Raw genomic sequence first — 219602 nt, forward strand, 5'->3', positions numbered from 1 at the left:
TGTAAAACATGCAAAGGCTAATTCTGCCACGAAGCAGACCCCCGAAACACGTGCTCTCACTGGCAGTCTTGTATACTGGAGAGGCACTTCAATGCCAACACAAAAAACTCAGCGTCGCTACATATTTATTACTACAGGGCACTTCAGTTCCTTTCATGAGCCACTTTAAAAGCCCAGAGGAAGTGCTCACTGCAGGCTTGGCCCTTCTAAAGCTGACCAGCCAAGGAGCCTGGGCTGTAAGATTTAATCTCAAGTTGTTTCAGCAACAGTGTGCTATTGATATGCCCCTTGAATATTGCCCGGAGCCAAGAACACCCACACAGTATAAAGACATGGAGCGCAAAGAAATCTTCAGTGAATGGCTTGGTTCTCCCCACACAGACACCCAGGCCAAGAGCATCTCCTTTAAGTAAAAAGCAGCGAGAATGAGACCGTGTATCGGGGAAAATCATGCCAGCTGCAAACAGCTATTTAGAATTCATTTTTGCTGACACTTGTAAGATAGCGACACAGGCAGAGCTGGAGGGAAGGAAGCCCTTCACAGAAGTGACTGTCCCTTCCACACATGACAACAGAAAGCAGTAGGGACTGTCCCAATGTTCACTGTTTACAAGTCTACTACTTGTACCAACTACTTCTGCTTGCCTCCAAAAGGCGCAGACTGCCGTTTTCCACAACTACTTCAGTGCAAGAAAAGTAAGACAAAAGATGCAAATGGGTGATGCACGCAGTTAGGCATTTTTTAGCTGAGTAACATGAGGGAAAAATATTTGTGGAGCAGCATTTTGCTCAAGGAAAAAAGAGATAACCAGCACAGATGCCATCACCTTACATTTCTGATTTTGCACACCACTATTATAAAGGAAGAAAAAAAAAAAGCATATATTTGAAGTAGTAAGTGAAGTCATAAAATGCATCTGTGAACGTGGAAATGACTCGAAGCTTTCTCTTCAGACCCGGGGTTGTTTCTAAATACCAGCTGCAAAATGTAGGCAGCTGTAACCACCTCGGAAGTTGAAAAGGCATCTTGCATGCTAACAGTTGCCTCAGCTGAGGCATGTATGTACTTAGGCTTAAGAGTCAGGGAAAGGTACCCATGAGCAGACTGCATTTCAGACTGCAGCTCAAAGCTCTGGACTTCACTAACAAATCTCAAATCAAAAGATTTTTATCCATTTTTGGACATAATAGACTTGGTGCTTGCAAAAAGGTTCTCACTGGTATATGAACCAATACATTACCTAGAAAAGGGCTGGTGAAAGCCCTTGCCTAGCCAAACACCAGGTTTTTGCTAACACCAGCGATTTTTGCCTCAAGAGTTAAGTGAAAAATCTAACAAAAGGCCCATTACCCCAGGAATTGAGGAAGCTTTTCAAGTACATCTCCCTCCTTCAAAGGGATCAACATGATCCAAGCTTGGTCATTTCGATCTAGCTACACCAGATCCTCTGCTAGGAGCACAGACCAAGGAGAGACAATCTCCTTGTGATAAGAGAGGTCACTCGCAGGGCCCTCTTTCTGAAGACAGCTCACTGATAATGCTGACAGCAATAGTGGGAGATATCGACATAAAAACAGAAGAAATCACAAGCTGCCCCCCCGCCCATTTTCCTGGAGCACCAGTCTCCCTTCACATACCGATTTAAAAATAAAAATAAAGAAGTTTGCTGTAAGTCTCCATTGGAAACCAGAGCAGAACTGCAGCCTCAGCTAGGCACAAGATCTAAACTTAACATGCTGCAAGGCAAAACAACCAAGTCTTTTCTCACGGCTGCTGAAAATTCTTGAGGTGCAGAGGGAAAAAAAAAAGTAGAGGGCCTCTTGCTGAAAGACACCCCGCTGCCAGACCTTCAGTAGAGAACTGAGTCGCCCAGTGGTAAGCCCTCCCCAAGTCTGATCTCTGGGGGAAGGAAAGAAAGAAGCAGCGGTATTTATCTGAGCATTTCCAGAGAAAGCAGGCCTCAACTGTAGAAGACTTTCAAAGGTGAAGCTGTCCACCAGGTTACAGGAATTTGGCTGCGTGATACTGGGCAAGGGCTTTTGTTGTACCTTTAAAAGCCAGTTAGGGTCTATGCAGCTGGGTTCCCAAGTACTTACCACCTCATAGGCTTCTCCTGGTAAGCAAGTCCACTTACCAACCTACTCAGCAACAGTAGTCGTGTAAAGTGTACGTGTAACAAGTCACAAGTTGTTCCATTTATTTGAGTAAATATCTGGTAAATAAAATCATCGGTAAACATTACAAAATTAAATACATTAAAAAAGCTTGCCAGTATACATAAAATTCACAAACATGTACTTCTTTTGAAAAATAAAATATGTTCAGAGCACCCTTGATATAAAATGCCTGACTGGTGTCACCTACCAGCATATGGTAGCTTATTCAACGTTTTAGTTAGGACATTTTCGAGGAGGGAGCAGGGATCTCTCTTCTATTCTTGCTTTTACAAGTACGAGAACCCAAATTATAGTCTCCCTGCTTCTCAGGGCAGAGCCATAAACATAGACTGTAATATTCTTTGCCTACTTGAAGTGGAGAGGAATCTTCACTTGGTTAAAGACCACGTCACTTAATGCAAGACAGTGCTTCTAAGTCATTTTGGTGGTAGCACTGCCTTTTCCTCCACTGTGAAGCACCTTTTGAATGGTGATGGACATTTCTCTAGATATCACTGCAGGCCCCTTTTCAGTATAGGTTAGCACAGTTCCAAGACACCATGAGGTGGGGAGGAAATGACCTGGCAAAGCATCAAAGTTAAAATAACTTTAAGTCTACAAATTAAGCCCTTAAAATTCCCAATTCTCATATGCTGCAGTCTAAATACGGAGATATGATGAAATTCTTCACTGGGTTGCTTTAAGGGTACTTAGAAAAATGGCAGCACTCATTTTAGTAATCTAAATTGGTACCTTCTGGTAGCAAATTTGCAATAACCACCATTTAAATAATTTACTGTAACAAACTTTTCCTTCCATCCATGTGAAACAGTATTCACAACCCACTTTATAATTTATGTACAGACAAGCACAAGAAACTTGACATCCATGAGTTAAATGTACAACCAACTTAAAAAACGTTATCCAGCTAGTTGCAAGGAGAAGTCTCCTAGCTCTGTAAATTTACAAGATCTTCTGGTTCACCATGTAGGCTTGCTGCCCCCCATCACTAACTCTTGGATTCTTCTCTTGCTTCAGTAATCCTCAAGTGAAAGTTGAGCAGCATCCAAAACGTTGATATTCTTGATAAAAAAAATAATCGACATTTAAAAAAGAACCCTTAAAACACACAAAAGAAATTCCTTGAGTCAAAACTGAATGAAATCAAAAAAGTTGTGGAGAAAGACAACTATTTTAATAAAGGTCTTGTATTCAAAGTCCCATTTCCCTTGCCATGTCTTTTACAGAGTGCTACTACTTCGAGTTATTTATATACTCTTCTTTTGAGGGGGACTGAGTTTCCTCATTCCTCTTATCCGGGTTAGCAGCTCTTTGATAAATTCCTAGGAAAAAAAAGATTAGAAAAGATGAGTAATTTTTAAGATCCCATAACACCATGATTTTGAGTTAAAAAAAAAAAATCAAAGCAAGTTACATTTCTATTTAAGCTTTTACTGCTAAGCTGGAATTTCTATAGCCTGATCTGTAGGAATCTTATGTGCATACACTTGTCACATATTGGAGGAGTGAATAACTGTTTTTTCCTCTGCATGAGTGTTCTGCCTTAGTTGCTAGTCATCTTCCAGCCTCTTACTACACAGGGCCTTCTACCAGCTGTTGAAACAAGTAAAATCTACGACTGAATACAGTGCAAATAGTCAAAGGAGAACTTCACAGTTTCAGCGTGCACAGAAATTAGCACTCCTGCCAAAAGAGGTGTTTGTCTCACCATTTTCCATGCTGGCACTAGCATTTTGGTTGGCTGCATGTTCAGCTGGAACAGAGAGCTAGTCTGGCTACAAAGTCAGCTGTTTTCCTGTTGCCCTGCTACTTTCCAGGCTGGCTCAGCTCTCTGACTGGGCTCACAGCTCAGACTCACACCACCACTCGTGCCAGTCTGAGGGAAGGCACGACCAAGGAGCCAGAGGTAACACCGCTGGCTTATTCTGGGTGAAACTGGTTGTGGAGCTCAGCAAATGACACTAATCTGAAACAAAAGACATTAATGGACCAGGACGCTTTTCACAGTGACATCTTCCCCAGCTTCAGTGGATTTCCTCCTTTTAAATTGTGAGAGAACAGGAGCTTAAAGAATTGCACCATTATCTGAAATTCTTCTGGCATACAATTTCATATAATAATTGCAGATGCATTAAAAGCTAAATCACTCCCTTACTGTCACTCTTGGAGAATGATGTTTACCCATAGCACTACATATGCACCTACAAAAAGGTTCTTATCTAGAAATCTTTGAGCTTTAAACTGGGAATGTAATTATGGATTTAGTCAGGTCGATGTGCAAGGACAAAAAGCATGACTTCCTAGCTGAATGCTCGAGGCTAAAAATTCCAGTGAGCAAGGTCACCACCTACATGACAATACAGCACCTTTCCAAATAAAAAAGTCACATTGAAACACATATTATACAGGTGCTACAGTGTGCGTAAGGAAAGTCTCTGTAAATGTGTATTTTCACTTGACAGTGGTCAGTTTTCTTCTGGTGAAGCCACAAACCTGGCAGGTGTCACCCCAACAGAGCAACTTCCTTTCCTGACCATGTGTGCACATTTATACTGCACTGCACAAACTGCTGTACCATCGTTTAAGTACCCACGCTAGCTGTGGCTTCAAGTAACAGCACCAAAGGCAAAGCACCACTCCTGTCGATGTGGGCTACAAAAGCTCATGAAGAACCTTGCATATCCCATATCTTGCTTATTTGTTAAGATCCAAAATCCTCCCTCCCCATCCCCTAGAAGCTGTATTTTTCCAGATGTGCACAGGCCACTGCAACAATAACCACTCGGAAATTGTCAGAGAACAGCACTTAACCATTCTGAGGTCAGAAAATGGGCAGTTTTACCCTAAAAATCCACGGCCTCCATTGCACTATGCGTTGATCCTTTCAGCACTGTAAAGGCCTGCTAGACAAAGCAAAACTAATGTGGTATGGTGCTGTTTGAAGGAAAAAAATCTTGACTCAGAGGGTGGTGAGGCACTGGCACAGGCTGCCCAGAGAAGCTGTGCATGCCCCATCCCTGGAGGTGTTCAAGGCCAGGCTGGATGGGGCTTTGGGCAACCTGATCTGGTGGGAGGTGTCCCTGCCCATGGCAGGGGGGTAGAACTGGGTGATCTTTAAGGTCCCTTCCAACCCAAACCATTCTGTGATTCTATTAAATACGCTTTAGGATTTTTTTTACTATTGTATTAAATGAAACGCTGCAGTGAAATCATTATAAAGATAAACTTTCTAAATTGATCTTAAAAGATTTTTACTTGGGATTAAAGCACTTAGTATTGCCTTTCAACAGCTCCTTCAACAAAAAGTTTAATTCTCATCCCAAAGCATCAGATTAAGACAGCTTCAGAATAGAAAGTGCTGAAGTTCTGTTCTTCCCTTTGGATGACTTGATCAGCCTTCTGTTAAAGCTACCAGTATTCTACACCGCTCTCACCTACCATATCAAGGCAGCAACAAGATACTGCAACAAGCAACTGTCCAAGTGCTTCACGTAAGTAGGAAGGAAGGACGGGGCATCTGCAGAGTTGACAAGAAAATCTCCAGGCATTATTCTGGCTGCAGCTGTGCAGGGTACACCTCTCTGAAAGGGCCCTTTCCATTCCTTCGTCCATTTTCTGCCATAACTCAGAAGAATTTGGAGCAAGTTTCCCTTGGGTATGAAATGCAGCCAGGGTTCAGTTACTTTTCAACACAACACTACAGCAAAGGAGGAGAGTTCCTCCCCTTGTTGTGGTAGCACTACAAACACCTTCTTTTGCAAAATAATCTATTTGCTTGATGTTTTCAATCTTAAGGGCACCAAGAAACTCCTCAGTGCATCAAAATAAACCAAGCTGCGTGGGGGTAATCCCCTAAAATAAGATCTGCAGTAAGTGAGGCTGTTTTCTTCTGGAAGGGAAAGGCAGCCGTATTCACTTGAAGAAGTACATATAATAATTACAAATGCTTTACCCTTCAGGAACTAATTTTCTTGAAATAAGGGATTGCAGTACCGAACAGTAAAACCCTGCAAGCTGTATGTGGCAGACATTTCACACAGTGCAGCAGCGCTGCAGGGCACATCCCACAGGTGTGCAAACCAGAGCACTGGCTCAGTATGTTTCTGATTTGCTTTAAGTATCATTTTGCATCTGATGCTTGCACTGAGCCTGTGTTTTTTCATACATTTGTGCTCTGGTGCTTGTGCCTTTCTTGTTTTGCGGCTCTCCATTAAGGAAGAGCAGCATTCTGGAAAAGATGCACATTTTCCCTCTTGGAGGCAGAAAAGAAGGCTTCACAACATTTTAATAAGCCTTCACTTTATAGCTAACTGAGTCAGCTTTATGACACACAGTAATACCCATTTATTTTCTTTAAACATCACTCAAAATTGCAGTTTTATTCCTTGTGGACATTTGGGTTGAAGCTTAATAGAAGGCTTAATATCCACATCTATCTCAACCTCATACACAAACCTCATTTTATACAGAGCATTTTCTTGAAATCCCCTCTAGGATTTGTGCTGAAGTTTAGCATCATGCGTTTGAAAGCTAATCATGCACCAATCTAAGCTAAAAGTAGTTCTGTAACGCAGGTTGGATTATCTACTTATTAATACTTATTTGATTCTCATAGTTGGAAAACACTTAAAAATAACTCAGTTAAGGACTCAAGAACTCACAAACTATTCCTTTGAGGGCTACAGCCAGAAATACACAGGGCACATCTGTACTTTTAATAGAAGAAAAATCCAGTGCCAACAGTTTGGGCCTTGGTTAACGGAAAAAAAAGAAAAATGCACATAAACCTAGTTTAAATTCTTTTTACAGGTTTTCTGCAAGGAGATCACCTTTGAATACAGTTTTGTTATAAGTATTGAGAGTCCTGCTAATTTGCAACACAAAACTGTTTCTAGAAGACGCATCTTTCTAATACTAAAGGCAAATTCAAGAGATAAGCAGAGACTAAATCTATGCTTCATTTGAACTCATTTATATTCAGCCTTAGGCAGTTGTCTTCTCCCTTGTCTAACGCTTTTCCTAGAATCTAAGGCATCCAGTTCAGCCAAAGCATTCATCTAATGCAGAACAAAAAATAAAGAAGGCTGAATTATCATTTCACCTTTGTTTGCAAAGGGGAGGAAATCACTTCACCTCTCTGCTTTGGAGGTGTGATTCATTGTTTTAATGAGGTCATTTGACAGACGATGAATTTGAGGCTTACTATTCAAGTCTTCCAATTAATTCTGGAGACTAATTAGACTTTGTCTCTCCAGATTTCTCTCCCACAAACAGAACACATGTAATAGGACTAGGTCTTAAACTAAAATGAAGGGTGTCTCGTGCTCCTGCTTCGCCAGAGCATGAAATGAATCCTCAACCAGCTTTGCTCACAGCTTTACTTCCCTGCAGTCAAGTCAAAAATCAAGATTTCTTTGACTGTTTGCCTGAGGCTGTTTCCTGGAGAAAGCCTGATCAGTGGCATGTAAAAAGTTGTCATCCTGGAGAGCACTCTACACAACAGCTTGGGGAAGAAACTCAAAAATGACATATGAAGGGGGGAGTAAAAACAAAAGGAAGAAGGAACCCTACTTCCAAACACCTTCCCTTCCCCACACACTCAAACCTTGAAATGGGGCCAGAAGCTGTCTTCTGTGAGCAAGAACTGGTGCAGCATCTCTGTGGCCTCACTGAACAATCCTACCAGCCAGCCCCGCCAGCACCATCAGTGCCCAGAGGACAATCCACAGCAGCCGAGTTTCTTGATGAGCCCTGTACAAGGAATTGACTATATAGGACAAAGCTTAGCTGTGGTCAGGACACACAGTCCAGTTATTCTCCAGTTCGGCAGCAGGTATGCAAGCACAACTTGTTGTCAAATCACTATTTGCCCCTCCATTCTTAAAATATTGCTATGGGTACTTCTGAGATGTGTTCATGAGCGCTTGCTGAAATGAAAACATGCAAATTTAATTCTCTCCAACACTGTAGTACAATATAGGGCAGATCTCAGCAGCAGGCATGTAAACAGTGTTAGTTCACTGAATTCAAAGTGGTCAAATGGATAAACAAGAAAATATGTTTTTCTAGAAGTGCTTGCCTGCATTGTTTTAAATATGCATGTTTCTTAACTTTTTTCTTTACAAAATGCCCTATTTGGATTCAAGTAATATGGACATGTAATACAGTTACTGTTACTTAATAATTACCATCCATCAGCTGAGCTGCCACGAATGAGCTTCTAGGCTCCCCAGGATGTAAGGCAGTACACTGCACAGAGGCTTTAGGACACTTCTTCATTTTCTATTACTTAGAATAGGCATCCCACGTACTGCTGCCTTGTGATTATTTAAATAACATATCAGGACCAAAAAATAGATGATCTTTCAAAAGTTTAGAAGTACCATTTCAAAAGGGTTGAGCTTTCTATTCATCTCTGTATACTAAATACAAACATTATTTGAAGACATACCCAAAATAGTTTTAAAAACCACAGTGCTTGGACCACTCTAAAAAGCTGCATCACAAGCCTGTCATTTGCTCCAACTAGAAACTAAGCTTGGGGAAACATATAGTTAAGCAAACGCCTCTCTACCTTTCTCAAAATTAAGTGTTAAAAGCTGCTGAAATAGTCCAGACACTGAAGTAACCCTGCGTAGTGTATTGCTTAAATCTCTGTCCAGATTTTTGAGAAAATATACAGCAATTTAACACAGGGTTTTTTTTGGAAATAACGTTGAAAATTCTATTAATTAAAAGTTCCCAGCAAAAGAACTTTCTTTTATGATGCTACTTCATCTCCTTTTTCTCCTCTTTGCACTGAGCAAAGAATTATACTAACGAGATGGTCTGGATAGATTTAATCCTGCCTGCCTCAGTGGAAGAGATCTTAGCCCATTCGCCCAAAGCTTGTATATTCCTGTGAGAAAAGAAAGAAACAAAGAAACACCAAACTTCATTTATTGCGTTCTCCTCAAACATTTCTGCAAGCATCGTGTAGCTCAACCACAGCTTTGAGTCTGTACTCATTCCATTTCTCTCTCACAGCAGTTTGTGAGTCTCCTTATTTCTCCTGTCATCACTTTGGCAATCCCACCAGCAGATGCTTTAACTCACATCAAGCCACAAACACTTCGGATGTTCTCCAAAGTCCAGTCTAAACAGGTGGTCTTGCTATTTAGCCAGTTCCCTTCACAGTTCCCTTGTTATCTTCACCACTAACATGAGATTCAGAATTCCCTGTGACCTCTGTTGAGTCTCTCCACCACACAGAACTGAGGGAGCCACCTGAGAAAGGTCTGGGTGGGATTTTGCACAGGCAGTGCGTGGCACAGAGAAGCACTAGCTGCCCTGGCCGCATGGACAACACTTTTCAACCACAAAAGTTCAGGTGCAAGATTTGTTTATGATGCTGATTTTGCCCATAGCATACCCTTTACGTTTATGCAGTCCCAGAAATGAACTGCTACCTTCTCATAACAAGCCATGGCTTACATCAAGACTACATGACTTGTACCACTTTTGAAGTAGGTATGATAGTACCAGAAGGGAGAAGGGGAAGCGGAGAAGCATAAACTGTTTGATGAATACTCTAGCACTGTTTAATTTTGCATGATGGGAAGATCATTGTCATATGGCAAAGCACTGTCCATACCGGGGACCCAAAGCCAAACCTTGGGTTGGGCTTCTCAGAAGAGAAGTTGAATACTTCACTTCGGCAAGTGCAACTTACCTACATGGAGCAAGGAGATTTTGGCTCAAGTAAAAAATGTCAAGTATAAATACGAGTCACATACTGCACTGACTAACACCAATAAAAATACATACTTCAGAGTTTGATAGTTACTAAGTGCATCTCTTAGACACTGTTGTGGTTTTAATGTTCCTTTGGTTTTGTTCTTTTTATTTATTGTTATGTTTGTAGAAACAGCCAAGTTGGAAAATTATGCCCAGACATTGTTTTTAGCGTCTGGCACACTTTCCACAGCTAATGCTTATCACTGAATGACACATCAGTTACAATGGACATCAATCTTGATTAGCAGACCAAATTTTTGATATAAGGATCATTAATGTAAGCTTAATAGTACACAAAAAATCATACTATGTGCACTTTCCTAATTAACATTTTTTGCCTTGGTTGAGATTAAGCCACGCTTTACAGGAAGGTTCCCAGATTAAGAATATTTCCATACAGATTAAAACAACAGCAGTAACTGCTTCCTTAGGAAAGCTTTTATAATGTTCGAGCACATTCAACAGCCTAGCTATAGTTCCTTGTTGTGGTTTAACCCCAGTATGCAGCTAAACCCCACTCAGATGCTTCCTTTAGAAGGTTTCACAGCAGTTCCTCCTAAGTTACTGTCCGCTATTACCTTTGGCCGATTTACTACAAAGGCTGAGAACAGATTCAAAATTCCTGCCACCTTTCAAGTGACCTCGATAATTCTGTTTCTTCAGATAACTAACCATCCAGAATACATGCATAAACTCCTCAGTTGTTCTTTAACCTTTAGTCTAAGTGGAAGAAACTAAGTAAAACTGACTTAAGATATTATTTGTTTATTTATTACAGGCAACATAAGAGCTCCAAGTTATTGAGTTTTCTGCCTGTACTAGTTTTCCTTATGTTCTCAATAGCGGAGACATCATACTACATATTTTTTCTCCAGTTAGGGATTACAGCCTTTCTCAAACTGTACCTTTCTTGATGCTAAAACTGCTGGTGCACTTGATGGATTATATTTGATTGGTAAGGACAAATTCCATCAGCTTACATCTTTTCTCCATAAATTAATTACCTCAATAGTTCTCAATGGACCGCAAATAGGAAAGGATTGCAGATTTTCTAGAAGAGTGTGGATCTTCATAAACCAAATTTAAGCCAGCTTACAGGTTTTTCTTAGTCCACAGTTGGCAGGTGAAATATCACTTATTTTTAAATGGCCTAAATTAGCAGTGATGTGGTATTATTGGGCTTCTCATGCTACTGATAAAGAAGAAAAGCTGCTGTTGTGAAAACAGTCCCAGGCAACAACACCCAACTATCCCCACAGTAGACTGGATTAAGTACTTCTCTCAACTTGGCTGTCTCAGGAAGATTGTCAAGGAAGATGGGTATTTTGCCAGGTAAAGGAGCTGCCTCCATTCCACCAGCAGAGGACTAAAGAGACAAGTCAAAAATGCAGCATTAAAATCTCACCTTATCCCAGTGCCCTGAGAGCAGCGTTGCACCAGCATATGTGTTCAGGACGTTGTTTCATGTGATCTGCCATATAACTTAATTTACCTGCACTGCACAAATACTTACTGCGGTTTTGTAAGCAAGCTTTCCAGCGGAAAACTCACTAGCATCTGTCATGTATCCCTGCAAGAACTCTGAATTTTGTCCTTGTATTGTGTCAAACTTCAGAGCTGAGAAATACATTACACGTTCAGCAAATGAGGAAGGAAGGTAATTATTTGATTCTCTGCCTTCTCCATCGACCTTCAGCTAACAGAGGGCTGTAAAAGAGAGTACACAAGTGGCCGCTAAACTCTTGGCAACCTGTTCCTCCCACCCACTCACGACCCCCACTTTCTCTCCCTGTCCTGTGACAAGAACCACAGCAGGCTCCAAACGCAGTATCAGTCTTTAGACCCGTATTACAAAGACAAACCAGGGTTCTAAGGCGCTTTATGGGGAAAACTGAAGGAGGCTGACAGGGATCATCTGTGGAGTAGCACTGCTATAGTGAGACACCTGGAGATTTGATATTTTGGCATAGCATCTCGATATTGGGAGATGTGCGTTACCTGCTGTAAGGAAACCACGGAACAGCAGAGAACATGTTATACAAGTGTCTCCAGGCGAGTCTTTCTGGGCCAACTCCCTGCACTGTCAAAAAGTTATTACCAGCAACTGGAACAGCAATTCTGGACAACTTTCCCAGTCTGCCACGGGAATCAATAAAAATGAAAAGGCCCCAAAGAAAGTATCTGGTGGGCTGGGAAGTGTCTATGTAACTGTGACGGTGGTTCCTCCTGACAGTCTGACTGTCTTAAAAGCCCAGCCATTTAACTGGCTACAATTACAGACATTACAGCACTGCTTATCATGGAACAGGAACCAAGCTATATGGCAGCCTTGTTTCAAAAACCACCAGCCTGAAAGGTTACTGACTAGGGGGATGCTTTACGCCATCCACTCTATTAAATACTTTACAATGGCTGTTGGTCAGAGTGCACTGACTGGAATAAACTGAAACGAGAAACAAACCAGCAGTCCAGACCTTGTCATCTGCTTCATTACTCTAGTTATTGCACTTGTTTGTTGTTTTTTTTTTTTTTTAATGAGCCCAAGTTTTTTTAAAAATATTTACTCTTCCCAGTAAACATGCATCACTAGATGAGAAATAGGCTATGTTGGCACTATACGTGTTAATATTCAAGTTGAAAGCTGAGTACTTTTAACTGAATCCCACTAGTTCAGGTTGCCCCACCACTATTTCCACTCACAGAAAGAATTAGCTGAGGAGTGTATCTACATAACAGTTTCCAGAATAAACAAGCTTAGTGCCAAAGGAAAAATTACATGGCTTGAAATTGAAAGGCACACAGTCTAATTCTCAAATTAAAATTTCATGCAAACATAGTAGGGTTGGGGGGGGGGGATTGACCATATGATAAAAATTGTGTTTAGTTCTCTTGTATCATAACAGCTCTAAGCATCAGTAAAGTCAATCAGGACATTACAGACGACAACACTGGTACTTCAGCTTATACAAACAGCAGTCCCACCACAGAGCTCAGTCCTGTTCCTACTGCAGCCAAATGAAAGGCATAAACATTCCCAGCAAATAAAGCCCCAAGGTCATCAGCTCCCCATGGATATTCCTATATTAGCTTTATCATAAGTAAAATCAATAAACAAATAAAGTTACTTTAATTTGAGCATAGCTATACTATCCACAGGTGAATAGATAAAAAAATAAAGTTACTTTAATTTGAGCATAGCTATACTATCCACAGGTGAATAGAATTTAAGAAAAGTCTTTTTACCTCTGTTGGTTTGTAGCAATCTACAAGAGTTTCCTAGAAGCAAAACATGAAAGCATTAGTTTCAATACAGAGCACCAGTGAACATAAACAACTCTAGGGCAGGAAACCTGACAAGGGAGTGGGGAAAGAGAAAAGGAGCAAGAACCAGGCACCACTGGATGGAGATGCTACCAAACACTGAGCATTGTAGCAATGACCACCTTCGCTCCCCAGGTAGACCAAAACGATTTGCAGCTGGAGAGAAATGATGGCTACTTCCTCCAAGTTGGAAGGTACAAAATCCCCTCCTCCAAGACAGCTGGGGAGAGGAGAATCCAAGAACATTTCTCCCAGCAATACGCATGTGAAACTAGCTTTCTTTGAAAGCACCACGATATTTGCAATGCAGAAATACAGACGTTAGGTAGGTCAGGCACTCCTGGCAGGGCAGCTGCTAGCTGCTAGTTTAAGCAGAAACAGCAAAGCTATTTATGAATGCTGAGTAAACAGCCTGGGGACATGCCCCACGGTTCTGTGGCTGGGCAGTGGGCACTGAGAAAAGCATGCCTATTAAGGCACTCCCAGCAGAGATGTGCACCAAAGCACCAAGTTAGTGATTTCCTAGAAGTGGGCTGAAGTGCAGACCACTGCTCTGGTACAGGTTTCCTTCCTTTTGTGCATCTGGCAAGTTTATAAATGGAGTCCCTCACATGGGTTTCACATCTTAGCTGATATACATGCATCTCATTTAAGACAATTATGTCTCTTTTCCTCTTCACCTCCTTCTTCCATTCATTGACTTTTACCACAAGCAGGATTCAAAGAACTGGTTTGAACTGTACAAATCCAGCAGACAGGTTCTGAATTTCCCTACTAACTCGTGTTGCGGATCATCTCATCCCTTTGTCACACTTTTAAATGTGTTACTCCATGATAACGTGATGGGTTCCAATTTCTAGCTGGTATAGCTAGAGAAACAACGTTTCCAGTATCCTGAGGACAAGGGAGGATTTGTGGTCTGTATATGCACACATGCATATTGCTGCTGCTGCAGTCAGGCAGAGAAACTATCTGGTCATCATAACTGCCTCTCAACCACACACATTTTATATACTTATTTTAAAGAAGAAAGAGGAGGAAATTGTAGGGCTTTCTAATCTGTCTTAGCATATCCCCCTATATTACTGGATCCTTTGAACTTTTATTTACTCCCGTTATCGCTTACCTTCCAGAAGTATCTTATCCTAAGGGATTTTGATTACCTTCACACAGCCCAGTAGATTATGCTAAACTCGAAACTTGGAACCTCTCAGCTCTAATGCTACACTGACAGTGGATTCAATCACAACGAAGATATCAACCCAGGTGCGTTAATTCAGCCGCATTCAGATTTAAAATTAGAAAATAATATTACCTGTAATTTGAGAGCTCTCTCCTCTTCATTGGCTGCGTCGAGAAGGTCATCGATGTCAATTTCTACATCTGGCATCTCTTCTTCCTGAAAAGGGGAAAACTCCCAGTTAGTTCACAGAGATAGCCTTTAATTAACCTAAAAAGCAGCCTAATGATTACACCCATCTCCCAGTCTGCCTGGAGACAGACAAGAAGAAAATCAGTAAGGGATGGTGGCTTGCTGCTTGTAATGGGCCAGCATTAGGCTGAGCCCCAGCCATGGGGAAGGTGACAGCTCTTAAGAAACCCTTCCCCCAAATGTGGGAGTTGTGTTACTAACCCATGCCCAGCAGCACAAGTCAAGCTCTTCTCACAGCACTGGACAAGAGGATGAAAAGAGGAGAAGAGGTCAGGGAAGGGGAAGTAGAAAAAAGCTGTGGCAAGCTACCAAATTGCTTTGAAAACCTTCTTGACTGGACTGCTTATTTGGTCACACTACGGAAGGTCTCCCTTGCTCAAAGGTGGCTTACAAGGCTGATGATATACATGCCCCATCAGAAAAGCTGCGGTGCCTGCAGTGAAGCAAGAAGTCTAAGGCACGGAGTATCCTACAAGTATTTTTAAGCCTCCTCCATCAGTACACTTCTCCTTTTGCATCAGCAGCACCCCAGGCATGCTGTTTCCCAAGTCAGAGCTGCAGTCTCCTCTTTCTGAAGGACTCTTTTTGAGTTCTGGAATCCCCACGAGAGTTTGCTGCCCACAGATATCACCGTTCCTTGCATTTACAGCTCTGCAAAAAACACTGCTGGCCGTTTTTTGCATTTCCTAACGACGAGAGGCACCTCAAAACGGCACAGACAGGTTCAAAACACCGCAGCTTCCGCACCTCGCTGCACGCACCTTCTCACCAAGTGCCAAGTCCCACCGCCCCGACAGCTCAGTGCCAGACCCCCAGCTCTGCCCCAGCCGGCACTGCGAGCCTGCCCTCTCCCAGCCCCGTGAGCACTGCTATCGGCTCGCCAGCACCGCATCGCCTCGGCACCTCCGGAGCAATGACAGGGGCCTGGAGCAGCCAAAGGGCAGGGTCACGAGTCACGAGGAAGCAACCAGACCGCTATCCATAGCTGCAGCTGTTCTCCTGAACCCCACAGATGCTTTTAAAGATCCCCAAAGATCCTTTTTTTTGACAAAAACGTGGTAGCTCCATCAAATTTCCAAACGGTTTTTACCAACTATGACATAGCGTAACAGCTTCAGTACCAGTCACTGTGGGTGATACCAGAACTACTCCTCTACTAGGTAAAAGAAGAGCACAAACATCAGCAAGGAAGACACCAAACCAGCTCAAGTTGATCTAAGGAAGGTAAGGTACCCCTACCAAAGTGCCAAACAACTACTCTTATCAGAAGCTCCCGCTGAAATGCCAGCTGCTGCTCAAAGTTTGTCCGGGTGGGAGGAGTAGGGACAGACCAAGGATGATTTTAAGTTCCCTGTTCCCCACTTTGGAAGGAAAACGTGCAGGAACACGATAGAGCAGACGTGCGGGCTGTTAGACCCAATGAATAAGAATATATGAAGCACGTCCTTTGCCCAATTAGCAAGTTCGCTCTTTTCCAGCATGTGTTTTAGTCAGAAAGGAAGTGTGGGCATTTGCTGAGATGAATCATAAAAAGTCCTAGCTACTGTAAGACATTCTGGTAATGAGGGGATTTAAACAATGGGGGGAAGGGGAGAGAAAAGAAAGTTCCTGACTACAAAGGCATTTAGTAAAAGCAATCAGAACTGGAGGGGATAAAGATTAATCCACAACGGCGGAGCACACACTTAGTTCGTAGCTTACTAACCCAACCCCACACTAATTCTCTTATCACACTAAGAACCAGAAATTCACCACATAGACAGCAAACCTCCTGAACATCTTATCTAAGCAGCTTACTATAAATACTATTGAGGTAGGGTGTCTGGAGTTATCATTAATACTGTAAACACCTATCAAAATACGCACCCACGGAACTGCACAAACGCCGGCTGTGCGTCTGTCACCGCTCAGATGAGCTGGTCAGCACGCTGAATTTTGGTCAGATACACATTTTGAACTCTTGCCTGTTGTGTTCTGGCAAACTGAAATGATGTAGAAAGACAAGAGCGAGGGGGAAGTCCCTAGAAAGTATATAAAGCTTTATTGTGATCACACTTCACTGAAGCTGAGAGCTCCTGAAAGATTAGTTTTACTTTGATTGGTACCACTCACGTGGGAGAAATCCTTGTTTCTGTCTCTCTCCGCTCTTATCTTTTTCAAATCAGCTTTCTCCCACATCTCCAAGGCTCACACTGCTCTGCAGAGGGCAAGGTGCAGGTATGGCTGAGTTAACATCCTCACACCTTCCTTCAGATGTCCACGGATAACACCACGGAGTCTCGCTGACCCCATGTTTGGAGCACTGGTACTTGCAGCAGGGAAGACCGAATCCAGTCTGAACCTTTTCTCCCCAGACAAGTATTTTACAATACCATCATTAGTGATGTTACCAGACATTACCTCTTGCCTGGATAAAACAGCAGGGTTCAGACCCAGAGCTTTCTAATCCATAGTTCAGACCTCTTCAGCTGAGCCAGGAAACAAAGTGGCCCCGTGAGCGAGGAGCCCATCAGGATGCCAAAGCTTGCTTAATACATCCAGCCAGCAGGCGTTTATGGCCACATGAACCGGTAACACTCCAGATCCTTTTTTAAACCATTTTTAAGCACCGTTTTGACCACTGACACTTGAATCCCACGGTTCTACCCTAGACAGCAGCAGCCTCAGCTTCTTGGTTCAGGACCTTCCCAGGATCCCCAGCACACCTCCCCGAAGCACGTATTCACAGTAAGACGCCCGCTGCCTTCCCCGTTGTGTAGGTAGCTGGCAGATTGCCCTCTCCGGGACCTGACACTTCAGGTTCAGTGAGGATCTTCTGTCCCTCTCCCACCTGAAGGCCTCAGTTTCTTCTGCGAGTTTTCTAATCCTTCCTCCCCTGGCCGAGTATTTCCCATCCCTGACATCCGTGCTACAGCCAGGGCTCACCAGGGTCTGAGACACTGCTGCACGTTATCTCCCCCTGGAAATGACGGCCATCCAGCGCTGAGTTAGCACTCACCCTTGGCTTTCACTGCCGTGCCAGCCGGGTTCGCTTAAAAGCAGCCATCAGTCCAGAGGGCAACGGTATCAGTAACTCGCTGAAGTCTTGGTGTAACAGCTAGCACAGCTCTTCTACATGAAGGAAAGCCGTAACAGGAATAGTTTAGGAATACTTTAGAAACGGGGGGATATAATTCTGCCTGATACACCGGCATTTGATTCACTTGCACCATCTGTAATACGTTACACACATCTTCAACACTTCACAGCAGATTTAAACTCTGATACAAAACCAAACAGAGGGGGGACACTTAAAAGGTAACTCTTGCGCCTATTTTTGGCTGAATAAACATACGGGCATCATAAAAGCATTTTTCCTCTTCTGAAATACTGAGCATGCATGAGCTCAGATTTTTACGTCAGGCACGGAAAGCACGTGTTTAGGTCAGACGCCTGACCGCTCCGCGACAGCTGTAATGACAGAGGAAAGGAAGAAACAGTTGTCTCTTCTGTTTGCCTGACTTTACTGGTGAGATAAGTGTGGCTGATCCTACTACAATTAAGCAGCTAAATCCAGCCTGGGTTGGGCAAGCCTGAAAGGGGCTGCACATAGCAGAACGGGGGGCGTTTCAAGGGGCTTCTTAGTGCCATAAGAAGAAACCACAAACAGCATGCTGCCAGGGGGCAGCCCCCAGAAAGGCTAAAAGAGAAGAGGTATGGGGCTGGGGGTGCAAACACCCTCCATCTGAAGCAGCTGGGGGAGGAAGAAGATGGATGCTCTCCTTTTAAGCACCCTCTCCAGTCTGCTTTCACAATGTAGGCAGGACACGAGCTGACTCCCACCTGAATATTCAGAAGTCCAAAAATACCACCAAAGTTAACTTTTGTGCTATTTAATGCAACTTAAATTCAACCTTGCATTGGGTGACAGACTCGTGGTTGCTTAAATTGCGTGAATTCTTTGCGGACTACTGGCAAAAGACCTTGGGGCACAGACATGCATTAATTAGTAAATAGCTGGGGCAGTTTAAGACATTAAAACCGTCCCAACTGTTTGCAATTTAGCCTCTGGCAGAGGTTGACACTACCCCAAAGGGCGGATGCAACAACAACAGGCGAGCACTCCTCAGCAAAGGCCAACAAAAAGGTCGGAGCCACCCAAACCACGTAAGCCATAAGGCTGGGTTTTGCAAGAAGCAGCTGAACGCTTGCACTCTAACCTGCCCACCCTGCAAGAAACACCTCTGGCACAGCAACAGCAGGTCTGAAATCCTTACAAGTATTTATTAATTGAACATGGATTTGAGGCTTTAAAATTTAAGGGGCAATAGCTGCTCTATGGTTAAACTTAAAAACCCAGCTCTCAAATTAGCCTGCAATACCACACTGTAGCTGCCCATACACTCTATGCCATCTTCTCGTTTGCATTGCTGGAAAATAATTAAAATAATTAATATTTTAAAAAATAAATAAATAAAATAATTAAACTGGTTTGCTTTTTACTTTACATTTTAAATTTGGGGAAAAAGAAGAAGCTTAGTGCAGCAAGAAAAGTTTAGCCACAGAGTCAGAGCCATCATTTGTACACTGAATTCGGAAGCAAACTCTTAGAAAGCACAGCAAGAGACAGATGAAGGAAAAGGGGGAAGAGACCATGTGTCTGAAAGTAAATTAGGCTTTGCTCTCGGAGTCCTGGAAGGAGGCTGGTGTAAGTGTTTCAAACAATGAAAACCAAACTGAAAAACAGGATCAGTTATTCTGCAAGTATCCATTTCATGTGTGAAAAGCAATTTCTATTTTTTTAAGAGACTTCTGCTGGACATCTAACACAGCCAGCCCTAAGCAAGTCCACCTGCAGATATGGATGGCACTGCCCCAGTGCAAGATAACAGCTGACACCTCAGGGTGATAAATAATGCTATGAATTACCAGGACTAGCAGTTTTTGGTTGTGTACGTATCCTGGTGGGATTATGACTAGTCTGCTACCTTTATGTAAGTTATGTGTGTGAAACACAAAGGAAAAATCCATGCATTCCTTTTTTCAATGCATTCAAGTTGTCTTTGGGGACTTGTGAGCTGGGACAAAAGTAGATGAAATTGAGAACAAAAAGAGCAGTTTAAGTGGTCAAAAATTAGAAATCTGTAACCAAACATAGGCATTTTGCACTTAAAGCTAATCCTGGCTAAATGGTGTGTAAAAAAATATACAACAGCTAAAATGAAGCCATGTGCAACACAAAACAGCTGCTAGTGTCTATCAAATGGTGTGAGGAACAGAAGATTAGGAAGGGATGTTAACGACCACAAGAGGAGGTTCAGGAACGCCTGGGCTCAGGACACAACATAGGATGAAGAACCTTCACAGTGGTTACATCAGATTACTAAGTGATCATGTGTTTTCTCCAATCCTAAAATATTAACAGCAGTAACGCCAGAGCAACCATGGTGATCTAATGACAGAACCTAATGACAATGAGGTTGGAATTAGATGATCTTTAAGGTCCCTTCCAACCCAAACCATTCTATGGTTCTACGAACCATAATTTACCCATGGCACTGCCCCTATTTACAGAAACCTCCTGTGCTGAGCCTGTCTTCAAGCACGACCTCATGTGGATCAAGTGGAATACCCAGAAGAGGGACACTGAGTGCCCAGCTGTCAACCGAATTGCTTAAGCAAGTTATGCATTATCTCAGTATCTCATAGGAACACCAAGCACACCTTTAGCTATATAATACGGCATGAATGGCTGGATGCAAGTTAGGGGCACAGGGGTTTATCTCTACAGTCTCTATCTGACCTACCCTTGGCATGAAGCTAGCCGGACTGCCCAGGGCCTTGCAGGCACACCACTAGAGGGAGGTAACACTTTACAAACACAGCAAGGGCCCATGAAGTTGCTGGCAGGGCATGAAAATGTCTTCTGAGACCTAGACTCAGTTCTCAGGTCTGGAGAACAGCGGGTCTACTTTTGTCCTCAAGCACCCGTTTGCCTCTAGTCCTGTTCTTAAATACTTAGTCCTCAACTTTTATTCTCATGGTTTGGTTCCTGAAAAAGCCTACCTCCTCTGCTTCTGTTTGTTGGGGTGTTGCTTCTACCTGCTTCCCAAGTACCTTTTCTCCCCATCTGAGGGCCAGAGGAAGGACCACTAGGGGCAGAGGAAGGAGCGACTCTCAGCTCCCAGGCCCTGTGACCGGGGCTCCCTGCCAAGAAGAGCCCAGCCGAGTTCCCTGTTTGGAAAGCTTGTTCATCTTTGGAGCTTACTGCCAAACTTTTACAAGTCAGGGCACAGGACAAGCTTCTGTGAAAGAGAATGGGAGATGCCTGATGAAACTGAGAACACTTTCAGCAACCGGCCACGGGCATCTCTGACACAAAGCAAGTCTACTCCCTCCCATGTTTCCAAGATAAGACACACCAGAGCTTCAACTAAGCTGTTGGAAGTCCTCACACAGTGTGGCAAAACACTGTTCTTTTTTTCCTCCTGACTTCAACTCAGCATCTTAAGTAACTGAACTCTTACCTAAAAGTCTTTCCAAGATATTCCAGCTGAGGCAGGTACCTACTATGAATCTCTTGAGCTCAGATGATTTCAAGCTGGACAAGTTCAACATTTTAGAAGTGTGTTTTCCAGTTGTTAAACCAAGGGCAATGCCAAAAGCCTTGCTTACAAGGCTCTGCAAGGAGGAATCCACACATTGCTGTGAAGCAGAAGGGAAGCTTATGTAGGAATTGCTAGTGCCTGGAAATAAAGAGGATATAACAGAAAGCTGTGGGAAAAGGCTGTTTAGCTAGATGAGAAGGATGGACAGACATGCCCGACAACAGTGTCTACATAAGCAGGAACAGCTGGACCTGAGCTTGCTGTGCCCTATGTGCACAAACTGCATGGATGGCCCAGAAATTACAGCTGCATGCGTGCAGTTTTAGGACCAACAGAAAAAAACCTGTTGGCAGAGTGTTCACATTCAGGTGCCATAGTATATTAGCATGGAAATCAGACTTCCAGACCAAAGCTCACGCACATCCAGCTGGCTCAGAGAATAAAGAGCTAGCTAAAGCCTGTCTGCATCTGCCAATTCACCCTATGCTTTTTTTAGCAAATAAGTGGGCAAAAAGCCTGAAGCTTAATTTAGGAAGGGCACATCTTTACCCAAGGAACTCCCAAAGAGGAGACTTGTTGGAGATTCATGTCTGAACCCAAGGAAGAAGGAGCACTCTTAGGTTCCCAGGTTTAAAGTGCACCCTAACAATATCCCAGCTCCGTATCAGTATGCAACTTAGATGTGCATTGCCCCCAACTAGAGACATGTGAGAAAAAGCACAGGATTACAAGTTAAAACGGATACCACAATGCTCCTTGGATGATTGGTTGAGCTTGTCCATCCCAGCACTTAGCCTTCGCTGAAGCAGAGTGGTTAGAAATTCTTCCTTCTCCTTCCTCCACTTCTCCCACCATAAGCAAATGCACTGCACCCTTCCAGCACATCCACTTCAATATACAGAGGCAGATTTGCAGAAATAACCTTAGCTGAATTAAGTCAGTGAAGTCTGAAAGGACAATGCTGACTGGGTAGTTGATATAATGGTGTTTTGTAATCTACTAGACTCATACTTTCTGTACATGTCCATAACACATAATGCAAAAACATTGGCAGTAACAGTAACCTGTTGGTCTAATGCACTCATCTGGATGAACAAACTAGAGCATGCCCTCCAACAGATGTTAATGGGCTTAAAGGGAAGATAAGAGTAGGGGTGAGAAGGGCTTTCGCTCATATTTATCGTGAGCCATTTGCAAGTGTTTTGGTGAAAAATACAGTTCTCTTTTATATGCTCGGGTAAGATGCCCTAACATTATGCCTAGTTAAAAAACACTAGCCCAGAATGCATCTGAAATAAATGGTCTCATTGGACAAAATACACAAAACAGACAGAGGAGAGGGATCCTGTGAGAATAATTACTTAATGGCTGAGACTCTTTTAGATTTTGAATATTCAGGATCACTAATTCCTTACTGAAGAAAGAATCTAAAGAACAGGGTAATGTTAGCTGAGAGAGACACAGAGGGACAGACACAGAGCTGAAGAAGTATAGGGGCAACCTATAAGTAGCCTGACCTCCTCCACACCCACCCCTACAATCATTTCCCGTTAAGCAGGTGTATATAAAAACAGATATACCAGTTTGAGCAGCGTGTTCCTTAAAGGCAAGAAAGAACCCAAGCTGGGATTTAACCAGCCTTGACAATGACAAATTTAGAGATGTACTTGAGAAGAGAAATTGCTAACCTTGGCAAGTGGTTTCAGGCTGTCACAACTAGATGACAGTCAAGGCTACCAACCGAACACTGTGAGGAAAACAGGGACTTTCTGGGACCAGAATTTTTAGAATGTAAAGGGATGCAGTCATGCAACAGGGACGTTGAAAATCACCTGAAAAAACAGCACATCATCCAGTACTCTCTTGCAAGCTGCTTGGCAAGGATAAAACATGAAGGTCACAGGTCTGGGGGTTATGTTTTGGGTGGTGGGAGGCATCATTCAGGTCAGAATGATGGCAAACAGGACAATCCCTGTATAAAGATATCCTCCTGGGCAAACTGGGACACACATCCTATATGTGTTACTTACCATTAGCCAAGAACAGCTCAACCTTCCTTATTTACAATTATAAAGAAAAAACATGGTGCAAACCAAATTTAAACAACGCCTGGGAATCACTTAAGTATGAGGGGATCTTAATGTCTGTGTGTCTGCCAGGGGTTAGGTATAGCTGTAGTTTCAAAATTCAAATGGAAATGAAAGATATACTTACAGGGCAATGGCTATACATATACAGCATACACAAAACATTTAAAATTCTGGTTGTGAACCTCATTAAAGCAATTAACAACAACTGATATTTTCACCAAGCAGGGGAGGAGAACCAACTCAAGCCAAGTTCTTCCGTCTCATTAACCAAGCTGGCTCTGTCCCTTCCCTCAGCCACTGCACACGGTTGTTGTTTGTTTTGAGCTAGCACTGCCACAGATTGTCCTGGGCCTCAAGTGACTGCAGAGCTGATAAACTGGGCAGATGCTATTCCAATCACAAGTTCTATCCAAAGAGCCAGCACCTCTAAAGCGACACCACGCAGCCCACATTTTTATTATAAAATAGCACACCACTATACCAAAATAGCAACACCACAATCCTGGTGCTTCAGTGATGCAAAAAGAAGCAACTCAGTTGTCCTCTCGCTTCAACTGGAGTGCCCCTGTCAGTGTGGAGGGATCACGGTTATGGGCAGAGGTATGAACAACATCCCTCAATGCAATTCCTATGAAAACTCCCTTTATGGGCAAGCCTCTGTGAAAGAGGATAGGGAAAGGACCTCCACATCCAGAGCAAGGCCTCTCACCCCCATGCAGCTTCCCTGAATATCTTCACCCTCCCCCAAAAAACACGCTGGCCTGCATTGACACCGCACACAGCAGCAGCTGCTGCCTTTATAGATGCCACTGCAGTTTTGCCTTCCTTTCAATTAAAGGGCAAGAGGGCAGAAAGACGGTGGGAATGCACCATGGTTTCCTCTGGACAAAGTCTTTATCTAGGTTACAGGCTGCCCAAAAGCTAAATTTAAGTCAGCCGCTTAGGTCCTACCTCAGAACACGGTTAGCACGTACACCATGTTACCCTGTGCAAGGGGAACGGGAGACATAAGATGGCTGCCAGTCCCCACACTGTGTCAGAGGCCAGCTGGAAGAGGGGCAGGGGAGGCCGAGCACAGCCTGACAAGCACAGGTACCGCCAAGCCATTCACTTAAGTGAAGGGAGGTAGGGCCAATTTCACAGGAGAGTTCAAAACACTGAGGCTGTGCAGCTACAGAAGTGGAGCCACACGAAGTATGGCCCGCTCTGCCGTGCCTGCACTCTGACACACTGCCGGCAGGTGCTGCATGGCACGTCTAAACTCCCCCCGTGCCACCCACTTGTGCCGACACAAGGCTTGGAATAAAACATGGCACCACCTAGCATACAAGAGAAGAGAGAGGAGTTGGAAAAGTGTTGACGTATGTATTTGAAGGTAGCAGTTTAATAATGGTGGTAGCCTGTAATAGATAAAGCATCATACTTCTACGTGTCATCTCAGTGCAGGCTTACCTACACCCAAGAGCGATGGCAATGGGATTTTCAAATGGAGGTCAGGGTGTGTGTGGCAGGAACTCTCTTTAATCAGTAATGGTTAATGAGCCATCCAAATTCACTCTCTACTGCATCAGTGTGATTGCCACTGCCAGGGACACTTCTGTGTTTATGTAGACCATATGAGGGAATGCGGTGGTGACCTCAGTCAAAAACCTTGTCTGCTCAAGAAGAAACCTTGGTCCCCTCTTTCTGCAGTTCTCTTTTCTGCTTGCTAGCAGGGCCACAAAGCTGCTTTTGAGAGAATAATGTGCTAAGAGAGCTAAACTGGAGTTTTATTGCATTTCAAACTCTGCCAATTCAGCTGAGGCTGGGCTTGTCTAGCAGACACACTGCCTACTGTTGGTAGCTAGCACACCTGTCAAGTTTTCTTGGCTGGAAGGAAGGCTTTCTGTTCTCCTTCAGAAGGCCATGCCTTTTTACTTATATGCCCTCGCAGCCGGCATGGGCTGGCTGCCACATTTCACTGGCTGCCTTCTCCCGTCAGCAGCAGGGAGGTAGCTCTGCACGGATGGATGCAGCCTGCAATTCCATAAACAGCACTGGAGGCTTCTGCAGGCACCTCAGCCAGTGAGGATAAATAACAGATCCTTTCACTCTTCCTCTCACCAATTCTGTTGAAGACTTTTTCCCTCCCAGATTTTTTGTTTAACTATATGAGAGCTAAGGAAGTAATTTGCAAAGAATCAACAGGAGTAACTTTCCTCTAATTAGCTGCCAAAGGGGCTTTTGTAAAAGGAATAAAATGCATACATACACTACGCAGATTTTTTCAGCAAATGAATTTCTTAGTATTCTGTGTTTTAAGAACAAGTTTTCAAAAGAGTTCATTATGTAGGTGACTGAAAACACTTATCCTGGGCCTTGGACTTGCTATTTTTAGTTTGGCATTTCTCTCTTTCTTGAACGGGTGACTGAAACACTAGTCAGGGGTCACACACTTACAGTACTGACTCTGGTCTGTCCATACACAGTAGTTCTTGTATGAGCAGCTGTTTAGGAAGCACTTGCTCAGATCTCCTGCCACAAAACATCCAACAGTGAGAAACCAAAATAGGTTCTGACTTGGAACAGAACAGCTTCTAGGAATCCCAAACTGACCAAAAACACAGTTTGGCAAGCCTTGCTTGGTTCGTAGCCCCATCAGTCACTCAAATACTTACACTGGTTAATTCAGAAAATGGAAGTTGAGTGAAAATTGTGACAGCCCTTGAAAATGAGATTATTTTGACTATGTCACTGATGCAGCTGCCCAGTACAACAGAAACATGGCAACTTCTCTTGAGCAGGCAGAATTCCTCATTGTGCTTTCCTCTCCTTGCTGGGAAATCTTCGCCTAGTCTACAAGGAAAAGCCATTGTGATGCCAATGGAGATGCAGCTGCTGAGTTAGATAAAGACACCTTTTCTTAACATTTCTCTATAGACAGAAAAGCACAAGACAGTAAAAAAAAAAAAAAAAAAGGAAAGCTCAGTTTTCTTCTCACTTGCCAATTTAATAAAAGTCTCATCTGGTCTCATCTGAAAAGTTGATATCAAGGAAAAACAGAAAAGTGACCAAGCACTGAAAGGTGAAAATTGAACATAAAGTTCAGACTATATTCTTTGCACACTACTGGTAAGGGTGTATTAATTCCTTTCAAAATGGAGATTTTCAATTGAGACATTCAGTTTACTTTCTTGCACAGAAGCATTGTTTTCCCAGCTGCTATGTTAACTGAGATTTCTTTCTTACAGCACCACCCCTCCTTCACTCTTGCAAAAACACCACTTCACCACCAGACATATCTGCTCACTGGTCCTATATGTCATCTCACCCGATTTTAATTGAAGTCTAATTGCCAGTATGTTTTAGCTCAGTTCTTTTTCCAAAATTCTGTCATTACATCAAAATACAGCAAGTCTGGAAGGAATTTAAGCTTTAGACTTTATTGTAGGATACCTCCATTTAAAAGCTCTAAGAAGTCTGATAAAAATGTCTTCCCATTCATTTATTTTCAAGTACGCACATTACTCTTCTCTGAGAGTCTCTGAAAAACAGGTTTGTAAGGAGACACTGTACCTCTATATTAACGGCACTTCCTTGGGACCACTGCAAAGCATCACTAAAAGAAAACCTTCCATAAAATCCTTCTAAGCTCCAATTCCTACCACATTTTTCTACCCACTTGACAATGAATCCCCCTATATCCCTACAGGCATGTTTACACGTCCTGAGAGAAGTGAGTTCTTGCTCACTGCTGAGGAATCGTACTCTGAACAACCAGCCTTATAAAGGGTTACACTACTGTCTGCAGGATTCTGCCATCTTGAAAATGCACACTGAGCAAGTATCATCTGTCAGAGTCAGCAGATAACCTGCAGCAACTGTTTCAAGAACAGATACCAGTCTCACTGCCTTCCAAGGTACCCTGCAGCATCACCACCTCCCGTTTCAGCTCCCAGGATCCTTAAATAATGCACATTTTCAGCTGAATTCCCACTTTGCTGTGGTCAGCCTAAAAGTTTGTTCTCCTTCTGCTTCTACTTCAAGATTTATCTATTTTAAGCCACAAATGTCACAAAGATATGTTACGATATTTTCCTCTATTTTTCACAGAGACACAAACATGCAAAGTCAGGACTTGCCAATGATATCTAATCATCTGTGTTGCTGGAAATGGTCAGAGACCAAAGAAAAATGTGTGTTTCTGTTCCTGGCGGCATTCCAGAAGAATTAAAAGTTATGGATGATAGGGATATCTTTATTTCTTTGGGGAAAGAAGGCTTTGTGGTTCTATAACCATAGCCTGAAGGGTCATTTAAGGCATACTGAAGGAGCAAAGTATAACATATGGCAAGATATTTGTTGTTTTGGCTTGGTATAAAAGTAAAAATTGAAGTCATTCTGAAGTGTCTAATTTACTCACAGCTTTACTTGTTAACTTGTTAAATGCTAAAGAGCCATCATCTTCCAGGACATGCTAACTTGCCTGCAGGAAACATATGGCAGACCTTTTCACATTGGGTAATGAAAACTTGTGGTGGGCTACCTAATCATGACAGGGTTAGCAAGCCCAACACAGAATGCTGCCAAAGCGCTGAGGTGTCCCTCTGCTCGTCGGACACACGAGCAGGAGATATTTCCAGCACAGCCGCAGAAATCCCAGATGCTGTTGCAACAGCTGCTAGCCCTCGCAAACCACCGTAGCTGAAAGATGATGCAGGCAAACTGCAAGCCCAGCACTGCCAAGGGCCTTAAAGTAAAATGAACTTACAGGCTGGCAATACCGAGAGCAAAGAATTTGTAGTTGGGCTGAGCCGAAGGGAAAGATGCCCAACAGGCTGCTGAAGGAGGAACACAGCTAAATGTTGTTCCCTGTTAGTAGCAAACCCCCACGTACATGCTAAAGAAAACAACTACTAAAAGTGTTCCCTATGACTGAAATACAGCTCCAGGCAAGGGCTATTTTTAAAAAGCCACATCAAGCCCAGCCCTTCTTTACCGAGTTGGTGCCCTGGCAGAAGTGCTATAATCCTCAGGTTTTCAAGTTAACAAAAGAGCAATAGTCTACTCTTAAATATGCTAATTAACACTATATAAGTTTTTTTTTAAAAAAAAAAGGTTTAAAGGGGAATGCAATTTTCTCAAGTGTCCTCTAAATGCCGGAAGGAGCACCCTCTATTAGGAGGGATCCCGAAGCTTCAGCACTTCCCAGGAAGGAGAGAACTCACATGCACGCTCGAGATCCCGTTTCTCAAAGAGCTTCCTGCTTCTGTCAGGATAACAGACAGCAGGACTGCCCCGGGCACGAAGCACTCGTGTAAATCAAAGATCCTCTGCAACTCCTGAAGGCAAAATGCAGTCAGAGGGATGCTCCTGGTTGGAATCGAGATCCCTGAGGCCAAAACAAGGAGGTGTTTAGCTGGGGCTTTGTCTGCGGCTGACTAGACACAGCTTTTCAGACAGAATCCCAACCAGTACAGCAGTCTTTCAGTTTTCTCCTACAGTTATTTACCTACTATGCAAAGCATTTCCAGCAGCTCTGGTATATTAAACATATAGCCAAACAGTAGTTCATTCAGTTTGACGTTATACTGAACTGCCATACTATTTCATGTTATGCCATCCCACAGCGCACTATATACACAGTCTACACATATACACACCAGTCCTTCAGAAGCCTATTAACAGACCACAAATATGTGCCTACACAAATCCACGTATGAACAGTTACCTGTTGTTACAGCAAGCTACCAGAAGAAAAAGAATCTGCACACAGATTCTGCAATGAAGGTGCAGGTAGCAAGGCCTTGAAGGAGCACTGCTGCTTGCCGTAGCACGGCAGAGCACATTAACGAGCCATCTGTTCATTACAACAAGCTAGGCAGGATTCAGCTTCTAGCTGCAGAGACTCTACCTACAGCATGTTCCTCGATCATGCAGACAGTTGTTGGATATTGCCAAAATCTTGCCACAGCCGTTTCAGAGAACATGTTGTATGTCTCTGCGACCAGCACAGTCTGGATTCAAAAACTGCCTTCCCAGGCGGCCGTGCCTTTAAGCAGAATTAGTTACGCTACCAAGCAGCCCAGAGCCAGGTTCCTCCAGCTAGGTATGCAGGCATAACCAAGCTCCGAACTTCTGCTCTCACCTCGGAGAAAGGCACACTGAATTTCCAGAAGCATGAACACCGAAGAACATGAAATCTGTTCTTCTCAGAAGAGATACTGGCTCTTGAAAAAGAGGCAAGGACAACATTTCTCTCTAGTCCTGTGCAGGCAAGATGACAAGTCTTTCAGCCTCTCCCCCCTCCCCTTGCTATGTTCCTGCCTTCAAACGCAGAAATTAAGGAACAGCTGTTGCTTTTGCCAGCTTTGTGAGAGGCAAAGAGCAGCAGTCAGAAGGAGCAGCAGGGGGACAAGACTGTAATATACTCCGTGTCCCATCTGTTGAGAATGGGTAACAGAAGACAGCGGGCGAGGAGGGAAATAGTGACTCCGATGTACAGCCCAACACCTCTTTTCTCCCCACTTATCTTATGTTCTTTGGCTCCATATCCAGCAACTGCAGCAAAGGAAAGGACAAAGTTAAATGCGTAATATCAATCAGTTTAGTATCCTGACAGTGTTCGCAAGTAAGTTGTTTAATTAATACACTCTGCAGTCAGTATTTTGGCTTACTTGTACTCTGCCATGTGGCAAACTAGACAAAGCAGATGGTCAATAAGCTCTGTTAAACTGTCAGGGCCAGCTATTATAAAGAGACACAAAACAGCTCTCTGATAGTTCCAAAATTTTTAAGCTAAGTCTCAGCAATCTCAGTTTCGCTCCTCCTCCTAGAAATGCTGGCACCAAAAGAATAAAGATTAAACAAATAACTTTCCCAAGCTTAGAGCTCTCCAGGCTCCATCCTAAAAGATGCTCAAATTCATTAAAAAGCACAGAAATGTGAGAATAGCCAGTACCATCTGCAGTACGCTGAGACACCACCGATTTGTGCAATCAGCTGTTTTGCATCTTAAAAAATAATAATATGTAAGCATAGCACTTAAGTTTAGACAGCTAGGATAAAAGTCAAATATTAATCCCTCTGCCACTGAATTTCAAGCAGGGAGACCAGCACAGCACGAGCCTTATTGAAAAGAACGAACAGGTTGACAACGCAAATTTCAAAGTACTTTCTGCTCTTCACCAAAAAAAGTTGTTGTCACACTTAAACTCTGAAACAAACCTCAGACACCTTACCTCTCATGTACCTCCAGATAGCACTTTGATCCTCACAATGAAGACGGATGCTCTTAAAAAACAACCAAGCAGAGTTGAAGTCTGGTTCAGCAGAGCAGCAGCTTTGTCAGGCCGGAGTAGAAGGGATCTGGCAGGGCACATCACTGCGCCTTGTTTTGCTCTGCTACAACCCATCTGTGCCTCCTAAAGAGGTCTCCCTGCCTACTAACCCAGAGCCATTCACGTGGAGGCCTTGTTCTGAGGCATCTCCAGAGACAAGCGTTCACATTCTGACAACGGCGTGCCTTCCCCTCCCCTGCCGCTTCCCACGAGGGCAGGCTTTCCTTCGAGGCCTTCAGGTGCTACAGGTCAACTCCTGCATTTCACCTGAGGAAAAAAGCATCGTGGTGCACTGTTATGACAGCCCTAATCCCAGCTGCAACAGACTCAACCAGCAAAACACGACACACTGGCAGCCCTGGGGCTCCCCAGAGCTGCCGTGAAGTGAAGCATCAAATAAGGGGACTGGTATTTCTGTAGTGCCCGAGCAAGATAAGCTGCCATTTATCTGAAGAATGTTCTGCTTCCTCACATTAAAGCAGCTGAACCTCTACACCAGGAGTCTAAGAGCAACTAGGTTTTAAAGGTTTTGAGTCCAGTTCTCTGTAAACCACCATGAGAAGCTGAAATGTGTCTTTCAGGCCCCAGAACATACGAAATAGTGTTGCAAAAACACAGCAGTTAGAAGTTGGTCGATGTTATTCCTCATCGCAATTTAACGCTTATATTTACAGGAACTGAAAGTCTCCCTTTACAGGCAAACTGGAAACTTTGCTACAGAGCCCGGACAGGGTATCCGGTGAGCTGGTGCCCCCGCCTCGGTGAGCTCACGAAAGGCAAATTCTTGAAGTCTCCTTTTAGAAGGCAGCCTTTGTTTTCCCAAGCAAAATACGATTGGTTAAACCTTTAGCCACCCTGAACCTTTTCCGACTCCAAAATGTCCTTCCCCTCATCTTTAGCACGCTACTTTGCGGCCAGCCACCTCAATGAGAGCTTTCAACAGCTTTTGGGTGGCTCTTACACCAGCTCACCTGGGTACACTACAGCCACCATCACCAGACCCCTCCGCACCACCTTCTCAGGAAGGACTATTTCTCATCTATGTTCCTAACTTAGCGCCTGTCACAGTAGGGCTCTAATATCAGTTGCTCGGTCTGACAAAAGCTCCTGCAGCAGCCACCAAAGTCATTATAATCGTGGGGAGTTTGCAATTGCTGGCATCATTCAGGAGCTGCTGGCTAGAGAAATTAAAGTGTCAAGAGGCAGATCAACTTTGTTTTTGTAAATTACGACTTGTGTAATGTGGGCTCAACCTTTCTATGTCTCAGACTCAGCCAACACAACCTATTTACAGCAAGGAGCTAGACGAGCTTGTGCAGCATCAGGTAAAGGCTGCAGCAGCGTGGGTTTCGTCCTTCTGGACAACGCTGGCTAGTTTTTAGCCTCTGGCAGACTTTCAAGGAATCATTCAAGCAATCTACCTGGATTCAAACTTCAAATACTCATCCCTGTGTGTTGCTTTTTCCTTCCACTGCTTTCCGTCTTGGAAGCACTTGGAGGTCAGCGTTCCCCTTCTGTCATCTTCCCTGCTTTCAAATAAACCAGCCGATCGTGGGACAGGCAGAACACGTGCACATGAAGCCACTTAGTGTGTAGTCATACCTAACCCAGAGCAGCCGTCCTCCAGAATGAGACCTTCATCTAATCAAAATAATTTGTGTTGGGCTACATTTTAAAGCACAGCTACAAAACTTTTCTTTTTTTTTTTTTTGGTTTGGTTTGTGTTTTTTTTTAACCAACACCCAGGACTCACAAGCTGAGATTTCTCTTGCCTGGCTTCAGATGTCTGCCATCTACTGTAAACAAAAGGAGACTAAAAAGGGAGCATCAAGCAATTATAGCACAGAGATCTGTCTCAGGGCAGATGAATCTTACTCATATACCAGCATGGAAGACCTGCATCCTCCTGGAATGGGAGAAGCTGAAGTTCACCGTTGGTATTGTTGACCCTGAAGGCAACATACACACAGCAGTCTACCCTAGTCCAGCAGAGCCGAGACAATGCCCTTCTTCATATCTCGATAAAGTTATCCCGTGTACCTTGGTAAAGGTTGAGTCAGGACATGAGACTAAGGACAGGCTGTCTTAAAGACTGGCTCCGGTGTTGCTCATACTCCTTAGCCAAAAGAGACATGTTACAAATCACAATGAATGTCATTTAGTTCTTCCATCTGTTAGTCCGTATTTTAAAACTAAACTTTTTTGCTACCAGCTTAAAAGAAACACATCAAAAGTTCTAAAGATGGGCACTACCAGCTGGCTGCTTTGACCACCCAACAAACGTTAATTTCAGTGCCAAAAAAAAAAAAAGAAAAAAAGAAAAAAAGCCTTAGCTGCCTCCCGTTAAACATTAACATGGATGGATTTTAACAAGATTAACTTGTTAACTTGGACAGATTTTAATTAATTTGCTCGACATAGTGCAATAGTCCTTTTCTGTAGAAAATAGTTTTCTACCTGCAGACACCAAGAAGAGGAAGTAACACTACCTGAGCACCCTCTCTGCTCCACTTCCTAGAGCAGAACGTAGCTCTTTTGCATTAGCACACCTTAGTCAAAGACTTGACTGTTTCACATTCTTCTCATGCTGTTTCACATTCTTCTCAGACAACTTCACCTTTGAAATCAAAGATGTGATTGGAAGTGCAGGAGAAGAAAATGTCAAGCAGGTGAACATTACAATTTAAAATAAATATTTCCAAGAACAGCAGTGTTCTCATTGACACGCTGTATTTAGCACACACATTTAAATCCTCAGACTTTGTGTGGCAGTGAAGGATGTACAGGAAACGTAACATCACTATGCCATGGGGTGTAGATAAGGAACTAACTCCAGTGAATTCAAAATAAAGTCTTTCAGTAGACTTTCAGCTCCTTTGCAGGCGACCTAGGCCACAACAGGGCACAAACATGTTCATGAGGAAGATTCCTACAATCTTTATCCCTCCAGGTTCTCACAGGTCTGTTTCTGTTCCCACCTACAGGTTCTCTCAAATGGGAGATGTTCCAGGGGTACCAGAGACAATAATCAAGTCTTCAGACATGAAACTGCATGCGCATGCATGCAAAACCAGGTGGAAGGAAGGGAGTAAGATCAAAGTCAGGCACTCCCTTTCCCTCTCTGGGAAAAAGAGGTAAGAGAGGAAGCTCCATTTGCTCCTTTCTCTTATTTCTGTTGTTTCCCACTCTAAAAGATTTCAGTTACAAAATAGATTTCAGCACAAACTACATCCAATGCATCCTGAAACGGCTGATTTTTACAGGATTTCTTGTAGATGGAACAAGAGCGCTCACCTAGCACTCAGGGCAAAGTATAGGACCCACAGGAGCTTGAGGCTATTTTTAGGTGGTTTGTTTTGTTCTTTTGTTTGTTTTTTAAACTATGGCACACAAAGAGCAATGACTCCCTTTGACAATGAAATGGCACATCGGTAAAGTAGATGCAGATGATGACATTAGCTTGAAAACAAGTTTCACATCAAAGTCTGACTTGTTACTAACAGGTAATTTTCTTTAGGACAACATGCACTTCAAAGTCAACACGGGAAGGGAAGGGAAGGGAAGGGAAGGGAAGGGAAGGGAAGGGAAGGGAAGGGAAGGGAAGGGAAGGGAAGGGAAGGGAAGGGAAGGGAAGGGAAGGGAAGGGAAGGGAAGGGAAGGGAAGGGAAGGGAAGGGAAGGGAAGGGAAGGGAAGGGAAGGGAAGGGAAGGGAAGGGAAGGGAAGGGGAAATGATAAACTGTTGGTTTCAAAGTAGCAGATATATGTCTGGTCTGTCAGAGACCAACATAGGAGCTACTCGAAAGAGGGCTACATACCACATTTGCGGTTGGAGTCCTTACATCTGTTCTTACACAGAGCAGAAACAACGACACAGGTGAGGGAGCTGTGGATCTCAGGGAGCCTGGGCTTCCTGTGATTCATGTCTCCATTCCTAGGTGCCCAAATAAAGCTCTTCCCTTGCTAGATGCTAGCAGCTTAAAAGTTAGCCTGGCAGAAGTCACATATGCACACACACACAGATCTTCTGCCAAGCACTTTTGGTTTGCCATTTTAGCTTAATAATGGAAACAAATACACTCAGTGCCCCTGATACAACCACCCTGTTCTAGCTGCAATCCAAACTGGTACTGGCCAAAGAAGCAGCTTTCAGGATTTATATTTGAATGGGTTCAGCAAGCTATTCTGAGCTTGCAAAAAGTGTTGATGGCCATAAAAAGAATCTGTTCCTGCTCAGCTTTTAAGCATCGTGTAGTACCAGCTCCGAAGACTTTCCAGAGTAGAAGAGGACCCTCTTAAAACTGGAAATGTGTCAGTGCTCAGGTAGTCCAAAGACCTCTTTCTTTGCCAAATTAAAAGACTGAGCTTCAGAGGATTCCCCATGCAGCACCATGATTACATGCAAGATCTCTTTGTCCAACCTACATTACCAGATTTCTGTAAAACCCAAGTTCTCACTTTTTATGCATTCTGAAGTATGTTAGCTTACCACACTAGCCACAAGCCAAAAGGGATGCACATTTTAGTATTTTCTCTTATCAATGAACAAGGGGAAAAAAAAAAAAAAAAAAGGAAAGAGGATAATGAAAGTGACAGGTGGATTTTGAAAACCACTTCAGGCTGTGGCTAAAAATAGAATACCCAGTTTCAAATTAAAAGTTTGGGTGAGTAGTCTGACATGCTCCAATGCTAAAGAAACACTAGCCATTTTCCAAGAGCTGGTCAGGGAGACCGAGCGTGCCAGAATGCAGGAGCAGCATGAGAAGCTTCTTGTACAGCAACTGGCCTGAATCCAGCCTCCCGGATAGGCTTTTTCCTCCAACGAAGGGAAGCTGGGCTCTGCACATATGCAGCATCCAAAGGCAAGCTTTGCTCCAGCAAGCCCTTTCTCAGGCTCTCTCAGAAGAGGTGCTGGTGGCACAGGGTGATACCAGCCCACACAGGTGGTATGACCAGCTGTGCGCCAGCCTTCACTCCCTACCAGCCCTCTTGGTCACCCAAATGGCCAGCGAAAGCAGAGTTTAAAGTTCACCTCCCCACTTTCAGGATGTTCCTACATGGTCAGAAACTGCAGCTTCTCTCAGGAACAGCAGCAACCTTGCTCTCTCCCCGTTTACTAAACTCCAGTGTCAGAGCAACAGCCTAAGAAATGTCTGACTCGCTGCTGACAAGGGTCTCGGACAGCCTGGCTGTTCCTATATGCCAGCCCAAAGACGGCATAAAGGACTGGGAAGGGATGGCTATTTTCTGAAAATAAAGGAAAATGTTGAGATGCTTCTTAAGCAGCTACATCCAGGTATTTTTCTGAGGACCCCATTTTCTCATTATAACCCAAAGCTACCAAACAGCTACCTTTAATCCTCAAATTCTTCCAAACCTGCTGAGGATGTAGCAACCCACTTGAACCCATCCTCATGGCCTGCAGAAGGTACATGGGAACAAAGGGCCCACTTCTGCACACATGGTGCCCAGCACAGGAAGCAGGACCCTAATAAATCCTACACTCATAATAAGCAATGTTTCCTTCCATAATAAGTGTTCACAGGCTAAAATCTACTGAATACAGAATGGGCGCAGCAGCCATCACCTGGGCATTTCAGCACAGCAGAACATAGCACCCAGGGAGCATTTTCTGAAAAGAAAGGACTTTAACTCCCATATGGAATAGAGGGTTAATCTGTCACCACTTGCTAAAATTAAACATATCCAGTTCCCCTTTGTTCAAAAACCCCATTACCAACAGCCACAAGCAGGAGGTGAGCTATGCCAGGAGTACTCGTATATGTACTCCATCTTAAAAATGCTGAATATCCTTCATATTATGCCTTTGGCATCTGCTGCTGAATAAAGACAAGCCAAAACATAAGATGATTTGTAACACAAAAATATTCAAAACCGAAATACATGCACTTGCAACACCATTTTCCAATCCAAAGGGATTAAACAATTATGTATTTAATTAGAAAAATTGGGACATCAGTTTCACTCCATTTCAAGGCAGACCAGAACTCATTTCCTGCTGTGGTTTCAGAAGCAGCTCTGGATAACTACTTATGCAAAAACAGTTAGGAAAGCAGGTTAATTTCTGAGTCTCTCCATGTTGTGGTTCTTAACAAACAAACAAAAGTCTGTACGTAGAAAAAAGGGGGAACTATTTTTTATAGTTTAAAGACAGTCCAGGATATACACTCAAATAGTGAATATTCATGTGATAAGTACTTAAATACTTCAGGTATAGCCGAGGAGAAATAATAGTTCACAGCTTCCAAACTACAAGGAAGATTCAACCTACACAGAGGAACAAGTGAGGATAAACTAAAGCTGCAGTTTAAAATTACTCGTCCCCTGGTAAGCACAGCTTGATGGCCTGTGTTACATACACGTTCAACCTGGCAATCTGGCTCAGGTGATAGAGTTGTTTTGAGCACTGGGCCAAAGTTTTACATCAAAGCAACTTTACATTGCACCAGCAGCCAAGGCAGTGGTATCTTTCTTCTATGACTATTTTTTTTTCTTTCCATAAGAAACTATTCTAGCCTTCTTTAAATGCTTGGCACAGTCAGCTTTGGCTCATGCCTTGCTCCCAGTGAGCTCGGACCACACGAGAAGTGCACCAAGCACCCTGGTGCTCCACTCCCAACCTATTTGGAACTACAGGCAAATCCCCCAGTGCTGCTTACTCGTGGGCTGGTGCTCTTCCACCTTTTGATGATCACAGCCCTTTGATTAGAGCCCTACAGCAACTTCAGTCATTTGATGCTTTCCCACAATATCTTCCTCCCTGCCCCCTCAAAACATGCCCCAAGGACAAACAAGTTCCCCCAGTTCACTGGGGAACAAGGAGCAGCTCAGCTTGCCGCAGCAGAAAGCTCTGGGAATAAAACACCGGCAGTCCTAGCAACGGGCATACGTGACTGAAGTGCCCGGGCACACGCACTGCAATCCACGCTGTTTACAAGTGCTCCGGGCCTAGCGACCCAGGTTAGCCCACCTGCTCTGCAGCTGGGGATGGTTTACGCGCGAGGCTTCCCAGGATGCAGAAGAAACATCCAGCTGAACATCAAATTCATTCAGACACTGCGAGACTACTAGCCAGGGCTTGCAAAAGTTTACCACTCACAGTTAAGTTTGTTCCGGCAGAGTGAAGGGCTTCACATTTTGGAAACAGGAATTACAGATAGCGAATAAAGGTCATCTTCCAATTAGATGGGAAAGACTAACAACCTTACAGTCACGTCTTACCAAGGAGCGTGTGTGACATTGGGCAAGTCACAATGTGATCATTTTCATCTCTGACGTGGATGAAATCCTTAGCTAGCCCTTATTTCTGACGCTTTGTTCATTAACCTTTGAGCACTTGAGACTGACTGCACTTTAGAACTAATGCAGTGTAAATATTTACCTGGGAATAATAAAATACTGCGAATAAGAGCTGAACTAAAGCTAACCTCAGTTTTAAAATCTGACTTGAAGATGCTTGACTGTCCTCAGTCACACAGCCATGATGTTACATTAACAGGCTTCTTCCTGTTTAATTGCATATAATTTTTCTTGAGATGTGTGTTTAATACTGGCAGTTAAATGGACCATTAGGATTGGAAATGCCCATCTCTTTGGAGATGAATGGGATGGTGCAGGGTAAGTTTCTGTTTTCAAAGCTGCCATTAGCATGCTGATAGTTTTCTTTAAGGCACCATTAACACAGCAGCAGAAAAGGCTGGCTTACACTGCTGCAAAGAAACTACTATCCAACCAGTTTAATTCTTTTTCCCTCACCTACATGAATCTTTGCAGAAATCTCTGCAGGTCTGTTTGTACACTGTAGCTTAGGAAGATGCAACTGGAGGAGTCGGACGTTTCTGTACTTCCTTCTTCTGTGCGTTGTCTGTCACTGCACTTCCATGACAAAGTGATAGGAGGGGGCTGTATGGCTGACTTTTGGAGGAATGCTGGATCCAAATCAGCACTCAGGCTCGTACCATCTTTACTCTTTCACACCTCTGCCCAGCGCTTAGCCCCTTGCAGGACTGCAGTCAGGGCTCCCATGTCAGGCAGGCCCACGCACCTCGCCTCCACACTGCGCTGCTGGGCCCTGGGGTTTGCCTTATTTCACCCTCAGTGCTGTCAGCCTGTTGCAAGCCGAATATTTCAGCATACTAAGCTGCAGCAATACACGCAAATTAAGAGAAGAAATATTGTTCCAGAAATGGACATTTAAATGGGTTTCATGGCTGAACAAACGCACGTCAGAAATGAGTCTTCCCATAAAAATTAAATGTGTGTAACACACCTTTCCCTTGGGGTGATGTGGCTGCTCTGGCTGTGGTAAAACAGCTGGGTCTGTACGGACACCTTTGAAACTCAGCTTCTGATGCATCATGCACCCATACATCGAAGCCTCTTCCAGACCTAGAGATCTCCCCACGAGGCCAAACTTCTGACACTTGACCCCGACAGCCTTAACAAACACCCAGAACTAAAAGTCTTTCATAAGAATATATTCCGAAGCACACCATGCTCACAGGCAAGCTAACCCCAGAAGCCAAACCAACCTCAGTGCAGGGCCCTGGGGTCACCGCCAGCCCTGCCTGTCCCTGCCTGCCCCCAGGACCCCACGTCAGCCCAGGGTCACCAGCCCCAGCCCCAGCCCCAGCGAGGCCGCAGTAGGGCTGGGCTCCAGCTCCCCACAGCCCGGCCCCACCGCAGGCCCACGTCCCAGCCTGGCTTCAGCCCGTCCCCAGGGATCAGGGTGCTGGGGCTGCCCCAGTGCCCCCAGTGCTCATAGCGGGGCGGTGGGATGGGATGGGACGGGCTGCTGGGCCCTGCTGCGTACTGGCAGCCTGCGTGGTACAGGTGCCAGACCAGCACATTTGGGAACCTGCAACAAGGCCCAGGGCTGCTCCGAGCCCCGCCGCAGCAGCATGGCTCTGCGAGACCGCTGCATAACACAGGAAGCGAAAAGCAAGATGTCTCACCGAATACTGTATTTGCAGTCAGCCGCAGAGGCAAGCTCCAGAAACGCCTCCCAGCCAGCACTGTGGAAAAGGCCACGGGACTGCTGTCAACCTTTCTGCTTTCTCCATGGGTGCACGGGTTTTCCTTCAGTTGTCACCAACCAGCCCGCTAGGCAGGACTGCTGCTCCAGAGCCACGCTTTGGCCAGGAGTCAGCTTCAGCATCGCTGCTGCTCTGTGCTGAGCATTACAAGATGGGAGCGGGGAAGGCGTTAAATCAGGAGAGAAGAGCTCATGCTCCTTTTCCTCCAGCTTTCACTCTATTTCTCATTTCCAGCAGCATCTCAAACACTAAGCTGGAACAATGCCGAGTGGGCATGTCTTTGCATATATTAATTCCCCTCATACAACGCACACACGCACGCTCTGCTTGCTGTTACTCTTCACTTCTCTGTACCTGACAGCAAGCAAAGACTCGGCTCCCGCAGCAGCAGAACAGCTGTAAGGCAACCGCTCTGTGCCCAGCTCCTCTGCGAGCCAGCCTGCCTTAACGCATGGATGCCTTCCCCTGCTTTGCCTTGTCTGTGTACCTTGTCTTTTGAGGGAAGAAATCCCCAGACTAGGTTTTAATCTAACCTTCTTGACATCAATTTGCTAACTGACCACTGGCAAAGCAGAGAAGCAGAAACCCAGATGAGTGCTAAAAGAAACAATCATAGGGGTTGGAGTCGCCATCAAAGACAAGCCAGTGTAGGAGGACAGTCAGACACACTCTGGCTTCACTGCTTTTATGCCTAACAATGCAGCAGTGAAAATCAGAAGGGGAAAAAAAATCTGCTTTTTCAAGGCATAGCCAGACAGTCAGCGTTTCAGAAGCACATCTCTGTTCAGCACTGTGGAAGTAATTGCATGTAAAGTTCAGGTTTTGCCTTCTCATAAAGGTTAAAAAAAAAATCAAAGGATGAGAAAATGGTGATAGTCTGGAGTAAAAGCAGATGCTGTAACATGATGGTGAACAGGTCACTTTGAGACTAATGTTGAAAGACCACCGCTTTCTAACACTAACTATTTGTACCATAGCTGGAGTACTAAAATTAAACAAGTGTTAAGCTGGGCTCAGCGAGTGGAAAATTGCTTCTATTAAAAAATTTGCCTCATAACATTCCTCTCAGAGGCACAGGGTGCAGAAAATCAGCTCGTAACTGTCTATTATTCTGTTTTTACTATAGCTTGTAGCTCAGACATTTGGACCTTGCATTTGCTGTTCCATGAAACGCCATCAACAATTTATCTCGCTGAACATCTGTGAGCCCAGAAAAGTCTGAGAAGACCATTTCACCCGCTAGTGGTAGGCGTCAAGCAAGTTGGCAACTGCACAAGTGTCCCTAAAGACACTTGCCCAAACCCCCTGCACAAAAAGTTACCAAACACAAACATTTTAAAAGCATTTGGGCACATCACGCCTTCAGAGTTAAATGTACAAATATCCTCATTCATTTGTAGGAAGGCCAGCAGCTGTTGATAGTGATTGTAGTATTTCTCCTTTAATCTGTTTCCAGTGTTACTGCAGACTCCTCAATATTGCCATTGCTTTAAACTTTATTCAAAAAAAGTTTTCCTGAAATACAAAATTACAGTACCCACTTGTCCCAAAAGAAGCCTCTAGAGTGAGATAAGCCAACTTAAAACAGAAGCACTGTCAATTTCACTGTCCCTACAGTTCCTAATTTCAGATGTTCCCTCTTCCACTATACCTACAGTGAGCTTTTAAAGCCTACTGGAGAATAGAAAGATGGAAGGAGACAAGGTGGATCAGGGACTTGGGGGAACAGGAATAAAAATAACTTACTGAAAAATTACTTACTTGTATCAAATTGGCACCTTCTACTGACCATAGCTGCTGCCAGAAGCAAGCCAGCAGAGCTCAGGCAAGGAAACATCTACCCACATACCTCGACCCGAAGTACTCACTAGGGAAAGAACATGGCAAAACATAGAAGGGCAGGCAGCCTGCCAAAGACTCGCTATATTCATTCCACCATCTCTACCTTACTTTTGCCTCTCCAGGCCCACCCAGCTTTCCATTTTCTCCTTTGCTTCTCTAGTGCCTACCTGCCTGGCCCTGATAAGCCAACAGGTGGCTCAGGGACAGTGGATACCCATCTACTGCCTACCACACAGATGGACAAAAGTAAGCTTTATGGGAGAGAGGAGTATTTGCTCTCCCCTAGTGACAAACATGGCATTTAGGACTGAACAGAACTTGCTGACACTGCAGTGGAGAAATAGGTGGAGGAGAAGTGAGAAATTCTGTCTTCTCACAGCCCTATCAACAACTGCAGCCTTTGCACTTTCTAGGACAAGGGGTCCCGAAAGAGTTCCCAACCACTCCATTCTCTCATGCACTTAAATTTTAGAGCAGTTCTCAAGGCAGGAGATATGCCCTTGTGGTATGCATTTAAGTGGGTAAACTACCCTAAGAGCCACAGGCAGTAAAAGCGGGGATGTAGCCAGCAGGTGGAGGTGTGGGCAAGACACAAGGTGGAGCAGCAAGTTATCTGGGCTTCATGCCATTGCTACTAAACTGTGGGAAACAAGCACCACAAGAAATACAAGACCAAATACCATAAGATTCTGAATTTTGGAAACTCTACAACTCATGGGGCTCATAACTGATAATAAAAGTCAAACCTCTGTTACGATAGCTGTAGCTCTCTATCTTCTCTATCACAATACCGAATAAAATAAATTAGTGAGAAGATGTGATCATAAGAAAAAGATTTTAGGATGCCAAAAATACCTTTTTGCTTCCCCCAAAAGAACTTCCTTTAACAACACAGTACATCAATAATTCCATTCAGGCCTAAGTTTAAAAAAATAAAAATAAATAAACCTCTGCTCATTATGCAGAGAAAATAAAGAATCTTGCGTTCTGCAACTGCAGTGTCATTAGTAAGCACAGAGAAGGAACTGACACCCAGTCATGGTAAGGTTTAAACTTCGTTTAGGCTTCTTGAGTACTAACATTGGTATTTCACTGTTTTCATAACTGAACTGTCAAAACAACTTCAACTTATCCAAAAATATCCATAACGTGCTGGTTAAGGAATTCTTGTCTAATTTGTGTATCTCTACAGAAGTCTAAAGGAATCACTGAAGTGTGAAATTGCCAAATGACGAAGAGGCATTGATCACAAACTACATTGAGAGGAGTAAGAGAAGCATTCAGCACTTTCTAACCATGCCCATGACACGGATCCAATCTCAGTGAAACATTTGTTGAAAATCAAGTGCTGTCTCCAAAGCAAATGCCTTGTATTCTTGATATAAAAATAGGACATGCTAAGTCTATGCATGGTTGTCACTTTTGTTAAACAAAACACTCCAAAGCAGATATGGAGGACATGTCATGTTTTTTGTCCTCATCCACTTCCACACAAGGCAGAAATAGTTTGGTATTAGCAAATACACGTTGTACTCTAAATCACTGTTACACAGTCACCCTTGGGCGGAGCAGTAAGTTAAGCCATCGGGAGCTTGCTATATGGTGGTACTTTGAGCATTACACAGGTGGAATGCTTTTCCACACAGCCGTCAGAGGACATCCCCACCACTGCCTGATCCGCAGTAGCGGGTCTGTCTCCACCACAGAATAATGGGAGCCCTGTTGATTCTCCCCTGCAATTTGTACACAACTCTACATATGTGAAGAATGCAAGAGAGGGAAGCCAGCTAAACCCATACCGTGTTGTTGCACCACACAGAAGGTAGTGGTGAACCAGAGAAACTGGAGAGAGGACTTCTCATCTAGGAAGAAAAGTGCTCTTAAGGGCAAGCTGTGCTACATGAAGCAAAGCTTGAATGTGCTCTGAGCTCCGCAGGTAGACAGCGCAGGAGGAACATGCAGGGCATTTTCTACAATTAAAGGTTACCACACCTCATTCTTGCATTTCCACATTAATAGGGCTTTACTTGGAATCCATACACCGTGCTTGGAACTGCCCTTCTATCCTATGTGAAGATCTGTTTCCCTTTTAGAAGGAAAAAAAACTCATACAGAGCTACCTGAGGTTCCTAAGCACTGACCTAGCACTTCAGAGGAGCCCTGAGAGTCATCAGCGGTTTTCTCCTTCAGTCAGACCACAGTGGTGTCATGCTCTCCCAGCATGACCCCTGACAACCTAGCACCATCCTAGATCAAATCTGACAGATTGACTGCTTTCTTCTAAAAGTGGAGGTGAAAAAGACCCAAGGAAGAGAGTTTAAGGAAACACTTCAACCAAATAGGATCAACACCAGGCCTTTTGTGCTCTGGGAATTTAGGCTAAACAGCAGTGCAATTAAGCAGGTTTGCCTCTTGGGGCACTTCAGGGATTAATTACTCCATCAGGACGCTTGAGAGAACACAAGGAAAGAGCACGTGAGATAATGAGGCCTCTAAATAGCCCTCCTCACCTCAGCTTCAGCGGCCCTGCAGAAACCATCTGTTAGTTTCCAGAACTCATTTTCTCTACACTGAGAAGTTGTGCATAAATTGTCTTCCACCATCAGTCATACTGGATGGGTACATCGAGCATCAGGCACAGTCATGGTCTTCTCACCACATTTTTGTCTGACCAGTCAATTAAAGCCTTATTGGTCAGAATAACAGACGGTTTTTCAGGGCCAGTATTTCTTCAGTCAGAAGTATTAGGTCATGCCAGATTTGACATGGTAGACAAGAAGCCTGTCTTCTGTGGGGGAAAACTGTTTTATTGAGCGGAACCAAAACAAATGCTCTCACATTCCACAGAATCCAGGAGCAACGCAATCCTGTTGCAGAAAGTCAGTTGGCAAGAGACCTGGAGAGCTTTCCGTATTCCTTCAAGTGGTGGCTGGGCATAGCGGTGTCCTCTGCACCGTGATGGCTGCTAGACCTCCCTCTCTGCCTCCCCGCAGACACTAATTTTGAGCAGAAGATGAGCCAGGGCCTTGCAGTTGATGTGTTTTGGCCAGGGTCCATCAGCATCGAGAGGCATCAGCAGGAGTTGTAACATGCTCCAAAGCTGGCACTCCTCTTCCCGAGGGGCCAGAGACATCAGTTAGCTCCCCGGGCAAGTCCCCAGACTGCCAAAGATAGAGCACCGCCTGAGGAATCTTTAAAATGAATTTGTTAAACTGCTTCAGATCCAGGGAGTGGAATAATCTGCTGTGACTAGCCCGCCCGGGACAACAAACCCCAGGAGAAGGGAGCCAAAGACCGTGTGGGTCCACTGTGCGATCCTGCTGTTCCTTCTGCCTGCCAGTTCCCAAAAATGTATTTTGGCACATGGCCCTGCCTTCTTCTACTTGCTACATTCAAACTACTACTTGCTACACGCAAACTACTAACCCAGAGTAAGAGCTAAAAAAGGAATCGTGACATAAACGTTTCAAGTGGAAATCTAGCAGCAACTTAAATAAAATGAACAGAAATAAATGTTCAGAGATCTACTGAAAAGGAGGCAAAGGGGAGAGGTTGTTGAGGTGCTTTCTTTTATAGAAGTGGTCCTAGAAGCCTCCACTGCAGGCAGCCTGAGACAAGGCAGCCTCCAGATCACAAAGAGAAGGACTGGCCCTGCTTCCTCATGCAAGTATATTTGGTGGTCAGAATTACTTCAAAGCACTACAGAAAATCTCCTCCGTTTGGTCTTGACAAGCAAATAGCAGGTGGATACCTACAAGCAAGTCATCTACGAGCGTGTTTAGCTAAAGGTTTAAACTCGTCCTGCAGGGACGGCTGGAGTAAGGGCTGAGGTGTCTCTGGCAGCCAGTCGGCAACTTCCCGCCTGCACAACTCCCCACAGTAGTTTCTGCACTCCGAGAGGAGTCGTTTTCAATGTTAAGAGGAGGAATTCAACCACAAACCGAGCTTAGGAAGTTTTGTCAGTTTTCTTGGAGAGAAGACTGGGCAGGTTTGCCTCAGTGCACCTGAAACTGGAAATACACCGCTTGACAAAAGGTCTAAAACAGTACAGTTACTAGCAGCACAACAAAACCAAGAAGAACCAAGGATTTATTCCAGAACATCTGGAGCTCTTTTCTGACATAAATTGCAATATGTGTTTTGGGTATTATCTTTCAAAATGTAAAGCAACCAGTCACAAAATCTCAAGGAATTCCCTGTGCTTAAAGTAAACGTGTCAAAATGTTATAATCAGTCACCTAAAGAAGAACGAATCATTTGTACTACGCTTGAGTCAGTTCATACATATATTTCAAAGAAGGCATCACTCAAGTGCTGAAATCAGTTAGGATCTTGAGCAGTTAACATCATATATTTTCCAAGAATTGCTAAATTAATTCTATGAAATATTAGTGAGCACATTTCTCCTGCAGTCTGCGGACTTCTAGTCAAGAGGCAGATTCTGTTGTAAAGTAATAAGTGATCTACAGCAGAGTCACTGCCTCGATACTTCTGCCCCTCTCCTGTGGCCATCACTTGGCCCTCGTGATGCTCAGAGTAAGGACATGATAAAGTGCATTTACAATCTGTTTAAACTTTACCCGAGTGAGAATCCAGACAAGATGCCAAGCAAGCACAAGTCTTTTGTCTATGGCCTTCTATGATTTATGACAGAAGTGAGAAAAACCTGAGTGCCTGACAGGTATACTTATGAACTTCAATCTGGAAAGAAACATCATATAACTGAGTTTCTCCATTACAAAATGGCACCAAATGCAAAGAGCTTATCTATAAATGAAAAAGCGCACTCTCTGATCCAGGAGGTCCTTCCCAATTCTGTGTCCTAGAAAGTAATCCTATTAAGACAGTCTGATACGAGGTTTTTCATTAGGCATTTGCTGTGCCATCATTTGCATTTATCAAATCCAACACACAGGACTGAAGTGTGTGATCCCATTGTTAGCACCACACTCAGAATGGCGTTCTCCATCCAAAAGTTTTGTCACCTGTAGATTAGCTCCCACCGCACAAGCTGGCCATTTAGACACCTGCCATTACACCTCTTCAAAAAGTGCTGTCTTTTGTGCTAGATTTGCTCCACATACATATTATACGCTGAATTAATTAAGCTATCAACATTCTAATAATTAAAGACCTATAGTACAAGTATTTTTTCTCTAGGTTCAGATCTACTAGATCTGCACTGCTGATAAATATCACGTATATTAAAACGACACAAGATGCCTTCTGGGGCTGTGATCTGTGTGTTCCTTGGAAACAGTTTAAGATACTGTGTCGAACTGGTTCCTGGAATAGATACCATGCTCCTTCGGGGGAAAAAACAAGGTAACAGTTCTGCTATTCAAATGTGAGCCTCAGAATTAAACACTTATCACTTCAAAGAAGATTTGATTTGTTTCAGTGTGCACCTCTGCCCAAACCGTTCTTTGTTCCAAGAAGATCTTTAACACACTAAATTTATTCTACCTTTGAAATACAGTCATACTGCTGCTGTACAGACTGCATAAAATTAAGATTTTATCCTCCCTCCCCCCTCCCCCCTTCTGCAACATTAATAACTTCTGGAAATCTTGACTCAGATAATTCCACGTGTCACACTGGGGGGCAGCAAAAGAAACTGCCAATGTTTTATGACAGGCAGCCAAATGTTGCAGTGACATAGATGGATGGCCATGTCTAACCTACTCAATTTGTGCTGTCAAATAGAAGTTTCTGGAGTTAGACAGAAGGAAGGAAAATAAAAAGAGAAGGGAAAAATGAGAACTTTGACTTCTTATACTGCAGGCAAGACGCAAGGCTGCTGGAAGAATGGATTGATGTTGCTGCTGCTTTATCACCTGTGGTGACAAGAGACAAGGTGACCATAATTCAGACTGAATCAGGTTAGAGATGCGATAGCCTATTTTTTTTATGAGCATTTCCTGTAGTCCCAGAGAACTGCTTCACGCAGACTATATATAGTAGCATGCATTACAAAACTGCCCAGGGTTTTTTTGGTTGGATATGGGGACAGGTACAGTGCCTCTTCAAGTGAATGGACATCACCTAATCTAAAGGGAGAGCTACAAGAATGGATGGATCAACAGAGGAGTATTTAAGGCATGCGACAACCCTAATTCCAGAAGTATTGCAATAGTTAAGTTCTACATCAAGTAGAACATCTTTTTATTTAGATATGACACCTACTTAGAAACATTCACCATGCCTTTTAACAGGAGGCAGACGTGCCATGAAAGACGAATCTTTCTCACTTAAACCAGGCTATTTTTGTTTCAGGCACTTGGTTTTATAGCAATTTAGATCAGCTCTAAACATGCAGAGCTCTGAGAATAACGGGGGAGACCCTCTTCTTTCCCGCCCTGCCAGAGTACAGGGGTACGAGGCAGTGCAACGAGTCCCACGTCCTGCAACAAAGCTCAAAGTAACCAGCTCCCAGCTATCTAGGGACAGATCATCCACGCTGTAGTTTGTGCTGCAAGTACAGGAACATCCAGGGTAGACTCAAGTCCAAAAGCAAGAGCGTGTGATGAACCTGAGCGGGAGAAAAGGGTAGATAAACGATCCACCCCCTCCCCACTTCAGCTGTTTGTTCGCTGCGTTATTTGTAGCAGTTTACAATTTATGTCTTATTTTTAAATCCACCATTTTTCCATGTTCTCTTCCACCGAGTCCCCACCCTGGTTACCGTGGATAATCAAGCACTGAGTGTATGTAAAGCAATTTGCCTGAAGGCAGAAGAGTCTGTAGCCACAACGGTTGGAAGATACTGTTTATAAGAAGTGCAATTATGAAAGGTGATGTAAGCAATCAATTATTTCTTTGCTTCATCATAAAACCACCACACCTACCCCTCCGGCAAAGAGACCAGTTCAATCTTGAACAGAGAGGGAAAGGACAAGGCTTGATATGGAATAGCTGGTGGAAGATTAAGATTTATGTTGTAAAGCTTCTAAATTACAAGTCAAAAATATCGCTGCTACTTAAGACAAAACAATGAACCATGACATTCACGCTATGCAAAGCTCAAGTGGTTTGAAAAATAATTTTCCTGGACTCCTTGAGATGTAGCAAAAATTGTGCATTTAAAAAGGAGGAAGGTAGCTGAATGGTGGTACATTTCCTTCTAGATTAGGGTCTTCAGAACCTCAAATCAGAGCTTAAACTGCACATTTAGAGACAAAAGGCTCTGGCCTCACTGCCAGCAGGTGCTCAGCACCCTCGCAGGTACTTAAGCCCATTCCTTCTCTGAAAGCAGCAGCATGCATTTTACGAGGGTTGTTTTACAGCTGCAAGCATTTTATAGGCCATTTTGAGCTTTCTATTTTCTACTCTTGGGACTCTTCAAATACCTTTCCATGGTTGCTACATGATTTGAGAAGCCTTTGCTGTTCCGGTGTTGCCCATATCCTTTGGAGGTCTCTGATGATAGCAACCCTTTGACCTGCTCTGGTTGTTGAGCAGCATCCCTGCCCTCAAGAGAGTGCTCCAAGGTTCATACCGCGGAGATCTGGCATCAGTAATAAGCATCCAAATGAAACAACTCAGATACAACCAGAAACAGAAACAATTTGATAAACCTCTAAGTATACTCCAATGCGTCTAGACTGTCATACTTGTTTTCCCGAAGAAAGAAGTCCTTTATTACACTTGCTACTGACATGCTTCTTTTTAAAGAACAGCTCTAATTCTCTAATTCTCAGACCCCCCCTCAGTCTCTTTCCACTTCGGATCCATTTAGAAATGAGTTCACACACAATTACCATTTGTGAGGTCTTTGTCCAGGTTAGAGGAAGTCTATTCAAAGAGTCAGACAGTCAGCGAGTTTGTTGCCGTGGTGTTTTATTCAGTTGATTTCCTTACAAACAGCTTTGTGAGAAATGAATAATAAATTTCAAACGTTATCACACAGTAGCCTGAAGAATAAGTAGTACCTGATCATACCACCAGGTCCACATTGCTGAACGGCAGCCTCAGCAGCATACTAAGCAGGCTGTTTTGGAAATAATGGTGTGTTTTGGGGGAAAAAAATAAAATAAGAAAGTGTTTGGCCCTTGTACTCAGTGTTCTTCCAAACCCCGAGCAAAACAGATCACCAGTAGCCATGGCAACTGCCTCAGCTACACAGGACCCGCGGGCACACCGAGCCACTGACCGCTGGCAGGATGGGCTGGGGACGGTGGTCCGCGCTGTGCAGGAGGGCGGTGCGAACACGAACACAGTCCCGAGTGGCTGGGAAAGAAGCAGCTGCAGTTGAGTCCATCAGCTCACAAAACTTGCCTGGGGCACCCTGTACAGCATCTAGTCGTTCTGCATATGCAGCACTGCTCCTGCATCCATCTGTAACTGGATTCAGTACTGAAAATACATTTTGGAAAGAGTCGAGGCAGCTAATTTCTTCAGATGTCAAGGTTAAGTGACTAGTGCCCCTCTTGCAGCAATCCATCCTTCCCAGGAAGCCTGGCACGAGGCAGACAGCACACCTTCCCTGCCACCAGCTCTAACACTGCAGCAAAAACATTTGTGTGTGGCAGGAGGGGAGAGGGAAGGCCAGGAAGTTTCTGCTTTCGCGATCTGGCTCTTCAGCCTAGATAAGTGCCTTCCTCTTGTTTTCTCCCGTCTAGCACCAAGCAGTTCAATCTCAAGTGCCTACAGACCGACAGACTCCCCAGTGCTACGCTCGGCACAAGCTGCTGCTGTTAGCACATCCCAGCGGCTCCAGGAAAACAGCCAAAGAGGGTGCTCATCCACAGAGCACCCAGGGGAAGGGAGATCAGCCTGTGCAGGAACAGACTTAAGGGCTCCCTTCCCTCCCATTTCCCTCCAATACCCTTTTTTTTTTAAAACAAACAGCGGCAATGTCTGGCCCTGCCAACATGAAATCCCTTACCCAGCGCAGGGCTTTATGCCACTCCTGTCCTTGCAGTCCCCGCGTATCAGCAAGTGGAAGAGGATCCTATGTGACAACAATCCTCAGTTTGGCACAACCCTGGGTCTGGCACGGCTCTGTGCTCTGAAATAAAATGCTTGAGGGGCTTTTGTGGGCAGCTCTTCCAGTTGTTTTTGCTTGTGTGTTGAATTTTTAAACACAGAATCCCACAATAAGTGTATATTGCCCTGGAACAGAGAAGGCATAAGCTTGAGCATAATTTCCCTGTTGCTTCTAAACCAAGATCATATCCCAAGCACTGATATCCATACATGATTAGACACACTCTCATAAAATAGCGGATTATCTCAACTATGGTCAGCAACAGCTCATATTAGAAGAAAAAAGTTTACCTCCAACTTTTAGAATCCAAAATCTAAGGGCTCATTTGATTTGATCATCCATGCCTCTACCCTGAACAAACCCCTAGCACAGCAAAATCTTTCTTCGTTGTTTATTAATGCTGTGTAAAGTCCATATGTCTGTCCTCCGTGCTCTTATTCCGCCAGCGTTCTGCCATCTATAGCAAATGCTGTACTCGGGGGTAGGCAGTATCCGAGCACAGTGGTGTACGTGGAAAGCAGAATGGTTTCTGGGGTCAAATCTAGTAGCTTTTCTCATATATAAAGTTGTACAAGTTTGGTGGGAGTGTACACTGCAGATCCTATACCTGGAAAACCAGGCTGTCGTCACTTACATTCTGACATACAAGTTGCAAATCATTAATAGTGATGATGCAAGTTGTGCTGTGCAGTGTTATGTAGCAACTCGTAACCAATAATGAGTTTAGGCCAAAACATGAAGCATCCTTAGAGAAACTATTTTTAGAAACAAGATGCGTAGTAAAGATCAACACTGAAGTCAGTTCAAGTCCTGTGATTAAGGCACTGGATTTTCAATGCCCTAATTTGAGACTGCATCCTCAGTTTTAGCATTCATAGAAACCAAAGTGAACAGGTTATAAAACTTCATTTTTTAATGACAGCAGCTCCAGGAGCAAACAGCCAGACTGATGCTCACCTGAAGCACTCGTCCTTAGTACATTAGCCTGACAGATTCTGGTGCCAAATGAATCCTGCTTACGAGTCTCTGGTCCCACTGAAGTTTACTGCTGTGGGAATCCTTCACCATTCCCGTCGGTCTTTATCCCTAAACTCTGCTTCATGGGGAAGCAGCCTTTCTAAAGCTGATCTTTGGATGATATATGTGTGGTCAGCATCAAAAACAGTCTCAAAGAGCTCTTTCTAAACTACATTCCACCAGCTCCATTACCCGATTTGGTATTTATTTTTTAAAACTAAAACCTGTACAGGTAAAACCAAGATTCACTTGGAAAAGAACACAAGCAAACCTGTCCCACTTCCCAACCTCATCTCTCAAACCTTGTCACCGAGCCAAGACACACTCACGAGCACATAGCTGACTTAACTTGCAGGTACTTGAGAGACTACAAATACATGTCTAGCTTTGAATAAAGGCAGTCTTTCCGTAGGTGTCCACTTACTGATAGATCTTGGCATAATTCAGTAGAAAACATTATTTAAATGGAAAAAAAGTGGGTAGGCAACTACATGTACTCAGTCCCACAAAGAGACGCCCAGGTCTTTTTGCAGTCTTTCAGTATATGGCACTGCAAGCGTCCTCTCCTTTCTTATTTCTGTTCTTCCCAGGAATGGCGTGCATTGCTCTTTGGAAGAAGCTAGCACCGGTTAGCTCTTTCAGGTTTAGAAATTTTATGGCTATTTCTGACATTCCAGAAGATTTCAGGCTGTTTCAGAACTTAAGCGTCATCACGTCAAGAAAGTCATGGTAGATCTTCCACAGAGGCTGAAGCGAGCAGTCCCCACACTGCCCCCCAACTGCCGACGGACAGTTACTAACTCTGCCCAGGTGATTTTGTTTCAGCACGAGAGCTGCATCTGTAAGCCTAGAAGTCATTCAGGCAGATTCAAGCAAAGCATCTTACATTAAATCGCTAATCGCTATCGTCTTTATTCACTACACACAACATGCATCTTCAGCCTAAAGTTGATAGCACGTTAATTACTTGACCTTTTCACTACTGCCATCGGTGTGACACTGGACGGAGTTCCAGCACAACAGCAAAGAGCCGACAACCTACACATTTTGCCCTCAACCTTCAAAGCTAAAAACGTTTTCACCTGTTGTCTCAAACCATTTTTTTCCACTAAAAGACATCTGAGAAAGCAAATCATCAAAGAAAGCCCCTTTCATGCAGCCATATACGGTCCCCATCTCAATGGAGAGCCCCCCATCTAATGCAGACCTCCTTCCGCTCCAGTCAGAGGTGGCAGCTACGATAAGGAAAAGACTAGAGGATTTATTCCTCAAGTGTTTCCACGCAGCAAGCCAGTTGTTTGAATATTGTGAAGAGCAGCAATAGCTCCTTTGGACCTTGGTTTGGTCCCACGTACGACACGTTTTTTTTGCGTAAAGACCAACTCCACCTATATGTCAAAAGCACACAACACATTGCCCAAACAGGCCTTGGGGTTACAGCAACGTGAGTCAAACAGAAGCAATAGGTGCAGCAAGCCAGCTCCTGACCACGTTATCGCTTCGTGCAAACACAAATCCATCAGCTCATGCAAACCGATTTACGTACTTCTGGCCCCAAAGAAATCCTCACAGCCTACAGCCTAATAAATCAGGAGGCTGCAGAGGCAAGTCGCACCAAGACGAAGAGCAGCAGCTGCTTATTTTTAACTCATCTATACCCTTCCTTCCCTTCGTTCACAGACATAAATAGTTGAGGAGGTTTTAACTCGTCACGTGCGCATTTTTGGTGAGGGCAAGTCCATTTCGGGCAGGTTGGCTGATAAACTGGTTCTGAGATAAAAGGGACTTTCTCTAGGCATTTATTTGGGTTACGTGCACGCTGGCTACCGAGGCCTGCTTACTGCGGGCTCCCCGCGCACACCTGGGCCCTGCCGGGCCCGTCCCTGCGGGGCGCAGCGGGGCGAGCCGCGGGGCGAGCCGCGGGCTCCGGGGATGTCGGGGCTGCCAGATTCGCCTGCGGCTCCACCAAACCCCGCTCCGGACGGCTTTATTTAACGAGGGCGGGTGAGATCAGCCGGTGGCAAAGGCGGGCGAGACCCTCCGTGCGGACCGAGCACCTTGATCCTTTGCAACAGCGAACACCGGGGGTGACACCGTGGGGACCGGAAGGTTACGCTGCTGACGGAGCTCTGTCAAGGCGAAGCACCGGCGGCTCCTCGCCTCACACCAGCCCTAATTCCCCTGCATAACGTCGACAGCCCCCTGTCCTCCAGCCCCCCGCAGAAGCGCACCGACTCCGGCAGCGCTCCGGCAGGGCGGCAGCTCCCGAAGCCCCGCCGCCCACCCGCGGCGCCCCCAACCCCGGGGAGCCCCCCCCCCCACCCCTCCGCGGGAGCGGAGCCCGGCCCGGGTCGCCCCGCACCTCGCAGCCGTAGAGCTGCCCCAGCTGCTCCACGATCCACTCCTCCAGCACCAGCCGCTTCCGCAGCTCCTTCCGATCGTACTTCACCGTCACCTTCCCCTGCTGGTGCCGCCGCTGCTGGACCTGAGCCGCCGCCGCCACCGCCTCCTCCCGCGAGGAGCCGCCGCCGCCGCCGCCGCCGCCGCGGGGGCTCTGGAAGAAGACGCGGCCCCCGCCGCCGCCGCCCGCCGCCGCCGCCGCCGCCTCGCTGCCCCCGGTCGCCACCGACATGCTCCGCTCCGCTCCGCTCCGCCGAGCCCAGCCCAGCCCCAGCGAGCCGCTACCGCCGGGCCGCCGCCGGTGGCGCGTCTGCCTGGCTCCCCCGCACCTGCCGTTTAAAGGCGGGCATGGCGCGGCGCCTCGGCCGGCCCCGCCGCGGGGAGGGAGGGACGCAGGGAGGGAGGGAAGGAGGGAGGGATGTGCCCCAACCGGGGCGGGGACAGCGCCGCCGCCGAGGGGCGGCACGGCTCGGCACGGCTCGGGTTGGCACGGCCCGCCCGGCTCCGAGCTGGGGCCGTGCCGCTGCCGCCCCGTCTTCGTCCTCTTCGGCGGGGGATGGCGGCTCTGGGCTTCCCTGTGCCGGGGGGGTAGGAAAGCGGGGTGTCGGCGCCGAGTGAGCTCGGGGCGGTGAGGCCGAGTGGCGAGCGTGCCAGGGCCTCGCGGGTGCTGTGACAGCCGGCCCCTGGAAGATGGCTGTCCCTCACCTCCCTGTGCATCAGCGGTTTTACGGGGATTGGGGTCTGCAGGGGCACTGCGTGAGACCACCAGCGGCCCACCATGCTCACCAAGACGTGCCTGGGACCTGAGCGAGCAGCCAGCCTCGCACAGGGGCCAGCCGCGTTAGCAAAGAGGCTTCCCTGTGACGGGGGGCAGCAGCCATGCCCCCACGCACATGGGCCTGGTGCTGGAAGCACCCACTGCCCCAGAGCTGGGGCAGGGCCGTGGGGAGCACGTCCCGCCATACTGACCAGACATAGAATCATTAAGGTTGGAAAAGCCCTCCAAGATCATCTGGTCCAACCATCCCCCTACCACCAATGTCACCCACTAAACCCTGTCCCTAAGCACCACGTCCAACCTTTCCTTAAACACCCCCAGGGACACTGACTCCACCACCTCCCTGGGCGACCCGTCCCAATGCCTGACCGCTCTTTCTGAGAAGAAATGTCTCCTCATTTCCAACCTGAACCTCCCCTGGCGCAACTTGAGACCATTCCCTCTAGTCCTATCACTAGTTATCTGTGAGAAGAGGCAGACCCCCAGCAATAAGGCCTCCCCTGAGCCTCCTCTTCTCCAGACTACACAACCTGAGTTCCCTCAGCTGCTCCTCATAGGACTTGCGCTTCAGGCCCTTCACCAGCACAGGGAGGATGTCTTGGGAGGATGTCAGAGGGGAAGGGATCAAAGCCACGACCACCACTTCTGCATCAGCCAGATCCCTGTAGCCACTTGGCCTGCCCGCGTGCTGCCTGCCGCGTTTCAGCCTCCTCAGCTCTCCACATCAGGCAACACCGCTGAGCACGAGGCTAGCGTGAGGCATCTGAGCCTCATCAGGCTGCTTAGGTGAAACCCAGCTTGCACTGCTAAAGAGATCATAATCTAATATGATCAAGAGATAAAATCTCATTATTGGGCTTAAATGCTATGATAGCTTTCAGATTGTCATCTAAAAAAAAGCCAGTTCTTCAAAGCAAAGCATATAAAGTTAAGCTCCTTACGTGTATTTAGGCACCACATGATTTTCAGGGATACTGAGCAACTGCAGCTGGGCATCAAGAGATGATGGTTGGAGCTTGGGCTGCAGGCAGAGCTTGAGAGAGTGCCACATCCCACAGGTCTGACTCGGTGCGGGATGTCTGCCCTGTCCTCTGCCATGACCCAAGCAAACCCAGACTTCAGCTGCGGCTGCGTGGTGCTGCCTGGCTTTTATAAATCTGGGCTTGGGTAAACACAGTAAGAAAATACCATTTTCAACAGCTTGTTCTTAGAGAAACCAAAAAGATGCAGAGGACTTTTTGAAAGAGGGGAGCGGCTGCCTTTTAAGCTTGTGTGTTTGGAGTGGCCTGTAATTTGGGCCTTCGGCTCTGCGTATCATCTTGGAAGCCTGGTCCTGAGGTTCTGAACCACAAAACTTGAAACTTTCCTCTTTAGAGCAGAAACTCTTTCATCTTTATGGACTGACTTTGTTCTCAGCTGCTGGAATTCACTATAGTTCAGTAGTTTTCTGAGAAAAAAACGGATTTGTGCAAAAGGTGGTAAAGACTGCATTTGAGATATTTTAAAGCCATAGTAAGGGTCCTATTTGCTTTTCCATGGGATATAAAGCAAGAATACCCAAATCGTTGCCATAATAGAATATTTTCTGCAGCCAGAAGAACTCTGTGGTGTTCCACACTGGACCTAAATCTCCAGGCATTAGACCTGGTTGGAAAATACCGAGATTTTTTGTTCCCTGGTGCAGCAAATATCAGGTGTACAGGTGGTAGAGTCGTGAATACCGGGTGTATAGATGGCTAGCACACTCTTCTTGACTCTGAGCGTGAGAATCCAGAAAGTCTTAGCTGAAGGACTTTTTCAATACTATTATTAATAGGATATTATGATCACTGAAGACAGTTAAAAGCTGTCACCCACTATTCAAATAGCACTTCCACAGCACTCTTAAAGTAGAAAATGAGGTAGTGGGGATGCAAAAGCATGTCCTTAGAGGTTATCATTTCAAAATTACAGTTCTAGCATAATGCGTAGTGGTTGGTAAATGTGGGTGGATGAGAAGCTGGTAGAACTGCCAGCATTGTCATAAGGCAGTTTTATGTGCCACTGGTTTTTCATTCAGTTTGTAAAGAAAGTGCATTCCTCAGGAAGCCAGGGCAAAAAGCACTGCCAAGAATCTTTCCTGAAACAATTTTGTTTCATTTGGAAGAAAGATCTAGTTGTTTAAAAGTCAAAGTTGAACAAAAATGGTTAGATCTGTTAACATCCTGGGAATGAGCAATGCAACCCTGTGTGGGCACAATCTCTTCTCCTGAGTGTCTGGAGGTGTATGAGAGCATTTGTTGGAGTAAGAAGCTACGGAAGTTTCCTAGCAAATTCTTCTCAGTACCCTGATGGGACTGTAAGTGGTTATGCCCTTAAGAAAGACAAGAGTTAATGTGGCAGAGGAAGGAAGAATCCTTCCCAACCCTTCAGCCCCAGTTTCAGAACTACCTCGAGAAATGGATTCAGGACATAAGAGATGAGGCTTCACAAATGAGCATCTTCCTGCAGCTAAATCATAATCGTGATGCTGCATTTCATCTGAAGCTAATGGTCAATCAATAAAACTGAAGGGAAGCTAAAATACAGTGCCACTGAAATACTGTGCTTTTTCAGTGTGATCACGTCCAGGTCTCTCACACAAGAACATTGCATCGGGTGAAATACGGTGAGTATTGCAGTGAGTGAGAGGCCCGAGGTCAGTAAAGCACAGACAACGTGAATTAGGAAACACCAAAGGCAGAGGAACAGTTGCCTCACCTGCACTTCCCTGTTTCTTTCCCAAATGGCGGATGTGGGAATCTCTGTAAAAACGTAAGCTGCGTGACGCTGTATCCACTTCCCAGTTGTGTGGTCCCAACCTGTTTACAGTCAAAGGAAATGTTTAAGAATAGCCAGATTAACCTTTCAGGAGGCTTATGCAGTGATCTTTCAGGGTTCAAGACTGTGACCATTAACTGTCTCTTCACCTACAGTAACCCTGTTCGATAGCAGGTGTGTTCCCTTCCTAACCAGTTGACACTTCTGTCAGCGCTGGCCACCAATGCCATTATTGACCCATTCCTGTGGCTAAAGGTTCTTCTCTAGGTAAGCTTGCTATTTAGGAAGCAAAATTTAGGCTTGCTATCCTCAGTGATATTGTGAATTCACATTTTTCCTATGCTGTCAAATACTACACCCCATCTTTCCTGTGCCTCTCTCCACAAGTTTTCCTTCCTGGGAGACTGCCCAAAGGAAGGACCCTTGCCCTTTGCCTCTTTTCTAAGAAAATTCGAAGAAACTAAAATTCTAGGAAATCAGAATTGAGCAAAAGACTCACAGTCTGGCCATTAGCTGGAGATTTTTAGCAACCCAGAACTGTTTATACTGCAAAATACAGACCAGTCGCTGATTCTATTTCCTTCTTGATATGCACATTAGCTTTTGTATGTTCTCAGAGCACGGGAATTGTTTCATGCTTGTACTCCTTGGCTTGCTAACAAAATATTTGAGTTAGGAGTTGCCAGGGAATCTCCTGCGTATGTAATGATAGACTCCGTTATCTGTGCAGTGCTAGACTGCCTTTGTCTACCAGGTACCCTACCATTTAAGAGCTCTATGTGCCATTTTTGCTGGTGAGCTCTGACACTTCGCTCCAGGCACACTAGCCTTGTCCCAGGGCTTCTCTTTTTCATAATAATGGTAAATTTCCATCAAACAGATAGTCAGTCTTCTCCCCGCTGACTTCCTCTAAGTCTGAAGGTACTTTCCCAAGCTATTTGATGGTATTCCCATGCAAGAAAAATGTTGCCTCGATGATGAGCCTCGACACCCCACTTAGCTCAGAGGAGCCTTCACCCCTCAGGTGCAAGTACGGGGATCACACTCGTGCGTCACCCTTCGGGGACCTGTGTAGCCATCTTCCCCATCAATAAGCAAAACCGTTTTGGGGGAACCCTGAGTTGGTCACAAACAATGCAGAACTGAGCGCTGATTTCAGCGCAGTGGCAGCCCATCTATGTCCCTCAGTTTTATAACTACCATTTCTGTGTCTCCCACTTGAATTTAGCTTGGGGCTATGAGCTCTTAATGGGCTCTGTGTCTCTAAGTGATTTTCTACTTTCCATGTCCTAATTAATGCCCCTCCCTCTGACTGGTAACTTCCTCGGCTCCCCAGACAGGCTGTGATGTTGTTTTCATTTTCGATCGTTTTTCATCAGTTTGTGATGTTGCATACTCCAAAGACACGGTGTCTGCATTCATCTATCCTTCTCAGCACCGGACCTCTTGTTCTTGCAGCCGTCCTTTTATTGCTTAAAAAAACTACTTTTTTAGTTTGTTTTGCCTTTATGAAAAAGCTCCTCAGAGTCTGCCTCTTACCAAAGCTGTCACAAAGGGCTGCCTTCTCCTCTTTATCTTTTCTTTCACGGGAGAGATCACTGGCTCATTGCTCACCCCCCAGCTGCAATACCTGTGGTCAAAGCAGTAATTCTGACACTCGTTGCTGACAAGCAAATGACACACAGCAAACATTTGTTACGTTGGGGTGTTTGCTGTGGTCCCCCTTGGTTATGATGTAATATGTTTATAGGCTGGGACTCTGAAATGAAACTTCGGAAGAGTGCTGTATTTCAAGAGGAGATGGGTGGGCACTCGCGAGATACACAGGCCCACCTACATGCAGGTAAATGCTACATGAAGAGAGAGAAGGAAACACAAATTTTTACCCTGCCACACATTATTTCCTAGAAAGTAAGCGGGTGCAGTGACAACCTCTTCTTGTCTCAGAGGAGAGATCCAAGCAGGGCGTGTGAGTGCAGCCTCCCTTTTCCACTGCACCACTAGCACTCAGCAGTTTACGTGGGACCCACGTGCCATTCGGCTCCTGCTGCCCAAGCTGCCCTTGCACTGGTGGTGGGGAGACAGGATGTCCTGTAGAGCAGGAGGTCTCTCTGGAAGGGCTGCAGTTAGCAGAGGCAGGCAGTCTACTTACTGCTGGGACTCCAAAAGCAGCCAGAAATTCAGAGCACTCCCAAGGATCAGGTGCAACATCTCTGGGCATCTCTGGTGCATGCTGTTCGGTCATGTTAGGATACGCAGGCTGTGCTGTGTCAGTAGAAAGATGTATTTCATGCTGAGGATGGGTGGCAACTAAACAAGAAGTAGGTAACCTCTGTTTACTTTCACTTGCCCTCAATAATATCTGCAATTCCTGGTACAAATAATCCATGATTGTTCATCTGAGCGCTACCACCCAATCTGTCACTTTCATTTAGAACGATGTGGACAGCCTTCCTTTTTTCTGGAAGGGATTAGTGGGGAGCTAGCAGATCAATAAAGGAAAACATTTGGAAAAAAAAAAAAACAACAGCAAAATAAGCCACGAAGCAGGGCTGGACAATTAACATCCCGTAGCCTCTAGTAATATTGATTGTTGTTCTGCCCTCGAGTCCTGCTGTGCTTACATGGAAGTATTAACCCTTTGGGAAAATACAAAGGGAGAAAATGAGTGACACAGATAAAGTGTTTGCATTAGTCCATGAAAAGAGACAAAAAAACATTAACAGAAAGCATGGGTTAGAGACTGAGACACTCACAATGTCTAGAGTAACGTTATTCTGGATCAGCAGTCCCCCAGACCAGTACCTGTCACCTGTGCTCCACAGTCTGTTTCACTTGCACTCAAGAAATAGTGAGGAATGATGATAATTTACTCTGCATAACTTGACCAACCTGTAGAAGAGGGATGTAGCACGTTTTACCATTTTGTTTGGCAATTAGTGTTGAGCGATGGCACTTAGGTGGTTGGATCTGGAAAAAACATGACTGCAAGCTGAGCAGAAAGCAATTATTTAGAAATTTGGGTGCCAACAGTCCCACTCTGCCCAATGTCCCCTCATACATGCACCCCAAAGCATTCTGCAGAAGAACATATGCAGAGTGAGCCCCAAGACTGTCCAAAAACTGGGATGTATGTGTAGCTAAAACCTGGCACTGTTCTTGGTCGTTGTGCAAGAATGATATGCTGACCTTCACAAGTCCTTGGTTACCTCATTTGGGGAAGCAGGAATGACACTGGGCTGTTCAGCCTGGGAAGAGTCTGTGGTCTCTCTGGCTATAACGAGAGACATCGATAGCACAGAATTGTTAAAAGCGGTAAGTAATTGATGCCATCCTCGTGCATGCTCTTTCAAGCTAAAAGCTGTTTCGATGGAGGAAGCATAAACAATCAAGTGGGCTACTTGGTGAAAGCTATCAGCTATAGTCCGAGCAGAGAGCAAAATGAAGAGCCAAGCAGAACAAGCCCTGCTGCTCACGTGCCTTTTTGGATGATTTTTACAAGAGGACTGAACGCACTTTTCTAACCTTGAGGGTATTCCAAGTCGCCACTCAGAATCCAGTAAATGAAGAACATGGGGGATGCAGGCATTAAAGAAAGGAGCTCAGCAGAATGTAGAGCAGCAACAGAACTAATAAATCATTTTGGCAGTATATAGCATACAACAGGATGCAATTCAATAAAAGAAATCCAAACACTCCACATTTGTCTGGAGTAATCAGCTGTGGAAATACATGATTGGAAAAGGCAAATTTGACAGCACTTCTACCAACAAGGACCAAGGGGATCTGGATCACAGACTGAACGTGAGTTAGAAACACGCTGTGGTGAAAAAAATCTACATCACATTGGGATGTATAAAGAGAAATGTAAGTTATATGAGCCATGAAGTAACTTTGCTGTGCTAGATTCTGTTGGTAAGGCCTCTGTTAAGGAGTGTTAGACTCCAAGTGAGATTGGACCAATGTGGCAGAAATTGGAGAAATGCATCTGGAATGGTAAGATATCTAAAACATATGTTCTTTCTTTAATAACCTACAGGGAAAAACTAACAGAACTAGAAATAAGTAGTTTAAAAAATGCAGAAGTGTCGATAAAGATGAGGGAAATACTGTGCTCTCGATCTCACGGGGTGAGCACGGGGAATAATGAGTTTAAACTGAAGCAAAGGAGATTTTGATTATACATGATGAACAATTTTCCAACAGCAATGAGAGAGAAGTGACAAAATACGCTGCCTAGGGAGGCTGTAGAATCCACATTTTCAGAGTTTTTCTCAGGAAGGAAAAGGCAAGTATTTGTTTTTTCTTTATTTCTCTACAGGGAGAGTTTATCCAGCCCAGCAGCAGGGAGATGAACCAGGAGCCTTTCAGGCTACTCCTATCCTCACAAGCTCCGCAGGGCCAGGAGCAGGCTCGAGCGCTGGTACCCAGCCACTGCCCCAGCTGCCAGTGGTGTCCTCAACAGCTCAGCCACGTCCTGGGCACTGTCCCGGGGACCAAAGCTCCAAAGTTTGTCCCCAGCAGCCCCTATGGACAAGGCCATCATGTTCAGGGGAAAAACTATTCAACTGCACCGTCACACTGGCCCTCAGGGCCAAAGCACAGGCCGAGGCCCTGTTGCTTGTATAGACGTAGCCTAAAAGTGCCCACCGGTCCTAATTTCTGTGGGTATTTCTGTACCAAGCTATTTTTAACAAGGAGAATCCACAAGCTCTCTCAAAACATGTGCAATTTAAATGAATAAGCTTTTGTGTGTACAACAACCATCCAGCTCTGGGCCATTCATGCAATTTTGCTGCACTTAGCAGCTCTGTATAAATAACATATGAAAAGAAATATTCCACGTGTAAGCAGAAGATGTTCATAACTACAAAACAGTTATAATAATTCATTGCAGTATTACCAAGGTGAAAGTCCCATTATCCTAAGTATTTTTTACAAATCAGCAGCAAGAGGCAGTCCCTGTCCCAAACATTGCACAGTGAGATCTGAGACAACTGAGCGGAGGGTGGAAAGACATGATCGTGTAAGCCATTTGGTTCCAAAAAAGATTTTTCTTAAATAGTAAAAATGAGATTGTCTGTAGCCATTTTCAATATGAGGCACAATTTAGCATTTCCTCCCCCACTTACTTTTAAGTCAATTTTCAGGAGGTTTAGCTCAGTAAGGTTTAAAAAATGGCATGACTGCTTCAGAATTGGATCTTGTTGTACAAATATACATATTGGTTAATCTGTTAAATGCTTGTCTAGGTTGTTTCCATTTATGAAGCTTCAAAGAACTGGGTAGTATGGAGATGATTTAGTAGCTTTTACCTACAGATAATGACTATATTTTTATTTCTCATTGTAATGGGAGGAGAGTGAAACACTGTCTGGTTCAACAAACACAAATTATCCTTTGTCAAGCTGTAGTTAAGTTCAAGTTCAAGTTCCAGCCTTCTGGCCTTGCACTTTTCTAAGCACCACTGCGACTTTGCGTATCAGCACTTCATAAAACTGTTTCCTAAAGCGACATTCAGAGAAGTGTTGCAAAATGGTCCCACATATTTCCTGCAATAGTGACAATACCATCTACATCAGTGTTAGTTTCTTTTACTTTCAAATCACCATAAGAAGAGCACCATAGGCATGAGCTAGTTAGTAACCTCTTAGTGCACTGACCTGTTTGCTGTTCACAGGAGGGGTAATCAATGTATTAGCTTTAGATAGGGCACCATTAGTAATCTATACGTGAATTTTGTTGCATAGCTAATCTCCATCTGTCCCACAAACTGCAAATGCCCCTCCATCACACACTACTACATAAAAAGGTGAGTTATGGAAAAATAAAGACAACAGAATAAAGACAACAATAAAGACAAAAATTCGCCGCAGGGCAGACCCGGGGAACTATAGGCCTGTCAGTTTGACCTCAGTGCCGGGGAAGCTCATGGAGCAGATTATCTTGAGGGTCATCACGCAGCACTTGCAGGGCAAGCAGGCGATCAGGCCCAGTCAGCATGGGTTTATGAAAGGCAGGTCCTGCTTGACGAACCTGATCTCCTTCTATGACCAAGTGACGCGCTTGGTGGATGAGGGAAAGGCTGTGGACGTGGTCTACCTTGACCTCAGTAAGGCTTTTGACACCGTTCCCCACAACATTCTCCTCAAGAAACTGGCTGCTCGGGGCTTGGACTGGCGTACGCTTCGCTGGGTTAGAAACTGGCTGGATGGCCGGGCCCAGAGAGTTGTGGTGAATGGAGTCAAATCTGGTTGGAGGCCGGTCACTAGTGGAGTCCCCCAGGGCTCGGTACTGGGGCCGGTCCTCTTTAATATCTTTATTGATGATCTGGATGAGGGCGTCCAGTGCACCCTCAGTAAGTTTGCAGATGACACCAAGCTAAGTGCGTGTGTCGATCTGCTCGAGGGCAGGAAGGCTCTGCAGGAGGATCTGCATAGGCTGGAGCGATGGGCTGAGGTCAACTGCATGAAGTTCAACAAGGCCAAGTGCCGGGTCCTGTACCTGGGCTGCAACAACCCCAAGCAGAGCTACAGGCTGGGAGATGAGTGGCTGGAAAGCTGCCTGGCCGAGAAGGACCTGGGAGTATTGGTGGATAGTCGGCTGAATATGAGCCAGCAGTGTGCCCAGGTGGCCAAGAAGGCCAACGGCATCCTGGCCTGTATAAGAAGCAGTGTGGCCAGCAGGTCGAGGGAAGTGATTGTGCCCCTGTACTCGGCTCTGGTGAGGCCGCACCTCGAGTACTGTGTTCAGTTTTGGGCCCCTCGCTACAGGAAGGACATGGACGTGCTCGAGCGAGTCCAGAGAAGGGCGACCAAGCTTGTGAGGGGTCTGGAGAACAAGTCTTACGAGGAGCGGCTGAGGGAGCTGGGCTTGTTCAGCCTGGAGAAGAGGAGGCTCAGGGGCGACCTCATCGCTCTCTACAGTTACCTGAAAGGAGGCTGTAGAGAGGTGGGGGTTGGTCTATTCTCCCACGTGCCTGGTGACAGGACGAGGGGGAATGGGCTAAAGTTGCGACAGGGGAGTTTTAGGTTGGATGTTAGGAAGTACTTCTTTACCGAAAGGGTTATTAAGCATTGGAACGGGCTGCCCAGGGAGGTGGTGGAGTCACCATCCCTGGAGGTCTTTAAAAGACGTTTAGATGTAGAGCTTAGGGATATGGTTTAGTGGAGTACTTAGTGTTAGGTCGGAGGTTGGACTCGATGATCTTGAGGTCTCTTCCAACCTAGAAAAATCTGTGAATCTGTGAATCTGTGAATTCTATTTATATATCCCATGCGGTGTGAAAGGCGTGGTATTGAGGTATGTTTATAATATTGTACAATTAAAAACTAGCAGTACTGTGTTACTAGTTCCAAATATGGCATTCTAGCTAATGTCAAATTAACTGTTCTGTTTGTTTTTTTAGGGCATTTCTAATGATTCCTACCATATGATCCTAAACCCCTCTGTACAGAGTCTCAAAACTCAGTAAATTGACTTCAGAAAGAAGTCTTGGCATTTGAAGAAATCAAATCTAGATATATGCTAGCTTCTGTGTGTAAGTACTTTAGTAATTCATCTTTAAAGAACAGACAATGAAATGTCCCTGCTATGTTGTAAATGAGAAAAGATTGCAATCTGCCATGGATCATCTTGAGAACGGGAGAAGGAGCTTAATGAATCAACGAAAAACTGCAGAAATTGAATTTGATACAGTTTTCCTGCTAAATTATGTGCTTTCTGATGATGAGGCCAAATCTAAAGCAGCTGGTCTAGAAAATGTAAGGTGACTGAAAACAATAGAGAGAGGTCCCATGGAAAAGATTGAACCAAAGCTTGGTGCTACGTGAAATGGTCCTTCAAATCAGGCATACTACCTGTCTATCCCTATTTTTTGTTATATAAATGCACTTTGCACTCTCATTTTTCCTAGCAACCGTGTGTTTATATTCATCCTCTTATATTATTATTCCTGAAATGATACATAATGCAGCTGTATAGCACTAGGAAATGAGGCAATTATAGGTAGAGTTAATAAATCTCATTTGACTGCCTTCTCCTTTCAGAGCCGCATCCCAAGCCCATAGTTAGGAAGCTGCATTTTCTACAAAGTGCTGTAGGCACCTCAGAAGAGCAATCCAAAAAAACTCAGTTGCAGAAAGTGGTGGAAATGAGTGGGACGTGGTGAGCCTTTGCAGCATAACCCACTGCTCGAGCAGTGGTTTGGGTGGACCAGATGGCCTCCAGAGGTCCATCCCTACCTCAACCATTCTGCGATTCTGTGATAACGCAGTGCCGCACTGTTGCCTGGGCTGAGCCTGAGCAAGTGCTAGAAGCAGCGTAGCAGCATTACTGCAGCACTCAGTTTGGGTTTATTCATTCTGCTTCTCACAGCGGGACTTCAGCAGGGGCTGTGGAGGCTGGATTAGCAAACACTCTCCTGGGAGGAGGCATTTTTTAGGCTGACTCTGAAATGATCCTAGAACCAACCTCTCCTGTTTTCTAAGTGAATCTTCCAACTACGAGGTGCTATTTACATGGCAAAAATAAAAATTGTCTCATTACATCTCCTTAGCAGTTAGTCTCTCAGGAATCTGCCAACAATTGTCTTGAAAAATGTTAATATACAGCCTTCCTACAGACTTTTAAGTGAATAAAAGTATAGCATTCTTTCATGGTTGAAGATAGTGTCTCCAACCATATGGTCTGGTGGTGAAACAAATAACACTTCCTTGAAAAGATGCACGCGTGACTTCATCCCCAGTCTGACGTACCTGGTAGCAAAAGCACATCCCTGCATCATTCAGAAGAAGGCAGGAAAGTCCCTTCAAAAAAGGGCACCAAAAAAAAAATATCTTGAAAGGAGGTAGAGAAATTCATTCTGAATTTATTCTGAACTGATAGTACTCTATATTGCACCACATCTGCGTTAATAGAATGCAGACATTAGATGCAGATAATAGAATGCAAATATTAGAATGTACAATATTATTATTATAACAGGATGTTAATGGCAGTAACTGTTTTACCTTAAAGTAACTCAGCAATAACCAACTGTTTAATAGTGCTTTTACCCAGCTGATCCCCATCTTTCCTACATTACTGTGGAATTTGTGAAACCTCTAGATTCACAGATAAACATGATATGAGAGAATGATAGTTTCTTCTTATGTGAAAGCATTTATAGTATTTTGATCAAAATTAACAGAAGGTATTAAATAAGCCCCTCTGCTCACAGCATGGTGAGATTGTTTATTTCTCATTTTCCTAGGAGTACTGTCATTAAATCTTGTTCCTCGTAACTGGGGTCCACTATATTATCAGTAAAGTCAGCTGAAGTGCTTTCTCCATTAGCCTTCCTATTAGCCGTGACAAATCTTTCTCTTGCTGCCCGTGCATGCTCTGACGGCCATTTCATCACTGACTCATGACTGAGAAGAGATTAAGACTTTGACTTGACAGGTTATAATCCTCTGCCTGCAATGGCAATGCCTGCTGCCTACAGAGCGAAGCAGCGCTCCGATACCTCACAACTGCCAGTCCGTGCCTAAGGAGGCATGATGGCCCCATCTGATGTAATTCAGCTTGTCCTGATTAGATATGGGAAAATATACACATATCTAACTGAAGCATGGGAATTAATTTATTGGATTACTAATGCACTTGGAAAATCCATGGCAGTATTTATTAAATAAGTGTTTGGTCACATGTGTAACTGGGCTCACTTCATTACACAGGATGAAGGTTGGAAACCGCATCTCGTGAAGTGGCTGGAGCTATTCTTGGTTGCTGAACTTGCAGCATTTTCCATGCTCTTTCCAGATCATCCTTATGATTCACAACTATCTTCGCTCTCTTTCTGAAGCTGGCTTTATGTCATTACACAAATGCTGAGAATGACACCTGTTCTACTAAGCTTTGCCAGCACTTTAGTATGTGTTACAGTATATTGTATTCATTAAAAAAAAAAAAAACTTACCTTAAATAAAATGTAGCAATAGTTACACCAAACATGCCTGTTTTGTATTTTTTTGTGCTTAGCTTCCTACCATCTGCTTTGCACGCAGTACTCATGCTTGTGGGGTAGCTTCCAGGATTTTGGCATTTCTATTGCAGATGCTATGCTTCTTCTCTGATGCAATGCCAGGCTTTTCTTTAATTTGAAAAACAAGATACACAGGTTACACGCTGGCTGACAAAGTTGACATGGTATAAATGAAAAATAATGATTTCTACAGGAATCTGCCTAAAATATCTGCTAGATCTACATCGTATCAAGTTGGCAGGTATTAATTCTCAATTTATACTTGACTGTCATTAATTGCCACACTGAGGTGATGTACCCATCCAATATAGAAAAATGCCAGATGAAGTTCACCTGGTGTCTAGAGCCACACAGTGGGACTCCTCTTTCTGAAAGCAGTGTCCCAGCCCTAACGCCTGTGCAAAAAAGACTACGCAAATACACAGCATTTTGAGCAGTCAACCAGAAGGCGAATGAGAAAAACATCTTTCTTTTTGATGTGATGTTTCATAGGGGGAACCAGATCTGGATGGTGATATCTTGGCAGTACCTAAGGTCCACTTTCACAATGGGTCGAAGCTAATCCAAGTCTGTGCTGTCCAAAAAGGGCAATCACCCCCTACACCTCCCAGCCCTTGGCTGCATATTCCTGATGATGAAGATGGCAATGTGAGCACTCCTGCAGCTGCACAGCCATCCAAACCGGGGAGCTGACCCACCATAAAACATCCCTTCTTTGGGTCAGGTAGGGAGGGAGAGAAGGATGTGACCCCAGTACTGGCTGCATGAATATCCAGCAGGCGGCAAAGTAAAAATATCTGGGGAGGAGGCAGGAGAAAGTGGGATAGCCCATTTTGGAAGAATCCAGTACTTAAGTCAGCTTAAATCAATGGTTAAGTCATATACGCAGATAGCTAAGTGTGCGTTTTCAGAGCATAGTGCTGAACCTCACCAAAACGTGGTTATAGATCGGACTGTGATGTATCATTAGCCAGCACAGTATCAGTTCCAGCATTACATACAAGATGCACTACGTAATTCATAAGGGTGATGAGGCACTCAAAGAGATTGCCCCAAGGAAGCGGGACATCTCTCTTTAAGGCTGTGTAAGACTGGGACAAACATGGACCGGGTGCCTCCTCCCTGCAGCCTTCCCTTATCCCCTTTTCTGTGATTCCACAACAGGAAAAACACTGTCAAGGTAGTCAATTCCAAAAACAAAAGCATCTAAATATATCAACATGTGTCTCAGCCAAAGAAAGCCTCAAAACCATCCACACGCTCAGTCAGCCACTCGCACCACAACCTCTAACAACCAATGGAAACAGAAGCTTGGATTTTCATAACGCTTTTCCACTTCTCAGGTCCACCTCATCTGATCTCTTTAATAAAAAAAACAGATTAAATTAGGAGCAAACTTGGCCTTTATAGCCAGCTAGGTCCTTCCCTTCTGCCAGCAGGATGTATCGGGTCTTTATCTATCGTCCATTTCAGATTTTTTTCCCATTTATTCAGTTGGGAACCACGCACATGTGAGGGCTTTTCTTACATTTACAGGGCACCAGAAAACAATCAGAGCACGGGAAACAAAAATCTTGATGGTTCATCAATATTTCAGGCCTCGCAAACAATGCATTCAAGTTTTTTCAGAAAGGGAGTGGAAACTTTGCTCCTTTTGTGGGTTTGGAGTGGAGCCAGTCCTGCCCTAAGACTTACCTTCTCTGCAAATTTTAATTTCCTAAAATTAAGCTCTCCAGTTTCACTCTGAATTTGCTGTGACTGTTTCCTTTGAGACTCAACAGTCTCCTGCCAGTGCAAAGTGCGCCGGATTGACTCACGGGATCAGCATCGTGACTCTGGGGCAGTATTTCCAAAGCGTGTATGTGCTTGCTCGGCTCGGTGCACAGCGCTCCTCGCAGAGGGAGAGTTACCACGCTTAGACAAACGTGGTATGTACCAGCTAGGCAGGTACCCTGGTGATTACATGTAGCTTTTTAAAGGAACACCATGCCTTTTTGTGCAGTTTTGACTTGCTTTTATGAACTTTTTTGGCAGCTTTCCCTTTCTACTTTTTTTTTTCCAAACTGTGCTGTTGTTTTCCAGAGTCTTAGAAAATTAGATATGAATGTTTTGATTTTGTTCTTCCTGTTCAATAATTATGCACTTCCCTCCCTATTTTCGCTTTCCTCCCATTCCTCTGTGATTCATGTTCGGCATCACAAAAACGAATCTTGCAATTACTGAAAACGCAGTTCAGGGCTACCGTTTCCTGAAATAAAAAAAACAAACAAACAAAAAAAAAAAACAGGAGTAACCCCGCAAAGACATGGAAGTCTGATTTTTCACATTCTGGCAGGCAAGGCAACATGCAGAGTCAAACATATAGTTAGGAGACAGCGAAGATGGTAAGCCACAGCCTTCAGTGGGCTCAGACCACGCAGCACAGCCCAGGCAGGGATGGTTCCTGAGATGGCCACAGGGATGCTGCTGTGCTGCCGAGGGGAGGACACGCCACGTCCTTCCCCACTGGGTCTGCTTTACAGGGGTGGCCTCTGTCCCCCCATTTTCTGCATACCTGTTGTGGTTTCCTCCCTCTGCAGCTATCTGGGGACCCCTCTGCCAGTTGCAGGAGGTGCCCACCGTCCCCTCGCTCAGGCACAGCCTGGCCTCTGATGCCTGGGCAGCCGCGGATGTTAGAAAAGCCTTCTGCACTTCTCTGCCCTCCTTGGGTTAAACAGGGATCCTGAGCTGCGGGCAGGCTGCCCAGAAAGGGAGGCAGGCTTGGAAAGGCAGGCTAAGGCTTTGTTTTTAACACTTCCCAAGGAAAAAAAAAAAAGATGTTTTCTTTTCTTTGGAGCAAATAATAGACGTGATAAATTTGCAGGAAAGATTGGGCTAGGCAGTTTTACTGCAAGAAAAACTCAGTGAGGTAAAGCACTAAACTCTGCCTCTTCCTCTTCTCTCCAAACATCCTTTCAGGCTAAACTCATTTATTTTATCCTAAACCCCACACACTGTGGTTTTTTCATTTGTTTGTTTACATCAGGAGACTTTATTGCTGGGAAGTAACTCAGGGTGCAAAAGACATCAGTTTTAAGCAAAAAAAAGACAAGTCCCGTGTTGGACTGGATGTTATTCATTCTGAACTCTTTTATCACACATTACTCTTGTTTTCTATGAGCCCAGACTGCCAAAAAGCAATCCTTTGGAGTAAGTGGTATAGAGCTGCTGCGGATATAAGTCAGGGTAGGGGAAGAGAGAGCATTTAGCCAGGAACATCCCAGGACAAGAGTAGCAGGAAGATGCTGAAGGAGAGCTGGGGATTCCTGCTGGTCACAGCTTCTCAATGCCAGGGAAAAGCCTGGGGATGTGGAGAGCCTAAACTTCTCCATTTGCGATAGCACGGGGGAGAGCACTAGTGGATCAAGGCAATTAAAGGAGAAGACAAAGATAAAGCCTTACCAGGGAACGCTGCATGTATTTTTACATGGCATATGTTACGTGACATATGCTGCTACTGACACAGACTTTTGAGGGTTAACTCCACACCCTGAAATTCCCTAATAATAACATTAAGTATCATACGCAGATAAAATCTGTTATGCTACATCATTCTTTCCATCTGCCTGGGAGGAAAGCAGGGAAGCTGTCAGGGCTGGCATCCACGCAGTCCGAAGGCTGACTCCCCCTTCTGCATCCCCAGGCTCACCGAGCACACACCTTCCTAATAGACTACAATTGGCTTAATTTGATTTTTACAAAAGAAAATTAAGTAAGCGCAAAAAACACTGAAAGTATTGTAGAGAACGTCTCTCTGAATCACATTTAGCTTCGTGTCATGCCAGGAGATAATGTGTAGTAAAATCCAGCCTCAGCTGGAAGGAAAAATGGAGCTAATTCAGCTCAGTATATTTTAGATATCAGTGGCACAATTGCTACAACTACCAGTTGACTCAATACTTTTTAGGCTCCTCCTTTTCCAGGCCATTTTAGGAAGCTAATCTGGATGATGACCCTCAAAACTTCACCTTCCATGTGCAGTTGACTCATTAAATTTAAAAAAAAAAAAAAAAAGTTTTTTCAGAGGTCTCTCACCTACCACAGGTTTAGACTGTCTAAACATGGCTATCTTGGGTTCAGTTTTATGATTGTTGCACAACAGCTGTATATAGGGACATTCAACTGACAGCAGTTGTGATTACATTGTGATTAAAATAAATTCACATAGTTGTGATTAAGCTGAGATTAAAATAAATTCATACTCAGATGTCAGATCAAATCCTGTGTAAGTGTAAAATCATTTAAACTTTGTTGAATTCATTGAATTCCTGCCCGTTTTCATCAGCTGAGGCTCTGACTGGAGCTGGACTCTCCTGAGTAATCTTCTATAACTAACAAGTGAGCTTGCCCAAGCACCTTGCAGTGTTTCTGTCCATTCATTTATGTAGAGGTCCTCTTCGATGTTTTTCATGGCTTGAACATGAAGCAGGGATCCTGCACCAATTCTTGCTGAATCAGGGCTCACTGCATATACTACCAATCACTTTTCTCACAAGGGTGCTTAAAATAGCAGCTTCAGCTCATCCTAGCGCACTGGGGAATCTGTCAGCGAATTTCATGTTTCTATTATTACAAGACCAATTTTAGAACCAGAAAAAAAAATAATCCTAGTAGCAATAAAGCTCCAGAGCGTCTTAAAAGAATCCAGGTGGAGATGGGTCAGCACTGCAAATATATTCACAACACAGCGCCAGAATTTCAGGATGACTTCGCTCTAACATGTTCATATCATCTTGAATTGGCTTTCCACAAACATTTGAGCAATTAAAATGTTGATTGACAGCAGTGTTTACACTTCATTTCTTATGCAGCTGCATATGAAGGTAATTCGTGGTAAATGAGTTTTGCATTAGCAATAGCAGTCACTCTTGTCAGAAAAACTTGCTCATTTCTGAGTTTAGGAGAGCAGGAAGGTGTCCAACAAGACTCATCCCTATTCTGGACAGTGTTGTAATGTGTGCTTATCTCCCAAAGACCGGTTATCTCCTTCAGGCCCGGTTCTAAATTCATCTATTGACATGAAGCTGCAAGGAGACTGGGGGAAGTGGAGACTGGGTACCGTATGACTTACCAACTAGTAACCTTAAATAGCTGACACCCTGCTGGTTACCCAGAAACTTTAAAATAAGCACGAGTGGTTGAAAATTTTCTAATAATACATCTTGATAGAAATCACAAATGCTTGAAGTTGTCCTATAATTAAGGAGCATCAATTCGTTAGTCATTTCTGATGAACATCACCTTAAAATCAGACCAGTCTAGCACTTCTGTTTTTGTGTCTTTCTTTTTTCATGTGATCAAGCCCTTATACACCAGACTGCAGGAACCCTGGTTAATACCAGAAGATAAAGGAGTTCCAACGTGTTCCTAAAAGAGAAAAGCGGAGAAAATTCCTCAACATCCATGAGCCCTATGTAATAGTATAAAGCTGGGTAATTCCTAATGCCTTGGTTAGTTATTGAAGGGAAAATCTGATTTAAATGCATATCCTTGCCTCCTGGAATACGCTTCTGGGCTCTATAGTCCTATTTCAGCCATGTTCTGGAGGGTGTCTGAGTCCCTCCCAGCGCAGCACAACGCCGAGCAGGGCACAGTGCTGTTGCTGAGCAGGAAACCAGCCAGAGTCTGAAGAAATGTAAAATAATGTGGAGAAGTGGCTGATTTCACTTGGGAACTGAAGCAAAAATAGAATTAAACTCCAATAACTTGTCATCTCTGTGAACTTTGAAGGCTGAGCCATGCCTCTCAGATATGCCGTATGAAATATGATTCATGGTTCTTCATGGATGTGTCCCTTGGGGTCCACATGCAGCTCTACATGGATTGTTTCACATTTGGTTGACTTTGAGCAAACCTATAAAATCTATTACTGATGCCATAGTCAGTGTAAGCAATACAGATCATGAAGGATGTATAAAAATCTTTATTATCACCCTCTTTTTTGGGGGGCTATCAAGGAGGAAGATGATAAAGAGCAGGGTGATTTACATTTACAGGCACGTGTTTGGTGCAATTTTGAGTTCCTATCCTAAAGACAGGCATCAGGACACAGATTTATACATCTTAATTTTGGAGCACTGCTAATAAAGTATGCATAAATTATTTTTAAAACGCAACAGTAATTAGAAACCTGAACACTGCATGATTTTAGAAAACAAACAGCCTGTCCTCGGCCATAAAAAAGTTCTCTTACCCATATGCTTGTTCAAAGAAAATGGAATTTATAGTCCCTAGGTATTGCTTTGAAAAATTGATGTCAGTAGAGGAGTAAGACCTGAAGATAGGAAGGATTCAGAAGAAAAGAAAAAAAACAGAACAACAAACAACCTAAGGATTTTGGCTGGAATCTGAATGTTCTGCGAGTAATCAAAAGCACTGCGAGCTGGTGCTGCTGACTTGTGCTGTTCCTGCTGCATCTGCCACCATATTACTACTATTTTGCCTCAAGCATTGCTGTGGAGCTCACTTTAGCTAATGATCATGCAACTAACAGTCTGTCAGCCTTAATATCTGTGGGAAACAAAATGGAATTTGTCCCTACACTATTAGCCATGCTTTCTAAACACACCTCCTTTGGCCATATGTATCGAACATTACATTTAATGGCTGCTGTGCTACATGTCTACTGGATATGTGCAATAAAGAATAATATTATAGGGCAGTAAATAGAAGCCTACACACTTTCCTTTGGCATAAACTTAAAACACAATACCACTTTGATCACTGTTCAGTTTGGGGAGTGCGTGCAAGAGATTAGAAGCGGCGAGTCAGTAGCCCAGTGGCCAGTAACTGTGCCAATTCAGGGAAAGACTCCACTTGTGCCTGAGGCCATCTACTTACGCGTGTGGTAACCACAGTGAGATATAACACGAGGACAATTAACGCTTCCAGCCTGAGGAGGTGAAAAGGTCTAGTCACTCAAATGTGACTCAAAGGGGAGTACAGACGGGTTGGGGAGGGGGAAATCAGACAGGATTCTTGATCTGTGAGACATTTAAACACAGGGAGGGATTAATCTCTTCAGCAACAGCCACCCTAACCATCTCCATCCCCAAAGCGATGGGCACCAAGCCGTGTCAGATGAAAAGCCAGATGCTTGTTGGATGCAGCCGGAGAGGGCTGCGAAGACTCAGATGCCCGAGCCCTCTCTGATCTGGTATATATGCTACTGCGCTGCTGGGCTGACCCACTTCTCATGGCAGTGAGCTGATCTGTGAACTGTCAGGAAAGTGTGAGGGATGGGCACGGGTGAAAGCAAGCAGTGGATTCCTTTCAGTCAAGCTAGTGCTGTGGCAGAGTTGATCCCTGTAGACTGTGCTTCCCAGTCCCACAGATAGGTTTGCTTTAAAGAAATCAGGGAAAGCAAAATGAGTACATCTTGCTTTTAACGCTATTCTTCCCTCTGAGTGCACTCATCACTTTCCTTCTCTGGTCATTTTTTTCATTCTTCAAATTTCACTCCCTTGACTAAGAAGGGAAGTGCTTGTGATTTACTGGTTCCTTCCAAGTGTTCAGGGACAGAAACGGGAATCTGCCCTCCTGACTTGGACTCAGGAAAGCTTGAGTTTTCAGCCTCTCAGCATACATCCAAATGAAGTGCAAGGAAGCATTTCATCCTCTTTTTCTAAATCAAGGAGCCAAGGAGTACATACTTGCTGCAAGGCAATGTAAGACTTATTCTCTGCACTGGAACTTGGTTATTTTCCGGAAACCAAGGTGGTGGTCCTGTGTCTTTATTCCTGCTTTGGAGAAGGGACTGAAAACACAACCAATGCACTAATATCTGCTTTAGTTTTGTTTAGAATTAAAGGATTTATTTCTTCATGCTATAGAGTGTAATCACCAGAAGTGCTCTGAAAGGGTACAGTACTAAATAGGTAGGTATACTAATTCTCCAAGTCCTTTAATTATTTTCCTTTCAGCTTCCACATCAAATTCTAGTTCCTAAATGCTTTTTAACTCTTCCCACGCACTGCCACATTTTGCTCAGAATCAGCTCTCTATCAAAGCCAGTTTGTAGCTCTCACCTTTTCTGTACATCTCATCCGTTCCCATACATCTCCTCAGTTCCTGACATTTTTGTTTAGTTGAGAGATCTCAGTTGTGTATCTACACTCCCTTAAAAAAATCACCTAAAAAAAATAAAAAAGTTACTTTACCGTCTGCATATTTTTGTTTTATATTCTATATTACACCATGTAGTTATGTATTTTAATGATGATTTAGCTTCAGAGCTGAGCATCTCAGGAATAAAGACAGTCTTAAAGAGGCAGGGGTAGTGTATATAAGCACTCAAGCTGAGTACTCTATACAGCTGTGGATATCACACACTTTAGGAAAGATGGAGTGAGTCTAGGGGAAGAGGTGGAGTTATATTAAAAATTAGAAAACGGAGTTGGTTAGACTAGAAAGGAGGATGTGAGAAGCCTTGCAATATGTAAAAAAGTTATTGCAAAATTATCTGAAAGAATTCATTTCCATGTGACTGAGGATAGGGAGCAGGAGCGGGAATAATAGGTTTGTGCCGCAGCAGGACAGATTTAAGATGCCCTTTAGGAAAACCTTTCTAATGGTTAATGGCAGTTAAACACTGCAGTATCCACTGGGGAGGGAGTGCAGTACTTAACTGAAGTAATAGGGGATAGATCCATTGCTTTTGCAGTGGTCTTGACATAAGATTATTGCAAGTTTAAATGTGTTTCTCCAAAACATCCATCTCTTGCCACTCAAAAAGGCAACTGGTTGCAGACAGCAACTTCCAAGGGAGAAGCAGGAGAATATCTTCAGCACGGCAAAATGTTGCTGCTGCAGCCTGCTTTGCTGCAACACACGGGGCTTTCTTGTCATTTACTGGTTGCTGATAAATTCTGTGCAACAAAACCATGGACCCCTTGCACTTTCCCTTAAGTGGAAAAACAGTCATTGCAGTATTGAGGTGGCAAGTAACTTGTTCAGCTGGTTAGTAAACACTGCTAATTATGGTGTGGTTTTGAAGTCTTGAAACCATAAAATTGCACTGCTATGCTTGAGACACCACAACAGAGACTTGAGGAAATTAAAACAAAAATGAAAAGCAAGATTTTGCTTTATAAATCACACACAAAAATCATCAGAGCCTTCAGAAGTTCTTTAGGCTTTTCATAGAAGTTATCTCAAGCTAGATCTTCATCTTCAAGTGTTTCATAAAAATTGAAATGAGAAAAAAGTGTAATGTAATGAGGGATCTGGCAGAGCACCATGATGTACCCACCCAAGAGCTACGCTACCTGTACTCTCTCCTCAGTCCCAAACCACCTGCATCAACTTGACAGGTGCATGAAGTCTGATACACCATGACCTTGTATTCTTCGAGAAGGCCCTTTAGTTTAAGCAACACCTTAGGTTACAAGCGTTGCCTGGAGGTAAAAACATCCAGCTTCTCCATGTGAGAAATCTCAGAATAGCAAATGGCATAGGCCCCAGCCCTGCCACAGTGGGAACCAGGGGGAACATTTTGAGTCAAGGTCCTGGAGAAAGCCTAATTGTGTACAAGCTTTATGTAGCACGGAAGATACTCATTTTAAAGAGTAAATGGCAAACTACAACCAAAATTAAATATAAGACCTCATAAACAACTACATTTGCAACATTTTATTTAAAACACGGTATAAATAACATTATCGCTAAATTATGCCCATTTTTGTTACTCTGCGGATTTCAGTGAGGAATTTAATATCCTCATGGGTGGTTTGGCTCCTACACACACACCTTAATTCTAGCAAGAATTGTTGGTTTTGTTTCGAGCAATTGATAGGATTATAAATGTCCACGCTTATTGCATTCTTTTCTCCACAAAATTAGCTGGAAGTGGCAGACATACACATTCTGACACTGAATAAAATCTGCTTAAGCTTAGCAAGGCATCTCCATTGTACAGGAAACAATAATTATTTATGTAGGACTAATGTGGAAAATTCTATTTGCATTTTATAACAACTGTGTGTTTTGTTTAGGAAAAAGGGGAATTCTGAGTGTGCCCAATATTTTTGTTTTTATGGTAACTGCACTGTATGATTAGTTCTTACAAATGCAAAACAAATTGTGTTGGAACAGGGCACTTAGATCATGGAAGAGCATTAGAATCTTGTCCTCTATTTCAGATTTTAAAAATGAGGTATAAAGCAAAGAGTTCCTAGATGAAGTTTCAAATTTAAGGCAAAATGCACTTAAGAGTTAACCGTGGGTTACCTCTTAACCCTTGTGTTTGTATAAGAACATGGACTAATATTGCAAATGAAAGAGGTAAATCTTTTCCTGCTCAGACATAAGTAGGTGTGTTCTCTCTGACATCCTCTAGCCATCTCACTGGTCTCTGCTATGCTCTGACTTACAATCAGTGTAGTTTATGAAGCAATCAATATTGCCATTTTTATGACAAAATGACATCTTGCGTCCAAATGAGAGATCTTGAAGCATCTGCATTAGCATGGCAGTAATCAAATTGCTTGGTTGCTCCGTATCACACAGCAGAGGACACACTGCAGAATAAAAGAGGGACGGTAGCTCACACAGGCATAGTCTACTAGCCAGGGAACAGCCATAGTAACAAGCCTGTACGAAATATATACTGATCAATTTTCAGCTTCCAGGGAGCCAGTTAGTTTAGTATACTTAGATACTCGGCATCTCCACTTGTCAGTCAAGCTACCATCTGCTCTCACTCCCTGTAACCCCTTCCAGGTTGCCTATGTACTACAACGTACCTTCAAATCCCTTCTACTTCAAAGAATTTGAGACAACCTCTGATCCTTTCCCTCCTGCTTTCAGCATGCCCCAGCTCCATGTCACGCAGGCTGAGAAGTGCTGGCCTATTACACAGCTAAGCCTACATAATATTTGGAAGGCAGATGCAAGTTTGCTTCACGCTGGTAGGAAGCGAGCCAGTTGGGATGCAGGAGACACGTGACTGCATTATCAGCACAACGCTGAGCTTGATGCAATAAGCCTGACAGAGAAACAGAATACATTAACTGAGCTTCACTCAGCGCAGGGCATGGGCAAAGCGAGCTTACATCTGTCTGCAATCTGTCAGGCAGCTCCATATTGTGCCTGAATAGCACAATTCCCCCTTGAGTCTTATTAGCCCACACACAGACTGAAGCAGGGACAGAAAGCTATTCTGTTTGCTTCCTACAGACAAATTTGCTATACTGGACTTCCATCAAGGGCAGCACACCTGTGTGGGTGCAGTTTAGCTCTGCTCTGCTGTACTGACGTTTCTAGCAGAGGTACCAGGTCTACATTTCCTAGAAACCCTTTATATTCCACTTCCACATTTACATTTGTTCAGATTACCAAGAAGAGATAATTTTCTGCACTGCTACCTGCTTCTACCCACTGAGAACCAGCTTGCATATCCCTGACACTTTTATTTAAAAAAAAAAAAAAATCATGCAATTCTCTTTTCATTTTTGGTCCATCCAAAAGAATAAGAGTGCTGATAATGCAAGACTTGCAAAAGAGCTCCTTGCTTTCTCTGGGATTCACGGTCTAGCATCACTTAGGATGAAACCCCCAGTTAGTCATTTTGAAGCATGTAAACATTATTAGGCAATAAACAGGCTTGATTAATTCTTGGGACCATACACCCCTGGGAGTTTTTACATGCAAACTTTCTTTCCAAGGCCCATTTTCAATGCTACACCTACTGAACATAAGGGTAGCATATCCCATATACACTATTTTTATGAGGCCAGTTGCCAGATGCCCTAGCCATTAAGGGCCTTTCTTTCATAAAACTTTGAGGACCCTTGGCTTGGAGTGCTCTGTCCACAGGAATTCTCCCCCTCTCAGTGATCCCTGATATACAAACGTGTTTTTCTCAAGGAGACACAGACTAAAGCACTGTGCATCAGCTCCCTGAAGCAGCTGCCTAATGCTCGGGCTGCAACACTGAGCACAACACAGCCTTGACCCCTTTTTGCATGCGGTTCTCCAACAAAATTCGTCTCTCAAATCACACAGCTCATGCTAGAGAGATACTCACCACCCATGCTGCTTTCTTCTCCAGGAAGAGAAGGTGTTATTCAAGGTGCCCTAACAGCTGCTTCACGACACCCTGCCCAGCCCCATGGGACTGCCCATGGGTCCATCAGGGCAGGGCCCAGCAGCTCATCCTGTCCCACCGCCACCCCAGGGGCACTGGGGCAGCCCCAGCACCCTGATCCATGAGGACAGGCTGAGGCCAGGGACACGGGCCCACAGTGGGTCAGGGCTGTGGGCATCTGGAGCTTGGCCCTGCTGCGGCCTCGCTGGGGCTGGGGCTGGTGGCCCTGGGCTGACGTGGGGTCCTGGGGGCAGGCAGCGACAGGCAGGGCTGGCGGTGACCCCAGGGGCCCTGATGACAATTTTCTCTTTTCAAATTGCTCTCCTCAGATACGTTTCTCTTGTCTGAGTGTGTTGTTGGTCTTTTGCTGCATCTCCCTCAGGCAGGCTCCAATCACACTGGTTCTCTGTGGATCACGCTTGATCGCTGGTGGTACTAAAGCAGACACCCCTCTGAGATTTGCATATTTTGTTCCCTTATTTCCAAGTTACCCAGTGCTGCCTCGGGAGGTGCCAGTGTAGCAGTGAGAGGGTGCGCTGAGTCACGCCTACCTTCAGTTAGTCACAGGGATTCCCTGCCCCTCCCCACCTGGATTTCCAGGCTTCCTCTGACTAAATGCCCCATCACCACAGCCTCCCTGAACCAAAAATCCCCTTTCCCTGGGCTCAGCAGGAGTCATGTCTCTGTCTCCTAAAGCTGAACCCACGGGGCCATTTCCACGTTCACCTCCACAGTCTCAGCTCTGGTTGCTCCCGTGCTGGCCCCAGCACTGGCAGTGTCCCCGCTCGAGGCTGCACCCTCCAGCAGCCCAGCTTTATGCACAGCTTTCTACTAGAGGTGGCAAGGGCTCTTTGCCAGATGCTCACCATTAGAAAGCAATGGGTTAGTCTCCCCTGCCATACTCACTGTTAACCCTCACTGATTCATACCCCGGGTCAGAGAGTTCAGTCCTGTCGTGCTCCAGTGACATTTCGTTTTAATCATGTCGATATTTTGAGCAACCCTGGAACGAGTGGCCTACCTTAAGATAGGTGAAAGAGGGGTGGAACTGAGGTTCTTGGCTGCAAAAAGGCAAGCTTTAGCAAACCAAGGTAATGGGGAGGTGAAGTCAGTGGAACCGGGCACCTCAAATGACTCAATGCTCACAACACTGCACAGCTTTTCAAATAGAAGATGAAAACTTATCTAGAAGTGTTTTGTTTTTTGATTTTTTTTCAAGAAAAGGAAAAAAAGCAGCAGGAAAGGCATACAGACTTTACCAAACGAACAGCTGCATCCAAAAGGATATAGCGAACAGGCAGGGAGACACCGGGGTCAGAAAGGAGCGATCACTAGAGAAAGCCATTTCGCAACGTCAGTAGCAGAGCTGTAAAGACAGACCTGTCACCAGGCAAGCTCATTTAGTCCACACTGCCTCTGAGCTCTGATGAAACCGTAGTTCCAGCAATCACTTCTAGCAATGAGTCCTGGGTGACAGTTACACGTTTACCCTTTGGTTTCGCAATTCAGTATTTTAAAATATCTTTTGTTGATATTAGTTTGACCGCCCCAACATTAAATCACTGCTTCTCTGACGTTCAGTGCAGAGCTGCCTTGTGCTTTGTCTCACTCTGTAATTGCAGCCATTGCCCTTCCTTCCCAGGGCAGCTGTTAGTGTTTTTCTCTCAGGTTCGCAAAGCTGCCAGTGGCACGCACAGTTGTCTCCCAGCCTCACATTGAGGTGACCTCCCCTCTACAGGCCACAGTCTTTCTCACTCAACATCAACTCAGATCAATAAATCCAGTCCCCAAAGCACAGCTAATTACACTCCTCCACTGTCAGGTAGCTCCAGCATGTCCCAGTGACTCCCAAATTAAATGTGGAGTAAACCTAGCTCTTTGCAAACAGTTACACTCTTCACTGCTGTAGGTGTCTGTGTGCATCTTCAGCGTGAGAATGGACATCCCTGGGGCATGCTTGCACAACAGCAGCTTGTCTCAGGCATCCCGTCATGTTCACTGGGAGAGAAAGCATTTTTTGAATTATAACAAAAGGGATTTAGTTTCTTCGCAAAGTCATGCCCAGGACTACATCTCATACACAACAGATGGACTACTAGTGCTTTTTTTTTCAGTAACGATCTCTGTTGGGTCCTATCTCCGTAGCGTTCTGCTCAGTTGCTTGCATATACAGACAGTGACCAAGCCCCTCACAAAGTCCTCAAGCTGTGTTTTCAGTGGGCTGAAGCCAAACTGATGCTAAAGAAGCCAAGCTGCAATGGCATAAAAAGAAGATACTCTCATGGAGAAATAAAAGGTTTAAAGATAGGACACAAAGGATAAAAGTCCATTTGCTCACCGGAGGAAGATCACCAATGGAGTCCCACAGGAATACATACTGATTGATCTTGTCCTAAGTGACCTGGAAAATAGGACACGATGAAGTAACAAAGTTTGCTGACAATATTGTTATTCAAAGAAGTACACTTGAAGCCAACTGCTAAGAGCTGCAGAAGGATGTCATAATACAGAATGACTTGCAAATAAAAAGGCAGCTGAATTCAATATTGATAAATGTGAAGTCATGCACAAGGGAGAAAAAAAAAAAAAGCCCAATGCACAGGGGAGAAAAAAGCCCAACTATGCTTATGATAGCCTCCAAATATCTGCTACCTCTGTGGAAAGCAATCTTGAGGTTATTATAGATAGGTCTATGAAAATGTCAGCACAGTGCTCAGTAGCATTTAAAAAAGCAAATCAAACGTTAGGAAAGAAATGGAGACCAAAACAGAAAATATCATGATGCCACTGTAAAGATTCATAGCATGACTGCATCTGAATACTGTGTGCTATTCTGTCCCCATGCTCCCAGCTCAAAAATGTGGGTAAAAAAAAAGATGCTGAAAAGTCTGAAACTGTTTCTATGTGAGATATGATTAACCAGAGCAGGAGCCTTTGTCTGTGAGAACAGAATACCAGAGAGAGGACGCAATAAAAGTCTGAACAGTCTTAGGTGGCTAGAAAGATGCAAACAGTGAATAACTACTCACCACCTTCCGATACAGGAATTTAAGATGAAATCAATAGTGAGAGGTTCAAAGAAAGCAAAATGAGGTAATTCTTCAATCAACTACAGTTCAGCTGTGTAACTCATTGTCACAAGAGGCTGAGGGCACAAAAGAAGTATCTGTGGGCTTAGAAGGTTGATGGAAAGTGAACCCATTTGAGGGTTACTGGATAGAAAGACTCAGAGTTTCCCAAAAATGCAGATCTCAGACCTGTGGGAGATGCCCTTGCTCCATTCCTGCATCCTATTCATCCCATTTCCCACTGGGCATCCACTATTGCCCACTGCTGATGAGCTGCAGTGGGACCCACAACAATTCCGGTGAGGATCAGAGCCAACCCCAAAGCTTACCCTTTCCTCTCAGAAGTGAGGCAAACTTAGCTCTGATGTCTATTTTATGCTGGAATAAAATATAGTTTGGTCTAAGTCAGAAGGGAGGTGTAAGCTGTGTGACTTGGATTAATTTGGCATTCAGTGGGTGTGCGAAAGATGACATACCCATCAATGGAACAGATGGTCTGGGCAGCAGAAAAAATAACTAGATAGCTACAAAAGAAGGAAAGCTCTCCCCAGGCAAGTTCTGTTCTTCGCTTCACCGGGATAAACCTGAAGCAATTGCATTGAAGGGACTGAGCTGTTTACCTGTTTCACCTGAGGTGTAACGTAGGTCTTTGCCTCATTTGGCTTCTTGCTGGAATGTACTTGCTGGAAATTCATCTCCTTCCTCCAGACTGAATTTGGCTCCTTATGATATTAACTCTGTCTTGTTGAATCTTTCATGTCTATGGAGCAACATTTAGACTGATCTACTGGAAGGGGAAATCAATCCCACACACAGCTCTCCTCGGCCCTGCGCATCCCTGGGAGGCAGCTGGGGTGAAGAGGTCCAGAGGCTGACAGGTAGCAGAGCAGCACAGCAGGAGTGATACACCCATCCTTGCAGGCTGCTCTCCATTGCTCAGCACCATGGGCATACAAAAACACCCTGAAATCTCCTTCACTTGGGCTAAAAGACAGCTTTGAAAGCTGTATCAATCCTTAAATAAAATCACAACCCCAGACTGCAGTAGACATACATCCCTATCAGATGCATTAACCATCTCTCCTTTTCTTCTCTTGCCCCTTCCACCCATCCCAGGTGGTTTTTTGTGCTGTGGCCACCTTGGCGTCAGGGACCTGACCCTCCTGCAGGACAGTGACACGGATCACACAGGTATCTCCCAGTGCTGCACAAGAAAAGTATCAGACAGGCCCCTAAGCAAAAAGCCTTCTACACGCCCTAAAGTGACATCAGGATAACAGATGACAATGTGCTAAATGAAAGTACTCAGATTTTAAACATAATATTAAATGGAGAGCTCAATGACTGAGCTTTATCCTAGCATGATGTTTTCTACATTGCAGAATGCAGTTTTCTCTATTTTTGTGTAATCTGTTAAACACAGTTTCTGTTATCCTAAGCATGAATGTTTGTCAATACCAACTTCAAATAATAAGAGGCTGATTTGCTTGCAGGAAAAAAAAAAAGAATGACTCATCTGGCTGCACATAAAACACTGAATTCTTGTAAATGTATCCTGTGTATTCTGTGTACTTAAACAAGTCTATGATATGAGGATGCAATATTGTTTCCACGTAGAAACAGCATCCAGATCTCTGTGTGGGTGGATAGGCAGTGGGTGGATATAATAAAAACCTCTATGATGTATTGTACATATCCCTCTGTTGTTTTCAAATATAGTTCTGAATTATTAATACCTAAAAATGGAATTGTCCAGTTCTGCTCCTATGCATCATTGTTTACTTCAATAAACCTAAATTTAGCAGGAAATACTGAATATTTAATCGTGCAGCATAAGTAAAGAAGACTCCCAACCATTTTGTAAAAACTCTGTTTCAGAGATGGCTTGAAGTGCTTAATTTTTATTTTTTGTTGCTATATAATCTGCTGCTGAAGTCTGATGATATATGACTCAGTCACTTGACATTCTGTGATAAATTCCTCACTTTCACAAACCAGGGGGAGAAAACTGAGGGGTCTCTGACTTCATCCTGCGCACCCAGGGCATCACTTACCAAGCAGATGTGAGCTAACACCCATCTACTTCAGGCATCTTAATTTAACTTTGGCTTAACTCTTCCTTTGGGACCCGCTAGTGGAAGATGCTGACTCTTCCGCTGTTTCCTCTGGTGGTTTTTGCAAACCCCCATCCCAAGTGTCCCTCCCCTTTTCCCCATGTGTAGGCTCTCTCCCAGCTGGGGGGCAGGTGGGGGCTCTCCCCACAGCAGTTGGTGCCTCTTGTCACCCTGAGAGCCAGCCACAAAGTGCCTGAGGTGGTTTGCACAGCAGAATCTGCCCACTTCGTGGTGGCAGATCCAACACAAGGTGCACTGACAGAGGTGGGGTTGATCTACTTCAGTTTTTGTCCGTAATTCCTATGCAGGGTTTTTACCAGCTTAGTTTTGGTGCTGCCACATGTAGCAGCGCTGCCACCCCCTAATGGCAGGCTTTCTCCTTCTCTTCTGAGCGCGTTGGAGGCTTGAAGCCCATAAGCTCCTTGTGCTCCCCCCACGTCCACGGCACACCCCAAGGCAGCCCCTCTTGCTGCAGGTGCAGAGATGGCTGCACAGCCCCTGCCTGTCCCCGCGAGCACCCCCAAAACCATCAGGATCCCTCGCCACCTGCACACAGCCAAACACCCCTGCGCACACGCAGGACCTCTCCCCCTTCACAGACACATGGACAGAGTGACAGTGACACCCGGTCCCACAGTCACACGTTTAAATACAACGCAAGAGGTTCCCTCTGAGCATCAGGAAGCGCTCCTGGGCAGCCACTGATGGGGCACTGGCACAGGCTGCCCAGAGAGGCTGTGGGGTCTCACACCTTGGGGATCTCAGAAGCTGCCTGGACGTGGTGCTGGGCAGCCTCTGGGTGTCCCTGCTTGAGCAGGGGGTTGGACCCTCCAGAGGTCCCCGCCAACCTCAGCCAGCCTGTTGTTCTGTGACACAAGAGGAAGCTGAAATCATCCCAGGACCCCAGCCCACAATATTAAACAAAGTCTGAACGTTGGGGGCCTAAAGAGATTCATCCGTCTGTGTCGAAGGGGTTCAGAGCTCATCTGCTCCCTATTCTGTGCAAAACCTCACCTGGCTCCTTGGCTTTAGCCCTTCCTTATTCACTACCATACAGCAATGGATAGGAAGAGCCAAAGAAAACTGCACACTGAACAGTTTTTTACAAAATGACTGCTGTGTCATTTTGAGAGTCAGCTGGCAGGCTCTGGCTGCAACCTCCCCTGCCTAGAACTCACCAGAAAGGGATGAGCGCACGTTTTGGCAACACATTCGTGCGGAGCTTGTGAGTACAGCTTGGGGGTTCAGAGAGGTAGTTTCGAGAAAAGGCTTCTACAGAAGGATAAATAATGAGGCAAAGGCACACTGTGTGCTTCTTACGCACCAGATTGTATCTTAATTCCTACCAAGGCTGAGTATCTAGGCAATGGTAAAACTTCACCAAGTTAGCAGAGCTTTCTGCATATCATTTCTCTCCAGAACTTCAGAGATGTAGACGCTACCATTTAATATTCATTTACTTGTCCAAAACATGATATACACAATAGATTACCTAAAAATATATTTCTAAAATATAATTCTTAAGTATAAAGGAAAACCCCCTACTGGTCATTACTCATTATTCTTGCACCCACTTTATATGTTCCTCCAGCGTAATACAAATTAGGAATACTGTAATTTCATGTTTCCATTTGCAGATAATGAATGAGGTCAGAGGTTGGACTAGATGATCTTGGAGGTCTCTTCCAACCTAGATGATTCTTTGATTCTGTGATAAGCAATTTCATTTTTGTGCACGCAATCTGGGTCAGATCTTCAGCCCCATCTCCAGTGAAGACGAGGTGCCAGATGTACACATCTGTATCACAGAATCATATGCACACAGTGTAATTCCCAGAGGGAGTGGATGGAAAGCCGTGCCCACACCAGAAGTTGTGAAAAGGTCTCTGGGTGTGATTGTAAAGCTAGAGCCTGACAGAGAGAAAAATTGGGAATGTATAGGGCACATAAATAATGCTGCAGAAATGGGGCCTACTGTACATTTTGGAAGGTGCTTTCTAGGACCTGTGCAGTCTTTTCATACAGGACAGGAGCAGGGAGCACTTGTTAACCTGGTAACAAGGCATATTACTGCCGTGAAGAAGTGTGAAGCAACAGTAAATGAAACTGGTCCGAATTATTCTTTTTGAGCCCACTGAGGAATGAGCAGTCACAAAGGCAATAGAGGGCACGGCAAAGATAGTTTAAGGCAGCACATTACAATTACTGACCTCGCAACCATTGTTTAAAAGGAAGGGCTTTAAAGTCTGTACTTGGAAATGCTGCACCAGGTGCTGCATGGCTGCTTGCAAAATAGACAGGGCCACAAATAGGTTGGATGCTTTCCACTCAGTTATAGACACAGTTCTGGCTTCATACAGGTCAATTACAATGTCTGTGGGCAGACAAAAAACAATTCTTTTAACACACTGCAGCAACATTTTCTTGCTATCAGGTAGCTTACATCTCATATACAAACCTGCTCTATTTTTCTTTAGGAACTCAACCAATACTGAAGTCAAAAGTCAGACTAGCAATGCAGCTAGCTGATAACACTTTGACCACTGCCAGCACCCAGATGATGATGGTTATCAAGGGCCCAGACTTTTTAACACAAACTTCAATTATTTTGTTGTTCTTTAACAGCAGTGGGGAGGGTTACCATAGTTTCTCATGCATTTGTACATGACACAAAGACTGTGGTTAACAGCACTATTCCTGAGACAAGGTGGCAACTCCCACTGCAAGGGTAAAGCCCACCAGCTTACACAATTTTCAGGGCAGAGCCTGAGGCTAAAGGATGATGAACTCTCACAGCCACCAAGAATCACCTTCAATAGTACCATCCTCCAAGACATTCATTTTGAGCCTTGCCTTCTCTGAAAAAAAATGTAAGTATATGTTTGTTTTATATAAATATAAAACAAAACCAATACCCTATTAAAGGAAAAACAAAACCCTATTAAAACAAAGCATTACTCCAAACACATAATATCCCCCAAGAGAATGATGAGGATGAGCTGCTAATGGCAAACAGCAGATCCATTGCTTCCTATACTTGGCTTGTGCTTGGCTATTACTGCAAAGAAAGTAAAATGAAAAGCCACATTGAGCATAATGGAGCATGCTCCGTGTGCCAGAACTACCGGCTGTGGAAGAGGACACCCTTGTACGAAGGAAAAGGTTGGCAAAGCTGTCAGTGAGACCTCCAGGCTGCCTGCAGGCAAGAGGAAACCATGCTTTGGAGTAACAGTTACGAGGTGCTTAACCCTCTCACAAAACACCGTTCCCCCATCCACCCTCTTCCACCTCCTCCCCCTGAGCAGCACAAAGGAACAGGGAACGGGGGCTGCGGCCAGTCCCTGATGATCTGCTCCGTGTGGGACCCATGGGCTGCAGGGGGACAGCCTGCTCCTCCAGGGGCCTCTCCACAGGCCGCAGGGGAACTGCTGCTGTGTGCCTGGAGCACCTCCTGCCCTCCTGCTGCACTGACCTTGGGGGCTGCAGGGCTGCTTCTCACTCCTCGCTCTCCCAACGGCTGTTGAGCAGCAGGCTTTTTCCCCTTTCTTAAATCTGCTCTCACAGAGGCACAAACAACATCGCTTATTGGCTTTGCTCTGGGCAACAGCGGGTCTCTTTGGAGCCAGCAGAAACTGGCCCTTATCTAACATGGGGCAGCTGCTGGACTTTTCTCACAGAGGCCACCCCTGCAGCCCCCCCCTACCAAAACCTTGCCACATAAACCCAGTACAGGGTGAACGTCAGGCACTTTTGTAGGGGACTGGTTTGTTCAGGCTAAGGGGCAGAGCTGGAGTTGCCTGTGTGGTATAAATGGGTTGGTGCAAAAAAAGTAAATGTGGAGCACAAGGGGGAGATTCAAGACCTGTATGGATGCTTCAGCTTCTTATCCCATTATTTTAATATAATTAAAGTCCAGAAAGACATAGGAACTTGTCTTAGCTAACAAGAAGTAGTACAAATCTCCTGGAACCCTGGAGGGAAATGAAGCTAAGAACATCCTTTTCATGACTTTGGTGAGTATGAAAAGGCACTCCCCTACCTAGCACTGTACTGTGTATAATAAAGGCTTTACATTCAGAAAGTCTCTCTCCTCTCTGCATAACCAGAAGAAATCAGGGAAGTTTTTGTTTTCCTTTTAAATTGGAATAAAACCCAGATGGCGTTTACCTGGGAGAAAGGTATGGGCTTGAAAGCGTGTGCAGAGGCATTCAAGCATGGTGGTCAGTTTGGGAGAGATGATGCAAATGTACAGGGGCAGGCAGAGGAAAAGGGAGGCAAGGGCTCTGTCCTGTGTGGGAGAGGTGGGTCGTGCTGTGGGGGAGAGCAGAAAGAAGGGCAGGATGAAAAGGGAATAAAATGGTTGTGTCCTGTTTGGGAGAGGTGAGGTGTGATATTGCCTGGGGCAGGGAAGGAGAGAAGATGCAGAAGGGCTGTGTTCTGTTTAAGAGAGACAGGGTGTGCAGCTAGGCAGGGGTAGAAGAGCACAAGGATTGTGCAACATGTGGATTTGGGGCATGAGGATTGCGAATTTATTTCTAGCACAAATTAAAAGCCACGTTTCAAAGTGGAGGGCCAGATTCTTCCAACTGACCAGGCTCCACATACAGTGTCCTGATCTGGAACTGGGATGTCCTAGGAGAATATTGCAACAACTGTACCGAGGATTTGCCTCAAGATTTGTGAGGCAGCCAGGAATTCACTTAGAGAAAAAGTCACACCAATGCACTGTTGAACGTGGAACTCAGTTAAGCAGATGTTTCCTTTATGTTTGCTGCCTAATACATGCAAAATCCTGTAACTGCAGAGAAAAATAAATCAGATAGATAAACCACAACAAAAAATACGCTATTTCTCAAATTCTAAAGTGAAGGGGTTGTGCAGTTGTGTTCATGGCGTCTTGTGGTTTGGATTAGTGTGGCTGCGTGGATGTTGAAAGGCCATGAGCTAGCTGGGGCCCTACAGGGTGATAGTTGGGCAATTGATTGCAAGGATTTGGTGGCTTTGTAACAGGAGAGAATTATACTGGATCTATCATGCACACTATTGCTAAGCTGTTCAGAGCAATAAATAGATTAATAAAAATTGAAATTAGCTTAAACGAAAAGTGAAAATAAATTCACTGAAACCAAGAAACAAATGATGCGAGGTATGGCAGGATCCCAAACTCCATTAAGAATAGGTGTGTAACTAAGTGGTAACTTGACCAAATGCAACGCCAGCCTGTGAATAGGTGTGTTATTTTCACTAAGCAGCCTACAGATGCTTAAGCAATACTTAAACTTATGATACGTCTGCCATTCCTTATTTGACGGACCATGGGAGAGACGAAGGGCAAACATCTAGAAGCTCATAGGAGACTGTGGAAGACCCAGACACCATGGAAACAAATACAGGACTTTAAAATCTTTACCTTGAGACAATGTTCCACCTCAGGCCGTACTGAGTATCAACTAATACCAGTCAAATGATCCTCAGACTTAAAAGTTCAGCAACAGCTCATGAAGAATGAATAAGCAAAGCTGAAATGCCCTATTAATACCACAGCTAAAAAAACAACAGCAAAGTCCTTCTCTCTTTGTCATTTCTAAGGTGTAGTCGGGGCATATGCATGCTGTAACTAACACATGAAATGGTTAGTAGCATGGTTCTTTAAAAAACACGAATATAGATTTTCTTCAGGATGATATCCACTCATTAAGGTGGTATTTCCACAAAGGGGAGGATACTTTTGCTACAGGAGCTGAGATAATTTTTTGCAAAGTGTGGAAACTACCTTAAAGCATTATACATATTTTCTTCCTAGAAATCAGAGCTGAGTAACAGTTGTATAAATAAAATCTTGTTATAATATATATGAAATACTAATTCATATCAGCTTTAAATTACGTGATTCTCCTGCCCCTTTTCCTGGAAAAAGAGAGGAAAAAACTCATTCTTTCCTCCTCTGGATTAAAAAAGTTGCTGGCAGAAACAAAAAATCTGAGGAATGAGAGGATGGGCTTTCTTAATGTTAAACAAAGCACATCAGCTTTACTGAGAGCTACTCAAAGACACCAGAAAACTCAACAGTACATAGCATTATCACTTTAATCTACCTCTCCACTGCCAATCCCACACACTATCCAAACTTTCCATGCCATCTGGCAGGAAGTTTACACAGAAACTGAGAAAATTCCTCTGATTCCAGCCTGGATGGATGTAACAGTACAACTCGTGAGGTTAATCTAACCGTGCAATACATTTAGACATTTGTCCTAAGCATAACTAAATCTCTTGACCCTCGAAGAAGACATTCAGTTTTTATTGAGAATGAAGGTGGAAAGAAAAAGAAAAAAAAGAAGAAAAAAAAAAAGCATGCATCCAAGTACTTACTTAAGTATAGAGAACCTAAACTTGTAGACTGCATATCGACAGAGAGCAAGAGGTTGAAGTCTGGCCCTGCTCAGAGATCCAGCAAGACCTCTTCTACATGACCTAATTTGATTAGAAGAACAAATTCAGTAGTTTCATCAAAATGAGCTATGAAGTGATCAGCCACACACATTTTACTCAGATTATTGCACCAGTGTTATGGTTTTGGGATTAGTGCTTTGGCTTCTGTGTAGCTGCTGGAGATAACTTTTAGCTCCAGAGTTTCCAAGTGTGTGGGTACTACACTCTACCCTGATCAGGCAGGGAAGTCTTTTAAAATGGTTTAATGCAAATAGAATAGTTTAATGCAAATAGAATACACATTCACTGTGAATTGCACTTCTTCTAGTCACAGTTTCCAAATTTCACATATAAATAACTTCTCTGCAATAGTAACAACAAGAAAACCTCCTGAATTAAAAGTATATTGCATAATGCATATAAACTGCATTCATTCACAATCCATATACTGACTGAAGCACAGTCTGGTTAAGTAGGAGTATAGTATTTTGATCAAACATACAAAAGGTCAATGTTACTCAAATCCAATTATTTCCTTTTTCTCTCTCTCAAGAAATGCAAGAAGGGACAAACTGTTCTACCAAAATACAAACCTGCTGTAATCGTCATCTCTTTTGAGGACCGAATTCAGTTTATTCTGAGGATCTGAAATAATGTATTTTTCACTGCTGGATTCCAGATAAGCCCAGGTAAGAAGTGCAGAAACACCAGGAAAATGGTCATTATCACAGTATTTCCATGCCACATTTGAAGCAAAAAAGCAGTAATTCTCTTTTAAAAAGAATTCTTCAAAAATATTACCAGTCATTTCTGAAAATTCAGAATAGGCAAATAGCACAGATATGTACTCAAGCTCTGGGTGCTTACTAAACGGTAACGCAACCCAGAGCGTTGGGAAAAGTTGGAAAATTACACTCTGTGTCTGTATCATATTTAGGACCTCTTTTTGGTTAATGCAACCAGTGCGTCTTCATTGCACAGTTACCCTGGGTAATCTGTATCGGAGTCTAACCAAAATTCAGGTATCTCCCACAGCGTATATACTGTGACAGTATTTAAATTATAGGTGACTGAGACACAATGGCTGTTTTTATTTTTTCATGCTTATAACCTCTATGGTATTTTTTTTAGCCAAGTTAGTCACCTGTAATGAAACATATGCATTCCCCCAGGACACATACGGTAGAACGCTGGGAAGAACACTGGAGGATTATCTGCATTCAAGTCATTTTGCCTCTAGCTTCACTACAAAATGTGTGATTTGCAGCCCAATTTAAAGAAAATCCCACTCTCTCATCCATCGAAGTTAATTTAACAGCCCTCCTGCTTTGAAGTCCAGAAAGACTCTTAATGAGGACAGAAGTGAAATGCTTGGGATAAAACTCATATAAAAACTCCAATTAAGAGGCCAGTTACAACACAACTAAAATCCATTTCTCCACCATTACGAAAGCAGGAACATTACTCAGTTGTGCCACTGACTTCACCTGGAGAGATTTGTGTGTGTGACCTACAATGCGAAGTGAATAGAGACAGCAGTTCTAACATGACAGTGGTCAGAAATACAAGGGAACTGCTAGAATCGTAGTCAGAAAGCTTGGGGAAAAAAATAAAGCCAAATGCAAATATAGAGGGTAAACACAGTCAGTTCAATATTCAGAAGAAGAACTGGATTCTACTGAGTTAAAAAAAAAAAAAAGGAAAAATATTTTTAATTGTATCCTTTAGTTATTCAATTGCAATGACCTCAAAGCGTGTTATTAACATGAATTAGTTTTTCGACTGCAGCTCTCCTTTTGTAGATACTTACTAATATTTCCAATTTGTAAATAAGAGATGCAGACTATGAATCTGGCCTGGAGCCTACTGAAGTCAGCAGAAGTCTGCTTAGAGCTGGGAGGGCAAGCTGTGTGATCTGCCTTGCAACAGAGAGAGAGGATCTCCTGACTTCAGACTAAGAAAAACATGTTGTCCTTCCAGCTTCCCTGAGCTCACTTTTTTTGCCTGTAACAGAAAAATACAGGCCCTACTTCTTTCACAAAATAATGGCCAGGCAAACAGATGTGGCAAGGCCACAAGCTATCACTTTTATTATTAAAAATCAGAAGACCTAAAAATAGTCTTTGGCTATTTTTGAACATTAATGTTCAAAATTAAAACAATCCTTTACCTGAATTTGATTGTCTTACCATCTAATCATGGCTGCACTCCCTTAAGACAGTAGGATAACATGAAAACAGCAACTCAGGCTGTGGAACCGAACTGTTTACATTTTTACCATGCTAGATAACTTATTAAATCCTAGCTGATGCATTCTCAGCACTGAAGAGAATAAGCTTTTCCAAGAAATCGCTTGAGAAAAATTACTGGGAAAGCTATCAGCTGTAACACAGTGGGTTAAAATTATAAATAATGGTTGCTATACTCATTTCTGTTGTTTAACATCCACAGGGGAAAAAAAAAAAAAAAGGCAGAAGTGTTTGGGAAGAAAACTGAAGTAGATATGAATTTAAAAATAGGGATTGTATTTTGTGATGGAGGTTAAAAGGAAGCCTTAATGGAGCAAGGAACACTGCCCTATTCCACAGCAGATCAAGCTGTCCAGTCAGCTTAGTACTTCTACTGCTGCTAGTAAGTTTAATGCTTTTGTAATTATATTTCTGTTTTTCTGTAGTATCAGTAAAGATGTGAAGGGTCTGCTGACCTTACAAACAGCCCTGAAGCCCTTTATTTTCTGAAGAGCTTGGAAACGGCCAAAAAGAAGCAAGAAGGGCTAAGAAGTTTAAAACTGTTCATTGCTCTATGCAACATTGCAGAGGCTGCACTCAGAGTACTGTGACCAGTTCTGGGCTTCCCAGTACAAGAGAGACATGGACATACTGGAGAGAGTCCAATGGAGGGCTACTAAGATGATTAGGGGACTGGAGCACCTCTCCGAGCACTGGTACAGGTTGCCCAGAGTGAAGATCTCCCTCCTTGGAGATCTTCAAAAGTCACCTGGACATGAAGGTGGGCAAGCTGCTCAGGGTGTCCCTGCTTAGACCAGGTGACCTCTAGAGGTCCCTTCCAACCTCACCCACTCTGTGGTTCTATGATTCTCTGAAGACAGCATGCTAAATTCAGAGTATAAACGAAAAACTCTTTATAAATCTGTCAACAAAGACCAACTAATTGGCTTCTTTTTGCCTTTTGTATGAAAAATCACAGGCGGTAACAAACAGAAAAAGGGGTGTTGGTGGTCATGTCCAGTTTATTTGCTATTTCAGCAACATCTGCAGAGCCTGCTATTGTTTTGTAAATGGTTAGAAAATCTTGTCATTATTGATCAACGTCAGAGCTGCCACCAGCTTCCATTGACTCACTATTCATGAGCTTATTACCCAATTGATTTTTATCAACACACCATACTGCACAGGAACGCATGGCTGAAATAGCAATGAGTCAATTTTTCAGCTAGGTATTTTCCTTCTGGGAAGTGATCTTTGTAGTTCTGCGCACAATATCAAAGCTTCGTATATTTCAAAAAAATCCGTGCATAAAGGATGTAGGCTGTCGGTTCTGTATGTTCAGCCAGTATATGAAATAGTTTTCTATGTTTTCAGTGTGCAGTGGGAAATTTTGCATTGACTGTTGGACACAGATTATACAAATCTTTGCTTAGCTAACAGCTTGGAGCACAAGTTGTTTTGCTTCAGCACAAATATAGGCAGTCTGTGTCTTCAAAGGTTAAAATACACTGACTGTAAAAATGCATAGTATTGACCCATCTTCATTCTCTCAGCCATTCCCATATTGATGGTGCTGTTTACAAGCAAAATGACTTCTTCCACTTACAGCTTAACCTGGTCTCTGGATGTTAAATTAGGTTTTTACTGTTTGTAAATCAGTGGTAACTTATCTCTCCAGAAGTGGCTGAAATTCCAGGTACAGACCTACTGCTCACATCTCAGCTTTACCACAGAAATATTTTAAACATTTTTTTTAATAGAATCACAACTGTCCTTCACCTCTCAGACTGCAATTTTAAAGCCTTCTTGCCCAAAGAAACAGTTGTCAGTACCACTGCACTGACCATAAGGTTTCTAAAGGAATATTTGGCAGATTCCAAGTTGGAAAGAAATATTGCACTTTTCCAAGATGCAACCAAGAAATGTGGTAAACGCAGTTCCCAGCTGACTAGAAGCTCGCAAATGTTGTCCCAGTTTCCGAGAAGGGCAAGAAAGAAGACCCTGGTAATTACAGACCTGTCAGTCTCACTTCAGTGCCTGGTGATATTATGGAGAAGATTATTCTGGGAGTTACTGAAAAATACCTGAAAGACAATGCAGTCATAGGTCGCAGCCAACACAGGTTCACAAGGGGAAGGTCCTGTTTAATGAACTTAATTCCCTTTTACAATAAGGTCACCCCCCTAGTTGACCAAGGGAAGCCAGCTAATGTAATCTTTTCGGATTTCAGCAAAGCTTTTGATACTGTTTCTCACAGTATCCTTCTGGACAAAATGTCCAGCATACAGCTAGATAAATACTTAATACTGTAAGTGAACAATTGGCTGAAGGTTTGGGCACAAAGGATTATAGTAAATGGGTTATATCGGGTTGGTGGGCAGATACTAGTGGGGTCTCCAAAGGCTCCACTTTAGGGCCAGTTCTCTTTAATGTTTTCATAAATGACTTGGATGCAGGACTAGAAGGTACGCTATTAAAGTTTGCAGGTGATACTAAATTAGGAGGAGCTGTCAACTACCTCAAGGGTAGAAAGGCATTGCCAAATCTTGACAAATTAAAGGGCTGGGCAATGACCAGCAATATGAAGCTTAACAAGAGCAAGTGCTGGATTCTGCACCTGGGACAAGGCAACCCTGGATGTATGTACAGAGTGGGGGACATGAGATCCCCTGTGGAAAGGGATCTGAGGGTTCTTGATGGCAAGTTGAACATGAGCCAGCAGTGTGCCCTAGCAGCCAAAAGGGTCAACCATGTCCTGGGGTACATCAGACATGGCATTGCTAGCTGGCTGAGGGAAGCGACTGCCCTGCCCTGCTCTGTGCTGGCGTGGCCTCACCTCTGAGCATTGTATGCAGTTTTGGGCACCACAGTACAAGAAGGCCGTGAAACTATTAGAGAGAGTCCAAAGGAGGGCTACAAAGATGGTGAAGGGTCTGGAGGCAAGACCTATAACAAGCAGCCAAGGTCACTTTGTTCAGCCCAGAGCAGAGCAGGCCGAGGGGAGGCCTCATGGCGGCCTGCAGCTCCCTCAGGAGGGGAGCGGAGGGGCAGGCGCTGAGCTCTGCTCTCTGGGGACAGCGACAGGACCCGAGGGGACAGCAATAGGACCCGAGGGAACGGCATGGAGCTGGGACAGGGGAAGGTCAGGCTGGGTGTTAGGAAAAAGTGCTTCACCCAGAGGGTGGTCGGGCACTGGGACAGGCTGCCCAGTGGTCACTGCACTGAGCCTAACAGAGTTCAAGAAGTGTTTGGACAATGCTCTCAGATACAGTGTCCCATTTTGGGGTGGTCCTGTGTGGAGCCAGGAGTTGGATTTGATGATCCTTGTGTGTCCCTTCCAGCTCAAGATATCCTATGATTCTATGGTGCTATTCTGTCAGCAATATCAGGACTTGCTTGCTGGGCTTTACTCTGCCCCTTTTTTTACTCCTCACCTCCTTGCTTGATTTTGTTGAAATAGTCCTTTCGCTACAGTAGTGCCCATACCTCAGCAGGGATGAGAACGATCTTTATGTGACCTCTCCTCCCACAGTGAATTTCACCTTAAAACAGGTAATAAATACAGTTAATAAATTCACTTTACAGAAATGGCTTCTCCTTTCTCTACCTCCCCCCCTTCTTTACAAGGAAGTGTGTGTGTTTTTTTTTTTAAAAAAAAAAAAGATCGATTTCAATACCAGAGCCTTGGTGCTTTTTCGTCAGAGTATGTGTTCCTACACCACGTGGTGCCTGGCTAATGCCGTGCAGTCAATTATGCAGTATCTGGGCAGAGAAGCAAGCACAGCACATAAGAATGTAATGTTAAACAAATCACCTGATGTCTCTTTCTTAGCCTAATCCTTACCACTGCTGCTACCGGGAAAGGTTCTCTAAGATAAGTCTCAAGCCTTTTTTTTTTCTGTCTCCTTCCCTGTTTTAGCAAAATACTTGCTTTATGTTAGGCACGATTATAGTCAGGCATAGAGAAAGGAGAGGTTTTTGCTAGTGCTACTCCACTTTATCAACTAGTAGAGCTCTCACTTTTTGTATGTTGATATTTAATATAGCAGTAAAAGGACAAGCAAAATTATACACACTCACACACACGGCCAGGATTGGGGTGGGTACTTTTTGGTTCTTAAAGAAGGTAAGGAAGATTATTTACCATACCCAGATTAAAATCGGCTTAGTTGTAACTGGACTTATCTTTTTAACTTGCATCACCATGGGATATACATATAGTCAATATGGTATTAAACATTTTCAAGATTACATTAATTTTTCAATTTAGGAGTTTGAAAAATGATTCCTCCTACTGTTTTCATAATACCAGTACTCAGCATTACATGATTTTGCTTGTGAGGAATAGGAAAGATTAAAAATGACAAAACACAGAAGATGAGTTATATACCTGTAATTCCACTGCTCCCACTGCTAACATTTACCACCCTAGCCTCTGTAATTTCTGCTGAACGCCTCAGCTCTCACTCACACAGTCAGAAACCTGAACCTCCACGCTGCAAAGAAAAGGTTATCACGTCAATTCATTCGTGGGCAAATTGTTCAAATTCAGCTGTCAATCAGCAGTCCACTCCAGCATCCAAGCAGATTTGTATCTATCATGGATGTTTACCTGACAGATTCTCACAAGCAAGCTGAAATAGAGAAAATGTGTTTAATGGCAGCACCATGCCGATGACACATTTTCTGCAGATAACATTTGCATTAAGTGTTTTTTGTTTATGGCGCATCTGGAAGACATCACATAGAAATGAATACATATCTCATTTTTTTTTGAGCGCATATTCCAACAAAAGCGAAAAACCACCAGTCCATACAGAAGCAATTTAAATGGGGAAGCCTGGATGTAATTTTGCCTTTTCTTTTTGCACCCTCTCTACTTTCTCCATTTCTTTCTATCCTACTCCATTACCTTTCTGTCCCCTGACTTTTCTTCCTCCCTGTTCTTCTCTTACTTTGGAAAAAAATACATCTAAAGGAAGAAAAAAAAGAGATGCACTCGTATCTTACTCACATAGTTCCAGTGATTTATGAATTCTGAATATGAATAGAGATTAAAACTAATCAACAGATGGTTGGAAACATGAATATTCATGAATTATGAAATCCTGTATTACTCTATCAGGTATTGTTCAGATGTAAATAATATACGTGCTTATATCACCACTTTTGGAAAAGAAAGCTAGCATTCACTTTAATTATCCCGTGTTCTTATTATGTGCATGGACAATAAACTGTGGTTCAGGTGTGTACCCTTTGAAAAGGGAAAAAGAAATAAAACCTAACAAATATCCTCATAAATCTCTAATGCCCTCTGCTTGAAAACCAAATCACCCCAAATTTTCACTCCTGTGGTAGGCAGGAATAAAATACCTTAAGTACTACTAAATAAACTAAAAATTAATTTAGATTTGCAACCCCACAGCCTAATGAAAATGTAAGGCACTCACAACAATGAACCAGTACAGAAATATGAAATTAAATGTAAGTATTTATTTACACTTAGGCAGACATTAAGGTCTAGAAGCAATCTGGTTTATATAAGTAATAAGCTGCTGCCACCTTCTGAAAAAAGCACAGAATAACTATGAATGTCATCTTTCTCACAAGGCAAAAGTAGTATCAGCCACACATTCTGATCCAAGAAAACTAGGCAACAAAACAAGTTCTGTTCTGGCATACCTACAGAAAACCTGATGCACTTGCACGTGGTTGTTCAAGGTTCTACTCTGAGGTTGGCCTCAACACTTCTAAGTACAAATTTGAGCATGCTATCCTTAGCCCAGCTACTAGAAGAGTCATAGAATCACAGAATCACAGAACATCCCGAGTTGGAAGGGACCCACAAGGATCATCGAGTCCAACTCCTGGCTCCACACAGGTCTACCCAAAAATTCAGACCACGTGACTAAGTGCACAGTCCAAACGCTTCTTGAAATCTGACAGGCTTGGTGCTGTGACTGCATCCCTGGGGAGCCTGTTCCAGTGCACGACAGCCCTCTCAGTGTAGAACCTCTTCCTGATACCCAGCCTGAACCTCCCCTGTTGCAGCTTGACACCGTTCCCTCGGGTCCTATCGCTGGTCACTAAAGAGAATAGGTCGGTGCCTGCCCCTCCACTCCCCCTCATGAGGAAGCTGTAGACCACGATGAGGTCTCCCCTCAGCCTCCTCTTTTCCAGGCTGAACAGGCCAAGAGTCCACTTGCTCCTTAGGGACACCTTCCAACCATGGCTTCCTCGTTATGAAGTGACAGAAAGCCAGCATCTCCCTCAGTGTCTTCTGCAAGAAGGGTTGGCACACAGGAGCTCTGACCCCTCTGTAGAAGACAACCTGCCACTCCACAAGTGCTGCCACCATTGCTGACAGCTGGAAAGTACCTTTTTGCTACAACTGGACATGCTAAAGATGGTGGTATGAGCCACCCCCTATGCCCTGTAAACAGGTCCCTGCTAATCAACACCAGTTGTGTGCCAACTGAGAAGCAGGAGCTTCTGCTCCAACAGAGGAGCCCTTTGATGAGTACGAGAATGGGACAAGCAATGACAACCTTGTGCATTTGGTTCTTTCTGCCAACTACAGACGTCATTTTGGTTGTACGAGTTTTAATTATGCTTTACATTCTGGCAGCACAAGCAGTATCGGAGAGTATAAGGACAGAGCAGTAGGAAAACAGTGCCACAGCTGGCAAACCAGTGTGTCACAGTCAGTATATCTGTTATGAACAGATTAATCACCTCTCCAGAATTTTCCCATGCAAAAAATCATGATATTTTAGCCTCATTTTCAGATGAAATTATGTTATCATTATGTTATCAGATGCTATGGATTATGTTATCTTGTTGTCTAGCTGCTACATCCTCCTTCCCCTGTAACCTTTGAATGCATTGACCAGTTTCAACTAAATCTGATAGGAAATTGAAGGTCTCAAAAATGTAATTTTTAGAAACTTGGAGAACCCACAGAGCTTATAGCTAGAGGAAAGCAATAGTGAAAAGCTGTGCTGTTGTCTGGCCAGCCTACTCCAGATAATCGCTAAGTTAAAATCTTGTGAATTGGGTGAAGGAGGGGGAAAATCATAATCAAAACCATACACTGCATATGAATTTCCTGGGCAACACCTAAGGGCCCATAATGGAAGAATATTAAAGAAGATTTGTCTTGGAGGTAATTCTGAATGATGCTGGGAACATGGCCTAGAACAACCTAAAAGTATGAAGGAGTAAAAAGATGTCTTAAAGTCATTCCTAATACACCTTTTTTTCCTCACCTCTCTCTCATACACTGCAAAAACGATCATTTGTAGCTGCAGCTATGAAGACTTTCCAAGACTTTTTCAGGAAACGTGTAAGTCTATGCTTAAAGATGGTATGAAAAATGAAAGAAATGAGTACGGAAACGCAGAGCTACCACTTGACCTGCTGTTACTACAGACAAACTACATTTGCCACCCCCTTCTATGCGGTGCAAAGCCCATCACCACTGCGCATATGCCGGTGTTTGTACTCTAAATGCCAGCGGTGCTCACAGAGTGCCACCTCGCTGCTCTGCGACCCCATCCGCCTGACGAAGGCACGGCGAGGCAGCTGTTTTGGGGGGCCGCCGATTGTCAGGGCGCTCTTACCCGTTACTCGCTTTGGTCACACACTCGGAGAAGCCGTCATTTGACGATAAAAGATTTAAAAAAAAAAAACAAAAAACAAAAAAAAACCACGAAAACTCGTTTTTAACTCGAAGCACCATCTTCCCCACCCAATGCCCTGGCTGGGTTTCAGCCACCCCCCGCCGCCCGGGGCTGGGGGCGGGCCGTGCTCCGTGCCGTGCCGTGCCGAGCCGAGCCGTGCTGCGGGCGGCCCCTCCCGGCGGAGCTGTTCGGGCCGGCGGGTGCTGAGCGCCGCCGCTCCGCGCCTGGCAGCCGGGCGGGGCCGGCGGGGGGAGCCGGGCCCTCCGCCGCCGCCGCCGCCGCCTGGGGCCATGTCGGCGCTGGTGCTGGTGCTGCTGGCGGCGCTGGGCGGGCGGGCCGTGCTGCCGGGCGGGCGGTGCGCGGCGCCGCTGGCCGACCTGCGCTCGCAGATCTCGGGCGTGGAGTCGCTGCTGGAGGAGTTCCGCCGGCAGCTGCAGCAGGAGGAGCCGGGCCCGCCGGCGGCGGCGGCGGCGGCGGTGGCAGGAGGCGGCGGCGAGCGGTGCGGCGGCAGCGGCGGCTTCTCCGCCAGGCCCGACTCCATCATCCGCACCAAGGACTCCATCGCGGCCGGCGCCACCTTCCTGCGGGCCCCCGGCGGGGCGGCGGGCTGGCGGCAGTGCCTGGACGCCTGCTGCGCCGAGCCGCGCTGCACGCTGGCCGTGGTGCAGGCGCCCGGGCGGCCGCGGGCTGCGGATCTGGGCTGCTACCTCTTCAACTGCACCCACCGCGGCCGGCCCGTCTGCCGCTTCGCCCCGCACCGCGGCTACAGCACCTACAGCCGCCGGCCCGCAGCCCCGACGGGTAAGGGGCGGCGGGGAGCCCGCCGGGAGCCCGGGCCGCCCGGCCAAGATGGCTCCGCGCGGGGGGGAGCGGCCGCCATTTGCTGCCCCGCCGGGGGGGCGCCATTTGCTGCCCCGCCGCTGCGGCCGGGGGAAGCCCCGGAGAGGCCTCGGGGGGGGGGGTGAGGCGGCCCGGCAGGGACCGGGGGTATCGCGGAGCTGTCCGGCACGGAGCCGCACAGCAGCACAGGAGGCTCACGTCCTTCTGGAGCCGGGCCCGGGAAGAGAAGGGTGGCTCGCAGGTGGTCCTGAGGGAGCGTGGAGGCTCTGCAACCGCATCAAACGCTGCGGTTTGGTCAGCCCCCAGGCGTGTTTAAGTACAGCGTTGTCGAGGGCAAACAGCCATAAAGGTCTGTGCTTCAAAATATAGAGTCTGTTTCCTACAGATCCTGCCAGATGTGATCCAACGAGCTTACCTCTCCCACCTCCTGCAAGTGCCTTCGGTTGTTAAACAATTGCATCCTAATTCGGGTCTCAGTTTCATTACTTCTGTTGACCATATGCCCTAGACGCCCATTTTTTTAAATGTCTTTGTCTTCAGCACTTCACATTCTCCCCCAGTAAATTAATCTCCCGGCAACACAAGGAAAACCTGGTGGCGGTGAGAATGAGAACAGGGTGTCCAGGCGGCCTCTGCTGTTACTTGTTCCCTTGGCAGGGGAGAGAGACTTCAACCCTGATTCCCCTTCCAGTTCTGCCTAGGTTATGACAATGCCTGTGGGAAGCTCCTGGACATGAAAGAGAACAGGGGATCACTTTGTGGAAGAGTTTAGGTGCGTAACTATATTTTGCAAAGCGCCTGGATAGATGAACTAGAAAGTTAGAGGGAGGAATCTGTGGAAGTGAAGGTGAGGAAGGCTTAAGATGCCACAGAGACCCAAGGTACGACCTCAGCATTTGCAGCTGGGCGACTATTAGATCTGTGGTATTGTTAATGTAGCAACTTCTGGGTAATTCTGTCTTATAACCCTTAATGTATGCACTTGCAAGATAGAAGGCATAAGACCAGCTTTTAAATCAAAGTCACAGAGAATTAGGGATCTTTGAAAACCTTTGAAAATATCTTTGGATGTCCTTCATTGTTTTGAACTGCCTCAGTTCCATTAAAATCTGATCCTCGCATAGGGTGCAGTTAGAGACACGATAAAGATCACACTATCGTTGAAGTGATAATCCACCTGTTGGAAATCTTGAATTCCAAAGCTTTGCCTTTTTGGCAGCTTTCATGACTATCAGCACAGGGTTAGCAAGGCAATTTATGTTTCTAATCTGCAAATTGCTTTGTGTCCTGATGGGTTTATTTAAAAGTCTGCCTCGTGGGTAAGGGTGGTATCAGGAACAGGAGATTATGACTTCTTAATGCAATTAAACTGGAGATGAAGCAGAGCCACACAGGAGAATGAACTTTTATTCAAACATCTGTCAGCTTTGACATAAACCAGGAAAGATAAATCAGATTAAATTATTTTGCTGTCTGATGTCATGTTAGCTCTGCATTCTTGAATTACATCGAAAAATTAATCTGGACAACAATGCATAATAGGGCAGTGAGGATAGATCCTTTGTCCCTTATGTCGCCAGATGATCAAATTTGGGAAATTTAGGAAATAGCTTTGCATTTCGAGATTTTATGTTATGAGGGCATCACATTTTGCCTGTTCTTTTGGTTTTTTTTTCAGAGGACTGTGGTGTTGTGTCTACTTGTGTTTACTCTTTGATAATCCCAAACCAACATCGACCCATAAAGATGGTGTCCTTGTAATTCCAAAATATTTCTGAGCATTAGTATACAGTGATCTCTAGGGCATTTTGTTTGTGTTTATGTTAAGGATCTTCAGTAAGCCAAAAACAATTACATACCTAGTTCTAGAAGCAGGTAATGAGAGAGACGTATTCTTTAGATCATGTTCATCTCTGTGTACTGGAAAAGTCAGTGGTGTGATGAATTTTTGAGGCTCACCTTTCCATGGTAAATCAGAGCCCTGATTTTTCCTTCTTTTTACACTCCATTTGTGCTGTCTCAACTGTTGATTCACTTAGCACGTTCAGGCAGTTTGTGCAGCTTTAACAGTGGAAACCCACGTGCCAGTACTGAAAGAAGAGGTAAATCCTTTTTGCCTTTGTTCAGCAAATTTTAAAATTCCTGACATAGAAAGAGAAAGGCTTTGAATGCCTCACGAGAGATGTGTAATGTCCCATCTGTGATACGCTCTACTGGTGAGCAGTGAGGATTCAACGTTAAGGTAAACTGATACCAAAGAAAATTAGGCATCGGTAGTGAAATAACCTTTCAGAACAAAGCCCTCATTCAAACAACTAGCTGGCAGCTTCATTGCTGGCGGGCCAAGTCTGTAGGAAGGAGGAAGTAGAACAAATGAAGCCTGTCATGTTCCCCCCACTTAATAAGAAGGAGTTGCTTATAAAGTTATGGCTCATTTTGTAGCAAGCAGCTGGCTCCAGCATCTCAGTGTTGCCCTGGTGTATCAGTTTCATATTACTTACATTCAGTCTAAATAAAAGCTAGGAACAGAAGTTAAAAGATGCTTTACGAGCTTGATTTTCCTACTAACCTGTGGCTGACAGCCCTTTATTCCTGTGAACTGTGGTTGTAGATTGCTCCCAAGTATGCTTCCTTTCTTTTTTACACTGACTTCTTTAGAAGCATGCATTGTCCAGACTTGGGGCTATTTCACCACGTGAAGATAATCCATTCCCTTGCTCAAAACTTTGCTGTGGAAAAAGTCTTTAGCTCGTTAGGCTGACTCTTCCCATGCCAGATGTCTCTCTCAGGCCAGTTTTTTCTTTACAAGAGTAAAAGACGAGTTGATTTGCCATCAATTTACCTTTCTGGAAACATTCTGGTAGGTTACAAAGACATCGTGCCTTCATCCTGCGTTTTGACAGGAAGGAATCTGTGTGTTGCCTCAGCGCGAACTGGCCCAGCACAGCTCCTGCCAGGATAGCTCAGGCTGCTGCAGCGTAACGTTAGTCCAGGAAGAGAAAGCATCTTTATCACTTACGGTCCAGGGGAACTGGGGCTTGCCTCTGCCTTAGAGTTTGTGCAGGGAAGTGATCAAGTCATTTAAGGCAGATGGGTGACGTGCAACCACTTTCCAAGTTGGGAGGGGAAGAACGGGCTGTGCGGTTTCAGACCCAGGTCAGTGGAGTTCGTTAGCCTCTTTTTGACAGTGATGGGTAAAGTAAATGATCACGTAAAGACTGCACATAATTCATACCTACCCCGTAAGAGTTGTTCTGGCACCACAATGACAGTGTTTATTAACAGTATTTTTTTGCACCTAAATGGTGCTTTTTAAACATCCTGGGTTTTGAGAGCTGTGTATACACATTAGGCCAAGCTTCCTGTGCCAGCTGGATCAGTGGGAACTGTTTCAAACTTTCTATTATTAGATGCTGTTTTCAGTTACTTGTATGTTTTCCTGCGTTAAGGCATTTGCGTTGGAATTTTCTGTGTTTGGTTTCATAGGAGTGTCTTAGAGAAAAGGAACAAAGAGGAGGTCTGTCCTTCAGTCAGTGGTGAAAATGTGTGCCACTGCTCTGTTGAGTTCTGTGCCTTCAAGCAGGCTCTGGAAATGGGACGGGAGTGCATGAAAGGAAGACTCCCTATGCTGGTAGGAAGCACCTTGTCTTTCCTCATGAAGCTCTACCCAAACCAAGGGAAGTTACAGGCTGGGGCTGAGGAGATGCTTTTCAGAGCTGACAACCAATGCTCTGTGCATCTGCCATCTTGATTGAGCCTGCTGCATGCCCCGACCGCTGTATGTGCTTCCTCCTGGGATAAGGAAGGAAGATGTCTCCTGCAAATACTTAAGCACAAAACCTGTATTTTCAGTACATCTCAGTGCAGTTTGGAGAAACCGTAAGCTGTGTGGCATGTTTGCAGGGGGGCAGAAGGAAAGCAGAGATCAAGGAGCAGAAAGCACACTGCCACTTCAGAGTGCTAGGGATGTACCATGCCCAGAGAATGAATGATACCTGGGTGGGGAACTACAAAAAGATATATTCTTGTGGGTAAAACCGTCAGATGCTGACTTGCAGAACTGGATTTTATGCACTTCCTGAGTGATGCAGGGCAGATCACTTCTCACAGGTCATTTCACTTCAGCTACCATGCATTTTGTTAGCCTAACCTGAAAAACTTGTGCTCTGATTGGCAACAGTACTTAATACTCACAACGTTTTTCAATAAGAATTGTGTTTTGAATAAAAGGAAATGCCACAAATCTTAAACAGTCTGAAAACAAAGTTTTGGATGTCTTAAATTAGGTACTTACAATGGTACTTAAAAACTTGGTGCTCATTTCTCATCATTTATATCATGACATTGTTGAGCACCACTTCACCAGGACGTCAGCTTACGTTTAATAAGGTTTTCACTCCCATAAGGATGTATCATAACAAGAGACTAAGAGTGTGAAGTTATGCAGAGTGCTGCAAAAGGTGTGCAGTAACTGCCATATGAACATATATGTAATTTGTATTTAAATCAATTTTCCTTAATTCATATTAAAAAAAAAGAACACAACACTGATGCTAGCAGTCATGTTGCATTAGCAAAACATCCATGTACATAGGGAGGTTTCCTGTGCAATAGGCTTGCAGTGTAGGAGTTATTTCCTGGAGACAGCTCTGAATATTGAACAGTTAACTGAGTTAAAACATAGGTAGATATTACTTCATTTAAATAATGCACTATTGAACATGGTGTTTCTGGCATTTTTGAGCCTTCAGACAAACAGAAACATTATATTCTTGTCTCCATTCATGTTGTAGTTAGTAACACAAGTTCTTTTGCCTAGTGGAAGCTTAACTTTTGAAGAGCTTTTGTTTTTCAGCATGTGGTATGAGTTTGGACAGCAGCAGCATCCCAGCAGCATCTGACAGCACTTTCAGTTAACAGCTACAGACATGCTAAAGTGGTTTAACTGAATGGTCCCTAACTGAGACTTAAGACTATAGCTACTGAGTGCTGAGTAGTGTTTGTTCTCTTTGTCAGGAAGTTGCCCAGCTGTGAATCAGTAACTTAACCAAGAAAAATGTGTTTTATATAAGTAACCACCCAATTCCCTCTGATAAATAACTGAGCCTCTCTTTTTTTTATTGAAGAAGAAGAATATGATGAGCCTCCCCTGTGCAAGGCAGGACAAGATGTTGTGCTGCAGTCACCTGTCGACTGGGTGCTTTTGGATGGTAGAGAAAGTTCAGATGACCACGGAATTGTGCAGTATGAATGGACGTTGCTCCAGGGTGACTCAGCTGTTGAAATGAAGGTACACATGGAACCCCACACGTAGCCAGTTATTTGCAGATTGTTGTATTCATTGTAGCATGGGTTTAAATGTAGAGCTAATAATATTAAATGTATTCAAGTGGCTAGGCTAGCAAGACCAAAATGAGGATGACTGTACCACCTGAGCTTTTATTTCTTGTGTTTTTTAGAGTTCATATATATCCAGGATGGCGTGTAGCAGCCAGTAGCAAATACATAGATCCTAATATTCTACTGTATTTCAGCTCTGCTCTCTTTCCCTGTTGTTTGTGCTTACTGAACTCTGTTTTCAGCTTCTGTGATCCAGGCTAGAGACGCCTTAGTAATTCAATTACGGGAAATAATAATGTATTTTTACCAACAGCCTTCTGTCAGTGCTTACAGAGAAACTCCAAAGAAATGCATGATGTAGACCTTGTAAAACATCTCGAGATACTGTTTTATTATACCTGTACAATTTCTGCTGTAGTTGGGTTTCAACTTAACCATCAAGAGATTCTCCATCATACCTTTCTTTGTGGCTGCTATAAGAGCAGCAGAAATGTAAAGGAAAAATGTCTCAAACCCATAGAGTCTGCTGACAGTCTGTTCGTAGCCCTGTATTCAGGGCACACTGGGGATTGTAACTAGAGCAGGAGGGACATGTGAAAGGGGAGAGAGTGTATACCATAGATCTTACTGTTGCTCAGATGCTGCCGATGGTTGGAAAGAGTTTAAGCAGGACAGGATAAGCAATAGGAACAGTTCCAAATCCAAAAGCCCTGGCATGCCATTGTCACCATGAGCAGTACCAGACAGTTGCTGCTTATGCCCACTCAGCTCAGTAACATCAAACACAAATTGGACAAACTGCCAGTATCAGCAAAGTTATTCAAAATTTGTAATGACGGAACAAACTAGAGTGCTGTGTAACACAGAGAGGTGGCTGAATGTGTTGCAACCTGAAATTCTTATCCAGGAGATGGAAAAAACTAGCTGAGCAACTGGTTATTCTTCAGCCACCTGCAGGGTATTGTAAGCGATGTTTTCTTACGGAAGATCACCATGTCATAGTTAGGAAACATGCTGCTGGATGAACTCTTAAGAAGACAGTTTGGTTTCTCTGGTGTACAGCTACTGAAATTGAGGCTCAAGTAGTTTTTATTAACATTCTCCTTGCAGAAAATACAACAGGGGTATTCAAAAATAGTATTTTAGCCAAATGCAGCATACTGTTCATCTTCCACTGGAAGGTTCATGTCTTTGGAAGGCTTACTGCAGTCAGCCAACTCTGAATTACTTGAGATTGCATCGCAATTTGACACTGTTATATCAAAGACCACTGTGAGTTTATTCATTTAGTATTTTATCAACTTGAAAATCAGAAGGCCAAAAGGCTTTCATAAGGAGTGCGAACTGCATAATACATAGAAAAGTCTTGTGTGGTGCTTTAAGGATGGTCGCTAGATATTGTTAAAGTTCGTATGTTTACTTTTACTCAGATTCACTCAATAAGTTTGAGACCAGTTCTTAATTTAAACATGCAAAATTCACGTTCGTGTTGGTGATATCTTTATATTTGATAAATGAAAACAATTTTGACACAGGCTTGTGCTTAAATAGATACTTTTTCCTTGTGTTCAAATGAGCAGGGATTTCTCCCACAAATATGTATGCTGATGGTTTTCCATGGTAGTTTAATTTTTAGTAGAGTTAATAATTATGATTATTTGTACAGTCTTCATTTGCTATCCTTAGTGCTTTTGTTGCTATCCTGAAGTTAGTGGATTTCTTGTAATCTATTCTTAATAAACTGTACATGAATCCATAGCTGCAAGGGAAAATGAGATTGTGTTTATTTAAGATAAAAGGCAGCTGTTGCATTGCACGTACGTATCAAAAATAAACAGAAAGCTCAGGAGGGGAAAGACTGCTATAAAGATGTCTTATCGTATCGTAGAGGGAAGCCAGTGGAAATTTTTTGTTTCTGTTGTGACTGATTAGCTTAAGGATAATTTGCTTCTCGGATTTCTATCCACATGCTGTAGCTGCAAAGCTCTGGCCGTTGTAGGCAATTGTTGGTCTGGCTTGTTTATTTTTTTTTTAATGCTGATTATATGGAAAGTTACTATCTAGTCTGAGCCAAAGTTTGGAACAAAGGAGGTACACTAAGGGATCCTTAAGGGCAGAAGAGAGATAAAGAGGAAAGCACAGAGGTTGTCGGGAAGAATGCTGTGTTCTGAAGTCAGCGGTGCTTCTCTGGATGTGCACTGAGAAGAGAGTTGGACCCTGTGGTTCATGAGTTTTAAATTACATATTTGCTCTCCCAGTAGCCATGGTGAAGAAAGCAGATGTTTCTTAGATCATATTTAGTTCTGTAATACAACAAAGAATAAAACTCTGAAGTGTCATAGTCATTATCATGAGGTAATCAACAGAGTGATCAGATAACACTGCATTTGGATAAATACAAAAGGAAAGAAATTTCAGGTTAGGAAATTAACTTCCTTCCCAGAAGAGAAAAATGAATGTGAATACATAGTGAATACTAAGTGAATACACTTAGTAATAAAGCTAGGTCTAGGACTCTACTAACATATTTATTGAAAATTCCAGTTCTCTTAAGAGAAGTATTTAATCTGTACGAAAAGCATTGTGCAGAAATGATCTACCTAGTCCTAGAAATTAGGCAGATCCTTTATACCAGTCTGACTTTTTTCTCTCTTTTTCTTTTATCAGGTACCACAACCAGGAACGCTGAAGCTGTCTCACTTTCAGGAAGGCACATACATTTTCCAGCTAACCGTGACAGACACTGCTGGTCAGCGGAGCTCGGATAACGTCTCTGTGACCGTTCTTCCTATGGCTCATTCTGCAGTAGGTGAGAAGCTGAGTGCAGTCGTTGGCCATGTCATGCCCAGGGTATGCTGCTCAGAGCAAGGGGCTTGATGGAGACAGAAGTCTTACTCCCATTTCTATCATATTATCTCACTCATCTTCATTGTATAACAAAATCTCGTTCAGTTTTGATTTGCTGTTTCAAACTGAGGAAGCAAATACCATGTTTGTTAGAGCAATAATACCTAAAGTTTTTAAATGTTCATCCCTACGTTGCTAATAAGCAGGCAAGGTTGGAGAAATTAAATATTGCCATACACATCAGATACATCATAATTGCTCATTGTATAGTCAGATGGCTCATGGAACAGGACAGGGATTATGCTATAGGGAAGACCCAAGTAAAAGCAGTTAATAGTATGTATGACTCACGGACTAATAAAATTATTGCCTGCATCTGCAGTCTGCAAGGTGGGATGGTTTCTTGTTTTCATGCATTTAAGCCTTTCTGTGTAATATTTGTTAAACAGGGAAGCCTTATGTTACTGTGGCAACCAAAACTGGAACTGACCCATCATTTTTAAACTCTGAGCTTAAGAAACATGGAAAAAGCACAAAGGGTAGAAAGGAAGATGTCTGTGGCTGTCGGTTTTGGGCTCTTTAATGTAATAACTTTTAATTATGCTGTAATTAGCAAGCTGCTAATACAGGTCTGCTGTTTTGGCACAAAGTAAGGGGTAAACTGGCATCGTTACTGTGTTCAGCAGACCCAGTGAAAACTTGCTCTGCAGCAGTGCAGTATCACTATGTGAAAGGTTTGTCCCAGTGGCAATAAATGGACATTATATAAATCCACTTATGAGTCTGTTAATAATATCTGTATTCTAGTAACAGATGGTAGAATTGTATTCATTAATGTTTAATTCAGCTAAAGCAGCCGGAGAAGTTTGTTTATTTGTTGCTGTGGGCATCTGTGGTATTTCTTGGGTGGAGCATGTAGAGGATTTTGCTGCCTTTTTTCTTCTTCTCAATCCCCAAGTACCTTTGCAATTCAAGTGCTACTGCCATATAAATGAGAGCACAGTGCCTTAATGCTTACAGGACCTGTGCTATTATTAGGACTGAAGTTAATGAGATATATTTTCAAACTACAGTTTCGGGGGGGTTAAGCATACACTTGTGTTCCTGACATACTTTCATTAGCGTTGTTCAGCTTTAAAAATTGTTGTTCTGGTGCTTAGCAGTGTGACAACCAAAGGCTGTGATTTGCTTATGGAAATCGATTTGCTTTTACAACTTTACCCAAACAGTGAATTTGATAGCGCCTTACAAGCAATGAAATACACTGCTGGTGGAAGGAGAAAAGCGTGTTTGTAAACACTTGGTAATTACATGGTCAGAATGGGTTTCAGGAAAGCTTTTAGAATATAACTGCAGTTGTGAAACATCCAGGGATATCCTCCATTTCCAGAGGAATCTCAGTACTAAAGCAGGCAGCAGTCAATTCTCTCTGGTGAAGGTCACTTGTAGGACCTTGTGCTCAGTCCTGCCCTGGCAGGTGCTGTATCGGAGTCAATGGATTGTTCATGCAGACAAATGACAAGTACTCTTTTAGTATTTTAATTAGGTTACAGAAAACATGCGATAAGAGATTCCGTATAGCCCATAGGTGTGTGTGTGTAAGATAACTTACTGTCAGAAACACAGAATGAGTATGTAGTAGGAATTACATGATGGAGAAAGGCAGTTCCAACTACAGAGATCTCATTGAAATATTTTTCAGGACTGTCCTAGGTCTTCTAACCCTGTAAAAATCTCTTTTCAGCGTAGGCTGATGGAGATTAAAGCACTGCAGGGGTGCTGCATGGACTGTAGGGTGCTATAGCCTCCAGGTTGAGTGGTTTTGTAGTAAAGAGATTTCCAGAAGAGTGATAAGGGTGCAAGGAACAACGATTAGCTGTATTAGCTTCTCTGTCAATATAGCGTCATGTAGCTGGGCCTGGCCTTCCTTCAGCTTTGTCCATGGTCCTTCTTGCCATAGTGTGGTTTGGCATTTTCCTGGCTGCTGCAGATTTTAGTCATTGACTCAGTATTTACTGCTCCTATTTCTTTTTTGGTAATTTGGGAATTGTTTCTCAATAGCCTGTGTCGGGGTTTGCTCTCGCTACCAGTTTATCTGTGATGATGGCTGCTGCATCGACATCACATTTGCTTGCGATGGAGTGAAACAGTGCCCTGATGGCTCCGACGAAACTTTCTGCCAGAACCGTAAGTGCCCCCGGGACAACATAGATTGTGACAGTAACTGCAGACTGTACAACCAGAGGGAAATGATGCCCCTTTTGTGGCCTCTCCTCCTGTCAACAAGCAGCTTGCTCCCAGCATAGAACCATTCGTTGGTGTGTGGGAATGTTTCATGTCAGCATTGAGGAGATGCTCAGAAATCAATTCCGTTTTTTTCAAGGCGTATCAAAACTATCCGAAGTCCCTGAGTAACAGATTTTGAGTTACAGATCTCAACATTTACGAGATCAGTTCTTTACCTGCGTAGTGATTCTGGAGACAAGGACTCCTGTCTTGATCTGAAAGGGTGTCTCAGAGGTACACTTCAAAGTGCAGCTATGCACCTTACCGGAATCTGAAACACTGGAAATCTGGGGGTGTAGGGCAACCAGCTGATTCACCATTGCACTCTTAGTTTTCATTATTCGTCCTCAACGTGTGCCCATGCTCAGCAAAGTGAACAAAAATGATCAGAGGGTGAATTGGCATGGTGGCTAACCGCTCTGCCATTAACATTTCAGTTGCTGGATTTCATTTTAGGTATACTCTTGCTCAGTAGCTGAACAGTGGGCGATTGGTAACTTGCTATGTGTGTCGAACTCACATTTCATCATATGTCTGAACCGGGTAAACTTGGTTAGTCTACTTGAAGGCCCATGTTGCAGGGTTTTCTATCAGAATATTCTCATTCCTTTCAATCCTATATAAAAATTGATTTTTGTTTCTGTTAACATAGTCAGCCAAGGCCGGAAGACAGTGACTCACGCAGCCTTTGGCACTACTCAGCAAAGGACTGTAGGACTGACTGAAAATACAGATGAAAACTCTGCAGAAAACACCCTGAAAGCCACTGTCAGAAATCAGCCGCTCCTTCCACTGGATGCAGACATGTCTAACCAATCGCTTTCTCAGGGACCAAAGAAACAAAACAGCGGATTTGTGCCAGGTAAGAGCTGAAAAGCATCAGTTTGAATAAGTCATCCTGTCTTAAGGAAGAAAAGGTCTTTCACCTTAAACTGTCTTTTGGTGTCTGGCTAAGAGTAAACTTTTGTAAATGTAAAAAAAATGCAAAAGAAGCTTGCAATAGGTAAGTTACAATTAGGTAACGCTTTATAATTGTCAAGTCTGGTTCTTAGCAGCTGCAAAGAGAAAGTTAAAATGTAAAAGCACTAGGAAAAAAATGCAGTCTAAGGAACAGAGCATGCAGTGAGCTAAATAGAAACAGGTTCATCTGTGTAAGCTGATACATGGAAATCTTTATATTTACAGGGTTTTACCTTCAGTAGAACATAACGTAGTGTTCAACTTGAGTGAAAGCAATTGCATCTCTTCTGGTGCTAATTGATGACTTTTTTTCTTCCTTGAAGTAGTATCTTGATTATTACGGGCACTTTTTTCTGAATTGTATATTCAGAGCAGGAGAAGTCTTACATTGCTATAGAGTAGGCTCAGTCTTTGGTAACAAACAATCCCGAGTCCCTAAGTCATGTTCTCTGTACTGGCTGAAAGCCTGTTGTGAGTCAGTGTGTAGGGATGTTACAGGCAGCAGTCACCAAACATTGCCTTGGTAGAACTCCAGAAGCTGCAGTGAAATTGGTGTGCCTTTTAAGGCAGCCAAAGGTGTTTCCTGCTAGTGAATTAAAATGACCTGAAATGGCAGTTGAATGGCAACTGAATGAAAGCAAAACTGTGTTCACAGAGCTTAAAATGAGTGCAAGACCTCCTACTTCTATTTCTTCAGAGTTCAGACTGATTCTTGCTCCCCAGGATGCAGCTAATTATAAACACAGTTTTGTTTTCTTCTTACAAGAAAGCAGTGCTCAGTGCCCACTATTGACTCTCATAAAGAATACTTCCCTAGTTCACACTTCGATGGTTCTTCAGATTCTTGTATGTCATCTGTGGAGACCGCAAAGGGAGTGAAACAATGATCTTCAAGAATTCCACTGCCTCGGTGAATAAGTGGAAACTTATGGTAAAATCTTGTCTCAAATGTTTCCCCCTTTTCTGTCAGTGTAAAAGAACTCAGTGCTCCTTATCGGAATGAATTAGAACTCTGCAATCTGCCCCAAATCCACTCGGCTGTCATAGTTCTGAGTAACACCTGATACAGGGCTACCCAAACTACAGATCAGGTTGCCAAAAGCCATTGCAAACTCCAGTGGTAAGTCAGCTGCTGTGTCTTAAAAGCCATTGGGCTTGTGAATCCAGAAGTAAAACCAGAATTGAGGTCACCAAGCTTGGCCACCTATAATCAAAGATTATAATTGGAAGTGTAAGAGCGGCTCTTCTGTGTAGTCATTTTCAGTGTTTACCCTTTTGCACAGTGACTTGCTTGCACAGTTTTTGCTCTTAAAGTAGGCTTTTACCCAGCAGGTAAACAATAAAAGAAAAAAATATTATGAAACTTAGAAAAAATGGTGGGGCTTCAGTGATTAGTGCAGTACCAGAAGCAAAATACCAACAACTTTAATTTTAAACAAGCAAGATTTCCAGCTGACCATGCCTGTCTCCAATGAGTTTGACAAGGCTCAGCCAGAATTTAATTTCAGTTGAATGATACGTAAGGATTTACTTGTAGAACAGAAGAAGCCAGTAGCCCAATAGTTTAACCAAAAAAGCAGCAAACAGTTCAAGTTTTTAAGTAGTCTATGGATCAGTTCCAAAGAGGTGCATGTGGTGGGACATGAAGAGACACTAGGTACCTGGGCCTGAAGGGCAGCTGCCAAAAGCTCCATGAGCTTCTGTCTTCTCATGGAGATATTTAAAATCCGTAGAGGTCACACGCTGCCCATTAATGATTCACAGAGATGAAAAGAAGTTCAAGTTCTGCCCCACTGGCAAGCATCACAGTTGTTAGGGACCTGAGCTGACAGACATCTAACCCATTCCTAAAAATGCACCCAGATGCAATGAATTAAGTTTCTGTCCATCAGTGTCATCTCAAGGAGATCGCAGACCAAATTTAGTAATTAGGTGTTACAAAAATGCAATGACTTTTACTCTGTAAAACCATGTGCACATGGTTTATCTTGGATAACTGGTCCAGACAAAGGGAGAAGTCGATGGGACTTGCCAGCTCCCTGCTAGGATGTTTGACTTGGTTTAGAACAATGAGAGGGGAAAGCAGAGGACAAAACCCTTTCTTAGTGGTGAGAACACTCCCCTGGGCGTCCTGATTGCTGGTCCTTCCTCCAGGCATGTATGTGGGGTTTAGCCAGTGGTTACTGAAAGTAAGACAGCCACTGTGCTCACACACACTCTGAGGTTACCCTGCCTCACTTGGTAGCCTCGCCAGACCCATTGCTGGAAGGAGAATGACTTCGTTAGGAGAGACAGAAACAAGCAGCTCCGAGCAGCACACCCGGAAAAGTGTTCAGGAGAGCAGTAACTGCTGCACAAATTCCGGGGGCAGGTAAGCAGCACTGAACAGAAATCATAGCAGCAGCCTCAAAAGTTCAGCCATTCCAGTGGCTGAATCCTGTCCTGGGATGTATTCTTTCCTGTGACAGTACGCCAGACTTTGCACTGGTGCAGATTCAAAATAATAAGATACAAATTCAAGGTGCAGGCTGTTTGAAACTTGTACCTGGCCTAACAGGGAATCTATTAACAGTAAAGCAAAATAAAAAGTAACTGTTTGTGGACAATGGGTGAGCCTTGCTCTGCATGCACACCTTTCCAGTGGGGTTTCTCTACAGCAGCGTGACTCCAGGGGGACACCAGGTCCAACTTACAGACTACCCTGGGGGCTCAGTGCACGGAGTCTTTCGTTACAGCCTCATGATTTGCTTTTGTCCAAGCTAGAAGACCAAACGTTTTCTTCCGTAGCTGGGAGTGGATGCAGGAAGAGGAATTCAATGTCAGTAAAGGAGTCCTTTCCCCTTGCAGACATAACGGCAGAGTGAGGTAACCCAGACTGCATCTCCTGCAAAGGCCAGCGCAGCAGTTCTGCGTGGCTGCCTCCAGTGTGCCCTGGCATCATTTCCAGGGGCGTTCGCCAGCCAAAATGCATACCCTGGCGCTGCTGCCCTTGTAAATGAATACAACAAAAATACAGTGGCAGCAAAGCACACTGGAGTGAGCGATGGGCTAGTTCCTAAGCATCAGAAGCCATGTTAGCAACCACAGTGCTGTAGACAGGTGGCATTCATAAGCAGTCTGAAGATTTTCACTTCCCAGCGCAGCAAACTCGAATGTATAAATCACCGTAACAGCTTTGCATTCCCCTGGCACAGGGTCTGTGCCTCTCTCCGCACCAGCTGTTCTGCAGCACTGTTCGGGGATGGGATTACAACACTTGACTGAGTGCCCAAGCCTTAGTCATGTTCTCACTGTAGAGCCATCAACAGCAGTAGCTACTACTTAGAGCTGAAATCCAGGGTAACCGGAAAGGGCTATAAATTGCCATTTCCTAGGCACAGAATAGAAAATGAAGAAGGAGTCAAAATAAAACCAAGCCCACATAACATGCTTTAGTCTAATATTGTTAAAATTATTACCAGGCAGGCAAGAAGCCCGAATTTATCAAAGTTACATCTCCTCAGGGAAAAGGACCTCCTTTCTCCAACTTTCTAGAGTTACCTGACAAAACCTCACAGGTGAGCTTAGTACTCCAAGTCAAAGCAGCACCAGTGGGGTGAACTGATTTTTGTGAAGGCATTGGATTAAGCTGTCAGTCTTGCATTAAGTGGCCCCCATAGCTATCGGTGCAGGACTCCGGTGTGAGGGTAGGAGGAAGGAGTCCCAGCTGCATTACTCTTTGCTCTTGTGAAGCAAAACTGCAGTCGTCTGTGCTCACAGGGTGAACACTTCTGGGCAGCAAAGTGTGTGCGCTCTCCTCTTGTGTCATTACAAACAGTGCTCTGTTGTACCTTCTCTGCCACATGCAGCTGAAGTGCCTAAGTTACCATTTTTCAAATGTTTTCCCCACATACTTTCATGTCTTCCAAGTACTTAAGTTCTGCTCTTGTACGTGTCAGATAACGGGCAAAATTAAGGTAGCTTGGGCAGCCAACCTATGCATCTCCTGCTTTACAAGCTATAAGGGTGTAGATAACATAACTTGACATGGCCTCATTTTCAGCTATATATAACCACTTTAGTAATGTTTTAGCTCACATTGGTCTATATCCTGTCATGAAAGCTTTTAAGAGAGAAATTATATCAATTTTTTTTCAGTGGAAAGTGACCCCACGTGGGTTTGGTCGAGATGCACTGTGGTTTGTGATGCAAAAAATGAATTTACATTTTAGTATTGGTTTCGTATTATTTAAAAAAAATAAATTACACAATAAGAGTCAGCAGTTCTTAAACTGTTTTTTTTTTTTTTCTAAATTCAAGCGCTTTCATGTTATTTGATTTTAGTGTCCTGTGGATAAGACTTCCTGAGTTGCTGAACTGCAATATTCATTCGTCTTGCTTCATTTTATGCAGATAACAGTTCCTCAGGGAAAAAAACAGATGATAAAAATGGAAGTGGCGTAACTGTGCCGAAGAGAGATCAGCTTGGAGGTAGTCACCCAGTCCCAGAAACAGGTAAGACTGACTGTGTGAATTCATTTTGAATTATGCGGGAGTTTTTCAGTCAGGTAATACAGACCCAGATGCTGTCGTCGGGGATTGAACAGTGTGCTGCCGTATTCTGACCCGTTCGCAGCACGTGATCACGCAGTTTAATTTCTCAGTGCAAGTTTCTCCAAATATTAGCACCTAGCTGATAGACCAGCTGTGTTTTTAAAGAAAATGTTGAGGTTTTCTCTGCTGTTTTCCCACTGTATTAAATAAAGCATAACCTGTCTTAACCTCTCTGCAGGTGCTGTACTGCCTTTGGCCTTAGGCTTGGCCATCACTGCTCTACTGCTGCTTATGGTTGCTTGCAGACTGCGTTTAGTGAGACAGAAGCTTAAAAAAGCTCGACCCATTACATCTGAAGAGTCTGATTACCTCATCAACGGGATGTATCTCTGAAAATCAGATTTAGGTCTGTCGTTTTCTCCCCTGTCTCCTGTGTCCATGTACCTCTGCCTCTAAAAAAGGACCAAAGTCTTTAGTTAAGTTTCAAATGTAGAAGCCTCCAAGGTGAGGAACGCGTTCTCCCCCTTTGATGAAGAAGTAAAGATGTGGGTGGGTGCCCACGTTCACAAACTCAGAAGCCTTCAGGCTCCGGCGGGCGGCTCCGGCTTACCCTGTAGAAGACGCCGCCAGGTGGAGAACCCCCCGGGGACGTGGGGGTGCCCTCGCCCTCCCCGCAGCAGCCGGGCCCCAGGGCCCTGTGCCGGGGCAGCCAAGGCAGCAGGTCCCCGTGGCGCTGGCCGGGGCGTAGAGGGCAGCTCGTCACCGCCCTGCTGCCACCAGCGTGCTCCACGCTGGGTACGGGGAGGCGCCAGACCAGCGTGACTGTGCTGTCCGGCAGAGACCGGTCTCTGCGCTTCCCACCCGATGCACAGGGAGCGTTTTCATGAAATAATTTTGTCTTGCTTTGTTAATTAAAAGCAATCGCCATCTAAGCACCAGCTTTTGTAACGGAATTTGGGATTTAAGGAACAGACCGTATTTTTCATTCGTAGTTTAAACCTCTGTGCAGCTAACAGAGCCACGCTTACTGAAGTGAAAACACAAGTAGAGGATGAGTTTGGACTTCAGTGTCCAGCGGCTGTTGTGTGAGATCCCAGAGCTGCATCTCTCCCCGGAGCTCGTGGCTTGCTCAGCCTTTTCCACCCCCAGCTCCACGCACTTCACCTTGCGAAAGAGCAGCAGGCTGCAGCTTTTCTCTGACACCAGCCCCAGCTTAGCTAGCGGTGGCCGGATTTGTGGTGTTGGGAGTTCTGTCGGGGTGAAAACCAAAGTTAGTCGTAGCCAAACAGGCACGGTCAGCGTGACCGCTGCCTCTAGCGAGCGGTTGAACCCTGCCCCTGCTTCCCCGGAGCCTGGGAGCCGTGCTGGTTAAAACTCTTAGCTCCCTGCAAAGCTTGAAAGCTTCAGCGACGTGTCCCCACCCCAGCAAAATTCTCCTAGAATTAGAGCAAGTAATTGATATGTGTGAGTGAACTTCAGATGTGTTAACAGTAAACTGTGTACAGTACATGTTATATATACATACATATAGACGCCCTGCTGTCTATCTCGTTTGGCTGTCCGAGGATGTCGCATTCATCATGGGTCCCAATGAAGCCAGAGGCAGGTGAGGCATGCATCTTTTTGTATGTCGTCTTTTGTACTTCAGTAACTCCAAGTCAACAAGAATCTTGCCATGGTATACAGATAGCTCTTTGAGTTGCTTGGTCTTGTTTAATTTATGTAAAATAGCTCTAATAAACCTATTTTATTCTTACATCTCCTGCATTGCATTTATTTTCAGCTACCAGTGAAGTGCTGTGTAACATTCCTCTCAACAGGTAGGAAGGCCCGTGGCAGCGTATAAAACAGGCACCACAAAAGGGCCTTAGAAAAAGGTGGGATGTGTACAGTGGGGGGGAGTTGCAGAGACATTTATTTGCAGGAGGACTGAGAAGAAGAGGGCCAGAGCTCCCGTCTTCCCCCATCACCTGTCTCAAGAGCAGGACTCGAGCTGAGCACCAAGCAGGAGCGGAGGTGGCTGTGGCCCGGCTCCATGCTGGCAGTGCTGCTTGCCAGGGCCCTCCCGCCGCGTTGGGCAAAGCCTGGCTGGTTGTACTGCAGCGTTTCCTGGCGCCCAGGAGCCTTCCTCCTGGTACTCGCCGGTTCCAACTCGAGAGCACAGCCTCTCGTCCGTCACAGCCTGCAGCGGGCACGGCGCGTAGCACAAGCCCCAAATGACTGCTTCATAAAGCTACAGCTTCTACAGCCTTCTAGAGGGGATGCGCTGCCCATCTGCTAGGGGTATGTCCCCCATTATTGAAAAATCATTGCTTTTGCTTTATTTGGGGTTTAAACAGCTACTCCTTCACCATCTCCCCGTAGCAGCAAGACAAGCAGTTTTTCCTCACCTTGCACGTACTGCTCCTATTACCAAAATCCCCGAGAGCAGACATAGCGCAGGACAAAGCTATCAGTATGCTGCAGGTGTCAGTCTTCCCAGAGACTTTCCTTTCTACATGGTGACATCTGCTGCCATGCAGACCAGCACACTAAAGGAACTGGGAACTCCACAGCTAGACTGAAATTTAAACAAGGGTTGCACCTCGCCAGGAAGCGTGGGCACCCTCAGCTAGATTAAGAGCAAGACGAAGTTGGCAAAGTATGAGATTGCCTCAGCAGCTGCTGGAATTCATACGCACCTCAACAGCAATCACTTTCTACAAGCTGTGAGACTTCAAATGAGTGATGCTGAACTCCTCAGCTGGAGCATGCCCGAGCACCAGCAGAAAAAGCCATGCCAAGACACTGCTGCCAAAGCACTGCAGGTGCTGCCCCTCTCCTGGGGCTGCTCCCTTAGCCCTTCCCCAGCAGCTCCCAGGGCTGAGTCTGTCCAGCTGTTTTAAATCACCAGTGTCCTTTAGCCAGAGGAGAAGATTGCTTTGATAGCATACACCTGTGGGCGTTACTCTGTGTGTTAGGAGAGGCCATTACAAGCTGTTTTGTCAGCGTGTTTTCATGCTGCTCAAGGTAGGTACTTCAGTTAGAATGCTTTTTTTATATTTTAAATAGTTTCACCTTTCAGACCAGCTTATATGCACTTAAGTGTACAAATTACTTCCAAGTCACAAGCAATACTTACCCGAGTTTTATTCATAATTAGGAACCCACTTTTTTTCACGCTGCTAGTTGCACGCTGCCCGGTTTTGCAGGGGTCTTAGTGTGAACACCCCCGAAACCTTTCCCTGCAGGATCATGGCAGTTCCAGAAGCACATTTGCAGAACAAAAAGGCTACAGCAGGTCAGCATGATGCTCCATTTACTGTTTTAAATCCTAAATAAAGCATAAAAGCTTCAGTCCCAAGCTGCAGCGCGAGTCAGAGGCGGTGACCAGCAGCAGCACAAACACGCTGCCCGAACAAAGCGGAGCCTTTCCAGTAGCCTCAGCGGGCTGACAGCCGCGCAGCACAAAGGGCCACACTAGTTGCTGCTGTCACGAGCAGCAGGAACCCGATTTTTCAGTCTCTGTTGGCAAAAGCTAAAAGAGTAAAAAGCACAGGGAAAAAAAAAAAAATCAAAGAGCTGATGGATGTATGGGCCAAACACAGGCGATAAATACATTGCGATTACTATGGGGAAAAAAAAGCTCACAAAGCAATTAGCTTGACCAGGGTGGGGGAATGTGTAGAAGTACCTTTGCTAAATATTTTTCAACTAGTAGTTACTTAAATCAGGAAGGCTATGAATGTGCGTGCAATACAACAGAACCACTTGCAGAGCACTGACTGCTACACCGGACCTCTGAAACGCAAACACTGGGAGCACTGAACTGAATCAGCACAAAAAGCTAGCGCAGAAATGAGCTTTTTTATGTTTTAAAACACACAGTCCTATCTTAAAGATGACAGAACAAGAACTTTTATCATAGTTCTTCACAACCACCATCCCCTAACGCACAAAAGAGATACATTTACGGTATTTAAATTCAAAACAAATGCCTGAGCGATACAGATAGAGGGGGAGCAGGAGACCTGACTGTGCGTAGGACTGGAAAGAACAGGGAAGTAGGCAGTACAGTGGGAAATAGGGACCATGGGGAAAACATCCCCCCAAAGCTAACTTCAAGCCCAAGAAACTACTGTCCTTGGGGTGATGCCACGGCCGGGGTGATGAGCTTCTCCTGAGCTCTGCCAGGGCATTACAGCCACAAAGCAGATGCTCTGAACCACACATTTCCCTAACCAGAGGCCTTTGAGACCGCCCTTGTGGTCCATGAGGCACCTGAAACCAAAGTTACCAATTAACCTCAAGTGCCCTTTCTTCACTATAGAGAAAAAAAAAAAGGATTTGGCAGAACACACTAAACAAGTTACCTAATCTGTTAATAATAAAGAGGTAAGTTGCAAATATATGCCTAAACATGGCTGAAAATGGGACTTCAGCTTCTTGGAAACTTCAGGGAATGCTTTCAAGAATACGTAGCAGGTCAGTTCCTCAGAAGCGCGGGGTGAAAACGGTTGGACTACAAAGACACATTAAAAGATGAAAGTGAGATCTCAGAGAAACAGTCAACAATCTTTATGAAACTAATCTGTTGTTGCTAACACAGAGGGCTGTTTAAAAGGCAGGGGATTAAGTCATTCACGTTTCCACCCTTGGTGCGATGAGACAAGTGAGCTCCCTCCATTGCCCCCAGCAGAAGCTTTCAGGCAATTTGTAATGGGCACCTGGAGCTCCTCCGCACACATTTCAGCAGTAACCATGTCCTTTAGTTTCGTAACTTAAAGAAACGTGGTTTGTAACTCCTGAGCGCATTCTGAGGGGTGTCTCGGTAGCACCCTGCCAGGAGTGCGGGAGCACAACAGGAGCACTGCACAGGAGGACTCGGAGCGCAGGAGCTGCAGCGTTGGGCAGCGGTGCTGCACGGACAGCTTCCACCTGGCAGGGGTGAAATGCTGGAGGCAAACAGGACAGGGAGGAAAGGTTATAGTGTTTCTACCTATGTAGGGCCAAGTTTTAGCCCAGGCTGATTTCCTCACAGCTGGCTGAGGCATGGGAACCCAGAACTTGCTGGGGGCACTCAGGGCACAGACGTGCATGTCGGTAACAGAAAAGGCAAAGGGGTGCGACAGGGCCTTACACCTGTCTGTGCACTTCCCACAGCTGTAAGGACATGGGTGAAGACTCAAACAGAGGTCACAAGGCAAATCATTGGAACCCACAAAACCACCTTAAATCCCACGTTTGAATCCACCCATTGCACGTCATGGCGTTTAAACTGGAATCGACGCTTTGTTGTGTAAAGCCTGGATGCTCTGAGGTCAGAACAGGTTAGCACCCCTCTTTCTGGAGTGAGGGTATTAGTTCAGAGAGTTCCTCTGGGCATTTTCATTTACCTCTTTGTGCTGATGCTTAATTCCACACTCGAAATCCCTGGAGCTTGTCACCCTGCCACAGGAACTGCTGCCAGCTTGCTCCGGAGCCTACCACACAGGGCCCGCTGCTGTCAGCCATCACGCCATTGTCTGCTTGAAACCCGCTGACCACAAAACATTTCAGGAACCATCCAGGTGGCCTCAGTCAGCAGGGCCGGCCCGCACCCTGTGTGCATTAGCTTCCCTCCAAAAAATCATGCAGTGGTTTCTGTTCCCTAGTTAGCCAGCTGGTTTGAATGGAAATCATACAGGCAGGTAATTCCCGACACTTAAACAGAAAACATCCCTAAGCCATGCTGCTCTTCTCCACCAAGCTCCCACAGCTGTTTGTGGGTTTAAGACAGGTGCATGTGCTCCTGGTTCCCCTGCTTGGCCTCTGGAGGCTTTCTGCTGGTAAGTCCTGGATCCGGGACTGCCACCACCCCAGCCAAACTGTTCTCTCCCCAGTCCTTACACTCACCTGTAGCCAAAAACAATCTAGTGAGGCATCCCTGCACCTCTGGAAGGGGAAAAAGGAAAAAACAAGAAGGCCTTTAACCCTACGACTGGCAGGCCCAGCTAGCTGTCCTCAGCCCCCGACGGCAGGCAGAATTAACACCACACACACGCACAGAACTCACTCAGGCTGCTCCCCAAAACACGCCGACATCCACCAGAGGAAACTCCAAAGAGCACAGTGAAACTCCACTTACATCCCAAACGGTATTACCAGGCTTGGTAATGGCTGTGATATGCTGACGTACATTAATTAACAGAAAATGGACACACAATTCTGATCATTCAGAATTTTTTTTTATACATGCTTGTTTTTTGGACATGTTAAGACCTGTAAAGGCAAAAAAATAGTAATAAATATCCAGACACCTAAATACAGCTTCCTCTCAATTCGTTTTATTTGGCAAAGTAGCAATTCAGACAGTTCACACAGCATTTATTCAAGCTCTTCAAATCTTCCGCATGTCAACTTGTCCTCCTCTCCAAGAAGCTTTTACTTCAGAACCATTGCTCCTTCACAGAGGGGTCTTCGTTTCCCGATTCCTAAATGCCCCTCCTGGATACTCCTCTCTGCCCGAGTACCTCGACCACCTCAACCCCTTCCGTGGAACGGGCGCCCCACTCCCGGCCACCTTGGTCCCTGAAGCCTTGCACCTCCTGAAGTGGTTCTCCCCGACAAAGTTGTTGCCAGGTCTCAGCTTTGTCACCTCTTCCAAGCTAGGCTAGCTTGTCACACTGTGCCCAGAGACGAGAATTTGGATACAGTTGAGCTCTTAATCTCTCGTTTGACTGATCAAATTAGTGAGATGTAAATAAAGCTGAACTCAAACTGAATGAAACAGTGACCAAAAGGCTGAACATTAGCATGCATCGTTTAAGATATTTCACTTCAACACCAAGAACTAGATTCACAGTTGATTGTGGGTTAGTACAAATTTGTCAGACGCAAGTGGGTTTTTTTCTGAATTGTATTTCCTAGAATACACGCTATATTAATTCCTTTGTAAGATTAATCCTTGTGTGTGTGCTTCCAGGCTGCAGTCAGATCAGGAGGTGGTACGGTAACTTCCACACATCCAAATGAATCGATACGTAGCGTTCCCAGAGGAATGGGATTGAGCTGACCTTCAAAAGGAACTTATTTAAGATGTTTTATTTAGGATGTTACCTCTTTCATATTCAGAGGCCTTTGAATTTTAACCTTTCAGTGATTAAACCTGTCACAAAAATATTGCTGTTCCACCATGAACAGCCAAATGCATTTTGCAGTGATCACTATAGGTTGCTTTTATACAGTTACTTTATTTTCTAATCCTTTTTATCATTAAAAAAATATCAACATGCTGTTTACCTTATTTTCTGGTTGTGCAGATCTGAGCAAGAAGGCTCAGACAGGCTTCCCCACTTTCCCAAAGCAGCTCAATTTACTGTACTGCTTTGCATTTGCCTGCTGTCATTTTACCATCCCCAAACAGAAAACTTGGGGCAAAAAAAAAAAGTTTATAGCCTTCCAGCTATTCTTCTATATGAAAAAGGAAGAATTGCGTCTCTAGCTGTACTTTATAGTCCAGGATTCATTACTCCTCCTGCATGTATCACATTTGCATTGTATAACAGCAAAGAGTTCGCTTTCTAAGAACCCAGATTTCTTCCTGGGTGCCCACAGAAAAAGGAGAACGTAAATACAGCAGGTGGCTTTGTCAAAAGCAACTTTCACTTAGGACTAACTAAACATTCATTTTTTTATTTCCTATCTTTAAAGAACCTAAAGATCTGTATGTCTACCACATGCTGACCCTAATCCTCCACACAAGCACAACCTCCTTTCTGCTTTTACGTTAATTACCCCAGTGATTGGGATGGAGCTTGCATTATATTTATGGACTTGAATTTAGGTGTATTGTATCAGCAGCCAACTACAAACCAAACCAGAGTTTCAAGACTCCATTAGTTAATGGAGAAGGGAAGGGAAAACAATGTCTTACGCCCAACAGAAATATTTAGTAAGAGTGGCCACCTCTGATGTCTTGAAGTTTAATATTTACAAATGCCTGGTTTTAAGGTAGTAAAGCAGCTGATTGTATCTACTACATGCTAGTCTATGACACCATGTCAAAAGCTTAAAAAGGAAGTTCATCTCCTTTTAGTAGCATCTAGCAGACATTGGAACACAGAAAACCTGATATTACCTATGTAGTGCCGTAAGGTGCACAGAAGCAGTTTTACCAAGGGACACAGGAGCCAAGAGAAGTGAGTGTTCAAGTACCCCCATCAAAATTAGAGTTCACAAGCTATACGTCTTCATCTGCAGCTCTGCAGAAATCCGCTTTCGACAGATGAAAGTAAAATAAAGGCATGTTAAATAAAACAGTGCCCACATAAAACTTTCCACCATGTCTTTATCAGATTTGCCTTGAGCATCTAAAAAAATAAAACAAACACCACGCTTTTCCATGCTGATAACAACAGTATAACGAAGTCCAAAACAAGCTGCAATGCTGTTGGTTTTCAAAAAGCTTTTAGAACTGGAGATGAGCAGTCCACTGTAACACTATGTTTGGGTCAAGATGATGTAGCTTTTACAATTCATCCCTGCAGAAAGAAAACACATGCAGTTATGATTCTTCTCCCTCTGGAAAGCATATTTGATAAGCTTTGATACTGTATCAGAATATATTTAAGTGTTCAAACACATCAGCAAAACTTCAGAAATCTCATCAAGCATTTAATTAAAAAGGAAAAGCAACAGCAATCCCATATTGTCTCATACTATTATGTGATGCGTTGTGAAATATGGGTCCCTCCTCTCTTTCACATTTAATGGATCATTTACCTAAATGAACATCCCCAACACCACCAAAACCAGTAACTTTGTAAAGTTACACAGCTATTTGTCATCCAAACTCTGCCGGCTACCTGCTGGCAAGAAGCTGAGCCAGCTCACTAGACAGAGTATCAGCAAAAACACATGCTCGGTAGCTGTCAAAAAGGCAAGCTTAACCTCAGCTGCCGTCTCTCAAGAAAGCTAGGAACGCCTCACACCAACGCCATGAAGTCTGCACCAACTATTTCATTTATTTTGCAGAGGAACTCTATTAGCTCCTGAAGGACCTGTATGCTAAATCAGGGCTATGTTTTGGAAAGGGGGAGTGAGGGGCTGTTAGAGCCAAAGGAGGAGAAAGGATGCATCAAGAAGTCTCTCTAAATCACTGTGAGGACTCTAGAAAATGTAGGCTTTTTTTTCCTACACATCACCTAAAACACATTGAAACAGGAAATCTACAGAACCCATATTCCAACAGTGAAATCACCTTGTATTAGTGATTTGTTTAAATATTTCTAAAGTGTTAACTTTAACACCAAATGTCCATCAAATCTGAAAGCTGTGACACTATGAATGTTGGAAAACTCAAACAGAAGTGTTTGCTTTTTTTCCTCCCCCTTCCCCTCCTCCCGCAAGGGGCAAGTGATCTATAAACCGACAAGGAGTTTGCTCCAATTTTTCTTTCGGTAGGTGCATCGCACTCATTAGCCAAAGCAAACACTGTCTGAATTAAGAAAAACTTCCTTAATGTGATTGCTGGCTCAATCCCCGCTAGTATTTCCAGCTGGCATATCATGCAAACTAACCACAAAGACACAGTGCCACATGCACACAGGCAAAAGCTTGAACTTTCTGAAGGCGTTATCCTTCCGGTTTCACGCAGCATGGGATGGCAGCATGCGCAAGGTTTTAAAAGCAACCAAAACGGTTGTTGCAAGTAGTGCTTGAATGACTAACTCTAGCTGCTACAGCTGGAACACAAACCTTAGGATTTGTTAGCCATAAATATTTGCATTCTTTGCACTTTGCACTGCCTTTTGGTAGAGAGGTACTAATAATAGAGATGCAGTGTTGCAGAAGTTAGAGAAAAAAGCAAAAGGGAAAAAAAATCTTGGCAAGAGTAAAGAAAAATCTGTTTGTAGCCAAATGTTTGGAAGTTCTCCGTATTTGCCTGGTTCAGGGAAGAGGTATTTGTTTACTTTAAACCGATGAAAATAAATGAACATCTGATACTCAGTTTAAAATGTAGCGCAGGTGAATTTGGCTACTTACTTCATTCTTCCTTAATGCTTCCAGGAGCTGCGTCACTCATTAGTGTATGTAAATAACAACTACTGTTACTGCTGGATCAGCCTCACATGCCCAATTGCTGATGTGGTTTGCATCCTGAATCCTACACCATATACTCTCACAGCTTTGTAAAAGCCTGGCCTTTTACTGTGACAAACAATTCTTAATCCTTTACACCCAAGCTAGACCCTTAACAAATTAAAAGCATAAGAAAAAAAATATATTTACTCTGAAATTATTAAACATGGCAACTCTACCCATCAACAGATTTTGGCAAGGTTTTTACACGTTGCTAGCTCACTTAATGCATTTGAAGTTTTTTCCTTTTACAAAATGGTATTTGTACTTAGAACCCAAGTGAGTATACTAACACACCAGTGCTTTAACTGTTTGTATTTCGCATTGCTTAAGCTATTGCTGACAAAATAGTTAAGTATATCTCAGTTGTCACTTTCAAAATAGAGATTTTTTCACGTTGTTTATTCAAGCATCACTGCATTAGAGGGATCAGCTTCCCTCAAGAGACTTTTCACTCAGTCTTCACTGCTTCTGAATCTAACAGCATGTCAGCCCGAAACAATCCACGATGTGTGTTAAAATTATGTAGTGTTTATTTTCTACTGCTGTGAGAAACTGCTCATGTGTGTACTACTGGATTATATACATACATTTTAAAAATCTAAAGAAGTTTTAGATCTTCAGGCAGGTAACACTTCTCAGCTTTCCACCTAATGTAAACAGCTAGCAGACTTGAATACACATTGCATCGATTGATCTTAACATCAGCTGTATGAATCAGAAGCTACCAAGGTACGAAATGTATCAGGCTTCAGCAGCATTCTCACTGCTACAAGCCAAAATACTTCCTAGCCGACCCTCCCAGTGGCAAAAGACCTATGCTGCTATAAAACTTAGAGAGACTTAAAAGATAACTGCTATTTCCTTGGTGGAAATAACCTGTTGTCTTCTAGAGCCATAGGAAAGATCTACTGATTAGTTTGTGGTTTTTTCTCCCCTCCCAATAGGCCAGGACTATTGGCTGTGATTCTTACACAGCTCATGTAATTTCCCTCCACCTTCATTTATGCACTCCCTCCAATCTGCTTACCAGCTCTTGCTTAGTAAGCTACATGTATATTTAGGTTTTAAGTCATCACAGTAGTCCTTCTTAGCCCCCTGGAATTCTAGCAAGAGAATCTCTCTCTTAGTACTGTAAATTCAGGCAAAGCTGTTTTCTAAACTCAATGCAAGATTTCAGAAGTCATCAGATCAAAAATGCTATTCTAAAAATAAATTTTAAAAAGCTTTAAAAAGTGACCTGCAGGTAGGGGGAAAATATACACAAGAGTATTTCAGGTTTCCCATTGGGAGTATCCAGTAGGAAACTAAGAAAGAGTCTCAGAAAAATCTAATATGTAGATATCAGGTAAATGCCAGAGTTCATTACGGAAAAAAAGATCAAAAATATCAACAATAAGTAGTAACAGAAGTTTGGGAAACGTGTAAATAGCTATTTTGTGATACATCTCCAACCTCTGTGTTAGAAGGCATTCAAGCGTAGTATTTGAACAAATACATAAATTTACCTGAAGTCTGTAACTCATTCTCTTTGATCCACTTCATTTTTTCAATTGAACACCATCTGATTTTTTCCCTTTTTGACATATTTTTCATCTATTAAATATATGCTGTCATTAATGATACTATATTTCTAGTATCTATATTTGGCTACACTCTGAACCTCAGTATAGCACCAATGTTTCAGCAGCCAGTTATTTTTACATATTTAAATAGACCAATATTTACACCTGTAGCATTTTCATCTGGAAATATGCTGTTACAAAGTATTTATTATATGCTATGATCAATCTCAAACAGAGCAGGTTGAAATGACAACGAAAAGTAGTTTTCTCTGCAGCCTTTTATACCAGCGTCAACATACGCTTTTTCTTTTTTTTGCATATCATTTTAAATAATCAATTTTAAATGTATCCTATATTTATTTCAGGTTTCTCTTACAGAGATAAAATAAAAACTTTAGCCATAACCATTAGTCTACATAGTCTAAGGAACTATAGGCAATCAACTGCTTCTAATTTCAATTGAATTTAGAAAACTAGTTCATCAGGTTGAAACATTCAATAAGGGTTTCTAAGCAAAAACCTTTAAAAATATTTCCTATCAAATAACTTTTTCCAAAAAGGTGCTTAATGGTGTATGTGAAGAATGTGGCATTCAGTACCAGTCCCAATTTAGTCACTGTAGTTTTTGCTCAGAAAAGTTATCCTGTTATTTTGTATATGATTAAATATGAATTTAGCTTGACATTTCTAAATCATTTCTATTAATGAATATTTTAAGTTTAAAAAAATGTGAATAAAATTGCAATAAGTACTTCTTACTAAGCCTTTCCTACATTGTTATTCTCTATAAGATGTCTTTACATATAGGCAATAAGTTAACTCTCACAGAGAAGTAACACCAGAGAGATCCTAATTTAGGCAAGAACTGCCAATAAGGTAGCCAATAAGCTGTATTCTGAACTGTGAAGCCTGAGAGGTCTTCTCCATTTTATTTTATTTTTTTTTTTAACTAACAATTAAGAATTGGGAAGTTCTATGTGAAAAGATAAACATCCTTACCTGCATAATCACATAAGCAGGCCCCTATTACCATACCAGCAGTACAACAATGCATTTTCCGTTGTACCACACTCTAGAGATTGGGCTCCTGTGTGCAGTCCACTTCCACACGTCCCGTGGAGTCACATTTGAAAAGACTCCCACCTATATTTGGAGCTTAAAACTACTACTACAGTTGAATCAAAACCGGAGAACTATAGACTAAATTTAAAGAAACCCAACAATATTCACATAAAGTTATATATTAACACATGAATTACTCAAAATCCAGTGAGTCTTTTCCTTCCATCTAGTCCACATTTTCTTTTGCTATTAGCTCCATCTTTACATAATGAAGAACGATGCAAAGTATCTGAAGGTAGGTTTGACTTCAAATACCACTTATAGATAAACACAGTATTATGAATATAGCAGGACTGAATAATTTGTTTATAGCTTCCTCAGAGTTAGAATTCTGTATTTTATTCCACTTACTAAACCAGATTCTGTTTTCGTATCATCTATATATAATTAACTTGAGTATAGTCCATTTGACCCAATTAATTGTTTTCAAAGGCTTTCAGAGAAAAGAAATGTAGAGTCTGAGAAATCATATTTAAGTTACCCTAAGCAGGAGAAAAAACACAAGAGTAATGACTTCTTATATCCCTGGTACTGGCTGGCAACAGTCTCAGATGCTGTTGTGCTGCTCTGTAAACAGCACCTGCAGACCTCTCTCCAAATTACTCCAATATGTGCACGGCCAGAGTTGCTTGCTTGCTTTAAGTGGTTTCTTTCTTGCCAAATGGAAGTTCTTCTAGCCTAGGAAAATGCTGGTCATTTTAGTGGCCAATTTTAGGCTATTTTGTGAAGGAACACCAAACATGATGTTCTGAACATGATGAAAGAGCTCCCCGTGTTAGGAGTGAACTCACTTAATGTGATGTTAACTAAGAGAATGAAGATAAGCATAATGACCATTCAAATCCAATTAATTTTGTATTTACAGCCACTGAGCCTCTTGTATACTAACAGCTCTTTATTACAAAGAAACCTAAATAGGCTCTTTCAGAAGAGTCTCTCACTGAACTCCACTCACAGGTCTCCAACAGTTTAGGAAAGATAAAGTTAAATCTCAGAAGTCCAGAAAAGAATACCTCTATTACCTTTGATGGCAGCACACATAGCAAATGCTGAATGATAAATAGTTTCCTTAGCAGCTGTATGGCCAGCCAACTCTTTGGACACACCAATACAGAAAAATAACAAAAAAGAGACAGAGGTAACCACCTCCTGTAACGACCACAATACAGTGGCAGTTATCCTTAGGAAAGGAATGAGAGTTTTCTTCAGACAAAAGGACAATTTAACAACAAAACGACATTACAAGAAGTGGACTTCAGAGATGGCCTTTAACAGAGATTTCCAAGTCTGAAGCAAACTAAACGTATGTAGGAAGAAATGGTCTCTATGCCACCATAGTGATCAAGGTCATACTTCAGGCTAAGCTTATTCTTTCTGATAACACCAATATATATTCCTAATACTTAAAGAAAATAAAATTATAAAGTATTTCAGGACAGATCAGAAATTTGTAAGAAAATCTATGGGGAAGGAAAATGAAAGCCAACAACAAAAACAATACTCATGACTGAAGAAAGCCCGAAGAATATATTACCTCTTCCTCCACTGGTAGAGAAAAGAGTACAAAACTGCACAGGTGAAATGCAAAGACCTTAGAATTCTGCTCCCAAATACACTACACCACCATCACTAGCAGTATGGGATAATCACTCATTCCACTTCAATCAACACTATTTGTAAAAACACATATGGCTGCTATGGAAAAAACCTGCTACTATAATTAGGTCAGATAGAAAGGCAGAAAAACATTTTAGAACTCTAGAAAAAGAGAAGGCTCAAAAAGATTACTATTTTTTAAAGCATGGATTCTAGATCTGAATAAAGTCTACCACATTTGCCAGAGAACAAAAATGACCACAAAGCAAGACATCCAGAGCCTTACGCTGTGGCAGGAAGTCCCTGAGTGCCACGCTGAGAGAATACTGACAATATTCAAGGACAAAGTATTAATTTACATAACCTACAAAACATCTGAATAGCAAGCATGCTTCACAAGCTCTGAACTTAGCAGTAACTCAGTAAAGGTGTTCTAGAAGGAAATTGTACATGGTCACTATGCAGGAAGCCAACAACACTGAAGTGAGGTTTCAATAGGCAGCAGTAATATCAACTGCTTTATTTGTTCTTTTTATGGACTTTTTGATAACTTTAAGTGTTCACAGAACCAAATCACAAGCTACGCTCCAGAATACCAAGAAAAAGACAAGAAAAAAATGTAAGGGATATAAAGCTCAAAAGCTGTTTTCAGAGCTCACCACAGATCTACGCACGCCATTAAAACAGCCAGTACATTCACAAGCATTTTCTGGCAGGAAGCAAAACAGGACTGCTGCTTTGTTCATTTCCATACCAATGCCTAGTATGGTTTAAGCTGACAGCTGTGCTACCTCTGTGTTAGTGGCCATTCAAGTCAGCAAACTGGACGGTTTACTACCTCTAGAAAGGCCTTCATAGTGTGCTGTGTTGTAGAACAGAAATATGTCCCCAAAGGCAGGCGACAGACTTGTTAACATGTTTGAGGAAATTTTCTAAACACTACTCAACCGCATTTGTACTTTATGAAAGAAGGGATTAGCTTCTCCACTTTCTGCTACTTGGAGGCTGAAGGAAAAGTGCTAGGAAGATTATCTATTGCCCCTTAAGGATTTTACACACAGTTTTCCTCATTTGTGACATCTCAGAAAAATAAAAAATGAACAGAAAATTAACACTAACTTATAGGACATGACAATACTTATTCTGAAGTAGTATTTTACACTTTAACCTAATTATTTGGCAAGCTACTTATACAAAGCTCACTAAAAGGGAAGTTTAAATTTAGAAAATACTGTGTTTAAAAAGAAAAAACACTTCAACACGCCAAGACTAAAGAAAACACGAGTCCAAAAGAGACAAAGTGCAACCCATGCAATATTTTCTTCTGCTTTTAATTTAACTCAAACTTAGCATAACCTCCTCTTGGTGATGTAGTAATGCAGACTGAGTCACTTGTCATGGTATGGAGGAGCAGAAAGCAATGACAGCAGCAAAGGCAGGCCTTGCAGTCTATCTGCTTAAAATTCACACCCTTTCACCTTGCGTGTGTGTGGAAGAAGTAAGTGGAACAGAAAATCACTTCCACCTGGACCACTGCTTCTCTTTATCTGTTAAAGGCACATATATCACTCCCATCAGAGGCTTCATTTTGATACTGCCATCTTCTAGTTTGTCATACTGTTCAAGCATCTGGTTTCCCCCTGCAGGACCAACTGGTAATATCAATCTTCCGCCAGGTTTTAACTGATCTATAAGCTAGAACACAACACAGAAGTTAGAGTGTAACCATCTGATTCAGAGAAACTGGATCCAAAGTTTGTTACGTTACATGAACAGCTTTGCCGTGCTTTATCTATGTATTATTATGCAGTAGATAATTATTTCAATTAAGAAAAATAAAATACACACTGAAAATGAGAGTACCACAACAAGATAGTATAACAATTAGTATTACAGAAAAATTCACAATAATTTCATGTACTTCCAAAAGAAGGTAAAATAGCAGTTGGATTAACTGCGTTGGTTGCACTTTTAATTTCTACACCTTGAATCTCTAGTTCTTCACTATCCTCATTAAAATTACGATTTTTTAAAAATAGCTGGTACTTAGCATGCCAAGATCATGCCATATCAGATAGCATTTAAATATATTTCTTTTCCCATTCACTTGGTGAAAAAAAGAGAAAAAAAGCTTATCTGAAAGAATGGTAATTTACTTCATGCATACATACTCCAGAGTTCCTAGTTTCTCTTCAGTCTCTCTAGCAACAACTGCATTGCATTCACTCCGAAAGCTACAAAAATACAGCATTCTCTGCTTTTCCAGATGAGCACTTTTTTTTTTTGTAATTCAATGTTCAATAAAAGCAAACGGATTTACTCAGGAAAATTCTCCAGCTCACAGTGGTAATACAAGTTGTACACAAGTCATTTTAAAGTATGTTTTCTGAAGTCATTAGAACATGCAACTTTTGCAAGCCAACAGGAAGTCCAATACGGCAGAAACAAAAAGCCACACGCTATACTAACACCACCCTGCCCACTGACACTCCTAGCAGTGCAAGTCTGCAAAGTACCTTACACGTACATGTATATAAAATTTCTTTACAGCTAACAGATTACTGAATCACACACACAAAACATAAATTGCTTACTGCTTGGGGCACAACTGGTGCTGCAGCTCCTACATGAATCGCATCATAGGGAGCTTCTTCTGCATATCCCATTCTTCCATCTCCCACTGAAAAAAAAACAAAACTTTTTAAACCTTTTCTAAGTGGAGAAAAAAAGATAACCTATCATAAATGAAAGGCTATGCTCAGATTTCAACTAAAATGTTGCTGAGCCTTAGTAACATGATAAAGTCAGTTCAAAAATATGAATGCAATTATAAAACAGATGCAACAAAAATATTTATACACACACACTTATAAAACACACAAAATATATCAGAAATACTACCAAAGCACCTGAAATCAGAAAGCATGGATTTATAATGAAAGTTGAGACACGTGGTCCACCCAGAAGAGATAACTAAGCATTTATGTGCCCTATCATTCCAATGCAGGTGAATTCCACCCATTCACCCTCCTAAAAAACTATGCCTTGCCTTCACTCACACCCTTCCTAAATATAATGCAAATCATAGGTCTATGGCATTAAGTCTCAAAAGTACGTATCAGAACACTCCAAAGAAGTGAGGAAGAGAGGACACAGCAAGCATTCACACAGACTATACACTTAAAACTGCACTACAAGTTGGAATGAAGCCCACACTTCATTACCCTGATTTAGTATCAGTTGGTATTTGAAGATGACAGAAGCTTGCACCAACAAGAAGCAGAGAAAGGTGCATAGCTGCACTCTGCCTTAATATTAAAACCCCATTCTCTACCCAGAAGTCTCATGTAAATGGAAGAGGTAAAGTTATTGTGAGAGCTACTCATCATCTATGTTTTGAAATGGAACAAAGTAAGACTGGGGTGAGTCTGAAAGATGGCAGAGACCTTGGACTTCTCACTGGATGGTTTTAAAGGTAAAACCATTGAGATTATGCTATCAAGGATTTACACGGGTCAAGACACCAGGATCAGTAGAAAGGCAATCACACTGGCCGTTCTGACAAATGGAATTAAAAACAGAACAGAACAACTACACAAACATAACCTTTTGACTGATGGCAAAAAGTGAGGAAGACAAAAGTAATTTATTTCAGCAGGTACTGAGTGCCACAAAACCACTTCCAGAAAAGCGACCCAAGTTTTCTAGTCACAATCTGGGAAGGGCAAGACAACAACATAGCCATCAACACGGAGGGTGAATGGGACACACATCACAGATTAAGTTGTTTTCAGTGCTAAAACCTTAAATATGTAGGACTACTTTCAACACGGGCCAAAGGAGTCAATCTCTTTATTAGTCTGTAAACCAAAAATGGAAACAGGGAAGCTTTTTCACCCTATTTCAACTGCTTCAGCTGCCAACCTAATCAATCAAATGCAAAGATCTTCTGTATATGAAAACCGCAATTCTGAAAGTCGTGACATACAAACTTTTAGATTGTCTAGGTTAGAGTTGCACCTGAACTCAAACTGAAAAACTAAATGTTCAAAGTCCAGCATCCTCTTTTGGTCACATAAGTACCTGCCATAAAAATATAAAGCAGAAAACCATACAAATCTGCTCATGTGCTGCATGTCCTAAATCTCACAGTGAGCCTATTGCTTTTATTAGCATGTCCTCAGAAAAGGCCGACACGAGGAAAGAGATTGAGAGGCCTATTATGGGGTAGATGAAATATTAAACTCAATGGAACGAAACTAATCGTGACATTCAAAACTTAAATAAATTAAGTATCAGTAACTCATGCATGAGACAAATATTAGGACCTACATAAAGTAGCCAGTCTCATGCTCAACATTCCCAAAAAAAGCAGAATGGAGATTACACAAGGAAAAAAAATCCAGAACCCTGAGGTGTCCAAAACAATTGCAACCTCTGGCTACTCTTATGGAAATCTACTTGTCAAATACAAGCATGGGATAGATAGAATCAGGCAAAAGAAGTCACCTTGATTCTGCATCTGCAAACTTTTGACTGCAGAAACTGTAGGTTCCTTTGAAATACAGACAATAAAATTTCCAAAGATCTTAGTTCTGGTAACTTGGAATAAAACTGTGTATGGGGTTTATGTGGCAAGGTTTTGGTAGCAGATGTTGGGAGGGGAAAGGTGTTATAGTTTGTTTCCTACTGTCCTACCTTATTTTTAATTAGCAATAAATTAATTTTCCCCAAATACTTTGCCTTGCCTGTGACAGTAACTGATAAGTGATCTCCGTCTTTATCTTACCCCATGAGCTTTTCATCTTTTTTTCCCTGTCCCGTTGAGGATGGGGAATGAAAGAGAGGCTGGGTGGGCGTCTGCCAGACAGCAACTGTGAACCCACCACAATCTGACACCCCAAACTATCACAGAATGCAAAGGAAAATAAAGTTTAATATTAAAATCCTCAACCACTGAAGTACATTACAAGAGAGACTAGACCCTGAGTTAAGTTTTGAAAGACTGTGATTGTGAATATGATGTCCACAGGATTTATAACAAACCAACAGGAAGCTCAGGACAAGTTAGGTTTTACACAAAGCTCTACCTAGAGTTCTTTAGGAACAAGAGATGTGCATGATATTAAGCCATCTATAAATTCATATTCAGTGAGTGCAGAAATCCCAGTTACCCGTCAGGAAGAAAGAGCAAAGAGGGTAATGAAGATACTCTTCTGCTCAACACACACAGTTGTTTGGGGTTTCCTGTCTTTGGACTGAGCTTTGACTTCTAAAGGGCAGCTGCTATTATTACAGATTAACTAAAAGGCTGAACAAGTCAAAAGAAATTCCGCACTCCTGCCAGAAGCGGAAACTTTATCAACTTTTTGCTTTCTATCAACTCACAAAGCAGAGAAAATACATGGTGTCCATGGCAGATTTAACTTTGACCTCAATGACAGGGAGGGCCACACTGACAGTAACAAGATATTTAAGTATCCAAGAGTATACAGGAAGATCTGGACAGATTTTTGAAATACTTTAAATCAGGGAGTTTGTTATCTTTCACAATAGGCCCTGAAAGAAGATCCCGCAAGGACCTTCTTACAGGCCTTAAGCTGGATGTGGAAGAGAACACATTTCCCCAGTAGGTGAGGAACCCCTTAAAGCACCTTCTTTCCTCACATTGCAAATTCTGACCAGCACAAGCTCCTCCTCCACAGCTTCGAGGCTGCCAAGCAAAAACCATCAATGATTCAAAAGAACCCATGGCTATGGGGCACCAACTCCACTAAGTCAATTTTTATTACTGTTGCCAGTAATGAAGATGGAGGTTCCAGTAATTTGAGGACCAAATCTCTCTGCCCCTGCCAAAGTGGGTTCCACTGGAACATCCACCTCGGTGCAGTCAAGTGTATCATTTATAGTCACTTACATCCTAGTCGCGCTGTATGCCTCCTCTAAAGAGTGAGTAGTGAGCGATGTGTTACCTTATTTCCCTCTGGCTATGTCAGCATCAGGAAAGTGCAGCACAATAGGAGCAGATCTGTACAACGGATGCACTGTTGTACAGACAAGTACAACATACATCTGCGCAACATACACATTTCAGAATGATTTATGATCTAGCCCTAGTCTTACTGGCTTAATACCCATCAACACTTCAAACTTATTAGGTGGCTTCTCAGAGCACGTAACCCAGTCTAGTTTCATCCAGAAGGAATCAAACTGTGTACTCTCTAGAAATACTCTCACGGGAACCCAAGTGTGGCAAGTGGAAACATTTGAGAGATTTACCTCACAACCCTCTCGATCCAAAACAAAAACCAACCCACACGCCACAAACTAACATGGCCTAAGGATACCTATTGCCCAGTTCTGGGTGCAGTTGTGTTGCTCAGAAATTGAAAAAAAACACAACAAAATAAAAGCTGATGTTTCTGAAATGCGGTTATGACATATGCAAAGTCTAACAAAGCAAAGAAGAAAGCTTCAAGCATACTTGTCAAAAGCCAGCAACTAACTGACTTAGTCTTAATTTATACATTTCCCACCACCAAACAACCCTGGGTTTTCAAGGGTTTTATTTGTTTGTTTGAAACAGCTGTCTGAATTCTAATTCCACTTCAAAGAGCTCCCAGGAATCCAGCACAGTTGAAACATTATTCTACTCCATCTAGTTCACAGAACTGCTACTCCTCCCTCCATATTTTTTTTCAAATGTACCTCACAACAAAACTATTCAGAAGTCTTAGTCATCCTGCTACGCAGTCAAACATAATATAGATGATGACATTTGCTTAGAATACTAGACTACCAAGAGCAACAGAGTTTGTTTCAGGTGTAACCAGAAGTCCAAATTGCTCTTGTACAGTACCAACAGAATTCATTCCCCTATTTTTTCTCTCAATCCCCAACGGTCTCAGTTATGACTTCTTTTCCTAGAAATTTAAGGCACAAGTGTTCTTGATGATGGTCACTACACTTTATACATTTCTATAAGTACACATGTTAACCTGCTTATTTCAAAAGACTTAGAAAGTCCCTCCTTTAGGGGAAAAAAAAAAAGACCAAGAACCAAAAAGGGAGTAACTAAAGTAAGAGCTGACTATCACAAACCATAATAGTATTTCCAAGTACATTTGTAAGAACAGCCCCAAAATAACCCAGACCTTCAACTTCTTTTTAAACTTAACCAAAGGAACGATAATGAAAGGAATGCTTTCCTCCTGCCAGCTCTGCATCTTCTGAAAAAAAAAGCCATCTTTTTTCCTTTAGTCATAGAAGTAATATTTACAATTCACTGTCCTTGTATAATTTTAGCATTATTTCCTCCCAGTAATGCTGATTTAAACTAGTTTGATATCAATTAATCAATTGCCTAAAACACAAAGTGTTAATTTTAAAAACAATTGAGAAACTTCAGAGATGCACATTGCCAATTAGTATTTTTTTTCCACTTGACTTTTTGAGTGATGCTTTCTCAGTTACTATATCAGAAGTATGAAGGTATTGTTAAAGCGTTCAAATTTAGATGACAATACATTTACTCAAGAAACATTGTGCACTGAAGCCTAATTTTAAAAAGCAAACTTAACACGACAGAGCTTCAGCATGAGAAGTATTTTCACCAGAAAACACTTCCATGTTGAGCCTCCGTAATAGGAATGAGCACATATTCTTTAAGATTATCAGAAGCCATATTCTCAAAAGCGTGCAACGATAACATTTTTCAAATGCTGAAGGAAGATTTGAATGTTTAGATTTTCAATTGGCTCTTCCTTCCTCGGTTAATTTACCCTTCTTTCTTTGGTTTAACTTCTTATATCAGAATTTTTACTCACATCCAAATTCCAGTCATTTTCAACAAGCTGCTAGAAAGAATATCAGTTTAACGAATAAGTATATCAGAGTCTGATGCTCACCAATCAGTTTCACTCTTCCTGAAGACAGCAATGTGGGATCATCTTTTTTGACATTATTTATTGAGTCATCTACTAGTTCTTTGATATGATCAATTCCTACAACTTGTCCTTTGGGACCAACCTGGAATAAAAATATACAGTTGAATAATTTCTGCTAGCTTTGCTTTGTTTATAGAATCAGTATTTCCATCTCCTGAGCCCGTTTCTCTAAAATAAAACAAAAGCAAAGAACTGGTAGTGTATCTTCCCAATGTAAATAAAACTAGTGCTTAGAATTACACATTCTGACTGCTAGAAGCAACCAGCAATTAAAGTTTGGCAGTACAGATTTATAAATGTTTGTTATACTCATCTTTTTTAAGAAGTGATTCAGTTAAGTTATACTGTTAGTAGAGACTTCTTGCTCTGAATTTTTAAAAATTAAATTCTATCATGAGTATTTGTATTACCTCCAATAGGAAGCAAAAACTTCAAGGACAAACACTAGAACTAATCACCTTTCATTCTGAATAAACTTAAAAAGAAAAACAAAAGTTTAATCTTAAAGAGAAGACCTTACTTCAAAGAAAATAGTTAAGTCATGCATTTTGTTCAAAGATATGTCAAGATATTCTTTCAGAAGCATGTACTATAGTTAACAGTCAGCAACAAAATACCTTCCACCTCTCTCTCATATCAACGAATCTTTCAGATTTCACAGCTCTCTTCCACAGGAAGAATAGAACTTTTGAAAACTCATAACTCAAAAAAGGTCACAAAAGATTTGTGTATCTTGAGGAGAAAAAGGCCTACAAAACTGAATATACTTTTACAGACTATCACACTAACAGAAACTTCTCAATAATACATATTTCTTCTGGACTTGTCTCTTTTTTCCAGAAAAAAATAAAATCCAGTTTTTTAATGAGAAGAAAAAAGAACCTAGATGTTAAAATCTGACCATCTTTAGCAGGGTTCACTAAAAAGAAGAAAACAGTAAATGTCCTCCTGGCAGTCCATGCTATCATATAACTCTGTCCTTTAATGGCCACATTTGAATGCATCAGTTATATTTCTGTATCTTACATTTTAATCTTGCTAAGACATGTAAAGTTAATAACTGGTTATTGGTATGATGGGAATTTTTTTCCATTTGATTATGGACAAGTCCTATGTTAAAAATATGGAAAAACCAGTACTACACCCTCCCCCACCCTCCCCAGTGGAACAAGACCGGCCTAGCTTTTGAAACAGAGCAAGACACGGGGCAAATTTTCACTACAACCACAGCTTTGCAGGAATGTCTGCCAGTCAACTGTACCAAAAGCTGGCAAAAAATCCAGTGCACTCCCTTCAGCCAAGGGCAATATCACAGAAATCAAAATTTAGCAAAATGATCAACAGCTTGAAGTAGCCTGATTTAAAATAACAGCACGTCCAGCAGCATGTCACAGTTTGTTATGCTCTTTCTGAATCCTCGTGGATCTAGATTACCCCTGTATATTGCCCTAGAACTTCAGAGTGTATGTCATCAAGGCAATAGCAAAGCAGCACAACTGTCGGGGTCTCCACGGTGTGTTTGGAATAGAAATATACCCCAACCTCCTTATAGTTCCAGTACTTACAATTTGTTTAGTTTGCCATCAACCTTTTAAAGCTAATAAAGTTTTCTACGAAGCATATAAACTTAAGTTTGTGACAGCAGTTTACCACAAAGAACAACCATGCTAGCGTAAGCAAATAAGGCCTTCCCAGAAGTACCACAAATGAGATTATCATCAGAGGAGTAAAGCTGCCACGACATCAATGTGCAATCGAATACTTGTGCCACAAATCGAATACTTGTGCCACAAATCGAATACTTGTGCCACAAATCGAATACTTGTGCCACAAATCGAATACTTGTGCCACAAATCGAATACTTGTGCCACAAATCGAATACTTGTGCCACAAATCGAATACTTGTGCCACAAATCGAATACTTGTGCCACAAATCGAATACTTGTGCCACAAATCGAATACTTGTGCCACAAATCGAATACTTGTGCCACAAATCGAATACTTGTGCCACAAATCGAATACTTGTGCCACAAATCGAATACTTGTGCCACAAATCGAATACTTGTGCCACAAATCGAATACTTGTGCCACAAATCGAATACTTGTGCCACAAATCGAATACTTGTGCCACAAATCGAATACTTGTGCCACAAATGCCTGATGGTCATTCTAGATCTCAAGTAGACTGAGAAGCATGTCCAGTAAGCACAGCCCCAGCTGGATTTTGGTAGCAAAGGACTAAAAAAAGCTTGAGAAAGGACATTATCTGGAATGATGGTACCGTTAGAAAGATCTTTACAGAGGAAGACAGTGTATATACTGCACTGACTCAGCTGTCTTATCCTCATTCAAGTGGATGCAGCAAGATCTGCATTACACAGTAATCATATTACCAAAGAGAACAAAAGCATTTATCCACCATGTTCCAGTAAACATGTGTCTGTAAGGCGTTTGGTGGCATAGCACTAAGGAGGAAAACTGGGCAGGATTCAGAAGAGAAACTGGACATTCATACGGTGATAAAAGGACAGTGTGGTTAACCCTAGCAACAATAGAAAGAGGTTTCCTTTTTGTGATAATTCTGACTTCTCTGCACATTTTTTCAACTTTTCTTATATAATTTTAAAAGAAAAAAGCACACAACCACATCACACACCTTATCTAACATAGAAATTTTTCTATGCATTCGTAACTTTAATGACTTAACATGCAACTTTGACAAACATTTTATCACTTGTTTATCACTCCATAGATGGAGTTCCTACGCATGCCACTAGCACTTGATCACTGACTACAAAGTTAGATCAAAAATATCAGGTGGAAAGTTCAAGAAGTAACTTTTAAGATTAACTCTGGACTGCAGTTCGGCGTACTTATTTCAACTTTTTTTTTTTAAATATGGCAGTATTTTAAAATCCTTACAAGTGCATTGTCCTGTCAAAAACATTCTTATTTAAGTCTTAATACAGGAAATGCAGTCTCAATAGATGAATGCTTGAAAACAGTAAAATTTGAATAGCAAAAGAGAACATATGATAATTTATCATATGCACCACCATATTCCAAATTAACTTCTCAGAAAGAAAAAATCTAATATCAAGTTGGCAGTTTAATGAAGGCCTCTGCTAGTTATAAAGCAATGGTAAACACCTGGAACAGAGAAGGAAGAACTGATTATATTCCACTCCATAAACAAGTAGGAGAACACTGTAGTTAGAGCCATCACAGAACAATTTTAACCGTCTTTATTTCCTTGATGTAAGATGGGGTAGAACCACAGAATTCCTTATGCACAAACTGAACAACCCAAGATGAAGTTATTTGGAAAAGATGTAAAAGGAATATAAATTAATACTAACTTAGAAAAGATTAAATGGGTACTTGCACTGATACTGCCACAACATAGTAACAGGAAAAAAACGCAATTTCAAAGACTATTTATATACATACAACTAACCTATGGAAATGGGATTCTTTTAGGTCTCATTAAGCACTCATCATAGAAGAAAAACAAGACAATTATCACAATGAGAACACTCAGCCACATAAGATAAGGTAAAAATTGCACTGGGAAGACAAACACATCCTTCCTTCAAGTTATACAGCAACCATTAAAACGTAATCAAGAAATACTTCCATCAAGTTTCGTCCCTACCAGATGATTTAGTGGACCCAAGCATCTAGTATTAACTATAATTAAAAATAGGTACTGGTCACACTTAGGAGAGTAGTTTATATTCTGTGTAATCTACTTCATCCCACTGTAAGAAGCCTGCATTCCTCTCCCCCCTCCTTAAAGCAATTATGTTGTAGTTCAAGCAGTTCTGATGGTTAAGTGATTGAACTAAATTTCTCACCATTCGTGAAAAGCATGCTGTAAGGATTCCACTTCCAGAACCTACATCAAGTGCTTTGGCTCCTTCATGTAACTGATCAGACAGAAGTTCAAGAGCATATGCATGCTAAGGAAAGGAAAGAAAATGTCAAAATATTTTAAATATAACTTTACCCTACACATGTTCATTTCTTCAGTGGTTTTGGACAATGCACAGAAAAATGTAGTCTAAGAAACCTCAGAATTTTTATTACCAAAAAAAGGCAGGGGAGAGTTAGCTATATAATTGCTGTTATTCCATTTACTTCAAGAAAGCATCTTTTTGTTTGTTATATATAGATACATGATCATCCGACCATTCAGGCTTCTAGCTCACGCTCAGTTTAGATACAATTACTGGGAGAGACACCATATATCAATTCAATTCTCTTCAAGTCTGGGGGTTCTCACTGTTCTGGTGGATGTGGGCCACGGAGAATTCAGCTTATCATCGTGCCATATACATTGGAATATGGTAGCTAAGAAGAAGACAGCTTTGGAGGACCAAGGAAAAAGGCTGTTGTAGTTAAACTACCTCTTGTACCACCTGCACGCTTGTTGGATCAAAGAGTAAGAAAAAAGTTGTGTATTAGAAAGGCAGAAGGACAAAAAGATTTGTATATGAAGATGTAGTAGCCTACAGAGACATCCTGAGCTGTTTTGTTTTCTTACGTGGCAGACCAGTATACAAACTAAGCTTACTTCGCACGCTAAAAAAAAAAAAACAACCTGTTATTGAGACTTGCCAGTTTAACCTCAATCCCTGGAGAAGTTATGGAGAAGACTATCCTGAGGGATATTTAATGGCAGTTAAAGAACAAAGTACTTATCAGGCACAGTCAACATGGATTTGGGAAGGGAAGATCCTGCCTCAGTAATTTAATTTCCTCCTATGATAAGGTCACCCTTACGTGTTGGATGAAGGGAAGACAGAGGACAATCTTTCTGGATTTCAGTAAGGCCTTTGATACCGTCCCTCACAGCATCCTTCTGGACGAATCATCCAACTGTGAGATAAACAGGATCACGCTGTGCTGGGTGCTGAACTGGCTCAATGGTGGAGCTCAGAGGGTCGTAGTAAATGGGGCTACAACTGGCAGGCAGCCAGTCACCAGCGGTATTCCCCAGGGCTCAGTTCTAGGGCCAGTCCTGTTCAACATTTCTAACAGTGAACTGGATGCAGGAGTGGAGTGCATCCTCAGAAAGTCTGCTAAACAAGGAGGTGCTGTTGACCCCCTGGAGGGGTGAGAGGCCTTGCAACTTATTTTCCTCACTTTGCCACAGTATTTCTCTTTATATCCTTGAATACAATTGTTAACATTTCTACAAAAAACACTGAGTTTTTAATATTGATGAGTAGGAACATTCTAGTCCACCTTGGTAGTTTTTAGTCAGGAGGAGCAAGCTTTTACTAACACTTTAAAACCATTCTTTACTCCGTATGTTTTGATACTCGCCAAACATTGCATGAACAAAATACACGCTTCTATTCATTCTTCTCAAACTGAAAAATTACATCTGTGCTGTATTTATGTACTCAAGTCCCCTCTTAATGTTCAGCCATGATTGCTCTGGTCTCCAATTACTTGGCTAAAAAAAATGACATCTCAGTCAATTGTATATTTTCTCCTGTCCAAAGAATTAAAGGCATTACAGCAACACCACACCATAGAAATCACTGTTATCCACTCCTGAACTCTTCTTGTTCTTTAAGTTACAGAGTCAGAGTAATGTAGGTTGCAAAAGATCTCTGGCAATCCTGTGGTCCAACACTCAATTCAATGTTGAATTAGGCTGCCCAGGGCCCTGTCCAATCAGCTTGTTTGTATATCAAAGAGCAGAATTTCCACAATCTGGGAAACCTGTCCCAACATTTGATTACCCACAGTGTGATTTTTCCCCCTAAAATCTAATCAGAACTTCCCATGTCGCATTTTTCATCCACTACCCCTCATATCACAGTGCACCTCCAAGAAAAGAAAAGTCTGGCTCTATCTTCTCTACACCGTCCCATCAGGTAGTTCACAACCACATCATTGCAATCAACTGCTGGTTAAATTTGTTAGGATAAATATTTTACTTCAGGAGCATTTGGATCTTTATAAAATCATCTACCACCACTCACTTAAGTTTAAAGCTTACCATATGTGGAGCACTGATTGTTGCTTGGAAACCTGTAAAACAAGAAAATGGAAGAATTGATAATTGTTCAGACAGCAATCTCACTATCTTTATTGATCTTGACTGTGAAATGGCTGCGTAAGTACTTAACTCACTTCTGAAGTAGAGAACATCATCTGTAAGCTATGCCTTGTTAATTCTGGACAGGAAAATAAAAAAGGTTCTACGCTTGATCTCAGTTACAATCTCCACTTTGCCACTATAACTCTTTGATTTCATCAAGTAAGTTGAATTCAGAAGAGTTATGTTTCCCAGAATGACTTCTTTTTCCTCCCACTCTCTCTCTTGGACCCTATATAAAACCCAGGATTTGTTAGTGTGAGTTTGATGTGGTGGGGACCATAAAACCCCTGGAGACAATATTTCATCTGTTTTTCAAACAGCATATATACACCTAAGAAAAAACATGGAGGAACACTCACCTGTATTTATTTCTGTGCAGATATATAATTTTTGAGTATGTATCTTAAAAGATTTTTTTAAAGTTTCCTACAAAAATAATAAAATCCCATTACAATTCATAATGCTCACTGCCCACTACTAAAAGGAAATTGGGGAAAAAAGGAAATCAGTATATTCATTTCATTCATTCTTCTGCCTTGGAATGATAAAACCATGAACTGAATGGAAAATAAGTGTCCTAAACAACTATCCTTTAAGATCTTCCCATTTAATGCCTATTTTTCATATAAGAATATCTCATGTAGAAGTCTGAGAAACCCTGCAATGATCTCAGCTGAGCCATTTCTGTAAAGACAGACTGTTTCTGAAGTACATTGGATATGTGGTTTGTTTTTTTTTTCCAATATTTAAATATCAGCTGCACCTTCACAAATTGCTGTGGTTTAAGAAATACATTCATACCTACACATTAGTATTGAAGAGCAATCTACTTGATGTATCCAAGTATGCCAATTGCATTCCGGAACAAGATGAAAACTTTGCAGTTAAAAGCTATTGAATGAACTGATCAAGATCTAAATTGCTTCCAAATATAAAAAAACACGTATATATCTGACAAAGGCAGTCACCGTTATACAAATTAGAATGATCATTTTTACAAAATGCTCTTACCTATAGACTGAGGAGAATCCATATATGGGTTGTATTTGGCATAATGGCAACGGTCCGTAGCCAGCATTACTTCAAATACCTTGTCTGATTTAATTATTCCATTTTCTATAAATAAAACAAATAAAATTCAAGGCATTGTTTCTCTTCTGCAGTCAAGACAACGTGAAATACACGAACATATTCCTAACACTGCGAGAGATCATGCTACTTCTAATAGGTCTCATCATACTAGAAATTAAACCATGATCAAATGCTGCTTAAGACAGTGAACGTGAAGCAAGACTCTCCCAGCAGTTACAGATGCTTTTCTGAAGCAACAGAGATCCTTTGCAAAGATCTATCCCCTAGAAAAGCTCAACTTCATGCATACCTTTGATAACCCTGAAAACATAGTTAGTAAGAAAATGATAGTACACTCTATAAAACAAACACGATATACTTCACATTTTTAGTTTAAGTAATTAATTATGGAAAAATCTACAAAAGCAGGTCAGAAGCATGAAGCTGCAGCTTCCTTGCTTGATATTTTATTTTCAAGCTCCATTTCTCTTTTGTGATGGCAAAAGGAAAAAAGTCCCTTTGTGAAGGAACTCCTACAGAATCAGAATTCTTATGCAGGGGCAGACCAAAGCCAAGGAGTTTTCACACCAAAACACTCTGAATCTTTGTTCATTCTTCAAAATAAAAGGGAAACACAAAATGTCAGAAGCACTATGCAGTATTTTTTCTTTTAATTTTATAGATTTTTTTTTTTAAAGATTTCTAGGTTTTGAAGCTCTGAAGAGGCATTTGTGAGTAAAAGAAACTGTTAGAAAACAAATGGAAGAAACTAATCACTTGCATTGAAAAATTCAGTATAAACTCAAAATAATAGAAAATGCAAAAATGTAATGCTTTACTAACTAGCTAGTAACTTTAACCAAGGGGGATTTATTTGGAAAGTTAAAAGAAAAAAAGATAACTTTAACACTTCCTAAAATCTAACCCCAAGTGGAGTAGTATAAAAATCAGATTAGGGAGTTCTGAGATTGTCCTAATTGAAGTTACATCAGTTTTTTAAAGCCCCACCACCTGGAAAACCCCTGTGACCAGGCCTCAGCTAACTTCTGCAGTGGCATTCTGACCGATTACAGTGTGCTCCCACAAACTACTCTTAGCAATCACAGTTGTGTTGGGATTTTTTCAATGCTCTCCCCCCCCCCCCCCCTTCCAATCCGCTGCCTGTATCCAGGGTTTTGTGACCCTGTGTAATAGAGGTTTTGATTCAGAGAGCAAATTACCACCACCGCCCCCCCCCAAAAAAAAAATAATTTTGCTTTTTGTTCTGAATGCAAAGTACCAACTAGAACTGTAATAGCAATATACAACCAAATTATTAAAGAAAACAGCGATGCTTTATATATATATATTTTTTTTTTTAAAAAAGAATGATTTCTATATCTGGTAAGCCTCAGAAAAAGCACATGCTCCCCTCACAGATTACATAGGTTACATATATCTCATGCTTTGACTTCATAACTGTATAGTACAGTTTCAGTTAGAGAGAACTCCTTATTTCATATTTTTTCATCCAAGACACAGCAAGCATTTGCAGCAGTTCCTAAGTTAGCATACTGAGCAAAACAGTACCCCAAAACAAAATAAAAATCAAAAAAAATCAACCCATTAAGACAATGGCATTGATAATGTAAAATAGTATAATAAAAAAAATAATTTTCCCCTAACCACTTTGAATTAGTTATGGATCCCTTCAGGGAACTAAGCATAAGAAAAAAATTCCCATTTTACTGTTAGCATCTCATTAGGTATCACCAAAAGTTAATTTCTCTAAAATAATTGTACCTAAAAAAGAAAAAAGAGGGACAGGAGAATGTGCTAAGCTGATTAGGGGAGGAGTGAAAAGAAAAAGTTTCTGGGAGTTGAGAGGAATAAAAACAAGCAGCTGAGAAGCAGTCAGGAAAAATCCAAACTCGCGTTCATTTCTTTAGGCTCTATTGTTACCTATGCATCTATCTACACCATCTGCTCCTTCCTTTTGTGCCTTGGGGAAACAAACATGCAGAGAATAAACAGATCAAGCTTCCAGCTTGAAAGAGCAACCACTGAATGGCCAGAGCAAGGCTCTATGGTCAGGCAGACAGATTCCTCTAGTTTTCAGGGGACGGTCTCTATACTGCTGTGACTGCAGGCTTTTTCCACTCTATCCAATGATCTGTACCTTTAAAAAACAACAACAACAACCACCACCAACACACACGAAGCCTCCATGTCTGCCACTTCTCTCATCTACTCCTGTCATCTTTCTACTTGGAGTATCACTAAGTAAATTCTCAGCATTTACAAATCTTCCTCTGCCTCCATTACATTACATTACTTTGTTTATACATTTTACCCATTTTTCCCCTCTAATTTGATTACAAGAGCTCTACAGCAGAGCTCTGTGGATGTCTGTGCAAGACAAAACCTAAAATTCTGTTTCATTTTATTTCAGCCAAAGCAAGTGTAATTTCACTAACTGTGATGCTTACACCAACAGGAAAATGACCCAAAAAATTGGAAGTGGTAGTTACTTAAATTCTACAAATCCCCAGCGTTCAGGATGCTGTCATTCAGCAAATATTCCTGAGATTCGCTGACTGTAAGACTGCCTTTGATTAGTGCCATCTTTTTCATCAGTGAAGCAAGTTAACCAAACTTAGAGTCCCCAGCAGAACTGGGGAAGAACCTAGATCTCATGGCTCAGCCACTTACTTCGATTGTTAAATAATGCCCCTCTTCATAAAAAATAAACCCTCTTAGGCACGAACGTGGAATTACACAGCATCATATTATCCCCCATAGATAAATTCTGCTTTTCAGTTTTGTTTGGAGAACACCAGAATGCAAACAAACAAAACACAACCACCCTCTCAGAACACAAGTGCTATTTGGTCCTAGGCGGAAAAAAAAACAAAACAGTAAAATTTAGAAGGGAATTAAGAAAAGCGATCGAGACCTGAACAGTTTTTGTCCATGTTGACGACAAATAGACTTTTTCTTAGTCTCACAATTAAATATAGAACAACACAGCAACTGGAAGGTACTGAACTCCAATGAATGTCTTCTTGCTGCAGAAGTCAGTCCCTAGACAACCAACTGTGAGTATGTTACTTCCATCTGGAATGAACCTCTTCCAGATTCTGAATTGCCAAGAAAACACATATACCCTCTAGAAAAGCCAATAATAGAAGTTTATATTGCAAAGGCAATATTTTAATTTCGTGCTCTCTCTAAATGTCAAGAAAGACAATCAGCAGTAAATTATTTATTAATAAAATGTCAATGCAAAATGTTTTCTATATCTTAAAAGGAAGTTATATCTCAGAGGAAAATCATTCCCAATTGAGCATATATAGGTTGATTTTGTTTCCAGCGATAACACGCACAGGAGACCTCTTCCTGCAAGTCGAGCAGACTGCTGGGTTCCGAGATTCTCGTAACCAGTACTGCAAACAAATCAGCTATTAAATTATACAGTGCTTATAAGCAAAAGCTAATATGCAAACAAACTAGGTTAGAGCCTGAAATCAAATGTAAGCTCTGTTAGTTACATCAGCACAACCCCTAAGAGCGAAAGAGCTGGAGCCAAAAAGTAACCACTTAATAGTGAAGCACGGCCTGCAGAGTTCAAGAGTTATTCTGTGCGGAGGCTGCAGCACTGACAGCTTGACATAATTGGAGCATGTTTTGAGAACTCTGGTCTGCTTCTTTTCCACGAATAACACCGGGAAAACAGGAAAAGAGCTCACAGAAGAGCTCCCTGTGTTTGAAGGTGGAAATATACCGCTGCTGAATGTAACCTGGGAAACCGGACGGTTGACTGTCATAGAGCAAGGAAAGCTAAGCCTGACAAGACAGGATGGACTTGCACCAAGAAAACCACTTATCTCTTTATTGAGCAACAGATAGGCGCTTCTGCAACTTATCTTTCAAAGAAACGCCTACTTCGCTGATGAGTCCTGACTGTTGATCAAGCAAGCTTCCAACCTACCCAGAAAATACCAGCAGTCAACACGCTGATACTAGCTCCCGGATGACAAGAAGGATGTATACTGCTGCACAAGCTCACTACACAAGGCAGAGATGGTGCTGCTGCAATGGCCTGTCACAGCAGAGGAACACCTCAAACACCTCCTGTTGCTGGCTGTACATTAATATGCTCACGTAGATCCCCAAACCCTTTACCACGGGGCTATTTCAGCACACACCTAGTTCAGTTTCTCCCCAGATGACTTTCTCCATAACCACTGCAAAGTACTGCACTTACAGAGACAACCTGTCAATGAAGCAGTGACATTTCACAAACGTTCAGAGGTCTTAAAGCGTGATGCAAAGCACATACACTGCAGTGTGGCAAAAGATGAAATGAAGTAGATTACAGTTACTTCAGTGACAGCTAACAGTTTTCAGAGGGCTCCATCTGAACCATCCAAACCAGCCAGCAGCTTTCAAACGGAAAGCAGGCTGGGCTAGAACCACAGCTTGATTTTCAAGCAAGGTAAAGCTTGTTGGTTCTAAGCAGCTGTTCAACTGAGAGCTGCTTTTTAGGTTGGGGTCTTTTTGCTGGGGAGAAGAAAGAAAAAGATGAGAAAGAAACCACCTCAATTAACAGAGTTTTATTTAAGTATCAAGCATAATAAGCTTTCATCGTAAACCATGAACACAAAGAAAGCACTTTGAACAAGAAGTGATGGATCAGCACCCTGAGCTCCAATAAAGGACACTGGTCCCAAAACATGCAAAGATCTTTGTGCTAAAGAAACAAAGTAGGTGTTTGCAAAAGAGCATTTTTTAAACCACTCATACATACAAGTCTCTTGTGCTTTGCTTACACCTTACAGAGAAACTGCCTCAAATGTTCAGCTGCTGGTCTGTTATCACCAGGACAAGGCTCAGAAATAACACAATATTCAAACAGAACGCTGCATAGGGCTAATGGGACGGGATCGGATGAGACTGTAGTTCAGAAACAGAACGATGACGGAAAGGCTGAGGAAAGAAAGTAAGGGACCATCACAGCTAACCTTGGAGTCCAGAAATTAAACTCAAAGATGGAATCTCAAGAAAATCCCAAAAAGGAAGTAATTAAGTAAATAAAGCTAAGCAGAACAGAGGTAAAACCACATGGGAACCAACAGCTACAACATGCTAGTATAGATCTTCAATATCTAGTTAAAACTATACAAACTTACCCTCAAAAATTTCTCTATTTTATGCGAATATTTGTTTTCTATTTAATAATGATTATCTTTGAAACCAACCCACCCATTTTGTTATCACAGACAACAGGTCTCTATCCAGGGATCTGAAAGTCTGCAAATGACTGACTAAGGCACATTTAACTACAGCTGTATCTTCCCCTCATACTTGAGGAAAATGTTGCAAAGTAGGTATTAAAATGTTTCTCCTGTGTGGATGGGGTGGAGGAAGGCAGGCTAGTTCTTGGCTTACACATCTACAGTGTATACCTCTACCACAAACACCATCTGTAATGCCATCGTGTTTATTGAAATGCTACGTCAATCTATATTGTCATCTATCCGAGTGAAGAAGCTTTTGAGAGCACATGAAAGAATGAAGTGCCGTTAAGTTTGGGTTCAGCCTGCAAGAACAGAACTGCATTTTCCAATAAACTGTAACAGACTGGGTGCAGATGGGGGAGACTTGACTTCTAGGCACATCTTGATCTCTCTGCATTTAAGAGGACTGCTCTCCACTTACAAGTCACACGGGTTGTCAAAACTAAGTTCAACACAAAGCAGCAACAGCCATCAGTAGTAAAAAAAAATATGTAAAAAACTGTTGCAGCAGTTAAGATAAACGTAGCTGGGTAGGACAAGCAGATAAGGAGCTCTCCTCACAGTAAGGCTGGAGGCAAGACTGCTTCAGGAGCTTTAGCAGGTCTTTAAAGAGCAGAGATGCTGCACATCTCACACCTTCTGGAGCAGATTCCATGCAACAGATTTGCCTGCCTGTTTTCAGAAAAGGCAATGCTGTCAAAACCAGCAGCCAGACCACATCGGCTGTTGGTTACTTTGAAGGCGGTTTCATTAAATCTGGCACTAGTGCTATGCAATAGCTGAGGGAAGATCAAAAAAAGTAAAAAACCATCAGCAAAACACGACCTGAACTCTCAGGGCATCCAAGCATGATTCCCTATGCTGAACCAACTAGCTTCCCAGCAATGAAATCTGTCATAAATTTCTTGTGAAGGAACAGCAAAATGCAGTTCTGACTGCAGCCTGTTGCTCCACGGCCACTCCGTTAAAAAGGAGGACCACCAAGCTGAAGCGCCTAAAAACCATGAGAAAGACATGTCGCATAAATGTCCCACGCTAAATACAAAACCACATATATCAATATAACATTTACAAACTATAAAGTACTAAGATACTAAATGACACAGAGCTGTCATACTAGCAGAAACGAGGGAGAACTTCTGCAGTCCCATTTGTACACTCCTCTCTTCTAGTATTTGACAGTGCAAGCATTTAAACCTATTTTGTGCCCAAGTCCAACATTGTAGTATTCAGGCTCTGAAGTCTCTAAACATAAGCCAACCAGTGCAGGAAAGATGTCATTAAAAAACAACACTGGTCTCAGTCTCTGAAAAAGTTTCCTCTGCTTTTGACAAAATTTGGTCATTCAAATCAAAAGCATAAGATGAACCTCAAGAAAAAATTTCACCTGAAGTGTTATTGTAACAAACATGACTTTGAGGTGTTTTATTCACAGAAACAATCAGTGAGAAGAATAGCAATGTTATACAGTTTCTTCGCAAGGTTACTAAAGCTCTTGGTGAGCTCTGTATACTACCTGGAGGTGAAATAAACAGTAGCATTGAAAGAAAAGCTTGGAGTTATATTGAAATTAAAACATACCAGATTCCTACTTCTAACATGCCTACAAGCAACAGTAATCACCTGTAAAGGACAGATTTGCAAGACTGATTTCCATTCTACTATGGGTTATTTGGCAGCTTCAGACTACCAGAAAAACAGTATTGTGCCATTAAACCCAACCGGAGGCAAAAATATACATTCTATCAAGCAAAAGAACTACATATTTTTAAATTAAAATGACTGATTCTAAAATGTTATAATATAAAAAAGTAGCCAGAAACATACTTCTTTTTTTCCTTGTATGACTGAGGATTCAGACTTTGTTGCACTGAATTTTGGGGTTGTTGTGGAAAAGAATGAGGCATGTTTATAACGTTATATCAACACTTCATCTGACGTTTAGGGAAAAAAAAAAAAGGCATGCCAACACAGAACCAGTTAGGGACACAGTCCTAGTTCACACAAATAAAACAATGTTTTGTCAGTTATTTTCCCTTTCTGTTACCATTTCTTATTTTCTGTTTTTGTTTTGATTTGCTTTTTACTTGAAGGCCTCCCTCTTAGAGCCACAGATTTCACACCTGAAACATTACCCAATTTGAAGATTTTTTTTGCATCTTTGAAGTAGCGTATCAATGGATGCACTGAATTTTAATACAAAATAATTTCCAACTGTTTCACTATCCTGCCATGAGTTACAATGCTTAGTCACTCAAGCCTCAACACTGCACGCATGTTGCAAGGAAGCCTGTTCACTGAATGCATACAACAGGCAACATAATTGCCCGTACAGTGTAGGTGTTAAATCTGGGGTAAGTGCTTTTTAATGGTTTTGTCTTCAATTGCTATTTCTCTTCTCCATGTTCACCCAAGTTACTTTACTCTTCCACGACCAAAATTAGTCTGTTGTGGAAGAGCTTTGGCTGAACCAAGAGGAATGACACAGCAGGAAAGTAAAACCTTAAGAAGAACCATGGTCAGTTCTTGCAGAACCGGGCTTAGGCTTGGCAAGGCCACATGCAACACCTTCGTGTTCATGGCAGTTCACCCCGCTCTGCAAAGGAGGCTTGTTCTGAGCAGGCAGAAAACAAAATTCTGCAGCAAAGGCGTGGATTCTCTGTTGATAAGCCTTTACCATGATAAAGCTTGCTTTGAAAGATATGACTTAATTATTTAACGTATAAGAAAACACTCAGAAATATCTTTCACATGTCTAAGAATAGAAGTTTCAAAGCCCAACAATATTTGAATAAATGCTGCTTTGAAACATCATTCACGCTGCAAAATTAGGAATCTGTGCCTGAAGCCAGCCATCAAACTCTATGGAATCTGCAGTAGCTCGTAAATTACAGTTGCTAACTTTTGTGATCCAAGGCTATTAGATGAGGAAGAGAACAGAGCGTAGCAGGGAACAAGCACAGAGACGATTAACAACATCACACAGCACTTCGGTCACATTCAAGTTAATTCACCTTCACTTTCAAACCTGAAAATAGGGATTCAAAAGTACATTTAACTGGTTGTAACACCAGTGGCACAACACGATCAGAGAAGCAAGAAAACAGATTGTCATATTGCAGCACACCGTGTTCATCGGAGGAGAGAAGGAAAGGTGTGATGAAGGAACCTAATTAACTCTGATGGACTGCGAGTTGGACAGGAACCAAATTTTTGGTTCTGCAGGTGGAAAAGACAAGCTGATTTCTATGACGGTGCTGTGTAGAGCAACAGGACTTGGCAAGAGCCCAAATATGAGAAACAGAAGGAGATTAAAATGACCCAACAGTGACAGGAGAAAACAGTGGCTATCTGAAGATAAAGGGGGTGGGGGAGAGATACAGATTTAGGATCCAAAGATCCTCAGCCAAGCCATGTAATAGCAAGTAAGTCACCTGTTACTGAGTCTTTTCCTATTTTCTCAGCATCCACATATGCCAGGTTCACAACAGAAAGGAACTCCAGTCACAGCTATGTATTTAAACACAGCCAACTATTTCTGGATTTAGTACGATCTGTAACTCTCCAGCAATCTTCATCTAGATAGCTTCCTAGAAGTGCTGCTTCTTAAATGATTTTTGTTTCAATCTTTTTAGGAGTAAAGTCTGATCAATTTTGAAGATGTAGTCAGCTATTTCCAGTTGGGAAAAAGCAAAGGCTTAAATAATTATCCCATAAAGATGAAAAACATTTTTAACAATAACTCTCATGCTTGAAGCATCAAAACGTCAGGAATTATTTTTTTTTCCCCATGAGAAGTAGTTTGCAAACCACTTGAAAACAAAGTAGCTGAACACCTTGAGGAAACAGCATACACAGGGACAGCACTCTGGTTGTGAAGAGCGCGTTTTAAGCGAGCTCATTTTGTATGTTGCACAAATTGTTCACCACGATGCCTCAAATTAATAGTGCAAGAAGACACAATAAAGAGCTAAAAATCAAACAAACAAACCCAAAAGCCACACAAGATTCTTCAGTCACTTGTCTCCAAGTATGCACTGAAAAACATGCAGAGTTCCAGGGCCTTCTTCATTAGCTTACCCCTTTTAAGGCATGAAAACAAAGAGAAGGCTTGTAAAGAACGGTTGCCTGAATTTGCATGCAATATACACGGGCACTTAGCACTGCTCTCACACAACCCTTGTCACCATCAGAGAACAAGCCAATGCTATAATTAAGGCAACAGTGAAAGGAGGGTATGTTAATATAACTTCATGAAACTAGAGCTCTGTTGCCACAAAATAGACACACGAGGAGCTGTCAATAGCCCCCTGTAATAAAGCATAGTCTATACGGCTGCTTTAAAGGAGAAGAATGTGTAGCCTCCGGGAGTCTTCCATTGATGCCTTTGTACAGGAGCAGAACCAGTTTAAGAAGTTCCCATTCTCCCCAGCCCACTTACACCCACGGTCAAGTTCTCTGCCTCTCCAAACCTAACAGCGCAGCAGCTTATGAATACCGAGGGGCTTACACCTCTGCTTTTTGCCAAGGGGACTGATAAGAAAGTGCCCCAGTCTCACAACATAGTCTCCCTCACGAGCATTTCTATAAGCCCACTGAAGAGAAAACGGGGCATAAAAGCAGGAGCAAGCACAACTCGACCAGCCTTTGCTGCAGAAGAAAACACGCTATGCCACTACAATGGCAGATATTGCCTTTATTTTAATTTATGCAAATTACATACTCAGTTACTAAGTTACACACACACAAGATACCTCACGCTCGGAGAACATCAAACTAACCCCTTCTGACTTGCGTTATTTCTAGTATAAAGATGCTAGAGATGCTATGCTGCTTAGCTGCTTTTAGAAGAAAAAGTTAAACACGTTGAGGCATCTACTATTCAAATGGAATCCTCCAGAACATTTCAGCCTTTCCGTAGCCAATGATTTTTTAAGTTTGTTGAAAAACACATCTAACAGAATTATATGCCCCATGAAACAGCACTTTCTACTAAACTCTTTCCAGCTTCAGCAACAAGTTATCACCTTACCTGGAGAACTCCTATTTAAAATTTCTGGTCTTCACCCTGCAACTGCTCTGCCCTGGCAAAGCCCTACCCCGTCATTGCAGTCCCGCTCAAGTCAACAAAACAGCAGTCAGCAACACAACCTTGCTGCAAGATCAAAAGCATTTGTGCCTCTGCAATGTTTTACTCCCAATCCAATTTGACATCGCTCAAAATATTTTGGGATACGTATGCAAAACAAGAAGGGGGAAAAGTTACAGAATACGATTTTCCACGTAATTACATTCAATTAACGTTTTGAGATCATAATGTGAGAATTCCAGCTTACTTTCCTATTCCTTTAGGAATCGCTGTTGTGTTCTGACTATAGTGGGTCTTAACTTTTTTTTTTTTTAATTATTATTTGCAAAGCCCTAAACAGCTTCCATGTGTTGAAAAACACTGTCATTGTTTTCTCAGCAACCAAATCAGTTTAGCCTTCAGGTTCTCGGAGCTGTAAACAATCCTGGCAACAGCGCCTTCGGGATGCATTTTGGAGCCTGCCACCCCTTTTCACACGGGGAAGCCCTCCCCTGCTGCGCGAGGGCACCCCTGCCAGAATTTCACCACAGCAGCGTTTCCAGCCCTTGGAGCTGGGGCACAAAGCAGGGAATCCACTATTTATTTTTAAGCAGACGCTCTTTACTATGAAAGCGAAAGTCGCTCCAGCTTTACGTTGCCGTGTGGAAGAGTTCTCAGCGGCGGCGAAAGAAAATGCTGGAAGAGCCCTGAGGACCGGAGGCAGCCCGGAGAGGACAGCGAGGCAGGTCCCCCTTTGTCTCCCCACCAGCGCCGAGGCGGGCAGCCAGGTGAAGCCGGCACCCTTTCATGACAGGGACTTCGGGGCGTGAGGAGAGGGGCAGACCGCGAGCACGGACAAGGGGCCCCCTCACGCCCCCCGGGGCCGGCTCCGCTCCCCCGGCGGCCTCCCCGGGGCTGGGCAGCGGCTGGGGCACGGACAACCTCCTCCTCCTCCACCTCCTCCCGCCCCCCCCCCCCCGCCGCCACCAGCCGTTAACAGCCGTTAACGGCCGCCCGCCGACTCACTGCGGAGGTTGTGGATGAGCTCGGCGTGGCTGGCGCCGCCCGACTTCCAGGCCATGGCGAGGCACACCCTGCGGAGCAGGTAGAGGGCCGCCTTCAGCGCCGCGACTGCGCACAGCAGCTTGCCCAGGAAGGACACAACCTCCAGCGCCGACACAGGCGCCGCCTCCTCGCCTCCCCCTCCTCCGCCCCCTCCCGCCGCCGCCGCCGCGCGCCCGCCGGGGGGAGGGGCCACGCGCCCGCCGCCCCGCGCGCCCGCCATGCTCCGCACGCCGCCGCCGCTGCGCGCGCGGGGGGGGAACCGCGCATGCGCCGCCGGGGGTGCTTCGGGGGCGTACGGGGAGCGGGGGGGGGGGGGGGGGGGAGGACGTGCTCCGGGACGCGGCCCCCGATCGCTACCGGCGGCGGCCCGCGCGCCCCGCCGCCCGTGCGGCGCAGCCAATCGGGGACGCGGAGCGGCGCCGCGCTGTGCGCGGGGAGCGCCTATTGGTCGCGGGGAGAGCGGGAGGGACAGGCCTACGTGTTGGCGGCTGCCATTGGTCGGGTGGGGAGGGCGGGCGGCGCGGTCCCTGAGGGCGTCTGCTGACGGGGCAGAGCCGCGCACGTTAAACCCCCCGAAAAGACGGCGGGGTCGCGACGCCCCGAGCTCAGAGCTTAATAAATTAATTCCACACCGGTTGCTTGTACGTGATATTATGGCTCTTTAGGGAGTGCAAATGGCCCTGCCGCAGGCTGGCCCCGAGCACCCCGCCCGTGACAGGATTTTGCCTTCCCGCCGCTCCGGTCCCTGCCAGCGGGTGCGGTGCCGCCGGGGCTGCGGCTGGGCAGCGCTGCCTCCCCTAAACGGGTGCGCCGCCACGGCTGGGTCATCTGCCTGAGGCCAGGCGCCCTGCTTCCCCGTTATCTGCCTTTGGAACGCGAGAAGAGCGGCGAGTAACTGTGAACAGATAGGCCCTGTCGGTAGTGTGTGGTATAGAGAAAATACAGCGTCATCCACAGACATAAATTCAAACATCGCTGTTCTTTAAAAGCATTCCCAGTAGAAGGACGCACACAGCCTGTCATACACCGTGCGAGACGCAGATAACGTTGTCTTCTGTGTGAGAACCCATCCTGGGAGGGACGAGACTGTGCCATCTCTGCACCACACACACTGTCCATCCCACAATTGTTAATTCAGGTAATGAGAATGTGGGAATTTGCTTTTCTGGCTAGCACTCCATACAGAGCAAAGCTGGCAGTTGCCCAGTGTGAATACCAGGTCTCCAGACCCTTCCCATCTGGTTCTTTCAATCCTGGAGTGGGATTTGCTGCTTCATTCTGTATTCAGCATCTGTCTTCTCCCAGGCATGATCTGGGAGCTGCCCTACAGTCTGTCCCAGAATATAAAGGGTCTCGTTGTTATACCCAGTGGGCCACAAGAGAAGGAAAGAAGCCTTGGAGTTAGAAGAATTCCCAAAGGGCAGCAAGTACAGAGAACAAACAGACATTATAAAAATACACACAAAAATACTTCATTGTTTTAAATGCAAAAGACATTTTCTGTTGTGGGACATAAGCAAACTGCATTGCTCTCACACAGAGAGGCTGTTGGCAAGCAATTAGCTGGCCCATGCTTAAAAGCATTCCAGGGATATTTACCCCCTCAGGAGACTAGAAATACAAGAGAAACCATTTACACACAGTCTGACTGTTCCTACCAGGACCAGCTCGTTTTAGGCTTAAGCTCGTCAGAGAGCACAGAGAAAGAGACCACCTTTATCTCCTAGGAGCACACAGACCTGCCCAGAAGCTTTCAGGCTGAAGGTACCTACTGGCCACTTGCTGGCGATGTTCTTGGCATGACTCTTCAGAGAGCAGCAGAACAAAGTGATATCTGGGGTGTCTTGGGTGGTTACCAGGCATGTGCGAAGGAAACCGAGTTAGGCTCTGCAGGTTTCCAGGAATTTTAAGACAAGCCAATTTGCCTCAAACATCCCTGAGAAACTAAAATGCACCAATGGCAGCAAGATGCACCCATTTGTGCAGTAAACATGAGGGTCATTGGCTCTTTCTGCTCTCTAACTCCAGGCCATGAATCTGTTTTTTAAACTTCTTAAGTGCATGCCCATCAAGATAAGCCTGTAAAAAAACACAGAGATTCTATGCTAGAATAAAAGACAAGCCTTTTTTTTTTTTTTTTTTTTAACAAAAGTGTGTTTTCTGGTCATCAGCACTCCTGTGAAACATCTCCATCTGCTCTGCCACTCAGCATTCCTTCATCCTCTTCCCCCTCGCTTGTCCAAGCCAGCACAAGAACCTTGGGCCCCAGATGCCCACAGTCAGTCCCAGGCTCCTCGGTCTTCCAGAGGGGCAGCCACCTCCCCAGCTCCTCCTGGGAGCTGCTGTGTGGACGGCCCTGCCAGGGAAGAGGCAGGGGAATGCCAGCAGCCAGAGGAGTCCATCATGTGAATGCTCTGAAATGGAGATCCCACTAATTTTAAGCACACAGCCCATCTTGGATCTCTCTCCTTTTCCGCACATTCACCCACATCTCAGTCCCTTATATATTTATATATAAACCCCTCTGTGCTACTATTTCTGTTTCATCCCTTCCCTCCCACCTCATGAACCCGTTAGAATTTTGAAATCCTTCGAATTTAAAAAGCATATAAAAAGTTGGTCATCACTGTCTGATCCCATCTGCTTCTGCATATACATACCAGAAGCAGAAGTTTCCTTATGAAATGTTCCTGCTGAACATTTCCGCAGCTATGTCCCACACCACACACTAATTGGCTCCTACACCTACACTTGCTCCTCTCCCTGCCTCTGTTCTGTTTTTAACTTAATCACTCTCCTTCATCTCATGTCTCTTCCTGTAGTCTCAAGCCAGCCTCGGCATGTGCCTTCATTTTGTATTTCCATTTCCAAAGTTTATATCTAGAGTTATTTTGCACTTTGTATCCCCTGGTCAGGGCAAGCAAGGGCTGGGGATGTGCTCAGGGCCCTGGCACTCTGCTCTTACATCTGCTCTGCAGTGCCCTGCGTCGTCAACTGCGCTTGTTCAGGAGACTGAGCTGGGCACAGCTCCAGCAGCTATGACCAGCAGTAAAGACAGCGTCTCCAAATAACTCTCTTAAAATATTGCTGCATGATAATTGGAGGAAAGCAGACTATTGGCAAGTAGAAGTCAGCATTGGCTTCCCCCTGCCCCTTGCATGCCCGCTGGCCAGGGGGTGCCTGACTTCCCAGGCTCCAGCACCTCTGGCAGAGGGAGGCACACCTTTGGCTGTCATCACCCTCGCTCACACCCCTAACTTTAGCCACAGCTGAGGACAACCCATACAACCCCCTTTCTGTCTCCACTAGTGTGTCTGGACCTGATGCCCAGAGCCAGCTTTGTCCGGTCTTAAAGTCCTTGTTGGCAACCTCAGAAACACTCGATGAGACATTTTTTTCTTGTGGTCTTGTGTTCAGCTTTGTACTGTGTTCAGCTTTGGGCCCCTCACTACAAGAAGGACATCGAGGCCCTGGAACATGTCCAGAGAAGGGCTATGAAGCTGGTGAAGGGCCTGGCACACAAGTCCTGTGAGGAGCGGCTGAGGGAACTGGGGTTGTTTGGTCTGGAGAAGAGGAGGCTCAGGGGAGACCTTATCCCTCTCTACAGCTACCCAAAAGGAAGGTGTGGGGAGCTGGGGGTTGGCCCCTTCTCGCAGGTATCTAGTGATAGGACTAGAGGGAATGGCCTCAAGTTGCGCCAGGGGAGGTTCAGGTTGGAAATGAGGAGACATTTCTTCTCAGAAAGAGCGGTCAGGCATTGGGACGGGTTGCCCAGGGAGGTGGTGGAGTCACCGTCCCTGGGGGTGTTCAAGGAAAGGTTGGACGTGGTGCTTAGGGACAGGGTTTAGTGGGTGATAGTGCTGGTAGGGGGATGGTTGGACCAGATGATCTTGGAGGTGTTTTCCAACCTTAATGATTCTACGATTCATTTTATTTATTTAAATGTTCTATTACAGCGAAAACGTGTACTAATACAGTACAGACAATGATCAAACGCAGAGGACATGAGATACGCAAAGGTTCACAGGGCAGCCCTCAACCCATCACAGGACCACACCCTCCCACTACGGCACAACGCCGCGGCGGCCATTTTGGGACCACGGCGGCGGGCTCCACCTCAGTGCCCGCCCCCCCCATGGCGGCCCCCGCTCCGCCCTCCCGCTCCTCCCCCGTGTCCCTCCGCGCTCGCCGTCCCCCGGCAGCCAATGGGGGGCGGCGCGGCCGGCGGCGGGAGCGGGCGCGCGGCGGGGCGGCCATGGAGGAGGTGAGCGCCCGCTTCGTGGCGCAGAAGATCAGCAAGGCCCGATGGCGGCCCCTGCCCGCCGCCGCGCTGCAGCCGCCCGACGTCTTCGCCACCGGCTCCTGGGACAACGAGGTGAGCGGCCCCGGGCCCCCGGTGTCCCCCACCCCCCGGCGGTGTACCCCGGACGCGGGGGGCGCCTCGGGGCTGCCCCTGTGAGCGGGGCGGGCTCGTGGCTCGGCGGCTTTCGGGAGAGTGAGCCGGTGTGGTCTCCGTGCAGGATAACCGGCTGTCCGTGTGGGCCGTGGGGGAGCTCGGCAGCGGGGAATATCTAGGAGAGCCTCAGCTGCTGTGCGACATCGGGCACGATGGGGACGTGATGGACATGCAGGTAACTCGGCTGTTTGTTCCCTCTTGGCACTTAAATGGTAATTATCGTAACACCAAGATTCCCCCAAAAAACCCCAAACCCCAACTTATCCTTATGAAGAAGGGCAAAGCTGAGCAGTATCAGTCTTTGTTTTTTTTTTTTACCAATAAGTTAAGATACTCTGAAATCAAAGCGATCATCCTTTTATTGACATAAACTCATCAGATGTTCTTATCTCTCTTCAGTTTTTGGATCAAGAGAGAATTGTTGTTGCCTCTTCAACAGGAAGCGTAACTGTATTCCGTCATCATCAGAATAACCAGGTGGGTAACTCGCACTGGCTCAGTGCTGCCGTTCTGCATAATACAGGTCACTTTGATCTTGCTGTAAGATTTCTCAAATATGCCACAGCAAGAAACGTCTGGCAACAAAAATGATTTTTTTTGAAGGCTGTCAGATAAAAAGCTTTAGTCTTATACGTACAAGGAAAGAAGAACATTTAGCACACATACCACATCAATTAGGTTCCAGTGCCAGACAGACTGGGTTATATGCTAACGTATCTGCAGCCACATAATCTGTTCACTGAAAGCATACTTGAAGAGACTAGATTGTTAGCTATGGTTATATTTGAGAATGAATAATTTCAGGCAGTGGGAATTAATGAATTTGAGTTCTTGCATAATTTTTAAACTATTTGACTCAATAAAGATAATGTCTAAAATGTAGTCACAGAATCAGTCTTTTGCTTTGATTACAAGTCACTGAGAATAAATTATTTATTTGCAGTGACACAACAAAGACTAATATTTGTTAGTAGTTTGACACAGTACCTAAAATAAACTAAATTCCTTGGAATCAGGATGTAAATCTGACCTTATATTTTGTAATGGCCTCAGCACTTTTTCCTTGGCCTAGGGAGAGATTGGACGGATAAGTCTAGTGAGAGACATTCCACATTCATAAATAGATTCTGTTAGTTCTGATTTCTAGCTCTTGTTAAAAAGGTGGTTCAGAGAAAACAGTCTCTGACAAGTTATGCGCTCAAGAGTTGAGGGAAGTTCAGATCTCTGATTCTTAATTACGTAGAAGATTCTCATTCCTATGAGGTGGAATGGCTTTCCTGGAGCTTCTTTCTGATTTTGTGAGTATGTGTGAGTATTCTGAAAGCTTTGCTCTATCAGGATCGTTACTTATCAGCAGAATTTTGTGTCTGTTTGTTATTTAGACTTTATCGGTCAACCAGAGGTGGGAAAAAGCCCATTACCATGTGGATCAAGACACGTCTTGTGGTGGAGCAGCGTGTACGGGAGTCATCTGCAACAACCCAGAAATTGTCACTGTTGGAGAAGATGGTAGAATAAACCTCTTCAGAGCTGACCAAAAGGATGCAGTAAGGACTATAGGTATGCCAAGTAAATACTCAGGTTGTTTTGGCTTGGAACAGCTTGGTTGGTGTATATAATAGAATAGTTTAGTTGGAAGGGATCTTCAAAGATATCTAGTCCAACTGCAAAATATTTTTAGCCAAAACACTGGTGTGTTTTCAGCACTGTTCTAGTCACAAATCCAAAACCCATGTAGTTCATCAAATGATAACAATAGAAAGGAAGGCAGTTGAGAATTTAAATATGACAAGGTGAATGTACTTCCTCCAGATAATTCCTGTATTCCCCTAGACTTCATATATTTGAAGTGTATTTCAGATATATTTCTATATTCATTCAGATTTCAGATATTTGTGAGTCAATGATTAAACTGATGGAGACATTTTAAGCTTAACATTCATTCCCTGTAGGCTCCTGTTTCATCAGAATTGCTAAATACTCTAATAGAGTGCATGAAATATGGTTAAATTTCAAGAACCAAATCATTCATAACTGAGTTACATAACTGAGTATATAAAATGCATACATAACTCTTACATTACATAACTGAGTAAACGACTGTGGTCGTTTCAAATCATTATTTGTAGTAAGATTAACCTTCCTGTACAAGAACATTTACTTCTGTGTGTCTAAAGGAACCCCAAGAGCCAGAAACCACAATTTGTACCCTGTTCTTTTATCAGATAACATGGCTTACAGTGATCATCTCCCACTTAGTGAAAAAGGTTGATATTTCTTGGAGTAAGAGATGATGTGATAGAGTAACAGATGTTTTTTGTAGGGTGTCAAAACTGAATCTCAATTCTTCTGTCGTGCTAGTCTCATGGAAATAGTACGTAGCGACTGTTAGAAATCAGACAAAGCAAAAATGATTTAAAGCACGCTCGCACAGTGCTTGATAATGTAACTTTCTCCCTGAAACCTCAGTTTGACGCATCACCCGTGTTTCCTCTAAAGTGAAATCTTGCCTTAGATTGAGCAGATGAAGGAATTTACACAGTGGTAAGCCAATTAAGGAATGAAGCGCTCTAGGATTTCTAGAGAGGGGTACCTGTGTGTGCATGGCTGTATGCACGCGCACACAAGGTAAATCCTATTAATTGCATACGGTCCTTTACTGAAGCTCCCCGAGTACTCCTGTAGGAAATCTTTTTTTTCAAGTATAGGAAGAAATGTAGTGGGGCACAAGGCAGAGTTTTAGCACTAACCCACAAAACACAATAACTCCTTCCACTTTGAAGGGGAAAAATAATTACTTTAAAAGGATTATTTTTTTTTTTACGTTATAATTTATAAGTAAACTTATATTTATAAACATATTTTTATTTATGGCAGAGAGTGTCCTGATACAAGTTTAATAGAGTAGAATGTTTTCCTGACTCACAGGAAAGAGACGATCACCAAAAAAATACTGATTTTTTTCTCCTGGCAATTGCTCAGATGGATGTAAGTCATTAGTTTTCTTGGTGCTCACTTGATAGCACTAAGTAAAAATGTTTGCTTTGTAGCGCTAGATCTAGAGCCAATTAAAACAGATTTGTTTCAGTAATGTGTGTTACAGGAAGCAAGGGCTCCTTTTTCACCAGGTATCCTTGCAACACTTAAAATTTTACGTGACACTGGACTGTCTCTGCCCCTGAAGAGGTGGTCTGCTTTTAGAAGAGTTGTTTTGTTGCAGTTAAATAGAGATGAGCATTCGGTAGGCTTACCTGAATTTCTAGTTCAATGCTTTCCTGATCTCTCTTGCAGACAACGCAGACAGCAGTACGCTCCATGCAGTGACTTTCCTTCGCACAACCGAGATCTTGACAGTAAATTCAATTGGACAGTTGAAAATATGGGACTTCAGACAGCAAAGAAATGAGCCATCTCAAATATTTTCTTTGTAAGATCTTAATTTTTGACATATTTACTGAGAAGCATATGCTACTTTATATCTGATTGAAGTCTTTCCTGATACCACACCGTTCTTGACAATGGGATGATAAATGACTTTTTTTTTTCCCAAAGGTTTTTAACCGCGTTGGAATCTTAAATACCAAAAGCAGACTCTGCTTGATGGCTGAATTACTCTTGAGGCTGAGCATTGTAATTAGATGGTCTGTTTTGTGATTTAACTCTTGAAGGACTATTGCGTCTCTACATTTGTTCTTTAAGAAAAAAGCAAAGCACCTCCTTTCTCTTTCCCTGATTAAAAATAGCTTTTTTCCCCACAGGCCTAGTATAAAGTTCTTGGCATTTGAAATGTTTTTGTGTGATAACATTGTGCCTTATAAGGTACTGTGTGAAAACAGAGCTAGATTCAAATCCTGTTTTTTGTCTGTGGAATAATTCCCATTGCTGTTAATAGACTGTGGGTTAGGAACCTGCTTTTGTTAGTGCTCAGTCTTCCTTTTTAACTATTACTATATGTTATAACTGTAATTAGAACGTGAATTTCAGAGTAACCCTCTTTTTGTAGGTATACTTAAAGTACACAAGGCTTTCTCTCGTAAAGCTGTCAGATACGCTGCAGGTGCCAGCATACTGCAGGGCACAGAACCTGCTGCTTGTCCAGTCGTAGCTGCGTGTTACTGCTGTGCCTGTGAATTCCAGTAGGTGTCATGTGGCTTCAGCCTCTCCTGACTAGCTGCTGCTGCAGGAACTGAAGCTGCAGTCGATACAGTTACCGTGTTGGTCAGCACTGCTGAGGAGGAGAAAATGTAAATTGAATGAAGAATTCATATATATTTTTTTTCCTTCTCCTTTGCAGGACAGGTGAAAGAGTTCCACTGCACTGTGTGGACAGGCACCCCAATCAGCAGCACATTGTGGCCACAGGGGGCCAGGATGGGATGCTGAGTATATGGGACATCAGGCAGGGTACTATGCCAGTGTCCCTCCTAAGTGCTCATGAAGCAGAAAGTAAGTATCTGGATTGGAGCAGGGAGAAGAAAGTGTGTTTGGAAAAGCTTCTCTAAATCCTGGATAAAAACTTGGATGCATTGTAGCTGCGATAGAAAACAATCACGTGCGCTATTTAATGTGTCTTTATCCAGTTCAGGTTGTTCCCTTTCTGTATGTGAGACTGTTCTCATCTAAAAGGCAACTCTATTTATATTAAAACTAGAACTCATAATAAGTTCTTTATTAGTCATTAGAGATACATAATCAGAAAGTCTGTTTCCATAAAGTATATATTAATAGTTTCTGCTCATAGAAACCGATGCCGTGGTATGCAGCTGTAGTAAAGTGGGAATGCAGTATCTAACAGTCTTGAAAATGTGAAGGAGGAGGACATGATAGTACAGAGCTAACTTTTCTGTTCATTTATGTGACTAAGATACCAATTCATTTTGAGCCGAACGTTTCTTGACTCAATGCCACAATTATGTTTAAGTAGTAAAAAAAAAAAACATTTGAGATAAGTTTTATCCACAAATATTTTTTCCCAGTTGTGGTATTTAGACACAAAATAATAACACGTGTGCTGGGAAGGAATGCATGTTGTGTGCAAATTTTAACTTAATAGTAGGGAAGATGGCATGAGAAAGTATTCGGAATACCTGAATTCAGATAAGATTGTAACCTCTAAGAACATTCTCAGTATTGAAAATGCAACAAAATAGTCTTTTCTCCCCCCCCATCCTCTCTCAGGGGAGGGAATACTGCAGTAGAGAACTAAGGGTGGGGCTTGGGGCCTTTCTCCCCACCTGACCCCACTTAAGAATGGAAGGTTTTGGTGGGGACCTTAGTTCCTGTAAGTGCACGTCCATATACTAATCAGATCGCACTGAGCTATGCGCTCGATTTTTGTTCCTCTTCAGGCCCTGAAGGTCTAGTGAAGCGCAATCTAACCTTCGCTAGTCCAAAAAGTAAAGAGAAAAGATGTTAACTTCTCAGAAAGCAGTAGTACTCTTCTGTTTCATGGAAGCTCTTTTTCTTTCTCCGAAGCTGGTCGGTCTTTCTCCCCACCCGTCTCCCAAGAGAAACAGTAGGAGGCGCTGTCTTGGGTGATTCCATTCTGCGTATGGCCAAGCTATATACATCAGTGGTAGCAGCGTTATTTTACTGCTATGTACACTCCTTTTGATTTGTGCATGAGTTGTAGTTACAGATTATGTACCCTCCACTTCTTTGGCAACACCAAGACCACACTGCCAACACTAACCACACTGCCACTGAGGCACATACTGTACTTGCAGTCTGGATAGATACGTGAAATACTTATATCTGAAATACCTGGAGGTGGCGGTGGCTTTGTTATCCATAATGCTGTCCACACTGAAAGAAGCCATCCTGGCTTATGGTTGCAAAATTATCTTCCTATTGTCATAAATAACACTACAATTATTTTAAGACAGAAGCGAGCTCTTAGAGTTTTATACTCGCTATTTGGATTTATGGAATGGAAGAACCAAACTGCTTTTAACATCATTGCAATCTAGAAATCTTCAGGAGCATGTTTTACACACTTTACGTATGCTTTCTTCTTTGTTTGTTTGTTTTGATACTTACAGTGTGGGAAGTTCACTTCCATCCCTCCAACCCAGATCACTTATTTACATGTTCTGAAGATGGATCTCTTTGGCATTGGGATACTTCCACAGACGTATCTGAAAAACCATCTTTTCTTCATCATGGTAAGGATGATTAAAGTTGATTTGCATTGAATTTGTCAGTTGGCAACATAATTAAAGCCCATGTGTTCACATGATCAAATTATGAATACAGTCATAACACAGAACATTTAAAGCTGATGTATTTCTTTAGAAAGAAAGCACTGATAGGTACTTCAGGAAACCTACTTACAAGGCAAACAGTTGTCTGTGGGTTTTTTGTGTTTTGATCTGTCCTTTCTGTACTTTATCTGGTGTGTGAAATCTGGTATTTCAGAGATAGAGTTCAATTAAAAATCATCTGTGTACAGAAGAGACACGAAGGCAGCCTAAATGACCGTACTACCTGAGTCTCTGAGGGAGATGGACACAATTTTGTAATAACATAAGTAATAATTATAAATTTATTCCTTATGCAATTTTTTGTGGTCATAATAGGAAGACTGTCAATTAATGAAACTGGATCCCTTTGTAACGTGCAGAATTTTAATTAAAAATATGATAATGGTTTAATATAAACATTTCACATGATAGTCATAAAGACTACTTAATTGTTTGCAATTTCAGATTGTAAACAGAGGGGAAACTTTCAGATGTGATCTGCTGCCTTTGATTTCAAAGTTGCCATTCAAAATCCAGTTCTGTATAGGGAAATAATAGGATAACTAATGACCAAGTTGTAATCTACATGTTTTGGGGCTATATTAAATATAAACCCCTCATAAACCGTGTGTTAATTTTATGCTGAATGCCAAAACTGCAACACTTCAGTTTGATTTTAAAATTTTATGTGGAAAAAATTCCAAGTCAAATCCAGCTATACTGTTTGCTGCAGAATTAGTAGGAAGAAGGTACAGTAGGGAAAAAGTGTTGTTAAAGCAAAGCTGATGTAGCAAGACAATGTGTAAGCAGACTTTTTTTTTTCTTAAATCTTTCCTTGCTTTAGTCTCTGGCTAGAAAAGCTTGTAGATACTTAAAGAGTTTGTTCAGCAAGATGAGGTCTTAGCTGTACTGACCTATTAGTCTTGACTGAGGACAGAGCTGGTAGCAGGCTTCTGTAATAGCTTCAAGAACTTAATTTTTTAAGCTATTTTTCCTCAGTTTACCACAGACATCTTCTGTTAACTAATCTAAAAACTGACTTGTCAGTTTAAAGTGGCATTCTAATTATGCCTGTCCCACACTTGCTATGTTTCTCTAAATTCTGACAATACTAAATGAAAACTTTTTTCCCCATTTTCTCTCTTTTCTTCCCTTTCTTTTAGGAGGAAGAAGTACTACCTACCTTTCCCACAGTACCATTAACCAGTCTGTTGTATGTGCCTGGCTAAACAACGATCCTACCAAAGACCGCATGGAAATTACCAACTTAATTCCAAATCAGACTTTGTCTGTGAATAGTTTAGATGTTTTGGGACCGTGTCTGGTGTATGGTACCGACGCAGAGGCTATTTACGTGAACAGACAACTTTTTGCATGAGACTACTCCAGTATTCCTTTGAAGTGCTGATGACCTTGAACTACTGGGCAGTGTTGGTTTCATTTAGGATAACTGTGCTCAGTCTGTTATCAGCACCTGGGGGAGAGGCCTGCAGCTCGGTCCTGGTATTGGAGCAGGAATGTGAGTTACCCCAGATTCTGAAAGCTCTCACTTGTTACTGGTGCTCCAGCACGGGTAACTAGGCAAGTTTACATGTATGCTTGCTCTCATTTCTTCCCTAATGCCTATTTGATTTTGATAAGCAGACAGGTAGTTGGTAGGGCGAGATATATGTTGTAAGGTTATTTCTGTAATACGCACAAGGCGAAGAAAAGATAACCTTTTTTTTTTTAATGTAAATACTTTTTTCCAAGTATTAATTCAAGGCCAAACTATGGGGTTCTTTGACATTCTTTTTATGTCACATGAAAGAGATTGGGGTTTTTAATATGAGATTTTGGTATATATTTTGGGAAGATAACTTTTTATCCAAGCACATGAGAATTGGAGAGGTAAACTGTTAAAGATGTGAAATGTGAAAGGTCCTATAAGAATTTTAACGTTTTAGTGGTATTGTTTTGGATTATTTACAGCTTCATCACAGATGTCCCATGTTAAATGTTGACCATGATAACGTACCAGTTACTCTCTCGGCAGAAGACCGTTTTTATAGTTAAGTGGTCATAAATGAGAGACATGTTGGCTGTTTTCAAGTATGAGATTGAGACTTCCTAAATTCGAGACAGTCTTTGTCAATCAAAATTTCACATCTAGTCTGTTGCAGTCCTTGAAAGGTTGGTCTTATGATTAAAGTTGTGCTTACCTTTTGTTGCAGAGAACCCTTTCTCTTTTTAATAAATATTTTGCACAAGAATAGTGGTCTGATTTATTAAATTAGTTTGAATAGGTGTGCTTGTAGTTCTCTGTGCGCGAAGGTAAATAACTAGAGCTTATTTGGACTGTGTGGGGGTGAAATCAGAGGGATGGAGGGAGATGTCAGGATTTTGGGCAGCAGCAGAGAAAGTTATAGGGTTTTAAAAACCATTTTCCAGCACAATGAGCTTTAGAATGCATTTTATTTTAAAGCTGGTGAGAAAAGCGTTCTTGATCTGCTGCCATGAGGATAAACTGAGGTGGATTTCTTACGTATCTGGCTGAAGAGCAGGGCTTGTGTGGTGGTTACAGGGCTGTCCTTTCATGAAAGGATGCACTGAGTTGCCAGGAGGCTTGTTAAAGACTTGAATTTCGCTTCCCCAGTTAGTTGGAAGTGCAGCGTTTTGCCTGAAAAGAGAACTGGCCGAGCTGCATCTCCTGGTGGTTCCCTCAGCGAGTCCCTCCATCCCCGAGGACCGACCAAACCCCCCCGGCACAAACCCACCACTTCTCGCCTTCCCCCCGCCCCCGAAGCTCGGCAGCTAACCCTGGGCTACTCCCCGCCCTTTTAACCTCGGCAGCCCCTCGGCAGGGCTCGGTTTCCCCGGCCCCGAGGCAGCAGCCCTGCCCGCCGCCCCCGCTGCCCCCGGCCCCGCGAGGCGAGGCGAGGCGAGGCGGCGCCGCGCGCGGGGAGCGGCCGCGGCGCAGGGGCGGCCGGGAGGTGCCCATATCCGGGAAGCCCGCCGCGGCGGAGCCACCGACAAAATGGCGGCGCCGAACTGAGAGGCCCCTGGCGGCGGCGGGCGGAGGGAGGGCAGGAGGGCGGCAGAGCGGAGCCGCTGCCGGCAGCGCCGACGGCTCGGGGCCGAGCTCCGGGCCCCGGGGCGCTGCCGCCGCCGCCTTCTGGCCGCGGGTAGGTGCGGGGGCGGCGGGAGGCCGAGGCCCGGCTCCGTCCGGCCGCGGGGGCTGCGGCTGCGGGGAGAGGGCCCCGGGGTGCGGGCTGGGCGCGGGGGCAGCGCCGCGAGGCAGCCGGCGCCGTGCTCGGGCAGCCTCGGGCCGCCTCAGCGTGTGCCCGGCTTCCTGACACCCGCTAGAAGCTTTCGGCGCCGGGAAGGCAGCCCCTGGGCAGCGGCTTCACGGCCCGGCGGCTGCGGGTGAGCCAAAGGGTCGCCTCCTGGGGGTGGCTTGAGCCGAGCCCCTGCGGACTTAACGTGTCCCGAGTCCTCGTCCGCTCTTTTGCTCTCGTTTCCTTTTTTTTTTTTCCCCTTAGCAGTAAAGGCTTCATTGAGATTATGTATAAAATAAGTTATTAGAATAGGGACAGGAAAGAGGGAACCAAACGTGGATTACAGTGTGATGCTCATAACTCGGCTGGACATAGGAATATTTAAATGGGTTCAAGATTCTCTTAGATATGAAATGTTCCAAATCTGCCAGAAAGCTGTGTAGTTTTCATTTTTTTCCCCAGAAGAGATTGAAAGGCATTGACAGTTGCATGCAACTAGTCTGTGTTTCCATTCAAGTCTAGTCTTTGTGATTATACTGTAAAAAGGCATCTTTTCTTTCCCCTAATAGTTTGACCTGTAGAAGAAAATACCCTCGATTCTTGAAAGGAAAAACGATTCTTTAATTAGTTTAGTGAAGTAGAGAACTTCATTAGGGGAAATAGCAGCATTAACAAACGCGTATCATTTACATTTAGTGGCACACAACTACAGGGAGAATGCCTCGGCTGGAGTTAGTGCTTGCTAGTTAGAGGTACGCAACTGAGAAAGGTTTCTTACTGATCATTTAGGATTTTCTCATTTTAAAATGAATGCAAATGTCTGTAAGAGTAGATGACCCGAATTTTGAGGTTCATATGTAAAGCAAGGTAAACTGTAGTCGGTGGTAATAAATACCTGCTTTCTCTTTCTTCATTAAACTGGAGGCCAGATTAATTGGTTTTCTGAGCCATTAAGGCTGTAGTTTCACGTACACGTCTAACTGTTGTTACCCAATACTGCTGCCAAAGAAACAACCCATCAAAAAAAAAGTTACCGTTTATCTGGGTGAGTTCCCCAGCCTGGCTGACACTGCGTGGCCTTACAGACAATTATGCTGGCTCAGGTAAGTGGTGGCAGATAAGCAGACTGGCCGCTTTACACTGGTGAACCTTTGCTTCTGCTACGTGAAAGTGCAGCTTTATTTTCCAGGACTGCTTAGCGCATATCCTGTTATGCTGCAGTTGCCAGCAAAATAATAGTTGTCAAACACAGAATCTCTTGTCTTAAAGTTCTCAAAGCACTGTAAAAAGAAATTCAGTTATCTCATTTTTGTACATAAAGTCATCAAAGCACAAGATGATCTACGCACTCTACCTTGGTGGTAGAGTCTTGGTCTTTGGATTTATGGGTTAAGTGCCCTCTTAATTTAACCTTGAGATATTTTATGGGTGTTGCATTCGTTTATCTCAGCTACCGTTGGGGTAACCATAAAGTACGTGATGAAATACCAAATGAAATTATGGTAAAATACATGGGTGCTAAACAAGTGTTTCCTCTGGAATTCCAGGCCTTTGGAGCTTGTTAAAAAGAATAACTTGTGCGTGGACATTTCTTTCTTCTCTCATTTGGAATTTGTCTGCCACAAGGTGGATACTAAGTGTTTTATCTAGATAACCCTGCCAATGCTGAACTAATGATTATTCTTAATTTTGACTGAATTTGAACAAGGAATCTAAATTACTAAGCCTCTGAGCTGTTTTAGCTCTGTTGTATGTTGGGGGATGAGCTTATTCTAGAGGCTTCACTTTTCTGGAGGTGGTGATTCTTCTAAGCGTTAGTAGCATGTATCCCCACACTTGTGTATCCAACGCGTTTCTTTTTGAAGCAGGCCTATTGAAAGGAAAAGAGCATCCCAAGCAAAAAAATGTTTTTGGCCAAGTACTTTTCAATGTGGTCTTAAATATTGCATGTTTTGAAAACAATCTTGAAAGTGGCCAAAATTAAATTATGTTTCAGTTGCTCTCATGACATGCTTTCATCTGAATCTAGATTTCTTAAAGCTTCGAGCAAAAGTTTGCTGTTTATTACTAAAACTCACTTAGATGTCTGATAATTTCTTCCTTATTCAGTGAGCGCTGAAGAATTGCATGCTAGCAGACTGCAGGAAAAAGCTTTAGTATCAGTACCAAATTCCATTTAGTTAAAGTTTCAAACCCACCGCAGGACAAAGAAAGTTTGTGGGTGCAGCTGGCTCCTTGAGAAGTATCATCAGAAAACTGGGAAAACAAAATTTTAACACATTAAGAAATGGAAACAAGAAAATTAGAACACTTTTGTATTGCTTCTCTTGGACGTTACATTATAGTAACAGAGCAGTGTGAGTTCAGCTTTACCATTCTAGTTGCCTGTGGAAAAAAGACAGTGTTAGACGATGTAATGTTTGTATCTTGTGCTGTCTTTAGTATGTGATCTGCCTCCGCGGAGCGGCAGAGGCTGTAAAAGGTTTATTCCATGATACTCTAAAGAAGCAAAGGCGCTGTAATTTCTTCAGAGATTCACCTTGGTTGCCATACCCAGTTACAGTGCAGGCGAAAGCACGGCACAAATGCAGAGATTGTAGTTCACTACAGAGCACAGGGTTCTTTCCCTGATGAGTCAGTTCCTTCAAAATGCAAAAGTTATTTGGTTTTGGCAGAATTTTCCGTTTCCCTTACCAAATGTCACAGTTATGCTCTCAGTGAATTTAATGCTTGAGTTGTTAAACAATTACAGTAAGAAAGTTTGATGAACGTTTTTTAGTTTGCTTTTATCCGCCTGCTGCCATCTCCCTCCACATAAAAAAAACATTACATAACTACTAACAAAGTGAGTAAGACTGGATCGAGAAGGCTCGAGCTAAGAGTCTGTGGCTGCCTTAGAAAACGGAGACCTTAAGCGGAGTTAAATGGAAGAGGGTACGAGAAATCATAATGTTGCCTGCAGTGAAACTGGCAACTTTTTACATTTGTGACTGACTGGTGAAGAATGGATACAATCGCTGCCATTATACTCTCACTGGCACTTCGTGCTTCTCGCTTCCATCTATTCGCGGAGCTCGATGTCAGAATGGTCGAGCAGCTAGCGTGCTTGCTCCACTCTTGATGTTCCAGGCTCCTTCAGCTCCCAAGAGTGCTGATGGAGAGAACGTGGGTGATGGTGGCCCTGCTGCGTGTGAACGTTTCACTGCCACCGGTGCTACACCGTGAACTTTCACCAGTGGGTGTATAACAGGAATTTGTTTTATTTCCTTGACAGGATAGCTGTTCTGGGTTGTGACACACTTCAGTGCTGGGAGGATCCCGGTTTCAACAGTGAACGGTCGCTGCCTTCGCAAGTTCTGAGACTGCCATCCAGCCGTTCTGGAAGCTGTGTGCGCGCGAGTCCTTGGTGGAGGTTGCATATATACATGTTTTCATGAAGAGAAGTGAGAAACCAGAAGGTTATAGACAAATGAGGCCTAAAACTTTTCCTGCCAGTAACTATACTGGCAGCAGCCAGCAGATGCTACAGGAAATACGAGAGAGCCTCAGGAATTTACCTAAACCCTCAGATGCTGCTAAAGCTGATCACAGCATGGGGAAAATGTCATCTGAAGATCCTAGACAAGGCCGAAATCCCCCCAAATTTGTAACGTATCATAAAGTTTTGCAGGAGATAAGAAACTCTCTTCTGCCTTTTGCAAACGAAACAACCTCAGCTGTCAAAGGAACATCCGAAGTTAATCGTCAAATGCTGCAAGACTTGCAAGCTGCTGGCTTTGATGAGGTGAAACATTTTATTTTCAAGATGTAGTGTTCTGCTAACTATAAACTACCAGTGCATATTGGGGGGGTTGTTGATCAAGGAATGTTTAAACAGCATAGGAGAAGCAAAATAGCTTTTAGAAAATCTGGTAGGTTTTTAATCAGGATTTAGTAAAACTGTTAATAGGAAGTGAATTAGGACTAGGTGAATTAGTAATCAGGCCTTAATGAAACTGGGATGAAGGAGAGGAACAGAAGAATTTAAAGAAGTTTGGCTTTTTTTTAACACCTTGTGCAACGTGTTCTTACGTGGTAGGGATAGATTGTTTTAGTTATTCATATCATTTTAAGCAGAGAGAACTGGGCACCTTAGAGCATGGATTTTGCCTCTGATACTCCACAGAGTTTTTAAATTGTGTGCAGTAAAAACTGATTAAATATGAACAAATATTTCAGAAATTAATTTTAATGAGCCTTTCACATCTGTAGTTAACTGAAGCTCCAATTTTGTAAAGAAAAAATGGCTATTGTCACTATATGCTTTGTCAGATACAGCTAAAATAACAAAATAGGTAACAAATACAGTTGCGGGGTGTCTTCTCTGCAGTATATTCTTGAAAAAATGTAGAGATCGTTGCTCTTGAGAGTGTTGGACATAAGTAATTATTCTGCTATTACTGTTGTTATAAAAAAACAGGGAAGAAGGTAATTATTTAGTTTTTATTGACTAAATATTAGTAATATTTGTAATGTTAGTAATTATTGACTAAACTTACTTCCATTCATCCTAATAAGTGAAAGGAGTTTGAAATGTGGTTTCCAGTAATATAAAATGAATGTACTTATTGCTCCTGTGTTTTTACTGAGATTTACACATCAACATAAATTATGCCCGTTTTCATTCCTTCTCTCTAGACCTGGGCACAAAAGTGGGTGGTTTGCTTTTTTTTTTTTGTAACCTGTCTTCCAAAGGAAAAAAGCCCAGTACCACAACAGGGATTGCCTCTTCAGGAGTGCAGTGACTGCAGTAGGTTAGTTCTCAAACCCGTTTTCACAGGGTGATCCTGTAGTCACTGGCAAACTGCCGAATGGTATGTGGCTGGATGAAAAGCACCTCAAGTTGGTATTTCTGTTGGATCCTTTGCTCCTACTCTTTGTTCTTGGATATAACTGAGAATTCACAGGATGCCTGCAATTGTACGGACCTTTTTTCAGACACTGTGAGCAGTTCCTGCCGTGACTTAACCCACAGTTATGTTGCCCCAGTAGTCCATGTGGCCTTTGGACACCACCAGGGAACAGACAGAGCTGAAAGCATTTTTTGGGGGTGTGGTGGGGGTGAGACAGAAAGTAGGAATGGAATGAGGGTGTATTTTGAGCTGGGATAGTTTACTGGAATGGATTGTAGCTGGGGTGTGTTAGCTGCTTACAGTTGGCTGATCTGGGCTGTTTCCGACTTAAATTAGGAGTGTTTGTGATTTAGCTGATTACATGTACACCTCTTACTTTAAGGATCTCTGGTGGGTTACCAGAGGCTTTCTGTAGAGACTAATCTATCTACTATGTTTATAGCAGAGGCTAACTATAACTAGTAGGTACCAAGTTCATTTTCCGTTTTAATTTGCTCTGATCTATGCCTATCTATATAAACTGTTTTCTCATCTCAGTTTTTAATGGGATTTTATTAGGGTGTTGAAAATGGATTTGAGGCAACAATGCAAACTTGTTTCAAATGAGTGGAAGGTCTTTGCTGTATTGTAGGCTCAGTCACCACTTGAAGTTTGGAAACATAATGATTTTGTTCCCTCCCCCCTTTTTTCTTCATATATTGAATATCATAGAAGTTTTGGTCATTCCCCCCCAGCCCTTCTATCTAATAGTAAGTAGCATTCAGGATTAAAGCTGAAATGATATATATAGTAATAAAGTTATGGGAAAATACAATTAATTGTGCATGTTTTTAACAAAACAGGACAAACCTTAAATTGCTTACGGGAAATCTTTCTGACATAGGGAGATTCAAGGTCAGTCCTCATATGTTTTATGCACTCTTCAAGACGTGAAATACTCCATGTCACATAGGTGACCAGCGTTGATTTTGTTCTTCGGCCAGAGCAGGGAGAGATCCCTTGGCTGGCTCTTCCTCTGGTTCTCTGGTTAGTGGAGGAGGGAACTTAAATTTCATCTTCTAAAATATTGCTGGTTGTGTACTTTTATTCAACAACATCAGCTGGTCTGTAAGCATTGAGGCAACCTTATTCTCTCTGTGTGTTTGTTTTAAAATCCTTTTATGGGTTCTTACTTTTTTCTGAAGGCTGTGTGTATGTTTGCATTGTCAAAAATGTGCACAGGTGTGATGAAAATATAAACGTGGGTTTGAATTTGAAATCGATACTGACCACTTCCCTTCTGAGCCCTCCTGGGTTTCCCATTGATGTTGTTAGTAAGCAAATCCTGTTGGATGCTGCTGACCTGTTCAAATGTAACATGAACTGATGGCTTTCATATGACAAAGTAAGACCACAGCAAGTCACTGACAGCAGTGTCTCTAAGTCTAGGGCATTATGCTGTAGATTTGTTTCAAATTCTGAGTCAGCTGCACAAACGGTGTTCCATGAAGTGGGATTCGAGTGTCTCACTCTTAACCACCTCTGAAGATCTGTATCTTTAGCTTGACCTTGATCTCATTCAAGTCAGTGGAAAAACTGCTGGTCCATGATACGTTTTCCATGGACAGAGCTGGGATTGGCTGGCTGTCCAAAACTTCTGTTTGGATCTCTGAGAACACAGAGCCTGAATCCACCACAACAATAACAGAATTTCTGCCAGTATTGTTGTCTTCACTAGTAAGAATTCTTGAGGAGATATGGATATTTGCTGACAAAATTAATTCTAAGTTGAAGGAAAATGAGCAAAAACTGAAGTTCTGAATTTCTCAGTAGGGTATCTCTCGTAATATAACTCAAGTCAGAAGGGACCTCTGGTCATCATGTAAACTAGATGTTACCTAGATAGAGCCTATCAGTAATAATAGTTACAGAGAGAAACTGTTTGCAAGAATAGCAAGGTGACACAATTTACATCAGAATATGGTACTTCAACAAGCTAACTTTTTCTTCCTGAAGATCCAGACTATTGATTTTTTTGGAGGATCTGTTGTGAAGAAAGCATTTTTAGTTTATTTTTAAATTGAGAGAAATCAGTAATGTACCTTGTTAAAATTACTGGAGGATATATGGTTAAATCCTCGTGATTTTTGGTCTTCTTGCCATTTTTAGTAACTTATTTTTTATATTTAATTCTCCTTTTAGGATATGGTTATACAAGCTCTTAGACAAACTAACAACCGTAGTATAGAAGCAGCCATTGAGTTTATTAGTAAAATGAGCTACCAGGATCCTCGTCGGGAACAGATGGTTGCAGCAGCAGCAAGACCTGTAAATGCAGGTATGAAACCACCAGGTAGGTATATCCGTTCAGTAATTCACTATCTGTATTATTACAGGTGAAAATAAATATAAAATAGCAAATTCCTCCTTCACGTGCCCCCAGTGGAAGAGAAGAGGTGCTGAGATACAGGTTTTCACTTTTAAAAATAGTATGTAAATTCTATAATATTTCTGGAAGATAGGTGTCTTTAGTGTGAATATGTTAACCTTTCTTTGTATAACTACATGCTTTTAGTGTTGTATCTAAGTACTCTATCCAAGGAATGACATTTAGATATCATTTTAGTCATTTTTGCCCCTAGTTTGTATGATGCTCATGTTTTTTCTTAGACACATCCCTTTTAGGAATCAGCGGTGAGCACTGAATTCTTACCTTAATGCACTTTCTCACGCAGCAGCACTATGTGTATGTATTTATAATAATGTATTTATATATCACTTGGTCCAATATTTGTGTTTTAGTATGTCCCATTTCAAGATCCCCCTCTCTGCTTAATTTTCTGTGTGGTTCCAGATTTTGCCTGTATGCTTTTTTTTGAGGCAGACTTTATGTTTGAATAGATGCTAAGGAACAGACTGGAGCTTTAGTAGCAACAGAGTCAGAATTTTGCCACTTGCTATTACTGCTTTCTTAATGTGCAAACACATTTTAATACATCTTGATGCCTTTCTTTTTTACAAGATTTTAGAAGAGTAAACCTAAACAAGCTGTGCTTTCCAGATGCAGTAGAAACACTGAACTTATATTTGACTTAAAAGTTGAATGACGAACAGCTGGCTCTGTAAAGTTACTCTTTAAATTGACGGTATAGGTGTGAGGAAAAATTGGTCATCAAGAGTAGCAAAGTACAGCATTTACTTTCATTTAGCCTGTGAAGTAGGTTGGTGCTTGTATGAAGCAGCTAGCTAAATGCTATCATTTAGCTAGAATTTTCATTATTATTCACAAAGTTATCGTAATTAACATGCTCTTTTACTGAATATCCAGAGACTTTCAATGATTATATTGTTTACAAATGTCTAGATAATCACATGCTGAAAAGCACAATACGACTGCATGAGCTATCAGTTTCATATGTAGTATTTTGCATGAGAAGTAAAATAACACCTGCAAAGTAAATATTTTGTAGTGCTTTATAAGTTTTGCTCTCAGTTTAAATTCTTGCCTCCACACAAAACTTTTACCAATATACACATTAACTTTAAAATTCAGTTACCTGACTATATTCCTCGCATGCAAAATTTGGTTAAGTTTGGATGAGCTGTATTGCAGACAAGGGTTTAAGTGGGCTGTTTGCTTCTTCAGAATTCAGTTAATTTTTAGTTGAGGAACACTTAATCTGTTATAGGCGTCACTCTGGAATGACTAGCAACATGACTAGAAGTGTTTTTCCATGCTGTTGTTGTTTCACGTTTGTACTGAAGAGCTCTTCTGGGTGTTGTTTGTGTTTGTGATTAAAAATACATCATGTGCCTAATAGTATTACATATTACCATTTTTTCCTCAACGAGAAATTATGAATGCATCAGCATTTGCAGCAAAATGCATCTTCAGAAAAGTGATTCCTAATGTCTACAAAAATTTTACTGAATTTGTTTGCTCTTATACTGTATATTGGTCATATTACCATAGCATGCTATGTATTATTAGGTAGAAGTACATTTTTCATGAAATACATTGGGTTATGCAATGTCTGAGAATTCCCATCACGTTTCTGTAGCAATTAATGCGGAAGAATAAAATATTCAAACAGTAAATAGAAATAATTTCTAATAATACAAATGCTGTGTTCTCTTTTTGTGGAAGCAGGGACCGTGCAGCAATCGGTTAACCGCAAGCAGAGCTGGAAGGGTTCTAAGGAGTCCCTGGTCCCTCAGAGGCACGGCCCATCCCTGGGAGACGGTGTGGTTTATCGCTCAGAAAGTCCCAGCTCTCAGCCTGATGTAGGAAGGCCGTTGTCTGGATCTGGCATCGCAGCATTTGCTCAGGCTCATCCTGGCAACGGACAGAGAGTGAACCCCCCGCCTCTACCCCAGATAAGGAGTGTCACTCCTCCTCCTCCGCCTCCTCGAGGACAGACGCCCCCTCCAAGGGGGACTACTCCTCCGCCTCCCTCCTGGGAACCCAACTCTCAAACCAAGCGTTACTCTGGAAACATGGAGTATGTGATCACCCGCATCTCTCCGGTGCCACCCGGGGCATGGCAGGATAGTTACCCACCTCCACCAATGAATCCTCCAGCCATGAATTCTTCCGGGCAGGGTCAGAGAGGCATGAGTGCTGTCCCCATTGGCAGGCAACCGATAATCATGCAGAGTTCAGCCAACAGCAAATTTAGCTTCCCCTCAGGAAGGGCTGGAATGCAAAACGGTAATTGTCAGGCGGAATTCATGGTTCACCAGAACGTTGTGTCTGGGAACTCAGTGAGTCGCCAGCCACCCCCCTACCCTATAAACCCAACTAACAGGCAAAGTCCTACGGCACTACAGATGCAGGCAGGAGGATCTGCTCCTCCTTCAGCATACACTAACGGGAATATTCCTCAGACGATGATGGTGCCAAATAGAAACAGTCACAACATGGAACTTTATAACACAAATGTAGCTGGAATACCCGCGTCCTGGCCGCAGCCTCCTCCCGTGCAACCCCAGTCGTCACCTGGCAATGGGCACGAAATCCCCACGTGGCAGCCCAATGTTCCCGTGCGCTCAAATTCTTTCAACAACCATCACGGAAATAGGCAGAGCCACTCCAGCAGCTCTCAGCCTTCGGCTACAACGGTAACAGCTATAACACCAGCTCCCATTCAGCAGCCAGTGAAGAGTATGCGTGTGTTAAAGCCAGAGCTGCAGACTGCCTTAGCGCCGACTCACCCCTCCTGGATGCCGCAACCCGTGCAGACCGTTCAGACCATCCCGTTCTCCGAGAGTCCCTCTACAAACATGGCAGTTATGGCGCCTGTTGCAGAGGCTCCAAATTACCAGGGTCCCCCACCACCTTACCCAAAACACTTGCTACACCAGAGTCCATCTGTCCATCCGTACGAGGCAGGACCCAAGCTCAACAAGGAGGAGCCACCTATTTTATCTAAGGAGGAAGAGAATGAAAAGAGTTACGAATGTGTCGATTCAACAGACAAAGAAAAGAAACAAATTACAACATCACCTGTTCCCGTTAGGAAAAACAAGAAAGATGAAGAACGACGAGAGTCTCGCATTCAAAGTTATTCCCCTCAGGCCTTTAAATTCTTCATGGAGCAGCACGTGGAGAATATACTCAAGTCACACCAGCAGCGTTTACATCGGAAAAAACAACTAGAGAATGAAATGATGCGGGTAAACTCTTTCTCCTAAGTCTTTTCACTAGAATTGCTCCCGTATCAATTTTAAGAAATGTCTTAATGGTAGGGTATTTAAATAGTACAGATAAATAGAACATTCTGGCATAAGCATGGTGTTGAAGTCTCTTTTTAGTTTCTGTGTTTCAGATGTGGCAAGTTCTTCGTTGCTTTATTTACATGCTTCATTGTCTTATAAATTAATTTTTTAAAGTAAAATTTTTGTGTGTCTAAACATAGCTCGTATGGCTCATGTATAGTAAGGCAGAAGAAGCAAAATCATTTTTACATGAACTGAGATAACTGTATGACTTATAGCTTTTTGTTATGGGTTCTACGTGATCCTAATTTTTGAGCAAGCAGTGTTTTAATGATACCTATTTAAATAAACATTGCAAGTACAAGTAGCACAGCAGGAACGAGTGGTGGGGGAGGTTAATGCCTTTATGCAGTCACCCAAACAATCATACCTCCTGCAGTTCTGCAGTTTGTTCCCCCTAGTGAGAGGGTTTTTTTAACTTCACATCCAACAAAACAGTAATCAGAAGTTACATTTTTAGAATGAGAGAGATGTGGTACATTTTACCTGAGTGTTTTGTAATGCAGACTGTAAGGGTGTCTGTTTGAACACGGTGTAATTGAATGGGGTAATAAAAACCAGGCATCAACATGTAAAATCAATTTCTTTATGCCCACATGAAGTCAGTGATCCATTTCCTGAGATTTCATGTTTTATGAAAACAAATCAAAAAGGTAAAAACTGGAGCTGATATATACCTGTGTAATTTCAGAAGTGAAAACAGTGAGAAGTAGTGCAATTAAGACCTGCAGAAATGGAGATTTGAGATGTATTATTTTATATATTCATGACAATTGTAGCTGAAAATTTGACATAACTATGATGTACCTTTAAATTTATTTTATGAAAGAATGTATTTGCCTTATGCCACTCTCTTGAAATGCTGCTTTTTATCTGTGTTTTCTTACTCTGAAAATTCGTACTGTAAGCTGTAGTGTTTTGTAAGTGTTTGGTTAATCATGAGATATGTAAATGTTAGCAAGATTTCTTCCTGCAACTCTTTTTCTAGATCTTTACTCTTAGTTTTTTCTCTTTCCTTTTCACTTCCACTAACAGCTGATTTAAACTGGTAAGGTGTGGGAAGCTTTCCTGAACTCTGTAGCCTCCATCCCTGTGTAGGCAAGTAAGATTTTGGAGCAACAGTATTTATTGTTAAGAATAGCATGATCCCTTTTTAGAGGTCTTTGCATGCAATCCTGCATCAAAATTAAGCATGAATTTTATTTTGACTATTTTTGAGTACTTAAAAGTAAGATCATAATTAATGTTGACTTGCAGACTTCACTTTCCCTTCTTACTGTGTTGTTCCATAGTATCGGAAGCATAAGTCTTACTTAAATGAAGGCACTGGTTATAGATTTTCTTGTACGTTTAAAGCACCATAATGGATGTTTTTCATATAAGAAAAGATATTTTATAATATTTACACTAGATTTAAAGCTGGGATGTTTAATTGCAGACTGGAGGAGAGAGGAAGTGAGGTATTTTGCTGCAGCAGGCCTCTCCTATTCAGGATATAGGTGAAGATTCCTAAAATAATGAAGTATATTTCAGGTCTTCATGAGAAGGAGAAAGGGAAACTAACCCATTACATATTTTCAGGAAGTTTAAGAGGATTAAACAAGTATCTAATTTTTTCTTCCTACCAAAAGGGGAGAAAATTTTGAAAGGGAAAAACAAATCAAAACCAAACAGAATGCATCCCAACAGAAGTACCTGCTTTCACAGGATGCTGTATTTCTAGAATAAGTGATATATTTCTGTGCTGTCAGGTTTCCTGGGGAGTAGAGTGGATGTCTTTCAAAAATACTTGATTTAAATGTGCGAATTGATTTCCCTTACGCTCGTGCCCAAATATTATGCTAGATATCTCTGTCGCAAAGTGAAACTAAGTCAGTCATGATCCAAGGCATGGCAAGATGAGAAGGAAGTAAAATAATTGTGTGGCGTTATATAGCAATTCAGGAAGCTTTTGTGTCTGGCATCGATTAGAAATGTATGTGTATGTGCAGAAGCACTTACTCAGCTGACAAAACCGGTTCATTTTTGGTAAATGCTGTAGATGTGAAGAGTTCTAGGAAAATACTGCAGTGCAGGGAGTGATCAGCTTGAGATGAACATTTGTTTTAATGAATGGCGTAGGAAAATGTGAAGACTGGGGTTAGGGGAACAGATGACAAATTGGAGTACTTAGGCTGGTTTTCACAACAAAATTGGTTGGATGGAACAGCTAGAGAGCAGATATTAGACTGTAAATCTGCAGGGTTTAGACTGTAAATCTGCAGGGTTTTTGGAGACTGTATTTGTATGTCTTGCAGTGACTAATTCCTGTGTTGGATCTCCCTCCTTCTAGTGTTTTGTTGCCTCCTAGATCATGTTCTTTGCTAGTTTTCTAGCTGCTCAGTGGCATTCAGTCCGTGTGTGAGTAGGGCTGCCCTGAAGCAGACTTGAGAAGCTGACCCACCGTTGTCTGAACTTTAACAAGTCTCCAGATGTCATCTTGACATTTTGAACTCTTCAGGAATCCATTCTTCTGCATTGAAGTGTGCTTTAAGCGTGTTTATCCGCAGAAAACTTGAGATGTCTTTGAATGCATCTCTGCCCTGGGTATTCCTGCAGTAGTGGGTTGCAGAGGGCAGTTTCACAGGCCTGCTGTACTTGATTGGGAGTAGGGAGCTGAACCTATTTCCCATGTCTGGTCTGAAACTACTGCTACCCTATCCCAACTACTGCTTGTCTGATTTTGATGACAAGTTTTGTCTCAGGTTTGAGACAACCTTCCCCATTTAAATCTTTTTTGAGTAGATGAGCATTTCATCTGCATTTTCCTAATTGCACCTCTTTGGGATCTGTTAGAAATTTTCTGTGATCTAACAGTATGTTTGTGTTCTGAATGAACATTATATGGTATCCTGGAAGGATTTGTAAGATAAAAGACTAATTAGATATCATTCATTATCATTCCTTTTTTTCCTCAGTCATATAGAATCATTAAGGTTGGAAAAGACCTCCCAGATCATCTGGTCCAACCATCCCCCTACTACCAATGTCACCCACTAAACCATGTCCCTAAGCACTGAGTCCAACCTTTCCTTAAACACCCTATATGTAATACTTATATTTATAATATAAAATATATTTTGTCTCAAGTTAGGCTTTAAGTTAGGCAAAGTAGGAATCATCTGTTAACATACAGTTTATACAGGTCTCGACAAGTAGTTACCTAACTTAGTGCTTAGTGATTACCTACTTACTGCTCCTATGGACGTCTTGGCTTCCTTTTGCTCTGCATGAAGGATCGGGGAGGCAGTTATAACAGTGCAGTTATTGCACTGTTATTCAGACTAAAAAACAAAAAACACTGCAAGTAATACTACTTGCAGTATTTTGCTACTAAAAACTTGCAGTAGTTTGTAAGACACCTCACAAAGGAAATATCCTAATTTTATAGGAAGAGGAACTGAGGCCCAAAGAGATGAGTAAGGTAAAAAAGGATCTTCTTAGTCTCAGGTGTTATCTTGTCCTCTCAGCTACATGTTCGTAGTGATTATGAGATTAGTAAAGTTTGTAAAAAGCTGAAATGTTTAGCCAAGTATGATCAAAAAGATTTATTTAAAGGCTGCATCGTTATTCTGCAAAGAAAGGCTTGGAAAGCTAGTTGTTACTTTTTTATGGGTACTATGAAAAGCCTAGTTTCTTGAGACTTCTGGATGGCTTGTAAAGTTTGATTGTATATCTAAGAGAAGAGTTTATCTTCTTAAATCAGAAATATTTGTGACTTTTCTGTTGAACAAGCATTGAACAGTTGCAAGAATACAAATTGTTCAACTTGTACTACCTGAGGGTTTTTAATGTCCCTTTACTAGAGATGCAGGTTCAGTGTTGTCTTCCAAGATGGCTAAGATCTTAATTTTGACATAAAAGTAGTCAGAAAACTCTTTAGACTTTCTTTCACTCAAGAGGAAATAAAAGGCAGAAATTCTGGCAGGTCTTCTTCAGTGAGGAGAACCAGTAGAAATAATTTCTTAAAAAAAAAAAAAAAAAAAAAACAAAACCAACCTTGCAGGGGAGCAGTTCTCAAATATGGCTGTAGAATCTTCAGACTAATACATTGAAACAATTATGTAAAGAATTAGCTCAGTAATGACACAGTTAATCCAGAGAATCCATGAAAAATGGAGCGTGCAGAGCACTTTACGGACTGATGTAGTGATTCCCAAACCAGTACTTGTAGACCATTGGCTATCTGAGGCCATGACAACTAGTGCTCCATGGTGTGGAAATGAAAAATTCACGAACTCCTAAGCTGTGTAGTTGTGCTGGTGATCTGCCAGATGATATGAGGGGTGGCTTTGTTCAGAAGTTTGAAAACCTTTTGGTTTATAAGTTTAGAGTACGAAAATGTAAGGAGAAGGAAGGGAATACTATCAGTCTTCTTCCTGTACCGTGGTCTTGTTGGCTAAAGTGAGGGCAGTTTTGTATTTTCTTATCCTTTCTCTCCTCAAGAACGTATTCCCTTCTCAAGAACCTGCTGGTGCATGGCACCTCATGCATTTTGCTGTCGAAAGTGTCCCATAGATCACGTTTTGTTTTTATCACTCCTTTGTGTTTTGATAGAATTCTAATCTGTAAACTTAAAAAAAAAAACTTGTAGTATTATTTCCCATGCTGTATATAAGTATTTTGTTTGCTTTGCTTAAGCCTTGTAATTATATGAAGATCACCAAGAACTAAGAGTACTGTTCATCTTCAGATTTAATTCTGTTTGCTGTACAGGTTGGATTGTCACCGGAAGCCCGGGATCAGATGAGGAAAATGTTGTGCCAGAAAGAGTCTAATTACATTCGGCTAAGAAGAGCTAAAATGGACAAGTCGATGTTTGTAAAAATTAAAACCCTGGGAGTTGGTGCGTTTGGGGAAGTTTGCCTAGCGAGAAAAGTGGATACTAAAGCTTTATATGCAACAAAAACTCTGAGAAAAAAAGATGTGCTGCTTAGAAATCAAGTCGCTCATGTTAAAGCTGAGCGGGATATCCTTGCAGAAGCTGATAATGAATGGGTGGTTCGCCTGTACTATTCATTCCAAGATAAGGACAATTTGTACTTTGTAATGGACTACATTCCTGGAGGTGATATGATGAGTCTCTTAATTAGAATGGGTGTCTTCCCAGAAAATCTGGCACGGTTCTACACAGCAGAACTGACCTGCGCAGTTGAGAGTGTTCATAAAATGGGCTTCATCCACAGAGATATTAAACCTGATAACATTTTGATAGACCGTGATGGTCATATTAAATTGACTGACTTCGGGCTCTGTACAGGCTTTCGATGGACCCATGACTCAAAATACTACCAGAGTGGTAAGAGAAATACAAAAGTGTTTTGTTTGTTTGTTTTTAATGTTGTCGACATGTTGTTCTCTGCAAGGAATTAAATAACTAGTAGAAAAATTACTGTGACATTTCCTTTGTGGACGATAAAGCATTAGCAATGCTTCTACATGCCATTCAAATTACAAAAAGCAACCTTTAGTTAGGGGAAGTTTGTAAGCATAGGTAGGCACTGATTCCTTCAGGGAGAAGGAATAAGCTATGCTGATCTAAGTTTGTCCAATGAGTAGTTTCTGAAATTTGGAGGGAGAAGATCACAGGTGTAGCAACAGTTATGGTTGTTATCTAAGTAATTCTGTTTTGAAGGTAGGACTGATGTTCTAAATTCATTGTTCATGAAAATCTCGCCCCAAGTTCCAAGTGTCTAATGTACTTCTTTTAATGTAAACTATAGATTTCTGAGAAAGGTTTAAGTAGACTTTAAAAAAAACCCCTGCTTGATGACTTAAAACGATGGTTTACAAAGAAGAGCAAAAAAAAGTCTCAGTCCTGTGAGTTTATTGATCATGTAATAACCTAAATTTAACTTTTCAATTTCTGAAGGTATGTTTTTATTTTTAAAAACAATTCTTAAATTGCTTTTAACTTTTATTAAATCATCATGTTTCTTGGGCCAGACTATTGCAGTCTTTGGAGAGGAAGCAAAAGTGATTATATTATTCAAGATATGGGATTGAAACGGAATAATAGGAAAATGTTGAAGATTTAAAATACGATTGGTTTTATCTTTTGGTAATTAGCCTCAGTTGATGTTTTAAGTGTTGCATTTTCGTATAAGAGCAAGAATATTAGATGCCTTGTACAGTCAGAGTAGTTCTGTAAAGAAAAAAACTTAGAACAGATCAAATATGATACTTTCTCATTGTTATGCTAAAATTAACTTTAAAAAAGTGTCCTGAGAAATTGTAAGTGTACGTATCATAAGCAAAAAACCAAAATCCTGATGTTTTGAGACCTTTTAAAATCTTTTTCTCGAGTGTTGAAATTGAAGTAGATTCTGGTTTTATAATAAGAATGTTAATACAAGTATGAAATTTTCTTAATTTAAGTACTAAAATAATCTTCCTCAATTTTGTCATCTTTCTCATACGATTATAGGTGATCACGCGCGTCAGGACAGCATGGATTTCAGCAATGAGTGGGGTGACCCAGCAAACTGCAGATGTGGAGATCGGCTGAAGCCACTCGAACGCAGGGCTGCGCGTCAGCATCAGCGCTGTCTGGCCCATTCCCTTGTTGGCACACCTAATTATATTGCACCAGAAGTATTGCTACGAACCGGTAATGCATTTATTGGTATTTTTTTCACTGTAATTTCACTGCAGAGTAACTGGTGTTCAAGTGGTAGCTTCACCTTTCTTACAAGACCACTTCACCCAAGTACATATTTTGACAATAAATAGTTATTAATATGGAAATCTTAAGTATTTAATAGAATTTTCCTGCAAACCTTTTCTAAGTACAAGATTAAATTTAGACTAAGGCTCTGACTACCATTCTTTAAATATATCTTTATTTTTTAACTTCATTTCAGGTTACACACAGTTGTGTGACTGGTGGAGTGTTGGAGTAATTCTCTTTGAAATGTTAGTGGGGCAGCCTCCTTTTCTGGCACAAACACCTCTGGAAACACAAATGAAGGTAACTTTTAAAATCTCATGTTAACAGGCTGAAAAACAGCGTTGAAATTTAAATGATTTTTCTAATTTATAATGGAATCAAAGGTGAACTTTTTGAGTACTGCTCTATCCAAGCATGTTGTAAACTAAGAGGACTGTAAATGTTACGTTACTGTGGTGGTGCACTTACTTCACCAGGAGACTACAAGAATCACGTTCATATCTTTTGTCTGGTCATGCAATAAATGTGCCAACTAAAAATCCAATTTCAGATCTCAGGTGTCCCCTTTTGCTTCCTGCACCTGCTTCCAGTTATTATTTTCACTTCTCATTTTCCAGCCTTTTCTCATTTTTCCATGTGGCCTCCATGCCCTCTTACCTACAGCAGATTTCTTTTGGTGAAGCATCTGTAGGTGCTCAGCCTGCAGAGGTGGAGGAACAGCAGGTGACCGTGGCTGCTTAGGGTTCTGGCAGCTCGGAGCTATCGATCCCTCCCTTCCTGAGCCTCAGCTGTTACAGGGAAGCCACCTGCAGTCTTGCGCAGTGCCATTTATACAGAACAGTGTTCAGCTTGCAAGATATTAGCTGGCCCAAACATAGTTTGGCCAACTGATTTTTTTCTTCAGATTTTTGAAGTAACTTTAAAATGTTTAACTTTAAATGTGTTAATCTTTCCAATACATCAAATAATTAAAAATTAATTTCCCACACCTTCTTTTAAGACTGTAAGCCGTGTGCCTAATTTTAGGTTCCAGGCACTGTTTTTTGTGATATCCTTGTTGGCTTATGGCAGGCATATTCCATGCCAGACTCTATTCAGATCTGGAACGTAAGTTTTGCCTGGATTTTGCCAAATTTCCACACAAAATATTGCTTGTGTTTCTGAAAAAGCAGCTTTACATTTGCCCTCTCTTATTTGAAAATACTTCCTCATGCTGAATGATTCTATTCTTTTAATTTTCACTGTGGTTTTTCTTTTTAATGAAATTGTAAATAGAAAATCACATCTCTTTGTTTTAAAGGTTATCAACTGGCAAACTTCGCTTCATATTCCACCTCAAGCTAAGCTGACTCCAGAGGCCTCCGACCTTATTATTAAACTCTGCCGAGGGCCAGAAGATCGTTTAGGCAAAAATGGTGCAGATGAAATAAAAGCTCATCCATTTTTTAAGACTATTGATTTTTCAAGTGATCTACGGCGGCAGTCTGCTTTCTACATTCCCAAAATTGCTCATCCTACGGACACATCAAACTTTGATCCAGTTGATCCAGATAAATTGTGGAGCGATGATGATAAGGAAGGGAATGTAAATGATACCCTGAACGGATGGTACAAAAACGGAAAACATCCTGAGCATGCTTTTTATGAGTTCACGTTCCGAAGGTTTTTTGATGACAATGGCTACCCGTACAACAATCCAAAGCCCATTGAGTATGAGTATGGTAGTTCCCAAAACTCAGAACAGCAGTCTGACGATGATGATGATGAAGAACAAGCAGGTAGAGGGGTTCAAAATCGTGACCTGGTTTATGTTTAGTAGAGGAATAAACACTAAACAAACAGTTTATTTTGCAGCTGGATTTTTGGAGAAGTCTCCTCTCTTAACAGGATTGAGAGAAGATTGCTAGGGTGAATATATGCACGCTCTTTATTTTGTTTTGAAACACTAAGAAAGTTATGTCTTCTCTTTCCCTCTCTGTACATTTTGTTTCCCCAAAATACAGGGAAATCTTTTTCAAATATTAATTTATTCCATCATTGTTAATTGTTTAATTTAGAAGAGATTCAATGTTAGGTGAAAAAATTATCACTTGAATTTTATTACCAGTTCTCTGTACTCTAAGTACTTAAAATAGGAAATAGTGATTTATTTTTTTTCCACCTGAAGATGATGCCTGGTATCTATTTGTACATATACTAAATAATTTTAAAAAACAAGTCTTTGTTCCAGAATTTTTTTAATGACAGTTCTTCCTTTGCATTGACCAAATATAAAATTTACTTTACACTAATAAAGCTTTCTGATACATTTGGGGGGGGGGAGTGGAACAAGGGTGGGGAAGAGGCTGCTGTACCCTCACTTCTCACTGTATTTAGCCTAATTATTCACAGTATAGGGAAAAACTGAGCCATCTATCTGGTGACGTGTTTCCAGCTGCTGCGGTAATGGTGTAGTTCTCAGCTTTGGAACGAGAAGGTGTCTTGGCTGTAGTATGATCATAAAGTGATTAACACATTAGAACTGGTCTTTCATTAAATACATAATCAAATTTGACATTAGTAACGCTGTAGTGTGTGTGTGGTACTCTCAAAGCAGGAGGAGTGCTCACTCAGAAAGAACGTGATTGTCTCCTGTCATCAGTTCTCTTACAGTTATAAGAGAAAACAAGCTTTAGGAAAAATACTTTCTGCAATTTAGTTTAATTTTCTGAATACAACCAAACTAGAAAGTCTGAAAAAAAATACTGCTTTAGTTAGAATCTTTAGTTTGAAAACTAAACTTTAGAATAGTTTATTGTATGATTGAAAAAGTAATGAGAAAAAAGTGTAAATTACAGCTTTTGAGACTGTTGTTGCGGAGACCGGTTTCCCTTGGTTTTAACAGGTTTCCTCCTAGTGACGCAGGCAGCGAGGAGAAATGTTGTGCACCCGTCTACCTGAGCTGCTTGTTTTCCTCAGCACAGTTTCAGTGGTCCGTCTTTCACAGCCCTGTTCAGAACAGAAGTAGGAGCTTAGGGCTGCCTGCTGCGTTCTGCATTACTCTTTTGGTAACTTTCCATGGCCGGTGAGCAGCCTTCCCCTTGGTCTCATTTTGGGAGGGTAATGAGCCTGCTGAGGTTACTGGGTGCAGGGAGCGGGGCAGCCCTGTCAGTGAATTCCCTGAGACAAAACGGGGAGTTGCAGGTGAGAGGCAGAAAGAATTACACTTTTATTTCTCTTCGTCTCTCTCTCCCTCCCCTGAAGCTAACACATTAAAATGCACTACCTTTTTAAACACTTCATCCTTGGAATTGAATTCCAATGGATAGATGTAATGATGTACATGTAAAGCGTTAGTGCTTTCTTAAATTATTACTTTGTGCTGTTGCATTGTCATGATGACCATCATAGCTATTCTGGCAGCAGACACTAGCTTGCTAATTCAGGTTTCTTACCGAGCTGGTCTAAAGCATTCTTGTGCGCTTCCAGGCATTCATCTGCTTTCTGTGCTCCAGTTCAGTGTCTCTCTCTGTGCCAGTGCAGCCAGCTACGGTACTACACTGTTACTGGATCAGTGAAAAAACTGCTTGGTGTTCAGCATCTGGACGTTGTTTGTTGTTGCTGTGGGGCGTGCTCATTGAAATGATCCAGTTTCCAGTGTTGTCCAAAAAATGGTTTATGTTGACATAACTGAGGGAGTGAATTGCAGTTAAGACGTCTCCATGCTGCCAGCCCTCTTTATCAGACTTCATCGCAGGACAAAGCATTTTTTTTGAAGTTCACCCCTCTACTGTGAAGTGCTTAGGATTATGAGATGGTTACAAAACAAAACAAAATTTTAGCAGGTAGTTGCTTGCTACAGTGAAAATGGGCTTAATAAAACAATGTATGTTCTGTCTAGCTGTTCTACAGCTGTTGAAACAGAATAGCTTTTCAGATTAATTTCATTTAGCTTAAATATTATAAAATGGCTGCAGTGTATAGCTACTCCATTTTATATATTATGTAAAAAAGATTGTTTTCAATGTAAATAAACATTTAAAGATTATCCTCCTTCATAGTAAGTATCCCAGTAAAACTGGTCTACTTTGCTTGGAGTAAAGTATAATATATTACTGGTTAAAGGTAATTTAATGAAACCTACCTTGCCATTTGTGAAGTTTGCAGAGAAAATAATGTCAGTTCTTCATTAAATTGACTGTTAAAATTGCATTTTTATCTGAGTATATTTCTCCTTTGCCTGCTTTATATTATGTTGTATTCCAATTTAACATTATGACTGATCTCTAGCTAGCTTTAAAAAAAAAAAAAAAAAAAAAAAAAAAAACACTACCACAAAAAAAAAAACACAGAAGGGTCCTGCAAAGGCACCACAGTTCTGTTTAAGCAAAGCCAATTGTTTTTATTGAAAAGGGATTATCTAGTGTTTCATGGACATGTGCAAGTACTGAAATATTAAATACTATTTTACCATTGTGAAACAAAGGAAGAGCTCCCTCCCATTTTTAGACTTGGGCTGATGCTTCTAGCATTTTCTGTTACCTTGTGTTAGAAGTTGTAATATTCCGGGTCTGAATTTTGCCATCTATATGCTAAAGCATTATATATTTCTTTGCAAAAATGCAGCGTGTTACGGTCCAAGTTCTTCTCCGAGAAGAGAAAGTTACTTATATAAATGTTGGCACAACTCGCCAACACACTTTGCCTTACCCATGTTTTGAAACTTCATGTTTCACACTCTCGAGTCTGTTGAGATTCTTCAGAGCTGCTGCTTAAAACATGGGTATTTCTCTTGTGATTCATCATGGGGATTGCTTTGTACTGGCAGTTGAGAAGAGAGGCTCCTAACCAGTAGCTGTGGAATTCTGCAGTAAGTTTTAGTTCGGATTACTTTGTAAAGCATGAAAATGAATCTCTCCTATGTGCCCTTGTATACATATAAATTGTATTTATAAAATGTTCTATAATCATGTTACTGTACTGTAAATACTATTTGATATTCAGTGGCATTCTATTCTAGGGCAGGCCCTCTTGCTGTATCTTTTCTATCCTCGATTTGTAATAGAATCTATAGAATATATGGCTAGAAAGTCACTTTGAGACTGACATCTTCTGCTGTTGCAAAGCTCCAAGCTGTGAGTGGGAGTGATTTATTTAGACTCCTTTTAATATTATTTAGCTAATAGTGCGGTGGGTGGGTTCTTAGATGCTGCTGCTGTCACCCAAGATACCTTTAGGCATTGGTCTTTGGCGTTTCAGATCAGACCTTTTAATCAGTTTGCTTTAACTCAGCCAAAGCAAAAAATACTGAGTTGGATCAATGTCACAGTAAGATGTTTGAATGCCTTAAGATGCTCTTGATAAAGACACTATTCAAGTTTACTGATTTATCTATATAAGCATATAGATATATTCTGTGTGTGTATATGTATATATAATGTCTTTTTTGTATCATAAACTTTCTTTTTGGATCCTCCAATTAAATACATAGACCACTGCACAATTCTGCTTAAGGAAATTGTTCATTTATTACGTGCCTAGTTAGTAAACTTAAAAATCTTGCATTATTTCCTGGCCATAGCAAGTTACTCACTAGCCTTTGAGTTTTCTCTACTTGTCTCTGTCATAACATGGGCATCCCCTTTTGCCAGGTCTGTGGTACGTGATGTCCAAATGCTTTCTGGTGTGTTTGGGTTTTATAGGAGTGTGTGGTGGTGGCTTGGACCATAATCCCTGAGTCCTTTGATGTTCACATGGAAAGAAAGTGCATCTTTTACGCTGTCTTTTCCAGTTGGTCCTTCCAAGACTGTCCTTCCCCTTTGTGCAAGATGCCAGCTTTACTGTTCCTTTGTCTATACCAGCTAGCTGAGAAACTGAGACTTGCTTGCCCCCACTGACTCCACTGTTAGTGCAGCAAGCATATTTCACCTGGGGGCTGTGAGCGGATGGTTGCACTGACAGAACACTACACTTACAGAAAAGTTACTTCAGAATAAGAGAGAATTCTAGAACTTGTGAACAGGATAACTGAATCATCTTTACGTATTTTTGAGTTACCAGCAGCTGGTAATCAATGACGCTCCTTCAGAGTTTTAGAAACTATTTCTGTTCTCAGCAGTTTCTGTAGTGTAACACCTGCTGGGGTAATGAAAAATACAAGAATCTTTACAGTAAGTGAAAATCAAATTCTTGTTTTGGCTAATGAAATGTGAAATTTAAACAGTAGTTGCTTAGATGTATTTTTTTGTTTTGTTTTCCTTCACATCCCTCTCTCCAGAGTTTCCTTTATACTGCAACAGCTCTACTGGTTAACAAAATAGTTGTGTATGCTTAAAAGCAGAAATGTTATTGTAGTTAGCTATTGCCTCGTGCTTGTAATGTATTCTCAAAAGTATACATTTTGATATTCAAGATTTGAATTTATTGGTGCTCTTTCCCTGTCTGCTGCCTTTTTCATCAAAATAATTAAAACTTTGCTTATTTATTATGCATACATTATGTAGCATAAAGCTATTCCTTCTCTTAAAAGAGATGCAACATATCCCAGCTTTCATGTTTATTAGGAAGAGGGAAAATTGTCTTTAACAAAGTCCACTTCTTTAAATGCACATATAAAACTACCCATACAGTAAACACAGTGTCTTAATGCGGAGACTATATATTATTATTTTTCTTCCTTTGATTTGTGGGGAGAATATAGAAATATACGTATATAAGCTATTTTTCATTCGTCATCAGCTTATGAGCTGGAGAGTTTTCCCTTCTTCAGTTTATATCAATCAAGTGGTATAATACAAAAACTCAATTGTAAAAAACTCATCAACAGCTTTATCTTGCAGGTAGACTAATATAGAAAGGGCTATTTTAAGGTCAGACATTTGTTAAACACAAACTAAATCAGTGGCAGCTTAACACTGTCAAACAGGTAAACATCCCAAGAGTAAAAGGGAAAGAATGGATGAGATAAACATAATTAAGACTACGTAGTACTGCAGGTCTTTCGAGTTCACCCTAATGGACTATCATAAACCTGCTCTATCGTGCCCAACCTTTAGATCCTATTTGTTGCTGAGCAACTGAGTCTATTTAGACAGGTGATAAGTTCCTGCTCCATCTGGGACACGGTACCCAAGGACATTGTTCTGTGGCCCCTGCCACGCTGAGCTTGGTATCTGGATTTCTTTGCCCTGTCGTACATAATGCTTTTTTTTTTTTTTTTGCCCAGAACTTCACCCTTTATAGCAGTTTCAAGAGCTGGAGGTTGTCACAAAGCAGTAAATACGCATGCTCTGTGGAAGGAATGCATACATGCTCTTCACTAGGCAAAACCCGTCTTAAATTACAGGAAGTAAATAGGTAAATAAAGCACCTCTTTGCAGGTTGCTCTTGCCTCTGAAACTGTACTGCAGCAGGCCCTGCTCGTATTGGTGGCGCTTGGTTCCTCGCTGTGTGAAATCCTTTCTCCTCAGGAGAACAAACTTGCTTTATGGCCGTGGGGCCTTTCTCCTTCTTTCTCGTCACCTGTAGCCAGGGGAAGTTCACGTGCTTTTACACCTTGTCTCGGGAAGAGAAAGGACCGAAAAATTACCTGGGAGGCTGTTGGTGAGGGTCCCCTGCGTTCAGAGTCGTGCTAAGCAGAGCTCCTAAGATGGCCGAGGTATCTTTGTGTTACTGTAATTTGTTTAATGCCACCATATCTCTGGGAAGGAATTCACTCAGCTTTAAGAGTAAATAAGTAGAAAATAACTGAAACGAGGAAGCTGCGCAGCATTATGTGAGCTCAGTCCCTACCAACTACTGGGATCTGTTTGACTTCTGAGTGAATTTATATCAGGAAAATCAGACAAATAAGAAAAAGGGGACTTGCCCGCCCTCAGCTAAAACACTGTGTGTGCATACAGCGGGTCCATACGCTGTTAAACGAAGTGTACAAGAGAAAAAAAAAAAAAAACACCTTGATAAAAACGACGTCCCCAGCCGTTGCCCTCAACGGCCGCCGCCAGGTTTCAAACGGCCGCGGCGGGGCGGGCCCGCCCCATTTAAAAGCTGGCGGCGGCGCAGGCAGAGCCCGGCCGCGCGGCGTTTAACTGAGGTATCCCGAACACGCTCTGCACAGCAGCATTGGTGGTTCAGTGGTAGAATTCTCGCCTGCCACGCGGGAGGCCCGGGTTCGATTCCCGGCCAATGCAGTTACACTTTTCAACCTTTTTTTTTTTCCTCTTCTTTTCTTTTCCTTTTTTTTTTTTTTTTTTTTAAAGTAATAATTATTGTTAAAGAAAACAGCCACAACCTCAATACCTGCGCCGAAACAGGAGCCTTAATCGGGCGGCGACGTGCCACCAGCGCTCACGGCCGCCGGGCTGGAAGTGACGCAGCCGGATTTGCCTTCAAACCGGCGGCGGCAGGAGGCGGGCGAGGCGGGGCCATCCCCTCCCGTCCCGTCCCATCCCGCCGCCGAGGCAGGAGCGGCGGCCCCGGGGCTCCCGGCAGCCGCCACCGCGGTACCGAGCGCTCCCCGTGCCCCCGTCCCCCGGTCGCGGCAGGGCAAGCGGCGCTGCCGCCCTGAGGTGAGGGGAGGTGGCGGTGGGGACCCCGCGGGGCTCCTCAGGGGGTAGCGGGGTGCCGGGGTGCCGGTGCTCGGGGCGAGGAGCGGGGTCGGCGCTGCCGGGGGGGGCTCACCGGGGCTGGGGGCGCGGCCCCGGCCTCCCCGCCTTGGCCGGGGGATGCGGCGCCTCATGGGGCCCGCCGCCGGGCAGGCGCTGGCTCCGGCTTTGCGCTCCTCCCTGCTCTCCGCTTCTCTCTGTTCTCCTTCTTTTCCGACTTTTCTTAGTTCTTCCTCACACATTTGCGTTAGGTTTTTGCTGCAGGCCCTGCTAAACCCACCGAGCAGCTCGGTGGCTGAACGGTGGCTGTCTCACGGGGGGCCAGCGCCTGTGGAACAGGGTGTGAGCTCTGTGCTGTGGTGGTCTTTTGTTTGTGTATTTTAAGGTTTTTGACAAGCTCAGACTCAAAACCATAAAACTGGCAGCCAACAGCTCCTCTATATACAACAGTGTGATGATTCTTTGCATAAACAGCAGGCTAAGTGTGCTTATACTCGCGGGTGCCGGTGTTTCACCACCGTTGCTGTTAAATGCACTGAGCAGATGAGAAGCAGGTGGTTTAGTACCCCATAAGCCCAGCAACTGTAAGATTTCTTGGGTAATTGACACAATCACACTCCTGGCAACATTTGGTATCAACAAGTATATTTCAGAGTAGGATGCTAAAGCTGGAAGGGAACTCAGAGGTGATGTGGTCCCGCCACACAACGTTGTGAGCAAAAATTGACTCCTGAAAGCTCTTACTTTGGGTTTTTCTCTCCTCTGGTTTGCTGAGAGAGCTTTCTGAATTTCACGTGGCTGCTTTGATATCGAAGCCTGCATAGCAGACTGAAATAATGGGAGCATGAACACCTTGCCAAGACTCAGCTCTGGCGTAGTCCAAGCACCGAGGTCTGACGGAGGGACTCTGCAGAAATATTTTCCTTGTAGGGCTTGTGTTGTTCTCTGAGTCACATGAGGAGCTGACGGGTTCTACATAAAAACTGATAGACCCTGACTTTTTTCTTCCCTCCCAACATCTCAATATTATTATTTTTTTCTTTATGTGTGTTTGGGGGGTTTCTTAGTGTTCAGCTTCCCAAATTTAATGTGATCAACTTCAGATATTTCTTGATAATTCCTTAAAGTTGTTGTTGAAAACGCGACACATCCCCAGTGTTTTCATGATGATGGTCAGGCTGTTATCTTTAAAGTAAAAAAAAAAAAAAAAAAAAAAGTTCCCAAACCTCATTCTCCAAAGCTACAGGTACCTTGAACCTTGGTTAGTTCCAACCCATGCTGCTCCTGGCTGTTTCAAACTCTGGAAATATTTTAGGTGCTTGGGGCAAATGGTAAAATGTATTCTGTTACTGGAGATGGGTTAATTTGATGGGTTTCTTTTGTGTTGCTCTGTGGGAACCCGAAATACTCACAGCTAGTGTAAAGAGAGAGTATTGTGAAGTGTGTGTGTACACGTAGAATTAAACCACAAGACAAAGTACTGAGGTTATTTGTCTTCTGTCCTGCTCGTTGTCAACTTTACAAGCTTGTTGCTGTTGGGACGTAGATAATTTCACTGGGTATGATTCACGGGAAGGTCATAGCTGATAAGTGCAGCCTTGCTGCTTGGACATCCTGTTACGTGACAGTGTGAGGTATTTGAAAATACTTTAAAAATTAAGCGGTTTGGAATTAGATCCTTTTAAAAATTGTTTTCTAAATCTGTTCAGGTCCAGTTTAGCTCTGGATTTCTGTGCACTCGCACCTCTCCCGCAGGTGTTTTCCACGCTGCCCTGAGCTGCCACAGTGTGCTGCGGCCTTGTGCTGCAAGCCGTGCGCTGGCTTCAGGTCAGAGCGCTCAGCCCGCTGTCCTGGTGCGGGTTCTGCCCTCACAAACACAGCCAGCACACTGCTGGAAGCCCCTGGGGGCTCTCCTGGCCTTACGAGGCAATGCGGACCAACAAACGAATACATATGTATATATATAATAGTTTATATATAGTCTCTTGTGTTTTTAGTACCACCAATGAAACATAGATTCTTGCGATTTTGTCGTATGTTTGAATTACCACCTTTGGTTACGTTATAAATTTAACCGAGCGCCTTTCTCATTTTTTTCCTCGTTAGATGTTAGCTCATCTTTCTTCTGTGTCCGGTCCTTCTTTCTGTCCATCCTCCTTCTCTCACCTAAAAATCACATTTGCTTGTTTGTTATGTGCAATACTGTCATCAGGGTCCCAAGCTTTCATATCTTCCTAACCTAGCCTCATTACCTTCTTTTTTTTTTTTTTTGATTCCTGCTGTTAGTTCCTTTCCACTTGTAAAAGTTGGTCCCCTCCACTCCAATACTTAATCAGAATTGCTGTTCTGCTTGGATTTCTCTAATAATACTATGTGTTCCTTCAATGTTTCATTTTACTTTTCTTCTCTTTTCCTTTTTTTTTTTTTCTATATGACTTCTCACGGTGTTTGAAAGTCTGGCTTGGCTTTAGTAACTTGCTATTACTTGATTTTTAAAGCCTTCATTAGCATCTTGCTCAACGTGTGATTTCAGAAGCGTTAGTCATCCGTTTGGATTCACAGGACAGGCAAACAGGTGTATCTGGTAGGATGAGCATGAGTGGAAAAGCCTGCTCCTAAATATAGCAGTAAGAACTTCAGTAATATCTGCGTGATGATCCGTGCGGCAGCTGGCAAACACCTTCAGGCTCTTTCTCCTGAGGTAAAAAACAAAACTTCCAAGTCAAGCTCTGTCTCCACAGCTTAATTAGCACGGGATACGGCGGTGTGTGGAGTTGCTGGCCACGCTCTCTGTATCAGTTTGTACACATCCCCGTGGCTAGCTCGGCGAGCCTCTGGCCAGGGTGAGATTAGGGAGGGTACAGGTCCTGCGCGTGGCTGGGTGTGAGCTGTCGGGGGCCACCTTCAGCTGTCCTGTTGGCAAAGTTTTGCCATCTGGGCTGAAACTTTTCTCTGCGGCTTCGAGGGAAGCTGAGGAAGAAAGAGAAAGGAAGGAAAAAGCTATGCTGGCTCAAGAGCGGGTCAGCTGTGTATTCATGCATAAAGCTACTGGGGAAGGGAACAGAAAAAGGAGGAGTGGAAGCCTTAAACTATTTGATATGTACATAGCAGCTCATCTTCACGGTGGGGACTTCACATTTTAGCAGTGTGACTTCTGAAACCTCTGCTAATGTGTCCGGATTTGACCATGACCTGGTCTTGAAATATGTTCAGTCTTAAGTCTGTTTATTGCGTGCGTGAATTCAGTGCCTCTTACATTCTTTAAATAGTTGATCTGTATCAAGTATGCTTCATCCCAGGGCTTAGCACTAATTGCTTGCTTGCAATTGCTTCTTACTGGTGCTGGGTAAAGGTGCTGAAACACGAGCAAGAAGACTCTCCTGCAGGCTTGTTTATTTGCTCATTTTGATGTTGTCTGTGCTTGGGTCTAGGAAACTTGGGAGGAGAGCAGGGCAATTCTCAGTGTGAAAGAAACAGGGAAAGTAGAGGTGGTGCAGGTATCTTGGAGAGAAAGGGGATAGGATGTGTAAATAATGAGTAAAACCTGAGGAGGACTGCTATGTGGATGAAGGCAGGACTGTAAAGAATAAATCTACTTGCTAGCTATTCTATGCTAGTCTAGCTATTGCAGTACTTGTGCAAATAATAATTCTGTGCTATTCTAATCTAAAAGTACAGATTCTGCTAATGCTACAAAGTAGAAGAGGTCACATTCCATAGTGTTTGCTCCCAGAAAGCACTTCTGGGAAAAACAGCGTGGTTTGAACAATATGTTAAATAAAGTGGGCAGCCACACACCGAGTGTTTAATTCTGGCTTTTCTTTACATTTCAGTGGTATCTGACCTGCCTCAAAGCGGAGGCTCTGATGTTTAAAAATGAGGGTGATGGGAAGGGGCAAGGTGGGCATGGAAGGTGGATATTTGTTTCAAGGAAATATTTAATAAAACTGAAGATCTGTTTACAAAAAAAATAAGGGAAAAATGTTTTCCACAATGCAGAATCAGGCTGTTAAGCTTATATATGGGGAATACTAAGGCAAAAAAAATAACAGAACTTAATGTATCTGGCGGAAAAACTTTATTTTTAACTGCAGATCATTGTAGTATGGGGGATGTTGTAGCACTAACAATAAAGTACCAAATGAAGAGGGAAGGAGATTATGCAGTTGCGGTTTGTAAAGGTGTGTTAAATCTGCATGTCTTGTACATAATTTTAAACAGAATCCTCATCGCATGAAGTGAAAATTTTCACTTCTACCAACAGAGAAGCAATTTGCTTTTTGTATAGGTGACATTCATTCTGGAACCTTTTTCTAACCAATGTATTTTGCTGTTTCTGTGCTTTGATATGTCTAGTGGGGTAACAATCATGTGAAAATAGTTGCAAAAATTTGCTCTGTTCCTGGCTTGTGGGATTTTTTTCCTTAATGTGTTCACTATCCTTTTCAGCTTCATGTTGAACATGAGCCTTGTTATGATCAGTGAGAATGTAAAGCTGGCTCGTGAATATGCCTTACTGGGAAACTATGACTCTGCAATGGTTTACTACCAGGGAGTTCTTGACCAGATGAATAAGTACCTCTACTCTGTCAGAGATACCTATCTGCAGCAGAAATGGCAACAGGTAAATAATCCTTTTCTGGGACATTGAGGATAAAGCATTAAGCTAGCAAAAATTGCCTTGTTTGGTGAACAGAAATCCGAAAATATTTGCAGTGCTCTCTGATAAACTTTGGTGTTATTGTACAGACATATGTAAGGCTTCATTAAGAATTCTGGCTCTGACACTGACAAATAGGCAGTGAAACTCAGCGGTGGGAGCTGGTGCAATGTCTGGCTTGTCAGCTTCTTTTTGATGAGTGCCCCTCTTATGCTGAAGCTTTTTTTCCAGCTGGTATTACTTTGAATAGTCATATTTCTCTATGTTTCAGTAGTGTGACTTACAGATACTTAATAGAAACTGAGTTGTGGCTGCCGTGTTAACTTATCCTTAACATGAGGCATCGTTTCTGCATTGACATTCAGTCGATAAGGTAAAAAGTCGATAACTCTTTTCTGTCATACTCTTTTCGTGTGTATTGTTTAACACAGAAAATTTGTCAGAAGTCTTTTCAATGTTAAATTCAAAATCTTTGTTTATTCTTTAAGTGTGCTGGGAAAGGCAGAAGAACATTTTTAATATCTGATGTGCATTATTCTTGTCTCTTTAAGTAGGATCAGGTAACTTATGAAACCTTGTGGAACCCATCCAGGCATTACATAGGCTTAAACAGAAGATTACGACAAACTTACTTGCACTGAGTGTAATCTACCTTTTTTTCTATTTATCAGGTTTGGCAGGAGATAAGTGTGGAAGCTAAGCATGTGAAAGATATAATGAAAACACTGGAGAGCTTTAAACTAGACAGTACTCCTTTGAAAGCTTCACAACAAGAATTACCAGCTCATGATGCAGAAGTCTGGTCTTTGCCAGTACCTGCTGAACGGAGGTAAGAGGAAACCTGGAGTCATTAACACTTATCAGTGTAAAATATGCTTTGACTCCAGCCTGCTCCTGTGCAATTTTTGTTCCAGAGCTTGTATGACTTATAATACGTCAGCCACGTGCCGCCATTTCTGGTGGTGGAGATGCCACTTTGAGGCATCCTCCTTCAGAACACTCTGAGGCTTTTGTCCTTTATGGGCCGACCAATGTCAAGGTTCTTTGTGCATGCATTTGTTCGGTTTTTCTGAGTTGAGTTAAACTTGTCATTCCGTGGAAGCTCAACTCTATTCCTGAATTGCTTTTCATCAACTTTAAAATGATTCCGCATGTATCTGACACGACAAGGATGAAATGTTACCAGAGTAATGGGAAAACCTTGAAGTGTCCAAGTTCAGTTCATTTTGCGTAGCAAGTTGGTGCCCTGATCTCCATGAACTGGTTAGTTACGCTACAATATGCTGCTGTGGTTTTTTTGTTTGTTTGAAAGTTTGAAACTTGGAGCAGTTTCATTTCAAATAACTGTAAGCCTCACACCTACCAGGGCCTGATATCTACTAGAAAGACAACACAGCAGGGCTCAAGCGATCTAGGAGATTTCTTGAGTGCACTGATGGTAACTTCCTAGCACAGGTAATTAAGGAGCCAACAAGGAAGGATGCTTTGCACGTGATACTGAAAGGAAGAACTGAGGACAAGGGCAACGTTGGCTGCACTGACTAATATTACAGAGTGTGAGATCTGAAGAAGAGGTAGGAGAAACATGACCACAACCTTGGATTTCAAGAGAGCTGACTTCAACCTCTTCAGAGAGATGCTTGGAAAAATAACATGTTATGCAGCCATGGAGAGGGGAAGGGTCTAGGAGATCTGGCTGGTACTCAAGGATCACTTCCTCCAAGCTCAAGAAAGGTCCAGTTTGACAAGCAAGAAATGAAGTAAAGGTGACGGGAGGCCTGCATGGGTGAGCTGAAGTGAACTTGGACCAAAAGTGTGCAGAGGTGACCCAGGAGAAGTACAGAATTGCTATCGGGTCTGGTAGGAACAGGATTAGAAAAGCGGCAGCCAGTCTGGAGTTGAATCTGATGAAGGGTTACAAGAAACAGTTCTATAAGTACATAAACGAACATGGGCGCACTGATGAATGGGGCACGGGAACTGGCGATGGGTGTTGTGGAGAAGATCAAGGTACTTAATGCCTTCTTTGTCTCAGCTTTTACCAATAAAACTGGTGTTCAGGAATATCCAGGCCCCTGAGACCAAAGGGAAAGTCTGGAGCAAAGACACCTCTCCCTCATTGGGGGAGAACTAGGTTAGAGAGCACTTGAACAAACTGAAGGTACCGAAGTCCACATGTCAGATGGCTTGCACATACAAGTGCTGAGGGAGCTGGTTGATGTCACTGCGATGCCACTCTCGGTTATCTTTGAATGGCCGTGGTGACCGGGAGAGGTGTCTGAAGACTGGGAAAGATCAAGTATCACTCCTGCCTCCAAGAGGGTAAGAAGAAATGTGGGGAACTACACATAAGTAATACTTGGGAAGATGGTAGAGAAAATCTTTCTGGAAAACATTTCCAACCACGTGAAGGACAAGCAGGTGATCAGGAGTTGTTGACATGGATTTACAAAGGGGAAGTGATGCTTGACCAGCTTCATTGCCATCTACAATGAGGTGACTGACTTGGTGGATGATCAGATGTTATTTACCTCAACTTTAGTAGATATGGTCTCCCACAACGCTGTTGTAGGCAGGCTGACAAAGTACAGGTTAGGTAACTGGACAAGCTAGGTGGATTTAAAACCTTGCTGAATGACTGGGCTCAGAGGATTGTTATTGGTGATATGAAGTCTATTTGGAGACGAGTCATTATACCTGGAGTGCTCTGTCTATTTTGGGTTTCCCAGTATTGAGAGAGATCGACTTACTGGAGTGAGTCCAGCACAGGGCACCAAAGGTGGTTACTTGAGGAAGAGAAAGCTCAGGAGAATCTTGTCCATGTGCATAAATACCTGATGAGAGGGAATGAAGATGTGGGAGCCAGACTCCTCTCACTAGTAGCCACTGACAGGCCAGAAGGCAACAGGGTCAAATTAAAATGCATAAAGTTCCACCAGAACATAGGAAAATGCACTTTTACTGTGGGAATGGTCAGACACTGATGCAGATCTCCCAGAGAGGTTGTGGAGTCTCCATCGTTAGAGATACTCAGTATCTGACTGGACACAGCCCTAGGCAGCTCACTCTAACCCTGATGGAGCGGGGGGGCTGGACTAGATGATGTTAAGAGGTCCCTTCCAACCTAACCCAAATAATTATGTGATTATGTAAGTTATAACACGTGTGTCGAAAACATAGTATTTTAAGTGACTCCGTTTTTGCAAGCTGGGGGTTCTGAGAGGAGAGCTTTGAGGGACAGGGGAAAAAATAGCATGTGTTTTCCCTTTGAGAATCTTGACAAGACATCTTGATTGGTGTTCAGAAATGCTTTTTATAAGTTATTTTGTGTGTGTGTGTTTCTCTGCATTTCCCTTTAAAACAAAAATGATACCTCTCTGAAGTTAAAATCTGATAGAAGCCAGCTCAAAATGTAAAACGAAGCTGTTTTAGTTAGTCCTAGGTTATGCCAGCAATAGAATGATAGTGAGTGATGGGAGAGATCGGACTTTTTTTTTTCTTTTTCCCATTGAGATGTAAAAATAATATGTTCCCAAGAAACACTTGTGCTTATTTGAGTTGGAAGTGAGAACAATTGTGATAAAAATGAAATTATATATACATTTTTTTTCTTTTTCTAAGCTTCAAAATACTAGAATTAGTTTTATTTGTGAAATATGCAAAGCAAGAAGCTTGCTTTAAGCAAATAATGAGCCCCAAGCTTGTGGCAAAGGGAAACTGAACGTCTAGTGCCTATCTAAAAACGTCTGTCTTGTTTCTGACCTACATGTTCTGTATGGTGACTTGTAATGTTGTTGGTGCCTTTAATTTCACTGAGTGCAGCATCAATATATGCAGATAAATTTTTATCTTGAGCAAAATGGTTTTTATAGCTTGTAACCACTTGATGTGGTTATTTAGTGCTCACCAGCGACTTTGCACTGAGGCTTTTTGCATATATTACAACTAATTAGACCTTCGCCAGGACCCAGAAAACGTCAGTCTGCTCAGTGCAGCGATTGCAGAGGTCACAATAATCGCATAAGTGCAGCTGTCAGAGGCCCTCACCGCCCATCCTCTCGAAATCCCAATGATAAAGGGAAGGCAGTCCGTGGCCGGGAAAAAAAGGATCAGCAAAATAAAGGAAAAGAGGAAAAGGTAAGTTTGCAGACAGCTTCAGGATGTTTAGAAACTCAGTCTTGTTTTCTTGAATATTTTATAAAATTAGATGCCTATAAATTATTTCTTCTTTTCAAGTCAGTGTGCCAATTTTAATCTAACTTCATAAGGTATCTTTGCTTTATGGACAGTCTTGCTGTGCAAAATGTGCAAAATGGATTAATTTAAGCAAACAGAAACCTAGTAATAAAGCCATCCAGAGGAAGTAATCTGCCAAATGTGGGATTGTTCACTGCAATTTGGAGATAGTTGTTTAAGATTATACCATTTAATTACTGACAACAAGCTTGATGGAGCTCATTTAAATGTGATGTCCCTGTGGGTTTTTTATTGCTTTTGTATAGTTTAGACTGAGATTGACTTGCCTATTCCAAAGCATTTCAAGATTTATTTAGTCTTAAAGAGACACTTTTGCCCACTTTTTGTTCTTGTTGATGAGATGTGCTATTAGCTCCAGATTCTAGAGCAAACAAAAACCTGACATACTTCATGAAAGAGAATGATGTGGGATCTATTCTTTTCAACTGAAGTGCTTGAAATTTTGTTCCAGTCTCCATAAATTTAGCTAATGATCATAGTAAGGGATCATACTGAGGACACTGTATTCATGTCCATGTACTAAAGTTTCTCTTAGTTCCAGCAACCTTATGGTGTGGGCAAGGTGTTATGGCTTGTGCAAATAGTATAAACTACATGGGTAGAAATGTTTACCCATGAAGTTTGATACTTTTAGTTAGTAGGAATTAAATCACATTCTCTTTGAGTAATGGTCCTCGTTCAAAGGACATACATATGCTGAGGCAGGATAGTGTGGATTTCTTTTTCTTGTTTGTGGGTTTTTTTTCAGTTCTATCATACTTAGTGCTTACTAAGTGTATAAAAGAAGGGATATGTTTAGTGCTTTTATTCGCTCTCAGTTGCGTGATCTCTGCTGTTTGAGTCTACTCAACTGTGTAGCTTCTTTTCTTCTGACTAGTGCAAAGGTGCTTCTATGTTCTTGTATGCTTATATAAGTTATTTAGCTTTCCTATTACTTTTATGGACTTTATGCCGATCAGCTTTGCTCAAGCTACATATGGAAGTCCCGCTTCACTTTTTTTTTTGTCTGCTTGACATATTTATGATACCTACGAGATGTGAGTTATAAGGTGCCACACTAGGCTAGGTTAATCCAGTTTCACAGAGAATTCCCCTGCCCAGCTAAGTACTGCAGATAGTTTTCAACTCCTCTGTGAAAAGAGGCAAACGCTGTTATACTGGGACAGGTGTGTGCAGTTTTGATTACCTACTGAAGCAAGAAACCGCATCGTTGCAATATGCTGGCTTTGGGGAGAAGGAAATGGGACCAGAGCAGTACAGAAGTGTGAGTGAACCAAATAAATACTGCAGTGCAGCAGTAATACAGATGCCTCATAACTTTTGTGCTGTTTTACATTGCCTTCTAGAAACTTGTGGTCTTGTTATGAAAACCCATTAGTAGCATAACCATTATAAAGTATTTACACTGCTATATCCCTTCTATGTAGAACAAATCCACATCTGAGATTTCAGAGTCTGAACCAAAGAAGTTTGATAGTACTGGATATGATAAAGACTTAGTAGAAGCTTTGGAAAGAGATATCATTTCTCAAAATCCCAACATTCGATGGTAAGTTTGAATACTGTTGCCAGATCTGAATTGTTGTTTGCTTTTTTCTCTTGTACATTATGATAAGAATTAAATATTTTAGCTTATGCTTATATATAAAAAGTACATAAAATCTTTCCTTAAATAGTCAGCTAAGCCTCTTGTGTAGTTGAATATTTTTAGAACTTGTTTACTCACCTGTACAAAACTCAGTCTCTTCTAAGAGTCCTGATGCCAATTTTTGAGACGCTATTTTGTAATGTGTAAGGTTCTATTGTCTGACAGCGTCTCTTCATTTAAAACCTGTTTTGTTACCCAGGGGTGTATCAACGTAGAAGACCAATTAACAAGGAAGTTATGTCAATATAGGAACCCTTTGAGTTCTTGCTGGACATGATATGACTGCCAGTATAAAATATAACCATGTGTCAGAGCCTTTACATAAACGTGTTAAATATTAAACCGTATACAAAGGAGGTTTTGTGTTCTGAATGTTTCCAAGCTTATGTGATTTTTGTGGGGATTAAATGAGCAAAAATCTGGCAAATGAAGTAGGCTTAAAAAAAAAAAAAAAAGAACAAACCCTAACAACTTTGTATGCATAGGACATCTATCATGTATCTCAGTTTAATATGTGAATATATGAATCAATTTTTATACTGAATCTTAAATTACAACTTCAGATTTGAAACTAATTTTTCCACCTCATATGTTTTGTAACTGAAATGTCACTTGGGCACACACTGTAAGTGGAATGCCCTGAGAGTTAACCTCAAGAAAATAAGGCAAGCCAATAAAATTTTTAAGAATTAATACACTTGTAGCTTTGAAAAAGAATTCTAAAAAATTATTCCAATTCATCTCCATTTACTGGTCTTCAGTAAATTGTTCTCGTAATGATGAAAGATAGTATTCAAATTTAAGAGGCAGCCAACTTCTTAGCAAAAGAGGAGACCGTCATCTGTGACTAGCATAAGTTTACCCGTTTACCCAGCTTGCCTTATTCTGCTTATTTTTGCTGTGAGTAAGAACAGCAGTGCTTTAGTGAAATAGGTTATGCCTCTTTGCTTTAGCATGCAGCAGGAGTCTACAGGCTGGTTGGCAACTCTGGTTGTACGCCTTTGCCACTAGAACTTAATTAAATCCAACTCATTGGTCTGAATTATTGAAGAGCCAGTACATAACATTGAGTTCTGTTGCATATTGATTTCAGCTGTGGACTGATTCTTTTGCAGCCTGCCTGAGTCTGTCAAACAACTTTCTCTTTCTTGTCAGGGATGATATTGCTGATTTAGTAGAAGCTAAAAAGCTGCTCAAGGAAGCTGTAGTTTTACCGATGTGGATGCCGGAGTTTTTTAAGGGAATTAGAAGACCATGGAAGGTATGAAAAAATCTGATCCTGTGATCATAAGTAGGATTCTGAGATTGGATCTTGGAGCAACAAGAAATTACAGGTGTCTTACAGTTTATATAAATTTTTTCCACTTTTTAATAACAATACTTATGGCAAATAGTACTAACAAAATAAAGGTATCAGACAGATAAATGCGGTCTTCAGCTGTATTTAACTGTGTTTTTTTTTTTTATTATTTTATTTTATTTTAATAGGGTGTGCTGATGGTTGGTCCTCCTGGTACTGGAAAGACCCTCCTGGCAAAAGCTGTAGCAACTGAATGCAAGACTACTTTTTTCAATGTTTCTTCTTCCACACTTACCTCAAAATACAGAGGAGAGTCTGAGAAGCTTGTTCGTCTGCTATTTGAAATGGTGATTGAAGTTTCTTGACATAAATAATGAAGTAGAATTACTTCTGGAATAGTGAAACCTTGCCAAGTTTTAGAATTTAGAGCATATGTAAGAGCTAGCTTTCGAAGCTTCAAACACGTCAGGACCTTCTGATTTGGCTATGTACACTGAAGATGTGGTTATTAGTGAACAGCTTCTAAACTAAAACATGGGGTCATCTTTATTTTCAGGGTTAACTTGTTAGAGATAGCTAGCTATAGGCTGATGAGTGCTGTAGGACAAGCTTGTAGGTAGATCTGGAAGGAGAATAATTGCTTTCTGGATGGAAACCCTATTTAGGCTGTGTGTGTGTTTTGTTGTTGCGGATGGGCGCTTTTTTTGTTGTGGTTGACTTGTATTTAAGATAAGTGGACTTCCAAACAGTACCAAGTATGTAGGTGGCTTCATAGCATGTAACGCTTGAAAATGCCTCAGAACATTGTAGTATTATTTTTTGTCACCAGGCTTGCGTGCAGTGTTTGCCAGGGTGCCAAGTGCTGAAGGGGGCAGCAGAGTTGCAATTACAGTAGTCAGGAAATAGAAGATTTTTGCAATATAGTGTGATGATATTTAATAAGTTAATATCATTACCATCAATTAAAAGAATGCATATACACAAAGGAGCACGTCATAAATGCTCTAGGGCAATCACTTTTATTATTGTAGACCCTTTTTGTTTGACTTCTTCCATTGTCAGAAGGGTTAGGGTTACCTTGCAGTTGACCTGTCTCTTGGACGGTCCTTATCACGGTGTCCTAGCCTGCTGTTAGTCCTAACTTCACCTGAGTTCTTATTCAAGTGTTCTGCGATGACTTTGACAAAGTTAAAAATGATGTTCCTAATGTTTTTTTTAATATTTAATAAGGTAATAGCCCTAGCAATTATGACTGCCATAAAATGTTCTGCTCAAATGTCGTTAATGGGTGCGCAGCTGCTCTGTAGCTCTGTGTGGTGGTCCCAGAGGCAGAAGGTTAGGTACTGTTTGATACTTATGGGCTGATTCATTGGGATAAGTGTGTCGTTACTCAACTCTGAACATGCTACCATTTCTTAAATGTGAGTAGAATGCCATTTCAGCTTCTGCTTTATCTTTTGCTTTCTTCAGGCTCGATTTTATGCCCCAACAACTATATTTATTGATGAGATAGACTCTATCTGTAGTCGCCGGGGAACCTCAGAGGAGCATGAAGCTAGCCGACGTGTGAAAGCAGAACTGCTAGTTCAAATGGATGGTAAATAACCTGATCACTCGGAGCTTCTGGGCTGGAGGAAACTTGAGGGGGGGGGAGAATCCAAATTTCATTCTTCAGATGTAATTTCCTTCAAAGACTCATATAAAATTGGGGCAAAAAACACACACACATGCTATTCCAACTGCCAGTGTGGAAGAAAAAAAGAAACCAATTATTTAACTGTCTTTCAGTATCTGAGCACTGACCTTGTATTACTTACCCACAATAATGAAGATTCAGTAGAGAATGCAAGACTTCAGAACTGCAGAAGGAGAAAAGTATAAATGTAGCAGCCAGCATGGCATTTAAGTTGTTACCTAGAGTACCATCTGCTTTTTACTTGTAGAGAAATAGTTCAAAATAACTGTCACCTGTTTCAATTTAAACTTCAAAGGCAGTTCATATACTTAATGTCTTTGGGATTTTTTTTCCTCCTAAAGTTATAAATTAAAAATGAAGAAAATAGTTTTGTAGAAGTGGTTGGGAGACTTCTCTTCCTAAAACACTGAGTTCATTACAGCTGTTTGCTTGATATTCAGCAAATCAATGAAGCTTAAAAGTAGGTAACTGAAATATTGTTAGAAGCACCCTTTTTACCACCTTTTTGGCAAGAAGGGAGCAGAAAGGAGCAACCAAAAAGTGCTAATCTCTGCAGTAATTTGTGATAGAATTCCATGAGTCAGGAGACTTGTATATTCTATTTCTCTGATGTTGATACCCTTTTATGTCTGAGTTTAAAGAGCAGCAGAGCTGTAATGCTGTTCTCATAACTCAAGTATGCATAGAAGCTAATTTTATTAGTAACAACTATTTGAAGTCCTTTTACTTGAGAGTTCATAAATGGTGCTTTATATGCAAATTTTCAGGCAGACTAGGTACAATGGCTATTCCCCAGCCCGGTCCTATGATTATATGCCAAAACAGTAAGTGCAGATCCTAGCAAGTTTAATGAAATACAACTTCTTCATTTAGCAGCAGTTTCACAGTGCTTTGGAGACTGAGGTGGTTTCCCTGTCTAAAAATTATGTTTTAGTCCACCGAATTTGAACATTCACTTCAGCAGTTCATAAGAATCCACTTAAGTATGTGAAACATTTGGCCTGAATTCAGAAGTGAACAAACTTTTGTTAGGGAATAATGCTGCTTTGGCAAGGCTGTTAGTGCGTACTGCCCAGCCCCTGCGTGCTGTTACACGACATTGGTGTGAAAATTCAAAACGCTGTAGTGGCAGAAATGAAAATAGCTCTGCTGTAGAAGTGTTCCAGCCATGATGGGAGGAACTTCCTGATCTTGTACAGCCTGTGCCATTGCTCCCAGCTGAACTGAGTCTGCATTTCTGCTTGCAGTCTGCCAGATAGTTGAAAACCTGACCTTTGTTGCACTTTATTTTTATTATTGCACTTCGACAGCTGCTTTAATATTACAGAATTGTGGGTATTGTTCTCTCTGTATGTCAAACTTAATAAAACATATGTACATTTTACTCTTTTCTCCAATGCAGGTGTCGGAGGGGCCACTGAAAATGATGATCCGTCTAAGATGGTCATGGTACTTGCTGCTACTAATTTTCCTTGGGATATTGATGAAGCCCTAAGACGCAGACTAGAAAAGAGAATTTACATTCCTTTACCATCAGGTATAAAGACCTGGGGAGAGGAGGGGCTGAAAAGACTGAAATCAAAACTATATCAAAACTCATTTAGTTTTGATTGTCTGATCTTAAAAAACTTCTTGATACATATATGCAAACTTATTTACAAATTTAGAATCAGGTTAAATCAAAACATTGAACACTTCCGTAGCAAGTGCAGTGTCCTTTTCCTTGTCCTTCCTCCTTATCCCTCTTCAATTCATTATGTATCGTCAGAAAGCAGATTGTAAAGGTCAATTTTCTGTTCTTTGATTAGCAAAAGGTAGAGAGGAACTCCTAAGAATAAATCTGCGGGAGCTGGAACTGGCAGACGACGTTGACCTTGCAAATATAGCTGAGAAAATGGAGGGATATTCAGGTGCAGACATTACCAACGTATGCAGGTATGTTAAGTGTGCATTGGTCGTGTTATTACTGCTACAAACTCTGAGAAAGTTGTTTTTAAATCTAATTTATGTGATTAAAATTGTTGGATAAGAATACACTGTAACTTGTCCTTTATGTATGGCTAAAAGGTAAAATACGGCATTCATGTTTACTTATATTTTTATTTGATGTTGCCATATGACAATGATGAAGAACAGTTGCAACATATTAATGTAAATGAGCTGTGATTTAGGTAAAATTCCACATTGCTTTATGTACACCAAATTCCTTGTGTGAGGAATATCCACAGGATGGTAGACTTCAACCGGTAGAGTTGCCGTTATTCCACTGAGCTCATACAAATGGATGTTCTGTTGAGGAAGTAACAGGTGATAGTGACAGAGGCCAGAATAACTGAAGTAAAAATATGGAGTGTTCTTTGCGATAAAGAAAAGGCGTACCGTATTGTGACAGCACAACAGCCGTGTACCTAGCACAGGAGGAAACCTCCTGTGCTCCAGTTTGTGCCCATTGCCTCTTGTCTTGGCCCTGAGCACCACTGAAAAGAGCCTGGCTCCATCTTCATCGCATCTTCCCTTCGGGTATCGAGATCCCCCTCCTGAGCCTCCTCTTCTCCAGGCTGAGCAGTCCCAGTTCTCCCTCAGCCTCTCTTCACAGGAGAGGTGCTGCAGTCACATCATCTTTATGGCCCTCCATTGGATTCTCCCCAGTATGTCCGTTTCTCCCTTGTACTGGGGGGCCCAGAGCTGGACACAGAGCTCCAGGTGTGGCCTCAACAACACTGAGTAGAGATAAGGATCACCTATCAATCCGCTGGCAATACTCTGCCTAGTGCAGCCAAGAATACTCTTAGTGTTCTTAGTACTGTTTGCATACAATCACTTAAATACCTTCTAAGCCTTCCCCCAGTTTTTTTTCCTTTCATTCCCTTTCCAATTGTTGATTGCTCTCTTAAGAGTCTAATATTAGATTTTACGTCTAAAATTTGCATTGGCACAGTTGCAGAGGTGATAAACTATGGAACCAGCAGCAAGTGACAACTGAAACTTCTCAAGATGCTGCTGTCCTCTAATAAGCACCTGTGTAATCATGCTTTCAGGCTCTGGAGGTAGCATTAAAGAGTGGCAGTGCTAGGCTGGACCTCCAAGTTGTGCCAACACAACCGTTGTGGGGCTGTGCTTTGAGCAGGCTAAGAGAACTGCTCCAGTTTTAAAACACTTCACGGCTTTCCTCAAAAGCAGATCCGTTTCTCGCCTGATTTCTAGTGCAGCTCTGCAAACGTTTGTCAGCACAGCTGAGAGGACATCCCATGCTGCAGGGATGACTGAGTGGCCCGTAGGCAGAGCTGTCACCTAAGGCTGCAGAGGGACTTTGGAGGCTTGGTATCATTTAGGAACGAACTTTACTCAGTGTCTGGGAAAAGAATGTTAGATGCTCGCAGTCAGTGCTGCATGGATTTGTTTTGTTTGTGAAACGAATTTGTGGTGGTGTTCTGCTCAGTTTAGGTGTGGGTCGTGCTTTGAAAGGAGTTTGTGCTGATAAGTTCATGTTATAAAAAAAGTTTATTAGGCCTGCTAGTTTGTGCATTTTAGCTGCAGTTTGCCTCTTCCAGTTTGCTTTTCCAGATACAGTGTTTGGTATTTGTAATGAATACTGCACTGGATACTACAACACTTGTTTAAAAGTCAGAATAATTGTAATGTTTTTGAGTGAATTTCACTTGTATGTGCATGATGTGGATTTCACTGTATGTGCATGATTGGAAACTAGTAAGAAAGTACTTACATTAGCCTGTGTGTTTACAGTTTGTTAATGATGTGAGGGAAGACATTTTAGACACGATTGTTTCATCTACTTTGAGACAAAAAGACTTCTGGCTGATCTTAAAGTGCTTTTGTGTTTCAGACTTGGTATACAAACACAGGCCAAGCTCAGATTTGCTGAATTTAACAGTCCTTGCTAGTGATAAGTAAAACTTAACTGGGCCAAGAACTCTGCTTTGCTCAAATTTTCTCCTACCTTAAAGAACTCGAGGTAAAATCCAAAGTTTGCTGAGCCAAAGTGAAAAACAGTCAGAGATACCAGAGCAGCTCCTGACAGTAAGCATAAAACCATGAAAAATGAAGGTGAAACTTTATTTTAAAAAAGCATATTCAGGACATGTAAAATCGCATCTAAGTTGCATATTAGATGTCAGTAGGAACTGACTTTGAATCATTGCTTGAGCAGAGCTTGAAGCTTGAAAGGTGTTGGGAACAGAGAGACTGCAGCGTATGGTTTCTTATTATTTGAGCATAGCTTGCCAGGCTCTCAGTGTGCATTCAAGAGAGCAGTCAGAGTCGGTGGTTGGTGTTGGAATATCGGCAAAATGACCTTACATAAGAAAGAGGTGGCAGCTGCACTTGATGATTTATGTATTTATTTATCTATTCCATGTAAACTGCTGACTAGAGGCAAATCAGATGCATGGCATACTTCTCTTTCTTTCCCCCTTTGCAGGCTGGGTAAAACTGGCTTTTAGATAACAAATGATGACGTAACAGCAAAGCATGGTGACATTTGACTAAGATGGAATTTAACAAAGCAACCCTCTCTTCATTGTTGCTGTTCTGAAGTTCTAGTTACTATTCATGAACTTGCTAAATAATTTGTTAGCAAATAGAACTCAGAAGTCTGTCAGTTACGGTTTCCTTTGGGGGAGAATCTGAAACAGAATGTGCTGAAACGATATTTCTAAATCCTCCTAGAAGACTATGTGTAAGATTTTTCCCCTCTGGATCCTCACCTGCTATTACGATATGATATATACTTTTGTGATGTTGCCTGGATTACCTTTGCATTTTTACTGCTAGACAAAATAGCATTTTCTTTTTAAAGCAGACTTTATAACAGTGAAATAGCAGGAACTTCGGTCTCCGTGTTTTCCATCTATGAAAGCATTCAGCTCATCAGCTGCTACTTGTATTAATGTTGGAAATACAAATGCAGTCAAACAATGCAGCAAGAAAATGTCTTCGTAAGCGCAGCAGTTGATACTTAATGAGACCAGAAGTTTGAGGAGCCAAAGGTTGAACAGGTTTTGTAGTTTACTGTTTAGTTTTGAATGTACAGACTGGAGGTAGATAACGTAGACCGCTCTTTCTTTGAAGCAGACTTATTTGGACCAGGAAACATTCAAAACACTCCAGCTCCTTCTTCTATACATGGGAGTAGTGAACCATTACTTCACCTTGTTCCTGCTTAAAAATGCTAAATGCAGCAGCTGCATCATAGGCACGCATTAGCCTTAGATAAACGGGTTAATCTTTACCTCATTTGTTCAGCTTGTGTGCTTAGTATAACAGCTATTCAGAGATCCAGTGAGGATAAATCAATGTTTCAAAAATATGGGTGGCATGGTATTGCCGGCTCTCCAAGCACTTAGAAATCTTCCTATAAAAGTTAAAAATTACTTTTTGTGTCTCTTTTGAATGTAACAGCTTAACTGGAATGTTCAAGCAACGGAACTTGCCATCCTCTATTGGGTAACTTCTTTTTTCTTCCTTCCCCATCCTTCCCACCCCGTACCTAACAGGGATGCATCGTTGATGGCTATGAGAAGGCGTATTGAAGGCTTGACACCCGAAGAAATAAGAAATCTTTCCCGAGATGAAATGCACATGCCAACAACTATGGAAGACTTTGAAATAGCTTTAAAGAAAGTTTCTAAATCTGTATCTGCTGCGGACATTGAGAAATACGAGAAATGGATAGTTGAATTTGGATCATGCTGAGTTGTCTTATCTTGAAGTCACCTTACGTCTTAAAAGAGCTTCAGAAGTAGTTAGTGTGTCAGTGCACTGCGTGCTCTTTTTAACTTTTGTAATTTAAGAGCAACAGATATCTAAATAAATATTTTTTAAAATGCAAATTCTCTCTAGCTGTCTCTGAACTAGCTCAATAGTTGCCTGTTTTTTCTCAAAGGTGAAAGCTATTAGCGGGATCTGCTTTAATCTTCAAGGTTTTAAAATATGAGTTAAAATTAATACTGGAACATATGCATCCAAGGGTCTGCTCTTAAAAAAAACAATTATACAAAAAAAAAAGCACAGAAAACCCTGCTAAACAAGTAAGGGATGCTGAAAGCTGAAAACCAGGATGAGCACACAGTTAAATGGATGGTTTTGCTCACTGACCTTAGAGAATTTACCCTTAACCTTTGTACAGGTTCTGTGTTAATGGCTTAGAAATGGCTTGAGATTTAGGACAGAATGAGAATGGTTCTAAAGTGACCATTTAGGTTACAATTTTAGATTTTGCTTAACAGTTGTCATAGTAACCGAAATATCTACAATTTCTGTCCATCTCATTTAGGATACCTGTTATTTTGGAAACACTTTTTCCAGCCAGCTCCTCTCAGCTGCTGACTGCAGTTCTTGCAGCTAAGCATCGTGCTATCCCACGAGTCAAATACGCCGAGACTTGTTTCAGCTGGCAGGTGCATGCTGAGTGAAAGTGCTTATGGGCCTCTTCAGATGCTGCAAGGCAGGTGAAAAGGGCAAATGGTAATGAAAACTAGGGGTCAGAGTGGAAGGCAAAGGAGCCCCAAGCACACAGGTCTGTAAATGCCATTATCATGAACATCTTGTTAATGTACTTAAAATTCACCGCTAGGTCATGAGTGACAGCTCGCCACGATGAAAAAGGGGCTTCAAGCCGGCCCAGTGATAAGACACGGTAGTAAAACACGGAGATGCAGGTAGTGCTGAGAGTTCCCGAGTCCCATGGTGGAGCCGGTGTGATGAACCCAGAAATGCCTTTAAAACAAACCAGCCCACCAACCAGAAAAAAGAAAACTACTACCTCCCTACACTGACTTTTTGTTTTTAAATCCCTTTCAACTCCTGTGCCTGGAAAATGTGATCTACCACAACTGGTGCACAGGACGCTTGCCCTTTCCTAACTCGTTGGCTGTGGTAAGGAGTCTTTTAACTGCTTTACAAAATGGTTCAGACTTGTCCCAGCTCAAACTAGCACTCCTTGAGAAGGCAGGAAATGTTTTGACTCGGGAAAACCACGGACATACTAAAGCAGAACACTAGCACTAAAACTTAAGACTTGATAGCTGCGGCTCTGTAGCACAGCAACGTTGTGTGGTAGCTGCTGTGCTTCTGTTCAAGTTTTACACTATTTTTTCACTTAATTTCTTGCAACTGATGGTGGTATTTCTTTCC

At 42.7% G+C, this 219602-nt stretch overlaps 6 protein-coding genes and 2 long non-coding RNA genes across 18 annotated transcripts; 4 read left to right on the plus strand and 4 right to left on the minus strand.

Annotated features, from left to right (window-relative positions):
• Nucleotides 1-2168: 2168 nt before the first annotated feature.
• Nucleotides 2169-54403, minus strand: PPP1R14C (protein phosphatase 1 regulatory inhibitor subunit 14C). Of its 6 annotated transcripts, XM_083829994.1 has the most exons (5): nucleotides 53968-54403; nucleotides 14591-14674; nucleotides 13198-13230; nucleotides 5617-5828; nucleotides 2169-3500 (listed from the first exon to the last, which is right to left on the minus strand). In XM_083829994.1, the coding sequence occupies exons 1-5, from the start codon at nucleotides 54235-54237 to the stop codon at nucleotides 3479-3481; spliced, it is 621 nt and encodes a 206-aa protein (XP_083686120.1). In that variant the 5' UTR covers nucleotides 54238-54403; the 3' UTR covers nucleotides 2169-3478. The 6 variants fall into 6 exon arrangements, 4 of the variants coding, with proteins under 4 accessions (XP_083686120.1, XP_083686121.1, XP_083686122.1 ...); XM_083829995.1 differs by lacking the exon at nucleotides 5617-5828 and having other exon boundaries at nucleotides 53968-54397; XR_014581952.1 differs by lacking the exons at nucleotides 2169-3500; nucleotides 5617-5828; nucleotides 13198-13230; nucleotides 14591-14674 and adding exons at nucleotides 20904-49954; nucleotides 50487-50713.
• Nucleotides 54404-77069: 22666 nt separating this feature from the next.
• On the minus strand, nucleotides 77070-101257 carry LOC310896973. The gene is made up of 3 exons (XR_014581955.1): nucleotides 101198-101257; nucleotides 82072-82134; nucleotides 77070-81985 (listed from the first exon to the last, which is right to left on the minus strand). It is a non-coding gene; the product is annotated as an uncharacterized lncRNA (long non-coding RNA).
• A 56-nt stretch (nucleotides 101258-101313) lies between these two features.
• On the plus strand, nucleotides 101314-119821 carry LRP11 (LDL receptor related protein 11). The gene is made up of 7 exons (XM_083829984.1): nucleotides 101314-102058; nucleotides 107224-107387; nucleotides 110105-110246; nucleotides 112346-112471; nucleotides 113223-113432; nucleotides 117923-118024; nucleotides 118302-119821. Exons 1-7 carry the CDS (start codon nucleotides 101329-101331, stop codon nucleotides 118454-118456), a joined length of 1629 nt encoding a protein of 542 aa, XP_083686110.1. The 5' UTR covers nucleotides 101314-101328; the 3' UTR covers nucleotides 118457-119821.
• A 4525-nt stretch (nucleotides 119822-124346) lies between these two features.
• PCMT1 (protein-L-isoaspartate (D-aspartate) O-methyltransferase) lies at nucleotides 124347-159229 on the minus strand. Of its 2 annotated transcripts, none has more exons than XM_083829992.1 (8): nucleotides 158956-159229; nucleotides 147523-147627; nucleotides 146410-146441; nucleotides 144251-144355; nucleotides 140355-140475; nucleotides 135042-135127; nucleotides 133973-134142; nucleotides 124347-126564 (listed from the first exon to the last, which is right to left on the minus strand). In XM_083829992.1, the coding sequence occupies exons 1-8, from the start codon at nucleotides 159212-159214 to the stop codon at nucleotides 126552-126554; spliced, it is 891 nt and encodes a 296-aa protein (XP_083686118.1). In that variant the 5' UTR covers nucleotides 159215-159229; the 3' UTR covers nucleotides 124347-126551. The 2 variants fall into 2 exon arrangements, with proteins under 2 accessions (XP_083686118.1, XP_083686119.1); XM_083829993.1 differs by having other exon boundaries at nucleotides 133926-134142.
• A 3926-nt stretch (nucleotides 159230-163155) lies between these two features.
• Nucleotides 163156-171944, plus strand: NUP43 (nucleoporin 43). The gene is made up of 8 exons (XM_083829988.1): nucleotides 163156-163369; nucleotides 163515-163625; nucleotides 163850-163927; nucleotides 164833-165010; nucleotides 166742-166877; nucleotides 167745-167896; nucleotides 169492-169614; nucleotides 170856-171944. The coding sequence occupies exons 1-8, from the start codon at nucleotides 163250-163252 to the stop codon at nucleotides 171068-171070; spliced, it is 1113 nt and encodes a 370-aa protein (XP_083686114.1). The 5' UTR covers nucleotides 163156-163249; the 3' UTR covers nucleotides 171071-171944.
• Nucleotides 171945-172563: 619 nt separating this feature from the next.
• On the plus strand, nucleotides 172564-195789 carry LATS1 (large tumor suppressor kinase 1). Of its 4 annotated transcripts, none has more exons than XM_083829972.1 (8): nucleotides 172564-172856; nucleotides 176224-176733; nucleotides 180023-180173; nucleotides 181968-183496; nucleotides 188354-188936; nucleotides 190065-190247; nucleotides 190501-190607; nucleotides 191608-195789. In XM_083829972.1, the coding sequence occupies exons 2-8, from the start codon at nucleotides 176383-176385 to the stop codon at nucleotides 192121-192123; spliced, it is 3420 nt and encodes a 1139-aa protein (XP_083686098.1). In that variant the 5' UTR covers nucleotides 172564-172856; nucleotides 176224-176382; the 3' UTR covers nucleotides 192124-195789. The 4 variants fall into 4 exon arrangements, with proteins under 4 accessions (XP_083686098.1, XP_083686100.1, XP_083686101.1 ...); XM_083829974.1 differs by having other exon boundaries at nucleotides 180023-180158; XM_083829975.1 differs by having other exon boundaries at nucleotides 180023-180158; nucleotides 181971-183496.
• Nucleotides 195790-197655: 1866 nt separating this feature from the next.
• LOC310896972 lies at nucleotides 197656-198657 on the minus strand. Its single transcript, XR_014581954.1, has 2 exons — nucleotides 198585-198657; nucleotides 197656-197840 (listed from the first exon to the last, which is right to left on the minus strand). It is a non-coding gene; the product is annotated as an uncharacterized lncRNA (long non-coding RNA).
• A 7-nt stretch (nucleotides 198658-198664) lies between these two features.
• On the plus strand, nucleotides 198665-218297 carry KATNA1 (katanin catalytic subunit A1). 2 transcript variants are annotated; one of them, XM_083829985.1, is made up of 11 exons: nucleotides 198665-198853; nucleotides 203339-203513; nucleotides 204221-204378; nucleotides 207503-207686; nucleotides 209234-209355; nucleotides 210610-210715; nucleotides 210943-211101; nucleotides 212225-212351; nucleotides 213853-213987; nucleotides 214259-214385; nucleotides 217964-218297. In XM_083829985.1, exons 2-11 carry the CDS (start codon nucleotides 203343-203345, stop codon nucleotides 218160-218162), a joined length of 1488 nt encoding a protein of 495 aa, XP_083686111.1. In that variant the 5' UTR covers nucleotides 198665-198853; nucleotides 203339-203342; the 3' UTR covers nucleotides 218163-218297. The 2 variants fall into 2 exon arrangements, with proteins under 2 accessions (XP_083686111.1, XP_083686112.1); XM_083829986.1 differs by lacking the exon at nucleotides 203339-203513 and having other exon boundaries at nucleotides 198725-198853.
• Nucleotides 218298-219602: the final 1305 nt, after the last annotated feature.

This window comes from Anser anser (assembly GCF_964211835.1).
Source record: "Anser anser genome assembly, chromosome: 3".
Lineage (NCBI taxonomy): Eukaryota > Metazoa > Chordata > Aves > Anseriformes > Anatidae > Anser > Anser anser.

Excerpts from the sequence above, each read along its gene's own strand:
- PPP1R14C (XM_083829994.1), bottom strand. The coding sequence starts at position 54,237 with ATGTCGGTGGCGACCGGGGGCAGCGAGGCGGCGGCGGCGGCGGCGGGC. Across the intron at positions 13,231-14,590 it reads AGAGAGCTCTCAAATTACAG|GAAACTCTTGTAGATTGCTA; the intron begins GTAATATTATTT and ends TTTTGCTTCTAG. Across the intron at positions 3,501-5,616 it reads CTTGTTGCTGCCTTGATATG|GAATTTATCAAAGAGCTGCT; the intron begins GTAGGTGAGAGC and ends TTTTTTTCCTAG.
- LRP11 (XM_083829984.1), top strand. The coding sequence starts at position 101,329 with ATGCCCTGGCTGGGTTTCAGCCACCCCCCGCCGCCCGGGGCTGGGGGC. Across the intron at positions 102,059-107,223 it reads CCGGCCCGCAGCCCCGACGG|AAGAAGAATATGATGAGCCT; the intron begins GTAAGGGGCGGC and ends TTTTTATTGAAG. Across the intron at positions 107,388-110,104 it reads ACTCAGCTGTTGAAATGAAG|GTACCACAACCAGGAACGCT; the intron begins GTACACATGGAA and ends TTCTTTTATCAG.
- PCMT1 (XM_083829992.1), bottom strand. The coding sequence starts at position 159,214 with ATGGCGGGCGCGCGGGGCGGCGGGCGCGTGGCCCCTCCCCCCGGCGGG. Across the intron at positions 140,476-144,250 it reads CAGCATGCTTTTCACGAATG|GTTGGTCCCAAAGGACAAGT; the intron begins GTGAGAAATTTA and ends TTTTTATTCCAG. Across the intron at positions 135,128-140,354 it reads AGGAAGAGTGAAACTGATTG|TGGGAGATGGAAGAATGGGA; the intron begins GTGAGCATCAGA and ends TTTTTTTTTCAG.
- NUP43 (XM_083829988.1), top strand. The coding sequence starts at position 163,250 with ATGGAGGAGGTGAGCGCCCGCTTCGTGGCGCAGAAGATCAGCAAGGCC. Across the intron at positions 166,878-167,744 it reads CCATCTCAAATATTTTCTTT|GACAGGTGAAAGAGTTCCAC; the intron begins GTAAGATCTTAA and ends TCTCCTTTGCAG. Across the intron at positions 169,615-170,855 it reads ACCATCTTTTCTTCATCATG|GAGGAAGAAGTACTACCTAC; the intron begins GTAAGGATGATT and ends CCTTTCTTTTAG.
- LATS1 (XM_083829972.1), top strand. The coding sequence starts at position 176,383 with ATGAAGAGAAGTGAGAAACCAGAAGGTTATAGACAAATGAGGCCTAAA. Across the intron at positions 188,937-190,064 it reads CTCAAAATACTACCAGAGTG|GTGATCACGCGCGTCAGGAC; the intron begins GTAAGAGAAATA and ends ATACGATTATAG. Across the intron at positions 190,608-191,607 it reads CTCTGGAAACACAAATGAAG|GTTATCAACTGGCAAACTTC; the intron begins GTAACTTTTAAA and ends TTTGTTTTAAAG.
- KATNA1 (XM_083829985.1), top strand. The coding sequence starts at position 203,343 with ATGTTGAACATGAGCCTTGTTATGATCAGTGAGAATGTAAAGCTGGCT. Across the intron at positions 207,687-209,233 it reads ATAAAGGAAAAGAGGAAAAG|AACAAATCCACATCTGAGAT; the intron begins GTAAGTTTGCAG and ends CCTTCTATGTAG. Across the intron at positions 213,988-214,258 it reads TTACATTCCTTTACCATCAG|CAAAAGGTAGAGAGGAACTC; the intron begins GTATAAAGACCT and ends TTCTTTGATTAG.